Raw genomic sequence first — 220622 nt, forward strand, 5'->3', positions numbered from 1 at the left:
CAGGGTAGTGGTTACTATCAGGGCAAGGAAGGCAATGAACTGTTTGGGACATTTCTAGGATGCTGGTAATGTTCTATTAAGCTGGATGTTAGTTGCACAGGTGTTGCTTTATTGTTATTATTGTTTAAGATGAAATTGGTATATATACTTCTGTATGTATAATGTATTTCACACTAAGTTCAGTTCAGTTCAGTCACTCAGTCATGTCCAATTCTTTGAGACCCCATGGACTGCAGCACACTAGGCTTCCCTGTCCATCCCCAACTCCCAGAGCTTACTCAAACTCATGCCCATTGAGTTGGTGATGCCATCCAACCATCTCATCCTCTGTCATCCCCTTCTCCTCCTGCCTTCAGTCTTTCCCAGCATCAGGGTCTTTTCAAATGAGTCGGTTCTCCACATCAGGTGGCCAAAGTATTGGAGTTTCAGCTTGAGTATCAGTCCTTCCAACGAATATTCAGGACTGAATTCTTTTAGGATGGACTGGTTGGATTTCCTTGCAGTCCAAGGGACTCTCAAGCTTCTTCTCCAATACCACAGTTCAAAAGAATCAATTCTTCGGTGCTCAGCTTTCTTTATAATTCAACTCTCACATCCACACATGACTACTGGAAAAACCATAGCCTTGACTAGATGGACCTTTGTTGGCAAAGTAATGTTTCTGCTTTTTAATATGCTGCCTAGATTGGTCATACCTTATTTTCCAAAGAGCAAGCAACTTAATTTCATGGCTGCAGTCACCATCTGCAGTGATTCTAGAGCCCAAAGAAATAAAGTCTGTCTCTGTTTCCCCATCTATTTCCCATGAAGTGATGGGCCCAGATACCATGATATTAGTTTTCTGAATGTTGAGTTTCAAGCCAATATTTTTACTCTCCTCTTTCACTTTCATCAAGAGGTTCTTTAGTTCTTCTTTACTTTCTGCCATAAGGGTGGTGTTATCTGCATATCTGAGGTTATTGATACTTCTCCTGGCAGTCTTGATTCCAGCTTTGCTTCATCCAGCCCGGCATTTTGCATGATGTACTCTGCATATAAGTTAAATAAGCAGGGTGACAATATACAGCCTTGTCGTACTCCTTTCCCAATTTGGAAGCAGTCTGTTGTTCCATGTCCAACTCTAACTGTTGCTTCTTGACCTGCATACAGATTTCTCAGGAGGCAGGTCAGGTGGTCTGGTATTCCCATCTCTTGAAGAATTTTCCACAGCTTGTTGTGATCCACACAAAGGCTTTGGTGTAGTCAATAAAGCAAAAGTAGATGTTTTTTTGGAACTCTCTTGCTTTTTTGATGATCCAGTGGATGTTGGCATCCGCTAGATGCCAGAGATCTCTTCAAGAAAATTAGAGATACCAAGGGACCATTTCATGCAAAGATGAGCACAATAAAGGCCAGAAATGGTATGGACCTAACAGAAGCAGAAGATAAAAAGAGGTGGCAAGAATACACAGAACTATACAAAAAAGATCTTCATGACCCAGATAACCATGATGGTGTGATCACTCACCTAGAGCCAAACATCCTGGAATGTGAAGTCAAGTGGGCCTTAGGAATCATCACTTCAAACAAAGCTAGTGAAGGTGATGAAATTCCCATTGAGCTATTTCAAACCCTAAAAGATGATGCTATGAATGCACTGCATTCAATATGCCAGCAAATCTGGAAAACTCAGCAGTGGCCACAGGACTCGAAAAGGTCAGTTTTCATTTCAATCCCCAAAAAAGGAAATGCCAAAGAATGTTCAAACTACCACACAATTGCACTCAACTCACATGCTAGTAAAGTAATTCTCAATATTTTCCAAGCCAGGCTTCAACAGTATATGAACCGTGAACTTCCAGTTGTTCAAGCTGGACTTAGAAAAGCAGAGGAACCAGAGATTAAATTTCACCCTAAACATGGTTTTAAAATGATTGGTTTGAGCAAAATCTTAGATTCTATTAATCTTTGGCAGGCTATGACTCAGGTGCTTCACAACTAGATTTATAGCCACTTCACTGACAGTTCAATTTAAAACAATAAACACTGTTGGCACTTCATTGACAGTTCAATTTTAAAGAATTTAAAACAATATTCTCTGGGATGCATACACAGTGATTAGACACGAATCCTTGAAGGGAAGGTGGATGCAGTAACCAAAAAGTCACAGAATAGGAGATTAGGAAGAGATAGGTGATTTGACTGACAACCCTCTTCTCAGGGAGGAACCAGAGATTTACATGAGAGCTCTTGAGGTCCAGTCTTGGTTATAACTTTGAATTGAACAAGGATCTTCTCCAATTCTGTTTTCTCATGCTGGCTTTGAAAACTATATCGTGAAATTCAAATAAGAAAAGGAAAAACCATTATTATTTTTTATAGTTGGAGACGCCACTAGCACAAGTTGCCACGACCGCCCTGGAACTCAGGGCTCTTGAGTCCACCTCCCTGCCCTGCACACCGTCCTATTAATACAGCTATTCTCTTCCTCCTCTGGCTTTGGGCCCATAGTTGGACGTCACAGACGAACTGCCCCGCCCACCCCGCCTCTTCGGCAGCCCCGCCTCCTCGTGCGGCCCCGCCCCTCTCGGGGTTCGCCAAGCCCTGCCCCCAGGCGCTCGTACTCGAGAGGCGGCTCAGGCGCGTTCCCGCCGGGCTTCTCTTCCGGCCCCGCCCCTCCCGGCTGCTATGACAACGAGTCCGCGCCCCGCGCACCGCTGCTGCTCGGGCGGGACCCAGGCTGGACCGCGGGCCCCGGCCTGGGGGCCACAGCCGTCACCGCCGCCGCCACCTCGTCTCCTCCCCGTTCCCGCCCCGCCCTGCGTCTCCTCGCCTCCCTCGGGTCCGCGGCCGGGGTCTGTCCCCGCCGCCCCAACCCCGCCCGGATGCCGAAGGTGAAGGCGCTGCAATGCGCCCTGGCGCTGGAGATCCGCTCTGTGAGTACTGGTCGCGACCCCACCGCCGCCGCCCGGGTGTCGTGAGCCTCGGGAATTTACTCGGGACGCCGCCTCCGTTCACTTCCGAGAACCCCGGTTCACCTAGAAACTTCCTCCACGCTCCGAGTCATCCCTATGGAGCCCTGGCCCGGTGTCACTTGGGTCTTCCTCAGCCTCAAAAATCACGAATGCCCTCCCGCTCCAGTCACACAGAGATCTGATCCCCACCCCTCAGCTCCCCTAACTTCCTCTCAGCTTCCAGTTCGAGTTTCTTCAAATCCTGTCTAAACCACTTTTGAAAGTCCTGCTCTCCGCCTGCTTTACTTTCCAATGGATTGGGTAGGGGTAGGGGTTTCTTTTAAAAATTCCTCTTCTCTGCGCCTGTTCTTTTCTTGAGAGATTATTACTGACCTGAGTTCTCCCCAGTCTTAGGGGGTGGGGACTGGGGGATGGATTTCTTCTTAAATCAGTGATGGTGGGTTCCTTCGGACTGGTTAGCAAGCTTTGATCAGTGAAGGGGCCTTTCCTCTCAAATCTCCAAAGTAGAATCCCCACACTCCACAACCGAAGTGTGTCATTGCACGCAGCAGCTTGCCATCTCCCCCCGCCCCCCCCCCCCCCGCGTCCCGCCACCCCTCAGAAACCATGTTCCTGCAGTCCCCAAACTCTCCCAATGTTGAGAGGGATCCCCTATCCTTCCCTTCACTCCGAGAAAGGCACCAACTTTAAGAGGAAAACTACTCATTCTCTCAACTTGCTGGAGACGACCCGCAACCCTATGGAAGAGATGCCAAAGAGGGAGGGTCCTGTCCCCGACCTTGCTGTGGAAATCCAGCTGAGGCAGAGAACTCCCGTGTCCTTCCGCAGAGAAGGGCCCTGGACCTCTCCAAGCTCTGAGCAAACACCATCCTTCTAAACAATCTCATAGGACCTTCCAAGGGGTTTTGATCTCCTTCCCCCTCATTCTTTACAGAACCCTCCATTATCCTCTTAAGACGAAAGCCCCAGTTTCTCTCTTCTGGAGGAAATCCACCCAAAAGTCTTTCCATACCTCTGTTTTAGACCTGTAAGCAGTTTGGAAACACAATTCCAAAACACAATTCCTCCTCCTTCAGTCCTTTTTTTTTTTTCTTTTTCTGTTTCTTTAAGTCCTTTTATTTCTCAGTTCTTTCATCTCCCAGCAAAACGTGTGTGTGTGTGTGTGTGTGTGTGTGTGTATGGGTGTATGGGTGTGTGCTGTGTTTTAGTACTTTACATAGCCGGTAACTCCCCTGGGTGCTGCACCGAGTAGCCCTCCCCACTTCCTTCCTGCACGCCCTGCAGTCAAGGCTCCCCCGCCTGCAACCTCTCCGAAAGCATCCCCTGCTTTCCTGTCTGTCCTTCCTCACATTAGTACAGTGAGGCCAGTGAGGCACAGCCCCTGAAACCTCCAGGGAAATCACAAGACTGTTTTACGTCTTTTGCTGGGTCTTAAAGAAAGGAAGGCTGGGTAGGGCAGAGTGTGAGGCAGGGGTGGAGAACAAAGTTTCTGGTTCTCTTGTTTTATGTTTAAGGCTGCAGAGATTTTACTCCCTGCAATGTCAGAAACTCTGTAGTTTTAGTTTCAGATGCTTTTTTAATCCCACAGCTGCCAGAGTTTGGCAGCCTTTTTGTAAAGGAGGATTCATTTGGCAAAAGAATACACAAAGCTTCCTGAACCGCTTGGCAGTAAAACTCTGGAGTTCAGCCTCTCTAGACTGGCTGCTTCCTCCTCTGCTGACCAATGGAGTTTAGCGGCCTGCCGAGAGCAGCTGCCTGTTGCATCCCTTCCTTGGCCAATCCAGTCTTGCTTAGAGGAAGTATCAGTGCTTTGTGGTGACGACTACTGCCTGAAGGGGTTGGAGAGAGAAAAGTTATTTCACTCGCCTTTCTCTCCAGTATTATCAGAGGGAAAGTGAATGACTATACAGTGGAACTTTGGTGTTCATCCTGGCTTAAGAAATTATGCGTGTGGAAACATAACTGTTTCCAACAAACGTTTGAATCAAGAATTTTACAGTTCTAAGAAATCTTTTCATTGGATTATTATTATTACTTTTTTTTTTTACAGATGAGGAAATAGCATGACTATTTTTAGGGGCAGATCTGCAGTAAGAGGCTAAGATTTCTGACCAGCAAAAGCCCCATTAAATTACTCTGATGCTCAAAAGGAGCAAAAAATAAATAAAAATAAAAACTGTTAATAATCATATAGGTTAAACAAGCTTGATTTGGCTTTGACTGAATAGAGGAGTTATATGAGCAAAGATATTTTTAATGTCTTTTCAATTTCATTTTTTTTTCAATTTAATTCAATTCTTTACATTTATGGCGTAAAAGTCAAAACTATATAAAATGATACATTCCGAGAAGTCTCACTTCCAGCCCTATTCAAACATATTTTCCATCTATTTTTAACTGCTATAAGAAACCATTTTGACTGATTCTTCTAGTATTTCCTTTTGTAATATAATCTCAATAGATACACACACACACAGTACACTGCCCCTTCCCATATATATTTTTTACTTTCCTTCCTTTCCTTCATGATAGATAGCATATTACATAAGCTACTCTGCACTTTGCTTTTATACTTTCTATAATGTATCCTGAAGATCACTCAAGATCTAAAAAAGTTGACATTTTCTTTTCCCCCTCAATTTTTTATTGACATTTTTCAAACATAGAGTTGTTGAGAGAATAGTACAATGAATAACTATATCTCATGACCTGTGTTCATTAGTTTGATATATCTGTACATTTGTATATGTATAATAAATTTTTTTGGTAAAATATGACAGAGTTGTTGCCATGAGACTCCTGAATTCTTTAGTATATGTGTTCTAAAAATAAGGACGTTGTTCTACATAACCTCAATACTATTATCACACCTATGATAATTATTGATGCTTTCTTAGTATCTAGTCCATTTTCAGGTTTTCCTCGTTGTCACAGAAATGACTTGTATAGTTTGCTTTTCCAAACCAGGATCCAATGAAAGTTTACATGTTGCATTTGGTTGTTAGATCCTTTTAGTTCATTTTAATGTAAAGCAGTTCTACTTTTTCATTTCCACAATGTCTTTTCTTTTGTGGATTTAAATAAATTCATACACTGTATATAACCATTATTCAGATCAAGGTTTAGAACTCTTGCAGCACCCCAGTAAATTCCCTTGTTCCTCCTTTTAAGCCCTGCACAAAGGGAACACTTACTCTGATTTCTGTCACTCACTACTGATTAGTTTGCCAGTACTTGAGCTTCATATTAAATGAGCTATATAGTGTAAAATATTTTCTGTGGGCTTCTCTTGCTCATTGTATTTTTGAGACCCATCCATGTTGCTGTGCTTATCAGTAGTTATTCCTTTATACTGTGTAGTAGCTATTATATGGTTCTATGGTTATATATGGTATAACCATATCTATGGTTATATATATCATATATATATATCATATATATATATCATATATATATGATATATATATATGGTTAACACCAGATTTCTGTCATATGGTTCACACCAGATTTTGTTGTACACCACAACGTGTTTATGCCTTCTCTTTATTGTTGATTATTTGGGTTGTTACCAGGTTGTGACTGTCTTGGATAAAGCTACTATGCACATTCATTCCTGAAAAAGTCTTTTTATGCACATTATGTTAAGGAGACCAGACTCGGATACAGGACATCCCATGTTATTGTCTGATTTTTTTTCCCATTGTGGTGACATTTAATTTGCTCTTCTAAACTGGAAATTAGGTGTTTAAATTCTACTTGCTTATTGAAAATGTGGCACTTCATTTTCTTCTCCCTTTTCCATGTTTATTTTTTGTTGCAGTCTTGTATTTGTGGCAGTCTCATCTTTGAAACTATGATAATATGAAAGCAAAAATGAGTAAACATGAAAGGTTTTGGTGTATAACACAATATTTTGAGTTGCTCAACAGAACCAAGATTTGAGAGAAAATATATTGCTGGGAAAGAAAGTGTGACTTTTCTCAAGGAACCTTGGGAAAATGATATAATATGCCAAGTAACTCAATTTTAAAGAGCAGCCAAAAATTATATTTCCTATCACTTACACTTTTGATATTTGAAACAAATGTGATACAAAAAAGTATATTTGCTGCTGCTTCTCTCTACCTTCTTCTTACTCAGTAGTGCAGTTTCCATGAGTTTTTTTTTTTTAGGAATATAAGCAGAAGAAATTGGAGGTATAAGAGTAAAGCCCAATGCCTGAGCAGTAAAACCAGCCAATTTGCTTTACCTGAATAGTGTCAGTTTGGGATTAGTCAATATTATATAATTCCCATTTTTTCTTCTCTATATTTCCCTCACCTTGTTACCTCACTCAAATTATTGCTGGCATTGAAGCAAAGAGATCTAGGTCCTTTTCTATCACTATTCATCTGATCATCTGTGATGGTTATCTGGTTTCCTTACTCAATTATGCTGCAGTTGATATTTCCCTGGAATACAGACTTTTTAAAACTTTGCCTATAAAGTACTTCAGACTTACAGAAAAGGAAAAGCTAAATATTGTAATCTTTCCCCACCCTGATTTAATAAATGCCCATTTTACATTTCCTGAAGGTTTTTGTTTTTAAGAAAATGTTACAGATCTAGTTTAAGGCCCTTTTGCACCTCTTTCTGAGTCCAGTTTTCCTCCCTCCCTTCCTAGAGGTAACATAATCACTGTCCTGAAGTTGGACTGTATTCTTTTCATTCAGGTTTTTTATGTTTGCTACATATTTGTGTATGCCTACATAATCTGTATACTATTGCTCTGTTTTAAAATCTTACACAAATGATATAATACTGTAGGTTGTTGTTCAGTCACCAAGTCGTGTCCAACTCTTTGCGACCCCATAGACTGCAGGAAATACTGTCGGTGTCCTGTAAATCTGTTTTCCCACTTCACTGTTTTCTAAAATTTGTCGCCAAGTGTTGATTCTTGCAAATCTAGTTCATTTCCTTAATTGTTACATTTTGTTGTTGTTGTTGTTGTTTAGTTGCTAAGTCACACCTGACATTTTTGTGATTGCATGGACTGTAGCCCATCAGGCTCCTCTCTCCGTGAGTTTCCCAGGCAAGAATACTAGAGTGGGTCGCCACTTCCTTCTCCAGGGGATCTTTTCAACCCAGGGATAGAACCCGCATCTCCTGCATTGGCAGGCAGATTCTTTACCACTGAACTACCTAGGAGGCCCGGTAGTTGCATAATGCTGTATGTTTGCATGGGAGATTTAATTCTTCTTCCCCTATTGATGGACTTTTAACTGCCAGTGTTCCTCTTTTTGAATATTACAAATAGCATTGTAGTGAGAATATTCATACATATCTTGGTGTCCATGAATCTGTTGTTCTCAAGGGCTGGTACTGTGCCCTAGGGAGCCTTGAATATATATCTATACATATACATGAAAGCCTGTTTATAATTATTAGAGATTAAGAATCTAACTCTGTTTTATGTATAAACACAGACCTTCTGTGTGTGTGGAAAAGTTTTAAGTATAGTGATTTTTCCAGTGATGCAGTTACCATGTAAAGTGAGGAAAGAGTATACTTTGTTTTGTTTGGAACTCTGTTAAGAGTTTACTTTTTCAGAAAATCATGGCATCACTGGCAGCTTTGCTTAAATTGAGTTGCCAGTGGGTGGCACCTACCATTCAGCATTTGAAACTGACCAGTTCATGTTGATTCTGTGAATAGGTGCAAAAAGTGTATCCTCAAGCCTAGTCCTGTCTCAGCATTTACACATAGAAATATGTAATTATAAAGTATTTCTGTATTTTTTTTTTTAGTTTTGGCATTGGTTTATTTTTTCAGTTACAGCTATAGGTAAACTACAAAAGTTGTAAAAGCAGAATTTGGGATCTTAGAGACACCCAGTGCTCTAGGGTGTAGATTTAGAAATGAAACTATTGAGTCGTAGGGAATTGTGTTAGTTTCTTAGGGCTTCTATGACAAATCACCATATAACTTGTTGGTTATATGTCATGTAAATTTCAAAGATCTTCCAGTTGACGCTAATTTTTTCACTTTGTTTTTGCTTTTTTTAGTAATGCCTTTTGTTTTCAGTTTCTTTGTTCTTTTTGTTGTTGTTGTTGCTGATAAAGAATGCTACTGAGTCCTTAACTTTTTATGGAACTATAGCATATATTTAGAAAGTGTACGTATACAAAGTGTATAATTACCACCCAGATGGATAGTCAGAATATTATCAGCCCTCCAGGTTGCTTCCTTGTGCTCCATTCCTTCTGGCTACTCCACCTCCCCTCTTCTCTTCCCAGAGGTAACCACTCTCTTGACTTCTATCTCAGTGTATTTTGAACTTGTAATGTCAATTTCTCTCTCTCTTTCTCTCTGCCTCCTTTCACTCCCTGTCTCCTTCCACTTTTTTATGTGACTTCTTTGTGAGAATTCATCCATGTTGTTGCGAAGCAGTAAGTCTTTATCCTTTCTATTGTCCCTTCCCCAACTTTATTGATATATAATTGATACATAGCATTATATATGTTTAAACTGTACAGTATGTTGATTTATGTTTATAAATTGCAAAATGATTGCTACCAAAATATTAGCTACTATCTCCATCCTGTCACATAGTTGCCATTCTTTTTTGAGTTGAGAACAGGTAAGATTTACTTTCTTAGCAACATTCAAGCATATAGTACAGTATTATTAATTATAGTGACCACGCTGTTTACATTAGATACTTGTTAATCTTATAACTAGAAGTTTACACCCTTTGACCACTTATCTCCCCATTTCCCCCACCTCCTCAGCCTTGGGAAGCACCACTCTACTCTCTGTTTCTCTGAGTTGATCTTTTTAGATTTCACATATAAGTGATATCTTACAGGGTTTGTTTTTTTCTGTTTCATTTAGCATAATGCCTTCAAGGTCCATCCAGTTTGTCACAAATGACAGGATTTCATTTTTTCTGTTGGCTGAATAGTGTTGCTACGTATATATCCCATGTTCTTTGTCCATTCATCCAGTTATCCATTGACAGACACTTAGGTTATCTTCTTATCTTGGGTGTTGTGAGTAATGCTGTTGTGAACATGAGCGTACATATATGAGATCTTGATTTCAGTTCCTTTGGGTATACATCCAAAATTAGGATTGCTGGATCATATATGGTCATTCTATTTCGGGTTATTTGAGGAACCTCCGTACTGTTTTCCATAGTGTCTGTGCACAATTTTCATTCCCACAAGCAGTGTCTTTACGATTCCCTTTTCTTTAGATCCTCACCAACACTGGTTATATCATGTCTTCTTCATGATATTTCCTGTGATATGTGTGAAGTGATATCTAATTGTAGTTTTGATTTGCATTTCCCTGATGATTTGTGATGTTGAGCATCTTTTCATGTACCTGTTGGCTGTTTAATTCCTTATGATTATACAGTCAGTCAGTTCAGTCACTGAGTCGTGTCCGACTCTTTGTGACCCCATGGACTGCTGCGCGCCAAGCTTCCCTGTCTATCACCAATTCCTGGAGCTTACTCAAACTCATGTCCATTGAGTCAGTGATCCCATCCAACCATCTCATCCTCTGTTGTCCCCTTCTCTTCCCACCTTCAATTGTTCCCAGCACCAGGGTCTTTTTCAATGAGTCAGTTCTTCACATTAGGTGACCAAAATATTGGAGTTTCAACTATAGCATCAGTCCTTCCAATGAATATTCAGGACTGATTTCCTTTAGGATGGACTGGTTGGATCTCCTTGCAGTCCAAGGAACTCTCAAGAGTCTTCCCCAACACCACACTTCAGAAGCATCAGTTCTTAGGTGCTCAGCTTTCTTTGTAGTCCAACTCTCACATCCATACATGACTACTGGAAAAACCATAGCTTTGACTAGATGGACCTTTGTTGGCAAAGTAATGTCTCTGTTTTTTAATATGCTGTCTAGGTTGGTCATAGGTTTTCTTCCAAGGAATAAGCGTCTTTTAACTTCATGGCTGCAGTTGCCATCTGCAGTGATTTTGGACCCCAAGAAAATAAAGCCTCTCACTGTTTCCATTGTTTCCCCATCTATTTGCCGTGAAGTGATGGGACTGGATTACATGATCTTAGTTTTCTGAATGTTGAGCTTTAACTCAACTTTTTCACTCTCCTCTTTCACTTTCATCAAGAGGCTCTTTAGTTCTTCTTTGCTTTCTTCAATAAGAGTGGTGTCATCTGCAAACCTGAGGTTATTGGTATTTCTCCCGGCAATATTGATTCCAGCTCGTGCTTCATCCAGCCTGACATTTCCCATTGTGTACTCTGCATAGAAGTTAAACAAGCAGGGTGACAATATATAGCCTTGACGTACTCCTTTCTCAATTTGGAAGCAGTCTGTTGTTACATGTCCAGTTCTAACTGTTGCTTCTTGACCTGCATACAGATTTCTCAGGAGGCAGGTCAGGTGGTCTGGTATTCTCCTCTCCTGAAGAATTTTCCAGTTTGTTGTGAACCACACAATCAAAGGCTTTGGCGTAGTCAATAAAGCAGAAGTAGGTGTTTTTCTGGAACTCTCTTGCTTTTCTGATGATTCAGTAGATGTTGGCAATTTGATCTCTGGTTCCTCTGCCTTTCCTAATCCAGCTTGAACATCTGGAAGTTCTCAGTTCATGTAATGTTGAAGCCTGGCTTGAAGAATTTTGAGTATTGCTTTGCTATTATGTGCGATGAGTGCAGTTGTGCAGTAGTTTGAGCATTTTTTGGCATTGCCTTTCTTTGGGATTGGAATGAAAACTGACCTTTTCCAGTCCTGTGGCCACTGCTGAGTTTTCCAAATTTGCTGGGATATTGAGTGCAGCACTTTCACAGCATCATCTTTTAGGATTTGAAACAGCTCAGCTGGAATTCTCTCACCTCCACTAGCTTTATTGGCAGTGATGCTTCCTAAGGCCCACTTGACTTCACATTCCAGGACATCTTGCTCTAGATGAGTGATCACACCACTGTGGTTATCTGGGTCATGAAGATCTTTTTTGTATGATTCTTCTGTGTATTCTTGCCACCTCTTCTTAGTATCTTCTGCTTTTGTTAGATCCATACCATTTCTGTCCTTTATTGTGCCCATCTTTGCATGAAATGTTCCCTTGGTATTTCTAATTTTCTTGAAGAAGTCTCTTGTCTTCCCATTCTATTGTTTTCCTCTATTTCTTTGCACTGATCACTGAGGAAGGCTTTCTTATCTCTCCTTGCTATTCTTTGGAACTCTGCATTCAAATGGGTGTATCTTTCCTTTTCTCCTTTGCTTTTCACTTCTCTTCTTTTTCACAGCTGTTTGTAAGGCCTCCTCAGACAACTGTTTTGCCTTTTTGCATTTCTTTTTTTGGGGATGGTCTTGATCACTGCGTCCTGTATAAAGTAATGAACCTCTGTCCATAGTTCTTCAGGCACTCTATCAGATCTAATCCCTTGAATCTATTTGTCACTTCCATTGTATAATCTTAAGGGATTTGATTTAGGTCATACCTGAATGGTCTAGTGGTTTTCCCTACTTTCTTCAAGTTAAGTCTGAATTTAGCTATAAGGAGTTCATGATCTGAGCCACAGTCAGCTCCCAGACTTGTTTTTGCTGACTATGTAAAGTTTTTCCACTTTTGGCTGCAAAGAATATAGTCAATCTGATTTCGCTATTGACCATCTGGTGATGTCCATGTGTAGAGTCTTCTCCTTTGTTGTTGGAAGAGGGTGTTTGCTATGACCAGTGTGTTGTCTTGGTAAAACTCTGTTAGCCTTTGCCCTGCTTCATTCTGTACTCCAAGGCCAAATTTGCCTGTCACTCCAGGTGTTTCTTGACTTCTATTTTAGCATTCCAGTTCCCTATATAATGAAAATATATAATGAAAAGGACATCTTTTTCAGGGTGTTAGTTCTAGAAGGTCTTGTAGGTCTTCATAGAACCATTCAGCTTCAGCTTCTTCAGAATTACTGGTCAGGGCATAGACTTGAATTACTGTGATATTGAATGGTTTGCCTTGAAAATGAACAGAGATCATTCTGTCATTTTTGAGATTGCATCCAAGTACTGCGTTTCAGACTCTTTTGTTGACTGTGATGGCTACTCCATTTCTTCTGAGGGATTCTTGGCCACAGTAGTAGATATAATGGTCATCTGAGTTAAATTCACCCATTCCAGTCCATTTTAGTTCACAGATTCCTAAGATGTTGACATTCACTCTTGCCATCTCCTGTTTGATGACTTCTAATTTGCCTTGACTCATGGACCTAACATTGCAGGTTGGTATGAAATATTGCTCTTTCCAGCATCAGACTTGACTTCCATCACTAGTCACATCCACAGCTGGGTGTTGTTTTTACTCTGTCTCTGTCTCTTCATTGTTTCTGGAGTTATTTCTCCACCGATCTCCAGTAGCATATTGGGCACCTGCTGACCTGGGGAGTTCATCTTTCAGTGTCCTATCTTTTTGCCTTTTCATACTGTTCATGGGATTCTCAAGGCAAGAATACTGAAGAGGTTTGCCATTCCCTTCTCCAGTGGACCATGTTTTGTCAGAACTCTCCACCAAGAACTGTCTGTCTTGGGTGTCCCTACATGGCATGGCTCATAGTTCTCAACATGGCAGAGTAGAAGGACGTACACTCATCTTCTCCTGTGAGAACTCCACAATTACAACTCGCTGCTGAACAACCATCGACAGGAGAATGTTGGATCCCACCAAAAAAAGTTAGCTCACGTCCAAGAGCAAAGGAGAACCATCCAGGAGGATGGTAGGAGGGGTGAAATCATGTTTAGAATCAAACCCCACCAGAGATGCTTGGAGGGTTCAAACAAATGTTTTACGCACCAGGACCCAAGGACCCCACAGAGACTGAGCCAGAACTGTGTTTGAGTGTCTCCTGCAGAGGTATGAGTCAGCAGGGGCTCTGGGTGCAGTAGACCTGGGTATGGCATAAGCCCTCTTGGAGGAGGTAGCCATTAACCCTACCGTGAAGCTGCCAGAACTTACACAGGACTAAGGAAATAGACTTTTGGAGGGCACAAACAAAACCTTGTGCCCACCAGGATCCAAGAGAATGGAACAGTGACCCCACAAGAGACTGACCCAGACTTGCCCGTGAGTGTTCTGGAGACTCTGGCAGAGGCGTGGGTTGGGGGTAACTTGCTGCAGGGTTGGGGGCATGCAACAGTGTGTGTGCACGGGACCTTTTGAAGTAGGTTGCCATTATCTTCATTACCTCCACCATAGTTTGGCCTCAGGTGAAATAATAGGGAGGGAACACCGCCCTGTCCATCAACAGAAAATTGGATTAAAGGTTTACTGAGCATGGCCCTGCCCATCAGAACAAGACCCAGTTTCCCCCTCAGTCAGTCTCTCCCATCAAGAAGCTTCTATAAGCCTCTTATCCTTCTCCATCAGAGGGCAGGCAGAGTGAAAACCACAGTCAGAGAAAACTAACCAGTCTGATCGCATGGACCAGCAGCCTTGTCTAACTCATGGTTATACAGAGGAAGTGACAAATAGATTCACAGGATTAGATCTGATAGACAGGGTACCTGAAGAAATAGGGACAGAGGTTCATGACGTTGTACAGGAGGCAGTGATCAAGACTATTCCCAAGAAAAAGAAATGCAAAAAGGCAAAATGGTTGTCTAAGGAGGCCTTACAAATAGCTTAGAAAAGAAGAGAAACTAAAGGCAAAGGAGAAAAGGAAAGATATACTCATCTGAATGCAGAGTTCCAAAGAGTAGCAAGGAGAGATAAGAAAGCCTTCCTCAGTGATCAGTGCAAATAAATAGAGGAAAACAATAGAATGGGAAAGACTAGAGATCTCTTCAAAAAAATTAAGAGATACCAAGGGAATATTTCATGCAAAGATGGACACTGTAAAGGACAGAATTGGTATAGACCTATCAGAAGCAGATGATGTTAAGAAGAGGTCCAAGAATACACTGAATAACTATACAAAAAAGATCTTAATGACCCAAATAACCACAGTGGTGTGATCACTCACCTAGAGCCAGACATCCTGAAATGCAAAGTCAAGTAGACCTTAGGAACCATCACTACCAACAAAACTAGTGGAGGTGAGGGAATTCCAGTTGAGTTATTTAAAATCCTAAAAGATGATGCTGTGAAAGTGCTGCACTCAATATGCCAGCAAATTTGGAAAACTCAGCAGTGGCCACAGGACTGGAAAAGGTCAGTTTTCATTCCCATCCCAAAGAAAGGCAGTCCCCAAGAATGCTTAAACTACTGCACAACTGCACTCATCTCACACAATAGTAAAGTAATGCTCAAAACTCTCCAAGCGAGTCTTCAACAGTACATGAACTGTGAAGCTGAATTTAGAAAAGACAGGGGAACCAGAGATCAAATTGCCAACATCCATTGGATCATAGAAAAAGCAAGAGAGTTCCAGAGAAGACATCTACTTCTGCTTTATTGACTATGCCAAAGTCTTTGACTGTGTGAGTCACAACAAACTGTGGAAAATTCTTCAAGACAGGGAAATAACAGATCACCTTACCTGCCTCCTGGGAAATCTGTATGCAGGTCAAGAAGCAACAGTTAGAACTGGACATGGAGTAGTGGACTGGTTCCAAATTGGGAAAGGAGTAGTACGTCAAGGCTGTATATTGTCACCCTGCTTTTTTAACTTATATGCAGAATCGTCATGTGAAATGCCAGGCTGATTGAAGTAGAAGCTGGAATCAAGATTGCAGGGAGAAATATCTGTAACTTTAGATATGCAGATGACACCACCCTTATGGCAGAAAGCAAATAAGAGCTAAAGAGCTTCTTGATGCAAATGAAAAAGGAGAGTGAAAAAGTTGGCTTAAAACTCAACATTCAGAAAACTAAGATCATGACATCTGGTCCCATCACTTCATGGCAAATAGATGGGGAAACAAAACAGTGAGATACTTTATTTTCTTGGGCTGCAAAATCACTGCACATGGTGACTACATCATGAAATTAAAGGACGCTTGCTCTTTGGTAGAAAAGCTATGACCAACCTAGACAGCATATTAAAAAGCAGAGATATTACTTTGGCGACAAGGTCCGTCTAGTCAAAGCTATGGTCTTTTCAGTAGTCATGTATAGGTGTGAGAGTTGGACTGTAAAGAAAGCTGAGCACTGAAGAATTGATGCTTTTGAACTGTGGTGTTGGAGAAGACTCTTGCAAGTCCCTTGGACTGCAAGGAGATCAAACCAGTCCGTTCTGAAGGAAACCAGTCGTGGATATTCATTGGAAGGACTGATGCTGAAGCTGAAGCTCTAATACTTTGGCCACTTGATGCGAAGAACTGACTCATTTGAAAAGACCCTGATACTGGGAAAGATTGAAGGTAGGAGGAGAAGGGGACAACAGAGGATGAGAATGTTGGATGGCATCACTGACTCGATGGACATGAGTTTCAGTAAGTTCCAGGGGTTGGTGATGGTAGGGAAGCCTGGCGTGCTGCAGTCCATGGGATCACAAATAGTTGGACACAACTGAGACTGAGTGAACTGAACTGAACTTGGAAAACTATTCCTTTTCTCTATGTCCATTCTATTGTTGATGACATTTTCATATTTTTCCAATTTTGTAATATTAGAAATTGTGCTGCGATGAACATTTCTGTGCATGTCCTTGCATATTTTGAATTCAGCAACATTGCTGAAATCTCCTGTAAATTATTTGGATTTCCTATGTGGAAAATCATGTTTACAGATAAAGTCAGTTTTGACTTCTGTACAATCTTTTTTCTTTTTCTTACTTATGTCTTGACTAGTACAGTGTTAAGTAGTGGGAATAACAGTACATATAGTTGTCATTTTATTTAAGTTATGGTGAAGTCACCAGTATTAGATAGAATCTTAAAAAAGTGCTGTCAGTGGACTAGTTTTTGACTTTAAAAAGCAATGACAATTTCATATATTTCAACCTAATATAATATTGGATGTAGGATTTTCATTTAAGTTAAGAAAGTTCCCTTCTATCCCTAATTTTTTTTTTTTTTTTTTGGCCACACTGTTTGGCCTATGTGATGTGGAATCTTAGTTCCCTACCAGTGATTGAACCAGGGACCTTGGAAGTGAGAGTGCAGAGTCCTAACCACTGGACTACCATGGAATTCCCCATAATATTTAAAATATTCTGAGCTTGAATTATACTGAATGGTTTTCCCTAAGCCTAATGTTGTGTTGTTCAGTTGCTCAGTTGTGTCCAACTCTTTGCGACCCCATGGATTGTAGCCCACCAGGCTCCTCTGTCCATGGGATTTTTTTTATGGCAAAAATACTGGAATGGTTTGCCATTTCCTCCTCCAGGAAAATATTGAATATTTTATAATTTTTATAAAATTTATTGTATACTATTTACTTTGGCTTATGAGCTATTTTAAGAGTTTGTTTAAATTTCAAGATATAGAACTTATATGTGTCTTTTTCTTCCTCCCCTTCCCTCTTCTCCCACTCCCCATGCATGCACACACACATATACATGCATTCTGTCTTTTATTGTGGTATTTTTTTTTTTTAAATCACTCATTTATTTAATTGTTTCTGGCTATGCTGGTCTTCGTTGTTGCGCGCAGTCTTTCTCTAGTTGTGTGAGTGGGAGTTACTCTCAGTTGTGGTGCACAGGCTTCTCATTTTAGCGGCTTCTCTTGCTGCAGATGACTTCGGTAGTTGCCGCATACGGGCTCTAGAGCACTGGCTCAGTAGTTGTGGCTCATGGGTTTAGTTGCCCTGCACCACATGGGATCTTCCCAGACCAGGAATTGAACCTGTGTCCCCTGCCTTGGGAGGCAGATTCTTAACCCCTGGACCACTGGCGAAGTCCTAATGTGTTTTAATATAATTGCATTGGGAGTATTGAATGAAATTTGGGTCATACTGATTGTTTTTGTTGTAATTTTCAGTGTATTGTTATCCAATTATTATGTATATATTTATAAATAATCCAATTATTGCAAATGTTGCAAATTCACTTGAAAATGATATATTGATTTATTTGTTGGATGTAGGGTTCTATCTGCCATTATCAGATCATTTATTTTCTCTGAAATATCTTCAAGTCTATATTAAATTTTTTGTCTGCATATAACCTGTACCAGACTGTAATGGAGTTAATAGAATCTTCAGTCTTGATATTAAAATCTTCACTATGATAATGTGTTTTCACTTTATGCTTGATACATTCTAGTAAACTATGATGTATAGAATTATATATTCATTTCTATTCTGTTTTGCACTGGGTTTGTATTTTCCATCTGAGAATTTGTGGGTTTCTGCTGTTCTGGGACATTTTTAGCTTTTATATCTTTCAATATTGTTTTTATGCTGTTCTCTCTTTTCTGCGGGCAGTACAATTAGACATATATTAGAACTTTTATATTTTCTTTCTTAAGTACTTTTTGTTATAATATTTATTTTTGTATCCTCTTGTTTTGAGATAATTCTGTAGTGTTATTTCCTTATTAACTTAAAATTTTAAGTCTTCTCTATTAGAGATTTTTAACTTCATTGACTACATATTCTAGGATTTCTCATTTAGTGTCTCTTTTTAAACATATGCCAGATAATTACATTTTTCCTATTTTAATTTCATAATTTTTGTTTTTTATGGAATTTTCTCCCCTTATTAGATGAAAGATTTTAAATACTTAACATTGTTTTCAGGTTGTGTAAATTTCTTTAGTTTTCTTTCATATTCTTTCAGTAATATTTGTAGTTTTCAGAATACATGTCTTACACATATTTTGTTAAATTTGTACCTTAGCAGTACATGCCTTAGATTTTAATGATATTATAAATGGTGTTAAATTTTCTAAAATATTGTTTCTAATGTATAGAAATAAAGTTGATTTTTTGCATATTGAATGCAAAAAATTCCTATATCCTTTTATGGTTATTGAGACTTGTTCTATGGCTCATATCATCTGTCTGGATTCGTGTTTTCATGTGTACTTCTGTTGTTGTATAGAGTATTATGTAAATGTCAGTTAGGTCAAATTACTTGAATGCTATTGTCTATATCTTCTGTACCCTTTATGATTTTTTTCTTCTTCTTATATCGGTTACTAGGAAGTGTCAAAATTCAGTTTATAATTTTTTGCATCATTACTTTGACATTGTGTTATTAGGTGCATACAATTTAATTTTCTGTATCTTTTCATAAATCAAATTTTTAATTGATATGAAGTGTTCCACTTTAACCTTGGTAATCTTTCTCTGAAGTCTACTTTATATCATATTAAAATGGCTACCCTAGATTTCTTATGATTAGTGAATGTATGGTATATCTTTTTTTATAATTTTAGTTTAACCCTGAATCTTTTAAAAATTTGAGAAATAATTCACACATCATAAAATCCACCCTTTTAAAGTATACAGTTCAGCAAATTATTATATATTCACGAAGTTGTGTAATAATCACTACTAGTTCCAGAACATTTTCATTACCCCATAAAGAAATTTCATAATTTCATCTCCCTCTCCCCCAACCCCTGGCTACCAGTAATCTAATTTCTAGATCTATGGATTTGCCTATAATGAACATTTTTGTAAGTGGAATTATATAATATGTGGACTTCCGTGTCTGACTTCTTTCAGTTAGCATAATGTTTTTAAGATTCATCCATGTCATTGTATATATCAGTATATTATAAGTGCTTTATTCCTTTTTATGGCCAAATCATATTCTACTGTATGGATATACCACATTTAGCTTATCCACATTTTGCTTATCCATCAGTTGATTGACATTTGGGTTGTATCCACATTTTGGCTATTACGAATAATGCTGTTATACTTTTGTACATGTTATTGTGTGGATGTATGTTTTCATTACTCCTGGGTGTATACCTAGCAAGTTGCTGGTTCTTGTGGTAGCTGTTTACTTTTCTTGAGGAACTACAAAAATTTTACCATAGTGACTACACCATTTTACTTTTCCATCAGCACAGTATGAGGGTTCCAATTTTTTGACACCCTCCCTGACACTTGTTCTGTCCATCGTTTTATTTATAGCCATCCTAGTGAGTATGAAGAGAAATCTCACTGTGATTTTGATTTATATTTCCTTAGTGACTAATGATGTTGAACATGTTTTCATGTGCTTTTTGGCCATTTGTTCATCTTCTTTAGAGAGATGCCTGTTGGTTTTTCCATCATGTATTTTGGAGTTGTTAAGTTCATATATCTTTATGTTGTTGTATCTTCTTAAAGTGTAATTATTGCCTATCTTTTTACTTGTTATGTCATTTATAATGCATAGGTTATTTTTTTCCACCCTTTTACTTATCAACCCATGTGTGTCTTTGAATTTAAAGCAAGTCTCTTGTTTTCAACACATGGTTGGATTATAATTTTTTTTTTAAACGTATTTTGTAAAAATTTATGTTTGGCTGTTCTAGGTCTTCACTGCTGTATGAGCCTTTCTCTAGTTGTGGCGAGCGGGAGCGTCTCTCTAGTTTGGGTACGTGGCGTTTCGTTGCAGCGGCTTCCCTTATTGCAGAGACGGGCTCTAGCGTGTGCAGCCTTCAGAGCGCAGCATGTGGGCGCCCTCGCTGTTTCTCCTGGGCTCTGGGGCACAGGCTCAGCACTTGGGGTGCATGGGCTTAGCTGTTCCGTGGCATGTGGGATCTTCTCAGACCAGGGGTCCAGCCCACGTCTCCTGCATTGGCAGGTGGGTTCTTTACCACTGAGTCCCCAGGGAAACCTGGACTATAGTTTTTAGTCCATCTTGCTAAACTCTACCTTTTGATGAGAAGTGTTTAGTCAGTTTACCTTTAATATAAGATAAGGTAGGATTTACCTTTGTCATTTTGCTATTTGTTTTCTGTCTTTTCTGTATTAATGCCTTTTTTGTTTCTCTTTTTCTGCATTAGGGACTTCTTTAGTGTTAACTATTATCTAGTGTGCCATTTTAATTCCCTTGTTTCTATTACTGTATTGTTTGAGTTATTTTCTTAATGGTTGTTCTGGGGTTCACAGTTAATATTTTAATTTTTAACAATATAGTATGGATTAATACCAATTTAATTTGAATAACACATAAAACCTTTGCTTTTATTTAGTTTGTTCCCTCTCCTCCTCTTTATAATTTTATTATCATGCAGATAACATCTTTATACATATACGCTCTTCAACATAATTTAGTAATTGTTGTTTTATTCAATTTTATTTTAAATAAGAATGGATAAGTGAGAGAAAAATACAATTATATTGTCTTAGGTTTACCCGTGTAGTTCCCTTACTGGTGTTTAGTTTTTCCCGTACATTTTAGCTGCTGCCCTTTCATTTTAATTTGAAGGATTCTCTTTAGTAATTCTTGTAGGAAAGTTCTCATGATAAATTATCATTTTGTTTAAGAAAAGCCTTAATTTTCCATCTTTTGTGAAGGAGAATATCCTGGATATTGAACTATCGAATATCTTCTTTTAGTACTTTGAATACGTCATTCCACCTTCTTCTACTTCATGTTTCTGATGAGAAATCAGCTGTTATTACTATTGAGGTTTTCTAGTACCTACTGAAACATTTTCCCTTTGCTTCTTTCAAGATTCTTCATCTTTGTCTTTGAAAAAGTCTGATTATGATGTGTGTGATTTGGAGTTATTGGAGTTTGTTGGATTGAATATATAGATTGTTTTTCTTTAAATTTCAGAAGTTTTCATCCATTAGTTCAGCTACTGTTCTTTCTGGCTGCTTGTCCTCTATTTTAGGGGGTCCCATTATATCTATGTTACTGTGCCTTATGGTTTCCCACAGGTCTCAGAGACTGTTTCATTTTTCTTTTCTCTTTCTTTACCTCAGGCTGGATAATCTCAATTGACTACTTTTCAGGTTCATTTATTCTTTCTTCTGCCAACTTATATCTGCTCTTGAGATTCTCTAGTGAATTTTTCGTTTATTATGTACTTTTCAACTCTAAAATTTCTGTGTTTTAAAGTAATTTCTATCTACCTATTGATATTCCTTATTTGATGAGACATAATTGATGACGAACTAAAGCACTTCTTGAGAGTGAAACGGGAGGGTGAAAAAGCTAGCTTGAAACTCAACATTCAAAAAACTAAGATCATACCATCCAGTCCCATCACTTTATGGCAAATAGAAAGGAAAAAAGTAAAAGCAGTGACAGATTTTGTTTTCTTGGGCTCCAAAATCACTGTGGATGGTGACTGTAGCCATGAAACTAAAATATGCTTGCTCCTTGGGAGAAAAGCTATGACAAAACTAGACAGCACATTAAAAAGCAGAGACATTGCTTTGCTGACAAAGGTCAGTATAGTCAAAGCTATGTTTTTTCCAGTAGTCATGTACAGATGTGGAATTGGACCATAAAGAAGGCTGGGCACCAAAGACTTGATGCTTTTGAGTTGTGAAGCTGGAGAAGTCTTGAGAGTCCCTTGGACTGCAAGGAGATCAGACCAGTCAATCCTAAATGAAATCAACCCAGAATATCCTGATGCTGAAGCTGAAGCTCCAGTCCTTTGGCCACCCAATGCGAGGAGCTGACTCATTGGAAAAGACTCTGATGCTGGGAAAGATTGAAGGCAGGAGGATAAGGGATCAGCAAAGGATGAAATGGTTAGATCGCATCATCAACTCAGCAGACATGAATTTGAGCTAATTCCAGGAGATAGTGGAGGACAGAGAAGCCTGGTATGCTACAGTCCATGATGTTGCAAAGAGGTGGACATGACTTAGGAACTGAACAACAACAAAAACAAAGGCAATAATTATCCATATGATTGTTTTAAGTCAACCAGTTTGTTATTTATTTTCTGTTTGTTCCATAGGATTGTCTTTAAACCTTCTTTTAATGCCTTCTTTTTGGAATGTTCCATGGTATTCCTTTAAAGAATGGTAGAATTTGTAGAATTGTAGATAAGAAAAGATGTCATGTCTTCTTATCATATATAACAAATTGGGAAGACACTCAGCAGTTTTCAGTGAGGACAATTAGAGCTGTACTGCCCAGTATAAACTAGTTGCCCTAAGTAAGTGATAAATTATCACTAGTGATAAATTTTGTGATAAATTAACTTTATAATAATTTTATTTAATTCAGTATATCAAGATATTATCCTTTCAACATGTAGTTAATATAAAAGTTGTTAATGAGATGTTTTACACTATTTTTGGTAAAAATTCCTTAAAATATTTTAGAACAAGTCTTCAAAAATCTTCAAAATCTTGTGTTTCATACTAACCATCCATCTCAATTTGGAGCAGTCACATCTGTAAGCATAACAAATATGTAGAAGGACTCTACAGGTTTGTTTTAAATGAGGAGTAGAAAATGAAGCTTTCAGACAGAGTGAAATTTCTGAGGACCTTAATTGATTTTAATAATCAGTAGTGAATTATTAGGACAGAAGTAGAAAATAGAATAAGAGGTAGATAGACTCAAAGTAACTGGCATAGAAAATAATCTTAGCTGCTGTATACAAAGGGACATGAAGTGACTCATTTATTGTGTGACTTTAAGTAGTAAATTACCTTGTCTTTATTGGGGATCTGTTGTTTCCCTGCATAAAAATTTCAGAGCTTTACTAGATTATTTCTAAGATGCTTCTTAATACTGAGAGTCTGAGTATTTGGATACATTGATGAGGAAATTAAAATTTCTGTTCTCAAGAGTTTATAGTCAAGTTAAAGAGGTAAGGTGTACCTATCTGATGGACGTGTGGGGAGACAATTAGGGCCTTAAAAGAACTGTAAAATGCTATGAGAAACTAAGACTTATTTACTTGAATATAATAAATTCACAACAAATGTTTGAATTAGAATGAATTCAGTAGTGATAATTGGCCAATCAAGAGAAGTTTTGTATATTGAGATGTCAGTTAATGAAAGCCTTGGGAGATAGAAGTAGGTGAGGAGGAGATGGAATGGAGTAGTAATCCATATAATGAAAGAATGTGTGGCGAGAAATCCATGTGTGTTTGAAACAATAACACATGTACTTTGTAGTTTCAGGAGATATTGAGTAATATAGGTATGTGATAAATTGGATTCAAATCTGTCTAAGATGTAGACAGCCTTCTGTATTCTACTAAGGATAGTTGATCACTGGCATGAAATATGGCAGAAACTGGAACGACCTTGCTGTGTATGTTTCAGAAACCCTACATCGTTGTGTCAGTCCTGAGAATAGTTAAGTACAGTTTTATATTTAAAAAATATTTCCCTGGGCTGGAAACTTTACAGTTCACTTGCTTTGAAAGTTTGCCATATTTCTTTTGATGAGGGTGTGTATGGGCTGCAGCTTAGGGCACTGCAGGTCAGATCTGTGCTTTGTTTTGGTATTTTTTGTCCTCTAGTATAGTGCTTTATTTCTGCTGAATCTTTATCCTTTGTGATTAAATGATGCTGAATAAGTTTATGTCAGCATTCTACATAAAGTAGGAGCCTAAGGCTAACTGTTTAAAACTATTAGTGTCTGTCCCAAGAGCCAGTACGTAGAGCTTCAAATGTCGCACAAGTAACCAAGTGGAAAATCATAGATTTCTCAGAGGGATGGAAGTTATAAAGACATTTCATTTAACTCTGTAAACACTAGAATCTCTCTCTTTTTTTTAACCTGTGCATATTTTTATTAGCTTAGCAGACTAGTGATTTTATGTAATGTTTGATAAGTTATTTTAATATGATAGTTTAGGGAATTCATGAAGCAGTCACATTCATCTCTCTCATTTCTTTCAGGTAACTTGCCCAGGAGTGGTGCTGAAAGACAAGGAGGACATCTATCTTAGCATCTGTGTGTTTGGCCAATACAAAAAGACACAATGTGTCCCAGCCAATTTTCCATTGGTCTTCAATGCCAGAATGGTGTTTGAAAAGGTGAATTCAAATATTCTATCAAATGTTAACAAATAAAAAAATTAAAGCGGTTCCAAAATTTGAATAGCACAAAATTTGAATATGTACTTAAATTGAAAAGATTTATAACTTAAATCTGGAAGCTTGAAAATAGATATTCCTTATATTATACACTGAATCAGTTACCTCTTTTGCTTGATGGATCAGTTTACATCTAAAATTGTCTTAGTGGTCTTTATGTAAAAAATAGCACCTTGAATTATAAATACTTATCTTCATAAGAAAGAGAGAGAAAGGGGAGATTTTAATAGGTAAGAATAGGTCATATTTTACTTATGGCTGTCCTGTACTTCTTTCTATAGATCTCTTTTCTTTTTTTCCCTTGAATCTAATGCTTTTGATTAATTATTACCAATTGTATTCCTCACCTTTCTTTCCTTGCCTAGTTCCCTCCTTCCCTTTTTTCTCTTCCTCCTTACTTCCTTTCTTATTTTCTTTTCTCTTCTCCATGAATAAATACAGAGCACCTGCTCTGTTCCATGCACTGTTCTAGGCACTGAATAAACAATACAAACATTTTCCCCTCTTGGAGCTTTCATTATAATAGGAAAAACAAACAGTAATTAAGTAAATGCATGAGTAATACACTTTTAGATAGTAGGTGTCATGGACTGTGGTGGTGTAGAAGACTCTTGAGAGTCCCTTGGACCGCAAGGAGATCCAACCAGTCCATCCTAAAGGAAATCAGTCCTGAATATTCATTGGAAGGATTGATATTGAAGCTAAAATTCCAATACTTTGGCCGCCTGATGTGAAGAACTGACTCATTTGAAAAGATCCTGATGCTGGGAAAGATTGAAGGCGGGAGGAGAAGGGGACGACAGAGGATGAGATGGTTGGATGGCATCACCGACTCAATGGACATGAGTTTGAGTAAACTCCGGGAGTTGGTGATGGACAGGGAGGTCTAGTGTGCTGCAGTCCATGGGGTAGCAAAGAGTTGGACACGACTGAGTGACTGAACTGAACTGAGCTGTCATGAAGAGAATAAAGGGAGGGTAAGGGGACAGAGGGATTAAGAGGATTGTTTGTTTTAAAGGTGTTGGTCAGAGAAGGCAGTAACATTGAAATTGAGTCTGAATTATGAGGTAGTATTTAAATGTCTAGGATAAAAGCATTCTAAGCAGAGGAACAGCAAATATAAAGCTGTCTTCTTGGGAATAAGCTTAATGAGAAGGAGGAACAGTAAGAAAGCAAATATGACCATGGTAACAAAGAGAAGACTGCTAGTAGATGAAATTGGAGAGGGAAGCAGAGCCAGCTGTAATTTTTATTTGTTGGTAAAATCTTCCATGGTGATCATGGGAAACAGAGAAGTGACAATTCTCAATAATGTCAAAAGTTTCTTTGGTTGGGAAAGGAATATTCTGGCAATGAGAAAGAAAGCACAAAGACTGTCTCATATATGTCTTCCTTTTACTTTTTCTTCTCCATCCTGTTTCTCTCTGCCTTCTCTCACCATAGGTGTTCCCTGAAGCAGTGGACCCTGGAGATGTGGTTGCACAGCTTGAATGTAAGTTTTTAACTTTTAATTCCTGATTTGGAGAGATTTTAGAATTATGCTCTTTAATCCTGAGTTAGATAAAAGTCAAAGAGGGTCTAATAAGAACTTGACAAATCTCAAGGTGAGGGCTTTTTTTTTTTTTTAACTTTTTTTAGAATTTCAGAATATACCTGGAAGTAATAATAATTAAAAAAAAATACATGTGTCGCAGAGACGGGGAATTTTTCCTTTTTCTGGGTTTGATTTGAAAATAACAAAAAGAGTTATTTGAACTTTTTATTGACTAAGATGTTATGAGTTGTTAATGATGTAAGGATTGTGATTCGTGTTAAGTGGGATTCTGCCCTGCAAACAAAAATCTGTCTTTAACCTCATTGTGTTGCAAGTCAAGAGAGTAAATAATGGAAGATTGAAGTAATAGTAGCTTGAAATAATTATTTGCTTTTGTGTTTTTATGGTACACAGTATGTAAATAAATTATTTGAAAGTGACATTTTCAAGGTTGTGGTTAGCAGTAAATTCCTCAAAGTACTAGGAATCAACTATAAAAAGATCCAGTTATTTGTGAGAACATCAATGCAAAGTATATTGGGGAGAAGTTATTCAAGCTCTGAATATGAAGTAAAAAGCTCTGTTGCTTATCTTTGTAATCAGAAAGGGATTAGGAATTACCAGATTGGTCTAATGTATAACTGTGGCTCAAAACGCCAATGATATTGAGCCTCATCAGTGTCAGCTGTCCCTTCCATACGGTTTGCACCCCATTGGAAGTCTGCAATATAGAAACATGCAACTTGGCACCATGCTAGAATCTGTACATACAGGTAGAAATAGGGCTGGTTGATTTCTACCCCTGGAAATCCTTCTCCAGGGGTTCTTCCCTACACGGGGATCAAACCCAGGTCTCCTGCATTGCAAGCAGATTCTTTACCATTTGAGCCACCAGGTGCTAGTGGGTAAATGGCTTCTAATTTTTTGAACGTCTTGTTCAGTATCTGGGAAACTGTACATCTTAGAAAATATGAAGATAATTATTTCTCTCATCATTCTGAAATTTTGTTAAACATAGTTATTTTTCTCTTTCATGTGAAATTTAGGAACTCTAAGAAGGGTACTTGATGATTTATCTGGAATCTTTCTTGCCTAGATTTCCCTGATTCAATTTTTCTGTTAAGTCTCTTCTCTTGTCCCTGACTTTCTACTTTTTGGTATCTATCTCAAATTCATGTTTGTCCGTCCTGTCTTTAAATATTGGTATTCTTCTGGCTTCACTTCTATGGTCTCTTTTTAACTTAGTTTCTACTGTCTCCTTATATGATATTCTCCAAGGACTTGGCTTCATGTTTTACTTGTCTTTTTTTTTTTTTTTTTTAAACCTGTCTTCTGATGACTTCATGAGAGTCTTTATCCCTGACCTCTCTGGTGAGCTTTGGGCTCTCTTTTCTTTTATTTTCTTCTCAGTTTTGCAACTTTTTGTTGTGTCCTAACCTTACTAATGTGAAAATTAAAACTATGCTAAAAGTAGAAGGGATGGAATGATGAAATCCCATAATACCTGTTAGCTTTAATAGTTTTTGACATTTACCTATTATATTGTATGTTAACCCTTGAAAGATTGTTGCTGAATCACGAAAGATGCCAGGATTCTTGGCCTCTGGAGAAGAAGGATTCAATCTGGGGCCAGAGACGAGGCTTGATCACTCAGAGCTTTTGTGTAATAAAGTTTTATTAAAGTATAAAAGAGATAGAAAAAGCTTCTGACACAGACATCGGAAGGGGGATGGAGAGTGCCCCCTTGCTAGTGTTAGCAATGGAATTATATACCTTTTAATTAGTTACTACAGTGAATCAAAAGAATGTCTGGAGTTTGTGAAAATTTTACCAGACCCACTCCCACAATTACATTTTAGGATAACAAGATTACAATTAAATAATAGAAAGATCCTACCAGACCCACTCATATACATTCTAAGATATCAGGATTAGTTAGAAGGTTTTCAGGAAGGAGAAACTGTCCTCAAGCAGGATATATTGTTGTTGTATAATCCCTAGTACAGAGTTTAAACTGAGTTGTGTAATTGACTAAGACTAAGGAATATAGATAAAAAAAGTTTGTCCTTTCCTCCTGCTTGAGAATTCCAGACCCCTATCTCCACTTCCAGAGCCCCAGACCCCTTTCTTCTCCTTGGAGACCCTGGACTTCTTATCAATCAGCCTAAGAATTGACTCTCTGATACTTTTGACCTGATACTTAAAAAAAGGCATTGGAATATTTAAAAGAAAATTCTCTACATACATTATTTCATTGCAAATATTCTGGCATGACCTCTAATTGATAGTTTCTTTGAAGAAAATAAAACCTCTCTACTAGTATCATACCTAACAAAATTAATAATAGTTCCTTATTAACATCAAATAATTAGTCATTGTGCAAATTTCTCCAGTTATAACCAAAATGTCTTTATACAGTTGGTTTGTTAAAATCAGGATCCCATGAAGGTGTGGTTCATATTCTATTTATAGCTGTTTAGCTCTTAGGTTTATTTTTTTCTGTAGTAGTGTCTCTCACTTTTTTTTTTTTCCTAATGCTGTGAGTTTGTTAAAAAAATCAAGTTCTTTAGAATATCCTACAGTTTGGATTTGGTTGATTGCTTCCTTAAAGTGTTGTTTAGCTTATTCATCACTTTATTATGTAAACTGATAATTAGAGCTAAAGGTTTGGTTTGATTCATGCTTATTTTATTTTCTTTTTGGCAAGAGTATTGTGTAAACTGATAATTAGACCTAAAGGTTTAGTTCAATTCAGGCTTCTTTTTCTTCCCCCCACAAGAATCCTTCATAATTAGTGCTCTGTACTTATTGCATAATATCAGGTGGCATATAATATCTGACTGTCTTAAGTTTAGTGATATTGAGATTGATCTTATTTGCTTCAGACAGTATCAGCTTGATATTATTCCATAATAAATTTTTTCTACAGTCTTTCATCTAACAGCTTTAGTATTCCTTGAGACCCATATTTTCATTAGAGATGATGAAATGTGGTTTTTTTTAATATTGTCATTTTTCTGTATTTGTTAGTTGGAATTCTTCTATTAAAGATATTTCCCTCATCAGCAGTGTGGTTGGTGGTTTAGTCGCTAAGTCGTGTCTGACTTTTGAGATCCCATGGATTGTAGCCCTCTAGGCTCTTCTGTCCATGGGATTCCTGGCAAGAATGTTGGAGTGGGTTGCCATTTCCTTCTCCGTATCAGCAAGGTAGTGAGAGTGAAATACTGTTCTTATACAAAAAGTGGGGTCATCTCTCCTTTCCTTCCTTATTTAACAGCTTTAGTGAGGTGTAACTTACATATCACAAAAATTACCCATTGTAACTGTAGTTAAGTCATTTCTAGAAAATGTATATAGTTGTGAGCCATCATCACAATCCAATTTAGAATATTTCTATCACCTCATATTTCCTAATGCCTATTTGTACTCAATTTCTATGTGTACTTCAGTCCCAACAACACTGGTCTATTTTCTATCTTTGTATGTTTTTCTTTCCTAGAAGTTTTATATAAATAGATTTATATAATATGTTATCTTTTGTGTCTGACTTCTTTTACTTGGAATAATGTTTTTGAGGTTTATCCGTGTTGTTGTACATATTAGTAATTCATTTCTTTTTGTTGATGAATGGTACTCTATTCATAGAACTTTTTTCCCTTTCCATTCACTATTTGATGAATGTTTGGATTGTTTCAGTTTTTGACTATTATGAGCAATTTGCTATGAGTATATGGATGCATGCTGAGTTGTACGCTAAGTATATGTTTAACTTAAACTCTCAACCTGTATTCTAAAGTTGAGTGTGTGCATGCTAAGTCACTTCAGTCATGTCTGACTCTTTGCAACCCTACGGACTATAGCCCGCCAGGCTCCTCTGTCCATGGGATTCTCCAGGAAAGAATACTGGAGTGGGTTTCCATGCACTCCTCCAGAAGATCTTCCCAACCTATGGACCAAACCTGTGTCTCTTGTGTCTCCTGCATTGGCAGATGTGTTCTTTACCACTAGCGCCACCCGAGAAGCCCTTTCTAAAGTCACTGTACCATTCTTCATTCCCACCAGCAAAGTATGAAGATATTCCATATCATCCCCAAGATTTGATAATGTCAGTCTTTTTGGAATATAGTTATTCTGATGGATGTGTAGTGATATCTCATATTTTTAACTTGCATTTTAATACTGTTGAGCATCTTTCCATGTGCAGATTAGCTATTCATATACCTTTTCTTGTAAAATGCTTATTCAAATATTTTATCCATTTTGAACTGGGTAGTTTGTCTTCTTATCAAGTTTTTTTTTTTCTTTTTAAACATATTCTAAATATAAATCCTTTATCAGACATAAGATTGGTAAATACTTTATCCTAGTTTAATTTTTTCATTCTTCTAATGGTGTCCTCTTATGGCTCAGGGTAAAGAATCTGCCTGCAATGCAGGAGACCTGGGTTTGATCCTTGGGTTGGGAATATCCACTGGAGAAGAGAATGGCAACTCGCTCCAGCATTCCTGCCCAGAAAATCCCATGGACAGAGGAGCCTGGCAGGCTGCAGGCCATGGGGTTGCAAAGAGTGGAATACAACTGAGCGACTAACACTTTTCACTTTATGAAAAACAAAAGAAGTCCAGGTTAACAATTTTTTTTTCCTTTTATGGGATCATATTTTTGGTGAAATGTTTGCTTTATCAAGGTCACTTCTATAAATTTTATTTTATTCCTTACATATAGGCCTATGGTCCATTATGTGTTAATTTTTGTGTGTATGGTGAGAGGTAAGGATCTATTTGTTTTTTTTTTGGTAGATTGTGCAAATGCTCAAGGAGATCCAAGGACCCTCTTAAATTGGGCAGTCTGATAAATGGACAGATACTTGAGTAACCTCAGACAGAGTGCTTAGAAAAGTCGTTGACATGCAGGAAACACTTAAAATATCCTTGCTTATTTTTATTGGTAATGTGTTATTACTCTTTATTATTTGGGAACTGCCACATTATATTCATACCATATCTGAACCTGTAAGGAGCCTCCAGAGGTCCAGAACCACTTTAAGCCTCTGAAATATATATATTTATGATACATAAATACAAAGTGGTATATAAGGGCCAGTGACATTAAAAGCCATATAGGGTGATTTTGCATTCATAGAGAAGGCATTCTCTTTAGGGAAATGGTTTTAATTCTGGAATCTACCAGAATGAAATTAGAGTTATGATGAAAGCTATTTCCTGGGAGCCATTTTTAGGTAAGAAAGAGAATGAGAAGCTTTCTACCATGTAGACTTCTCTACTGACACTGAATTTTCATCTTTTCTCATGAAAGGTTTGTAGATTCTCTTCTGTAGACACACACTCTCTCTCTTACATAGACCCACACGTGTCTCACACACAGACAATACACTTGAACCTTGGACAACACAGATTTGAGTTGCACAGGTCCACTTATACACAAATTTTTTTCAATAGTAAATACTACAGTGCATGGTCTTTGGTTGACTCCGTGGATGCTGAACCACAGATAAGGAGGAACTGCAGATACAGAGGAACCACTTACATGGAGAAACCAATGTGGAGGACTGACTATAAGCTATATGTGGATTTTCAACTGCAGAGAGGATGGGCACCCCTGGCCCTCACATTGTTCAAGGGTCGGCTACATACTACCACAAATATACTGCCTTCAAAGCTCTTCCTGCAGATGTGTGTATTGCTTGCTCCCTCTCTTCTCTCCAGTCCCTCCTCAAATTTATCATCATAATGAGAGATCTTTTCTCATCCAAGTATTTAATAATGGCATCCCCTTTTGGTCAATATCTCCATCTCTCTCCCATTGTCTTTAAGGTTATCCTATCTTCTACCAGGATACTTTGAGCGTAAGAGTGTGTTTTTATTTCCACCAAGACAACAGCTGTTAAAAGAGTACTGCTCAGGGCAAATAAGGATGGAGATAGTCTTCCTGTTTTTCTTCCTAGCACTGATGCATTATTTTTTATTTTTTCTCTCATCAGAATGATAGTTCCATAAGAGCATTGACTTTTCCTTTTTTGTGGCTGCTGTGTGCATATGACAATACCTGATACATACTAGGTGTTTAATGTTCAAAGGAGTTAAATAAAATACCATAAATGTATCATATGATTGCCTCTCATTACTCTTTCCATGAGTGCTGGAACTGTCCAATTGAAAGATACCTGTTTGTACTATAATCCTTTGATTAGGAAATGTATTTTGTATTTGAAAATTTGTAATATATTAATGACTACCTTGGTTACATACCCTTCAACGTTTGGATAAAGAGAAGATAGGATCCTTATTTTTATTGCAGTAGATTACTAGCTGCCCCTATTGTTTTCTCTTGGCTATGGGGAAAAATAGCAGTTTCATTAGAGCCCCTGCTTTATCGCTTCTGAGAATTGCTGCTTGTTTGGTGTCTGCAGTATTTAAAATGCTTTCACGTGAAGATTTGAAGGCTGGGAATAAATCCTTCACTGTCTTTGAGTGAGAGACTCCCTGCCTCAGTCATCAAGAGAGCTTGTAGGACTCAGGATTCATATTTTAAATCCACGATAGCAAATGCATCCCCACCAATTCCCTTTGTAGTTAAAGCAGATAAACAGACATTTATTGGAAATTGTTATAGCGATTACTCTTGTTGGTACAAAGGATTAATGGTATTCTGGCACTCTCTATTAAGAAGTTTATTATAGCTTTTGACTTGCTGTACATGATTAAGATACCCATTTGAATGCAGAATTCCAAAGAATAGCAAGGAGAGATACGAAAGCCTTCCTCAGCGATCAATGCAAAGAAATAGAGGAAAACAATGGAATGGGAAAGACTAGAGATCTCTTCAAGAAAATTAGAAATACCAGGGAAACATTTCATGCAAAGATAGGCTCAATAAAGGAAAGAAATGGTAGGGACCTAACAGAAGCAGAAGATATTAAGAAGAGTTGGCAAGAATACACAGAAGAACTGTACAAAAAAGATCTTCACGACCCAGATAATCAGGATGGTGTGATCACTCACCTAGAGCCAGACATCCTGGATGTGAAGTCAAGTGGGCCTTAGAAAGCATCACTATGAACAAAGCGAGTGGAGGTGATGGAATTCCAGTTTGAGCTATTTCAAATCCTGAAAGATGATGCTGTGAAAGTGCTGCACTCAATATGCCAGCAAATTTGGAAAACTGAGCAGTGGCCACAGGACTGGAAAAGGTCAGTTTTCATTCCAATCCCAAAGAAAGGCAATGCCAAGGAATGTTCAAACTACCACACAATTGCACTCTTCTCACACGCTAGTCAGTTCAGTTCATTCAGTTCAGTCACTCAGTCGTGTCCGACTCTTATATAAATCGCAGCACACCAGACCCCCCTGTCTATCACCAACTCCCGGGGCTTACCCAGACTCATGTTCATCGAGTTGGTGATGCCAGCCAGCCATCTCATCCTCTGTTGTCCCCTTCTCCTCCTGACCCCACTCCCTCCCAGCATCAAAGTAATGCTTAAATTTCTTCAAGCCAGGCTTCAGCAATACATGAACTGTGAACTTGCAGATTTTTAAGCTGGTTTTAGAAAAGGCAGAGGAATCAGAGATCAAATTGCCGACATCTGCTGGATCATTGAAAAAGCAAGAGAGTTCCAGAAAAACATCTATTTCTGCTTTATTGACTATGCCAAAGCCTTTGACTGTGTGGCTTGCAATAAACTCTGGAAAATTCTGAAAGAGATGGGAATACCAGACCACCTGACCTGCCTCTTGAGAAATCTGTATGCAGGTCAGGAAGCTATAGTTAGAACTGGACATGGAACAACAGACTGTTTCCAAATATGAAAAGGAGTACGTCAAAGCTATGTATTGTCACCCTGCTTATTTAACTTCTATGCAGGGTACATCATGAGAAACGCTGGGCTGGAAGAAGCACAGGCTAGAATCAAGATTGCCGGGAGAAATATTAATAACCTCAGATATGCAGATGACACCACCCTTATGGCAGAAAGGGAAGAAGAACTAAAGGACCTCTTGATGAAGGTGAAGAGGAGAGTGAAAATGTTGGCTGAAAGCTCAACATTCAGAAAACAAAAATCATGACATCCAGTCCCATCAGTTCCTGGCAAATAGATGGGGAAAAGTGGAAACAGTGGCTGACTTTAATTTCTTGGGCTCCAAAATCACTGCAGATGGTGACTGCAGCCATGAAATAAAAAGATGCTTGCTTCTTGGAAGAAAAGTTATGACCAACCTAGACAGCATATTAAAAAGCAGAGACATTATTTTGTCAGCAAAGGTCCATATAGTCAAAGCTATGGTTTTTCCAGTAGTCATGTATGGATATGAGAGTTGGACTATAATGAAAGCTGAGCACTTTTGAACTGTGGTGTTGGAGAAGACTCTTGAGAGTCCCTTGGACTGCAAGAAGATCTAACCAGTTCATCATAAAGGAAATCTGTCCTGAATATTCATTGGAAAGACTGATGCTGAAGCTGAAACTCCAATACTTTGGCCACCTGATGCAAAGAATTGACTCATTTGAAAAGACCCTGATGCTGGGAATGATTGAAGGTGAGTGGAAAAGGGGATGACAGAGGATGAGATGGTTGGATGGCATCACCAACACAACAGACATGAGATTGAGTAAACTCCGGGAGTTGGTGATGGACGGGGAGGCTTGGCATGCTGCAGTCCATGGGGTCGCAAAGAGTTGGACATGCGGTCGGTCGCAAAGAGTTGACTGAACTGATAAGGAAAGCTTTCTGAAATTTTAGTGCAGTTCAGTCACTCAGTCATGTCCGACTCTTTGCGACCCCTTAGGCTGCAGCATGCCAGGCCTCCCTGTCCATCACCAACTCCCGGAGCCTACTCAAACTCATGTCCGTTGACGGTGATGCCATCCAACCATCTCATTCTCTGTCATCCCCTTTTCCTGCCTTCAATCTTTCCCAGCATCAGGGTCTTTTCAAATGAGTCAGTTCTTCGCATCAGGTGGCCAAATTATTGGAGTTTCAGCTTCAGCATCAGTCCTTTCAATGAATCTTCAGAGTTGATTTCCTTAGGATTGACTAGTTTGATCTCCTTGCTGTCCCAGGGACAGAGTCTTCTCCAACACCACAGTTCGAAAGCATCGATTCTTTGGCAGTCAGCTTTCTTTATAGTCCAAGTCTCACATCCATCCATGACTACTGGAAAAACCATAGCTTTCACTAGATGAATGTTTTTTGGCAAAGTAATGTCTCTGCTTTTTAATATGCTGTCTAGGTTGGTCATAACTTTTCTTCCAAGGAGCAAGCATCTTTTAATTTCATGGCTACAGTCACCATCTGCTGTGATTTTGGAGCCCAAAAAAATAAAGCTTGTCACTGTTTCCATTGTTTCCCCATCTATTTCCCATGAAGTGATGGGACCAGATGCTATGATTTTTGTTTTCTGAATGTTGAGTTTTAAGCCAACTTTTTCGCTCTCCTCTTTTGCTTTCATCAAGAGGTTCTTTAGTTTCTTCGCTTTCTGCCATAATGGTGGTATCATCTTCATATCTGGTTATTGATATTTCTCCCGGCAATCTTGATTCCAGCTTGTGCTTCATCCAGCCCTGCATTTCACATGATATACTCTGCATAGAAGCTAAATAAGCAGGGTGAAAATATACAGCCTTGGTATGCTCCTTTCCCAATTTGGAACCAGTCTGTTGTTCCATGTCCAGTTCTAACTGTTTGCTTCTTTACCTGCATACAGATTTCTCAGGAGGCAGGTAAGGTGGTCTGGTATTCCTGTCTCTTTCAGAATTTTCCAGTTTGTTGTGATCCACACAGTCCGACTTTGGCATAGTCAATAAAGCAGATGTAGACATTTTTCTGGAACTCTGTCGCTTTTTCAATGATCCAGTGGATATTGGCAATTTGATCTCTGGTTCCTCTGTCTGTTTAAAATCAAGCTTGAACATCTGAAATTTCTGAAATTTGGCAATGTGTATTTATTGACCTAAAGACTTCCCTGGTGGCTCAGACGGTAAAAAATTTGCCTGCATTTTAGGAGACCTGGGTTCAATCCCTGAGTCGGAAAGATCCCCTGGAGAAATGAATGGCTACCCATGCCAGTGTTTTTGCTTGGACAATTCCATGGACAGGGTAGGCTTGTGGCTTATAGTCCATGGGGTTGTAAAGATTCAGACACAGCTGAGCCACTGACACTTTCACTTTTGTGTTCAATCTCTATTTCCTCTATGCTCCACAAAGAGATTTCCATTTTAAAATCTGATATTCTAGTTTAGTATTGCCTATTTTTGAAAATTAAATAAATGGAATCATTGTTTGCAAATTCTCTTGTCCCAGGCCTATTTTGCTTAGCATTTTTGCTGAGAAATTGATTTTCGTTTTGATAACTAGTTCATTTATCTTTGTTGCTGTGTAGTATCTCATTATGTGACTGTACTCCAAGTTGTTTATTCTGTTATTAATGGGCATTTTGCTTATTTCCATTTGTGCTGTTATGAATGAAGTTACTATGAACATTCTTGATTACATGCCTTGATGTTCATGCACATGCACATCATTTGGTATGTGTGTGTGTGTGTGTGTGTGTGTATGTATATACATATATATATATGCGTGCATGCATGCTAAGTCATTTCAGTTGTGTCCGAATCTTTGTGACCCCATGGACTGTAGCCCATCAGGCTCCTCTGTCCATGGGATTCTCCAAGCACGAATACTTGAGTGGGTTGACATAACCTTCTCTAAGGGATCTTACCAACCCAGGGATTGAATCCATGTCTTCTACATCTCCTGCATTGGCAGGTGGGTTCTTTACCACTAGTGCCACCTGGGAAACCCATATGCTTATATATATACACATATATATGTGTGAGTGTGTGTAATTGCTGAGTCTTAAGGTGAATGTGAGTAGACAGTGCCAAGCAGTTTTCAGTGTTGCTCTGTCGATATACACTCTGCCATTGGTGAAAGTTCTGCTCGCCACATCCTTGCCAACTCCTGGAATTGCCAGACTTTTTCATTTTAGTCATATGGTGGGTGAACAGTGGTTTCATTTTGCATTTCTGTGAAGATAAATGACGACATCTTTTCTAGATATCTTTGTATGTGTGTGAAATGCTTGTCTTTTGCTCATTTCTCTTTTTGGTTGTTTATTACTTTCTTACTAATTTGTAGGGCTTCTCAATATTTTCTAGTTAACAAGATTTATGTCAGTTATGTGTGTTGTAAGTACAGTAACTTCTCACTCTGTGGCTTGCATTTTCAATCCATTCGTGATTCTTGTTGTCTTCCTCATTGCAGGCAGATTCCTTACCATCTGAGCCACCAGGGAAGCCCCTTATGTTTAATGCTTTTTGGGATTGTGTTTTTCCCTATCCCAGTGTGTCGCTGTTTCTGTTTGTGACGCCAGTTGTCTTGCTGTTCCCACTGTTCGCTGCACCCAGGGTAGGCAAGGCGCAAGCTAAGAGGCTGGAAGAAGACTCTAGGGACCATGGAAACTGCAGACACAGTTATTCTCTTCTGGCTGGCATGGCAGCCACAACTCAGTCTCTGTCCTGGCTGACGTGGCATCTGAAGCTGCAGCCATAACATAGCCATAATGTAGCCATAAGGTTGCCATAACATAACTTCATATAATGTAACCATGATGTCACTCCAGTGTAGCCCCAGTGCAGCGGCAGCCAGGGCCTTCATGGTGAAGCTCATACAGGCGTACTGCACAAAGGAGCCCATGACCAAGTGAGTAACTCGTGGCACTCATACACAGTGCTGTAAGTGACCTCAGCCACTACACAACTGTGCAAAGTCATATTTTCAGAACATGGAGTGAACGAGCGTGAGAGCGCGGGGGAAAAGAGCCAGACTGGAGCCATCTTGTTAATTTCCCACGCTCAAGTTTTGAAGATACTCTGTATAATTTTCTAGAAGGCTTATTTCCACCATATACATTCAGGTTTACAGTCTTCCTCTGATTTTATTTTTATATATGGTTGAAGTAAGGATAATATTTTATTTTTATTTCATGCATATCTAATTGGGCAATACCATTTGGTGAAGAGACTTTTATTCCCCTTGCTCTTAATGTTTATCACAAGCTAAATGCCTGCCTACTTGTGGATTTTTTTTTTATTTATATATTTTCTGTTTTGTTTCATGAGTCCTTGCATAAACATTATGCTTTCTTAATTACTAGAACTTCACTTTTGATATCTAGTAGTTTAAGCCCTCCAGGTTTATCCTTTATGAAGACTGTCTTAGGTATTTCTAGTGTCTAGAGTATGCTAATTTTAGCCCTAAATGTACCCTTGAATGATTATTCACATTTGAGTACTCCATAACCACCATTCATCAAGACAGAGAATATTTCCAACATCTGAAAAGGTTTTGTACCTCTGCCAGTCAGTACCCTCCTCACAATAATCACTGTTGTAACTTTTGTCAGTATTGATTACTTTTGTCCGTTTTTGGATGTAATATAAATTAAATCATAAATATGTATTTGTTTGAATGAGTTTTTCACTCAGCCTAATGTCTGTGAATCACCTATGATGTTGTATTTCATTAGTCCATTCTTTTTTATTGCTCTTTAGTATTCCATTATATGAAAGTAATTTATTCATTTCTTGTAAATGACGATTGTTTTAAGGCTTATTATGAATATTCTTACAAATATCTCTCAGTAAACATTTATACTCTGTTCTCTTGGAGTGGAATTTCTGGGTCATAGAATAGATGTATATTTAGCTTTATTTGATACTACTGAACACTTTCCTAAAAATAATTGTACAATTCCTTCTGAGTATTGAACTTTGTATGTGAAAAATTATAGAAATAATTGGGGACATAACATGATACTATTGTTCTCCAGATAGGCTTTATGTTTGCCCTTTATTTCCCTTCTGTAGGATGTCAGTGGTACCAGCAGACCTCTATCATGTCAGTCTAGTGGCAGAGATTAAGGTGATTTGAAGCTGGGTTTCTTTCTGAGTTACAAGGACCAGGGGACGGTATTTCCAATTTATCCTTACTCCTGTGATGTTGTCTTTTATGCACTCTTATCTAAACTGTGGAGAATTTATAAAGACCTCTCCTTCTTGGTGTAGGCCCTATAGTGATTTTTTTTTCACTTATTTTTATGAGTTGGAGGCTAATTACTTTACAATATTGTAGTGATTTTTGCCATACATTGATATGAATCAGCCATGGATTTACGTGTGTTCCCCATCCTGATCCCCCCTCCCACCTCCCTCGCCATCCCATCCCTCTGAGTCATCCCAGTGCACCAGCCCCGAGCACTTGTCTCATGCATCCAACCTGGACTGGCGGTCTGTTTCACACTTGATAATATACGTGTTTCAGTGCTATTCTCTCAGATCATCCCACCCTCGCCTTCTCCCACAGAGTCCAAAAGTCTGTTCTATACATCTGTGTCTCTTTTTCTGTCCTGCATATAGGGTTATCGTTACCATCTTTTTAAATTCCGTATATATGTGTTAGTATACTGTATTGGTGTTTGTCTTTCTGGCTTACTTCACTCTGTATAATAGGCTCCAGTTTCATCCATCTCATTAGAACTGATTCAAATGTATTCTTTTTAATGGCTGAGTAATATTCCATTGTGTATATGTATCATAGCTTTCTTATCCATTCATCTGCTGATGGGCATCTAGGTTGCTTCCATGTCCTGGCTATTATAAACAGTGCTGCGATGAACATTGGGGTATAGTGATTTTTTTAATTAATTAATTTTTGGCTGCCCTGGGCCTTCGTTGCTGAGAGTGAACTTTCTCTAGTTGTTGCAAGTGGGGGCTACTCTAGTTGAGGTGTGTGCGCTTCTCATTGTGATGGCTTCTCTTGTTGCAGAGCACAGGTTCCAGGTACACGGACTTCAGTAGTCGTGGCATTTGGGCTCTGTAGTTGTGACTCACGGGCTCTAGAGCACATGCTCTGTGGCATGTGAGCTAAGTTGCCCTGCAGCGTGCAGAATCTTCCCAGACCAGGTATCAAACCCGTGTCCCCTGCTTTGGTTGGCAGATTCTTAACCACTGGACCACCGGAGAGGTCTCCTGTAGTGGTATTTTTCTTCTAGGTCTATGAGACCATCAAAATCTCAGCTAAGTTTATTCATCCTTAGTTTGCCGTTTCTGGAATTAGCAGATGCCCTTGGGGAGAAAGCAGTTCCAATGTTTGGCTCATCTCCCTGGCTCTTCTTTCTTTTCCCATAACTTGGCCCTGTAATTCTTCACTGCCTTATTAGCTTCTCTGTGCCTTCAAGCAGATTAAAAAAAAAAAAACTTGATCAGATTTTCTTAGTCTGCTTTGTGTAAATTGCCATTATCTGAAGCAGAAATCTGTTCCTCATTAATACCCTTTCTACCCTCATCCTGTGTCTCTGTGTACTCTCCCATTTGTCCCCACCTCATTATATCTATTTACTTATTCTAAGTATCTATATGTGGGCTAATATTGCATAGTTAACTATTATATCTTTCTATAATCCATGTTCTTTCATTTAAAAAGCACACATTTATATTCCTACTTGTTTATTTTTCTAGATGAACTTAAACTCATTTTTAAGGTCTAAGATAAACCTCTTTGAATTTTAATTATTTTGAAAGAATTAGCATTTTTGTATTATTCATTCTTCCAATGTAGATAAATGATATATATTGATTTATTAAACTTATGTTTTCTTTCACCCTGTTACCAGGGTTTTGGGGTATGTGTGTGAGTGCGTGTTTGTTTGTATAGTTGCCATGTATTTCATGTTTATTTTCATATTTATTTCTAACTGTTGCATATTTCGTGACTATTGAGAATAAGGTTCTTTGCATAGTTTTCCTTTCTTCCCTTTTTTGGTAGTTAATATGCAAGAAAGTGAAAAAATATTTGCTGAGTATCCAGTCATTTCGCTGAACCTTCATATTGGTGGTGGTGTTTTTTTTCAGTCTGTTTCAAATATTTATTCATGATTAGTCTAAGTATTAAAAATTTGTTAATTTGCATTTCAATCAGAGCATGTGGCCTATAATAGTACTGCTTCTTGGAATTTAATGGTGATTTCCCTGAGCATCTGGGCTAGGAATCAAAGATAAACATGATTTGTTTGCTTAAAAAGGTGTGTTCCCTTTGTGTTGGTAACAATGTTTGAAGCTTTCTTTCTGTATCTTACTTCAGCTTACTGATTGCATTATGTCAGGTATTACATCAAAGCTAACATATAGGAGACCCTTATTAATGTCCATTCATGAGTCAGTGCTACAGCTTGCCTTCTTGACTTTTTCAGTTCAGGTCAGTCGCTCAGTCCTGTCCAGTTCTTTGCAACCCCATGGACCGTAGCATGCCAGGCTTCCCTGTCCATCACCAACTCTTGGAGCTTGCTCAAACTCATGTCCACCAAGTTGGTGATGCCATCCAACCATCTCATACTCTGTCATGCCCTTCTCCTCCTGTTTTCAATCTTTCCCAGAATTGGGGTCTTTTCCAGTGAGTCAGTTCTTTGCATCAAGTGGCTAAAGTATTGGAGCTTCAGCTTTAACATTAGTCCCTTCAATGAACATTGAGGACTTATTTCCTCTAGGATTGACTGTTTTGGTCTCTTTGTAGTCCAAGGGACTTGCAAGAGTCTTCTCCAATGCCATAGTTCAAAAGCATCAATTCTTCATTGCCCAGCTTTCTTTATAGTCCAGCTCTCACATCCTCACATGATTAAGGGCCCTGCAGTAGCAGCACACCCCCTGCTCTGACATAGCCACAGAAAAAAGTATCTCATTTGACTGCTATGAAAAAGTTCAGATGCAGCTGTTCATTCATTTAATTCACTCATTCTTCCATCAGTTAATTGACTCATTTTCTATTCATTCTCTCACTAAACCTCCAGTGATAACCTACTATATACCAGGGCTTGCTCTGGTCCTGTGAATTTAAAAAAACCAAGAATGTATGGTCTCTTCCCTGAAAGAGTTCACATTCTAATGGGAGATGGAAATAAACAAAGCATGATTATGCCATGTGGTCTGTGCCAGGAGAGAGAATTGTGAGAGCACACAGGGGCTGTTCACTCATCCCTGAGGGATAAAAATGGCTACTTGAATTAATATTTTTGTACAAGTCAGGTGAACAATTTTAGATGCTATAGTAAGCAGTCCCCAAATCTCAACGGCTGAATACAGTGAAGATTCATTACAGTCTGATGCAGGTCAAGTGACTTGCCTGGCAATTTTCCCCCCAGTGTTGACTCAGTGAACTAGCCTTTTTCCTTATTACAATACCATTGATTTTACATGCAGCTTCCATGCCCGAGAGCGAGAATATGGGCAATTGTGTATGTGTTTGATGGCTAGGCCTGGAAGTGGCACTTATTACCACTGCCCACATCCCTTTTGATCCCAACCAGATACCAAGGGAGACTGAGAGATGTCCAGGATCCAGGAAAAGGATATGGAACTGGTGAGCATCTCCTTAGTTTGCCTTAAGTCTTAAGGTTGTCTCAGGGTTACCCAGATAAAGAGAACTTGTATTTCAGGCAGAGGAGATATTCATTATTTGTAAATATGGAAATGAAAGTCATAAGCCTAGAGCTTTGAAGTACTCCAGGCAGCTCCATGGACTGAAGTATAGAGTATCAGACCAGAAGTTGTGAGAGCTGATAGTAGGCAGGAGGCAAGGGCCAGATCACACAGGGCCTTTTATAATATATGAAGGGGTTTGGAGTCTATCCTGTGAGCGATAGGGAAGGATAGAGCAGTTTCAGTTAAAGAAGTGCCATTATTTGTTTCTATTTTAAAAGATTGCTCTGAAGCAGCAAGGAAACCAGGTCAGAAGCTATTGTAGTAAAACAAGAAAGAAATGATGGAATAGGGTCAGACTTGGTCTGTGTCCTCAAAGTGGTCATAGGCAGACAGACATACTTTCTAGCCAGATTACAGTAACAAGTATATCTATACAGTACCCAAAGTTACCTATACAGTAACAAGTACTGACATCAAGGCCCAAGCAAGAAGCTGTTTGCAGAAGATAAAGGGATTTATTTTAACAGGATATGAGGCGAAATCATGGAAAAGTTAAGAAAGCCATGTCTGTTTTCTCTCATCCAACAGCCACTTTTAAAGATGCAGAAATTGAGGTTCAGTGAACAGCTGCTACTGTTCATGGTTACAGATTATGTGAACATTAGAACCAGAGTTAGGAACTCTGCTTGCCTTCCTTGCTCTGTTCTAATGGACCAACACAAGCCCACAAGGCCAGTGTCGGCACAAAACATAATTAGGATGGTGATGAAATTAGTATCTGTGGTCTTTGGTATCGCCAGCAAAGTGCTGAATATGTGCGATGAAGAAGAAAAAGAACTAGAACTTCAAGCTCACACCCCGTGCAGGTTAATTTCCTAGACCCTTTTCTACTCCAGGTAAAATCTAGACTCTCAGAGAGGGAAGAGATCTTAGAAACTAAATAATCTCTGGGTATTCCCTGATGCTCCAGTTGTAAGGACTTAGTGTGTTCACTGTGGTGGCCTGAGGTCAATCCTAGTCAGGGAACTAAGATCCTACAAGCCATGCAGCATGGCCAAAAACAAAAAAAAAAAAAACAGAGAAAATAGATGATCCTTTAAAATTGTGGAGGTACTAATCAATGCAGTTAGACACACACAAAAAATTAGAAGTATAAAAACTGAAAAAGAGGAGATAAAATTACTAAGTATATACGATAAGATTGTTGCTGTTCAGTCGCTCAGTCATGTCCGACTCTTTGCGACCCTGTGGACTTCAGTACGCCAGGCTTCCCTGTCCATCACCAACTCCCGGAGTCTACTCCAAGTCATGTCCATCGAGTACGTGATGCCATCCAACAATCTCATCCTCTGTTGTCCCCTTCTCCTCTCTTCAGCCTTTCCTAGCATCAAGGTCTTTTCCAATAAGTCAGATCACATCAGTCGGTCAAAGTATTGGAGCTTCAGCTTCAGCGTCAGTCCATCCAATGAATATTCAGGACTGGTCTCCTTTAGGATGGACTGGTTGGATCTCCTTGCAGTCTAGGGGACTGTCAAGAGTCTTCTCCAACACCACGGTTCAAAAGCATCAATTCTTCAGCGCTCAACTTCCTTTATGGTTCAACTCTCACATGCATACATGACTACTGGAAAAACCATAGCTTTAACTAGATGGACCTTTGTCAGCAAAGTAATGTCTCTACTTTTTAATATGGTGTCTAGGTTTGGTCATAGCTTTTCTTCCAAGGAGCAAGTGTCTTTTAATTTCTGGCTGCAGTTACCATCTGCAGAGATTTTGGAGCCCAAGAAAATAAAGTCTGTCACTGTTTCCATTGTTTCCCCATCTGTTTGCCGTGAAGTGATGGGACAGGATGCCATGATGTTCATTTTTTGAATGTTGAATTTTAAGCCAGCTTTTTCAGTCTCCTCTTTTGCTTTCATCAAGAGGCTCTTTAGTTCCTCTTCGCTTTCTGCCATAAGGGTGGTGTCATCTGCATATCTGAGGTTATTGATATTTTTCTCTGCAGACTTCTTTTTGCACATTAAAAAAATTATTTATTTTTTAATTGAAAGACATTGGTTTACAGAATTTTGTTGTTTTCTGTGAAACATCACAGCCATAGGCGCACATATGTCCCCTCTCTTGAACCTTCCTTGCATCTCCCCCCCATCCCATCCCTCTAGGTTGATAAGAGCCTCTATTTGAATTCCCTGAGACATGCAGCAGATTCCCATTGGCTGTCTGTTTCACATATGGTAATGTAAGTTTCCATGGTGCTCTCTCCATATATGTCAGCTTCCCCTCCCCTTTCCCCATGTCCTTATGTCTGTTCTCTGTGTCTGCTTCTCCATTGCTGCCTTGAAAATAAATTCATCATACCATCTTTCTAGATTCCATATATGTGTGTTGGTGTACAATATTTATCTTTCTCTTTCTGACTCACTTCACTCTGTATAATAGGCTCTAGGTTCATCTGCCTCACTAGAACTGACTCAGATGCCTTCCTTTTTGTGGCTAAGTAATATTCCATCATGTATATGTACCACAACTTCTTTATCCATTCATCTTTCGGTGGACACCTAAGTTGCTTACTAGCTATTGTAAATATATTCTATTGTAAACATATTGTAAACATGTTCTGTTGTAAATAGTGCTGCAATGAATATTGGAGTACATGTGTATTTTTCTATTTTGGTTTCCTCAGTGTATATGCCTAGGAGTGGGATTGCTGGGTCATATGACAGGTTTATTCCTAGTTTTTTAGGAATCTCCAGACTGTCTTCCATAGTGGCTGTATCAATTTACATTCCCACGAACAGTGCAAGAGTGTTCCTGTTTCTCCATTCCCTCTCCAGCATTTACTGTTTGTAGACGTTTTGATGCTGGCCATTCTGACCACTGTGAGGTGATATCTCATTGTAATTTTAATTTGCATTTCTCTAATAATGAGCGTCTTTTCAACAACTAACAAAGGATTAATTTCCAAAATATACAAGCATCTCATACAACTCAATACCAGAAAATCAAACAACCCAATCAAAAAGTAGGAAAAAGACCTAAACGGACACTTCTCCAAAGAAGACACAGATGGCTCCCTGCAATCTTGATGCCAGCTTATGCTTCATCCAGTCTAGCATTTTGCATGATGTACTCTGCATATAAGTTAAATAAGCAAGGTGACAATACACAGACTTGATGTATTCCTTTCCCAATTTGGAACCAGTCTGTTGTTCCATGTCCAGTTCTAACTGTTGCTTCTTGACCTGCATATAGGTTTCTCAGGAGGCAGGGAAGGTGGTCTGGTATCCCCATCTCTTGAAGAATTTTCCAGTTTGTTGTGATCCACACAATCAAAGGCTTTAGTGTAGTCAATGAAGCAGAAGTAGATGTTTTTCTAGAATTCTCTTGCTTTTTCTGTGATCCAACAGATATTGGCAATTTGATCTCTGGTTCCTCTGCCTTTTCGAAATCCAGCTTGAACATCTGGAAGTTCATGGTTCACGTACTGTTGAAGACTGACTTGGAGAATTTTGAGCATTACTTTGCTAGCATTTGAGATGAATGCAATTATGTGGTAGTTTGAACATTCTTTGGCATTGCCTTTCTTTGGGATTGGAATGAAAACTGACCTTTTCCAGTGCTGTGGCCACTGCTGAGTTTTCCAAATTTGCTGGCATATTGAGTGCAGCACTTTCACAGCATCATCTTTTATGATTTGAAATATCTCAACTGGAATTCCATCACCTTCACTAGCTTTGTTCTCAGTGATGCCTCCTTCCCTAGGCCCACTTAACTTTGCACTCTAGGATATCTGGTTCTCAATGAGTGATCACAGCATCGTGGTTATCTGGGTCATTAAAATCTTTTTTTGTACAGTTCTGTGTATTCTTGCCACCTCTTAATATCTTCTGTTTCTGTTAGGTCCATACTCTTTCTGTCCTTTATTGAGCCCGTCTTTTCATGAAATGTTCCTTTGATATCTCTAATTTTCTTGAAGAGATACCTAGTCTTTCTATTGTTTTCTTTTATTTCTTTGCGTTGGTGACTTAGGAAGGCTTTCTTATCTCTCCCTGCTATTCTTTAGAAGTCCGCGTTCAGATTTATATACCTTTCCTTTTTCCTTTGCCTTTAGCTTCTCTTCTTTTCTCAGCTATTTGTACAGCCTTCTTAGGAATCCATTTTGCATTTTTAATTTTTTTTCTTGACTTTTTATGCTAGATTAATTTAGTATTGCTAATGGGCTGTCATAGCCATCAAATTGATGGGAACACTGCTAATTTTCAGTCCTTTCACTTTTTGGAGAACTTTTTAATTTATCTTATAGATACTCTGAACATATTCATTTCTCTCATCAGATGTCTATTCAATTCTAACTTTCTTAAGATGAACAAATGACTACTTCACTGACCAAAACTGAGCCATGGTAGTGATCCACTTCAGTTTACTGCACCCTTGTCCTAGAAGTCACCTACATCATCGACTCATTCTTACTGGCTTTCTCCTAGTCCTGGAGGATGGGTTTTCTCCATTCTGCTTAAGATTTTTCTACTTTGTTCTTTTTATTCATCTCCTCATGCTATCTCTAGTCTTGATCATTAGATTTTTTTCCCCCTCCTATAGCTCTCTTGCTGTTAACCCTCAAACTGTATAAACCTGTACGTTTACATCTTTAAAAGGTATTTCCTGTCTTCATCCTCACTCCATGTAGCTACTATCCTATCTCTTTATTCTATTCCTGATTCAAAATATACTTCCTTATTTCACATGTATTTTGTAAATTACTTCTTTCAGTTCCTATAGAGTTGTTGGTAAAAACAGTGCAGGCTGAGTGCAAATCTCAGCTCAGGAATCACTTTATTATCCTCGTAACCTTAACCTTTAGTCTCTATTTCTTATCTGTGAAATGGAAGTAATAACTTGTTAGGGTTGTTTTGGGGATTTGTATGAAGCTCATAAGAACTCAGTCTTGACACACAGAAGATACTCTCTAAATGGTAGTAAATAACACTGTTATTTTGACTACTCACAGCCGTTTTGAAAATATACAGTTTACTACTTTGTAGTAATGTTTTTCAACTAGTTGAGGTTACAGAATGAGTGGCCTTAGAAAAAGTATAATGTTAGTATGTTTGTCCTAAACTTGTTTGATTTCTAATAAAGTTTAATGTTCTGATGTTTTCTAAAAGATAGGATTTTTTTTTTACTTTGTGGTCAAATAATAATTATAATTATTGTGAATACAATAGAGCAAGCTTCTTAAATGCCAGTCTCCTATTTAAGCATCATCTTTAGCATTAGCCCTTTCTGTTTTTCCATTTATTGGTAATAGAATGAGATATAGCATGATATGTTCATGGAATGTGTTGTGTGACTCAAGGGGTGATAGAAAAGTCTTCTTAAGCAAAAGTTGCTTATCCACTGGCCTAGGATAAAATTTGTTTTGTAAACTTTTGATTGCCTGTCCAGATTTAGTCACTGTAAGAGAATATAGGGAATTCAGAAATGAATAAAATATAAGCTCTTTGTTCAAACAAGTATCCATCTTGATAAAATAAGAATCAGACATGTAAATAAATAATCAAAATCCTTGTATTTGTGCATTGGATTTGAGAGGATCAGAGAACTGTTGGTTAAGGCATTTACATGGAGGTTGACATTACTCAAAATTATAGCAAGTTTTAGGTTTGAAAGAAAGATAAGCCTGTTTTGTCTTCAATGAAAATGTGATAGGGACCTTGAAGTTAAAAGAATATAGTGAGAAAAGATGAGCAGTTGACAAAATCAGATGGCATGAGACTAAAAGGAGAGGAATAGTTTTTTGGTAAAAGTCTAGTTTTTTGGTAAAAGCCTAGTGCTTCTATTGTCCTCTTTTTAAAAACTTCTACTATTTTTACTTTAAAGAAAAATTATTTTATATATACATATTATATATACAGAGTAAAAATTATAGAAAATACAGAATTCTGGAAATTTTAAGCTGATTTTATATAGGTAACAAAATAACATTTGAAGAAGAAATGTGAAGTTGAACATGTAGAATGTGTGGCTCCCATTTTGTAGATCTGATGGAAGAGGCAGAAGAGAATTTTAACAAAAAACAGCATATTTCGAGCTCTCATGGTGATGCTATTAGAACAAACACACAACATTTCTAATAAAAAACATGAAAAAGGCTTTTTAAAAAAAATTTCAAAATATATGAATGTAGACACTAAGAATATTGAAACCCCATACTCATCACTCAGTTCAATAATGATCAACTCATGGCTAATGTTACTTCAATTGTATCTTCCTACTTCATCACCCTTTTCCTGATTATTCTGTAGCAAATCTCAGAGATCATATCATATTTTCTTTCATTTATAGATACAGATATCTAAAAGGAACACCTAAAAGTTAACAATTTCTTAATATCATCAAATATCCACTCAGTTCACATTTCCCCATTTGTTCTGTAGTTGTTTAATCATTTTGTTTGAATTTTAATTCAGATAAGATATATTCATCACATTTGTAGCATAAAATTTAAGTCTTAGGATTTTAAAATATCTTTGTGTCTTTCTTTTCATTACTGATATTAATAATTTGTGTCTCCTCACTTTTTTTTGAACAGTCTTGCTAGGCATTTATCTCCCAGTGAATTGAACCTTTTATTATTTTGATGCTTTTGCTTTAATGATTACTTTCTCTTTTACAGCATAGCCAAACCAGCCTTCTTTTAACTGTCACATGTTATATATTTATCCTTTTTTTTCTCTATTTTTCTGTATTCTTACATTTTTACATATATGTCTTATGAGTGGTACTTCGAGAGAGGTTTTTTTTTTAATCCAATTTGTCTTTTAATTTGACCATTTTAGATATTAATGCATGATATTACTATAGGAATGGTAAACAGATTAGTAGTTATCAGGGATTAGGGTTGGATTGGGGAGGGAGGTAGATGTGTTTAACAGGAGCAACATAAGAGATATGTGATGGAGCTTTTATGTATCTTGTCTGGTGGTGAATACACAGACCTACACACCAGGTAAAAGTGTATAGAACTAAGTATAGACACACAAATGAGTACAAGTAAAGCTGGAAACGTGTGAATAAAATCAGTGGATTGTATCAGTGTCACAGTGGTCGTGATATACTTTATTAAAGTTTTGCAAGTTGTTACCTTTGGGGGAGGGGACTTCCCTGGCAGATCAGATGATAAAGAATCTGCCTGCAATGCAGGAGACCCAGATTCCATTCCTAAATCCAGGGGATCTGAAGATACCTTGGAAAAGGAAATGGCAAGCCACTCCAGTATTCTTGCCTGGGAAATCCCATGGACAGAGGAGCCTGGCAGGCTACAGTACATGGGTCGCAAAGAGTCAGACAGGACTTAGATACTAAACAACAACAACCATTGCTAGAACCTGGATAAAGGATACATAGGATCCAGCAATGAAATAATTGCTTTCATTATCTTAAAATTAAAAAAATTTAAAATGTGTTTATTAATATATTTTAGTGTAAATCTATCATATGGCTATCTACTTTGTATTTGTTTGGATTGTTGAATATTAGTGCTTTTAATTTTTCTACTTTTAATTGTCTGTTTTTTGATTTCTTATTTCCACACTTTTATTATTTGAAGGTACATATTCTTTAAATGTTCTTTCAGCAGTTACCACAGAGATTACAACATGTTTGAATTATCAAAGTTCTATTGTATTTTTATTTTAACCTCTTCTAGGGCAGTAAAGAACCTATAAGTACTGAACTTCTTTTGTAACCCTTCTAGATAATATATTATTTTTTGTTATGCATTTTAATTTAGTGTGCAATTAAATGACACAAAATAGTATTGCTATTACTATATAGGCATCATTTATTTCACTTTATATCTATATTTTGCCTTTTTGGTTCTTTATTTCCTTTCATTTTTTGGAAAATCTTCTAGATTTATTGCTTCTTTCTAAGGAATATCCTTTCATGATTCCTTTCTTATAGTCTTTTGTTGATAGATTATCTTGATTTTTATTTCTCTGAAAATGTCTTCATCTCACCTTTTCTGAAGGATATATTTTTTAAAATTTTATATTGGAGTATAGTTGATTAACACGGTTGTATTAGTTTCAGATGTACAGCAAAATGATTCAGTTACACATGTACTGAATATTGGTATTAGTGTCATCCAGCCCTTAGAAAATACTAACACTATTCCATTGTCTTTTTTGCTCCCTTACTTTCTGATGAGAAATCATCTGTTAATTTTATTGTTACTTTTTTGAAGGTATTTTTTTCTTTTTATGCTCGCTTCTTTTAATATATTCTCTTACATCTGTTTTCCTGTAGCTTTACTTCAGTGTACCCAACTCCGCATGTGTGTGTGTGTTTTAAAATTTGTTTTGCTTGAGATTTGTATCTTGATGTCTTTCTTAAGATAAATTCTCAGACATTAACTTTTCAAATATTTTTCTCCTCTTCTCTCTTTTTACAAATTTAATTACACATTTTTATATCTTCTTACTCTTTTTTTTTCTTTTTTATGTTACTTCATCTTTTTGGTTTTCTGTGCTTCTCTCAAGATGCTTTTGTCTTCCAATTCCCTAATTCTCTCTTGAGTAATTTATAATCTGTTAGTAAATACATTTGTTATGGTTAATTTTTGGTTATTTTATTTTTTAGTTAAAAATTTTCCACTTGCTTCTTATAATGCTTTCTAGTTGTCTGCTGACATTTTCAATCTTGTATTTTATTTTCTTGAGCATAGTAAGCATATTTTAAGTTGCAGTCTGGTAACTAATTTTTCTGGATTTCCTGTTGATTTGTTTTTATTTCCTGTTATTTCTCTTGTGTTTTGATCCCAGTGATTTTTTTCCTTATATCCCTGGTTGATTTTCATTAAATGTCAGATTTTGTATATAAAAATTTTAGAAATAATTAAAAACCTTTTGTGAAGATATTTTCCTTCAGACAAGGTTTATGATTGTTTTAGAAGATTTCTAGAGGGCACTTGGAATTCTAGACCAACTTATTTCAGACAAGATTTGGGATGATTCACATTTAAGCCTAAATTCTTAGTTGACTGTCTTAGTCCTTTTGGGCTGGTACAGCAAAATACCATAGACTGGGTGGCTTATAAATAATAGAAGTTCATTTTTCATAGTTCTGGAAGCTGGAAAATCCCAGATCAAGGAGTTAGCAGATTTGGTGAGGGTCCCCTTTCTGTTCATAGATAACCATCTTCTCTCTGTTTCCTCATGTGGCAGAAAGGATAAGGACATTTTCTGGGGTCTTTTGGTCACCAGTGGCACTAATGGGCACTAATCCCATTAATGAAGCCTTAGCCCTAATAACCTCATAAAGTCCCTAACTCTAAATATCACACTTGGGCAGGGGAGATAGAATTTCAACATATGCATTTTGAGGGGATGCAGACATTCAGTATATAGCATGGGTTATTTATTTTTAGTTTACTCTTATGGTTTATCTTTTCAAGATTCAGTCCTAAGGCCTAGCTACTTTACAGGCCATTGTCTCTTGCCTGCAGACCTCCCTTCTCATCTCTTCCCAAGGTCATGATACTCCAATTTTTGTAACTCTACTTCATAAGCTTGTAAAAAGTTATATTCTGCTTCTTACCCTCTTAGCTACCTCTGTCGGAACTGTCAGATACCCAAAAAAGAGAAATAGCCTCAAATACCAGGCTTATTTCTCTGTATTTATTTCTTATACTGAGTTTCAGATTTGTAATTTGTGTACTATCTTCTTAGGTCTCTACTGCCTCAAGCAGATTTTTTTAGGTGTCTGCCTTTTCAAGTTGATTTGAATAAGAAGTTTGTTTTTGAACCACTAATCTCTCATATTACCCTGCTACGTTCTGTTAAGAGCCTTTGTACACCCTGTTTGTCTTGCTTGAATCTCTAGTGTCTCGCTCCACCTGACTCTCATGGGCTTCCCTGGTAGCTCAGACAGTAAAGCATATGCTTGCAGTGCGGGAGATCCAGGTTTGATCCCTGGGTTGGGAAGATCCCCTGGAGAAGGAAATGGCAACCCACTCCAGTACTCTTGCCTGGAAAATTCCATGGACGGAGGAGCCTGGTAGGCTGCAGTCCGTGGGGTCGCAAAGAGTCAGACATGACTGAGCAACTTCACTTTCTTTTTCACTTTCCTAACTCCTGGTTTACAGTTATTCATGCTAAAGAGATCTTCTTTTCTTCAGACTTTGCTGACTCCCTAACTGGATTATCTTGTTATTATACTCTTACAGCACTACCTGAGTGCCTCTGTTGTAGTTTGTAAATGTTTGTTTCTTTATTTTATTTAATGTTTGTCTTTTCAACGCAATGTCAGATCATTGAGGAAAAGGGCTATATCAGTTATTTTTTTCCTTATTACAGCCCCAATTTATGAGTTACAAGGAATATTTACTATTTCTTCATAAATTAGGCATATAGGTATTGAGTTAAAGGACTGAGATTTCCCTTGGTTGAAAGTAACAGAATTTATTTATTTATTTATTTTCCCATTTATTTTTATTAGTTGGAGGCTAATTACTTTACAATATTGTAGTGGTTTTTGCCATACATTGACATGAATCAGCCATGGATTTACATGTGTTCCCCATCCCGATCCCCCCTCCTGCCTCCCTCCCCATCCCATCCCTCTGGGTCTTCCCAGTGCACCAGCCCTGAGCACTTGTCTCGTGCATCCAACCTGGGCTGGTGATCTGTTTCACCCTTGATTGTATACTTGTTTTAGTGCTATTCTCTCAGAACATCCCACCCTCGCCTTCTCCCACAGAGTCCCAAAGTCTGTTCTGTACATCTGTGTCTCTTTTTCTGTTTTGCATATAGGGTTATCGTTACCATCTTTTTAAATTCCGTATATATGCGTTAGTATACTGTATTGGTCTTTATCTTTCTGGCTTACTTCACTCTGTATAATGGGCCCCAGTTTCATCCATCTCATTAGAACTGATTCAAATGAATTCTTTTTAATGGCTGAGTAATATTCCATAGTGTTTATATACCACAGCTTCCTTATCCATTCATCTGCTGATGGGCATCTAGGTTGCTTCCATGTCCTGGCTATTATAAACAGTGCTGCGATGAACATTGGGGTACACGTGTCTCTTTCAGATCTGGTTTCCTTGGTGTGCATGCCCAGGAGTGGGATTGCTGGGTCATATGGCAGTTCTATTTCCAGTTTTTTAAGGAATCTCCACACTGTTCTCCACAGTCGCTGTACTAGTTTGCATTCCCACCAACAGTGTAAGAGGGTCCCCTTTTCTCCACACCCTCTCCAGCATTTATTGCTTGTAGACTTTTGGATAGCAGCCATCCTGATGGCGTATAATGGTAACTCATTGTGGTTTTGATTTGCATTTCTCTGATAATGAGTGATGTTGAGCATCTTTTCATGTGTTTGTTAGTCATCTGTATGTCTTCTTTGGAGAAATGTCTGTTTAGATCTTTGGCCCATTTTTTGATTGGGTCATTTATTTTTCTGGAATTGAGCTGCAGGAGTTGCTTGTATATTTTTGAGATTAATCCTTTGTTTCTTCATTTGCTATTATTTTCTCCCATTCTTAAGGCTTTCTTTCCACCTTGCTTATAGTTTCCTTTGTTGTGCAAAAGCTTTTAATTTTAATTAGGTCCCGTTTGTTTATTTTTGCTTTTATTTCCAATATTCTGGGAGGTGGGTCATAGAGGATCCTGCTGTGATTTATGTCGGAGAGTGTTTTGCCTATGTTCTCCTTGAAAGTAACAGAATTTAAAGAAAGAAAAAGATTTGTCTCATTCATGGGTTCTTAGAAGGTAAAAAGGGCATAATTTATATTTTATTCTTATTTTTATAAATTTATTATAAAGTATTTCAGACATATTAAAAGTCTAAGGAGCTGTGCCCATCACTCTGTTTAAGAAGTAAACTTAATTTATATTTATAAAAACTTACAGGAAGAATAGAAATATGCCTTTGTAAATATAGTCAACTGATCTTTAACAAAGGAGCAAAGACAATACTGTAGAACAAAGATATTATAGATTCTTCAGTAAATGGTGCTAGATTAACTGGACATACACATTCAAAAAAGAATGAATCTAGATACAGACCATACACCTTTCACAAAAATTAAAACTCCTAATGGATCATATTTTTTTTGGAATTTGTTAGACTTACTTATCCTCTGATTTGATATCTATATTAAAAGAAATACACATGTAGAAAGTTATGACTACAGAAAACCAAATTTGAAACATCTTTGCCAGGTGAAAGGGCAGAAGTCCCTCAAAGTCCTGTTAGTTAGTTTGATAGATGACTTTTCAGCAGCAATAGTGGAAGCTAAATGATAGTGGGATATCTATAATAGCCTGAAAGAAAACAACTACTGACCACAAATTCTACACCAAACAAAAAATATTTTGTAAGAATGATTGTAAAATAGACCTTTAGACACACAATTGAGAGTGTGTGCCACCAGTCAGTTTAACAAAGGAAATTCTAAAGAATATATCTGGGGCAGAAGGAAAGTGAAGATCATAGATGCAGAAATGATAGTGGAAAAATGAAAGTCATTTTGTATGAATAAATATAAATGAGCATTGATTGCTTAAAAAGGTAATTATGAAAGGTAAAAATACACAGTTAAAATAACAGCAACATATCAGGAGTAATGAAAAAGGTATTTTTATAAGGTGTTAGCATTAAAGTTTGATAAGTTAAAAGAATACATGTAATATTTTCAAGGGTAACTGCTGAAAAAACACAATTTGAGCATAAAAACTCCAAACCAGTATAGGGAAGACATTTGAAATAATTCTTTTTAATAAATTCAGAGCAGGACAAAGTAGATAGAGGTAGATGTAGATTCAGAAGTAATTCTCATTAAATATAAGTGGATTAACTTCCAATTAAAAAATAAACATTGTCAGACTGGATTTTAAAAACCTAATCAAGTAGTTTTTAAGACTTAGATATAAGCCTTGGGGAAAAAATGTTCAAGAGGCTCATGTCTATTGATAAAACTTAACTAGGAAGACAACAGTTTCCAGTTTGAACAGATCTAATAGTATAGCCTCAAAGTAAATGAGGTATAAAGACCAACTGTAACCAACTACAATGGGAGATTTAACACCCCTTTCTCAATAGTTATAGAACAACCATAAAATCAATAAGGATATAGAAGATTAGGACAAAAGGATTACCACATTTTTATATAGACATATATAAAATGCTTAATCAACACCTTGCAACTACAAAATTATTTCATTTGATCATATTTTAAGCCACAAATTCAGCCTCAAATTTCAAACCATAATCATTATGTTTTCTGATCACACTGTACAGTTAAATTTTAGCTAGAAAGCAGTAACAGAAAGACAACTAGAATATTGCCTTGTGTTTGGAAATTAAATTTATTTCTCAGGAACACCTGGGTAAAGAGGAAAGCATATCAGATATTAGAAAATATTTTGTATTGAATTATAAAAATATTATAGAACAAAAGCTGTGGGATACAGCTGTAGTAATACTTAGAGGGAAGTATATACTCTTAAATGTTTATTCTGTCAGCTTCCCTCATGACTCAGTTGGTTAAGAATTCACTTGCAATGCAGGAGACTGCCGGCAATATAGTAGATACAGGATTGATCCTTGGGTTGGGAAGATCCCCTGGAGGATGAAATGGGAACCCACTCCAGTATTCTTGCCTGGAAAATTCCATGGATAGAGGTACCTGTTGGGGTGCAGTCCATGGGGTCACAAGAGTCGGACACAATTTAGCAACTAAACCACCACCACCAGTGGATCATAGACCTAACTGGAAAATGCAAAACTATAAAACTCCTAGACGTTAGCACAGGAGAAAAATCTAGATGGTCTTGGGCATGGTGATATGTTTTTAGAGACAACACAAAAGACACCATAGTTGTTTTTGAAAGAAACTATGGAAGAAATAATTGATAAACTGAAACTGATAAGTTAAAAACTTTTGCTCTGTGAAAGGAAAAATCAAGATAATTAGAAGACCAGCCACAGACTGGATGAAGATACTTGCAAAAGACACACCTGAAAAAGGACTGTTATCTAAAATAAGCCAATAATGCTTAAAATTCATGATAAGAAGACAAACAACCTAATTACAAAATGGGTCAAAAGCCTTAAGAGACACCTCACCAAAGATATACAGGTGGCAAATAAGCACGTGAAAAGATACTTCACACTGTATATCACTAGAGAAATGCAAATTAAAGCAATGAGATTGCTGTACATTCCTTAGAATTGCCAAAATCTGGAACAGTGACAGCATGAAATGCTAGTGAGGATACAGAGCAAGAAGAACTCCCACTTATTGCTGGTGAGAATGCAGAATGGTGCAGACACTTTGGAAGACAGTTTGATGGGTTTTTTGCAAAAGCTAGCTCATCCTTTCCATATGATTGGGCAATACTGCTCCTTGGTTTTTATGCAGAGTTGAAAATTTATGTCTACACAAAAGTCTGCACATGGATATTTATAACAGCTCTATTCATAATTGCCAAAACTTAAAAGCAGCTGTCTTTCAGTAGGTGAAGGAGTAAACTGTGGATATCCAGACAATGGGATATTATTCAGCAATAAAAAGAAATGAGCTATCAAGCCATAAAAACACATAGGGGAACCTTAAATGCATATTACTAAGTGAAAGAAGCCAATCTGAAAGGCTACATACTGTGTGATTTCAAGTGCATGACATTCTGGAAAAGACAAAACTTTGTAGAGACAATGAAAAGATCAGTGATCGTGGTGGTGGTGGGTTGTGGGGAGGAGAGAGGTAAATAACCAGAGAACAGAGGAACAGGGCAGTGGAAATACTCTGTGTGGTATTATAATGATGGATAATGTCATTATTAGGACTTCCCTGTAGCTCAAACGGTAAAGAACCTGCCTGCAATGCAAGAGACCAGGGTTCGATCACTGGGTTGGAAAGTTCCTCTGGAGAAGGGAATGGCATTCCACTCCAATATTCTTGCCTGGAGAATTCCGTGGACAGAGAAGCCTGGTGGGCTACAGTCCATGGGGTCGCAAAGAGTCAGACATGACTGAATAACTAACACACAATGTCATTATTACATTTGTCTAAACCCACAGAGTGTATATCACTAAGAGTGAAGCCTGAGGTAAACTACAGCCTTTGGGTGATTATGATGTATCAGTGTGGGTTCATGCTTATTTAAAAAATGTGCCATTCCTGTGAATGATAGTGGGGGAGGCTGTGCGTGTTTAGGGGCAGGGGATATATAGAGGCAATCTGTGTCCCTCTCTCTCAATTTTGTTGTAAATCTAAATAAAAGTACTCTAAAAAATTAAGGCCTTAAAATCAGGGAAAAAACTAAAAAGATCAATTTCGACTGCAGATTAATAAATCTATATGATAAAGAGCAACCAAAAACACACACAGTATACTAAGATATAAACGTATATGTAGTCTACTGAACAATTACTTTGGCTTTTATGTACTTCTGTTGTAAAGTAATTATTGTTTATTATAAATTTGTTTATTTAAGGACATTTTTCTTTAAACTTTCAGATGATACAGCATTGTTTGAGTTGATTCAGCTAGTTCCACCAGGTACTGTATTGTATTTTGATAAGGTAATTGACATGTGAACCCATTTTAATGAAATGCTTTTTATTTTTATTTTTTTCTTTATTTTTTTTTCCATTTATTTTTATTAGTTGGAGGCTAATTGCAATGCTTTTTAAAAATGTCATCTCTTCCACTTCTTGCCACGTTAAGAGCAATGTTGAGTTTCTAGCATTGGTCCACTATATGTAAAATGTCAGTAGGCCAAAATGATATCTACAGAAAGGTTGACATAGATTACATGTGAGCATGTTGTTCTAAAACTGAATCAATAATCACAATTGAAAGTGAAAAATAACCTGATAGCATCCTAGCATGTTTTTTGACATTCATAAAAATTAACATCTTAAAAGTTCTTGTGATTTTTCTAAAACAGTATGCTTTTACTGATAAAGTAGTTCATTATCTTTGTTTTTATGTATTGGCTGTTATTAGAAATGTAGGGGAATTAAAACTGTACCTAAGCAGAATAGAGCCCTATGGTAGGTACAGTTAAAACCTGAAGGATAGTTATATTTATATTATTGATTTCTATGATTATAGAAGAATCTATCTTAAGTCCTTATTTTATGTGAGTCACAGGAGGCTATATTTTGTTGAAAGCTAGTAATCTAAAATTTTTGAGTGTCACATATATACTTAATTCTGGTAACCACAAATTCTAAAAAATGTCTATATTTTTTTCAACATGTAATCTAATGTCTTATAATGGCAGGTAGAAAAGAATGGAAGATAGAAAAATAAATTGTGTAGATGGGAATTAAGTTTTAGATGTGTAAATATTATGTCAGTTTTATATGTTTAAAATAGTATTTTTTTCCCTAGGAATTCATAGGTACATAAAAAATTTACATGAATATCCCCTTTCTACAAAAGGGGAGAGAGAATCAGTAGTATGTATGACATTTCTTATAAGGAAATTTGTTAATTTGTTTAACATAACTTTAATTTTTTTCCTTTTATAGAAAAAAATTAAAAGCATGACCCTGAAGCAGGTATTTCATTAAGGCATCAGGCATTATATATTTGTACTTGATGATATTGTTTCTAAATAGCATATTTTGTTATAATTTGAATCATAGGATATCTTTCTTGTAGTGGGTGAAACATTGTCTACATATGATGAGAATACACGAGATTTCATGTTCCCGGGTCCAAATCAAATTTCTGGACACCATGATTCAAACCGCCAGGTTACCATGAGGAGGATTTCTGGCCTTCGAGTAAGTGCTTACTATTTTCTGAATCAAATTGTGATGCAGGATCATTGTCAAAAACTACCACATAGCCCTTAGTATCTGAAATGTGAAGAACTAATTCAAAGTTTAATTCTGTTTAAAACATAATTGTGTTATGAAATTATGCTAAGTCACTTCAGTTATGTCCAACTCTTTGCAATGCTATGAACTATAGCCTACCAGGCTCCTCTGTCCATGGGATTCTCCAGACAAGACTACCAGAGTGGGCTGCCATGTGCTCCTCCAGGGGATCTTCCCGTCCCAGGGATTGAACCTGATTCTCCTGAAATTCCTGCCTTATAGACGCATTCTTTACCTCTGAGCCACTGGGGGAGCCCTGTGAATTTATGATGTTATTGTAAACGTATTGAAACCTAAATGAAAATAATTTGCCAGAATGTATACATCTACTTTCCAAAATTAACAAGTATTATTTTACCTTATATTCTTCAGATTTCTCTCCTCTCCTTATCTCCCCATCCCCACTGGCCCTATCTATCTCCTTGTCTCTCTTCTCTTTATTTTTCTCTCAAAAAAAAAGACCAGCAAACATTTGAAAAGGTACATAATCCCATTAGCATTTAGGAAATTTCAAATTTAAACAGATGATTTCATTTTTATAGCTATAAGATTGGTAAAATTTAATAAATCTGACAAATACCAAAAGTGTGGAAAAGTGGAAATGTATATGTTTGTATGCCATGTAAATGGAACAACCATAATTCAGAATTATCTAGTAAAGTCAAAGATTCTCATAGCACTGATCTTCTAGGTGTATGTCTTTGAGATATATTCTGTCTGATATACTAAGAACCTTCTTAGGAATGTTCATTTGTAGCATTATTCATGATAATGAAAAATGGAAATAATTTAAATGTCCATTAGTAGGAGTTTTTTGTTGTTCAGTTGCTCAACTGTGTCCAACTGTTTGCGACCCCATGGACCAGGCTTCCCTGTCTTTCACCAACTCCGAGTTTGTTCAAATTAATGTCTGTTGAGTTGCAGGAGTTTAGATAGAATAATTATTATATGTTCATGTAATGGAAATACATATTCATACACCTAAAAGTGAAAACTGCATTAGGTAGTAGCCGACTCTCATCTTTTCCTAACAACCTTTTCAATATTCACTGAATGATTTCATCATATTTTTATTCCTGAAAATACTTTCTGTTAAGAGAGACTGAGTGAAGCCCCTGCTGTTTCAAAGAAGAAAAAAGTAAAAGTTGTCTAGGTGAAGTTTTTGGGATAATTTTTTTTTTGCTAACTTTATAAAAGTAAGGAAATTAGCATGATATATGAGTCAATATGGTAAATTGAGTAATTTTTCCTGTAGGTCTAGGTTTTGATACATTCTATCATCAGTTCAGTTCAGTCACTCTGTCGTGTCCGACTCTTTGCGACCCCATGAATCGCAGGACACCAGGCCTCCCTGTCCATCACCAACTCCCGGAGTTTACTCAAACTCATGCCCATCGAGTCAGTGATGCCATCCAACCATCTCATCCTCTGTCGTCCCCTTCTCCTCCTGCCCCCAATCCCTCCCAGCATCAGGGTCTTTTCCAATGAGTCAACTCTTCGCATCAGGTGGCCAAAGTACTGGAGTTTCAGCTTCAGCATCAGTCCTTCCAATGAACACCCAGGACTGATCTCCTTTAGGATGGACTGGTTGGACCTCCTTGCAGTCCAAGGGACTCTCACAAGTCTTCTCCAACACCACAGTTCAAAAGCATCAATTCTTCAGTGCTCAGCTTTCTTCACAGTCCAACTCTCACATCCATACATGACCACTGGAAAAACCATAGCCTTGACCAGACGGACCTTTGTTGGCAAAGTAATGTCTCCGCTTTTTAATATGCTATCTAGGTTGGTCATAACTTTCCTTCCAAGGAGTAAGCGTTTTTTAATTTCATGGCTGCAGTCACCATCTTCAGTGACCTTGGAGCCCAAAAATACAAAGTCTGACACTGTTTCCACTGTCTCCCCATCTATTTCCCGTGAGGTGATGGGACCAGATGCCATGATCTTAGTTTTCTGAATGTTAAGCTTTAAGCCAACTTTTTCACTCTCCTCTTTCACTTTCATCAAGAGGCTTTTTAGTTCCTCTTCACTTTCTGCTATAAGGGTGATGTCATCTGCATATCTGAGGTTATTGATGTTTCTCCCAGCAATCTTGATTCCAGCTTGTGCTTCTTCCAGCCCAGTGTTTCTCATGATGTACTCTGCATATAAGTTAAATAAGCAGGGTGACAATATGCAACCTTGACGTACTCCTTTTCTTATTTGGAATCAGTCTGTTGTTCCATGTCCAGTTCTAACTGTTGCTTCCTGACCTGCATACAGGTTTCTCAAGAGAGATTCTATCCTAGGAAATAGCAAATTTCAGCTTCTTGAAATTTTAATAGTTCACTAGCAAATTTATTAAAATATACCTCCTTTGAGATATTTTCCATGTCCTTTAGCCAAAAAAGGCTTCAAAGAATGTTACAGGACCTTTCTAGAAACTTGCAAGGAAAAAAAAATTGCAAGCTAATTTTAAAATTAGCTTTTTTAAAAGTAATTTAAAATGCTGTTTATACTAAATTTGACAATATAAACACAATATGGACCATTAACAGGTATTTATTGAATTTGAGTTACCTTTCCATATATCAGAAAAGGTTGGATTACTAAGGCAAAAAAATCTATATATATTATTAAAAGATAAATTGGGACATATTAAAATTTTTTAGTTTATTTGAGCAAAAATTGATTTGATTTAAGCAGCATCTAATCTAGCAGATAGAAGCTCCAGGACCTGCACAAAATGAAATACTTTTATATTCAGAAGGGTATAGGAACAAGGAAATCATACTAGGCTAAGAAGTGTGTTGGTTGTTACAAGATTTGCTTCCTTTAGCTAATCAGGCTATTCTGGATGAATTGATTTAAACATCTATTTCTGGAAGAACAGAAACTGTAATTAATTTTAATCTGTTTGATGACATGGGGCTTAGTGTAACCAACTCCATTTTGGGCCTCTTCTCTTGTTTTTAACAATATAAAAACTGAGACTTCTGGTGATGGTGGTGCAAAGAGTTTGTCAGTTACTGTCACTGCACAAGTATAAAACTGGACAAAATTGTCACAAAAAACAGTTTCAGGGCACTGGAAAGTGATCAGCAATTAAGACAAATTAAGAAGTATCTTTGCTTGAATAACTACTAAGACTTTTGATAAAAATGGCAGAAGTATGTGGTCATCTTGCATAGGCTGCCCTCATACCCTGCATGGCCAGTGAGAATTGTAGCTTCACCAAGCATGTGGCAGGGTGCAAAAGTCAGCAGATTTGCAAGCAAAGAGGTCAGAATGACTTTGGGGCAGTGATATTGTAATTTGTAAGAAACATGTATTTGGTCTTCTTATCTCGTACCTAGCACAGAGCTCATAAAACCCTTGGAATTTCCTGTGTTTAAGAGTTAGGTTGATGAGGAGACTTTTGGAGAGCTCCTTGGGAACATAAGGATGGGAACTAGATGCCAGGGAAACCAACCACATTGGAACTTTCAGCCACATCCCTGAAGAAGAGAGGGGCTAGAGATGGAGTTCAGTCACCAATGGCCAGTGATTTTATCAACCATGCCTGTGTAATGAAGTGATTATAATACCCAAAATGATGGGGTTTGGAAAGCTTCCACATTGTGAACACTTGGAGGTACTGGGAAAGTGGCACAGAGGGTGAGGGCACAGAGACTTTTCTGTGTATTTTGCTCTATACATCTCTTCCATCTGCATGTCATTATATCCTTTTATATAAACTGGGAAACAGGAAGTAAAATATTTCTTGAGTTCTATATATTATTTGCTATATGCTATTTGCTATAGCAAATCGACGGAACCCGTGGAGGGGTTTGTGGAAGCCTCTTACTTGTAGCCTATGGGTGACAACATAATACTTGTGATTAGCAACTGAAGTCAGATGGGAGCAGTCTTGTGGGACTGAGCCCTTAACCTATGGGATCTGATGCCATCTCCAGGTAGTCAGAACTGGGTTAAATTGCAGGACACCCAGCTGGTGTCACAGAGACTTGTGATGGTGACATCTTGATGGTGTTAGAAAACCCACACATTGGAATTGGTGTCACAATCATAGGGGCACATATCGTGGCTTTCCCAGCTTAATGCGGACTATGCAGTTGGAAGCATGTGAGGAAACCTACAGCTTTGCTAGGCTGATTGCAGTTCCAATTAGCGAGCCGCATGCCTGCCAGAAGATTGACCGGGATGCCCTGGAAATGAGGGTGCAGTCAAAAGGCAGAGGCGAGCTTTCCACCCATTCCTTGCTGGCTGAAAGTATGCATGCTCGGGGGAGACCAGTGGGAGTCCAACAAACAGGGAAGGCTGAGGGAACTAGACAGCTGCTGTATCTTTGAGTGCCTTTCCCCAGCCCACACACAGATAATCAGTAGAGTAGAACCTTTACAGGTTTGTTGGATGGCCACTAAGTTATACTCTGATGAGACCACTAGAAAGAATAGAATAAAAAGATATGGCACATATATAAATTGAACAGCAGAATAGCAGATGTAAATTCAGTCACATCAGTTATTGTATTTAAATGTGAGTGAACAACACAGTGCAATCAGTAGTTTATTGTCCTGGCAGTATACAATGCACTCCTCCTCAGAATTCTTAGCATAGACATCTATCTGGGTTTTAGGGCATCTTTCTGAACCCATCACTATGGTAAGAATTCAAGTCACATTTGGGCTTAAATCTTGGCACTATCACAGACTACCTGAGTAAACTTGAGACTACTATACCTTGGAGATAGCATGTTTTTTGGTGGATTAATGAAAGCTTGTAAATGGTTACTATAATAACGTGGCACATAGAGAATGATCAAATATTAGTGGTATGGTGATGGCCGGGGAGATCATAGCAAGGTGCTGTTTGTTATGGATGGTGGTGGTGATATTAATATCTTCTCTACACTGTGAACCCCATAAAAACAGAATCTGTGACTTTGTCTTTGATCTTAATTCTTAGCCCTGTTCTTTGCATAAAGTACTTATATGCCTCTTAATTGAATTGAATAAATGAATTACATCTTACTGTAGACTTCATAGAGGAAACTGACATTTCAGATGTGTGATGATTATATTTATTTTGGTTAGGTTGTAGTGCCCAATTGTTTAGTCAAACACTAGTCTCGATGTTACTGTAAAGGTATTTTGTAGATGTGACTAATATTTATAGTCACTTGACTTTTAAGTATAGATTACCCTTGATAATGTAGGTAGACCTCATCCAATTAACTGAAGACCTGAAGAGCAAAGACTGAAGTTTCCCAAAGAGTAAGAAATTCTGCCTCAAGACTATAGTATAGAAATCCTGAGTTTCCAGCCTTCTGGTTTGCTTAGAGATTTCACACTCAAGACTGCAGTATCAACTTTGCCTGAGTTTCCAGTCTGCTAGCCTTCCCTATGGATTTTGGACTTGTCATCCTCACAATTGCATGTACCAGTTCCTTAAAGCAAATATCCATCTCTGTGTATATCCTAGTAATTTTGTTTCCCTGAAATCTCAACTGATACATATGGGTCTTGAAAGATCTAATTAATGACTAAAACACCGAGTATTTACTGTATGACCAGCGATATATGAGGAGGGGTAAAGTGATAAGTTGCAGTCCAGGCTGTGATAGTTATAAAATATGTGCTCAAACTACTTGACACTCCTGTCTTCCAAATGCAGAGCCAACTGCTGCTCTTAAGTATGGATTCTACTTAGTGATTCTAACAGATACAATGTGGTGAAGCGACAGTGTTAGACTTTTGAGACGAGGTCGTTAAGTGCACTGTGGCTTCCTCTTTGCTCTCACTCTTATATCACTCACTCCTGGGGAAGCCAATTGCCATGTTTGAGGACATTCAGGCACCTCTCTGAAGTGGGCAGAAGCAGGAACAGCTTTCTTGGAGTGTAGATGAGAGCTTGAAGAGCCTTGAAGAAACTATCAAATGAATGTTCGCAGGAAAATGAGGTAAATGTTATTGGAAATTAGTGGAAGAAGGAACCCTTTTTTGTAACGATATAAAGTTTAGCAGCCATGTAGGATATAAAAAATAACTGATGAAATGGGTGGTCTTTTTAAGGAGATTTTCTGACAGAGTGTTAGAGGGGCTATCTGGTTTCTTACTGCTTATAGAAAAATGTGAGAGGAGAGAGAGAAGCAAAAGGAAATGCTGTTAATAATACAAAAAGGAGGTAGAACTTACTGTTTTTAAGGATTCTCAGCCTTCCCCCATGGCAAGTAATGCTGAAATTAAGAAATGACTTATGAGCAAAAATCATTCTAGGGTACTTTCAGGAAATTATGGTCTGATGGTGAAACCAAGGTTATAATTATAAAATCCTTTATTAAAATCTCCAAATATCCAAGCTGTTGCATCAGAAAATAATTTAATGAAGCAGGTTTTATTCTACTTTATTTTTTATATTTTATTTTTTAATTTTTAATTAAAATTTTTATATAATTAAAAAATTGAAGTATAGATGATTTGTAATGTTCTATTAGTTTCAGATATACAGCAAAGTGATTTAGTTATCTATCTGTTTCTCTGTATATGTATATATGTGTCTATGTGCATGCATGCTTGCTAAGTTGCTTCAGTAGTGTCTGACTCTTTGCAAACCTATGAACTATAGCCTGCCAGGCTCCTCCATCCATGGGATTTTCCAGCCAAAAATACTGGAGTGAGTTGCTATGCCCTCCTCCAGGGGATCTTCCCAACCTTGGGATGGAACTCAGGCAGGAATTACAGGCAGATTCTGTACCACTGAACCACCTGGAGAGGCCATGTACATGTATGTGTGTGTGTGTGTGTACACACATCTGTCTCAAATTCTTTGCCATTATAGGTTATTACTAGATATTGAATATAGTTCCCTTGTTGTTGTTTATGTACATAGTAATATGTATCCAATTAATCCCATACTCCTAATTTTTTAGTCTCCCCACTTCCACTTTGGTGACCAAGTTTGTATCTCTGAGTCTATTTCTGTTTTTTAAACAAGTTCACTTGCATCATTTATTAGATTCTATGTATAAGTAATCTATAACGCTTGTCTTTCTCTGACGTATGTCACTTAGTATGAAAATCTCTCAGTCAGTCAGTCAGTTCAGTCGCTCAGTCGTGTCCGACTCTTTGCGACCCCATGAATCGCAGCACACCAGGCCCCCCTATCCATCACCAACTCCTGGAGTTTCCTCAAACTCATGCCCTTCAAGTTGGTGAGGCCATCCAGCCATCTCATTCTTTGTCATCCCCATTCTCCTCCTGCCCCCAGTCCCTCCCAGCATCAGGGTCTTTTCCAATGAGTCAACTCTTCGCATCAGGTGGCCAAAGTATTGGAGTTTCAGCTTCAGCATCAGTCCTTCCAATGAACAAACAGGACTGATCTCCTTTAGGATGGACTGGTTGGACCTCCTTGCAGTTCAAGGGGCTCTGAAGAGTTTTCTCCAACACCACAGTTCAAAAGCATCAATTCTTCGGCGCTCTGCTTTCTTCACGGTCCAACTCTCACATCCATACATGACCACTGGAAAAACCATAGCCTTGACCAGATGGACCTTTGTTGGCAGAGTAATGTCTCTGCTTTTTATTATACTGTCTGGATTGGTCATAACTTTCCTTCCAAGGAGTAAGCATCTTTTATGGCTGCAATCACCATCTTCAGTGATTTTGGAGCCCCCAGAAAAACAAAGTCTGACACTGCTTCCACTGTCCCCCCATCTATTTCCCATGAAGTGATAAAAATGTCTAGGTCCATCTATTTTGCTGCAAATGCTATTATTTCATTCTTTTTAGTGGCTGAGTAGTGTTCCATTAAATATATGCCACATCTTCTTTATCCATTAATCTCTTGATGGACATTTAAGTTGCTTCCATGTTTTTTCTGTTGTAAATACTGCTGCCGTGAACATTGGTGTACATGTATCTTTTTGAATTAGAATTTTCATCTGTTCCAGATACGTGCCCAGGAGTAGGAATGCTGGATCATATGGTAACTCCAATTTTGGTTCTAAAGGAACCTCTATACTATGGAGGAGCCTGGTAGGCTGCAGTCCATGGGGTCGCTAAGAGTCAGACACAGCTGAGCGACTTCACTTTCACTTTTCACTTTCATGCATTGGAGAAGGCAATGGCAACCCACTCCAGTGTTCTTGCCTGGAGAATCCCAGGGATGGGGGAGCCTGGTGGGCTGCCATCTATGGGGTCACACACAGTCAGACACAACTGAAGCGACTTAGCAGCAGCAGCAGCAGCAACAGCATACTATTCTCCAGAGTGGTTGCAATTTATATTGCCACCAACAGTGTAGGAGGATTATTTTTTCTCCACACCCTCTCCAGCATTTATTATTTGTAGAATTTTTGATAATGGCCATTCTGACTGGTGTGAAGTATTGCCTCACTGTAGTTTTGATTTGTGTTTCTCTAATAATTAGTGACATTGAGCATCTTTTTGTGTGCTTGTTGTAAATAAATCTAAAAATGAACATACAGAAGGCCAGTAAGGTCTTTTTAGGTCTTCTGCTATTTTTTTTTAATTTTTGTATTGAACTGTATGAGCCCTTGGTAAACCCACTGCAAATACTTTCTCCCATTCTGTACATTGTCTTTTCATTTTGTTTATGATTTTTGTTGCTGTGCAAAAGCTTTTGAGTTTAATTGGGTCCCATTTGTTTATTTTTGCCTTTATTTCCATTATTAGAGAAGACTGATTCAAAAGAAAGTATTGCTGCAATTTATGTCAGAGTGTTCTGCCTATGTTTTCTTCTAGGAGTTTTATGATATCTGGTCTTATATTTAGGTTTTTAATACATTTTGAGTTTATTTTTGTATATGGTGTTAGAGTATTCTAATTATTACATTCCTTTACATGTAGCCAATCCAGTTTTCCCAGCACCACTTATTAAAGAGACTATCTTTTCCCCACTATATATTCTTGCCTCCTTTGTTGTAGATTAATTGACCTTGAGTGTCTGGGTTTATTTCTGGGCTTTCCAACCTATTCCATTGATCTGGAATGTCTGTTTTTATGCCAGTTTCCTACTATATTGATGATTGTAGCTTTGTAGTATAGTCTGAAGTTAGAGAGCATGATTCCTCCAACTTCATTCTTCTTTATCAATATTGTTTTTACTATTCAGGGTCTTTTGTATTTCGGTACAAATTTTAAAATAATTTGTTCTAGTTCTGTGAAAAATGTTATTGGTGATCTGATAGGGATTGCATTGAATCTGTAGATTGCCTTGGTAGTATGGTCATTTTAACAATATTGATTCTTCCAATCCAAGAACATGGCATGCATTTCCATTTGTTTGTGTTGTCTCCAATTTGTGTCTTATAATTTTTGGAGTACAGATCTTTTGCCAACTTAGATAGGTTTTATTCCTAAGTGTTTTATTCCTTTTGATGTCATGATAAATGAGATTGTCCCTTAATTTCTCTTTCTAGTAGTTCATTGTTAGTGTATAGAAATGCAACTGATTTTTATATGTTAATTTAGTATCTTGCAACTTTAGTGAATTTATTGATGAGCACTAGTAGTTTTCTGGTGGTGTCTTTAGGATTTTCTATGTATAGTATCTTGTTATATGCAAATAGTTAGTTTTACTTCTTCCTTCCAACGTGGATTCATTTTATTTGTTTTTCTTCTCTGATTGCTGTGGCTAGGACTTCCAAAAATACAGTGAAGAAAAGTGGTGAGAGTGGGTGTCCTTGTTGCTTTTCAGCTTTTCACCATTGAAAATGGTGTTAACTGTGGCTTTCTCGTATATGACCTTTATTATGTTAAAGTATGTTTCCTCTGCGCCCACTTTCTAGAGTGTATCTATTATAAAAGGATGTTGAATTTTATCACATTTTTAAAGGTTACTTTCCACTTACAGTTATTATAAAATATTGGGTGTTTTCCCTGTGTTGTAAAATACACACTTGAAACTGTCTTACACCTAGTAGTTTGTACTTCTCTGTCTCCTGTCTCTATATTCCCCCTTCCTTCTCCCTACTGGTAACTTGAAGAAAGTAGGGAAAACCACTAGGCCATTAAGGTATGACCTAAATCAAATTGCTTATGACTATACAGCGAAGGTGATGAATAGATTCAAGGGACTAGATGTGATAACAGTGTCTGAAGAACTATGGGCGGTGGTTTGTAACATTGTACAGGAGGCAGTGACCAAAACCATCCCAAAGAAAAAGGAACACAAGAAGGCAAAGTGGTTGTCTGAAGAGGCTTTATAAATAACTGAGGAAAGAAGAGAAGCAAAAGGCCAGGAACAAAGGGAAAGGTTTTATCATCTGAATGCAGAGTCCCAGAGACTAGCAGGAAGAGATAAGAAAACCTTCTTAATACATGTAAATCTATGGCTGATTCATATCAATGTATGACAAAACCCACTGAAATGTTGTGAAGTAATTAGCCTCCAACTAATAATAATAAAAAAAAAAAAAGGAAAAAAAATAAAAATGAACAAAGCATGGGAAAGACTAAAGATCTTTTCAAGAAAACTAGAGATACCAAGGGAAAATTCCATGCAAGGATGGGCATGATAAAGCACAGAAACGGTAACAATCTAACAGAAGCAGAAGAGGTTAAAAGAAGTGGCAAGAATACATAGAAGAACTATACAAAAAAATCTTAATGACCGAGAAAACCATAATGTTGTGGTCACTCACCTAGAGCCAGACATCATGGAGTGTGAGGTCAAGTGGGCCTTAGGAAGAATTATTATAAACAAAGCTAGTGGAGGTGATGGAATTCCAGCTGAGCTATCTCAAATCCTAAAAGATAATGTGATGCTGTTAAAGTGCTCCACTCAATATGTCAGCAAATTTAGAAAACTCAGCAGTGGCCACAGGACTAGAAAAGGTCAGTTTTCATTTTAATCCCAAAGAAGGGAAATGCCAAAGAATGTTCAAACCACTATACAGTTGGGCTCACTTCATTTGCTAACAAGTTTATACTCAAAATCCTTCAAGCCAGGCTTCAGCAGTACATTAACTAAGAACTTCCAGATGTACAAGTTGGGTCTGGAAGAGGCAGAGGAACCAGAGGTCAAATTGACAACATTTGTTGGATCATGGAGAAAGCAAGGGAGTTCCATAAAATCAACTGCTTCTGTTTCCTTGACTACACTAAAGCCTTTGCCTGTGTGGATCACAACAAACTGGAAAATTCTTCAAGAGATGTGAGTACCAGACTACCTTACCTATCTCCTGAGAAACCTGTATGTGAATCAATAAGCAACAGTTGGAATCAGACATGGAACAACAGACTGGTTCAAAATTGGGGAAGGAGTATGATAAGGCAGTATATTTTCACCCTCTTTATTTAACTTATATACAGAGTGCATCATGTGAAATGCCAGTCTGGATGAATCACAAACTGGAATCAAGATTGTCAGGAGAAATATCAGCAGTTTCAAATATGCAGATAATACCACTCAAATGGCAGAAAGTGAGGAGGGAGGGTGAAAGAAGAGAGTGAAAAAGCTGCCTTGAAATTCAACATTCAAAAAGCAAAGATCATGGCATCTGGACCAGTCACTTCATGGCAAATTGAAGGGGAGAAAGTGGAAATAGTAACAGATTTTCTTTTCTTGGGCTCCAAAATCACTGGGTTGGTAACTGTATCCATGAAATTAAAAAACACTTGCTCCCTAGAAAGAAAGTTATGACAAACCTAGACAGCATATTAAAAAGCAGAGATATTACTTTGTCTATAGGTCTATATAATCAAAGGTATGATTTTTCTAGTAGTCATGTATGGATGTGAGAGTTGGACCATAAAGGAGACTGTGTCAAAGAATTAATGCTTTTGAACTGTGGTGCTGAAGAAGACTCTTGAGAGTCCCTTGGACTGCAAGGAGATCAAACCAGTCAATCCTAAAGGAAATCAACCCTGAATATTCTTTGGAAGGACTGATGCTGAAGCTGAAGCTCCAATCATTTGGCCACTTAATGCAAAGAGCCTACTCATTGGAAAAGACCCTGATCCTGGAAAAAGTTGAAGGAAGTAGGAGAAGGGGGTGACAGAGGATGAGATGGTTGGATGGCGTCACTCACTCAATGACATGAGTTTGAGCAAACTCCAGGAGATGGTAAAGGACAGGGAAGCCTGACATGCTGCAGTCCATGGGGTCGTAAGGAGTCAGACATGTCTTAGCCACTGAACAAGAAAAATAACAGTGATTCCTGTTTGCCTCTTGTATCCTATAGTGATTGTCCTCTGTCTGCTACGTACATACCTTGATTATATGTGGAGCACATAACTTGTTTCTTTATTAGTTCATATATATTCTAGTTGTGAGGAACTATATTCTTAGAACTGTACTTAAAGAACCATACCCGAGACAGCTAAATAATGGTTTGATTTAGGTGTAAACATCCTGGATTTCAAGCTGGTGTTTTAAAGGGGCGAAACTTTTTCCTTTACTTTTCTTTCTATTTCCTTCAGTAGGGCATGCATTTATTTTTCACATGAGAGAAATCTAAGTAATTTATGATCAAAGAGTGAATTGTGATTGTTTAAAAACATGCCCCCCCCCCAATTTTTGATGCCCTTCTGCTAAAAATGTAGTCTGTTTCTTTTGTTCTAGAATGCGGATTGTACTTAGGAGCTCTAATGAATAGAAAGTGACAGAAGTGACAGTGTTAGACTTCTAAGACTAAATCATAAAAAGAATTATGTCTTCTTCCTTGCTTTTCTTTGGAAGAACTAGTTACCATATCATGAGGACATTCAAGAAGTCCTGTGGAGAGGTTTTTATGATAAGGAGCCACGTCCTCTTTTTTAAAAGATGGAAAAGAAGTGAGTCCTCCAGTCAGCAGCTGTGTGAATCTTAGGAAGCAAATCCTCTTGCCTCAGACAAGCCTTCAGATAACTACAGCCCAAACAACATCTTGACTGAAATCTCAGGAGAGATTTCAAGCCAGAGCCACATAGTTCAGCCTCTTCCAGATTCCTGACCCTTAGAAACTATGTGAGACAGTAAACGTGTAATGATGTTTTAAACTGCTAAGTAACATGCTTTGCAACAATAGATAACTAATAAATAAACATAGTGGATATCATCAATAAAAGTATGTTTGTTGAAAAAGTCATCCACTTAATTCATAGGTAGCTCATATTTAACTTTTTTGTAGTGTATAATGTTTGAAACTTTGAAGTTAGTAAGTCAAAGACAGGGTAAAGTGTTTGACTTCCATTATATTAGAATGAAGCAGCCCTGGGCACAGACAGCAGTGTGTCTTTGATGATTTGGTGAACTGTAATTTGTGTGACTGTCATTTGTGTGCTTCCAGATATTTTCCCAGGTACTTTGTGGCTGTTCCTTTGAATTTTACCATTTTTCTCTACTTACCTCAAAACAGTGTTTAAACTGATGATTGAAATGTTGCAAGAGATAGAAACCACATTCATTCATTCATAGATCTGGATTTAAGCTTCATTATGGGAAAAACTGTTGGAAGAATTGGTAGAGACTTATCCATCTTCTACATTCGAGAACTGTATACCCAGGAGCTGTGAATATTTTTTAGCATCTAGAGACTATGAAAGTATTTCTTGATTGCATAGTTATGTATGTCTCAATTTGTAAGAGTAAAAAGAGTTAGAATCTATTGAGTATTTTCACATATTTAGAACTTTAATATTATTATTAACAATCTTTAAAAAATTTTATAGGGAAATACTTGAAAATGAAAAATTTCTTAATTTCTCCATAAAAGCGATATAATCACTTGTAAGTGAATCATCAGCAGTGAAACTGTTTCTTGATAGCATTTAACATTAGTTTGTTGTCTTTATCCTTAATAAGAAGTTCAAACTAACAAAAAGCAGTTGAACCTTGATAAATGTTTGTTACTGTAGGTTGTATTTTCATCAGTAATAATTATCTCTTTAAAAGTTAAAATGTCTAATAATACCCTGTCTTTCCTCTTTAGGGAATTGCTCCAAAGCTGGAATTTTCTACAACCTCAGTGATTACTGAATGTCTGATAAGTTCAAGGAAGTGCCGCACTCAGGTTAAAATAATTTATTTAAAGTATTTAATGATTTAATGTATTAGTTCATATTTATTGGGCATTTGGCAAGTGCTATTTTTTTTATTTCAGCTGAAGTTCCTTTAACTTTCTTTGGATCTTTCAGTTCAGTTAGTTTAGTTCAGTCACTCAGTCGTGTCCAACTCTTTGCGACCCCATAGACCACAGCATGCCAGGCTTCGCTGTCCATCACCAACTCCCAGAGTCTACTCAAACTCATCTCCATTGAGTCAGTGAGGCCATCCAACCATCTCATCCTTTGTCGGCCCCTTCTCCTTCTGCCTTCAATCATCCCCAGCATCAGGGTCTTTTCAAATGAGTTAGCTTTTCATCTCAGGTGGCCAAAGTATTGGAGTTTCAGCTTCAACATCAGTCCTTCCAGTGAAAACTCAGGACTGATTTCCTTTAGGATGGACTGGTTGGATCTCCTTGCAGTCGAAGGGGCTCTCAAGAGTCTTTTCCAGTGCCACAGTTCAAAAGCATCAGTTCTTCAGTGCTCAGCTTTCTTTATAGTCCAACTCTCACATCCATACATGACTACTGAAAAACCCATAGCCTTGACGAAACAGACCTTTGTTGGTAAAGTAATGTCTCTGCTTTTTAATATGCTGTCTAGGTTGGTCATAACTTTCTTTCCAAGGAGTAAGTGTCTTTGAATTTCATGGCTGCAGTCACCATCTGCAGTGATTTTGGAGCCCAAAAAATAAAATCTGTCACTGTTTCCATTGTTCCCTCATCTATTTGCCATGAAGTGATGGGACCAGATGCCATGTTCTTAGTTTTCTGAATGTTGAGCTTTAAGCCAGCTTTTTCACCCTCCTCTTTCACTTTCATCAAGAGGCTCTTTAGTTCTTCGCTTTCTGCCATAAGGATGGTGTCATCTGCATATCTGACGTTACTGATATTTCTCCCAGCAATCTTGATTCCAGCTTGTGCTTCATCCATCCCAGCATTTCTCATGATGTACTCTACATATACATTAAATAAGCAGGGTGACAATATATAGCCTTTACATACTCCTTTTCCTATTTGGAACCAGTCTGTTGTTCCATGTCCAGTTCTAACTGTTGCTTCCTGATCTGCATACAGATTTTTTAAGAGGCAGGTGAGGTGGGCTGGTATTCCTGTCTCTTTCAGAATTTTCCACAGTTTATATTGATCCACACAGTCAAAGGCTTTGGCATAGTCAATAAAGCAGAAATAGATGTTTTTCTGGAACTCTCTTACTTTTTCAATGATCCAGTGGATGTTGGCAATTTGCTCTCTGGTTCCTCTGCCTTTTGTAAAACCAGCTTGAACATCTGGAATTTCACGGTTCACATATTGCTGAAGCCTGGCTTGGAGAATTTTGAGCATTACTTTGTTAGAGTGTAGATGAGTGCAATTGTGCGGTAGTTTGAGCATTCTCTTTCTTTGGGATTGGAATGAAAACTGACCTTTTCCAGTCCCGTGGCCACTGTTGAGTTTTCCAAATTTGCTGACATTGAGTGCAGCACTTTCACAGCATCATCTTTTAGGATTTGAAATAGCTCAACTGGAATTCCATCACCTCCACTAGCTTTGTTCATAGTGATGCTTCCTAAGGCCCACTTGACTTCACATTCCAGGATGTCTGGCTGTAGGTGAGTGATCACACCATTGTGGTTATCTGTGTCATGAAGATCTTTTTTGTACAGTTCTTCTGTGTATTCTTGCCACCTCTTCTTAATATCTTCTGCTTCTGTTAGGTCCATACCATTTCTGTCCTTTATTGAGCCCATCTTTGCATGAAATGTTCCCTTGGTATCTCTAATTTTCTTGAAGAGATCTCTAGTCTTTCTGTTATTTTCCTCTATTTCTTTGCATTGATCACTGAGGAAGGCTTTCTTATCTCTCCTTGCTACTCTTTGGAACTCTGCATTTAAATGGGTATATCTTTCTTTTTCCCTGTTGTTTTTCACTGCTCTTCTTTTCAGTTATTTGTAAGGCCTCCTCAGAGAACCATTTTGCTTTTGCTTTTTTGCATTTCTTTTTCTTAGGAATCATCTTGCTCCCTGTCTCCTGTACAATGTCATGAACCTGCATCCATAGTTCATCAGGCACTCTAACAGATCTAGTTCCTTAAATCTGTTCCTTAAATCTGTTTCTCGCTTCTGCTGGATAAATGTAAGGGATTATATTTGGATCTTTAAAGTAAAACAATTATCATGGATATTTAGCATTTTGTTTACATGTTAATAAGTGTGAATGTGAAAAGCTTGTTACAGTTGTAGATGGTACTTTTGCTTACTTACTTCATTTTTTTTTAATTTTAATGGAAAGAAATTAAACTGCCAGAAAGATGTTGGGATCAAGAAGTTCCACAGAGAACCAGATTGGAGGCTTCTATAGATCTTAAGGAACTTTAAGTTCAAAGGATTTGCTAAAAAGTTCCCTTTTTAGCAAATGGGCCACAGGTACTCAGACTGGGTTATAGGTATTTAGTAGGTATAGCTTCTTGAGTGTTTCTGATTCCTTAAGGGACTGTTGCTCTAGTTTGGTGGCTGTTCTATGCTATCAGATCAAGAGAAGCTTGGCTACTTCAGTTTAAGTACCTTCTATGTTTGTAAAATCTGTCTTTAGCAAACTCAGATATCTGGATCTAATACTCCATTTTGGTCCAACTTTCTACTGAGTCACCAGGCTCATCTTGCTGCCCTGTCCACAGATGATCTAACAGTGTCCAGGCATCACTCATACATGTGTGGCTGCATTATGACCAGGTAACAATGGGCAGCCTGTGACGATGAGCTAGGACTATATAAAGCCTAGTGGGCCCAAACAGGGCAGGACTGGACCTATGGTGGGAAAAGTAGAATGTTAATCTCCTACATTAACAGTTTAAGAGTAAATTCTCTCAGGGTGATAACAAGCTAAGAAAGGTAAAATATAGTTATAAGATTATCACGGGGATCTTTCTTACTTTGTTTAGCAGGACATTTGCTATATCAGAGTTTAGCCTAATTATTTGTCTTTTAAATGCAAGATGAAATATTGCTGTTAGAGGTCTGATGACTTGCTTGCCAAATGTAGGGCTGGCTTACTGACTTGTTTGGAGATATGCTCTGTGCACATTTATAAATTGTCATAAATTCTTTTCCTAGTCATAACAAGTTGCCTTTCCACGCTTGGGTATTCACTTCTGCTGGATGGGTAGAAGGTTCTCTTTTTTGGTCAGGAGTGTAGCATACACACAGAGGAGTGCATACATTCTAAGTGTACCGCTTGGTGGAAGACGCCTTACTAAATGTAGAACTGTCATCCCACTAGTAGTTTCATTGGACTAGCATTTTCCTCTATAAGCTTTTGGCTGACTTGCTCTCAGTGTTTGTCATTTGTTCTTTGTTGAACAGAAATGTGAGAAACTAGTTGTTGGTGTTAGTGTTTAAGAAAATATTCTTGAGAATCAGACAGATTTGGTTTCAAGTTCCTCATAAGACTGATTTAAAGATTAGAGAATATATGTGCCTGGCATGTAACATATAATTAATAAATTTTGTGACTGTTACTGAGGTTATGGTTTTAATTAAGACAACTGAGATGTAGAAGACATAGATGAAATATTAGAATATATTGCCTAATGGGTGCAACAGAGTATACATTTTTACATTAAAATTGTGGATGGTAACAGGCAGAATTTTAATTTTATGTGATAGTGTTTGAGAACATGCTAAATCCACTTTTTTCCCAAGTAAGTATTAGTTACAATTAAATTTTTAATGGCTCTAAAACAGCATTTTCAGCTTTAAATACAGTTTAAAATAAGACAAACCATTTTAATTTTTAAGAGTGAGTAAAATAAACTTCATATGATAATTTAGGTTTATAAATATTTATAATGATCTTTATTCCTTTGGGAACATTTTTTTTCAAGTTTTTTAAATCACAATTGATGTCACCAATTGAATGGACTGATAATAATAAGGTATATTATTGGGATTTTCTGGAATAAATCATTTTCTACTTTCTTTTACCTACCACAGATTAGAATTTATTATTAGTAGTAAGTAGTTAAATATTACATATTAATAAAGTAACTTTATTAGTATGTCTGGTAATCTATATCAGGTCTTCTGTGTAACTAAGTTAGTAACTTAAAGTAAGTTATTTCTCACTGTTGTGTGGCTTGGCTGTGTAATTCTTTTGGTTTGGGCTGGCTAGGCTAGGGCTGAGTGGTCTAGGATGGCTTCACCTATATGTTTGGCAGCTGGATGACTTCTTGGTCTGAGAGGGATTTTACATTCCTGGTATTTGGCTTGATGTCAACTGGGGTGATGGCCATAGACTGTCCTCATGTAGCAGGCAAACTTCAGCTCCTTCACATGTGGCAGGAAAGTTTTTCTGGAGTAAAATTAGACAAGCACTTTTCAAGTCTCCTTTTGTTACAATTGCTGTTTGGTGGCTGATAGAGCCATTTTGTATAAAACAGCCACTATTTTAAGTTTTGTTGGACATTAATAGGATACATTAAGGATTGATTAGGTTAGAAAGCATGAATCTGTGGTAGATAGAGCACAGATATACTGTATGATATTCAGCATTCAAAAAGTGTAATGAAGAAAGTGTGAGTTAGTTTCGGTTTGGTATAAACAGAAGTGGGTGAGAAGGAACTTTACAGCATTACTGAAATAGGTAATGATGGATTTATCTGGATCTGAAAGTAAGAGATACTAAAAATGTGTGAAGATCTAGGAGAAAGAGATCTAGGGGCTGAGGAGGAGAGGAGGGCAAGTAACAGATTCAGTGAAAATAAAAGGAGTAGGTTGAGGAAAAGAAGGTTTGGTCAACAAGAGATTTTCAGAGTTTAGGGTGCAGTGGATCTGAATAATGGTGAAATCTAGGATGAAGTAGAAAGAGATAGTTAAAGCTTAGCAGTAGAAAGTCTAAGTTCAAGGTCTTGGAAAGATTCATTGCTTGAACATTTTATTAAACCTCAAAGGTTCATGTGCTAACAATGCTGCTGCTTTGACTCAGTGTGATGTCATAAAGATGCATGAAGTGGGATGAAAATTCTGAATTACTTGAAGTCATTGAACAAGGTGGGAGAAGGTCCGGGAGCATTAACAAGAGCTAGAGAAGAAAGATGATGAAATAATCTGATGCTGCTGGTCTGTATGAGACTTGTGGACTTACTTTTTTCCTAATCAGAAAATATTTTCTTGTTTTCCTATTTTCTTTTCTGTTTTTCTGCTTTAAAAAATGCGTGACTCTTCTATTTTATGTTTGTATTTTATTTACTCTGAAATAGATACCCTTAGCAGGTAGAGAGGGAGACTGAGAAGGTGGAAAAGGGGAGAGGGAGGTTAGGTGGTTTTTTAAAGTTGGAAAGTTAGGAGGACATTCACTGATTCTTAACCGTCTGTTTTCTCTACTATTGGAAAGCTTATAAATCTAGATACTGCTTGAAGTGGTCTTTACGTTGTTTATTTGTGATCCAGCTTTTGTAAGGCAGAATAATTTTTATTTGAATAAAATATCCTAATTCAAAAATTTTAGAAATGTCATGTTTGTTTTTAAAATTAGCCAATATTATTTGAAGATAGAGTATTAGTTATTAAAATTTATAACATGTCTTTTGGACATTTTTACTTATATGAAAGTATAGAATTAAGTGCTATTGAATTTTAAAGTTTGGAAGAGATATTAAAATTCTAATCACCTTGTATAATTCAAATAATATGTTCAATGAAAATACGTAAAAAGCTTTACTTCAGAGTTTCATATTGTGCAAGTGTATGTAATTATAATAGTATGAATGAAACATAATAGTTTTCTCCATTAAGATTTTATAATCAACTAATTAGATGTGTATTTGTAAGATTATTAAACTTAGCCTCTTAAATTATATAGCCAGTTAGTTACAAATGATAAACCAACATTTACATTAATTTTTAGTATATTGAAAAATAACTTTAATTTTTTCTTAGATTTTTCAAATGATTAAATATTGGGCTTTAACTTTCATAAAGTACTTCTTATACTTAAGAAGAAGTGTGGTACAGTATATTTTACTTATTACTAGACAGAGTTATTTGGGAGGATATGAATTTGACTTCCCCCAGAATCTGCACAAACAAGAGAGACTGATCTAGTTGGTTTTGATAGATTATATGTACCTTAAATTATTTTTAAAAGTTTTTTCTACCTGTGGTTATATATGTGGTTTACCCAAGGGTCATAATATGTATAAAGTATATCTCTCCTGGCCAAACTAATTTTTATTTTTTACGTTTAGGATAAATTTGTTTACCATACGGCTCCAGTTGAAAAACCACACGGCAGACTGCAAAACAGAACATCGAGGTCACAAAAGAAAAAATCCAAGTCACCTGAGAGAAATAAGTATTGCATAAATGCAAAAAACTACGAACAGCCTACAATTTCTTCAAAATCACACTCTCCATCTCCTTACACAAAAAGACGCATGTGTGAGCTATCAGAAGACACCAGGCGGCGGCTGGCCCATTTAAATCTGGGCCCTTATGAATTCAAAAAAGAAACAGATAAACCTCCGTTTGTGATTAGACATGTATGTGTTCTTTGAAACATTTCCATTTGAAACTGATCTAATCTGTAATTGCACTAAAATATTACTCTCAAACTTCTTTCAACTTCTAGCTTATATGAATAATTTTTCTTCCTGAACTGTATGTTAGCCTAGCAATCTAAAATGGAAAATTAACTTAATAAAAGAACATTCTTTTGCAGCCTTTAAACCTGACAGAGATCAAGCTCCATTATGAATCCCATAAGTCCTCTAAGTAGCCATTTCCTTTCCTCTTATAAGTGGACAGTGTAATAACTTTACAAATTGACCTGATATATAATTGACATTAGTACTAAAATGGCAGAGTAGGATTTTAAAAGAGGAACTAGTTTTCTTTGTGAAAAGGAAGATACCCACCCCCAGCCCTTTAAAAAATTGTAATGGAAAAGTTCCCCTTATAATTATGTCCCTTGGGTAAACCTTATATAATGGACTTTGAAGCAAATCATCATTTGATGGGAACGGAAAGGCCTTTGAAAAAGAAGACTTAACTTTAAGGGTAATGGAGTTTCTAATCTTTCTGTATGGAAGCCTGTTTTGATGTGTTTTGTGTTTAAAGCTTGTATCCATATGATAGCCAAAAAGATTTTGGCTAGTTTTTAAGTGTCTGTAATAATATTTAATAAAAATATTTCTCTGAATCTTCATAATTTAATTTTTATAAAAATATTTTACCTTAAAAGCATTTCTGTAACAAAAGATTACAAATTAATTAAAAAATTGCTTTATATAATAATAAACTTGAAGATTTAAGTGCCTATAGAAGCAAAACAACTTTTTAAGGTACCTATAAAACACTTTCTGACTTTAATGTTTCCAGTGCATTTTTCCAAATTTTAAAATGTGAATGTAAATGCAAACAAGTAAACATGTTCCTTTGATGGTCTAATAGCTTTTTTAACATTTGTGATACCATTTTTAAAAAATTTAGATGTACTTTAAACAGTATTTCATCCCATTTTCTTATTTTGACTATGAATCTTTTATTATTTTAGCCTAAAGTAATAGATTTTTATTGTAAAAAAGAAAATTTTTAATAATTACAATAACAAATGTAAATGGTTACATTTTATTGAGATCATTGTAATTGCACTTGTCTTATTTATAGAACTTGTTTATAGTTTCTGGTCCCTGTTTTTTGTTGTTTGAACAATATCCAGATATGTTTACTTGCTTGTTTGATGGCAGTTTCAGAATGCCTTTAATTTTGTTTGCCCACAATTGCGAATTAAATTGAAAAGAAAGGACATGCTAAATTCTAACCTGAAGGAATATTAGCACTTTAATTAAAATACCTATGTACAAAGATAGCTAGGAATATTTTGAGTGTTAGCCACATAAAAATTGCTTAGGGAAATAACTGCTCTTAAAATGTTTAGTATTATTTTCATATCACTGCTTAAAATAGAATAATTTTATTAATTCTTGGTATACATTTTGACATTTTTATTTAAATGATTTCCCTTTCAACTTTCCAATGAACAGGAAGAAATATATGCTTCTAAGTTTATAACTACAAAATTACTTACAGTGACTGTAAAAGGACTATATTTTTCCAACTGTGTTTATCAACATACGCCTCCTGCCTCCGTAACCATTCATGATTTTCAAAGCACTTAACAAAATTGGTAACCAAGCAAAATTTTAATTTGATATATGAATATACAAAATGTGATACTTCTAGGAAAGTCATTCTAGTTTTATAGGTACTGTATAAAAAGTAATCTTAAAGAATAAAGAAGTTTCAAGAAACTAGTATGCTCCCAAACAAACTAGCACAACCATTCTATAAGAGTTAAATTACATTCTTTGCTTTTTTAAATTTATGTAGAAGTTAGTATTTTTTTCTATTATGGTAAAATATTCATAATATAGTATTTCTATTCTGCCATTTCATATAAATAGAAGCATACAATTTTTGCCTTTTTGTCTTTTTTCATTTAGTACATTTAGTACAGTGCTTTCAACTTTCATTTGTGTTGCAGCATGTATCAGTACTTGATTCTTTTTATGACTGAATAATTCAGTGTACATTTTGTGTATCCATTAATCTGTTGATGGACATTTGAATTTTCACCTTTTAGTTATGTGAATAGTACTTCTGTGAACATTCATGTGCAAGTTTTATTTGAATATCTGTTTTAATTCCCAACTGCTTTAACACCTAGGAAGGGGGTTGCGGGGCCATATGGGCTTCCCTGGTGGCTCAGACAGTAAAGAATCTGCCTGCAGTGCGGGAGACCTGAGTTCAATCCCTGGGTCAGGAAGATCACCTGGAGAAGGGAATGGCAGCCCACTCCAGTATTCTTGCCTGGGAAATCCCATGGACAGAGGAGCTTGGTGGGCTACAGTCCATGGGTTCACAAAGAGTCGGACAGAACTGAGTGACTAACACGTGGTAATTCTGTGTTTAACTTGCTGAAGAATTGCCCAACTGTTTTCCAGAGTTTGCTCTGTTTTCGCCAGCAATGTATGATGTTTCCAATTTATCCACATTCTCACTAATGTCTATTATTTTCTGTTTTGTTTTATTTTTATTGTAGCTATCCTGAGGGGTGTAGAGTGGTATCCCATTATGGTTTTGATTTGCATTTCTCTAATGAGAAATCTTTGCTTTGCTTCTTTTCTTGTACTTGTTGGCCATTTACATATCTTCTTTGGAGAAATGTCTATTCAAGACCTTTGCCAGTTTTTTAATTAGGTTGCTTGCCTTTTAGTTGAATTAAGTTGTAAGTTTTCCTTATATATATATTAGGGGTCTAGAACCTTGTCAGGTATATGATTCGCAAGTATTTTTCTTATTCTGTTGCTTGCCTTTTCACTTTTTTAATTTAAATTTTTAAAAATCATGGTAAAATATATAGTATATAAAACTTACTATTTTAACCATTTTAAGTGTACATTTTAAAGTATATACATTAAGTACATTCACATTGTTGTGGTGATGACCACCACCATTTTATCTCCAAAACATTCAGCATTTTGCTAAACTGAAATGCTGAACTCATTAAACAATAATTACCCACTTCTTTTCCCCTTCATCCCTTGGCAACACCTTTCTACTTTTTGTGTCTATGAATTTTACTGCTTTGGGTATCTCATATAAGTTGTACCCAAAAAATACAATATTTGTCAATTTGTGAATTGCTCATTTCACTTAGAATAACATCATTAAAGGGCTTCCCTGGTAGCTCAGGTGGTAAAGAATCAACCTGCAATGCAGGAGACCCTGGTTCTATTCCTGGGTCGGGAAGATGCCCTGGAGGAGGACATGGTAACCCACTCCAGTATTCTTTCCTGGAGAATCCCTGTGGACAGAGGAGCATGGTGGGCTACAGTCCATGGGTTTGCAAAGTCAGACACGACTGAGCGACTAAACACAGCACAGCAGCAAAGCATTAAGGTTAACTCATACTACAACATGTGACAGAATTTTCTTCCTTGTTACAGCTGGATAATCTTTTAAATGTATATACCATATTAGTTTACCCATTCATCAGTTGATGGACCCTTGGATTGCTTCTATCTTTTGGCTGTTGTGAATACTACTGCTCTGAACATACTATAAAAATATCTGTTCAGGGCCTTGCTATTCAGTTCTTTTGAGTATATACCCAGAAGTGGAATTGCTGGGTCATATGACAGTCCTGTTTTGAAGAACCACCACGCTGCTTTCTACAGTGGCTGCACCTATTTACATTCCTACTTGTGGCTGCACCTATTTACATTCCTTGTGCACTAAGAGTGCACAAGTAGTTCAATATCTCCACATCCTTGCCAACACTTGTTATTTTCTGCTTTTTTATAATGGCCATCCTGATGGGGGTAAAATAGACTTGACTTGCATTTTACTAATGATTAGTGATGCTGAATGGTTTTTCATGTGCTTATTGGTCATTTGTATAAATTTTTTTGAGAAATGTCTTTTTTAAGTCCTTTGCTCAATTTTTTTTTATTGAGTTTTTGAAGTTTGTTTATATAGTCTAGATATTAATGCCTTTTCAGATAATAATTTGCAAATATTTTGCCCTACTACATGGGTTGCCTTTTCACTCTCTTGATATTGCCCTTTTATGTAAAAAGCTTTTAATTTTAGTAGATAGAGCTGTCTTTTTTGTACAGATTTAAATCAGCCTGACTCTTTTTGTTAGAAAACATGGATGACTGTTAATATGTTATTCCTACTCAGAATGCTGGCTCCTAAATGCAGCCAGGTAAAGACACTAAATTCAAAATCTGTATGCTAAGGAGATAAGTAATAAATGGCTGAACTTGTTTTTGAAATGTAGCAAAGTAAGATTTCTCTATTTTTAACTTTGTAGTGGGACTCATACTAGGCAATAGAGTAATGGACACTTCAAGTGTAAATATATTCATTTTAGAGTGGATTCAGAATATAATTTAAAATTTCTGGAATTTAAATTTTACTTAAAAACAAATAGCAAAATACTTGGCTAAGCTCTGATTTTGGAACGTGCCTGAACTATGTAGGCAGTATCATGTTAACCTGATGATATGTGATCTATGTACCTTACTTGATTTTCTGGTACCATTATACTGAAAAAAAAAAAAATGAAGCTTTTTGTTACATTGAAATTTTCCTTATTCTAGGTCGATCCCCCAAGTCCCAGGGCCGATGCTTTATTTGGATCTCCTGGCAGAGACTGTGAAAGAGATGGATGGTCCAGGCTGCACAATGGTAATATATAAGTTATCTCTGTTGTTTTAGTTATCTTTCCTACATTCAGGTGTTTATCTTGGCATCAATTAAAACAAAAGAGAATCTTGGCTATATTGAAAAGTATGTTACAATGACACTTTTTAAAAGTTATGGGATACCCAAGTAGATACTCTTTAATAGAATTTAAGTGCTGCTATAAATCATCATCTTTGTGATTCAAAACATATTAGCATATTAAAGACTGTGATACCTTTTAGTAAAACAAACAAAAAAAAAAACTTTGATTTTGTTTTGCTCAACAGTTTTTAAATTTATTTGGCCATGAAACCTTTTTCCTACTTTAACATGCATTACTTAGTTTGTGGAACAGACTTTGGGAAATACAGTTGTAAAAAGAGTTCAAGCTGATACTTTTGTACATACATTTATACTTATATTTGAATGCTTGCTCAGCCACTTATTTATAAACTGAGCATTCTTGAACAAATTATCTTAACTACTCTGATAGTTAAGATAAAATATCAGTTTATTGAAGAATGAAGATAACATGATAAATATTACTATGCAAAATGCCCTAGCACACAGAACACTTAATATCAGCTGTCACAATAATATTTATATTTTGGGAAAGATAACGTTCTTTTAGTTTAGTTTTTAGGCCTGATCCTAATAGTTAGATAGGTTATTTCTAAGTTCATTATGAAGATGATTTTAATAAAGAAGATTAAATAGTATTTTATAGTTGGCGATGTATTTGTGTGTGTGTGTGTACACACGTGCACATGTGCGCACCCTCAGTTGTGTCTGATTCTGTGACCCTATGGACTGTAACTCACCAGGCTGCACTGTCCATGAGATTCTTCAGGCAGTCACAAACATGGAGTGGGTTGCCATTTCCTTCCCCAAGGGTTCTTCCTTACCCAGGGATTGAACCAGCATCTCCATGTCTTCTGCATTGGCAGAAGGATTCTTTACCTCTGAGCTACCTGGGAAGCCCAATTAGTGACATCTAAGTGTTAATATCTGTAGACGCTGGCTAGTCAATTCACCAGAAGCCTTTAAGTTAATTTATTGCACACTAAGAAAAAGGCATAGAAAAGTGAGAGTAAAAAAATATAATCAAGGTGTTGTGAGCTTTGTCTCTTTCTGATTCTAAACTCTAGTATATAATCTCTCTCTCTTTTAAAATTAGGATATGAAACATTCTTATCTAAGAACATGAAGAGTTTGTGCTCACCTATTTCCCTCTTTTAGCATTAATTGGGAGATAAATAGGGTAATCGATAAGCCTTTTGTACTCTGAATAACAGATTATATGAAATTAGGAACAGATGTTATACTGTTTCCCCTCTTGGACTAAATTGATAGACATTGAGTAAATATGCGTTAAGGACCAGAAAAATTGAAAATGACTTCAATATAGACTTTTCTTGGGAAGATGTTTTTGGAATGCACTTAAATGTCTGATTTCCCCTAACAATTATTATATATTTCCCAGCAGAACTGTTATAGTTTCTAGTAACTTCATATCAAAGCAATCAGCTGCCTATATAGAGGTACAATTAGGTCAATAATGAGGGGCTTTTTTCTTTTAACTTTTTATTTTGATATGATTTTAGACTTATAGAAAGTGGAAATAGTACAAAGAATTCCCCTATGCCTTTGACTCAGAATCTGCAAATATTAATATTTGCTTTTCCTTCTCCCTCCATCTTTCTCTTTCTTTCTCCTCCTTGCCTCCATCTCTGTATGTGTGACTGTGTATAAATTTTTCCCGACATTGCTATAGACTGAATTGTGTCCCTGAAAATTCATATGTTGAAGTTCTAACCCCCAGCGGTGGTATTTGGAGATGGGTCATTATCTTTGGGAGGTAATTAGGTTTAGATGAGTTTATGGGGTAGGGTTCTCATGATAGGATTAATGTCAGAGATCCCATGTCAGTGATCTTCCTTTCTCTCTGTCATGTAAGGACACAACCAAAAGGCAGCCATCCTCAAGCCAGAATGAGAGCTTTCACCGAAACCTGGCTGTGTTGGCACCCACATCTCAGACTTCCAGCTTCTAGAAGTATGAGAAATAGATGTTTATTGTTTAATTCACCTAGTCTATGGTAGAAGACAGCCCGAGAAAACTAACACAGTTTTTATCTTGCTGCTGCTGCTGCTGCTGAGGCGCTTCAGTCGTGTCCAACTCTGTGCGACCCCATAGACGGCAGCCCACCAGGCCCCTCCGTCCCTGGGGTTCTCCAGGCAAGAATACTGGAGTGGGTGGCCATTTCCTTCTCCAGTTTTTATCTTAAGGTGATGTAATTATCAAAACAAGAAACTAACAATATAATAATGTTGACTAATCTATAAACCTAACTCAGATTTTGCCACTTGTTCTAATACCTATTTTATAGCAAAAAGAATGTCACATCATGCATAACCTTCAGTTGCCGCATCTCTTTTGTTTTCTTTAATATGGATCAGTTCCTTGGCCTTTCTTTATGTTTGTGATCATTTTTAAGAGTAAAGGCCACTTTTTTAATAGAATGTCCCTCAATTTGGGTTTGTTTTACTATTTTCCTCTTTCTTAGATTTATTCATTTTCTCCCAAAATACAGCAGAAGTGATATGTTACTGTCAGTGCAGCACGTCAAGATGTATGTGATGTTGCTTTGTTACTGATGATGTTAATTTGCTCACTTGATTATGGTGGTATCTGTTAGGTTTCTGCAGGAAAAAGGTGCTATTTCTTCCTTCCCTTTGTAATTATGGGGAGATCGAGACTCGGTTAATACTCCTTGACTCTAACCTCTTTACCATATGTTGATGATTCTTGCTGGAAACAATTTATTACGGTGATTTTTACCAAATATTTTAAAAATTCCATTTTTCTTTATACATTTATTATTTGCCTTTTACCATAAATAGTTTCCCCTTCTCTTCTCTCTAATTTTAATGCCTCTATTCTTTGGACTGCTTTTCTTTCTGGCTAGCGGTTGAGCAACTGTACTTTGGGTTCTTACCAGCTATTTAAATACATGTGGAAATTTCTTATGATAGACTCTTAGGCATAGTAAATTTTCACTTATGACTATCTTGGAAATTCTTCTTGAAAATTTTCTTGCCAAATTATCTTGCAGAATAATTTTTAAGTTCCTATAGGATACCATTTTCACCAGTGTTGATTGAGTTAGTCTTCATTCAAGTCATGTGAAGGTGAATTTAACTACGTATGATCAGGAAGAGAGTGACCAAAGCTTTGAGAGGCTATGTGACATGTTGGAGCACTATAGAGCTTGAACCCAGATCTTACAACCCCAAGTTCCTTTCTTTTCCACCACTCTCTTACTCCTTTCCCTACTATCCTTTAGATGTTTTTGTTTTTTTTTTTAATAAAATTTCCAAGTTTTCTCTGGCTGGAATTTCCATGAAATATAATTCTAATCTATGCAGTCCTTTTGAAGAAACTTAGTATCTCTGGTACCTTAAGAATATTTGGAAGCTTCATCTGGTCATTTGAGCATTTTAAAGTTGTCCTTTTTTAATTTGCTTAGGATTTAGCAAATACCTCTCATTTCCAAATGCCATCATTTTGAGGAGTAGGCCTTCAACATACACATTTGGGAGGACACAAATATTCTGTTTGTAACACTGATTTCATGAGATCATAGGAGAATCAAATAATAGCTAATATTTATTGTGTTTTCTGCTAGCCATTATCCTAAGTACTTATATTTCATTGATTCATTACTCACAGTAACCTCAAAAATTTTAGGTACTATTAGTTATCCTCATTTTACAGATGAAGAAATCTGAGATTTAAGGAAATGTAAGTTGTTCAAGATCACACATATACACACACACAATCTAAATTAGCGTTTTCGTTTTCTTTATACTTTTCTTTAGTGTGATCCATTCATTAAGGCCCAGCTCAACTTTTTCCTCCTATAGGAAGTTTCGCCTGATTGTCTTCAACTTTGAGAGATTGAACTCTGATATGACTTTTTAACAGCATTAATTGCCAGTACCATTCTGATGTAGCTTGCCCTTTAATGCTGCTGTTATTTGACTTGGTAATAACTTAAGTAAATTATAAGCACTGCACAACCATGGGCCATGATTTTTATCTCCTTTATCTCCTACATTTAGGATATAGTTAGTGCCTAATTGTTAGTAAGAGTGGTTAAATGTGAACATTAGGAAACCTTAGATGAAAGTGTTAGCTTAATTTATAAAAATGAAAGAAAATTGTAGAAGTTTGTCTGAATTGGGGTAAGTTTATAAATGGTTTTTGCCTGGAGAATTCCAGGGACAGATGAGCCTGGCGGGCTACAGTCCATGGGGTCACAAAGAGTCAGCACCACTGAGCACAGCAGGGCACAGACCATCCTGGGTCTGTGTCTATAGAGCCTGATTCTCTGCAAAAAGTGGTTAGGGAAGGTAAGATATAGACTGTTAACAGTGTTTTTTATTGAAATGTATTAGTAAAGAAGTAGAGTTTCAAATTATGGTTCTGATTTTCTCATCTATCAATATAATAGAGATTATAATTCTACAAAGTTGACTCCTTTAAGTAATAAATAGAACACCAAGTGTACATTTATAATGTAGTGGTTTGTTTTAGGGAGAGATTTGAAATAATTTTATAATCCACTGTTGTAAATACTGAGAATAGGTACTTTTATGAATTGTATAATTTAATCATAACTATAACTCTCTTGAGGTAAGGTAAGCATTGTCTTTATACTTTTAAAATGAGGCATGAAATTAATTGTATAACTTGACCAAATTAGCATCTATGGCAAATTGAACCTGGCCTTGTTTGAGTTAGAATTCGATAGTCATGATGTTGATGTTGTGTTAGTAATAACAGAAAGAAAGTGAAGTTGCTTAGTCGTGTCCGACTCTTTGCGACCCCATGGACTGTAGCCTACCAGGTTCCTCCATCCGTGAGATTTTCCAGGCAAGAGTACTAGAGTGGGTTGCCATTTCCTTCTCCAGGGGATCTTCCCAACCCAGGGGTTGAACCCAGGTCTCCTGCATTGCAGGCAGACACTTTACCGTCTGAGCCACCAGGGAAGCGGTTAGTAATAATAGTTAGCATTTATTTTACTGCCTTATCTGTAATATCTAACGTAATCTTTAAAACAATATTATGAAAGAGGTACATGGGACAGTTGAAGGATCTGAGACTTGGAAAAGTCAGAGAATATGCCCATTGCCATATTAGAAGTGCTGGTGCCTAAACTGTAATGCACATCTATTTGTCAGCAAGATCTATACACTGCAGGACAGTATGCTCCCACTTGCTAAAGCTGGTCTTCTTTCCATTACACTTACTTGATTCAGGCATGGACTCCAAGATTAGGAACACTTGTAGTTTGGCAGTATCTCTCAAGTCTACATGTTCAAAATATGTATCATCATAAACTAGTTTGTCAACTAAAAATTGTCCTTTTCATGCACACAAATTGGTTTATCAAATAAAAATTAACATGGTCTATATCAGATACCTCCTACTGTAATGAAAATAATATTTGTGAAATCATTTATTTGCTAAAGACCTTACAGATTTTAACTTACGCTTATCATCTTTGTAACATTATTGAAGGATTTTGAAGGTATTTCTGAAAACTGCTGTGTGAATTATCATAGAAACAGTGACTGTAGGAAAAAGCAAAGATTAAACCAAATTTCTTTTTGGTGGACATATTTATAGTTTCTTTTATATGTCCTTTTTTAGATCATTCTCATCTTGGCTGCTGTCGACCCAAGGATTATAAGGTATGTAATAAAAACTACATGTGATAGTTATCCTGGCTTTCAGATTAGAGCATGCGTAAATTTCCAGTATGTATGGTCAGATACTATCATATTCATTTAGTCAAGAAATTTACGAACAATAATTGTCATATTATGGAATGTCATTATTTTGTCTGAAATAGACTTTTCATTGAATGTCTTCCTATAACTATTTTGTGACTTTCGATTGTTCATTTGGATTAGTTATTTGTGTTTATGTGTGTGTGTGTGAGAAAGAGGGAGTTAGAGACAGAAAAATTGGTTGTTACTTTTAGTGATACCTCACAGTAGTAATTCTAAATTTCATTCATTCATTCATACAGCAGAATCCTCATAGTTTTTGCAGTATCTGCATGTAATTTATGCTATCTTTAAAAAATCCACAGAATCTAAAAAAGAGTGGATATATGTATATTATAACTGATTCATTTTGCTGTACAGTGGAAACTAACACAATATTGTAAATCAGCTGTGCTTCAATAGAAATTAACAAAAAATTCAAAAACTGAAAGTTCATCTTCTTTTCATTTATAAGTATAAATGAAAATTAATATAAATGAAAATCAGTATCATATGCTTTAAATGCCTTAAAAATACAGTGAAAACAAAACAATGGTACTAAATTCTAGCTAGATAACAAGACTCTGAGACATGTTCTCTGTTTCTTAAAATCAGATAAGCAATGACATACAGGTGTAGCAGACATTACCAATAGCTAACTGAAGCTTTCTGATTGAAAGAGAATTGAAAAGAAAGTGCATTTTTTCCTTTGTGATTCACTGTCTTTTAGTGTATGTTCATGCACCATGTAAAATAATCTTGTGTATTATCTAAATTTATTTTGGGCAGCATATTGAAAACCTGCTATACCGCTAGTAGTTCATGTTCTGCATTTTGATAAGTAGTTCCCCAGAATTTATCTTTTCTGCCTCTAAGTGAAAACTCTTTAGTAAGAGGAGGCATTATATTTAGGAAAACAAAACAAAAATCACACCTTTCTTTATAATACCTTTGTTTATTTACTTGAAGACGATTTATTCTGTGCTTTAGGGTACTGAATAGCATAGTTCTTTGCCATGCTTTGATTGTGGTGAAAGAAACACGGAAGAGCCAAGGCAGAGTTGTGACTAAGGGTCCAAATCTACCAGAGTGTCAGAATCATATAGGTGGAACTTTATGAAAATCCATTCCAGGCCTACTAAATGAAAATTGCTAAGAATGAAGACTGGAAATTTTTATCACAAGTTTCCAGGTGATTCTTATGCATTCTTTTGCTGTCTATGCAAGCATTGGCATTTGAGATCTATGAGTATAGACATGACCATCGCACTTGAATAGAACTATTCCTTGTATAGTGTTTGTATAGGGTTGTGCCCTTGTTTAAGGCTGTCCCTAGAGGAATGTGGGCCTGGCGTAATTCATCTGGTGCAGACCCACTCTATTATGTGGAATTTACTCAAACACATACATGTATACTGATCTGTGTAATATGTGTGCTTGTGAGTATGCCTGTAAACACACTCATATGCACACACACATATACATCAAAAAGCATAATGTTCATTGTCTTGTATGGGACCTGGGGAAGCCACCTTATTTGTAACACCAAGGGATAAGCCTGTCTTTGTACATTTTCTTCAAGTTATGTTTCACAATTTTTATGTGTTTATTTTCTTCTTTATTTGCATCTTTGTTTATAGTCTGTCTTTAAAAAAAACCAAACTAATCTGTTGGTTCCAAAATGGCAAGGATCTTAGTGGTCTTACTTATTGATAATCACTAGTATTTAGCATATTGTCTGATATATAGTGTGGATCCCTAAAATATGTGTGTTGTGTGAGTGGATTATAAAGAGAAAACAAGTAAACCAAATATATAAAAGTATAGAAAGGAGAGAAAGTTTATCAGACACTAATCTTTATCCTAAGGTAACTATAATCCAGTTCTGTGTTGACTGGTCCATTTAAAGGTAGGTGTATATATTCAGAATCCCCTCTTCTAAATGAATTATTTTAAACAGCTTCACTTCTATCCCTTAACTATCTGCCCACCCTCAATTCTATATTCTTCACTTTCAGGGTTAGAGTAGAAGTTAATCATTCATACTACCCTTGTAAGGCTGTGGGTAGTAAGTCAGCTCACAGGATTATTTTTTGTATTGAAGAGGTAGATTTCCATAGAAATACATATTCAGCATTGAACAGAGCTGTTTTTTCTATGGAAAAATAAAGGATTGTTTTTGTATAGCCATATGATAGCTGGTAGTGGAACACTATACGGTATCTATAAGGAAAAGAGTTACGAAACTAGGAGTGCTCGCAAGAAATTTTTAGAAAAGTAACACTTTGCGTAAGTTCTTTTGAGAAATATATTCTGCTGAGGCAAGAGAAGAGAGGTCCATGAAGTGACCCCATTTTGTGTCTTCACCTTATTCTAGAGCATTGCTGTCCTCTTTACATAGTGGAAAACAAAGGAGAACCTGAAGAGGCATATCTGTTTCTTAAAAGCCTTGGCCTTGAATTGACACGTGATATTTTTACCTACACTCTGTTTGCCAAGAACTAACCAGGTGGCCACACCTATATGCAGGGATTGCTTCTCAGTAGTAATTCTGCTCTGAAGGAAGGAAAGATGAATCATGATGGAAAGCTAGTCATTTGTTCTGTAACATCTAGAATGCCTTGTTCCTCTCTATTCCCAGCTTCTCTCTTACTATTAAGAAAGATGATATGACTAAAACTCTATTATGTTATTAATAGAAATTAGCAAAAAATTAGCAAAACTAGTAACTGTCTCTGCCTTCATGGATATTTTATGACAATAAGAGAGATAATAAAATCACAAAAATCAATATATATTGGAACTGTGACAAATATCGTGAGGGATATGCATGCTGGCTTCGACTAGTTATATATTAGGAGGATTTGATCTGGTGAAGGAATATGGATAAAGGATTTTGAGGATTGGTGACTGCTCTGGAGCTCTGAAGGTGGATAGGAATTTATTGTGTGAAAAGGAGGGAAGCACATGTCCAAGGGAAAAGGGGGAAGCAGCATTTATAAAGGTTTAGTGGGTAGGCAACTAAAAGACCAGTGTTGCTAGGCGTGAAAGACATGAGTAGGCACATGGTATAAGCTTAGGCTAGAGTAGTAGATAGGGATCCAATCTTTTTTGCCATGTTAAGAATTTTGATTATTATCCTAGGTACAATGGGAAGCAAATGAAGTTATTTTAAACAACAGGATGATACAGTTGGCTTTGTACTTTGAAAATATTACTGTTGATAGTAGTGTGGACTGGGAAAAGAATGGAGACAGTAGAGAGATCAGTAGACTCTTGAATATTCAATGTGAGAAATGATGGCTTGGATTAAGATGATAGTAATGGAGATCAATTGCAGTGGAGATATTAGACAGATATTTAGGGTTAATGTTGACAGAAAGGTAGACTTGACAAATGGAAAAGATGTACTATGTTCTTGTAGAGAAAATGTCAGTGTCATAAAGATGTACTTCTATGTAGGATAATTCGAAAATTAACAAAATCCGAATAAAAATATCTCCAGGCCTTTTTTTTTTTTTTTAATTCTAGCAACTAAACAGAAATAGTCAAGAAAAGTTTGAAGTCAGAGAGTATTGAAAGGGTCTTAGCCATGCAGTATTATGAATGACTTTTGTATTTCTGATTTTTACAATTCAGTGTCTTCCTGACATCCTTTATTGAGGTAGGAAATGTGGAAAAGCCGAATTAAAGTATACAGAATTCTAAATTCTGCTGCAATTTCTTGTTTATCTTGTTTATTAGACTTTGGAAAATGTCTGACTATTCAGCTCAGAAAAAGATCAGAGCTCAAAAATAAACCATATGGCACTTGATGTATTCTGAAGGGGATTTAATTTTAAGAAGTCATCGAGCTTTTGTTTCTGGCACTTCAGATGGGAATGAAAACACGCAAAAGAAGGATAGGGTTCTCAGGTAATGGAGACGGATAGGACAGGAGATAAGAAATAGTGGGGTAAAGGCCATTTCTTTCAGTGGGATTTGAGGGTGTCCTAACAAGACATAATTTTACATTTTCACATTCTTAAAAATTGGCCTTGGCCACCAAATGTTTTAAGGAGGCAATTTGTAGACTCTGAAAATTTTTTTGGAATTTTTATTGTGCCAGTTGAGAAGTGCAGACTATTGGATATGTAGGATTTTGCTCTTTTTCATTCTAAGGCATCTTTTACATGAACAGTTTTGTTCATATATCCCCCTCCAGGGTAGCCACTGTAATTCTAAAATATACTTAGTGAAATTACGCTATTAGGAACAGTAAGTGTACAATTTAAAATCATAATGTAAATATACGTAAGATGATCAAAAGATTGAATCTGACTTGAAGGGGGCATTGGCCTAAACTGAAACACAGGCATAAGAATCTGACAGTGTTGGCCATTATGTTGCTAATACAGCATATGTCTTGGGCTCCAACCTAGTGGTTGGTATCTTAAATTGGAGACCTGACAAATCTTAATTCTAAGAAGATGTGAGGTTTGGTAGTGATTTCTTCCAGAAGCATTTTCTCCCATGGAAGAAAACAAAAAGAGGAAACTGAGAAAAGTCTTCATGATATTCTGACAGGTGGCCCAGGGCAGTTTTTACTAAGGATTCTGTTAGAATGAGAACATCTGAACCTGTCAGTTCTTGGATTTGTCTACAGGATAGCTTTAGTAGTTCATGCCTGGTCACTTTGCTATGGACTTCCTCTTACAGACTCAGAGCAAAAAGTGACAGAGAGATATATTAGTAACATATGTAATAAGACAGGTTTCCACCTGGGATACAAGTTTTCAGATTTGACCAGATAATGACAAGGGTTCTCCATTCCTACAAGACAAAGTAACTCAGCATTTGGGAGCTTTACCAAAAAGAGAGAAGAGTCCAGACCTAACAAGAAGATTCAGTTACCACACCATTGTATTGATAGTTAGAGAGAGCCCCCCCCCAAGGAGGGAGGCCCAAGAGTCTCAGAGGAAAAGACTATTTCTGAGTTGAGTGTCTTAGATGTGGCAACAAGGAGGGTCTATTTGGATCTTGTTGGATTTCAGGGTTGTCAACTGCAGCTCACCAAAATATCACCACAATAACTGAAGAATCTGTTGATATCAAGCAAAACAGAGCTTTGATTATGCAGTAAGGGAGAGCATCACCTTTGCAGACTTAGTAGTATCTATGAAAGTTTAAGGGTAATATCTCTGAAAAGTTAAGGGTGGATATTTACAGGTAAATACTTAAAGGTTAAGGGTTTGGGGGTCTTGGTTCCAGAGTTTTAAGGAAGGGCTTTAAAGCAGGAAGGGCTTTAAAGCAGGGAGGGCTTTAGCTGACTGTGGCTCAGATCATGAACTCCTTATTGTCAAATTCTGACTTAAATTGAAGAAAGTGAGGAAAACCACTAGACCATTCAGGTATGACCTAAGTCAAATCCTTTATGATTATACAGTAGAAGTGAGAAATAGATTTAAGGGACTAGATCTGATAGAGCGCCTGATGAACTATGGACAAAGGTTTGTGACATTGTACAGAAGACAGGGATCAAGACCATCCCAAAGAAAAAGAAATGCAAAAAAGCAAAATGGCTGTCTGAGGAGGCCTTAAATAGCTGTGAAAAGAAGAGAAGTGAAAAGCAATGGGGAAAAAGAAAGATACCCATTTGAATGCAGAGTTCCAAAGAATAGCAGGGAGGGATAAGAAAGCCTTCCTCAGTGATCAATGCAAAGAAATAGAGGAAAATAATAGAAAGGGAAAGACTAGAGATCTCTTCAAGAAAATTAGAGATACCAAGGAAACATTTCATGCAAAGATGGGTTCAATAAAGGACAGAAATGGTATGGACCTAACAGAAGCAGAAGATGTTAAAAAGAGGTGACAAGAATACACAGAAGAACTGTACAAAAAAGATCTTCACGACCCAGATAACCACAATGGTGTGATCACTCACCAAGAGCCAGACATCCTGGAATGTGAAGTCAAGTGGGCCTTAGGAAGCATCACGACGAACAAAGCGAGTGGAGGTGATGGAATTCCAGTTGAACTATTTCAAATCCTAAAAGATGATGCTGTGAAAGTGCTGCACTCAATATGTGAACAAATTTGGAAAACTCAGCAGTGGCCACGGGACTGGAAAAGGTCAGTTTTCATTCCAATCCCAAAGAAAGGCAATGCCAAAGAATACTCAAACTATCGCACAGTTGTACTCATCTCACATGCTCGTAAACTAATGCTCAAAATTCTCCAAGTCAGGTTTCAGCAATACATGAACCGTGAACTTCCCGATGTTCAAGCTGATTTTAGAAAAGGCAGAGGAACCAGAGATCAAATTGCCAGTATCCGCTGGATCATCGAAAAAGCAAGAGAGTTCCAGAAAAGCATCTATTTCTGCTTTATTGACTATGCCAAAGCCTTTGACTGTGTGGCTCGCAATAAACTGTGGAAAATTCTGAAAGAGACAGGAATACCAGCCCACCTGACCTGCCTCTTGAGAAATCTGAATGCAGGTCAGGAAGCAACAGTTAGAATTGGACATGGAATAACAGACTGGGTACAAATCAGGAAAGGAGTATGTCAAGGCTGTATATTGTCACCCTGCTTATTTAACTTATATGCAGAGTACATCATGAGAAATGCTGGGATGGATGAAGCACAAGCTGGAATCCAGATTGCTGGGAGAAATATCAATAACCTCAGATATGCAGATGACACCATCCTTATGGCAGAAAGTGAAGAACTAAAGAGCCTTTTGATAAAAGTGAAAGAGGAGAGTGAAAGAGTTGGCTTAACGCTCAGCATTCAGAAAACTAAGATCATGGCATCCGGTCCCATCACTTCATGGGAAATAGATGGGGAAACAGTGGAAACAGTGGCAGACTTCATTTTTGGGCGGCTCCAAAATCACTGCAGATGGTGACTGCAGCCATGAAATAAAACGACGCTTACTCCTTGGAAGAAGAGTTATGACCAAACTAGACAGCATATTAAAAAGCAGAGACATTACTTTGCCACAAAGGTCTGTCTAGTCAAGACTGTGATTTTTCCAGTTGTCATGTATGGATGTGAGAGTTGAACTATAAAGAAAGCTGAGCACCGAAGAATTGATGCTGTTGAACCGTGGTGTCGGGGAAGACTCCTGAGAGTCCCTCAGACTGCAAGGAGATCCAGCCAGTCCATCGTAAAGGAGATCAGTCCTGAGTGTTCATTGGATGGAGTGATGTTGAAACTGAAACTCCAATACTTTGGCCACCTGATGCGAAGAGCTGACTCATTGGAAAAGACCCTGATGCTGGGAAAGATTGAGGGCAGGAGGAGAAGGGGACAACAGAGGATGAGATGGTTGGATGGTATCACCGACTCAATGGACATAAGTTTGGGTAAACTCTGGGAGTTGGTGATGGATAGCGATGGATAGCGAGGCCTGACATGCTGCCGTCCATGGGGTCAGAAAGAGACGGACACAACTGAGCGACTGAACTGAAATGAATTGAACTTTGAAGCAGGGAATCTCATTGGCAATGTTTGTGATATAAAAGATTAGGTGTTCCCTGGTGGTGCAGTGGTAATGAGTCCACCTGCCAAACAGGAGATGTAGGTTCAATCTCTGGGTCGAGAAAATCCCCTGCAGAAGGAAATGGTAAGTCACTCCATTTTCTTGCCTGTGAAATCACATGGACAGACGAGCCTAGCAGGCTACACAGTTCATGGGGTTGCAGAGCTGGATAAAACTTAGTGAGTAAACAACAACATTGGACGTGAAGATTAGAGTCTTAAAGCAAGTCTTGATAAGTAAGCAGGTATTTTATAGGGAAGAAATTTTTTCTCCTGAGTTATCTCTTGGGCTGAGAAGGAGACTGTTTGCCCAGATTAAGAATGTATCATTTTGAGAAGGGAGCTGAATGATGATTGAGCAGACTGTTGTTCAGGCAAATGATTTATGGGAAGGTCCTTAAGCAAATAATGAAGCTATTTACTGGTTTATGGAATTAAAACTCATGGTAAAGTCATATTGAGGTGGGTGAGCCTCAGTTTTTAGTTCTGTTAGCCAAGCCTTGTGAATGCAGGTTGTCTCAGTTCTCCCGTGTCTCCCAAAGTGTTATATACACTTTGCCATTAAAGTGTTACACATTGTTAGATTTAGTCTCAGAAACCTTATAGTTTTGGTTCCCATTGTAAACAGTTTTTTATGCAAAACTACACTTGTGTGTGTTTTGCTAATCTATGGTTTTGAAGTAGATTTGTGTGTAACATTCTTGTCTTAGATATGCTTGAATTTTTTAGCAGAGGAAACCATATCATCTACAAACAATGAATTTTAATTCTGCCTTGCAGATTACCTTGTCTTGACTTACTAGAATTTTCAATGTACTGAAATAAAAGTGGTGATTGTGCATGTGGCAGAGATATTTATTGCCTACTGGCTATTCATTTCCTCTTCTGTATTTTCAAGCCCTCTTGCAGGTGTGTAGGGCCTAGTTCTGGCCAATAGACTACAAATGGAAATTGTGTGGATCCCTTCCAGGGTGCAGCATAGAAGAATTGATAAGAGCTCTCTTGTTAAAGTGACAGTGAGGTCGCCTGTTCTAGACGGTTCAGCTGCAAGTTGTTCAGCCTGTCTCATCAGCACAGGTCTTGGGCAATTTTGTGTAGTGTGATTCTCTTGCTAACCTGTATTACCATAAAGTACAGGGGAAATGAACCTTTATTATGTTAAACCACTAAGTTTCAGACTTAATTTGCTCTTGCAGTGCAACCTGATAGGCTGCAGCACAAAACTTAATAGTCTGTGCCTTCTTGTCTTGATCCTGTCTTAGGTAGGATCATGTCGAAGATTTCATGCCTGTGAATGTTGTTTGCAGTAGATTTTTGTTGGATATCCTTTAGCAAGTTAAGGAAGTTCCCTTTGAAATTCCTTGTTTTCAAAGAAGTTACAGTTTTGAATTATGAGTGGATGTTGGATGTTACTGAATACTTTTTTCAGCATCTATTGAGTTGATAATGTTTTTTCTATGGTGAATTAATAGATTTTCTATTGATAACCCATGCTTCTTTCTTTGAAACTACCCAGCTTAATCATGTTGTATTCTTTTTTGGTCATCACTGAATTAATTTGTTAATATTTTGTTTAAGATAATTTTCCACATATTGTCATGCATGTTGTGCATGCATGTGTACTAAGTCACTTCAGTCGTGTCCTACTCTTTGCGACCCTTTTGACTGTAGCCTGCCAGGCTCGTCTGTCCTTGAGATTCTCCAGGCAAGAATACTGGAGTGCATTGCCATGCCCTTCTCCAGAGAATCTTCCTGACTGAGGAATCAAACCAGCATCTTTTATGTCTCCTGCATTGGCAGGCAGGTTATTTACCACTAGCGCCACCTGGGAAGCCCATGGTCACTAGTAAGAGTGATCTATGATAATCTTTCTCCCACTTTACTTCAGTGGTTTGGTAGCAGTGTTATGATCACAGCATAAAATTAATTGGGGGAAGCAACTTTTCTTTCTTGGAAGCAGTTTGCCAATTTGTTCCTTGACTCTTTATTGGGCTGTTAGTAAATCCGATTGTTAGTGCATCTTCTGTGGAACTTTCCTCATAGGCATCGAGGCTTGGGCTGTGGGAGTTTTCTGTTTTTTTTCTGCCATGGATTTCTCATAATTCACTGACCTGGGACTACTACCACCAAACAGTAGCTATTTGACTTTACTTCAGTTTTCCTCTCTTATAAAGTGTAGATAGTAAAAATACCACAGAAGTTGTTGTGAGGATTAAACAAATTATTTATGTAAGTGCATAGAAGAGTGATCTAAGAAGGAAGGAATTTCCCCCTTACCCCCTAAAGATTGGCAAACCTAAGAATTACATATCATTGTCATTGCATTATTTTGGAATTTCTTCTAAATTTTTCTCTAGTATAAAGAAAGTACATTTCCCTTAAACTAAACCAGATAGTTGAGCATATGGATTTTTAAATTGGATGAGGTAGGAATTGATCATTCACTTGAGTAGGATTCAAAAGGAATGTTTTCAGCAAAATTGAGAAACTCATATCAGTTGCCAGTATCTGCTTCTCTTCCTTTCTACTCAGACCTGTGGCACTAATGATAAAGAACCTGCCTGCCAATGCAGGAGATGTGTAAGAAATGTGGGTTCAGTCCCTGGGTCGGGAAGATCCCCTGGAGGACTGCACGGTAACGCACTCCAGTATTCTTGCCTGGAAAATCTCAAGGACAGAGGAGCCTGGCGGGTTACGGTCCATAGGGTTGCAAAGAGTCGAACCCAACTGAAGCAACTTGGCACTTGCAGCACCCACCTGCTTTATCCTTACTATCCTGAAAGTAATGCTTCTACCGCACTTCTTTCCTATAATCATCTCCTCAACTACTTCCCAGCAAATTCCATTAGAATTATTTTTATGTATTTTTTATTTCCCATGATGAAAGAGAAATTTTCAAGTATGTAGTGTAGTACCATTGTGTGTGTGTAGTGTGTAGTACCAGTCTTCAACAAATATTTTTTGAATAAGTGAGTTTCCTGGTTCCTATTTATACTTAGTGGTTCTTTCTTCCATTAATTTAACTGAAGTTCCTATAAATTATACATTTTATGGGCACAAATATGATTTAACTTATTTTATAAGCAACTTTTCAGGAACCTTATTTCCACAGTATGGCATAACTCAACCATTATATATCACATATTTGAAAAGTATGTTATTTACATAATTACATTTATGTAGTTACAATGAGCTTGATGTATGAAATTTTCTTTTTTAACCTGTAACAATTTCAGATTGGTTTAAAACTATTAGATTTTGTCTTGATGCATTTCAACATCTGCAATATTGGAATTGTTACATTTATGAGGTCTTATAAAAAGGATTTAAAGAACTATTTCCGTAAATGTAAAAAGAAAAAAAAACTCTTTATGCTGAAATATGAAGGTTTATGTAAACAGAGGAAATAAATACTATTGTCTTTCATGAATCAAACTCTCTGCTTTGTGTTTGTACTAATTTGTCTTATTTATTTTCTGTAGCAAACCCAAAAGATTATTGCCCCAGTTTATAGATAAGGAAATGAAAACTTAGAGTAAATGACTTGCTCAGGGTCACATAACAAGCAGGGATTTGAACCCAGTTCTTTGAACACTCTAAGCTAGGGTTCTTGAGGAATCATCCAAGAAATATAACTTTTCCATTATGAGCCAATGTAAGGACATTCCATTTGATTTCTGGAGGAGAATGAGCAACCTATGGAAAACTCACAAGAGCTATGAAAATGCTTCTTAAGCTAAGTCATAAGGTTGAAAATTTGAAGTGGATTCTTATCTCATCCGCTTGTTAGACCTTCCATTCCCTCATTTCGATACATAATTTTCCAAAATATTTATTCTAATTCCATGGAAGGAATACATCCCAGCTGTATCCCCACTGCACAGTTACTCATTGTATCTATATAGTTCTAATCTCCTTCCTCATTGTTTTATCATTATTTGTTTTTTCATGTCTCTCATTCTGGATGGTAATATCTTTGAAGTCTCCTGTTATATTTATCTGTGACTACTGTCTCCTACCTTGTTCAGTACTTGGTCACAGAAGATGCTTAATAAATATGGGATAGTATTGCGTTACATACAGTATTCAAGGTTCTCTACAGTGTGCCTCTCTCCGCCTCTGTGATGTTCTCTCCCATTACTTTCCTACACAACTAGCCATGTGATTGTATCTTCATCGTTTATTCCTTGTGCCTTTTCTTCCACTTGGAATGCCCTGCCTCCCCCTTTTCTCTGCTTAGGGCCTTGATTCCAACCTACCTCCTCCATGAGACCTCCACCATTTAGAACATTCAGTTCAGTTCAGTCGTTCAGTCATGTCTGACTCTTTGCGACCCCATGAATCGCAGCACGCCAGGCCTCCTTGTCCATCACCAACTCCCGGAGTTTACTCAAACTTATGACCATCAAGTCGGTGATGCCATCCAGCCACCTCATCCTCTGTCGTCCCCTTCTCCTCCTGCCCCCAATCCCTCCCAGCATCAGGGTCTTTGCCAATGAGTCAACTCTTTGCATGAGGTGGCCAAAGTATTGGAGTTTCAGCTTCAGCATCAGTCCTTCCAATGAACACCTAGGACTGATCTCCTTTAGGATGGATTGGTTGGACCTCCTTGCAGTCCAAGGGACTCTCAAGAGTCTTCTCCAACACCACAGTTCAAAAGCATCAATTTTTCGGCACTCAGCTTTCTTCACAGTCCAACTCTCACATCCATACATGACCACTGGAAAAACCATAGCCTTGACCAGACGGACCTTTGTTGGCAAAGTAATGTCTCTGCTTTTTAATATGCTGTCTACGTTGGTCATAACTTTCCTTCCAAGGAGTAAGCGTCTTTTAATTTCATGGCTGCAGTCACCATCCGCAGTGATTTTGGAGCCCAAAAAATAAAGTCTGACACTGTTTCCACTGTCTCCCCATCTATTTCCCATGAGGTGATGGGAAACATTAGAACATTAGAAGTTTATAAATGTCCTTCTGCAGGTATTTTCATTAGGATAGATTTGCCCCCTAGCATATCTGTCAGTTTTCTTTGTGTTAATACCCTCTCTCATCTGGTTTGTGAGTTCAAATCCCTGAACCTCTCTAGATCTCTCTGTTATTAGCTAATGTGTTATCCAAGAGATTCTTAGTGAATAGTCTGATAAAGAGAGAAACAGTTGTAGTCACCTAGAAGAGGCTTTATGTAGAGCGTTGCTGACTAGTTTGTGGAGAAATTTTAGTAAACAAAAAGTGAAATGGTCTGCAGCCAACATGACTCAACTGGCATTGAAATTAATGAAGAGAAATAATCTCTATAAGCCAAGTGGCTCAGATTTGAGTATAATTTGAGAAATAACATTATAGCACTTTTTTTTCCTTTCCTATCAGTCTTTAATATATACACTTGTATATGTTGGTCATGGACCTCTTTGATCTTGTTTTTGACATTCGTCGTGTCTTTACTTTGTCTCTGTGACCAGCTAACAATAGAGCCTTTTTCATTTTTTTTTCTCTCGTTCAGTCTGAATCACTTATTCTTGGTCAGTTATTTGGGACCGTAACTGAGTCATTTCAATTACATGCTATTTGGTTCTGGAATGAAAGCTTGATTCTCTCTGTTAACTGCTGGCTCACCATATGTTGCTGTAATTCTGGAAAGCAGTGAAAATTGTGGTAGTATTGAAGGAGGAGTGGTGTTTTAGTAATAAATTGCTTACATTTGTTTTATAATATAACTAGTTCACACATCTAGATATTCTGCAGGAAACAAATTATGGAAAATTTTTAGATATAAGGTAGCCATTATTAACCCTGGGGAAATGAATCTGAAAAAGATTAAAGGTCACAGTGACCTTCTTAAAGATCAAATATTTAGCTGATAGTAACTGCTAGGACAAAATTTCATAAAGGCAGGGACTTTGTTGTGTTCACTATTGTAGTCTCAGCACTTAACATGGTGCTTGCATGCCAAGTTGCTTCAATAATGTGTGACTCTTTGCGACCCCATGGACTGTAGCCCGCCAGGCTCCTCTGTCCAGGGAATTCTCCAGGCAAGAATACTGGAGTGTGTAGCCATTCCCTTCTCCAGTAATATGGTGATGGGAAGTTAAATATGTGTTAAGGAGCAAGAAAGAGGAATTGAATTTATTTAACTCCAGATTATCACTCCCATCACTCCATCAAAGCTACTCTTATTAAAATTGATACTATTCCAAGTCTTTTCTACCTTGTCTTGTCAGCAACATTTGACTGAACTAGTTACTCCCTCTCCTTGAAATACATCATTTAATTGACTTCCAGAATAATACATTCTCCATGTCCTTCTCCTTATTCCCTGGCCATTCCTCAGTCTGTTTGCTTCTCATCTTCCCAGATTCTAGACAGTGGAGTATTCCCAGGGCTCAGTTTTCAGAGGTTTCCTATTTATGCTCACTTCCTTGGTTATATCACTTAGTGCCATATTTTTAAATGCCATTTAGACTAAAAAAATTACCAGCTTATATGTTTAACCTTGAGTCTTCCCCTGAACCTCTACTCTGATAGTTTGGATGATTGATAGATATGTGAAGCTCAACATATCGAAAACCAGACTCCTAATATCTTATTCTTCCATCTGTCCCATTGGAAGGGTATAACTAATTTACACAAACTCAATTCTTCCAGTTGATTTCACCAAAAACTTTGATGTTATCATTGACAGTCTTATCAGCAGATCCTGTTGACTGCATCTTCCACATGACATCTGAATCTGATCACTTTTTGCCTCCACTGCTATCAGAGGCAAACCAGCATTCTTATCCATGCTTTGTTGTTAATAATTTCTTAATTGATTTCCTTGACTCTGCCTGTGGACATACTATAGACTGTTCTTGACACAGTAGCCAAGAAGATATTATTTTCCAAAAAAAATAAATAAAAGAGCTTGTCTTTTCAAAATAGAAGTCTAAATCCTTAAAATTTGCCTTTTTTACTTTATTTCCTACTATTCAGTCTAGCCCTGTTGGCTTTCTTGGTATTTCTAATTATCAGGCATACACCCTACCTGACCCACAGAATCTTTGTGGTTTTTTGGTTTGTTAGTTTCTCTCTTTCTGGAATGTCCCCATGATTTAGGTCTTGTGATATTTAATAGGGTCTTCAGGCCTCTACTCCATAGAATTTTGCTAGGGTGGTTCTCTCTGTGAGGTCCCCATTGACCACCCTATGTAAAATTACAGCTGCTTCCCTACATATCCCTCCCACCCCACCCAGCAGCATTTCTTATTTCCTTTATTTTCCTCCCATGGTATTTACCATCCTTCGATATACTGTATGTTTTACCTATTTATTTTAGAGAGGGTTGTGTGTTTTTAAATGTTTCTCCTTACGAGAATGTAAATTTTACTAGAATGTAGGTTCTACAAGGGTAGGAATTTATTCATTTATCTACCTTGATTTATTATGAAGCAATGGATGAGTATGACGACTAGAATTCTGTTCTGTTTGGCCTCATAGTTAGACTGTCATTAGTTCATGTGTATTTGTCCTTTGCTTTATATATCCATCCCTACCTTTATCCCACTCCTACTCAAAAAGCCTTGGAATTGATAAAGTTCTATAGATTTTCAGTTCAGTCACTCAGTTGTGTCTGACTGTTTGTGATCCCATGGACTGCCGCATGCCAGGCCTCTCTGTCCATCACCAACTCCCGGAGCTTGCTCAAATTCATGTCCATCGAGTCAGTGATGCCATCCAACCATCTCATTCTCTGTTGTCCCCTTCTCTTCCTGCCTTCAATCTTAGCATCAGGTGGCTAAAGTACTGGAGTTTCAGCTTCAGCATCAGTCCTTCCAATGAATATTCAGGACTGATTTCCTTTAGGATTGACTGACTGGTTTGATCTCCTTGCAGTCCAAGGGACTCTCAAGAATCTTCTCCAACACCACAGTTCAAAAGCATCAGTTCTTTGGACCTCAGCTTTCTTTTTAGTCCAACTCTCACATCCTCACATGACTACTAGAAAAACCATAGTTTTGACTAGATGGGCCTTTGTTGGCAAATAATGTCTTTGCTTTTTAATATACTGTCTAGGTTGATCATAGCTTTTCTTCCAAAAAGCAAGTGTCTTAATTTCATGACTGCAGTCACCATCTGCAGTGATTTTGGACATGTGGATTGAATAATCAGATTATTCAGTGTTTAGTCATATAGTGGTAGTAACGATTGCTATGCTCAGTAGCTCAGTTGTATCTGACTCTGCAAGCCCATGGACTGTAGACTGCCAGGCTTCTCTATCCAGGGGATTTTCCAGGCAAGAATACTGGAGTGGGTTGCCATTTCCTTCTCCAGGGGATCTTCCCAATGTAAGAATCGAACCCACGTCTCCTGCATTAGCAGGCTGATTCTTTACTGCTGAGCGACCGGAGAAGCCCAAAAGAGCTTTTAACGTCTGAATCCGCTTACTGAGGACTTGTTCTGTGTCAAGAATTTTCATGTGTTTTACATACATTATCTTTTTTGTTAAATGTATTTTGCCACACAGTTTGTTCCCCAGATCTCAGTTCCCCAACTAGGGAATGAACCCAGGCCATGGTAGTAAAGGCATGGAATCCTAACCATTAGATCACCAGGGGACCCCCTAATGAAATTTACCTTCAGATATAGCTATGACATTGTATTTGATTTTTTTTTTACTTTTACAAATGTCGTGTGTGTATGTGTATAACGTCACTATATATGTATGTGTGTGTGTGTGTATATATATATATACGTATATATATGTGTATATATATATCCTGTGTATACATATGTAATTTTTAAGCAGGTCATCAGAACACCTCATGGGAGAGACTTCGATGATTCTTTGGAAAGGTGCGAAGACTATTTGAGTTCAAGGTCATGCAGCAAGCCCCAGCATTCAGCCAGGACCTTACTTGTTCATTCAGCACCCTCTACCATGCCGAAGCATTCTCCAAGCCCTGTGTTAAATCGAGCTTCTCTCAGGGAAAGGTAATGCTTAGTTTCTATTTCTGTATTAATTTTTGAATAATCATTAGAAAAGAGCAGGCAGTAATTATGTATGTCACGTGATTATTTGTAAAAGGGTAATTTGATTTTAAGAGAGTTACTTTAAATTGTTTTTGCTTAGAACATATTCACAGTGTCAGATACTCCTCCCCAGCCCAGTTCTCTCAAAGTGAGTTTATTAACTATAAGTGAGTTTATTAATTAGAGTCACTTTAACCCTAATTAAATATTGTAGTTCCCAAAGTGAAAAATAGAGTATATGATAATTGTTTTTAAGAGATTCATAGGAATTTAAGATTATAGTCATGACTTACGTATAAAAATAGCATAGGTTATATTTTTTCTTTTACTGATAATAATGATACTGTGTATTATGGGTTCATGGCACCTGTTTTCATCAAATTACCTATCCCAACTGCAAGGGAATCTTAATCATGTTAATGATCTAGTTCTCCCTCTAAAAATGTTTTGGCAAACAAAGTTAAGACACTTGTTATAATTTGAATGTGAAAGAAATAATTCCTCTTCATCTGTTTTTGTTGTTGTTGAATCCAAATTGAAAATTCCTTGCCTCCCTCACAGTTAGTAACATAGAAAACAAGAATTGTCATCAATTAAAAAAAAAACAAAAACACCCAACCCTTGGTATTTAAGAAAGTTTGTAGAAATTTGAAAACCTAAGAGATATCCCATCAACACATAGAAATATAATCTATCATCACACATAGTATCAAAAAGCTACAGAGGCACACTGAATCTCTATAGCGTGCTAGGGCATCAGGCATAAATAAGAAAGTTTAAATTAGCTGTAGAGAGTCTATCAAAAGTTCATCTCAAAACCGATGATTCAAACAAGAGTGTGTCAGTTTGCGAACTGTAGTAAAGCACCCTTGTTATAAACACATAAATTTGTTTCATCATTAGTCCTGTAACCATTTGAAATAGGTATATGAAGGAATACTAGAGACGCTCATCCTAAATTAGGGAATTTTGACTAATGTTACTTCAAGTCAATCATGCCTCTGGAAATCAAGTTCAGATAGGTAGGTAGGTAGATAGATACATGCCTACATACATCTATATAGGGAGATATATGTCTGTGTATCTGTAGGTTTTAAAAGTTTAAGAGAAGCTCTTAAAGAGAGGTTTTTCTACTGAAGTCTGATAACTTGTGCCTCTGTTATCAGGGGACTTTCTTTGCATTCCACGTCTGCTCAGATGTTCAAACATTCAGTTGGTGCTACTCTACTTTTCCCTACTTTTAGAATTAAGCACTTGTGGTTTTCTTGATTAGGTTCTTTGCTATATCTGTAGGTTTTCAAGCATTTTTTTAACCTCTAACTCCTTGGATATGTTATTATAAACCTTGGTTTATTTTTCTATCTTTTTGCATATTTTGCAGAAGTCGCCAATTGTCCACTGGTATACTAAAATATTAAATTTAATCTTGTGTTGTTTTTTCCTTGTATGTAATTTTGTCTCAGTATTTTGAAGTCAGATTGATAAATTCTTCATTGAGGCTATTTTCAAAAATTCTTTATTGAGGCTAGCTAATGTCAGCTGTCCCTTTTTCATATTTCAGTGCAGGGGATGGTTTAGAGTAGGTGACAGCATTTATTTTGACGTTGGATAGTAGATATAGATAAATAAGTTCTTTGCTAGAAAGATATCAGTGATTCAAATATTAAACATTACATATTTTACCTATGACTTGAAGAAATTTGAGGTACTTTTAAAATTAAAGAATATAATCGTTTAGTTTGAACACATCTAAATAAGTTGATAAAATTTTATTTGGGTACTTTCTAGTATAAATAAACTTTTTTATTTTCACTAAGATGGAACACCTCTTCCTCAAGTGTATTTTCTAAAAAAATCTAGATCTAGTCTGTAAAGGAAAGTAAAATATATCAGACAATATGTCTTTAAGACATATTACCAAGAGAAAAAACATTTTGTTCTTTTTAACATGCTTAGTACTACATGTTTAAATATAAGACTTTCTATGATCTGGCTTTTTAGGTCACTGAGAAATATACTAGAGTGTTTATACAATCCATTAGAATCAATAAACAATTTAAACTGATGTAAACGTAGATTGTATGTCCTCGGCAAAATTGGGAGTATGACAGAACATACAGCTCTATTTTTTCTGGGTACATATTTATTAAAATTAAATAAGTTTTCCTCTAAGATTGCTGTAAAATGCTGACTCCTTATCATGTATAGGAATAAACACACTTTTGAAAGCTTTATCAGTGACTCTAAGCAAATGACTTTATTTATTTATCGTGAAGGTCCTTTTTGCTTTAAGCCTTTTAAAAGAATAGCTCCAGTAGAGTTAGTGCACCATAAACGGGTTTCACTTTTGATTATAAGTGTTATGTTTCAAAAGCAGTTTTCTCTTCTAAGTATAAATATTAATATTATGGCATAATTATATTAGCTTATAGAGTTATTAATAAAATCAGACTAAGAAATAATAGCAGATCTAATTTACTAGGAGCTGATATTCTCATGCTAAAGGTTTTGCTTTCTAAATGGAGTAAGACTGTTAGGCAGTCATTCCTTATACCACAGCACAGACTAGTGGATCCTCTCACAGTATCATCAAAGAAATCCTCCTGGAGCTGCACATTTGAGTCTCTGATTTTCAAGATGTGTTACATACGTAGCCAGTAATAAGGCCTGCCAATATATTTCCATAAGTGCAGGCAACACTTCCTATTACAAATGCAGGAGATTAAGATATAGATATAGTTGATCATCCATTATTGATTGCATTCTTTGAAACAGATTATGTAAACCATTTATCCTGCTTACTAGTTTATACTTTGTGTAAACACATAAAATTATAACTTTGTAAGGACAAACTAGAAGCTAGAAGGTTTTAAGCAAACTATTAGCATTTTAATAACTCATTCCTTTTTAATGAATCCGTCTGCAATGCAGGAGACCCCGGTTAGATTCCTGGGTTGCGAAGATCTGCTGGAGAAGGGATAGGCTCCCCACTCCAGTATTCTTGGGCTTCCCTTGTGGTTCAGCTGGTAAAGAATCTGCCTGCAATGAGGGAGACCTGGGTTCAATCCCTGGGTTGGGAAGATCCCCTGGAGAAGGAACAGCTACCCACTCCAGTTTTCTGGCCTGGAGAATTCCATGTTCTGAGTTGGACTTGGCTGAGTGACTTTCACTTCCTTTATAAAGGAATTATCAAGAATATGTCATGTAGATATGTTATAATCAGATGGATGTAGAAATTTTCATTATCACTTAAATAAAGCAAGATATCTTAATTATACTAGTGCCAGTTTTGAGTTTGGGAAATGCATGAGAAAGAGAAATGATGGGCTGCTTTACTTCTTCTTTGGCATGTTTAATTCTAAGGATGGAAAATAATTTTAAAGGTACTATATGTGGAATTATTGCTCTAATATAAAAATTTATATCTTTGTTTAGAGATAAAGCTCTAAAGAATTATATATGGACATTGTTAAAATGGTTAGGTATATAGATTTGCTGTCCCCAAAGCATGTCCAACTTTCTTAGACTATTAATTGAACATATTGTGAGGATCTAATACTACAGTTGAGGTTGAATATTTGATTTTATATCTGTCTCTCATCCTCAAAGAAAGAAAATATGTTATTCTAATCCTTATATGTTATCACAAAGAGATAAAAAAAAATAACTATGTGTCTGGCATTTGGTGATTTAATTTTTTGTCCCTCTGGCTGTAAGTCATCTTTGTTTTTTATGCCTACAGGTTCCATTCTGATTGGTGTTCACCTTCCAACTGTGATGAGATCCATGACCGGGTAAAGAATGTCTTGAAATCACATCAGGCTCATCAAAGACATTTATATGTTAGTTTCTAAATTTTTCTCTTGAAGGCTTTTTTTTTAAATTAGGCATGAAAACCACCCAAGATGTTTAACGTGTGCAATATTTAATCCCTGGGAAAGAAAAGAAAAGATACAACCTCCGTTTAATGGAAGTCAGTGGTTTAGCTAAAGGCAACATATCTAACTTCCTGTTTGACCTGAGTCATTATGCAAAATGTTTGACATAGATCATGTTAACTATAAAAAAAATTAGTGATAAGTATCTCATAAAGAGTCAGTAAGTAGTGACCTCATGATAATTTTTCACAGCCTTCAAAATATGTTAACTCTTGTTTTATGACCCAGAATAAATTCCATTTCCTGCAAATAGATTTGATTGAATGGTAGAATGAGAGAAGGGATGAGACATGTGTTTTGGAGAAGTTTCCCAGCTGATTTTTATGTTAATTAAATACTTAAAAGAGGAAAAAAAAGAAGTCAGGTTTATCAGTTTAGTACTGAATAACATTAGTATGAGAATCTGATAAGGCAAATGAACATATAAATGAATGACAAGTGGGAAATAATTACAGTATATTATTCTTTTTATGTTTGGTATCTTGTTTCAGTCATTTATTTAAAAACAATTGTTTATCAGGAGTCATGTTGGACACCAAGCTTGGTCCTGGGGATATAACTGGATTATGTGACATTGACATCATTTTATACAGTTGAAAGCTTCTATTATGCATACTGATTTTAAATTAAACTTGTTTTCAAAGTATAATATAATTACAGATAGTCCCAGTGATTGCCTCTCCCAAGGTTAACATTATCCTAACTTCTAATAACAAGATTAGAAGTGTTAGAAGATTAGAAGTAAAAGTATTGCATATTTTTTATGTTTATAGCAGTGACACCCTACCATGTCTTTTCCCTTTTTTTTCTTACTTATTTCATTTTGTTTTTCCAGTTCAGATATTTTTGCAATGCAGACATCTTGTTACATAGCTCTTCACTCTTGCCTGCTGCATAGTATTTCATTGTGTGAAAATACTACCATTGGTTAATGGCATTCATCTATTGATGGACCTTTGGGTTGTTTCTGGTTTGAGCTATTTTAGAACTGTTATGAACAGTGTGTGTCCTCAGATAACATTGTATATATTTTATTTGGGTATGTTGCCACCACTGTATTGCTCAGTCATAAACTGTATAAACATTAAGCTTTTCCAAGTGATTTTAACAATTTACACTCCCACTACCAGAGTGTGTGAGTTCCGTTTGTTTCATATGCTCACTTCTACTTAATAGGTTGTGTGCATGTGTATGTGTGTGTGCATACATGCATTTTAATTTTGGCATTTTGATTGTGAGAAGTAGTTTTATCACATAATGGTTTTAATTTGCTGTTTCCTGGTGACTAGTTTATTGACTATTTGGGTATTCTCTTTTGTGAGTATTTGTTCAAGTCACTTGCCCATTTTTATACTGCGTTGTCTCTTAATTTGTTAAAATTTCCATATAGATTCCTGATATGTCAGATATATGTTTTATAATTTTCTTTTCCCACTCTGTGCCTTGCCTTTTCTTTCTCTTAATGATATCTTTTGATGAAAAGAAGTTCTTAAGTCCAATGAGTCTAATACATCTTTTTTATTAGCATTTTTAGAATATTTGTCTTATCAATGGAAATAATCAATAAACAATCTAAAATAGGAATAGAAAGGTTTTATTAGAGCCAGACTGAGAACTATAGCCCAAGAGATTTGAATTGTGAAGGAATAGCACTTGAATTGTATTCTGCCAGACTACAAAATGGAGGAGGCTTATATCAGCAAAGATGATAGATAGATATATGATAGATAGATAGATGAGTTAAGTAAGGATTGGTTATGGTCCGAAATGGCTGTGTAGTCACAACAGGAGACCTTGTGACCTTAAGATTGCAGCTGACAGCTGCTGCAGATGTTGTCTTGAGAACTGCTAGTATTCTTGAGTTCGATAAAGTTCAGAAAAACTGCTGGCCATAAGAACTGCTGGCTGTAGTTAGCATAAAGTTCAATCCACATGACAAACAGGCCAGAATGACTTCTCCATCCCTCAGTATGTGAAAATTTCTTCTCTTAGTCTACTTCAAGACTCCATCCTATGTTTTCTTCTAAAGACTTTTTTGTTTTCTTCTAAAGACTTTTTGTTTTCTTTCACATTTAAATATATGATCTAGTTGGAATTATTTTTTCTGCATAGTGGTAGGAAGGTGGCAAATTTCAAGAAAGTTTCAAGTTCTATAACTGTGGATGTCTTTTTCTTTCTAGTTCTGTTAACTTTGTTTTATATATTTTGAAGCCATGTTGTTGATTGGATACAGATTTCAGACTATGATACAAACCTTTTATTGTAAAGTATCCTTTTTTATTTCTAGTGTTATTTCTTGTTTCATAGTACTGTGTAAGCAGCACCTACACTGCTTGGTGTATAGTTATAGCAACTTTATTTTGGCCATATATACATGGTGTATATTTTCCATCCTTTTTTTAATCATTATATTTAAAGTGTGTATCTTGTGAATAGCACATGAGATTTTTTTTCCAGATTGAAAATCTAGAATTTTTATGTAGACTGATGCAGCTTTCATTTGAATTAATAACTTTTTTTATAATCTTTTTCCTTTTTATTAACTTGTTATTCAGTTTTTTAAACTATGTTATTGGTTGCCCTAGAGATTGCAACTTGCATACATAACAAATTATTTCTTTGTTGACCTCGCCGATAATGTTGGGACCTAAAAACATTTAACTGTTTTTTTAACCTGCCTCATTTTTTTGGATATCTATTATCTTGCATTTTGATTCTACATATATAAAACACACAACAAATTCATTTTGTTTGTGTAGTAATGTTTACTCATTTTAATCACATATTTACCCTTTCTGTTATTCTTCATCCTTTCCTGAGATTCCATGTTCCAGTTTCACTTTTTGAGCCATCTTCCTCCTCCCTGTAGTACTTTCTTTAATGTTACTATCCTGGCTTTGAACTCCAATTTTGTTTGTTTAAAAGCATCATGGTTCCACTTTTATGTAGGGTGGTTTTACTGGATATAAAATTCTGTTTTATATCTAGGTTGATGGCTGTTTCCTTTTGGCACTTGATCTTTATTTTTTCGCCATACCACAGGGATCTTAGTTCCCCAGTCAGGGACTGAACCTCTGCTGTCAGCAAGGAAAGCGTGGAGTCCTAACCACTGGACCACTAGGGAGTTTCCTCCTTTAACACTTTGAGGAAGCCATTCACTGTCTTCCGGCTTCTTTTGTGTCACTTCAGTAGTCACTTGTCATTCCTTTGAAGTACTGTAGGGTTTCCCCACACTGTTGCATTTAAGATTTGCTCTTCAACTTTGTGTTTAGTAATCTTACTATGATATGCCTAAATGTAGTTTTCTTGGATTAATTCTACATTATTTGCAGAGCTTCTTAAATTTTTAGGTTGATATCTTTCATCAGTTTTGGAAAACTCATTCATTCTTTCTTTAAACATTGCTTCTCTTCCAATACTGTCTCTCTGGAATTTCAAATTACACTTCTATAGGGTCTTTAGACTGTATATCATATGTATCTTATGCTTGTTTTGATGTTTTTAATTTTTTGTCTTATTAAAGAAATTTAATTTAAAGTTAGGAATCTCCCATATAGGAAAACCCTAAGCCCAGAGGCCTTCTCTAGTGAATTCAACCAAACCTTTAAGGAAAACATAATGCTAGTTTTACACATTCCTGAAAACAGAAGAAACAATACATTCTGGGTCATCTCATGATATCAACATTTCTTCTAATGTCGAATAGATAATGACATTACAAGAAAAGAAAAATAGACCAAAATCCCACATAATATATACATAAAAATCCTTAACAACATGTTAGCAAATTAGAATCAGCAATATATAAAAATGAAAATGTATCATAATCAAGTGGACTTATCCCAGAAACACAATGTAAATTCATCCTATTAACAGATTAAATACATTTTGTTCTGTGTCATTTCAATAGACAGAAAAAGTATACAGCAAAGTTTAAATCTCTTCATGTTAAACACTGCTGGTAAAATTAAGGTAGAAGCATACTTCCTTAACCTAATTAAGAAGCATCTTTAAAAAACCTACTGCTGACATTATACTTAAGGTGAAAGACTAAATGCTTTTTCCCTCTAAGCTCAGAAGCAAGGCAAGCAAGCCCTCTCTCACCATTCCTTTAACATCATACTGGGAGTCTTAGATAATACAGGTAGATAAGAACATAGATAAAAGGCTTAAAGGTTAGAAGGGAAGAAACAAAACTATTTTCAAAGGATATGGTTATTTATGTAGAAAGTCCCAAATGATCTACAGAAAAACTCCTAAGAAGTAAGTTTATCAATGTCATAGGATAAAAAGAAAGTAGTTTTTTCCTATATACTAGCCATGAACAATTGGAATTTTAAAAAAGAAAATCCATACAGTTTACAATAGCACCAGGAACTGAAGTGTTTACATACAATTCTAACAGGATTATACAGAATGCAGGCTTTGCATTCTGAGAACTACAAAACACTGTTGAAAGAAATCAAAGATAGAACTAAAACAAAGTTACACCATATTCATTGGTTGGAAGACTTAATGTTAAGATGTCAATTTTTCCCAGGTTGAACTCTAGATTGAAGGAAATCATAAAACCCCATCAAGCTTTCAAATGGATATTGATAAGCTGATTCTAAAATGTGAATGGAAGAGTACTTGAGAATACCAAAGGAGCTCTGAAAGAACAAAATTGGAGGATCCACCACCTAATTTTAAGACTTAACTGTAAAGCACAGCAATGAAGACTGTGTGTGTTTGTGTGTGTGCTCAGTCACTTAGTTGTGACAACTCTTTGTGACCCCATGGACTGTAGCCTGCAAGGCTCTTCTGCAACAATCCTAGAGCCAGTTGCCATTTCCTACTCCAGGAGATCTTCCCAACCCAAGGATTGAACCCGAGTCTTTTGTGGCTCCTGCATTAGCAAGTGGATTCTTTATCACTGTGCCACCAATGAAGACTGTGGTATTGATTAACTTATAGACACAGATATCAAGGAATAGAAGAAATACTCTGGAAATAGACCCACACAAGTACTGATTTTTAACAAAAGTACAAACCCAATTAAATGGAGCCTTTGCATTTATTCTCTTTTTAACACATGGTTGTGGACAACCAAAAACAAACTGCTGACACATAATTAAAAATATATCAAAAATCTATCATAGACCTAAAACATAGTAGGGGCTTCCCTGGTAGCTTAGCTAGTAAAGAATACGCCTGAAATGCCGGAGACCCAAGTTTGATTCCTAAGTCAGGAAGATCCCCTGGAGAAGGGATTGGTTACCCACTCCAGTATATTGGGACTTCTCTGGTGCCTCAGACAGTAAGGAATCTGCCTGCAATGCAGGAGACCTGGGTTTGATCTCTGGGTTAGGAAGATCCCCTAGAAGAGGGCCTGACAGCTCACCCTTGTATTCTTGCCTGGAGAATCCCCATGGAAGAGGAGCCTGGCAGGCTGCAGCCCATGGGGTTGCAAAAGAGTTGGACATGACTGAGCAACTAACATAACATAGCAGAAAATCCATTTAAATGACTTTAGATACGACATCAAACACATGATCTATAAAGGAAAAGGAAAAGTGTTAGTCGCTCAGTCATGTCTGACTCTTTGTGACGCTGTAGACTGTAGCCTGCCAGTCTTCTCTGCCGTTGGGATTCTCCAGGCAAGAATATTAGAGTGGGTTGCCATTTCCTTATGCAGATGATCTTCCTGATCCAGGGAACAAACCCTGGTCTCTAGCATTGCAGGCATATTCTTTGCTGTATGAGCCACCAGCGAAGCCCTATAAAGGAAAAGGCAAGTTATTGATAAATGTTATTAAAATTAAAATTTTTTGCTCTGTGAAGACACTGTTAAGAGAATAGAAAAATTAACCCTTGTCTGAATAAAAATATTTGTAAATCACATATATAATTAAGGACTTGTATCCAAAACTAAAATATGTAAAACAACTCTTCAGGTTCAACAATCAAAAAATAAATAAAATTAAAACTGGGCAAATGATCTGAACGGACATTTTATCCAGTTAGCATATGAAAAGATGCTCAATAGTCATTATAGAAATGCAAACGAAGACAACCTGAGATACTATTACACACCTATTAGAATTTGTTAAATGAAACTACCCCCCAGTGCCTCCCTAAAAGGAAACCCCACAAATACTGTCAAGGATATGGAACAACAGGAATTATCATTTAATGCTGGTGGGAAGCTCAAACATACAGCCACTCTTGAGGACAGTTTGAAGGTAGTTTTGTGTAAGTTTAAACATACACTTGCCATATGACCCAGCAGTCCATCTCTTAGCTATTTACCCAAGTGAACTGAAAGCATATCTTCACACAGAAACCTGTACGTGAATGTTTATAGAAACTTTATTCATCATTTCCAAAGACAGCATGTTCTTTAATTGTGAACGGTGAACAAATCATGGTACAGCCATTCAGTGGAATATAATTCAGCAATAAAAAAGAGTAAGCTATTAATTATTTTAAAACATGATGAATCTTAAATTTAGTTTGCTAAATGAAAAAAGCCAGAACCCCAAAGCTACACATTGTATAATTTTATTTATATGACATTGTTAAAATAGCAAAGGTTAGGAGACACAGAAGCTGTTAACTGCAAAGAAACTCACCTCACGGGAATTTTTAGGGTGCAGGCACTGATTAATATACTGGTGTGGCTGATATATGACTTAATGTATTTGTCAAAACTCCTAGGAAAATGGCTGATGGCTGAGAGTAATTTTTATATTTTTAAATTACTTGGTGGAGGGAGACGGAATATTTTACTCTTTCTAATATACATTAGAAAGAATTAAATTTATTATATAAAAATTAAAAGTGTGATGCTGACTCTTTTGAAGATTTAATGTAGATTATAATGAACTAGCAGTATTAAAATTACAAGACTTATCTTTAAATTAGCTTATCTAAATTACTTTGGAATATGGTGTTTTTGGCTGGATACTGTAAAGCTAAAGCCAGGAAGAACTACATGATCACTATATTCTTTTTTGGAAATTATCAAACTTTTTCTGGAAAGAGCCAGATAGTAATTATTTTCTGTGTGTATGCTCTGGGATCTCATAACTACTCAACTCTACTGATAGAGCACAAAACCAGTCATAGACAACACATAAACAAATGGTCATGACTGTATTCCAGTAAAACTTTATCCATGTGCACTAAAATGTGAATTCCATGAAATTTTCATGAAATATTCTGTCTTCCCCCACCTAGTCATTTAAGAATATAAAAATTACTCTCAGCTATTAGTCCTACCAAAATAGGCAAAGGGCCAGAATTGCCCTGGGAGCTGTTTGCTAACCCTTGCTCTAGTAGATAAATGTGTTTTACACAGTGATATGGATTAACAATTCTGAAAATGCTTTACATTTATATGAGAGTTGGACAAATAAGTAAATAAATTGTGGATAAAATAACCAGGTTTCTCACTGTCAGAAAAAGAAGTTACAAAGAAACAAAATGGATGAAGCTAGAATGAACTCTGTGAACCTGGATTAGAGTCTGAGATGACAATTTTAATTCATATTTCTTTTAATATATATGGATAGATTAATTCAGAATTATAGATATGAGTATACATGTATTAGTATATTCACATATTTTCCTGTATTTACCCTTTGAAAGGGCCTAGAGGGAGTGAGAACCTGATAGCAATAAGCATACCCAGCTCCCAGATTTAATACCTTTTATTTCTGAATATTTATTTTCTATGAAAATCAACAGGCCTTTTTTCTTGGAGCAATAGTTAATTCTCAGGGTAGAGCCTGGAACATCTTACATTATGAAAAGTGATGAATTGTTCAAAATGTAAGAGGAATAGGGGCATATCAAAAGGATACAGGAGCAACCTGAATGAGCCCCCCAACTGGCCATTTCTTGAATAATTTGAGCAACAAAATAAATAGCATTAGTATTGAATTATAATCCAGACAATGAAATAAATATCCATGAGTCCACACTGATGTAAGTGAAACAATGAGTGAACAATGGTGAGAGTGGACCAATCTTCCTTACAGAAGAATCCTAAATAATAGTTGTTGATACTGCCCACTCCAAGAAATAGAGCTTAATTCTTCTCTTGCTCTTGGGCCTGGGCTTGATTTACATCTAAAAATGGAACGTGGAAAAAAGAAATAATAATTTAGGTGGCGCAGTGGTAAAGAATCGCCTGCCAATGCGGGAGACAGAGATTTGATCCCTGGGTTGGAAGAGGAAATGGCAACCCACTCCAGTATCCTTGCTGAAAATAACCCCATGGAAAGAGGAGCTTGGCAGATTACAGTCCATGGGGGCACAAGTGACTGACTGAGTGCACAAAATTTTGGTGGAGAAATCTGGCAGATGACACCACCTTATTATTAAAGTGATCAAGATTAACATCGTTAGTGATAACAGATGTTGATAGCTGGTATCCCTTTATATCAGGGGATGTGAAGGACATGTCTGTGACATATTGTTCCGCGAAACCCATAACCTTGGCCTCAACATGAGAATACATCAGACAAAAGCAAATGGAGACACTTTGTACAAAATAGCTGGCTAGTATGTCAAAATCATGAGAAAGAGCACAGAAGCTTATCACTGATTGGAGGAAACAAAGGAGAAACGATGACTAAATGCAGCACAGCATCCTGTTTTGGATCCTGGAACAGAAGTGAAGTGAAATCGCTCAGTCGTGTCCGACTCTTTGTGACCCCATGGACAGTAGCCTGCACCAGGCTCCTCCGTCCATGGGATTTTCTAGGCAAGAGTACTGGAGTGAGTTGCCATTTCCTTCTTCAGGGAATCTTCCCGACCCAGGGATCGAACCCAGGTCTCCCGCATTGATAGACAGACGCTTTACCATCTGAGCCACCAGGGAATAAAAATAGTACATTATTGAAAAAATTGGTGAAATCCAACTAAAGTCTGTAGTTTAGATAATAGTATTGAGCCAATGTTAATTTCTTAGTTTTGCACAATTTACTCTGCTTATATGAGATGTTAACATTAAGAGAACTTGGATGAAGGGTGATGTTCCTATGTACAAGAACTCTTCATCTTTGCAATTTTTCTCTAAATATTTTTTAAAAACCTATTGAGTTCTTTATTTTCAGTCCTTTTGACTTTTACCTGAGAGTTGGTGTGATTACAGACCCCTTCCTGCTCATGTGAATACATGCGCAGCTACCCAATCATGTTCAGCTCTTTGCAGCCCCATGAACTGTAGCCCACCAGGCTCCTCTGTCCATAAAATTTTCCAGGCAAGAATACTGGAGTCGGTTGCCAAGGGATCTTCCTGACCCAGGGTGCAAACTCACGTCTCTTGTGTCTCCTGCATTGGCAGGCAGATTCTTTACCACTGCGCTACCTGAGAAGTCCTTCCTTCTCATAGGTACTATTTATAACGCTCATCTTCTCAGGCAAGATAGCAGAAGGTTCTTTCTGCTGTTCAGAGACTTTCTGCTGAGCTTTTTGTCGCTTCGCCCTGTACAGTTTCAGATATTCTGCACGTATATTGAGGAACAGTCGACTCAGTTTTGCACCCAGTGTCTCACTGCCAAAACACTGCTGGTTTGTTTGTCCTCCAACAGTGGACCTGTGACAAAGCATACTTTTCTCAAGTTTTTGTTCTGTTCTCAGAATTCACAAATACCCCTAGGAAAATAACAGCTGCAGGCTGTTAACTCACCCCTCCCCTCAGGAATCTTGGCACTACTCACAGCATTGTTTAAGCAGCTTTCTAATGCCTTTAAACAAAAGCAATATAAGTATATATATACATGTACACACACACACACACACACACACACACACACACACACACACACAAACAACCCCTTCCTACTCAAAAGTAAAAGACCTTAGCATCACTTCTTTTAATTACTTGAATTTGTCTTTGTCCCTGACCTGCCTTTCTTGAGTGGAAGGCAGTAAGGTTGCTCATGTTGACTTACATGGTATACTAAATCTCAGTATCTTAAATTGTTTTACATTAAGAGCAGTCTGAACACAAGCTCTTCAAATTAGTCTTATTTTTTCTGCCTCTGTTCTTTCTTGTAGTATATATTGAACATTTTCATCAAGTATCTGCATCCTTTGTTGCTTAGACTATGCTAAGTCCAAAATTTTATGGACTATGCAAAAGTGAAATCAAATTTTCCATAAGGAACTTGTGTAATTCAGTTATTATTTTTAAACCAAAAAAGAAATATGAAAGATTAAAACAGTACTGTGGCACAGTATATGATGAAGGATAAGAATAAAAAGCATAAGTAGGAAATGTTATTGTTTTTTTTTTTTTCGAGAAAAACTGAAATTGGTTACATAGGAATAATAACTTTATTAAACATTTGTTATAGGCCAGGCACCATGCATGTATTTAATATTACATTTTATCCTCATAATAATTTTACAAAGTGAGTACTATTAAGACGTACTATTTCAAAGATGAGAAACTGAGCCTCAGAAATTTTATGACTTCTATATAAGGTCACATAGCTACTTAGGATGATTGGAGCCAAGATTTAAATTTATATTAATACTCTTTGATCTTGAACACTAAGCTCTAAGAATACATACAATCTTATACATATATCTAGCAATATGCCTAAGCATAAACATGTGAAAACATGCAAACACAAGATCCATGTTCAGGAACAAACAGCAACATACCGGAGACACACATGCAAACTGTCCACTAAAGCACACTCCCTAAATACAGATCAGACCGAAGTCCATGTTGGTCCTATCTGAAAGATGCTCACAGACAAAGCTATACCATCTTGAATACAAACATTAGGTATTTTGGGGTTTTTTTGAAATTACATCACAAAGAATTTTTAAAAGTAAAAAATAAAAAGTCTTTATTTCACAAAGAATTTAAATACCAACCTCTTCTGGGGCAGTAAAAAGGTCCTTCATAAATCCTTAAATGTTTTATTAGTACAGAGAAGAGTAAAACATATTGTATCAGAAATTTGGCAATCATTTATAAATGAAGAGAACCCCATCTCAAACAAGCTAATGGAAGTTAGTGATCATGAAAGATCCTGTTGGAAATAAAACTCAGTTGAGTAAGGAAAAGGCTCTCGACTTTTTGACTTAAATATTTTTTCAAGAAAATCTAAAATCATTTCAACAAAGACCCCAGTCCTTCTGCTATAGCTTCTGAACCCCAGTTTCCGGTGCCTTTTGGCACAAATAAGAGAGTGTGATGTAATCCTATCAGCCTATACTGTCTAGAAATGCATGTTTTTACATAAAACTCATTCTGGAAATTGTGAGGTATAATCCAGTTAAATTAGAAGGTTCTTGTTGGGCCAAATTGTGGGAAAAACAGAATAGGAAGCATAGACTTTATCCTGAAATCCAGTAGTCATGAAGTCAGATGCATTCAAGAGTTAGGGTAGGTGTTGAGTACTGTGACCAATAGAGAAAGTCTGTAACCTCTCTGGAGAAAACCACTACCCAGCTCTAGATAGAAGTGCTGCCATATAGGAATTCAGGCACAATGTTGCCAGATCTTCCAATTATTTTTTAAAAGTATTCATTTTTATATAAATTTGTTGTCTTTAATTCACATTAAAACAAAACATTTTGTGGGCCAAATAAACCACATATACCCACTGCTAACTGGCAACCTCTTCTTGTGTGATCAGTCTATAATCAGTGTTTTTCTTAGGAAATGAATTTGATAGCATTAAGTAGTCAGTTGGCTTGCCGAAAGAATGACAATTTAGAGTGAGATTTGTGAAAATAATATACTGAAAGAATAAATCAGGAAGGGTATATGATTTGCCAGGGAATAGTATGGTTTAAATATTAAAATTTTGAAGTTGGTTAGTAAGTTTAGCAAATTTAATGAATTGCTACTGTATGCCTGCAAGGGGCTGTGTGCTGTTTTACGGAGGCTCTGTCTGGAACCAGTCTGTTCAGCAAGCACTGTTGTGTTCCAATTTCCTGATAGGTTTCTTGTATTAGTAGAATTAGTATATTTAAACATATTTAGAATGGCACAGGCCTATAGAAAGTATTTAATAATGTTTGCTATTCTTTTTTTAAAATCACTTCTCTATGGTCATAATAAGTTGAAGATTATTATAAGCAACTGAGAAGTCAGTCTCACAAAGGAATTATGAGATTTGTTACCTTTTTCCCCTGAAAAATCAACTTTGGGTTTTATTGGCTCTGTTGTATATATTTTTCCTACATTATTACTTTTTGGTCTATATCACTTCCTTCTTCTTTCTTTGGAGTTAATTTACTGTTCTTTCTCTTAGAAACATTCAGTGACTATTTCCATCATGAAATTTAGGCTTTTTCCTGCTGTATACAAGTATTTAATTAAAACTATAGATTTCATACCCATCTAATCAATGTCATATTTTTGCTACCATTTCCATTGTAACTTTTCTTTTATCCTTCGGATATTTAAAAGTATATTGCTAGATTCCCAAACATTTTTGGTGTGGGAGGATTCTGTTTTTTCTTTTGTAAAAAATCTTTGCTTCATTCTACTGTGTCTTGAGAACACGTGAGTTTTCAGTCTTCTGAAACTTTTGAAACCTTTTTTATGCTCAATATGTGGTCTGTTTTTCTTCCAAGTGCATTTCAGAAAAAAACACATAATATCTATTTTTGTTGAGTTTAGTGTGTTTGACAACCAGGTCAGGTTTGTTAATATGGTTCAGTTTTTTCTTTATATATACATTATATGTGATTAATACATATAAATGGAGTTACAGTATTTATTTAATGGGCATAACTTTGGGCAGTGGGAAGCTCTTCGTGTTGGCTCCCAAGTCTTTTGAACGTGACCTTGGTGGCTGTAACAGTTCCAGGCTCGTCTTGCACTTTTCCTCACCTAGATCTGATGGCAGCCATTTCTCTAAGAAATTCTGGTTTGTTTTGATGTGAAGTTATATTTTCAGAACAAAACTTGTGTACTAATGGTGCTCATGCTACAGAGTTGGTCATTGCTTTTTAGGTCTTTTCAATGGGCAGAACTAGAAAACACATATTTTTAAACAAATGATACCTCCTATATTCAGATTCTAAATTAGGATCACAGGTTCCTCCCCTAAACTTATGGGGTTGGCCAGAAAGTTTGTTCAGGATTTTTTCTATAACAAACCAGCATTACGGCCAATGCAATATATCTTATATGTGTCTTTTTTTTTTTCCCACATCAAGTCTCATTTCTCAAAGATACCAGAGGAGATAAAAATATACATATATATAAGATAAAACACAAGATAAAAAGAATATAACCCAAGTCCTTGTTTGCTTTGTCAGCAAAATGTTCTCAGGACAAAAACAACTACCACCAAAGATGACCCAAAAACAGTTATTTTTTTTTAAACATATGCCTTCCACATTTTCATCTCATCTACTTTTTAACAATAGTACTTACCTACCTTTCCATAGAACATATTGTATACTATACTCTGTCCTTTATATCCTTCAGTTAGTGTTAGTTCTGTGTATAAGTAATTAATGTGTAATTTCCTCCCACTGTGCATGAATGGGGCTGATCTGTGTAAACAGCAGACTGTTTCAGAAATTATAATGTATGACTTCCAAGGCTAAATCGTAAAAGATGTAGAAGTTTCTGTGTTGTTCTCCTGTAAGACCACTTACTCTTGATAAGTCAATTGTCTGTCGTGAGGGCATAGATAATATATTTTTTATCTGTTTTGTGAACGTATCTTTCTGGCATGCTTTTTTCGAGGGCTCCTTATTTGGTCTTTTTTTACCCCTCTTAAAACTTTTTATGAAGCTTAACCCACTTATGATGATTTGTGTGTGTGCAAATTTATTTTTTCCTTAAATTTTAGAAAGGACATATGATTTAGATTTACTTTTCTAACTTTGTAGCTTGAGAGCTCTTTTTTTCTGTTTTGGTCATTTGTTTGAAAATATGGCAATTTAGATTTCCTGACTTTCTCTTTCCAACTTTTATATAGAATTTTTCTTCTTTTAATTTTATTTCCCTGATCAATTTAGATTCTTTTCCCAGATGTTTTCATTCAGTGTGAAGTTTTATCTTGACAGGTGACTTTGGGGTGTTAGTTTTGAGAGTTAATGGATCCCAGGCTGCTCCAGCCCCTTCAGAATTTACTGTAAACCATTTGTACTCATCAGTAAGGAAGTAGGAAAACTTTTTCCAATTTCAGTTACTGTTCTCAAATTGGCCCACTGTGGTTTTTTCCCCCCAGCTTTTGAGTGAAACTCTTAGGTTATTTTGAAGTTACCTGATTTATACCTAGCACACCTTCAAAATTTAGTAAATACCTTGATAAGGACCTTTCCTGTGTTTGAGGCTCTTTGAGTCTTCAGTTTTACCTCTCTAGCCTAGCGTGTGTCATGAAACAATTCTGCTGCGTGCTCTATCCCCCAGAAATAACCTTTGCTTGAGCCAGGACCAAGTTTTTTTTTATCCTTACTAGTCCAGATTGTTGAGTCTTCAGTTTAAGAATACAGTTCCTCAAGTGTCAATATTACTTCTATGGATTTTGCTTCTTGTATTTTCAAGGCTTCTTGCCATGGTATATCTCTATTTCTTAAGCACCAGAAGACTGCGCTAATATCTGCTCTACTTTTCAGATACTTTCGAGTTATCTACCTAGCAGTCCCATTCAGCTTCGTAAACCAATAGAGGTCATGATTGAGAAACTGGCTGTATGTCAGTTTCATCACTGCTTTCATCACTCCATTTCCCTATAACCATCAAAAGCTTTGTTAGTCTCTGTGTCACAGCAGTGACCCTTGTCCATGCTCAGAATGTATAAATGCAATGACGAAGAATAGAGGTATAGATCATTAGTCCACTTTTGAAAGATTCTCTCCTCTGAAATTTTAGTATATCTAGTCTTCATTGTTTCTGCACCTTTCTAATATGTTTAAAAAATGTAAATTTTTATTTTTTTCTGGCTTTTCTAGTTTTTAGCAAGAGCATTGGTCTGCCATGAATTATTCCATCTAACCTCAAAACAACTTCTAGTTGTTCTTATGAGGTGATTTATACCTCTGTATATTTGTTTTTTCTTGCTGCCATAACAAATTATCATAAATTTGGTGACTGAAATTAATTACCTTACATTTCTGTAGACCTGAGTTTTAAAATGGGTCTTATGGGACCAAAATCAAGGTATCTGTTTTTTTTCTAGGGTTTCCAGGGGAGGACCTTACTATTTCCAGCTTCTGGCAACCACCCACATTTCTTGGCTTGTGGCCACTTTCCTCCATTTGCAAAGCCAGCAACAATTCCATCTCCCTGACCCTTGTTCTTAGTCACATCTCCCTCTGTCTAACCATAGTCACAAAAGGTTTCTCTGCTTTTAACAACTCATTTGATTACATTGTTGTTGTTCAGTTGCTAAGTGGTGTCCGATTCTTTGTGACCCCCACAGACTGCAGCACACCAGGCTTTTCCTGTCCTTCACTATCTCCCAGAATTTACTCAAACTCATATCCACTGAGTCAGCGATGCCATCCAACCATCTCATCTTCTGTCATCCTCTTCTTCTCCTGCCCTTAATCTTTCCCAGTACCAGAGTCTTTTCCAGTTGAGAAAAGACTGTTGGCTCCATGCCTCAGGTGGCCAAAATATTGGAGCTTCAGCTTCAGCATCACTCCTTCCAGTGAATATTCAGAGTTGATTTCCTTTGGATTGACTGGTTTGATTTCCTTGCAGTCCAAGGGACTCTCAGCCTTCTATAGGGCCCAACTCTCACATATGATTGATTAGATTGGGCCCACCCAAATAATGCAACGTAATTTCCTCTTATCAAGATCCTTAACCTTAATCAAATCTGCACAATCCCCAGTACCATAATCACTGGTTCTGGGAATTAAGATATGGATATCACTGGGAATCATTATTCTACCCACCACAGTGCCACTAACATCTTCCTGGAATTCCCTTCTCTGGCAGTTCTTAAAATATTTTTTCTTTGTCATTTATTTTTAGCAGTTAAATATTATACACTTATGTGTGGTTTTCTTTGTGTTCATTGTTTGGCATTTATAGAGCTTCTCAAAGAGCACACATTAGACTTGTTCTCTGTTTGCCATGCCTCTTAAGGTCTTTTATTTTCATTCCTGAACATTTTCTGATGGGCATGTTTTATATTATGAATATATTTCAATCTGTAACTTGCATATTTGTTCTCTTAATGAGAGCCCTTTTGGGAATACGCGTTCTTAATTTAATGTAGCTCAGTTGCATTGGTACATTGGTTAGTGCTTTGGTTAGCACTTGCTTTACCCCATGTAAGAAAACTTTGGCTAACCATGGTTCTAAAAATATTCTCCTATTTATAAAATCTTTAATCATGTTGCCTTTCACATTAAATCAACAATGCATGTGGATTTGATTTGTATATATAATGTGAGATTTGGATCAAGATTCATTTTATCCTCATATGATTATGATCCAGCATCTTTCTCTAAACAGCCATTCTTTTCCTCACTCTAAGTTCTTGGAGATTGTCCTGGATTCTGTTCTGTTCCATTGGGAGTTCAGATACATAAGTCTGTTTCTGAATTTTCTTCTATTTAATTGATTTAATTGTCTAATTTTGTATTAATACCATACTTTCTCAGTTTCTGTAAGTTTATAATAAATTGATATCCTATGGCATAAGTCCATTAGCTTTATTCTTTCTTGCAGATTGCTATGATTATTCTTGGTTCTTTGTATTTTTATCTGCATTCCAGTGTCAACTTGTCAGTTTTAAAAACCTTGCTAGGATTTTGATTGGGATTACACTAAATCTGTACTTTGATTAGAGAAGAACTGATATCTTACCAGTATTGAGTCTACTAATTCATAATGATGGTGACTTTAAAAATAAATTTAGATCTTTAATTTCTTCCAATTTTGTCAGTTTTTATTTTAGAAGACTTGCATGTATTTCAATAGGTTTATTCCTGGATGTCTGATATTTATGTTATTATAAATTGTGTCTATTAATTCTTGGTATGATGATTTCTTAAAATAGATTTTTGTATAGTTATCTTGTATCCAGTGATGACCTTACATTCACATATTAATATTAATAGATGGTAGATTTTGGATGTATTTATCTGTAATCATAAAATCTGAAAATAATGACATTTTATTTCTTCCTCTTTGATCTTTATTCCTTTTATTTATTTATCTTTGCCTTATTACACTTCTAGGGTTTCCAGTATCCAACAGAAGTGGTGATAGAGAAGGCATCTTGTCTTATTTGCCATCCAAAGAAAGCTTTCTGTCATTATTGAACATTGAGTGTGATGATTTCTGTAGATTTTTTGTGAGCATACTTTGTCAGGTTACAAAAGTTTCTTATATTCCTTATCTTCTAAGAGATTTAAATTATAAATATATGAATTTTACTACATTGTATCTATTGAGGCGATTATATGCTTTTTTCCTTACTTGTGGTGGTAAATTACTAGATTTTCAGATGTTAAGCCATACTTGCCTACTTGGAACAGAATTCTTGTCATAATTTTTAAAAAACACATCATTAGTTTCAATTTGCTGATATTTTTCCTAGGATTTTTACATCTAAATTAATAGTGCTTGGTATGTAAGTTTCCTATCTTGTGGTGTCCTCCTCAGGGTTTCACTTACCTCATAAAAATGAGTTGGAAAATATTACCAACCATTCTCTGAAAGAGTCTTTGTAAGATTATTTATTTCTTAAATGTTTTAAATAAGCCCATCTTTGACAGTTCTTAATAATGGATTTAATTAGCTAATTATTGTGGCCAGAAAAATCTTTGTATGATTTTAGTCCTTTTACATTTTTTGAGCCTCATTTTAGGGTCTAACATAATATGGTCTCTTTTGGAGGATTTCCTATGTGTGTTTGAGAAGAATGTATATTCTTGTATTGTCTGATAGAGTGTTCAGTAGAGGTCTGTTAGGTCTCACTGGTTTATGGAGTTGATCAGGTTTTCTGTTTACTTGTTAATCTTCTGTCTGACTGTCCTGTCCATTGTTGAAAATGAGGTGCTAAAGGCTCCAGGAGTTTCTCATTCTCCTTTGTATTAGGATTCTCCAGAGAAACTGAAGAAATAGGAGGGGGGGAGGGGGGGTGGGGTGTGTGTGTGTGTGTGTGTGTGTGTGTGTGTGTGTGTAACAGAGAAAGAATTTTTTTTTTTTTTTTGAGAGAAAGAAATTTTAAAGAGTTGGCTCATGTGATTGCAGAGGTTTAGTCTGAAGGTCAGTCAGGTGAATACTCAGCAGAGAGTTTATAGTTCAAATCCAAAGGCGGTCTGCTGTTGGAATTCCTTCTTGAGGGGAGGTCAGTCTTTGTTCTATTAAGGCCTTCAGCTGACTAGATAAGGCCCACCTATATTATGGAGATCAGTCTGCTTTATTCAAAATCCAATGATTTAAATGTTAATTTCAACGAGGCCTGTGACTCCAAAAGGGAATTTTTGTGCGTGAAGTTAACTGGCCTAAAGGATATTCAACCACGCCTGTGGCCTCTTAAGACCATAGCCTCTAAATTTCTGGGTTAACTTGTCCAAAAAAATGTTTTTAATAAGTAAAAGTAGAATTTAAAAAATCAAACACTTTTAAGTCTGGCACCTCTCTCCTCCTCTTCCAGCTTCCTTCCAAGATGGGCCTTTCTGGGTACCTAGTTGAGGGCTACTGACCCAGCTTGATTTCTGCTTCAGAACAGGGATGGGGAGGAGAGAGGAAAGTGCGTCCTTGATTATCGCTTGCAGTCTGACTCTGACCCCAGGCAGCTGGGCGCACATGGTGAAGGGATAAACCCAGCATGAATTGTGTTTTCTTATCTGACTGAGAATTTTCCTGTAAAGATCATTTGTGGGGGAGGGATGTTGATAGGGGCTGAGGGTTTTTTTTTGTTTTTTTTTATGGTGTCTATTTTTCACATTATGTTTAATCATCAGTGCTTTAAAAAGAGGAGTCCTGTAGTGTCCTTGGAATTAGGTTCCATGGCACATTGGGTGGGAGGCAGAGGACATGTCACCTGGCCGTGTTTCACCATCTGCATGTGGGCTCTGGCCTCTGGGGCACCCAGGAGGGATTCACACACCCTGGCACCTGGGCAGGGAGAAACCCACTGCAGCTGGGCCAGCCTGTGGTTTCATTTCAAATGGGCTACAGTTTGTTTGTTTTTTTTTAATAGGGAGCCATACTTTTTTTTTTTAAAGTTTGAGATCTGAATGTAATTTCTAATTGTACCAGATGTTAATGTAACAGTGTTTAAATTTCTACCTTTTTGTGTTTCATTATTTTAACTGTTCTTTTATCTATTGTTGTATGTGAACTGGGATATTTTGTTTCTCCTCTTAGCATTTGTTTCTATAACCAGAAATAAAATTATATATTAAAGAAAAAAATATATGTTAATCTCAGCCTTAAAAGGCCCACAGGTATATCAATAATAATGTTTAACCAAATATCTGGGCACCATGGCTGATACAGTGTAACATAAAATTAACCATTACACATGCTTTTCCACACACTGCCTCCAGAAATATGCCAAAGTTAGAATTTAAGTGTTCTTTTAAGTGGTCTTCCCTTTAGAATTTGTTATTCTCTATTATACATACAATATAGAATTAGAAAAACCTGCTTCAAGCCCAGCTCTGCAACTTCTTATCCTTGTGACTTTGAACAAACTAGATTTTCTCTCTATTATGATTTAGGTTTTAAATCCATTAATTGTCCAGGGTGATAATGCAAATTAGAACTAAGAGTTAAATTCTATTTGAATTCTTGTCCTTGTACACAATTCATTATAAATAATGTTTTGAATTTGATAGTAACAAAACATAGCATGGGTATTTTAACTATATGTGAGAATTTCATTTGAGAATGACAGGTGTCTATTTTATTAAATGCTATTTAATGAGTGACATGAGTACCTTTTTAGCTGTGGCTTTATCTTAGAGTGTTGAACTACTTTTGTCCTAAGTTTTTCAGTTTGCAAGCATGAGTTAGATACCTTTTATTTCTTTGTTCCAGGGTTGTTCTAAGTATGATGTCAGTTGCATGTATAAGATAGTGATCATCGATGCTGGGAACCTTAAGAGAATCTTTAACTTACTGCCAGTTTCAGGAGAGCCCACAGCTTCTTTTAATAAAGTGTCATTTTATTAATGACTTTTGCTGAAAGAAAATTTTTTCTTCATGGAATTCCTGAAAAAGTTTCTTCTGGGTTAAATTATTACAGAATACCCTCTTAAAAAACTAACTGAATAGATAATAGCTGAAAGACTTTGAGCTTAATTTTCATATAGGGGAATAATCTAATGGCTTAGAATGGAGATTTTTATTTTATAGCCCAACTTATTTGCATTGTAGCAGACAAGATAATGTAAATGAAGTTAGATCTGGGTTTAAATTCCAGCTCTGCCACTTAATAACTTGAATCTTTGGGTAAGTTATTAATTTTTCCAAGTTTCAATGCCTTTTTTATAAGGTTATTGAAGGCTTACAAGATATTCATACGAGAAGTACCTAATTCAGTCCTAGATACCTTGAAGGAACTCAGCAAATATTGATGTCATTCATCTGTGTTTATATGTGGGCAAATGGGAATGTTGATGAGGAATAAGAAGGGAATCCCTCCTCCATGCCCCAGAACTGAATTTTTCTGGCATTAATGAGACTGATATATCTCTTCAAATACTTGCTTCACTCATAGTTAATAGCTTTGGATAAAGAGTGTTGTTTGTTGCCTCTTTGCTTTTTCACAATTTAATCTTCAAAAAAAGCCCATAAGGATGCTTGTGTTTGAATGTATGTGTTTGATATGTATGTGTTTGAATATGTATAATAAGTGTCCCAAAATGCAGTCTTAAAATTTGAAAAGAATAGTCATGAAGGCCATATAGTCTTTTTGTTTCTTGGGGCAGAATTTCCCTCCCTGAACTCCTTGGTTCTAGGTAGGTATCAGTGCTCTGTAGAAATAGCTTTAGTGACTGTGATCTTACTCCCTTTTAAGACAGCCATTCTGGCTTTAGAATGCTCTGTTTATTAGAAAGGTCTTCTTCATTTTGTCCTTTATTGTATCTCATAATAATTCTACCTATCGATCCATTCTACTCATCTATATTCACAGAATAAACTAATCTTATTTCATGTATATGCAGGAATCATGTATTAATCATTTCTGTCCTCAGAGTCTAGGATAGTAAGTGTGATGTGTATGCTCAGTTACTCAGTCATGTCCAGCTCTTTGAGACCCCCATAGACTGTAGCCCACCAGGCTCTTCTGTCCATGGGATTCTCCAGGCAAGAATACTGGAGTGGGTTGCCATTCCCTTCTCCAGCTGATCTTCCCAACCCTGGGATTGAACCCGTGTCTCTTCAGCTCAAAACAGGGGTATGCTTTAATGAATATTTGAGATTCAGATCTTGAAGGCAGTTCTTTATTTTTTCATACAAAAACTTCTAAATTCAGTCTACATTTTTATTCTGGTCAAAAATTTTTCTCAACTGTATTGACAAAATTAAACAGGGAATATTGATTTATGTTTATTTCTGATATCACTTATTATATAATCTAGAAATGAGTAAACATTTTTTTTTATTTCTTACACTTTCTTTTGTAGTGTTTTTTGTACTCACTACTGGCAATACATTTTCTGTGATATTAATATAGTATATACTCTTATTCATTAATCTATCAGACTGGACAAAAGTAAGCAACATCCATCTATATAGTATTTAAGAAAAAGATATATATATGATAACAAGGAAAAGTTGAAAATAAAAGTACAAATACATATCATCCAAGCACTAACTATTACAGCTATATGAAAGTAAACCAAAAAATGTCAGGGGAAAAAGCATTAATAGAAATAAATGGAGTTACTTCATAATGGTAAAGTGCCCAATTCACCTGGAAGTTATAATAATTCTAAATATATGTTCACATTTTCTGTGATTTTTAAACTTGTTCTAATATTTATTGCTTACATTATTTACTTATTCATCTGGCTGTGTGGGGTCTTGGTTGCGGCACACAATCTTTGTGGCATCATGCTGGATCTTGCCTCCCACAGACTCTCTAGTTGTGATGTGTGGGCTCCAGGGTGGCACGTAGGCTCTCGAGGTGTAGCACACAGGCTCCAGAGCACACGGGCTTCAGTGGCTGCAGGATGCGGACTCGCGAGTTGTGGTGCTTGAGCCCGCTGGTTCAGTAGCTGCGGTATGTGGGCTCAGGCTCCACAGGCTGTGGGTTCTTAGTTCCCTGACCAGGGATCAAACCTGCATCCCCTGCCCTGCAAAGTGGATTCTTAATCACTGGACCGTCAGGGAAGTCCCTACTTTTTTTAACTGAATGCTGTCTTCCCAATTAATTTCATGCCATCACCAAATTTTTAAAATCATTTTTCTTCATAATCTTTATTTTACAAATTTCTTACATAAAATGAATGAATACCATATTAATACTAATCCTTATAACAGTCTATTTGTGCTTGCTAGTTCAGTTCTATTTCTGTTCCTATTTGACTGCAGAATAAGGGTATTATTCAATAGTTGAAAAACTGAATTATATAAAATTAATATATGTAAGAGCATCGCTACTGTGAATGATATTGTTTACAAAAAAGCTATCTCTTTAGAATTCTTTTTCTTCTGCCTTTGACTGGGTATGTCAGGAGTAAAGAAAAGGCTGCCTGGAGGAAGAGGAGCCATATGTTTTGATTACAACTACTTTGCTTTTGTTTTCACTTCTCGTGGCTTGTTACTGCATTTTGGCATATGAGTAATAAAACTAAGTCACTTCTTTGGGAGGTCATAGGTATGTCTAAATGCTTACATCTACATAGTTTTCCCAAATACTTATTTTTCAGAGCGTAGGTATAATCTTTTTGGAGTCCACATAACAGTATGTGAACTATCCCTTGCTGCACACTTTGTTATGTATCCTGACACAGTATCCATTCCTAATCATTCACTGATGCAAGAAACATCTACTGTGTGCTGGTCTTTGATAAGCAGTTTAAGTGATACTGTAATAGAAAAAAAAGCTATGTTAGTTTTACTTAACAGAATAATAAATTCTCACTTAGCTTTTTGTTTCTTTCCCCAAGAAATTCAGCATTTAATTCAGTCTCTCGCATTGAGAGAGGGGGATCACAATTACCAAAGAAACATGGGTGTCATTTTAATTATAAAATAAATTAATGGAAATCTTTGAATTTTTCAGGATGAGCGAGACCCAGAGAAAGAAGAGGAACTGGAACTGAAAAGAGGTCTTTTATATAGAGACTCTGCCTATGACAGCGACCCAGAGTATAGGTATGCGCTTGACTAATGTAGTGTACAGAGATCTTCTCATAGTTAGTATCAAAATAACCGCGATTTTAATCTGCAGGATTTGTGGCAAATTTATATATTTATGTATTTACTTATTTATATTTTATTTTAGCTATATAAAATCCTAGTAAAATATTTTAATGTTTGCATTACTGAAAATTTTCAGTGAAAACAGATATGGTCAGTTAATGGTGTTCCCTTTCTTTCTACTTAAGATTTATAGTGTATTTGGCTGCCTTGCAAATCCACATAGTCCTAATTTATTTCAGGATGTATCAACTCTCATCCAGACAACAAGTTTCATAATTATTGTCCATAAGTAAGCTAAATTACTTTAATTTATTATAATTTAAAAATTATTTTTCAGTAGTATAGGAGAAATTCAGCTCTTCTAGCCTAAAATTTCAGAAATGTTATAGTACTAATAAAATTTTTGCAAAATTATACTAACAGATCTCATGAAGACTTTTGAAAACTCTGTGTTAATTGCCATTAAGTGCGGTGTTAAAAACTGAATGTGTAAATTGTGAGTTAATATAACTGAAATTTCTCTGAGTCTGTATGACTGATTGATGCTATACCACTGATTACTATGTCTTCCACCTTCCTGAGTTTTCTGAGCAAGTGTAAGGAAAAAAGTTCCAGATAATGGAATATGTTTTATTGCTAACCAGGGATATGGACTGAAATCTCTGATCTTTACCGTGGTAGGCTCGTGTAAGCATTTCATGAACATGTGAGGACTTTTCCTTGTGTTCATTACACAGACTATAAATGTGAACTCCTGTCCAAAGTTACTGCTTCCCAATCTTAGAGGAATACACTACTTTCCTTCCCTCTCATAAAGGAAAGTAGTGTAGTAGTGTATTTTAAGTGAGTTTGAAGAAAAAGCAATCCAAAGAGGAAAAGGAAGGTTCAAGAAAGTACATACCTTGGGAAGAATTTTTACCTTTTATTATTGTTACTTACACTTCTATTCCCTAAATTATTGTCATATGGATTTTCATTCCAATTTAGTGTTCTATATCCACACAGTTAATTCTAATTTGCGTAAGAAGTGAATAGGGTTGATGGAGGGTTGATAAAGGGTCTGATTTTCAAAATTTTATATGCATGATATGCTTCTAAAAATATAGATTTCTACTTTCTACTTCCATAGATTCTGATTCCTTATATATAGGAGTGAGACCTAGAAATCAGCATTTTTAAGCGAACTTTTACTTCTAATAGTTTGGGATTTGAGAGCTGGATTGGGGAAAGAATTTACTACCATCAAGATAGTCCTTCTCAACTTTCTTACTGCCTGTCTTTCAGGAAATTTTAGACATTTGCTATTGCCCTGTTACCAGTTACCAGGGTCCTGAGATGCTCTTTCTCTTTTTAATACCTTCTATATATATTTCAAATTTCCTCAGTTTTCAGGATGTTGAAAATTCTCTACATTGTTGTATAATTCTAGCATCACTATCCATTTCTAGCATCACTATCCAGTTTGAGAATTGGTCCTAACTAAAGATCAGGCAAGGGGTGACACTTCATGATGGGAGTTGGCCACAGAAATAGAGAAGAGTATAAAAATAATTTTAATTTCATGTTTAGAACATGAGATGGCCATTTATAACTATTTCCCTGAATTTTTAGCTATTGTTGTCCTTTTATGGAACTAGCTATTGATAGAAACTGTTCTCTATTTACTTGTGCATATTTTGCAGGTTACTAACAGTAGGAGTATGCTCAACATATATATATATAAATATTATAATTATGAAATTGTTTATAACACAATCTCAAAGTGACTATTTTAAACTTTGACTATGTATTTTTGAATAACACAGATTGACTGTAGTTTTAATCTCCTACCTAATGCTTACTATCCAGTTAACTTGATGAATTTACCAAGGTGTAACACATAGCCAAAAAGCTCTCTTTGGTACTAGTAAATGGAAAAAAAAAATCAAAATAATATACAGACTTAAAGTCCCTTGAATAAGAATAAACTTTCAGTTTTAAGTGAGAAAAATGTTGCTTAATTCTAATCTGAATTCTTTGGATTTTGTGTTACCTGGTATATTATGATGTTTCAGATAATTTGTGCCTTGGTTCTGTTATAGTATGATATAGAGAATAACCAATGCCATCTTGTTTGTCTAGTGAATGTCTGTCCATTCTTTAGGACTAAGTTGAAGTTATTCCATCTTCTGAGATACCTTTTATGACCTCAGCAGTTCAGTTCAGTTCAGTCGCTCAGTCGTGTCCAACTCTCTGTGACCCCATGAACCGCAACACACTAGGCCTCCTGGTCCATCACCAACTCCCGGAGTTTACCCAAACTCATGTCCATTGAGTCGGTGATGCCATCTAACCATCTCATCCTCTGTCGTCCCCTTCTCCTCCCGCTTTCAATCTTTCCCAACATCAGGGTCTTTTCAAATGAGTCAGCCCTTTGCATCAGGTGGCCAAAGTATTGGAGTTTCAGCTTCAACATCAGTCCTTCCAATGAACACCCAGGACCGATTTCCTTTAGGACGGACTGGTTGGATCTCCTTAGACTGTCGTTTTTTCCTTTATCCTACCATTTCCTCTCACATATATATTTTCAATTGGCAGTATTTATCTCATAATGATTGTTTCATTCTGTGTCTGTCTTGCCTCCTCGTATTAAGCATAAGGCACTGATGTTTTGCCTACCTTTGTTTTTGACTGCGTATCAAGGTCTCTAATGTGTACTAGGAGCTCAATTTTTAAAAAAAATTAAGATATTAAAATTAGGCCCTTTATTAATAATGATCAATTTCATTTGTTGAAGCTTTAAGGCATTACTTAAGTAAACACATTTTATGGTTGTGATATTTAATAACATCTCTAAATGAGGAATCAACAGTGGAATTAATGATGATGAAAGCTATCAGATCTTATTGTCAGTGGCTCATTTCTACATATCCAAGAAAGGGAAGTAAGTGACCTGTAAGTAACCAGTCTTCAGTAAATTCATTTGAATAAACTTCTATTAATGTTATATAGTTTATGTGAATAGTAAAAGAAGTTAAACAACATCCAGTTTTTCCCTAAATTTTCACATTTCTGTAGAAAAGCCAATAATTTACTGTAGTTCCTAGACCAGTAGTATCATAAATACCCTGGTATTTGTTAGAAATCCAAATTCTTGGACCCCACCTCAGACATACTCAGTTAGTTATTTTGGGTGTGAGGCTCAATAATCTGAGTAGTAATAAGCCCTCCAGATGACTCTGATGTGTGTTAAAGTTTGAGAACTACTGCTGTAATTTATCAAGAAATCTTGATGTCTTTTTTTTTTTTCCAAAAAATTCCAAGATATTTCTGATATGCATATGGATTTTAAAAAGTGATTACAGGTTTTTCTATTAAATGGTAGTTTTGGTGATATAGAATTCTATAATTTTTTTGTTGACCAATCATGATACAGTAGTATTAAGTGGGTAATAGTTACATAATCACAATAGTAAAAGATGTTTATCAGTTTTCACAATCAATAGCCAGACAAAAAATAAAAGATAATTACAATTGCAAGTCATAATGGGAACATAATTAACCTAACAATATAAAATAATTGCATACAATTTGGGGGTCAAGTAGAGTGATGTAAGTGGAAATGCATACATGGACATGTTTTCATCTGCTCAGCCAATCTGTGTCTTTTGGTTGGTTCATTTAATTCATTTACATTTAAGGTAATTAAATCTTACCTTAAGGTAATCCTATTACCATTTTCTTAATTGTTTGGGGTTTATTTTCTTTAGATAGGGCTTTTCCTTCTCTTGTTTTCTGCTGAGAGTTCCTTTAGCATTTGTTGTAAAGCTGGTTTGGTGGTGCAATTCTCTTAACTTTTGCTTGTCTGTAAAACTTTTGATTTCTCCATCAAATCTGAAGGAGAGTCTTGCTGAGTAGAGTATTCTTGGTTGTACATTCTTCCCTTTCATCACTTTAAATATGTCATGCTGTTCCTTTCTGTCTTATAAAGTTTCTGTTGAGAAATCAGCCTGATGGGAGTTACCTTGTATGTTTTTTTGTTGTTTTTCCCTTGTCGCTTTAATATTTTATCTCTGTCTTTATTTTTTGTCGGTTTGATTATTATGTGTCTCGGTGTATTCTTCCTTTGGTTTATCTTGCCTGGGACTCTGTGTGCTTCCAAGACTTGGTTGATTATTTCCTTTTCCATGTTAGGGAAGTTTTCAGCTATTATCTCTTCAAATATTTTCTCAGGTCCTTTCTCTCTGTTGTCCTCCTGGGAACCCTTTAATGTGAATGTTCATGTGTCAGTGTTGTTCCAGAGGTCTTTTAGGCTGTCTTCATTTCTTTTCACCCTTTTTTCTATATTCTGTTCTGTGGCAGTGGTTTCCACCATTCTGTACCCCAGGTCATTTATCCGTGCTTCTGTCTCAGTTATTCTGCTGTGGATTCCTTCTAGTGTACTATTCATCTCTGATTGTTTTTTAGTTGTTGTAGGTCTTTGGTAGACATTTCTTGCAATCTTTGCCTCCATTCTTTTTCCAAGATCCTGAATCATATTCACTATCATTATTCTGAGTTCTTTATCTGGAAGGTTGCCTATCTCCACTTCATTTGTTTTTCTGGGATTTTTATCTTGTCCCTTCATCTGGAATGTAACTTTCTGCTTTTTCATACTAATTAACTTTCTGTAACATGGTTTTGTTTTACTCCCTGTGGGATTGTGGTTCTTCTTGCTTCTTCTGTCTGCCCTCTGATGGAAGAGGCTAAGAGGCTTGTGTAAGCTTCTTGATGAGAGGGACTGTGTTGGGAAAAATTGGGTCTTGCTCTGGTGGACAGGGCCTTGCTCAGTAAAGCTTTGATTCAATTATCTGCTGATGGGAAGGGTTTGCTCCCTCCCTGGTAGCTTTTTGGCCTGAGGTGACCCATCCCTGGGAGTTAAGGGGGACCTCCAAAACGGGACTTTCCCAGACAGCTGCTACCAGTCCCCCCATCCCTGTGGTGGGCCCCTACTGACCCACACCTCCATAGCAGACCCTCCAACACTAGCAGGTAGTTTTGGTTCAGTTTCCTGTAGAATCACTGCTCCTTTCTTCTGAGTCTTGGTGCACACAAGGTTTTGTTTGTGTCCTCCAAGACTGGAGTCTGTTTCCCCCAGCCCTGTGGAAGTCTTATAATCAGACCCCTCTGGTCTTCAAGGTCGGACTCCCTGCGGATTCCCAGTCCCTTTGTCGGGTGGCCAGGCTGGGAAGCCTGACGCGGGGTTCTGAACATCCACAACAGTGGGAGAACTTCCTTGGTGCTATTGGTCTCCAGTTTGTGAGCCCCCCGCCCAGCGGGTATGGAGTTTGATTTTATTGTGGTTGTGCCTCTCCTACCATCTCAGTGCAGCCTCTTCTTTGCCTTTGGACATGGGGTATCTTTTTTGGTAGGCTCCAGGGTCCTCCTGTGGATAGTTGTTCAGTAGCTAGTTGTGATTTTGGTGCTTTTGCAGGGGAAGTTGAGTGCGTGTCTTTCTATTTCGGCATCTTGAACCAGAAGTCTCTTGATGACTTTAATGATATTTTATGACATTTTATTTTCTGTTGTGTCTTTAAAGTTGCAAAATGCTTTGATGATTTTATTACCTCATATTAAAGCCTCTCCCTCTCATCTATCCTGATCTTCAAGATTTTGAATACTTTCCTTCCTACCTTCCTTACTTCCATCTATCCATACATCCATACATACATACATCCAGTATATTTAGTTCAGTCACTCATTTGTATCTGACTCTTTGTGACCGCATGGACTGCAGCATGCCAGGCTTCCCTGTCCATCACCAACTCCTGGAGCTTGCTTAAATTCATGTCCATTGAGTCAGTGATGCCATCCAACCATCTCATCCTCTGTCAGGCCTTTCTCCTGTCTTCAATCTTGCCCAGCATCAGGGTCTTTTCCAATGAGTCTATTCTTCACAACAGATGTCAAAGTATTGTAGTTTCAGCTTCAGCATCAGTCTTTTCAGTGAATATTCAGGACAGATTTCCTTTAGAATTGACTGGTTTGATCTCCTTGCAGTCCAAGGGACTCTCAAGAGTCTTCTCCAACACCACAGTTTAAAAGCATCAAAACTGTGGCTCTCAGCTTTTTTTATGGTCCAGCTCTCACGTCCATACATGACTATTGGAAAAACTGTAACTTTGATTAGATGGATCTTTGTCAGTAAAGTAATGTCTCTGCTTTTTAATATGCTATTTAGATTGGTTATAGCTTTTCTTCCAAGGAGCAAGCATCTTTTAATTTCATGGCAGCGGTCACCATCTGCAGTGACTTTAGAGTCCAAGAAAATAACGTCTCTCACTGTTTACATTGTTTCCCCATCTATTTGCCATGAAGTGATGGAACTGGATGCCATGATCTTAGTTTTCTGAATGTTGAGTTTTCAGCCAGCTTTTTCACTCTCCTCTTTCACTTTCGCAGAACAGTTCCTGTTTGCTTTCTGCCATAAGGGTGGTGTCATCTGCATATCTGAGGTTATTGATATTTCTTCAGGCAATTTTGATTCCAGCTTGTGCTTCATCCAGCCTGGCATTTCACATGATGTACTCTGCATAGAAATTAAATAAGCAGGGTGGCAATATACAGCCTTGACATACTCCTTTCCCAATTTGTAACCAGTCCACTGCTCCATGTCCATTTCTGACTATTGCTTCTTGACCTGCGTACAGATTTCTCAGGAGGCAGGTAAGATAGTCTGGTATTCCCATCTCTTGAAGAATTTTCCACAGTTTGTTGTGATCTACACAGTCAAAGGCTTTGGCTTAGTCAGTAAGGCAGAAGTAGATGTTTTTCTGGAACTCTCTTGCTTTTTTGATGATCCAGTGGATATTAGCAATTTGATCTCTGGTTCCTCTGCCTTTCTTAAATCTAGCTTGAACATCCAGAAGTTTTTGATTCACATACTACTGAAGCTTCGCTTGGAGAATTTTGAGCTTTACTTTGCTAGTGTGTGAGATGAATGCAGTTGTGCAATAGCTTGAGCATTCTTTGGCATTGCCTTTCTTTGGGATTGGAATGAAAACCTACCTTTTCCAGTCCTTTGGCCACTGCTGAGTTTTCCAAAATTGCTGACCTATTGAGTGCAACACTTTAACAGCATCATTTTTTTTCCTTTATTTATTTATTTATTTTTTCAGTGGGTTTTGTCATACATTGATATGAATCAGCCATAGATTTACACGTATTCCCCATCCTGATCCCCCCTCCCACCTCCCTCTCCACCCGATTCCTCCAGGTCTTCCCAGTGCACCAGGCCCGAGCACTTGTCTCATGCATCATCTTTTGAAATAGCTCAACTGGATTTCCATTACCTCCACTAGCTTTGTTCATAGTGATGCTTTCTAAGGCCCACTTGACTTAGTATTCCAGGATGTCTGGCTCTAGGTGAGTGTTCATACCATAGTGATTGTCTGGGTTGTGAACATCTTTTTTTTTTATAGTTCTTTGGTGTATTCTTCCCACCTCTTCTTAATATATTCTGCTTCTGTTAGGTCCATACCATTTCTGCCTTTTATTATGCCCATCTTTGCATGAAATGTTCCCTTCGTATTTCTAATTTTCTTGAAGAGATCTCTGTCTTTCCCATTCTATTGTTTTCCTCTATTTCTCTGCATTGATCACTGAGGAAGGCTTTCTTACCTCTCCTTGCTGTTCTCTGGAACTCTGCATTCAAATTGGAGTATCTTTCCTTTTCTCCTTTGCTTTTCGCTTCTCTTCTTTTCTCAGCTATTTGTTAGGCCTCCTCAGAAAAGCATTTTGCCTTTTTGCATTTCTTTTTCTTGGGGATGGTCTTGATCACTGCCTTCTGTATAGTGTCACAAACCTCCATCCATAGTTCTTCAGGCACTCTATCAAATCTAATCCCTTGAATCTATTTGTCACTTCCACTGTATAGTCATAAGGGATTTGGTTTAGGTCATACCTGAATGACCCAGTGGTTTTCCCTACTTTCTTCAATTTAAGTCTGAATTTAAAGAGTTCGTGATCTGAGTCACGGTCAGCTCCCGATCTTGTTTTTTGCTGACTGCATAGAGCTTCTCCATCTTTGGCTGCAAAGAATATAATCAGTCTGACCTCAGTATTGACCATCTGGTGATGTCCATGTGTAGAGTTGTCTCTTGTGTTTTTAGAAAAGGTGTTTGCTATGACCAGTGCATTCTCTTGGCAAAACTCTGTTAGCCTTTGCCCTGCTTCATTTAGTACTCTAAGACCAAATTTGCCTGTTACTCCAGGTATCTCTTGACTTCCTACTTTTGCATCCCTTCATCCATCATCCATCCCTCCAATGTCTATAGAGCATATATCACATCCTCAATATTATTTTCCATGTTTTGTCAAAGTTTGGCTTGGTAGGAACCTTTATTAAGAAGGAATTCATCTCTTATATTATATCTTTAATTATATTGAATCTTCAATCACAAGCTTTAAGTAGAGAATATGTATCATCATCTTTTAAAGTCACTTTCAACTCTGGTTGAGTACAAGTGGCAAATGGCCATTTTTTATTCTCATCACCTTCCAATTATTTATTAGAATTAATATCATCTGTATGCCATATATCTTACCCTCCGACCTTTTTTTCATGTATATCACTTTATACATATGTTATCTCAATACTGTGTGTAAAGTAGTATGTACTTGGTCTTCTTTTCATACTGATACAGAAAACACTGTCAGGGTTTCAAGTGAGTTCCTCCTTTTCTGAGTATAAGACCTAGTCATGCCTTTTGTATCCTAGTACATGTTAAGCTGCCTAAGGCCTTTCTCTTCTCTAAATAAATGCTAGGCTTTAAAAATTTATAATTTATATCTTAACAACATTTAAATTTTGAAAGTGCTTAGTTCACAGATATTATCCTAGTCTCTGTTCCCTTTTTTTTTCTTTATAGCATTGTCATAATTAAATAGAGAGCTCCCTATTGAAGTAGCAAGAGAAAATTGCTAAAAAAATATATCTATGCTGCATTTAATAAAATAGCAATTTTATCCTGCTTTGAAGATAACCATTTTATGTTACATAGCACTGATGCCATGTTTTGTAATAGGAACTTTGAGTGCTTTGAATGAATGAATTCTGGAGATACTGTTGGTAAAATACAGAAGTGTGGTCTTTAAAAGCCTATTACTATAATAAGATGTTTTAGTGTCACTTACCTATTTTAAGCTTATTAATGTTCTCAGCAAGGGAAAATTAGAATTGACTCAATATGTTCGCAATCTATTAGTTAGATAGCCAGTGCTTCCATGTCTAGAAGTAAATGTTGCTTTTAAGATTCTGCTGTTCTTTGTTTGCACCTATCCATGGACTATATTAGGACCTGTTTTGCAAACATCTCTATTTTACAATTCAGACTTACAGGATGAGCCAATTCCTAATTCTTTCCATAGAACCACAGTACTGTCTACTAAAATGAAAGTTCTACAATTTTAAAAAGAAATAATTCCCTGTCAAAATCTGCAAGATTTTTAAAGCATTAGGAGGATGTCTATTTTGACCACTTCAGCTCTCTTCACAGAAACTTTTCAGGTTCACAGTTGCTTCTAAAAAGGTTACTGGACTTTATTTATTCATTGTAAGCCATTGAGATGGCATTGATATTTTAAAGCAGCTTTGTGAATGAAAAAAAAGCATTGTCTAATAATACCAAAGCAGTAGCAAATCTATGCCTGATGGCATTAAATACAGTAATTTATGATAGAGATTAGGAATTTGATTTACAATATCAGAAAAACCTACACAATGATTTTCAAAGTAAATGTCCCTACTATTGCTTACTTTTCTGAGATTTGGGTAGTGGCTTAATAGAAATTCAAATTTGTGTTGAGTAGGTTTATTGTGGTAGAACTAGCCTGGCAAAATACAGAGTTCAGAAAAGGACATTATTATGCAGTAAAGTTGATGACTATGGACAACAGGGAGATAGAGTACAGATCTGTGCTTTGTGAATATTAATTAGGATATGACTTGATGTTAAACAAAACACAGCAACAAATAAAGCAAATATAATCAAATGAACAAAAGACAACATATGGGGACTCCTACAGTATTATGAGGGCTTTGCAATGTGGAGAATTTTGAAAGAGATGGGAATACCAGACCATCTTACCTGCCTCCTGAGAAATCTGTATGCAGGTCAGGAAGCAGCATTTAGAACTGAACATGGAACAATGGTTCCAAATTGGGAAAGGAGTATGTCAAGGCTGTATATTCTCACCCTGCTTGTTTAACTTCTATGTGGAGTACATCATGTGAAATGCCAGGCTGGATGAAGCACAAGATGAAATCAGGATTGCCTGGAAAAATATCAGTAACCTCAGATTTGCAGATAACACCACCCTTATGGCAGAAAGCGAACAGGATCTAAAGAGCCTCTTGATGAAAGTGAAAGAGGAGAGTGAAAAAGCTGGCTGAAAACTCAACATTCAGAAAACTAAGATCATGGCATCCGGTCCCATCACTTCATGGCAAATAGATGGGGAAACAATGGAAGCAGTGAGAGACTTTATTTTCTTGGACTCCAAAATCACTGCAGATGGTGACCACTGCCATGAAATTAAAAGATGCTTGCTCCTTGGAAGAAAAGCTATAACCAACCTAAACAACATATTAAAAAGCAGAGACATTACTTTGCCGACAAAGGTCCATCTAGTCAAAGTTGTGGTTGTTCCAGTAGTCATGTAAGGATGTGAGAGTTGGGCCATTAAGAAGGCTGAGTGCTGAAGAATTGATGCTTTTGAACTGTGGTGTTGAAGAAGACTCTTGAGAGTCCCTTGGAAGGAGATCAAACCAGTCAATCCTAAAGGAAATCTGTCCTGAATATTCATTGGAAGGACAGATGCTAAAGCTGAAACTCCAATACTTTGGCCCCCTGATGCAAAGAACTGACTCCTTGGAAAAGACCCTGATGCTGGGAAAGATTGAAGGCAGGAGGAGAAGGGGCCGACAGAGGATGAGATGGTTAGATGGCATCACCAACTTGACGGACATGAGTTTGAACAAACTCCGGGAGTTGGTGATGGACAGGGAAGCCTGGCATGATGCAGTCCATGGGGTTGCAAAGAGTCAGACACGACTGAGTGACTGAACTGAACTGAAAGTAGTATGAGGGAACAGAGGCAAACATGGGGGCTTAGACTTGTAGAATATTTGCAGAGGTACAGAGTATATGCAGAAATGTTCTATTAATGTGTTTATGTATGTGATTTCTTTATCATTTGACTCAAAATGTCCAAAAAACTGTTTTGAGTGACTGTTTTTAGGCAGGAGTTTGGATTGTGAGAAACTGTATGAAAGAACTTGTATTCATTAGGCTAGACTATTTCTTAAGCAAAGCTAATGAAAGAAAGGTGGAAACTATATAAAAGCAATAGCATTTGAGACTTGGCTAAGGCCTTTTGAAATATTTTAAAAATTATACTAACATTATTAGAAATTGTATTAATTAACTCTCTGAAACTGAATGGACAAAGTAAAAGTAAGGATAATCATGTTATCATTTTCAAAATTTTTCCAATGTGAAAGAAGTGTGGTACCAGGTGTAAAGAAAGTTTGATAGAATCAAATAAGATTGCTGGAATGTATGAGGTAGAATCCCACTTTAGCAAATCCATCAGGAGGTAGAGACACCTATTAACATTTGTAACATTTAATAGCAAGAACATACAGTTTTACATGGCACATCTAACATGCCTGAGAGGTCTTATCTATAATAAGTATTTAATTTATTGAAGTGGGCTCATTATTTGTTTAAAAAATAAACTTAGTCTTTTAAAAAGTCAGTATTTCATTTCTAAGAAATAAAAACGTGTTATCAAGCCTATAAAGTACTTAGTAAATACTTGATTTATATGTCCCACCTCTCATTTTGCTTCATTATTATTTTAATCTTTTATATCCCTTTCTATAGCTCATTTCAACGGCCACGTGGCACTCTCCATTTGGATGATGGTGAATACTGGTCCAACAGGGCAGCCTCTTATAAAGGAAAATCCCACCGACCCATCTTTGAGAACAGCATGGACAAGATATACAGGAACTTATACAAAAAGGCCTGTAGTTCTGTTTCTCATACACAGGAAAGCTTCTGAGATCAGCCGCGATGAACTGTATGAGTGTCCTTGTCAACTTCTCAATGAAAACGTTTGATGTAATCAATACCTGTATTCTTTTATTTTTTTTAGATGGGTAGTTCTAATTGAGCACAGTAGTTAGACTTGAATAAGTTTATTATTTCAGATGATAAAGCATCATGGGCAAGCGTTCTTTTTCCAGTCACAGTAGAGAGCGCTGTATCCTCACAGTTCTGCCACACAGTCACAACCTCCATTCTGATTAGGAGAAAGCTGTCCTGTCACATCTCTCTCATGTCACCAGCTACAAATCCAAGAACATATTCTCTCTAAAAGTGCTCTTCTGCCTTCATCACCTTGTAATTTTCTTTCCATTTGCTTGACTGGTTATCTTGTTCTGACTAAGATTATTTTTATTATTAACTCTCATTTCTTGGTCATGCGCAAAAATATATATATATATACAGAGATGAATTTCTCAGGAGTTTAAACTCTATTTTAACTAGTATTTTCTACCGTTTGCTCCTTAAGAAAAAAGCTATTGATATGTCTTAGCTCCTAAGGTATAGCTTTCTTTTTAAAGTTTCTGTAATCCTTTACTCCCTCTTCTCTAAAAGAGCTAGCTAAGTTACCTAAAATGCCTAACAGCAAGAAATAGGAATGGCCAAATGTGACCCCAGATGTGAATAACTGATTTTTAAAAATAGATTTTTTTTTGCATTGTTTTTTTCTAGAGTCAAAACTTTTGGTGGAACCAGAATCAGAAAATAGCCTTTGTTTAAAAGCTTGTAGAAACTCAGAAAGAATAAGGGATTTATATTGTAATTTAATCTCTTTAGAACATTCATAGGTATCAAATAGCCCATGAAAGTAGCAACCTTACTTTAAAAAAAAAAAAGAAAACAAACCTGGGAACCATAAAGGGGAGGAAATATTAGAGCATAACTCTTTATACTCAAAAGTTGTTGGTTGATAAAATTAGCTTCTTCCCCCTTTCCCCCCTTCCCTGGCTCCAAACACATCTGAGGCCAGTTAGGCTTTGAAGATACAAAGAAATTAGTAACCTTCTATTTTTTAGAGAGAGTAGAAGAAATGCAGAGAATAGGAAATAATAAACTTGACATAAACTTTAAGAGTGGACTACAAGATAATGTTTTCTCATTGACTCCATCTTTGGTTAATTTTATAGTTATGATCTTAAAAGAAAATACTTGAGTTGAACTCTATTTAAGTTGGAATTGGTATGCAAATTGGGCGATTTATTTTTTTAATTGGAGAAAATACATAATACCTGTTATCTAATAATAAGACTTTTCAGCTTCATGTTGATTGTTTTGTCTGTGGCAATCTGCAGTATATTGGAAAGCACATCAGAGATAGGAGCCAGGTGTCCTAGGCTTCAGATCTCTGGTCCTAGTTTCCTAGTTATCAATGGAGAGAACGGAGTAGGTCAGCATTTCCTGAACCATGTTTGTGGACTGCTCTTCTAAGAGATGGCTTTAGGAATGTAGATACAAGTATTTCATTGGTCATGTAAGTTTAGGAAAGATCTGTGTACCACTCAGACTTAGAGAGTCATGGGTAAGATGACAGGAATGAAAAGGGGGTGCTAGTGATGCTGAAGAAAACAGTGATAAGTTGTCCAGGCAAACTACATATGGTCATCTTAGTAAAAACATTAGCATGTTTGAGGCTCTAAGAAATCCTGGCATAAACACGCTTCGCTCTAGCATCTAGTAGAAAGTCTGATACATACTTGGTGCTCATTAAATATTTATTGATTAACCCAGACTTTCCTAAACTAAGTTGAGCGTGTAACAGTATTTGTTGTTATGGTTATCTTTCCCCTTCCGTTCCTCTCCCCCAACTCCCGATACTTCCTCTGAAATGCTATCTGCAGACACATGTGGACATAGTCAGGAAAATACTGGACTCCACAATCACTGAGCTACCGTCTGGTTGTAAGTTGTCTAATGAATTTTTGTATAAGCTTTTGAAGGTCAGCATTGAATGATGGTTTTTTTAAAAAATCATTTATCAATGAAACTTAGTATCTTTTCCTCCTTGATTATAAACAAATGAAAAATTCCCCTATTTAAAAGTTGCTTCTTGGTGTGCTACATAGCTTCAGTCATGTCTCACTCTTTGAGACCCTATGGACTGTAGCCCACCAGGCTCCTCTGTCCATGGGATTCTCCAGCAAGAATACTGGAGTGGGTTGCCATGCCCTCCTCCAGGGGATCTTCCTGACCCAGGGATTGACCCTGAGTCTCCCGTCTCCTGCATTGGCAGGCAGGTTCTTTACCCCTAGAGCCATCTGGGAAGATGAGTGAAGTGAAAGTCTCTCAGTCGTGTCTGAGTCTTTGTGACCCCATGGACTGTATAGTCCCTGGAATTCTCCAGGCCAGAATACTGGAGTGTGGGTAGCCTTTCCCTTCTCCAGGGGATCTTCCCAACCCAGGGACTGAACCCAGGTCTCCTGTACTGCAGGCAGATTCTTTACCAGCTGAGCCACAAGGGGAGCCCAGGCTTCTTGGTAAAAAGACCAAATATGCACTTTAAAGAAAATATTTGCTATCATAGAAAACCTCCTGAGTGAGTAAGTACCAAAAGAAAAAAAAATTACTTTGCACCTATATTTGCCATTATCATATAAAGGCCACCAAAAAAATGGGTCTCAAAGGGGAACTTTGGAAAATATTTAAGAGACATTTTCCTCTGAATTAAATTTGACATCTCCCTGAAGGATCAGATATACATTTCCATGTACTTACCATCTTTGCTGTCTATTTCCATTCCCTGGAGGAAAGAGTAATCTTTGTTGTTTTCCTTAACTATTATTATGAATTCTTATGTTGTATTATCTTTTAAGAGTAAAACCTCTAAGTACTAATAGTTTCCTTTTCTCATTGAGAGAAGCAGAAAGATGCCATAGTTTATTCTCTTAACCCCTTTTTTAATATTTCCTACAATCCTAGTAATAGTTATTAGACAATATGAAAGATAAATAGGTCTGTCTCCTTCTTTTTAATATAATTTTTCTTTTAGATTAAAAAAATCCTAGGAATTTAAGGAAGGAAAATGTTAATTCAGCTAAGAAAAAAGTTGAATCGTTGGACTGAGGGTATGTCTTCCCTGGTTTCACTACTAGTTGTATAACCTTGTTTAAGTCATCTATCCTTCTTGGACCTCAGTTTTATTTCCTATAAGGTGAGGAAGGGGTTAATTTAGAATGACTTTTAATGTTCCAACATTTTTATAATTGTGTAATTGATCAATGTAGAAGATTAGGAAGTTTTTGGCAGCAGAGTTGTGTTCTGATTTCAAAGATTAAGCCCTTGATTAAAAATCTGGACCAAAAAGAAAATTCTCATTATTGTGCTCATTTCTTAATAGCGGCTTTTTTGAGATAGTTCATATGCTATAAAATTCACCCTTTAAAAGTGTACAGTTGAGTGGTTTTCATTATAGTCACAGAGTTGTGCAACTGTAACCACTAGCTAATTATAAAATACTTCATCACTCCAGAAAGAATTCTGTATCCATTAGCAATTGCTCCTCATTCCTTTTTTCCCTTGTCTCCTGACAACTACTAATCTGCTTTCTGTTTCTATGCCTATTCTGGACATTTAGACATTTCATATAAATGGGATTTATATAATATGTGAATTTTTTGTCTGGCTTCTTTCATCTAGCATAATGTTTTCAGGACTCATACCTGTTGTAACATGTGCCAGTACTTTATTTCTTTTTATTGCTAAAAAATATCTATTGTATGGATGTATCATATTTTGTTTTTCCGTTCAGTTGGTGGGCATTTTCATTGCTTTCACCTTGAGGATATTATGAAAAATACTGGTACTATGAGCGTTTGTAAAGTTTGTGATAGATATATGTTTTTATTTTCCTTGAATATACACCTAAGAGTAGAATTGTTGGGTCATATGGAAACTCTTTGTTTAACATTTTGAAGAATTGCTTTCCAAAATGACTCAACCATTTTACAACTATTATGTTTATTTTTATCTTATCTTAGGAACTTGGGTTGGTTACACATTCAACCACTTATTCACCCATTTATCACATATTTATTGAGCACTGTGTTAGATATAGAGTATAAAATTTTTATATGTATCTTCCCATAAGCACAAAGAATCTATTGAGAGAGACAAGAAAACAATATATTTCAGCATTTATGGTATTACCATACTTCTATGATAAAATAATGCAAGAATGAGCATAGAGCATGCTAGCTTGATGCAACAGAACTTGTAAAAGCATGAAAATGGGAGAGAAAATGATTGTTCAGAAAACCCCAAATGCTGTAACTAGAGATTGTGTACAAGGTTGCAAACACTTTGATGGGATATGATGAATGCTAAAATGGACCACAAAGAGAACCACAGGCTTGGAGCAGCATTAAATGAGGCAACCTTTTAGCTGGACACTGAAAGATGGGAAGGACTTTTGTGAACAGGAAACCCAAATGGGATATACTCAATATTGATAATTTACGAGGGTGGAGGCAGGATTGAGGAAAATGTCCAGAAATCAGTTAAAGATCTAGAACTTGGGAGAACTCAAGAATTGAAAATGGATTTTTGAAGTCAGATATAACTTAAACAGATAAACAAAAAACCTCTGTTGCTCTTGTCCTAATTTGTATGTGACCATAATAAGCACCTTGAGAGTAGTGGACCCGAAGCAATTGTGCTTTTTACTTATTATTGAAGCCCTGGTGGGAGAAAATTAGTTTGAGGAACACCCTTTTAGAAATTAAGAAAGATATTGTCCTCCCAATCCCAGATTATCCAACTAGCTAGAAATTTATTTACAAAAATGAAAAAGTAGGAGAGAAACTCAATTTTTTGTTATTGGGGTTACGAGAGTATTATTTATCTCTGAATGATATACTTTGAGTTTAATTATATGAAGATCCTTAGACAACCAGAACTTGTGAGTATTCATCCATTTAACAAATGTTATTGAAGGTCTAATGTCCAAAGATAAACAAAAACCTAGTTCCTGACCCAAGTTCATAGGGGAAAAACTGACATTTACTTATTACAGTGAAAGAAGTACTCTAATAAATAATAAGGTTTGCAAGTATTTTCTCTCATCCCATTGATTGTCTTTTTGTTGTTGATTGTTTCCTTTGCTCTGAAGAAACTTTCTATGTGGTTTTATGTGAAGTGGTTCCACTTTGTCTATTTTTACTTTTGTTGCTTTTGCTTTTGGTGTCGTAGCCAAGAAATCATTGCCAAGACCAATGTCAAGATTTCCCCCTATATTTTCTATTAGGAGTTTTACAATTTCAGGTCTTATGTTTAAATCTTTAATCCACTTTGACTTGATTTTTATGTATAATGTAAGTTAAGGGTTTGATTCCTTCTTTCTTTCTTTTTTTTTTTTTTTTGCATGTGGATATATAATTTTCCTAACCATTTGTTGAAGAGACTGGTTTTTCCCCTTTGTATGTTCTTGACTCCCTTTCAAAGATCAGTTGACTCTGTGTGTGTTACTTTATTTCTGGGCTGTCTATTCTGTTCCACTGCTCTTTTTCTGTCTTTATCCCAGTACCATACTGTTTTAATTGCTATGGATTTATAATTTAGTTTGAAATCAGGAGTATGATGCCTCCAGCTTTTTTGTTCTTTTTTAAGATCACTTTGGTTATTCTGAGTCTTTGGTGATTCTATACGATTTTATGATTTTTTTTCCCTATTTCTGTAAAAAATGTCATTGGGATTTTGATGGGCATAATAGGGAATCTGTATATCACTTTGGGGAGTGGACATTTTAACCAGCCACATAATAATCACACACACACACATAAATGTGTAAAGAAGACACACAAAATTAAGAAAGAAAAGATTTAAAGAATCTTACTACAAAAAGATCAACAAGGCACAAAGGAAGATCACAAGAGAGGAATAGAGAGACAAAATATAAAACAGAAAACAGCAAAATGGCAAAAGTAAATCCTTTCCTATCAATGATTGCCTTAAATATAAATGAATTAAGACATAGAGTGGCTGAATGGATAATAAAGCAAGATCCAAGTATATGCTATCTACAAGAGACTCTTTATATTAAAGGACACACATAGGCTAAAAGTGGAGGAATGGAAAAATAGTATTCCATGTAAATATTAAACAAGAGAGCATAGGTGCCTATAGTATCATCAGGAAAAAAATAGACTTTAAGTCTGTCACAAGCATCACTACATTTCTGTTGCAGGTTAAGTTTTTAAAAGTTTAATCTTCTGAGTTTATGATATAGTTCAGAAATGAGAGGAAACCTTTAATGCCTTTGAACACATGTAGTAGATTTGAGAATAGGTATATCCTCTTAGAGACTTATTTTCATCAGTGAAACACATTCTTCACTGGAGTTTTTTTGTGTGTGTTTGTTTTTCAGTAAAATTAGTGATATATGCAGACAAAATGTTGAAGGATTTATGTACATACATTTCCAGTAACATCTATTTCTAGGAGATTGACAACAACACTGAATAATAGAAAAAGTGCTTTCTTCACAACTTTTCTGAACCTCTTTTTTTAGCCTGTGAAATGAGATATTAATAAACATTGCCCTCCATTCCTCATAAAAGTATTAGGATTAAGTAGGAAAATGAATGTGGACATTCTTTGACACATGTTAGGCATTATCCTAATTACTTTGGGGAAGTGATCTGGGAAAAGAAATTCACAATTTTAAAAATAATCTATCTAGCATAATAACAATACTGTTGGTTGCAGAGTTGAATGAACTTCAGATTTTTTTCTCTGTGTTTTCTTGTAACCTCTGTGCTGCTTAACTTTTCTGAGCTTATTTTCTCTTTTGTGAAATGGAAGCTGTTTTCGTAGAGTTCATTTAACCAGTTAATGCATGTGGAACACCTCATACAAAGCATGGTGCTCAATAAAGGTAACTGTAATAACTAAACTTCCAAGTCAGTATAAAGATAGTATTCTGATAGATCTTGAGGATCTGATTGAAGAAAGTGAAATAAATGTAAAAAATTTTCAAAATTATTTCAGGACACAAGACCAAATCAGATTTCTTTCAGTATGGCTCTTAAGTTTACTAGCTATTTAGTTGATGTAGGTTGTATAATATTCAGTTCAGTTCAGTTCAGTCACTTAGTCGTGTCCAACTCCGTGACCCCATGGATCTCAGCACGCTAGTCTTCCCTGTCCTTCACCAACTGCCAGAGCCTAAATAGAACACTGGTAGGCCCCACTGGGGTTTGAACCCAGGATCTCCTATTTACTAGACAGGCGCTTTAACCAGCTAAGCCACAGAGCCTTTCTTAGCCTTGTAGTCTATTCTGTGGTGCTATCTGGAGATATTAGACCTTAATTTTATTTTTTACAAAATGAGAATGATACCTACCTAAGATGGTTACTATGAAGAATATATTAGGTAAATGTTGCAAAGTGATTAGTATTATACCTAAAAAATAGTAGATGCTTAAAGTAGACATCTTTCCCTTTCCCTTTCATTATTTTGTGTATAAATCCACCCAGGCATAGACCTTAGCATCATTTATTTTTATTATTTAGAATCCTATTAACCTTGTATATGTTGTGCGCTTTGGTAGAGGTTTTATGTAGATTTTACAAGTGAAACTAAACACATGACTTTAGTCCTTGAGAATATTGTCCACTTGAACTTTATATGTGGCTTCTCTCACTTGTTTGAGGGCCTATCCTATTAACCAGTTTTGATACTAGGAAGTTTATTTTGTCCTCTGTTTATTTTGGATTTAGCACAGTTGTGTTTTGCAAATTAACTCTATTCCTTTGATCTGGAGGATGTTAGAGGTAGAAGTTAAAATTGTTGTTGTCGTTCAGCCACTAAGTCACGTCTGACTCTTTGCGACCCCATGGACTGCAGCATTCCAGGCCCCTCTGTCCTCCACTATCTACCAGAGTTTGCTCAAATTCATGTCCATTGAGTCAGTGATGCTATCTGCCCATCTGGTGGTGGTGGTTTAGTTGCTATCGTGTCTGACTCTTGCGACCCTGTGGGCGGTAGCCTGCCAGGCTCCTCTGCCCATGGGATTCTCCAGGCACAAATACTGGAGTGGATTGCCATTCCCTTCTCCAGGGGATCTTCCCAACCCAGGGATTGAAGCCAGGACCCCTGAACCCAGATTCTTTACCAACTGAGCTATGAGGGAAGCCCCCATTTGGAAGTTAGAGTTAAATCTCCATAATTCAGCAGAATTAACCCTGGATCATCTCAGTCAGATGAACATCCCTATAAGTCTTAAGAATTTGTTATGAATGTGATTGAGTAGTCACCTTTTTCAGAAAACTGTACTGTTTGACACTAGTCACAGAGGTGTATGTATGTGTGTATGTGCACTTACATACATATACACATGCACATAAAACTGTAGACTCATCTCAGGTTTGCTATGTAATTCTTTAGAAGTCTTAATTTTTAAAAATAGCAATTTCAAAAAATTCCTTTATAACTTAAGATATAAATAAAATAATTTTAAAAAATGTTTGTTTTTGGAAATTGCTGACGAATGATTATATTTTAGCTGTTGCATCTTACTGCATATGAATTATTCATTGCTCAGAAAAATAGCCTAGTGATTAAATACGTAGCCTCTGGAGTCACTCTTCTAGATTCCAATTCCACTTCAGCCACTTAATAACTATGTGAGCTTTGACAGGTTATCTGATTTCTTTGTGCCTAGTTTTCTCATCTGTAAAATGAAGATACTATTATCAATCCTGTGGGATAATTATGAATATTAAAGTAGTTAACATATAGAAAGTGCTTAAAGCAATGCCTTGCACATGGTAAGGACTGTATAAATATATTATTTACTACAGTTATTGTTATTGTTACACAGCTGACATTATCTACTGGATTCACCTATAACATGTATGTTTTCTGAAACAATTTAATATAGCCCCCTATTTATCCTGTTTATAGTAATATTCTGTTGCTAAATAAAAGAATATACTTGAATGGAATCTACCACTCAACAGGAATATGTTAAAAATATTTCACATTATCCTGACTCTCCTTTGTGGCCCAGCGGTTGTTCACTTATTATACATTCCTACAGCTATATGGAATAAAGAATGTGTTTTGGCATAGAAACTGCATAATTTGGAGATATTTTTGTTGATAATCTTAAACTAAAGCAGTCAAACTAATTTCAGTTCCACTGGAAACCCAGGGGGGTAATTGTTTTCTCCAAATGAGAGAGAAGATGCCAGCTTTTATATTAGTAAGTATTTCCAAGTGTTTATGTGGGGAAAATGGAAGAAAAAGAACCTTTTACTTCAGTGAATTTAATCCACCAAACATTTAAAACCTTAGAAAAACTATTTTCACTAGACTTCTATGATAAATAATAACTTGTATTTTGTATAGCCTGTTATCATTTTCAAGCATTTTAACATAAGTTATCTTTGTTGTATTTCTCTGACATGTTCATAAATTAGGTAGGACAGGGTTATAATCTACAGTTTTACAAATGAGAAAACTCAAATTTGCGTTAGGTGTCTCTTGCAGGTCACACAGTGGGGATGTAAGTGGGTGTATAAGTGGCTCAGTAAGAACTTAAAACCAAATATTTGTACTTTCTCATAAATATCCTATTGAACTTCTCCTGCTATTGCTTGGTATTCCTCTTAAATATTGGTTTTAATATTGGATTTTAAGAGATGATACTTGGTTCTTGTTGATTGATCGCATCTATATTTGGAGAAGGCTTATTTTTCATTATTCAGACTCTTTAATATGTTTGTGACTATCTCCAGCCATTTGTTTTTCCTGGTTTCAACCCAGGCCCTACATGTTGGCTAATTCTCCCACTTATGAACACACCGCCAGTCCATTGAAGAGCCAGGGAAGTTAAGCTAGCCAGCTTATAACTTATGAGTAGTTGTACTAGAAAGGGTTAGTAGTAAAGAGTTCCATCAGTGATCTAGTTACCCCAAATAATTGGAAATTGTCATAATTTGAAAGTAACTTAGGTATAAGATGCAAAGAGTATCTGAGACATACCTAACATTCCACTCATTAGTTGCATGTGTGATTATGTAGCATCCAGGTCTAAAGCTGGTGAAGCTTTGGGTTCTGTTCCAGTTCAGTATTTCCAAATCCTGACTGATGAGAGTCATTCAGGAAGCAGTTAAAATGTTTCCTCCTCTCAATCTCTGGAGATCTTGATGCAATAAACTTAACTTATTAAAGAGTTTTTAAGAGATTTTAAGAGTCTCTCTAGGTGATGGTGATGTTTGCCTAGGTGTTGCTGAACCATAAGGCTATCACCTCTTCATGGATTCCTCTCTATTAAAGAGAATGAAGGCCTTTTTCCAGCTGATTTAAATTTCTCCTTTTTAAAAAATGTTGTCATTTTGTTAACCTCTTCATCTGAATGTTTTTATATTGTCGGCACAAAATACCTTGAGCTCCAAGAAGGATAATGGCTGGCTCTTGATTTCCATGTGAATGATATACCTTTGGGGTTTTCCATGGCTAACTTTTAAATATCAGGGTTTTTTTCCTCCCTTCATCTAAATAGTTAGCAAGCTCATCATTTATTTATGCATTCATTAAGCAAACAAACATTTAGTTGGGGCTTCGTAGGTGGCACTAATGGTAAAGAATCCACTTCCCAATGCAGGAGACATAAGAAATGCAGGTTCGATAAGGAAGCTGTGGTACATATACACCATGGAATATTACTCAGCCATTAAAAAGAATTCATTTGAACCAGTCCTAATGAGATGGATGAAGCTGGAGCCCATTATACAGAGTGAAGTAAGCCAGAAAGATAAAGAACATTACAGCATACTAACACATATATATGGAATTTAGAAAGGTGATAACGATAACCCTATATGCAAAACAGAAAAAGAGACACAGAAATACAGAACAGACTTTTGAACTTTGTGGGAGAATGTGAGGGTGGGATATTTCAAAAGAACAGCATGTATACTATCTATGGTGAAACAGATCACCAGCCCAGGTGGGGGATGCATGAGACAAGTGCTCGGGCCTGGTGCACTGGGAAGACCCAGAGGAATCGGGTGGAGAGGGAGGTGGGAGGGGGGATCGGGATTGGGAATACATGTAAATCCATGGCTGATTCATATCAATGTATGACAAAACCCACTGGAAAAAAAATAATAATAAAAAAAATAATAATAAAAAAAAAAAAGAAATGCAGGTTCGAACCCTAGGTCGGGAACATCTCTTAGAGGAGGAAATGACAACCAGTAATTTGCCTGGAGGATCCCATGAACAGAAGAGCCTATAGTCTATGGGATTGCAAAGAGTCAGGCAGAACTAAAGCAACTTAGCACACATGCATGCACGCAAATATTTAGGTAAGCAAACTAAACTTGATGTTTAGTTGGTATTTAGTCCATACCTATTATGGACCTATTATACCTTCTAATAAATAAGAAGATATATCCTTCCCTCTGAAACACAGTCAGCTCCCAGTCTTGTTTTTTGCTGACTGTGTAGAGTTTCTCCATCTTTGGCTTCAATGAATACAGTCTGATTTCGGTATTGACCATCTGGTGATGACCATGTGTATAGTCTTCTCTTGTGTTGTTGGAAGAGGGTGTTTCCTATGACCAGTGTAATCTCTTGGCAGAACTCTGTTAACCTTTGCACTGCTTTAATTCATTCTGTACTCCAAGGCCAAATTTGCCCGTTACTCCAGGTGTTTCTTGACTTCCTACTTTTGCATTCCAGTCCCCTACAATGAAAAGGATATCTTTTTTGGGTGTTAGTTCTAGAAGGTCTTGTGGGTCTTCATAGTACCATTCAACTTCAGCTTCTTCAGCATTACTGGTCAGGGCATAGACTTGGGTTACTGTGATATTGAATGGTTTGCCTTGGAAACAGATCTGCATCCAAGTACTGCATTTCAGACTCTTTTGCTGACTATGATGGCTACTCCATTTATTCTAAGGGATTCTTGCCCACAGTGGTAGATATAATGGTCATCTGAGTTAAATTCACCAATTCCAGTCCATTTTAGTTCACTGATTCCTAAAATGTCAACGTTCACTCTTGCCATCTCCTGTTTGATCACTTGCAGTTTGCCTTGATTCATGGATCTAACATTCTAGGTTCCTATGCAATATTGTTCTTTACAGCATCGGACTTTACTTCCATCACCAGTCACATCCACAGCTGGGTGTTCTTTTTGCTTTGTCTCCGTCTCTTCATTCTTTCTGGAGTTATATCTCCACTGATCTCCAGTAGCATATTGGGCACCTACCAACCTGCGGAGTTCATCTTTCAGTGTCTTATCTTTCTGCCTTTACATACTGTTCATGGGGTTCTCAAGGCAGGAATAATGAAGTGGTTTGCCATTCCCTTCTCCAGTGGACCATGTTTTGTCAGAACTCTCCACCATGACCCGTCTGTCTTGGGTGACCCTACACGGCATGGCATAATCTCATTGAGTTAGACAAGGCTGTGGTCCATGCGATTAGATTGGTTAGTTTTCTGTGATTGTGCTTTTCAGTCTGTCTGCCCTCTCTTGGGGAAGGATAAGAGGCTTATGAAAGCTTCCTGATGGGATATGCTGACTGAGGTCTTATTCTGATGGGTGGTGCCATGCTCAGTAAATCTTTAATCCAATTTTCTTTTGATGAGTGTAGCTGTGTTCCCTCCCTGCTACTTACCTGGGGCCAAACTATGGTGGAGGTAATGGTGATAATGGTGACCTCCCTCAAAAGATCCCATGCATGTACTGCTACAGTCCATGCCCCCAACCCTGCAGCAAGCCACCACTGACCCACGCCTTCACTGGAGACTCCCAGACACCCACAGGCAAGTCTCCTGTGGGGTCACAGGTTTCAGATCATGAACTCCTTATTGCCAAATTCAGACTTAAATTGAAGAAAGTAGGGAAAACCACTAGACCATTCAGGTATGACCTAAATCAAATCCCTAACAATTATACACTGGAAGTGAGAAATAGATTTAAGGGACTAAATCTGATAGAGTTCCTGATGAACTATGAACAGAGGTTCGTGACATTGTACAGGAGACAGGGATCAAGACCATCCCAAAGGAAAAGAAATGTAAAAAAGCAAAATGGCTGTCTGAGGAGGCCTTAAATATCTGTGAAAAGAAGAGAAGCAAAAAGCAAAGAAGAAAAGGAAAGACATACCCATTTGAATGCAGAGTTCCAAAGAATAGCAAGGAGAGATAAGAAAGCCTTCCTCAGTGATCAGTGCAAAGAAATAGAGGAAAACAATAGAGTGGTAAAGTCTAGAGATCTCTTCAAGAAAATTAGAGATACCAAAAAAAAAAAAAGAAAGAAAGAAAATTAGAGATACTAAAGGAACATTTCATGCAAAGCTGGGCACAATAAAGGACAGAAATGGTATGGACCTAACAGAAGCAGAAGATATTAAGAATAGGTGGCAAGAATACACAGAAGAACTGTACAAAAAAGATCTTCACAACCCAGATAATCATGATGATGTGATCACTCACCTAGAATCAGACATCCTAGAATGTGAAGTCAAGTGGGCCTTAGGAAGCCTCACTATGAACAAAGTGAGTGGAGGTGATGGAATTCCAGTTGAGCTGTTTCAAATCCTGAAAGATGATGCTGTGAAAGTGCTGCACTCAATATGCCAGCAAATTTGGAAAACTCAGCAGTTGCCACAGGACTGGAAAAGGTCAGTTTTCATTCCAATCCTTAAGAAAGGCAATGCCAAAGAATGCTAACTACTGCACAATTGCACTCATCTCACATGCTAGCAAAGTAATGCTCAAAATTCTCCAAACCAGGCTTTAATACTGTGTGAACCGTGAACTTCCAGATGTTCAAGCTGGTTTTAGAAAAGGCAGAGGAACCAGAGATCAAATTGCCAACATCTGCTGGATTACAAAAAAAGCAAGAGAGTTCCAGAAAAACATCTATTTTTGCTTTATTGACTATGCCAAAGCCTTTGACTGTGTGGATCACAATAAACTCTGGAAAATTCTGAAAGAGATGGGAATACCAGACCACCTGACCTGCCTCCTGAGAAATCTGTATGCAGGTCAGGAAGCAACAGTTAGAACTGGACATGGAGCAACAGATGGGTTCCAAATTGGGAAAGGAGTATGTCAAGGCTGTATATTGTCACCTTGCTTATTTAACTTATATGCAGAGTACATCATGAGAAACACTGGGCTGGATGAAGCACTAGCTGGAATCAAGATTGCTGGGAGAAATATCAATAACCTCAGATATACAGATGACACCACCCTTATGGCAGAAAGTGAAGAAGAACTAAAGAGCCTCTTGATAGAAGTGAAAGCGGAGAGTGAAAAAGTTGGCTTAAAACTCAACATTCAGAAAACTAAGATCATGGCATCTGGTCCCATCACTTCATGGCAAAAAGATTGGGAAATAGTGGATACAGTGACAGACTTTATTTTGGGGGGCTCCAAAGTCACTGCAGATGGTGACTGCAGCCATGAAATAAAAAGACACTTACTCCTTGGAAGGAAAGTTATGACCAACCTAGACAACATATTAAAAAGCAGATACATTACTTTGTCAACAAAGGTCTGTCTAGCCAAGTCTATGGTTTTTCCAGTAGTCATGTATGGATGTGAGAGTTGGACTATAAAAAAAGCTGAGCACTGAAGAATTGATGCTTTTGAACTGTGGTGTTGGAGAAGACTCTTGAGAGTCCCTTCCACTGCAAGGAGATCCAACCAGTCCATCCTAAAGGAAATCAGTCCTGAATGTTCATCGAAAGGACCGATGCTGAAGCTGAAACTCCAATCCTTTCGCCATCTCATGTGAAGAACGGACTCATTTGAAAAGACCCTGATGCTGGGCAAGATTGAAGGCGGGAGGAGAAGGGGACGACAGAGGATGAGATGATTGGATGGCCTCACCGACTCAGTGGACATGAGTTTGAGTAAATTCCGGGAGTTGGTGATGGACAGGGAGGCCTGACGTTCTGCTGTCCATGAGGTCGCAAAGAGTCAGACACGACTGGGTGACTGAACTGAACTGAACTGAACCCTGACCTCTCAAACATACATACAGTGAGTTGTAAAATGTTGTAAATGTATACGAGAGATATTTGGGTGGGTGTATGGAAGAGGAAGGAGTATGGAAGAGGAAGCAACCACTTCCTTAATGAGTGAAGGAAGACATCACAAAGGAATCAGTCTTTCATATTGGTCTTAGTGGATGATTTTCTCAGAAGAGGAGAGGCTTCATGTGTGGACATGAAAGAGGCTCAGCATCTTCAGGGAACTGCAGGAGTTCAGTGTGGTTAGAGTACAGGGGTGTATGGTGAAATGGGGGTTTGTTGAAATTATATCAAGGTCCTTCTTCATATGCCTTACTATAGAATTTGAATTCTGTCCTCAGACCCCCAAAAAGTTTTAGGGATTCATGTAATACCATTTCATTCCCATAGTATCCTTTGCAGATATACTTGACATCCCAAAGTCATATTATGATCTAAGGCAAGAGTTGTGTAGTCTGTTTCTCCAGCCACTTCTTCATCCTTCTGCATATTTATTGAACATTTGCATGTCAAAACACTTTGGATAATATAAAAAAGACGTCATAAATGTTCTCATTGAATTTTCAGTCTAATGTAGCAGATGACATAAATACTTGTAGTAAGTATTTATACTTCTTGTTGTCATTCAGTCACTAAGTCATGTCTGATCCCATGGACTGAAGCACACCAGGCTTCCCTGTCCTTCACTATCTTCCCGAGTTTGCTCAGATTCATGCCCATCAAGTTTGTCAGTCTTTTCTAGCATCAGGGTCTTCTCCAAAGAGTTGACTCTTCACATCAGGCAGCCCAAAAGATTGGAACTTCAGCTTCAGCATCAGTTCTTCCAATAAATATTCAGGGTTGGTTTCCTTTACAATTGACTTTTGATCTCCTTGCAGTCCAAGGGACTCTCAAGAGTCTCCTCCAGCACCTTATATCAAACGCATTAGTTCTTTAGTGCTCAGCCTTCTTTATGGTCCAACTCTCACATCCATACATGACTACTAGAAAAACCATAGCTTTGACTATATGGACCTTTGTCAGCAAAGTGATATCTTTGCTTTTTAATTTATTCTTGTAGGAAGTATTAAATATCTAGTAAGAGATAAGAATCTATAATTGCTGAAGAGTCTGAGTAGTAAAGGTTCAAAACATGGAGAGAACTAGTCATTTGTCTGAAAAGACTCCATGAATACAGAGGAGGGACATGAGTCCAGTCAGCAGCATGGGTTGATTAGAATAGGTGGGAAAAGAGAAAAGTACTTTTAAGTGGAAAAAAATTGAACAATGATAGAGGTGTGGAAGTAAGTGTTTGCAAAGTGTGTTTGTGAATCGCAAGTTGATTGGTTGCCTGGAGCTAGAGTTTCACATAGGGAAGGAGCATTGACAATAAATAAATATGGCTTTGAAATGAAACCTTCAGAGAACCTCATAAGAAATGCTATTCCTGAATTTACTTTTGATCCATCTTAAAGATCGCACATAAAGCTCAAACCCCAGCTGAACTTTAAAAATTAAATATTTTGTATAGAAGAGTAATTCCTGGCATTAAGATACTTTCAAACACTAAAATCATTGCCAGAGATTTTCCAGCTTAAAGTCAAGCTGTTTAAATGCATTGGGAAGAGCTTTAGATAGCTTTTTATGTTTGGTTTAGACTTTTTTTTTCAAGGAAAAGGTATAAAAGTATAGCCATTGGCCCTGTGTACACAAAGAGCATAATTTTCATGTCCTCATCTGCTAAATGTCTGTTTCATTCATTGTTTGCCCATAGCCAGGGAATCTTAGGGATAATTCCTTCCTGTCTTGGACCCAGAGCAGAACTATGTAGAGAAGGTCCACAAGTCAGACATCAAAGATTAATAAAAGAACATTTTCTGATAAACCTAGAGTCATTGTTTTACATCAGTTTTTCTAGGAAAATATTTCTAGAAGTATTTTCAATTGGACTTTTCAAATGTTAATTATTTTCTGATTTTAAAAAGATACATAAAAATTGGAAGACTTATAAAGCACTCATATGAAAGTAAAAATGAGATAACGTGTAATATTTTGTACATTTTACGGCAATATTCTATGCATTTCTACAGTCTATATGTTTTTGAAAACAAATTTTTTACCTCCCTATTTTAACGGTAAACATACGCATTTCTTCATTTTTCTGAAGTGATGCATCAGTGTATTTTAATGGCTCTCTAATATGCACTGGTACACTGCGGGTTGGTTTGATCATTGCTCTGTGGTTGCACACTTTGGTTGTCTCCCAAGTCTGAGCTTCTGTTATATATTTAAACCAGAGAGAAACGTGTTTGCACCAAAGGTGGGGTGTATGATCTACTTATGCAGTGTGCAAGCAGAAAATGGGTGACAGAAGGATTGTTCTTCCTTTCTTGTTTGTTTGTACCAGAATTCTCTATTGTTTACATACATTTTAGCCTCTTGTGTCATTTCCAGAAGCTTTATTTTTCTCACTTACTTTTTGGTTTGGATAAGATTTAAATATAAAAATCCATCTGTGAAGCATATTGTATATTCACATTGAAGGCTAAAAACCCAATTTTAATTAAAACTTTTTTCAGCACTCATGGTTCACTTTGTCCTGTTTTTATTATGAAACACTTCAGCCTTCTTCCTAAAACACATATGTCTTGTACATTTCAAGATGTTCCTTGTTGCTCATGCAGAACTAGTTTCTTTATGCTGTCAGCTCACGCCATATGGTCTGGCTGTTCAATTTGCTTCCCTTTCTGGCATTTGTGTGGGCAGCATCTTGCATATAATGCAAGTTAATTTCACTCCCATCTCTCTCAGAAAACTTGTCAGAAGGTAAACTAGCAAACTGGAAACACTGAATGATTCTTTGAGGTGTTATGTTATACATGATGATAAAGGATGTAGCCTTGAGTTCCTAATGTTTGTAAGATTGAAAAGAGAAAGTGTCCAGTGAGATCCGAAGTCTGGCCAGATGTGAATAATTATAATTAAGATACTATTGGTGCTTTTTGCCATTGAAAATTGTTTGCTGTGGGTCATTTGTAGAGATGTGGATGGACCTAGAGTCTGTCATACAGAGTGAAATGTCAGAAAGGGAAAAATCAAAAATATACATTAATTGTAAATTAACGTATATGTCTGGAATCTAGAAAAATGATACATGTGGACCTATTTGCAGGGCATGAATAGACATGCAGACATAGAGAATGGGCACATGGACATGGGGGGGGGAGTGGAGAGTGGGACAAATTGGGAGATTAGGGTTGACATGTATGCACTGCCACGTGTAAAATGGATCGCTAGTGGGACGCTGCTCAGAGCATAGGGAGCTCAGCTCGGTGCTCTGTAAAGGCCTCCGTGTTGGAGGGAGGCCTGAGAGGGAGGGGATGTATGTGTATGGGGTACTTATAACTGATTCGCTTTGCTGTACGGAAGAACCTACACCACATTGTGGAGCAATTATACTCCAATAAAAAGAAGAAAGGCACTCTCGGTGCTACTTGGCAATAGCACGTATTATATAAACTGCAGGTCTCTAGTATTGATTTTTAAACTAAATGTGAAGAGGGAGGGAAGGGGAAAGGAAGCATAAAAATCAGATTACTTTTCAGCCATACACCATCCTGCTCCCATCTGAAAGTCTGTTTGCAGGATTGTCCACACCAGGTAGGTGGTTTTTGAGATGACTGGTGTTAGGTATACCTATAGTCAGAGATGAACTAATTTAAAAAGCAGTGACATATCAAGTTGAGTCTGAATTGAGAAAGGGATTGGATCTGATAGCATTTAAAAGTTTGCTCTGCCTTTAAAGAAAACTATCAGGACAGGCTTTACATTCTCCACTGAGTCAAGTCCTTGAAGTGGAAACCTCTATTCCTTGAACCCTAATGAATGGGTTCTGAATATCTGAATTTTTCAAGTAGTTCTGTTGTACTTTATAACATTCTTCTAATTGACAGGGACATCTAAATTTTTCACATATTTCCTAACCTCCTTTTATTTAGGGGAAGGAAAAAAAAAAGGATCCCGGATATATTTCAATGCATTCTTGATGATTTTGGCTTCCCAGTCTGAACATCAGTAGTTCAACCAACATATCGGCCAACATAAACGCAGGGCTGTGAAGGTGGAGGAGACCCATTTGTGCCAGCAAGCACTGCCTCCACCCTAATATGACTTTTGTTTAGTCTTTAGCATTTATGCTGCCTTGGTATTAGTCCTTCCTTTGTTGACCATTCATCTCATTATTGCAGAATTTCTTTTCCTCCTCATTTTATGTTTATGATGTAGAGTGGGCTTGGGGATGAGATTACTAGTTTGATGTGATTGTATAAAGCAAGAATGAAAATGTCCTGTTGGGGAGCTTTGAGGTACTGATTTTGTGTCATCAACGTTGACTATCACGAAGAGTTCTTTTTTCTTCTTGCTCTGTCTAGGTGGATGAACTTGCTGTGTCCATAGTGTATAGAGGTTAGTGTAAATGTTAACACTCTCTCCAAATCCAGTTGGACATCTAAGGATAAAATTACTTTGGCCTAATGTTCTAATAAATTTTCACATAAATTTTAATATGAGAGAAGCATAAGTGCATTTAGGCTACATTGAAGTTCCTTGTATGATGATTTGCTATATCATACAGCTTCCACCCTCAGATGGATTCAAATATATGTTTTAAACTATTGTATCACACAGCCTATGATGCAAGAATTATCATTAACCCAGTGCAGACATGATGGTACATTTTATTTACATTTATAAAACTCACAGTGTTTTCTTTCTGAAATAGAAACCTTTCTTCAATTCCAATACAAATCAAAGAGTTAGAATGTAGGGCTTTGTATATTCTGTGCAGCTATTTTGAAATGGGCCAATTAAATTTTTTATTCCTTCATTAACATTTGACCTTAATTTCAATAAATACATTTTGAATTATATCCTATAGGTTGATACAGTTGATAAGAGCTTTTCTCTCCTTGAACTAAGACATGGAATTCCACATCCAGTAGACAAATTTAGTTGGCCAGAGAGAGATTTCTTTGGATTTCATTGAGCAGTCAGTTGGGGAGTGTCAGGTACCAAGGAAAGAGGATTCAGAAGTGAATGAAACTTCATCATCGCTCTTGAGAAATTTAGAGTCCTAAGGAGAAAGGGACAAACAGGTGGTAACCTTTCAATACAGAAGATACTATAGTAAGTATAAACAAGTCCGGTTATGAAGGTAGAGTCTAAAAGAAGAGTAAAAAAAAAAAAAAATAAGAGATGAGGGATGGCAGGTAGGCAAAAAGGCAAGAGAAAATGCTCCTTCTGTGTCTCAAGGAATAAGATAACTGCTATAAGTACTACAGGTGCTTTCATTAAATGTTTTTGAATGCTGTTACCACTCTGTCTTGGAAAACTAGAAAATATTCAGGTACAGAGTACTCTGGGGACAAAGAGAGGGTGTGGCTAACTCTACTACAGGAAGAAGGGGTCCAGGGAGATTTTTACAGATATTTTCTGTGGACCTTAATGGATGCATGGGGTTTGGGGAGGAAGAGATGTGCGAAAGGACAGTGAAGGCAAAGGGGACCGCTAGAACACAGAGGAAGTTATAACAGAGATGACACTGTTTCTTGCTACAATGAGCTCTTGTATCTTACAGCAGAGGACAAGGTACAGTGTAATGTAACAGCCCTGGTTTAGTTAAATCAGCCTGGTTTGAGTCCTATCTGTGTCATGCATCAATTGTGTGAGTTTGTGGCAAGGTGCTGAATCATTGTGTGCCTCCACACCTCCCTCCCTCATCAGAAAAAGAGAAGATGAACCTATCCTCAGGCTGCCATGTTGCACAACTGCAGATGGTATCATTCACCTTATGCCTACAGGCTCTACCTGTCTCAGGTGGGTTGGAAGATTAAACAAGACAATACATATATAACAGTTATATATGCACATTATCAGTGCTCAATAAACATTTGCTACTGTTAATCAGGCAGATACAATTTTAAAGAATGAGTCTATTTGAAATCTCTTATTTATAAAGGTTTATATACCTATGTCCTAGTTAATCAATTTATATGCTCCTGAGATTACTTTAAATACAATGAAAAATGTGCTTTTCTTAGTTTACTGGGCTTTAAAATGTACTGTGAAAAAGCAGCTGAAGACCAAAGCAAAACCAAAACAAATCCCTCTAAGAGGTTTTGAATGAGCAATTTTTTTTGTCTTCAATCTTGGTTCATTTGATTTATGCCAAATGCATAAACATCTCAACTATATTGATTTTTATCAATAAAATCTGTAATCTGTGACCATCCAGTGATTCCACTGGGGACTTTTTCTAGTGCAGTTTTGTGACTCTAAAGTTTAAAGAGGTTTATTTTTTTCTTCCTTCTTTATATCCAGAAGCAAGGCTGTTTAGAATGAATTAGTTGATTAGAACATCTGACTCAGAAAATGGGACAGCCAAGAATTTGCCTGAAGATTCAGAAACATGGCTGGGGGACAATGATTATTGCCAGGCTTCAAATGTCAGCAAACACTTCAGGGCTGCAGGAAAGAAAATAAAACACATTAAGGTTTAATGACTTTTGTTATAGGAGGGCTTTGGGGTAGCCAGGATGGAATTATTTGCTGAACACGTAGTCTTTTTGTTAGTTGTCCAAGTGGATTAATTGAAACCTGTTAACACTCTGTCTCATAAAACAGAAAATAGCCATTAGCTACTCACCAGTCCACATGGAGAATCCAGAGTTTGGGACTGCCTTAAGGGGTCCAGTCAGCACAGTTTGGGATGACTACTCCAGGTAAAGCCAAAAAAGCTGGTAGCTGTTTAGTCCTTTGTCACAGGTGAGGTTCAGACTCAGAGTCTGCAGTTTAGCATGCAGAATGTTTGTGAGGGAGCACCCTAGTGGATGGGAGGGATGGTTAAGTTGTGATGTAGATGTGCTAGCAGCTTTGGCCCACCCCACTGGGTGGGGGCTCTGGAACAAAAGGACCCATCAGAGTTGTTTCATGTTAGGCTGACATGGCTGAAATGTCTGGGACTTTATACTTATTAGTCACAGGGTACAGGCTGCCCTCAGAAGGGTGGGACTCCAGGCAGGGTGGTCTGTAGCAGAGGTCATCCCTGCTGGCTGGGGCTGCCTTCCCCAGGAACCGCCAGCAGCTGGGCGATAAACCCTGTCCTTGTCTCCCCCTCCACCTCCATGGTCTGTTATAACATACGTGAACCAACCAGTTCCCAGAAGCCTGACTGGACAGAGAGAGGCCCCACCCACTCCCTTTCTTCACTGTACCCACAAAATAAAAGTTTCAAGTAACTCACTGTCCTCAATTATTTTACACCACTGGGCAGCATCCCTACCCCCAACACAGAAGCACAGTTCCGATAGTAGTTCTATGAGGCAGGTTCCATTTTTCCCAGGCAAGAATTTGAAGGATGTTTTAAGCCCTGATCCCTCCACCAAGCTCCAGACCCACAGATACAAAAAAAGTTCTTTGGCAGTCCTAGTGGGTCATCCCACAGATACCTCAGCATCAGTGGGCTCAGATCTAAACCCATCGTTTTATTATATTTGCTTCAGGATATTTCTATACAACCACCAACCCTTATTGTTTTAACTGTAAAATTTTTAACCTGAGTTTAACCATGTGTAAGTGTACAATTCAGTGGCATTCTATACATTCTCATCCTGTGTACCCATCGCACTATCTATGCCCAGACTTTTTCATCTTCCCCAACATAAACTCTGTACTCATCAGTAATAGCTCCCCATTCCTGCCTCTCCCCCAACCCTGTAGCCTGTATTTTACATTGTGCCTCTGAATTTGCTTCTTCTATGTACTTAGTATAAGTGGAATCATCTTTGTCTTCCTTCTCTGTCTGGCTTATGTCACTAAGCATAATGTTTTCAAGGTCTATCCACATTACCGCATACATCAGAATTCCATACCTTTTTATGGCTTAATAGTGTTCCAGGGTGTGTATACAGCATATTATTTTTGTCCATTCATCCTTATTATTTTCAATAATACTGCACTCACCTCATAAATTTCCCTCCCTCAACAGCTTCTGATCCTTTATTCCCTTTCTGTGTTCTCTTTCTGTGTTGATAATGTTCTTTCTAAAACAAAAGAGGCTCCCCGGATATATTCATTGCCTTTATTCATTCACCCTCCATGCATGCTCAGTCACTCAGTCTTGTCTGACTCTTTGTGACCCCATGGAGTGTAACCTGCTAGATGCCACTGTCCTTGGGATTTTCCCAGGCAAAAATACTGGAGTGGATTGCCATTTCCTCCTCCAGGGAATCTTCCTGACCCAGGGATCGAAACTTCATCTCCTGCATTAGCAGCTGGACTCTTTACTGCTAAGCCACCTGGGAATCCCGCTCTCCCCCCCGACCCTGTCCGTTTTTGGCTACATCACTGCACCCAATTCATAATGACATTCATGTCCTTAGGATGACATCTGTCTAATTCTCCTAGCTGATCTGCTTTATTCTCCTACACGCCGGATGCTTCAGCCACACTAAGTACCTCAGTTTACTCCCAAGCACACCTTACCCTTTTCCCTGTTTGTCTAGCTTTGTGCTGTTTCTTCTGCTTGGAAATAGGATTCATTCCATTTTCCACATGGAAATTTCTATTCACCCTTCAAAATCCAAGTCTGTGAATCCCTTCCCACCCACTCTACCAAGAATTTGTTACTCTCTTCTCTATTTTCCTGAAGTATTTTGTTCCTACCTCTAATCTCTGTCCTATTGCAATGGACTGCAGTAACTTACTTACTTGCCTGCCTTATTGTTATGAATAGATTGACCTCTGTTGGGTCTGAAGATATTTTGCCCATTTATTCCACGTGCCCAGAACCCAGAGTCGCATTCCCAAAGAATGCTGTATACGTGAGTATTGAAAGGGGGAGAGGCCTGAAGGTGGGGGGCAGAATTCTGGGTTCAAAGGCCAGCACAGCTACTGAGTGTCAGGCCTCAGCAACATCACTTCACCTTTCCCAGTTGCTTCTTCATTTGTAAATGATTCAACATCCCAGAGTGGGATTGAGAACCAAAAGAGATGATTGATATGAAAGTGCTCTTTCCTAAAAGCACTTTCTTATCAATAGTTGTGAGGGTTTTTTTTTTCCCCCCTTTGGAAAATGACCTATTTTATTAGTCTGTATGTGGGGCTTCCCAGGTGGCTCAAGTGGTAAAGAATCCACCTGCCAATACAGGAGATGCAGCTTTGATCCCTGGGTTGGGAAGATCCCCTGGAGGAGAAAATGGCAACCCACTCCAGTATTCTTGCTGGGATTAATCCCATGGACAGAGAAGCCTGGTGACCTATGACCTACAGTCCGTGGGGTCGAAAAGAGACAACTGAAGCAATTGAGTAAGCGTGTGTTACTCCTTGTGTACTGCCCGTCCCAGATAAATGTGAAGTTTTACAGGATATTCCCAGTTTTATGAATTGTTTCTTTAAGAATAGACCACAAATAGTGGGAGTGGTGGGGTGATTTTAACATAGATGATTTTTGTGACGCTGTCACAAATTATGTGACATGTATGGTGTAAATGGTGGAAATTCGGGGATGTAAAGTTTAGGCAGCAAAAGAAAGGACTTGCTTATCATCGGTGTCATCTGACGATGGTTGCTCTGTTTTCAGGGGCTCAGGGGGTAGTCAGTTTCTCTTTATTGGGGGTGTGCAAGCAGATGCTAGTGGCATCACCAACTCGATGGACGTGAATTTGAGCAAGCTCAGGAGTTGGTGATGGACAGGGAAGCCTGGCATGCTGCAGTCCATGGGGTCGCAGAGTCCAACACAACTGAGCGACTGAACTGACTGACTGAAGCGGATGCTGGCTGAACTTGCCTGTCAGGGAGGCTGTCTGAGATACTCTGACCGTGACTGAAGAGGGTGGGAGGGCTAAGCTGGCTGACTTCTGAGGTTCCTTCCCATCTGGACGTATATTATTCTGAACTTTACATATGAACTATACTAAGAGATGGACCCAGGCTTTTGCATTCTATTCAGGGGAAGATATAATGGTGCTTTTCCTTTCCTCTTTAAGTGAAAGTTGTAAAGTTTATGTAAGATCACAGTAAAAAGTCTGATATTTCTACTTTGTGAGTCCTGGTGAAAGCTGAGATTTAATCTTGAAATATGAAAGTAAACTGTATTTACCTCAGTTTAAGCCTCTAGGATTTATATTTATATGATAAACTTTAAAGTTCTCCCAACTTATCACTCTGTAAAAAAGGAGAAATTACAGTCATCTTACTCTTAGGGCTGGAAGTCTAGAGAGAGATGCTCGCTCTAGGTTAATGAAAAACTGACACTGTTTTGCTGGGCTTATGGCAATTCCCACCCCTTTCTAACTAATGTGAACTCTCACACCCAGGGACATAGTTAAGAGTCTCACATATTGAGTGCTTTTGGGACCTAAACTCTATTGCAAATCACTCAAAGAATAGCTTCTTCACGGTATTTTTTAGAACACCTACTTGTTTTTAAACATCTTCCTTTTACCATCCAAAGCTGCTTCTTAGTGTTATTATTGCTCATGGCAATCACATTTCAGTTCTCTGAAAACTACGTGTCAGTTTTTCTCTTTGTGCTGTTTGTATTCAAGTGAAGGTACGTGACTTGCTTTCCCTGGATGCTCTCCACTACCGCTCACCCCTCTGCTCCCCCGCCCTCCCCGCCCCGAGGAGACCACTGTGAAATCAAATTAGAAGCGTACAGTGTCAGCATTAGAAGGCTCCCAAGATTTCATCTCAGTGAATTCAAACCCTTGTACCTTCCTCATTAAAGATGAAAAAGCTGAGGTATGGAGCATCCCAAAGCAAGTAGCAAAATTAAGCCAGGACGTGAGGACCTTCAATCCCTAACACTCTCTTAGTTTGACCTCCTCGGAAATAGAGCGGGAAACCAAGGGCAAGCAGTTAATTTAGGAGGTGATTCCGGGAAACAGAGCAGGGGGTGGTGAAATAAGACAGGGAAGGAAAGGCAGCTCTTCAGGATGTTGTAATAAGCACCTTAACTGTGTGAGCAACTGGGGCTCAATCCCCCTGAGAGCCTCAGGAGGTGGTTTAGAACAAGCCTCGGAGCTGTCCCACTGGAGGGGGTCAAGGAACCGGTGGGTCCACAGTGACCCACCAATTCTTGTTTCTCATTGGCTGAAGGGTGGTTAATTCCCCAGCACTTCCAGCCTGTTCTATGGAGAGGGCCGAGTATTCTTCTGCAGCTGGAGGAAGTCCGGCAGAGTTGCTGTCTTTCAGTGGGAGTCACCCAGCAATCATGCATAGGGGATATGTGTGGGGCAGTGACATCCCCTGCTGCAGCGGCCAAATGCTCATTCCCTCCTGCCGTGGCCAATAAACTTCAACTGCCTTAGAGGTGAGAGGCTGAAACAAACATGATTTATAAGGGGAAATTAAATGTACAGGTTGGTATTTGCAAATGAATAAACATTATCCTTATTTTACAGAACCTACCATGCACTTTTGCATGTTACCAACTTTGTGCATACCATCCCTCTATCTTGTATGAACTACTAGAAAAACTCCTATTCATCCTACAGACCCGATTCCTCAGGCAGAATTAATTGCTATCTTGCTTTGCTCCAACAACATGTCCTGCCTTCGTCGCACTTGCTACTAGTAGTAGTAATAATAGCTACTGTTTATTGACTTTAATTTTGCTCCAGGCTCTGTTTTAAGTAATTTATGTGAATTAACTCATTTAAAACTTTCAAAAACTCAATGAAGTAGCTGCAATTAAAATGAAGACTGAGATTAGCAACTTTCCCAATATCATGTAGTTGGCAAGTGGCATAGCTGGGATTTAATTCAGAAGGTCAGGCTTCCAATTCCCTACTTTCTTTGGCTCGGGTGGAGAAAGGGGCCACAGCACTGAACTCAGGACTATTCCTGGCAGTTTTGGTAAAGCCTCATGCCAGCTAGGAAACACTGTCTGCAAAGAATCTTAAGCAGGTAAATGACTCAAGATTTACATTTTACAAATGTCACTCTCACCATCATGCACAGGGTGAGTCAGAGGAGGAGAGACTGAGAAGAGATAGCAGCATTCTGACTGGTGCAATAATCCAGGTATGATGAAGTCCCAAGTTCAGCAGGGCTCCTCCTCCCTGTACTAACCCCCGTTTACCTCCCCAACCACTCCCCAACATTGTGGGGCTGCTACTCCTAGATGTGTGGGGGTCCTGCACAAATGCACCAGGCCAAGGGCCATGTGGGTGCAGAGATGATGCAGCTTGGGCTCTGGCCACACCTGTGAGCCCTGGTGAGGAGTCTCAGATACAAGAAGGAAGGGTGCCTTTTGCTTGCTTGCAGCACGGAAGAAGCCATGTGGAGTAGTGGCAGTCCTGCCCAGTTCTCCCTCCAATTCAGACATTTTAAACTACTTTTCATTTCCTAATTATGTCATGATTTTCCCCACCTCTATTTTGAATATTTGATTTCCTCTGGTAAGGATGCTCTTTCACTCACTCATTCATTCATTCATTCATTCTTTCTTGTACTTACATTTTTTTAGCACCCAGCATGGACCAAGGAACTTCCTAGGTGATGGGGACTTTGCAATCTAGGGGACGAGATAAGTGTAAATGTAGTAATTATGCAAATGTTACTCTGACACTCTCTTTAAAGGTAAAGTTGGAACCATGAGACTACATGCTGGATACTGGGGACTCACCTGCTCTGGGATGCAGGTGGCCAAGCTGAGATGGTGACTGGGATGACATAACTTCCCTTTGGAGCGACGTGACTTTCATGTTGAGATGTGAGCAATAAGTAGGAATTAACCAGACACAGAAGATAGAGGAGAAAGACCACCCTTCCTGCTGTCTGACCACAGTTAACAGTGTGCTCATGAATCTATGGGTTAAAGCACATAGGTCTGGAGTCCAGATGAGACTCAGTATAACAAAGGCAGGGGGAACTGAGGAAGAGGTCCTCGAAAGAGAAAAGAGGAGAGGAATACGTGAGAGAAGCTGCTGGGAGAGGAATCTGGGGACCACAGCAAGTAGCAGGAGGCTGGACTTGGTGAGACCCACGGGGAAGTTCTCAGAGCAGGCTGAAGAGGAGCTCTGAGAAATGGGGATGTTCGGTATTTAATTTTAAATTGTGCTTCTGTAGCTTACAGCGCTTCCCGTCCCCAAACCTTCAGTATAATCGGTAGCACATAAATGCCTTATGTAGATGGTTTGAGGGAAATTAGGGGAAACAGCTGAGTGCCCAGAAAGGGTCCTGATGAACAGTAAGGATAGCATAGACATGGGAGGTGACACAGAACGGGAAACGGTTGATGGGCACAGAAATGTAGAGGCAGCATTACAAGAGGTAGTCATATACTCAGAGGTATTGAAGCCCTCAAAACAAGAATTTTATTTGTATTCAATTATGATGAGTGATTAACATAAAGTGATCAAAGTTAGCATTAAAATGGATTCCATGAGAGTAGGGACAGCCTAGACGAAGACGAAAGAAGGAAGGGACATTCTCATGGGTGTCTTCGGCAATGGGACAGGACTGTGGTTTCATTCTAGACATCTGAGACTCAGTGTAAACTCCAACTGAAGTAGACTCTTCCCCACCCCCAGCTCGCCAGCTCACCACCCATCCAGGACTTTGTAGAATTACCAATTCAACATTTACTATTACTAATGCAACCCCTGTTACTTTCTGGGTACAAAGTCACTTGGTCCCCGCCCCTTGGACTGCTGTCTGGTCTGGGAGGCAAATCTCACAGTACTGTGATCAGCACTGTCACAGAAGCAGGTCCAGAAGGTATGGGAGCAGGAATGGGACTTTGATCCAGTTGTGGGCATCAGGCAGCTTCCTGGAGGAGGGACACCCAGGCGAGGTCAGGGTGTTTTCCAGGGTAGTTGGATGCCTGGCAGGCAGAGGGAGAGGGCAGAGGTGCAGCTGCAGAGGCTCCTAGGTGGTCTTCACTGCCCCTCTGCCAGGCTTACTCATAGCACCAAGCAGCCGGTCTTCATCTCTCTTGTCTCCAACAAGCTCTGTCTCTCCAGGTCTTCATCTCTCTTGTCTCCAGCAAGCCCTGTCTCTCCAGCCGGCCTCCAAGTCCCTCAAGGGCTGGAGACCTGGTGCATGTTTGGATGTGAGAGTAGGAACCGGGAGATCTGAGTGTGCCAAGAAGAGCCCCCTGTCCCAGTGCCAGCTGCCGCCTTGCTTACCCTCCACCTGGCCCTTCACTCCTTCCAGTCGACAGAGCTGCCAATGAGAGTATAAGGGCCTCCTGGGGAGGTTCCAGCTGGAAATAGATGAGTGGGGATTGGGAGCCAGAGAGTAAAGGGGAGAGAAGGTGGATAAGGAAAGGGTAAGGGTGAGCAAAGACACCGGAGGATTTTTTGCAACTTTCTTGCCACTCTTTCTCTTTATCACTTTTGTGACCTCATGACACATGTAGAGTAAAAGCTCCTGAACAGACTCACCAGAGGAGGGAAAGCTGTTTTTGAGGTAGGAGTGAAAGGTTCTGGAGTGGAGAGAGCTGGAGTCGGAGACCCCGTGCGAGTCCCGCCGTGTGTCCCGAGCAGACCAAGCGCCCTCTCTGGGCCTCGGGCTCCACTCCTCAGGGTGCAGCCTGGACAGGGTACTCGTCGGGGCCGGCTGCAGTCTCGGCCTCTGAGGGTTCCGTGTGGACAGCGAGGCGGGGGGACAGCCTGTCTGCAGCCGGCCAGGCCTGGCGGTGTTGAACCTGCCTGGGCCGAAGCCAGGCGTGCGGAGTCACGCAAAATAGCCCCAGAGGAAGACATTGACGGCCAGCAGGACCACGGCGTTAATGTTGCAGACGCTCCTCCAGAGCGGCTCCTCCGCGATGCTGGTCAGTTTCTGCTCCAGGGCGGCCTTCTCGGCGGGACTCAGCGCTTGCTCCGGGGCCCCCGAGAGCCCGCAAAGCCAGCGCCAGAGCCGCTGTCCCCAGGACCTGCGTGGGGCTGAGGGACGGGAGTCAGAGGGGACGGAGGCAGGGGAGCGGCAGAGCACAGGTGGGAGAAGGGGGTGATGAGAGAGCAGGGCCGGGAGAGGGCTGGTGAGAAACCCAGGAGAGGGGACAGGCGCGTGGGAGGGCCAGGGGCAGGCGGAGGGGTCAGCCTAGCCTGGGTGCAAGCTGCCGGCGGGGTGCTGAGCTAGGGCATCGCGCTGAAACCCCTGACTGTTGTATCGTGGATGCATCTCCGGGGGCGGCGTGTTGGGGGGTGAGGGTAATGCCGCTCATCCCAGTTCAGAGCGCCCGAGGACCCAGTGGTTCAGCATTAGGAAGCACACTGCCCTGCGACATAAACCAAATCCTACACCTGCACTTTCTCAGTAATGAGGGAAATATTTCGGCTCCCATCTGCCTTACTCATTTAATATCAACAGTCATCTGGGAAGGGGGAAGGGTGATATTTTGAGGATTCCCTTAGGGACCCCATCCCCAATGAACCCCCAAATGGGGTCTTCGGGGAACCATGACCCGGTGTCTGTCTCCATCGCTTCCCTCCGCCCCCGTATTCCCTCAGCCTACCTCCAGGCTGCTCCGGGCCCTGGCTGGGGTCCTCTGCTCCTCCGGCTCCTGCGGGGCCCTCGGCAGAGGCCACCTCCGCCGTCCCCGCTGTGCTCTCGGGGGCCTGCTTCTCCAGCTCAGAGCGGGGGCGGTTCCGTGTCCACCAGGTCAGGCGAGCCAGCTGGAGGGAAAGCAGACAGTCTCAGCTCAGGTGCCTTTGGAGGGCAGTCGGGCTGTAAGAAGAGAGGACCCCGTTCTGGGAGGCCGGCAGAGCCTCGTGGAGAACAAGGAAGGCGCTCGCGGCTGGAGGAGGCCGGGCTCTGAGCCCCGACTCACCCGTCCTTTGAAAACCTGAACTCCTTACACCTGCTCCATGCAGGCCTCCTGCCAGGGGCCAAAATCTCAGCAGATCAGGCTGGGCCCCTGAGCTCACAGACAAGGAGAAGCAAGACTGGGGACAGGCAGACGCGCCCTGTAGGGTAAGGGAGTTAGAGAAGGCGAGGTTTGGAAATAGACCTGCACTTTACAGGAACAGATCACCTTTAATGAGGCGAGAAGGGGCAGCAGTCAGATGAGTGAGCTACTGCACTTACCCAAGAAAAGAGTAAGTATATATAGGCATATATGTGGAAATCTACTGTCTTAAGGGGGCCTGTTCTTTTCCAAAGTTATTCCGAGTAGTTATCTCTTAAATGGCTGGGGCAAGGAGTTCTGGAGATCGGCCAGAGGCTGGACTGGCTGGGAACTGGTCTTAATCAACCTTAATATCCTTTTTTTTTTTTTTCCCTTCAGGTGAGAGAGTTCTTTGTTTTGCGTAGAATGGTGGGGAGGACCCAGAGGAAAGTTTTAACTCCAGGCTATTTTGAGCCATGTAACTTTCCTTCATGCCCCACATAGTGACTTCTGCGGTCGGGTGGGGGAGCTGACCCCAAATGAAACTGGCCGGCAGTGGAGAGTCACGGAAGACAGAGGCAGAGGAAAGAGGTTGAGTTCTAGGCTTTAGAAAGATCTCCTGGAGTGAACTGATGGGATCCAGCCTAGAGCCAGCTGTGCAAGTGAAACAAGAAAAAAGGAGCAGCCAGAGGTCCCAGGAGGGGGCAGTGTCACGGTTAAGGACTGAGCTCTGCAGGCTGTGAGGACTGAGGAAGCAGGCAGGGGAGAGAGGAAATGACAGCTCACACAAGGAACAACAATACTTAAGGAGCAGGAGGAAAACCCCATGAGGATGGCAGCGGGGCAGTCAGCTGGCAGGAAAAAACTACAATGAGCAGAAGAGAGGTCTCCAGGATGCAGCACGTGGGCAGGAGTAGCTGGCTCTTCTCAGAATCCACCGAAGGTGAGGATGGAGAAGTGGCCTTGACTTTTAGTTACAAGGTTGTTGGGCATCTTGGTGTGAGCAGCGTCAGAGGGCAGTGGGACTCCAGCAGCGGGATGGGAAGCAAATGAGAGGGAAGTGGAGGCTGCGGATGGAGACCATTCTCCACGAAGCTTGCTGCTGAGGCTCAGAGAGGGAGACAACCGTATCTGGAGGAGCCAGGAGCCAGGGAGGAGAGTTTTCACTGGGAAGGATTTCGGTGCAGAATGAGACAGCAGACAATGGGGAAGCTGCAGGATCAAGGAGCGGGCGCAGATCATTTCTGGAGTGAGTCCCCTGGGGAAGTCAACCTCTTGGCTCATCTGTGAAGATGCCGCTTGTTTGTAGGATTTCATTACACCAAAGGTATAAATTGTTTTGCCAACTCTAAAGGTAAGGAGTGCTATATGTTATTTCCACCCAGTGTTTCAGGGACCAACTTTTGACATGGGCTCTGTTACGGGCAGAATACTGTTCCCCCCAAATTCACATGCTGAAGTCTTAATCACCCCCTACTTCACAGCGTAGCTGTATTTGGAGAGAGGTTCTTTAAAGAGGTGTGTGCCAAGTCCTTCCAATTGTGTCTGACCCTTTGTGACCCCGTGGACTGTAGTCCATCAGGCTCCTCTGTCCATGGGATTCTCCAGGCAAGAATACTGGAGTGGGTTGCCATGCCCTCCTTCTGGGGGTTTTCCGACCCAGGGACTGAACCCACGCCCCTTAGGTCTCTTGCACTGGCAGGTGGGTTCTTTACCACTAGCACCGCCTGGGAAGCCCCTCTTTAAAGACAAGATTAAGGTTAAATGAGGTCTGATGAGTGAACTCCAATCCAATGTGACTGGTGTCCTTAGAAAGGAGATCAGGACGCCGGCAGACACAGGGGAAAGCCCACATGAAGAGGGACCACGGCCATCTATGAGCCAAGGGGAGAAGCCTCGGAGGAAATAACCCTGCCGATCCCTTGACGTCTGGCCTGCAGACCTGCGGGAAAATAATTTCTATCGTTGAAGCCACTCAGTATGTTGTACTTCTTTATGGCAGCCTGAGCGAACTAGTGCCCTCTTACAAAGTTTCAGAAGCCAGAGCATCCCTGTCTGAGGACTGGTAAATCCATCAGCATGGGAGCTCTGAGGGTTTCAGGCTGAGCTCTTACTCTGCTAGATTGTTTCTTTTTTCATAGACCAGTTTCTTCAAGGTCCAACTCCAAGTGACCTTGTCAGAGCACCCTTCCCCTTCCCCGGGGTGCCTGCCTCTCCTACTCTCCACTGCTCCCTTTGAGCTCGGTCCTTCTGTGCTTTCTCTTAGTAGAGTAACTGTTGGTGGTGATGAAGTCTTCCTTTCCTCCTCCCCCCGCCCCCCACTTCCCATGGACAGTGGCTGGCAGGGACTGTTCATCTTTGTAAGCCCAGGACAGGGCCGGGCCCAGAGTAGGTGCCCACTGAGTAATTTTCCAATTGAATGAATTACTTTTCACTTGGGAATTAACAGCATAAGGAGCTCACCATCCCCAAGACATCCGTGACCACAACCCAGTAGAGTGAAGGTCAGTGGTGAGATTCCAGGCACTGGGGAAGGGGAGCACGGGGCCCTCACTGCAAGCACTCCACTTGCCTTTTCCTCGGGGATGGGAGCTGTGCAGAGGCTGACCGTGACGATGACGATGGCCGTGAGCGCGCAGAGGAGGAGTGCGAAGTAGAGGTAGTGGAAGTCCTTGAGCACTGCCGGCCTGTGGTCCTCCTCCCCGCAGGCGGGGGCTGGGTAGCAGAACTCCAGGATCATGCGTAGAAGCCCCACCACCAGGCCAAACAGGAGGCCCCAGAAGGCTCCCTGTGGAAAGAGGGCACGCCAGGGGTGGGATCCAGGTGGGAGAGCCTCGAAAGCTAAAAGCCACGGGTTGTCACAGCGTGTGCAAGCCTGCCTGAGTGAATGCTGAGGGGCTGTCTTATCCTAAAGGCAGGCGGAGTGATGTACTGGAAAGGACATGGCCTCCAGAACCAGACAGACCAGGCTCCACGGTGGAACAATGACCAGAACAGTGACTCGACCTCACTCACGAGCAGCGATAAGCAAATGACTAAGTACTAAGGATAGATGTTTAATGTTCAACTAGAATGGAATCTTTGTAATCAGCGGGGAAAACCAGGATCTTCCTCCCCAAATTCCTGTCATCATAAATCAGAATTAGAGCACTTCCTTTTTTAAAGAAAAGCTCAATTTCATATCATCTCTGTAGCACTGTTGGACCCTAAATTACACCTGTTTCCCAGGTATAAGGATTGAGAAGGCTTTTATTTTCAAAATATGAGATGCTGGCCCAGTTTCAAAAATTCTGGAATGAATAGAAACCTCCAGAACTCAACTGAGTCCTGGTGTGCACGCTGGTTATCAGCAGGGGGCCTTGAGCTCTGCAAACAGTAGACCCAGCAGAGGCCTGGCTCAGCGTCCGCACTGAGGAGGGGCCTCTGTGGTCTCCTTCATCGTGGCCCTGGGCTCTCACGTGGCCCTGTGCAGTCATGTCCACAGCGTTCCTCACCTCCCCCAAGGTACAGCCAATGGATCTGGGCTCTCTTTTCCAGGCTCTCCCAGGGAGTGACCAAGGTGACCCTCCTGGCACCTCCCGGCATCTGTTAGATTTCAGAGCAGCTTCATGAATGCCACATGTGCACCCCTGTAAGCTCCACTTGGCTTCATCATCCTCTCTGCTGTTAATTTGCTGACATGTAGAACCTTACAGTGTTAGAGATCTTCCTGTCCCCGTGGGCTATTACACACACTGACCCTTCTGTCTGGAGCACTCTTTCCTCTCCCATTAACCCTTCAGATCTCAGCTCAGATGTCCCTTTGTGACCCCCTCCCAGGCATCCCATAGGTTAGGTGCTCCTGCTTTTTGCTCCCATAGCAGCCATCCTATTTGTGTATATGTTTTTATTTCTCAGTTGTGGCTGGCTCTTTGTGGCCCCATGGGCTGTAGCCCTCCAGGCTCTTCTGTTCATGGAATTTTCCAGGCAAGAATACTGGAGCAGGTTGCCATTTCCTACGTCAGAGAATCTTCCTGACCCAGGGACTGAATCTGCGTCTCTTTCATCTCCTGCATTGGCAGGCGGATTCCTTACTGCTAGCACCACCTGGGAAGCCATCCTACTTTGCTATTACCACACGTTGAATCATCTCTCCTCCCTCTGGCCCAGTGGTGGCAGACATGAACTTTGCAAACCATGGCATCCCCAGAGCCTCCATAATGGGATGAATGTTTGTTGAGTGAATGAATAAATCTTGACCTGTTACTATGGATGGGGAGTTGGAAGGCTGGAGATGGCAGTCAGGTCATGGACCGAGTAGCTCTCCTGACCCTCTGATGTTCTGGGAGAGACAGATGTGCGGCTGTACTCACAGGCTCTGTGACCCTCTTGCAGAAGATGGCCAGCAGGAAGAGGGCAGTGATGGGCGGGGCCAGGTAGCTGGTGACAGACTGGATGTAGTCGAAGAGCTGCCCGCTATTGGAGCTTTGGATGATGGGGATCCAGAGGATGCTGATGACGACCAGGAACACCACAAATGCTCTGCAGGAGGGCACAGGGCTCTGTGAGGGGTGCTCAGGCTGCACAGAGGGGGTGAGTGGGGACCAGGAAGGGAGAGAGGAGAGGAAGGCATGCTCGCTCAATCAGAGACTGATGGAAGGCCAGCATCCCAGATGCAAAGGTTACAGACATTTATATTTGTAAAATCCCAGAACATTAGAATTATAGAATCCAAATAAAACTCTAGAACTTAAACTTTAGATCCCTTGAAGGGGGTATGTGGACCATCTATCTGTTTTCGGGAAGAAATCCATACCTTTCCCCTTCATCATCCACCTCAGTAAAGGGCCTCTGGTTGAAAAACTGTTCTTGGGTGTGTTGGGTGCAATAATGCATATTGCCAGGAGATGGCGCCCAATCCCCACTAATTGCTGTAAATTTGGCAGGTGGGCAGAGATCAAAGGATTCTGCCTCTCCTCATCTTTCCCTCCCATTCTCTCTCTTTCTGGCCCCAGTAGAGCAGCAGCTACCTAATGACCTCCCTGCCGTTCACTTCGCTCTCATCCTCCTCCCGTTTGTACAATCTGTCCTGTACTCAGATCCTTCAATGGTCAGTCCCTGGGCGTAGAGCTGGGGGTGCACAGATGAGTGGGCATTAGGGGTCCCTTAGGCAGCCATGGGCAGAAGGCATCATGATGGAAGAAACAGTGAGGGCAAAGGTAAGGAGATGGACAAGAGTAAGTTATCTAAACTCAAGTACCATCTACCAAAAGGGAGAATGAACATTCAGAAACTTGAGTTATGGAACCTTAAATTATGAAGCGAAGATTTCGGAAAGGTTCTCTTAACTTTATGTAAACTATAAATCCCCAACCTAGAGAGAAAAAGTAAAAATAGCCACCAAGTTATGTCTTGAAAAGCATAAAATGAATACCTGTGCGATAAGGTTCAAAATTTTCAGCTGAGTGTTCAAAGCTCTGCATCCTTTGGATACAAACTTTCTATGAACATCTCCATTCACCCACGTCCCTCACTGCATTACCTGTGTTTCTGCCTTTCTCTTAAACTGTGTGCATCCTCAGGGCAGGACCATATAAATCAACCCTGCGTCCCCAGCAGAAAAGTTTGATGCAAGATGCCTGCTGAGAGTGAGTCTGTTGGAGTGAATGAATAGTCTTTCTGGTATCCTGGGGTGACAGCCAGAGCTGGTCTGGAAGACACTGGGGGTGAGCTGCTTGCTAACTCCTTCTCATCAATACAGTTCATCTTTCATTGATTAAATGCTTTGTCAGCTTCTCTCATTGATCAGTTGATCTCATTGATCTCATTGATCTTGATCAGTTCCAAGATAAAACTGAACAGGCAGGCAGGGAAGAGACTTTTTTTCCTTCCTTATTTGGAGGGAGGAGAATGGTCCAGAGTGGGAGAAGAACTTCCCTGATGTCAGAGAGAAAGGTGGCACAGGACCCAGGTGCTCTGACTGCCGGGGCAGGGCCCAGACACAGCCACATCTCCTTGGGGTCACCCAGGGCAGGGAGCAGAGGGGGAGAGATGTCTGCCTACGGGGAGAGGACCCAGGAAGGATGGGCCCGCGCACCTGCCCACCACCATCAGCTCCTGTTCTGTTGCATTCCTGCGGAAGCGCTGCCACACGTCAATGGCGAACAGGGTGCTGCTGCTGTTGAAGATGGAGGTGAGTGAGCTCATGAGGGCGGCCATGATCACCGCGATCATCAGGCCCCGCAGACCTGGGGAGAGATGAGGTGTCTGTGGACAGCTGGCCCGTGAAGGCCGATCTGCCAGGAGCTATAGAGGCTGCCAGCATCCAGCAGAGTCAGGAGCTCAGAGGAGGGGAAGGTGTGGTGGAGGTGTTGGATGAGGTGCCCATCCAGGAACCCAGGAAACTCACAGAACTAGAGGCTGGTCCCAGCCACCCTCTGCCTCTGCCTTCCTCTGTGGCCATGGCCAAGTCATCTGCCCTCCCTGAACCTCAGTTTCCTCATCTGCATGTTAAAGGATGTGGGAGCAGGTGACCTTTAAGGTTCTTGTCAGCTTGGCCATCTCAGTCTGGATTTTAAACCTGTAGACACTTGGTTAGTGGGCCCTGGTTGGGAGAAGGGTGATTATTAATTATTGAGTTTTTTTTTTTCAGTGTTTTGTACCTTTATCATGGACACTATGGTGCCAGGCTAAAGCCCCAGCCTGGGCAGCAGAAAGCTCTGAGCTTTATAAATGTTTTTATTTTATTTATTTTAATTTGTAATGCAAACTTTGAAGGTTACTTTCCTTTTTACAGTTACTAAAAAATATTGGTCATATTCCCTGTGTTGTACAATGCATCTTTGAGCCTATCTATACCCAGTACAGAGAAGGTAGTGGCACCCCCCTCCAGTACTCTCGCCTGGAAAATCCCATGGACGGAGGAGCCTGGTAGGCTGCAGTCCATGGGGTCGCAAAGGGTCGGACACGACTGAGCGACTTCACTTTCACTTTTCACTTTCATGCATTGGAGAAGGAAGTGGCAACCCACTCCAGTGCTCTTGCCTGGAGAATCCCCGGTAATTTCCATCTTTTACTTCTCCACCCCAGGGTTCCTTGTTCCCAGGAACCACTTGTTCCTTATCTGTATCTATGAATCTGCTTCTTTTTTGTTATATTCACTAGTTTGTTTTTTTTAGATTCCGCATACAAGTGATAATATACCATATATTGTCTTTCTCTCTCTGACTTATTTCACTTAGTATAATGCCCTCCGAGTTAATCCATGGTGCTGTAAATAGCAAAACTTTTTTCTTTCTTATGGCTGAGTAGTATTCCATTTGTGTGTGTCTGTGTGTGTGTGCATGCCATCTTTATCCATTCATCTGTTGATGGGCATTTAGCTTACTTCCTTATCTTGGCAATTATAACTAGTGCTACTATGAACAATGGAGTGCATATATCTTTTAGAATTAGTATTTTTGGGCTTTTTGGAGTATATACCCAGGAGTGGAATTGTGGGGTCTTATGGTAGTTCTACTTTTAGTTTTTTGAGAAACCTCCTTACGGTTTCCCATAGTCAAAAGCTGTGGGTTTCTTTCCTGATTCTGCAAGTAACTAGCTGTGTGATCTTTGGACCAGTCCTGATCCTTTCTGGGCCTGTTTTACACCTGTAACAAGGGAGGGTGGGGCCTGCTGATATCTGGTCTGTATGATTCTGATGAGGAAGCATCTAGAAACAAGACTCTCTGGCCAGATCCACCTTAGTCCTCCTTCCCCTCAGTCCAAATATTTAACCAACCCCTGCCTGCCTCCCTAGAAGGCTCAAGGTGTCCCAGATCTAGGACAGCATCTCCTCTGGGGCCCCTGCTTCTTCTCTTGGTTAATGATAAATTTCTGATCTCTAACCGGACACCGCCAAGTTATCCCAGACCTCTTCCTCTACCTTCTTCCCTCTGCGTCTGCTCGATGGAGCAGCTATGATGATAGCTGGGCCTCCATCCCATCTCCACTATTTCTTTGATTCATTTTACCTTCACTGTTTCTACTGGAGGGAGGGAATAACTCAACTTTCCTCCATAAACCTGCTTTTTTCCCCTGTGTCCCCAGTCTCAATATTACTATAAACTCAAGACCTGCGAGCCCTCTTTGGATCTCTGTCTTTCTTGTCCCTCAAATGCGATCAGTCATAGAGTCAATTCTGTCTCACAAATATCATCTAAACCCTTCCTGTCTATCCCTAAAGCCACTGACCCTAGCCAAGCCACCATCACAACCTGGACCACTGGAAATCCCTCAGTAATCATCTCCCTGCCTCCACCTAAGCTGAACCCTCCATGTAGAGTGATCCTTCTAAGCACACATCTGATCATGCGTGTGTGTGTGTATTAATCACTCAGTCATGTCCGACTCTTTGCAACTCCATGGACTATAGCCTGCCAGGCTCCTCTGTCCATGGAATTCTCCAGGCAAGAGTACTGGAGTGGGTTGCCATTTCCTTCTCCATGGGATCTTCCTGACCCAGGGATTGAACCCAGGTCTCCTGCATTGCAGGCAGATGCTTTATCGTCTGAGCTACTAGGGAAGCCCCTAATCATGCATGCCAGCCTGAAACCCCCGTGACCCTCCACTGCCCTCAGAGTAAAGGCCATGCTACACAGTGGGGCGTGGCCACCATGTCCTCCCCACAAAGATGGTCTTCACTCCTGCTGCATCTGAGTCCACACTGGCAATTTTCAGTTCAGGTTTCACGCTCTCTCTCAACCCTGGGCCTTCGTACATGCGGCCCTCTTCCCCAGAATGACATTTCCCACACCCCTCCCCCTTGTCCATCTAAGATGTCCCCTGGGACTAAGCTCTATTTCCTCTCCTCTGGAAACCCTTCCTTCATATTCCCCCAAAGTGGGTCAGGTGCCTCCTATGGGTCCCTCATCCCCTCTGTGTCCTCAGACTGGTCACATTGTATCACGCCTTCTACCCTGGAGACCGCACAGAGTCCTGTCTTTTAGCCCTGCCTCTCCAGAGCCAGGGCAGAGCAGTGCCCTACAGATGCCTGTGAAAACGTGTGTGTGTGTGTATTAGGAAGTGGGGTGCGGAGGTGTGTGTGTGTGTGTGTATTAGGAAGTGGGGTGCAGAGGTAAATGTTCCCATTTTCTCTTCCCATCCATGTGCTTCCTTCATGCAATCAGTCTATCCTGGAGAGTGGGTTCTGGACTTCGTTGGAAAGCTGGTGTGAAGCGTGCTGCGAGGGAGATGGACTTACCCATGGGCATGAGAGCCATGACCAGCTTGGGGTAGGCGATGTTGGAACATCCCACACGGGCCCCGCAGATCGCTTGGCAGACGTCAGGGTCCACGCAGCCCACCTCATCTGCAGAAGTGATGGTAGTTAGACCCAAATTATCCCATGCCTTCTCGGGTTGGCTCAATATGTGCTTTCTGACCCTATAGAAACAAATGTTCATTGGTGATTCTGGCAGGGGCCAGCGTCTAGATGGTCCAAGGACAGGCTGATATTGGGTCTTATGGTTTATTGGTATCTGGTAAATTTCTCAACCACATACCACCCTGCAAATCCTGATAGACTCCTTTATATTTTAGACCTTTTATTTTAACAAATAGTTAATATCGTTAAGTAAATATCCTTACAAAGCACCATGAGTGCCTCAGTTTGTCTTTCGCTTATAAACAGAAAGCTGGACTTTAAAATGACATTCAGATACAAGGTTCTTCTAATGAGATACATACTGTAGGTCAGACCCACAAAACCTAACATATTTACTATGTGTTCTTAATGGAAACAGTGTGTGTGGTCCCTGCTCTGGTCCAATATTGCCCAGAGTGGGACTGACTCTTACCTGGGTACAGGGCCCGGCTGATCATGCCGGGCATGACGATAAAGAACATGGGCAGGATCTTCAGGTAGCCCCCCAGTATGGAGCCCCCCTTGGCATGGGACAGACTCTTGGCAGAGAGAGACCTCTGCACGATGACCTGAAAAGGCATTGGGGCAGCATGCCACCTGGGCCGGCTCAGGCTCTGCTTGGCCCTGGCGAGCCCTGGCGTGGTCGCTGACTGTGCCCAGTCCCAGCCCTCTGTGTGTTGGCACCCACAGGGGCCCTCCCGGTTGGTGGCGAGCTGGGCCAAGCATAATAAGGGCATCACCTGGTCCGTGCACCAACACCACGTGGCCAGCACCGTGAGCCCGAACATGAGGCCTGGCCAGGGGAGGTCCCCGCTCACAGGGTCCCGGAGCATGTGGAAGGCATCGGGCCGGGGGAGGTGACAGGTGGTGTTGGGGACTGTGACGTTAGGGATGGCCTGCCTGTACCGCTCCTCCAGGCCTGGGTACCAGCCCACCTCCTGAAAGCCTGCAGGGAGAGACCTCAGTGAATGAAACAGGGGCCCCACTGGGCTTGTCACCTACCCCCCCACCCCCAAGAATTCCAGTCCTGTGTGGGATTCCTGAGCTTGGAACTCGTATGGAACATGGGGATGAGAGGGGGCAGTGGGGCTCAAGCTCAAGAGCCCTGGTTTGGTGGAGGGAGAATCCTGTTCTCTGGGAGCCCTGCCTGGAGTGGGGAATGGCTCTGCAGGCCACAGATGTGACGGCCAGAGCCGGATTAGAGAGGAGTTTAGGGGGGCAGGGATGTACTCAGGCCTCTTCCTTACCCAGAAACATGAGGACCAGGGCTCCCCCGACCATGATCACGGTCTGCAGAGTGTCTGTGTAGATCACGGCCGTGAGGCCCCCTGGGGACCCAAGGAGAGGGCACGTCAGCACGAGCGGGGCCTTCCTCTCGGGGTGCCCGCCCCGTGCTCGGCCACACTGGGGAGACCAAAGAACACACGGAGCCCTCAGCCAGTGGCCTCTGGCCTCTGCCTTCCCCGCCCCTCGTGTTCCTCCAGTCCACCCGCAGGTGAGGCTGGTCATGGCCACAGGCCCTCAGGTCCTGCTCTTTCTGTCCTCTGTTCTGCTTTTGTGATACACCAAGTCCCATCCTTGGCTGCACTATTAGCTCCCCAAGGAGGCCTCCCTTCCTTCCTCCCCACCCCAGCGCCCATTTAAACTCCCCCACAGCTTAGCCAGCAGTAAGTCTGCCTGAGCCCACGTCTTGGGCATTCAGGCCTGTGAGGGGCTCTGGAGGAGACAGAAGGCAGGCTTGTGGCTGTTGTCTGGAGCAGCCTGTGCTGACTCTGGCCCGGTGACAGTCCCCCATTCATCACCCAGTTCCCTGCTGTCCATCTTTCTCTCTGTCTCCGAGCATCTCTCCTTCCCTGGCTCTCTCGGGCTGGCTCTGCTTCCTCCTGTTTCTTCCTTTTCTGACTCCCCTTTTCTCTGGTGCACTGTGTCTTTCCATCTTTTCCTCTGATTCTGCATCTTTGCCTGCCTCTCTCTTTCCCCCTCCTGCTTCTCTTTCTCACTCTCCCGGTCAGTTTTCACACCATCCCTCCCTGGACCTCTGTACCCCTGCTGTCCGGAGCTTCCCTTTCCACCTCTCCCTGTCTCTGTTCCCAGCACCTGCACCCAACGTGACCTCCCCTTGGCCCTACCTGTGATGGTGTAGACGGCCGTCACCACCAGCAGGGTCACCGTGGAGAGGTAAAGGTTCCAGCCCAAGGCCATCTGGATGAACAGGGCTCCAGAGAAGATGTCAGTCTGCAGGGACAGGGACCCAGGAGTCTGGGTCACCCGAGGCCCTCTGTGTGGCCACTGGGGAATGTCTCCTTCCTGCTCAGCGATGCCCCATGCTGTCGGCCCTCAGAGCACAGTGAGGATGAGCCTTAAGTGACGTGCTCGGGAGGACGGGCTTGGCCTGTGGACACTGAGGGGCCATGGGCATTGCAGAGCAGGGGAGTGCACAGTTCTGAGCCCGAGAACCCTGAGATCCAGCTGCACTTCCAGTGGCGTGTGCGGGCGGTGAAGGATGGAGGAGCATGCTGAGGAAGTGAGGCAGGAGTGGGGGACAGGAGGAAGAGGCCCCTGGGGGAGAGGGTGGGAACCCAGAGGGTCTCCAACTGCTCCCTGAAAGAGCACCAGCCCACTCGGACCTGATGGGGGCCCCAGGTGACCTGACAGAGCCGGAGCCCCAGTGCAGATGACACAGATCCTGGTTACCCACGTGCTGGGCTTTACCGGAGGACTTGGGGTCACAGCCTTGGCCGTAGCTGATTTAGAGTTGCTTACAAGCATTGGTGGAAAAGAGGCTGTACTTTTTCCAGCCCTGAACCCAGCGCATGCTTGCTGGTCCCTTTCCCTGAATGTTTTGTGATCCATAACAGGGGCTGCAGGAGGCCTGGAATGGGCCTTGGGACCCAAACATTGCTTCTAGCCCCAGAGCTGGTGCTCTGTGCGGACCTCTGCCAATCGTTTGACCTGAGTTTGTCTTCTGAGTTTACATCAATCGAGGAGGAATACGTCCTTTTTAATGGTAACATTCTCAGTGCTGAATGAAGACTAATGGGAACATAAATGAGTGAATGAACTTGAAATTGTGAGTTCTTTGGATAGAGCAACTGTTATTCACTCAACAAACATTTATCGTCCATCTCTAATTACCCTGCTGCTGTGGGGGGAGCATGTGATGAAGGGGTGTGAATTCATCCTCCATATCTGTTATCCTTCCTCTATCCATCTAGGCATCCATCCATCCATCTATTCATCTATCCATCCATCCATCCATTTATCCATCTATCAATTTATCCATCCATCCATCCATACATACAACAACAAAGTGCTGTGCCCTCTACTAAACATTTTCAGAGAGACATGATATGGCCACATGGGAACAGGTACTCACTGAAATCTTGGTGAAGATGTAGAGGATGAGAGAAAGGACAGACATGTACACCTGGATCCTCTGGCCCCCGAATCGCTTCTTCAGGTACTGAGGCATTGTGACCACACCGGCTGCAATGTACACGGGGACGAAGATCCAGCCAAGGGCCAGAAGCAGCCAGGTTGCCTGGGAGAATGGGGAGAAAAAGGGATCCATGTTCTAAATGTGGATGGAGGAGGTGTGGTCCATGCAGAGGAGAGCCCTGGGCAGGGAAGTAAGGGATCGGAGGCCTGAGTTCAGTCCTGTGTGACCTCTGATAAGGTCCATCAGGTCTTGGTTTCCTTATCTGTAAAATGGGTTCTCCATTTACCATGCAGCCTCCCCAAGCACCTTTGAGGTTTCTCTTAGCACTAAGGTCAGGGACAGGGTAGTGTAGAGAAGGTTAAGACCCCCTCTATCCCTGAGAATCTTCCAGGCCAGCTTCCTTACATTCCACTCAAAGCCACCCACAGCAAGGCCTCCAGCAGCCCCCGTCCCAGCCAGGCCGATGAACAAGCCGCTGCCCACATTGCTGGACATCAGAGATGCTCCGATCTGCAAGGCACAAGAGGGGTCAAGGGTCAGGGGTCAGTTTTTATCTGAATCAATTTGGAGTCAGGACTATGAGCTTCAGGATCTGGGATGGAGGCAGAGAGAGCAGAACCTGAACTCATAAATATGAGATCAGAGGGAGGAGAGGAAATGGGGGAGCAATGAGGAGGCTGAACAGAACAGACATGTATTAGGCACTTACTGTATGTCAGGCATTGTGCTGGGCATTTTGTATGCACTAAAACATTTAATCTCCACAAGTATTTGGAGGGATGGGTACTAATCTTTCCACTTTACAGAGGAAGGAGTTAGTGTTAGGAGAAATGAAGTCACTGCCTCCAGGACATCCAGGGATTTGAGAGGCAAAGTGGGAAAGACGAAAAGACATGGAAAGCATGGTCCATTAAGGAGCATGAAGCTCTGCTCTGGGACCATGGGCCTAAGGGCCTCTGGAGAGAAGAAGGCTAACGGGAGGAGAGTCCCCCATGAGAGGGATGGGGGAGGCCCTCTGCCACCCCTTTCCTGCAGACTCCAGAGGAGGGCCAGGCTCCTCCTCCTCCTCAGGGGAGGAGCCACGGGGGCCAGACCCTGAGCTAATTTTTCTCCTGGAGGCAGCTAACTACTCTGAGGCAATGCTGTTCGACCGATAATGATGACAATCATAGCGGTCCATACACAAGCAGCATTGCCAAGTACCAAGTTCTGTTCTAAATATAACAACTCACTGACTCCTCATGACAACCCCAGGAGGAAGGTTCTGTTATCATCCCCATTGTTCTTGGGGAGACTGAGGCACAGGTAAATAACTTGCTCAAGTTCCAGAACAAATCAGTGACAGAATGAGGATTTCGACCCTGGCCATCTGCTCCAGTAACCACTGCCTGATGGGTGTTAGGCAGTTAGTAAGCATTTGTCAGTGTTATCTTTCAGACAGGATCATTATTGGTAAGAGGAGGGGCTGCGGGCTGGAGGGGAAGAGCCAGTCTTGGACCCTGTGTCACCTTAATAAAATCGTGGTGCTGGGCAGCAGGAAGTGAGAAGGGAAAGCACTGAGACATTCAGAGAGGAAGCAGCCATGGAAAGGCACAGTGATAATGACCCGTCTGACCTAGCTGAGGACTTTGAGCCACCCTGCCGCCCACACGTACCCCCTCCCTCTGTCTGGTGGTCCTGGGATGCTGCGGCTGGGCTGGACTGCCAGCCAGAGCACAGAGCACTGGGCCTTCCACTTTGGAGGAAGAGGCTCCCCAGGCTGCTCTTGGGGCAGCGAGGTGTCTCCACCCTGCCCAGGGCTCCTAACTCATCACTCAAGGAGACACCCACAAGGTCAGCAGGGGATCCGCATGGCCCCTCTGAGACAAGGATGCTGCTGCTCCCTCTGCCCTTAACACCCAGCCACACTGCTCTCAGGACACAAGGAGGGGAACCAGGCACTTCTCGGGACTGGCTGAGTAGGGAAGCAGGCTAGTTGTTGGCCAATCATCACAGATACCAGAAACACACATTCCAGCGGGGCAGAGGGACCGAGAGTCCCCGTCCGCGGCTGGTTCCGCCCCAGACTCAGACTGAAGCTGCTCTCCCTGCAGGTGGCTCAGCCCAAGCCCTGTCCCCCAAGGAGGGAGCCCCACATCCTCTTTCCCACGGGGTGCACATTCCCAGACCTGGCTCCACCTCCATCTTTGGGGCACCCTGTCCTGCTCCAAAGCCTTGGCTTTCCCCACACCCCAGAGCTCTGTTCTCCGCAGGACTGAACATCCAGGCCAGCCCCTGCTCACCCTCCTGAATGGACCAGAGGAGACGTGCCGGTCCTCTTCTGTCCTTCTCACAGACTTGCTTCCAGGGCTGCAATTTAGGGTTGGGGGTGGGGGCACAAGCTGAGCAGAACGGCCTCCAAGGGGTTCTCATTATTCTGGTGAGGGGGTGCTGGCAGCACCAGGGACCCTGCCCCTGTCCCTGTGAGCTGCCAGGCCCACAGCCCCCACATCCCTGGGGATTCTCTCATACTCCTGCCTGCACCTCTCCTTGTCCCAGACACCGAACCTTCCAGAAAGCCATGTGGGCCTCCTGGGTTCCTCTGCTCTTTGGTGAGTCTGAGACTGCTCTTTGGGTGGGGAGGCTGGTGAGAATCAAGACAGGGGTATGAGTGTGTGGGTGTGTGTGAGTCCGTGCACACACGTGCCATGCGTCAGGCATGCCCGGGCATCTGCCCAGCTTCAGTGGTCCCCAGGGGCTGACTTCTCCACTGTTAGTTTTGAGGCAGGGCTCAACTCCCTCCATCTTATTTCAGGAAGAGGAAGCTAGCCTGGAGGACCAAGAGGAGCAAGTGGGGAGGCCTGATGGGAGGGACTGGTCTTCACAAAGGCCTCAGGATGGTGGAATTTTACTTCTAGGATTTCCTTCCCTGAACTGCAGTATTTATGTGTCACTTTCCCAAGACAATCTTTCCTAAGCCCACTTCCACTGTCCGGAGGATAGAGGCCTCCTCCACGCTCTCACAGGCCCCATGCTCCCCTCCGGCTGAGCAACCATCAGGTTTCTTATGAGTCTGTCTTCCTGGCTCAGCTCTGAGCCCCACTAGAATGGGAACACTCTGGGTGGGCTCTGTAGGTCCAGCGTCCTGCCTGGGACCCATGCTTAGGAGGCACCCAGTGGATGCAGGTCCCAGTTGTGCATTTGCAACATCTCTCAGGATGCCAGGTGTCTCTGGACCTGAGGGAAGGAGTCCAGAGCCAGGAAACCCCTCGGAGGCTGTAGCCTTGGTCCAGGTGGGAGAAGATGAGGTGGGACTGGGAGGTGGGGGAAGGGGAAGGAGGAAGGTGAACTCACTGGCCACCAGCTCATGGACCTCCCCGCCAGGAAGTAGCCACCGATGGTCCCTCGGCTTGCACGAATGGATGACTGGAAAGAAAACAGCAAAAGTGAGGAAATCCCAGGCTCTGCACTCTGCCCCAGATTCCCCGCCCTGCAGTTTCTGGCACTGTGGGGACATGGATGGGAACCGAGGCTGGAGGTTCCACCATCTTTAAGCTATGGGGCTTTGGTGGGGTCAGCTGCTCTCTCTGGGTCCCCCTGCTCATCACATCACCCACCAGGACTGGTGTGAAGAACAAAGGAGCTAATGGGGGAGGGGGTGCTGGGTTGGAGGTGGGACAGTGCGTGTGAAATGCCCCACTGAATGCACGGCACTGTGCCTGTGCCCAGATTACTGGCATGTCCTCTTGTGCACTATCCTGCCCTCCACCCCAATCAAATATTACTTCAGGAAGTGAGTTGGGATCTCATCCTCAGGCTACCATGGTGGGGAGACTGCCCTGCTCCCTCCACCCAGCCAGGCTCCCATCCTGGGAGCTGGGAGGACGCAAAAAACTTGGTCCCCAGACAGAGGCAGGGCTCTGCCAGGGGCAGGAATGGGGGGGTTCTCCTGCCCCCGCCTCTAGTCAGATCACATCACTGAGGCCCACCCAGGACCCTGGAGCAAACCCTGTCCTGCACCGGGAGGGGGTCAGTGGCTGCCTTTTTGAAGAATTACTCTGAGGACTGAAAGGAAGTGAGGAATGAAAGAACTTTCTCTCAGAATGCAGAAAGTGAGACAGGGTAGAGGGTAAGGGGGATAAATTTAAAGCCATTATTAAGATGCAAGAGGGCTAAGTGCCAAAGAATTCATACTTTCAAATTGTGATGCTGGAGAAGACTCTTGAGAGTCCCGTGGACTACAAGGAGATCAAACCAGTCAATCCTAAAGGAAATCAACCCTGAATATTCATTGGGAGGACTGATGTGAAACTCCAATACTTTGGCCACCTGATGGGAAGAGCCGACTCATTAGAAAAGACCCTGGTGCTGGGAAGGATTGAAGACAGGAATAGAAAGGGATGGCAGAGGATGAGATGATTAGATAGCATCACTGACTCAATGGACATGAGTTCGAGCAAACTCCGGGAGATAGTTAAGGACAGGGAAGCCTGGCGTACTGAAGTCCATGGGGTCATAAAGAGTCGGACATGACTTAGTGACTAAATAAATTAAGATCCTGAAGATAGTAAATGTCTGGTTGGGTCTATAGACATCAGAAATGCCTGAAGGACTGGAAGAAAGAAGGGAAATTGAAAGAAGCATCTGTTCCCTTGAGAGAAAGGCATATATTATTCAGTAGGGTAGGACGGCTGTGCAGGGCCTGAGGCTTGTCAAGCCTTTGCTTAGACTTTCTGCGTCACCCATGGTCTTCGGGAAGGATAGATGAACAGGAAGAATTTACATTACAGATGAGGAAATTGGGGTCCCCAAATGGGAAGCAATTTGTCCAAAGTCATGAAGGAGAGGAGCTGGTGATTCTCACGACTGTGGTCTCCTGGGAGCCAGCGAGCCTGTTTGCCCCATTCTTCCTCACACACCTTGGGAAGCAGGGACTGCTTGTCCCACTTTACAGATGAGGAGACTGAGGCCCAGAGAAGGTTCTTGGCCTTGCCACAGCCTTGTAAGTGGCCATATGGGACTCAGATCCCTCTCAGCCTCACAGTGGAGTCTAAAGGTGCTGGCATTTCCCTCAATTGCTGTGGGGACAATAGGGGTCATTTATTGCTGCAGGCTGTGTGTTGGGCACTGTACCAGATCCTTAAATGTGTCATGTTCCTAAACCAAGTAGTCCTTTTTATTCTCATTGTCTGAGTGAGAAAACTAAGGCTCTGTAGTATATTCCCAGGGCCACGCTGCCCTAACTGTTGGAGTAGGCATCTGAACTCAGGGCTCCCAGTCCTCCAAGCCTGGCCCCCATTCGTGGCACCGAGGCTCTGGTGAACACTGGAGACTAGAACCCATTGGGAACCACCTGACTCCCTTCCCATGAGCACACCTGCCCCAGCTCTTTTAGAAAGCTCAGCTCCATGCCAAGATGCTGTCCAGCGGAGGGCGTGGCAGGGTCAGGAGTCAAGCACTCTCAGAGTTGGGGATCCTGGCATGAGGAAGACGGCAGGAATGGGGCTCAGGGGGCCAAGTGTGCATGGGGTCAAAGGCATCAGATGCACAGAGACAGTGAGTCCAGAGACTGGGGTTCAGGCCTGGCCTGCTTCGGGCTCACTGTGTGAGCTCAAACAAGTCAGCCCTCTCTGGGCCTCAGCTGCCCATCTCTCAGTGGAGGGGTTGAGAGGGTGATCCTCCATTAAAATCCTTCTGCAGTGGTCCCTGTGCTTCCCAGACATGCCTGCCGGCCACAGAGGAGAGCCGGTCTCTGCCTCCCCTGCCAGCCTCCAACCTCCAGGCTACTCACCCAGACCCCTACTCCGATGACGAAGACAAAGTAGACGACTAGGACGGCGATGTCGTAGGCGTGCAGGCTGACTCCGGGACCCGGCGCTGAGCGTGGAACAGTCGCAGTGCTGACCCCACTTCCCGAAGCTCTAGGCCCCATTGCTGCCAGCTCCATGCTCATCTGCTAGTCAGTCACAACCAGACTGGACTTTGAGGTGCTCCTGGCTTCATTCCTTTCCTGTAATGATTAAACAGGCCCGAGCACCATTGGCCGCTGAGCCATCCCTGAGGCCCACTGGCACATAAAGTCCTGATACTCCCGCCCCTTTCCCCTAACTGCCAGCCCCAGGCCTCTCCCTTTCCCTGCAAACACACACACACACACACACACACACACACACACTCCCACCCCTGAGAGGAGCAGGAGTAGGAGGAAAAACAGGAGGAAAAGAACAGGGTCCTGGCGACCTGAACTGGGCAGGGGGTTGGGGAGAGACTTCAGAATCAAGATGTTCAAGGTCATGCTTGTGTGGACAGGGAACAGAGGCCCAGGAAGGGAAAGGGACCCCGGAAATAAAGGCGAAGCTGGGCCTGGAGTTGGGGTGTCTTAATGGTCAGATCCATGCACATTCCTTATGCCCAGAGGAAGAGACGCAGGGAGAAGGGGGTCCGCTGTGACCCTTGCAAAGGGTCTACCGTGTCACGTGCTCCCACCTCCAACACACCCAGGTGTCATTTTCCTTTTTTCAGGATGTAGGAAACAGGCCTGGGCAGAGACATGGTTTCCTCCAAGCTACAGAGCAAGGCTAGGATTCACACCTGCTGCATCTACACTCCTGCCCTGTGCTGTGACAAAGGCGTGCTCCTGGACAGGACAGAGGGACCCCCAGGTCCAGGGAGAGATGCAGGTGCCCTGAGACATGGAGTCAGGGGACGGGGGTCAGGCCAGGCCTGAGACCTGCGCAGCCTGCTTTTAAGTTCCAGCTGCATGTCTCCAAGAGCAGGCTGACCGTGGGCAGGCTGCTCAGTGACTCTGAGCCTGGTGTCCACCTCAGGGAGCCCTCACATTGCTACTGAGTTTGAGATGCGCTCCTGAGAGCCTCGGCAAACCCTGAGTGATTGCCCGCTCTTGGGCGGGGCGTGGGGGCCACACCAAGAAATGAACAGGAACCCCCAAGGGACCCGGGCATCAGGCACACGAGTGTGCCCATACTGCCCTTTGAAAGTTGCTGAATTTGGGACATTTCAGTCTTGGGAACATCTGCTCTGCATTTGGTTGCACACTCAGGAGTCAGGGGTCCAGGCCAGAGGAGCAGGGGGCCCTGTTCACTGCCAGCCACACCCAACCCCGCACCCTATGAGGATTCCAGGCCAGATGTAGAGGGCCAGGCCCTCTTCCCTCCCCTTTTGGAGAAAGGGAAGTGAAACATAGCTCCTGGGACACCTCTCCTCCTAGCTCCTTGGACCCCTGGCTCAGAACATCAGGCATAGGCCTTGCTGAGCTCAGGGACAGGCCACTGCATTGGGAGAGAGGCTGGAGTGGACTCAGCTGTGGGCGCGGCTCTGGGGGCCAGCGCCCATTAGTATCTGATGCCAGAAAGGTAGAGAGGTAACTCCAAGTCTTTACAGAAGAAGGGTCCTCCCTGCTCATATTTAGAGATGAAGCCAAGTTCTCTGGGCCCCAGGTTGTCTGGGGGTGAGCTGTGTGGAGGCTACGAGGCTGGCCACATGGTTGTGTTAATCAGGGAGGGAGGGAGATGTCTGAGCTCAGGCTCCTCAGCCACGGTGAGGAATCCAGACTGATCACTCCAGAGAAGAGGAGTATAGTGGGGAGATGGCCTGAGTCACTTCCTCCTAGGCCCACCACCCAGGGGGCCCACCCTGGCCCTCTGGGTTCTAGTCCGCCAGCCACCCTTCACAGATGCCTGAGGCTGAGCTGCAACCCGCTGGACATTTTTGTTGTTGTTCAGTCGCCAGATTGTGACCGACTCTTGCAACCCCATGGACTACAGCATGCCAGGCTTCCCTGTCCTTCAGTATCTCCCGGAGTTCCTAACTCCAAATGAATTGGTTTGGGCTGACTTCAGCCACTCCTGTGAACTATCTGTTGGTCATCAGGCAACTTGGAGATTCAGAGCCTAGAGAGTGTGGAGGGTGGAGGGCTGGGGATGCAAAAGGCTGTGAAACCACCAGAATAGATATCATAAAGCCTCTGCTCAAACCTCAAGCCTTTGCCGTATCACTGAACCCTGAAGCCCCAACTCGGGTCTGGCAATTGTGCTTTGACATTTATGTTTCTGCTCACAGCCTGTTGGAAACAACAATTTAGCAGGAGAGAAACTGCCTGAGGCAGGCAGGGCTGCACAGGAATAGCTGGGAGAATTGCTACTTATGGCCAGACAGTGCACTAGTCATCATTAAAACCAGGCAAAGCACAAAGTGCAGGCCCAGCTGGGGCAAACAGACCTAGAAAGTAGGGCAAATCAACCCTCACCAAGGCACTCTTGGAAGGCAGCTGAGGATTCAAATGCCTGTTGATGACCTGTCCTTCACTATCTCTCAGAATTTGCTCAGATTCATGTCCATTGAGTTGTCGATGCTATCTAACCATCTCATCCTCTGCCACTCCTTTCTCCTTTTGTCTTCAATCTTTCTCAGCAGCAGGGTCTTTTCTAATGAGTTGTCTCTTCACATCAGGTGGCCAAAAGATTGGAGCTTCAGCTTCCGCATCAGTCCTTCCAATGAATATTCAGGACTGATTTCCTTTAGGATTGACTGATTTGATCTTCTTGCAGTCCAAGGGACTCTCAAGAGTCTTCTCCAGTACTGCAATTCAAAAGCATCAATTCTTAAGCACTAAGCCTTCTTAAGGGTCCACCTCTCATCCATACATGACTACTGGAGAAGCCATGGTTCTGACTATACAGACCTTTATTGGCAAAGTGATGTCTCTGTTTTTAATATGCTGTCTAGGTTTGTCACAGCTTTTCTTCCAAGGAGCAAGCATCTTTTAATTTCATGGCTGCAGTCACCATCCACAGTGATTTTGGAGCCCAAGAAAATAAAATCTGTCACTGCTTCTGTGTTTCTCCCTCCTACTTGCCATGAAATGATGGTACTGGGTGCCACAATCTTAGTTTTTTGAATCTTGAGTTTTAAGCCAGCTTTTTCACTCTTCTCTCTCATCCTCATCAAGAGAGTTTTTAGTTCCCCTTCACTTTCTGCCATTAGAGTGGTGTCATCTGGATATCGGAGGTTGTTGCTATTTCTCCTGGCAGTCTTGACTCTATTTTGTGTTTCATCCAACCTGGCATTTCACTTGATATACTCTGCATGTAAGTTAAATAAGTAGGATGACTATATACAGTCTTGTCGTACTCCTTTCCCAATTTGGAACCTGTCAGTTGCTCCACATCTGGTTCTAGCTGTTGCTTCCTGGCCTGAGAACAGGTTTCTCAGGAGGCAGGTAAGGTGGTCTGGTATTCCCATGAGGAGACTTTACAAAGAGCTGAGAAAAGAAGTGCAAGGCAAACAAGAAAGGGAAAGATACACCCAACTTAACGCTAAATTCCTGAGAACAGCAAGGAGAGATGAGAAGGCCTTCTTCAAAGAACAATGCAAAGAAATAGAGGAAAACAGTAGGATAGGAAAGAGAGTAGAGATCTCGTTGAGAAAACTGGAGATATCAAGGGAATATTTCATGCCAGAATGGGCACGATAAAGGACAGAAACAGTAAGGACCTACAGAAGCAGAAGAGATTAAGAAGAGGTGGCAAAAATACACAGAAGAACTATACAAAAAAGGTTTTAATGACCTGGATAACCACGATGATGCAGTCACTCACTTAGAGCCAGACATCTGGAGTGCAAAATCAAATGGGGCTTAGGAAGCATTACTACCAAAAAAGCTAGTGGAGGTGATGGAATTCCAGCTGAGCTAATTAAAATCCTAGAAGATGATGCTGTTAAAGTGTTGCACTCAATATGTCAGCAGATTTATAAAACTCAGCAGTGGTCACAGGACTGGAAAAGGTCAGTTTTCATTCCAATCTCAAAGAACGGCAATACTAAAGAATGTTCAGACTTTTATACAATTACACTCATGTCACATGCCAGTAAGGTCATGCTCAAAATTCTCCAAGATAGGCTTCAACAGTACGTGAACCAAGAACTTCCAGATGTACATGCTGGGTTTAGCAAAGACAGAGGAACCAGAGATGAAACTGCCAAGGTCTGTTGGATCATAGAAAAAGCAAGGAAATTCCAGAAAAACGTCTACTTCTGCTTCGTCGGCTACACTAAAGCCTTGTGGATCACAAAAAGTCTCTGTAAGGAGTAAATAAAAGTATTTTGTGACTATTTCTCTGGATGTATCTTTGCTATATTTTCCCAACAAAAAGGGGGAAAGGTGTTGGAGGTTGCTTCCCCATTGCCCCAATATTTTGAATAGAGGGGCTTTGGCAGGGAAACTTGGAGAGCTTGGTGCATGTCCCTGCAGCTGGGGTCACTGCAGTCTGCCTCAGCCTGAAGCGTGTAGAAGGAAGAAGCTGTGGCTGCCCGGCTGCTTCCACACGGGGTGGACAGGAATTATCAGTGTGGGATTGACCTGTACCCTGGGGTGGAGCAAAGAGTGCATGGATGTTTTCCTTCTGTGTATGTGTGTGTACTAGGTATGGATCACATGCATGAAAAAGACAGCATGGGGACCCTCCGAGACCCTGTCCAATGGACCACCTGGAAGGGGCCTGGGGCTTCAGCTGGAAGAGTTGGGCAGTGAAGCTCCAGATTCCTGGAAGCCGTGGAAGAATGGACTAGGGATGTGGTGTGGAGGCAGGGTGCCCTGGGAGGCTCTTCCACCTGAGCAAACCCCAAGTGGACCATGGGAGCACCCGCAAGGAAGAGTCAGACTAAAACTTGTTAGGTCATGAGCTGAGCCACAGCCTTTAAGTCAAAACCTTCCTGCCCCGATTTCTCCTCTTTGGCACTGCAGGTCCTGGGAAGCAGCAGGATGAGGGGAGTGAGAAAAAAGCAAGTCAACGATACTCTGTCTTCCCAAGGCAGGCCAGCCTGCAGCCAGCCCAACTGAGGGCAGGAACTGCAGGGAGAAGCCTTAACTTCAAGTGAAGAAAGGAGTGTGGAATAGGACATGGTGCTGGGGGTTATAATTTCTGAACAATATCTGTGCTGTCAGAGTTAAAGTCACAGTGGGGTGTTGTCATGGTTTAAATGTAACCAGGACACTGACAGAACAGCCTGAGTCTTAGTTTTGGGGTGAAGAGAGAAATACACCCCGCTGAACAAGCTGCTCACATCAGTTGCTTGAGACAGTTGCTTTTCGAATCTCACTTCTTGCATCCTCTTTATCCCATGTGTTGTTGTTGTTTAGTCGCTAAGTCATATCCGACTCTTTTGCAACCCCATGGACTGTAGCCCTCTAGGCTTATCTGTCTGTGGGATTTTCCAGGCAAGAATGCTGGAACAGGCTGCCAGTTCCTTCTCCAGGGGATCTTCCTGGCCCAGGGATCAGACCTGCATCTCCTGCATTGGCAGGTGGATTCTTTACCACTGCGTCACCAGAGAAGCCCCAAGAGTAGTTCACAGTAAATGGAAGATCACTGCCCTTATTGCTGGCACCTGCAGCCTGGGTCTCCCTTAGGCTTCAGGATGTGCCCTCATGGAAGGTTCTGGAGCCCAGAGTTCTGCTTGGACTCCTGGGCCAGCTACTCCCACTAGCCTCATGAGCTTGTTCCCAAAATGCCAGTCCAGTGGGACTGCTCACCTCTCCTATCTCCCTATCCCCATGTGCTTGGGTTTGCCCGGCTCCTTCCCAACCTTCTGCTCCTCTGCTCGCCTCCAACATCCACAGGGCCCATGGTGAGCAAGCACATCTCTATCCTCAAGCTCATCACTGCTAACCCGCCATCCTCTGCCATAGTGACCAGTTTGTCCCACGGCACCTTCATCCTTGGTTACCTGCTCATGTGGAAGCTCTTCCTTCTCCCGAGCCCCTGGAGCTGGGCTCAGAACTCAGCATGTGCTTCCTCAATCCTGCACTGAACACGTGCCACTCCCAACAGGGCCATGCCGACCAGGTCTTGGTCTGTTCTGTGTCCTCCATCATCATCGTTTCTTGGAAGTCCTCTCTGACTCCCAGTCTGGGGAATGTCCACAGTCCCAGTCTCCACCCCTGTTTATCTCCCTGACTGTACTTGTCAGTTTAGGGCGTGTCTCTCTTAGATGTGGAACCTGTGTATCTCAGTCACATTTGTGTCCCCAGTGATGGGCAGAATCAATGCACTGAGAGTGGAAACTGTGTCTAACACACAGTGTTGGAGCGAGGAGGTAGGAGCAGGGGGCAGGGGCAGGGGGAGGGCCTCCAGGCAGAGGGACCAGTAGGCACAGAAGAGTGAACAGCGGTGATGCTTTCAGGGGAGGGCTTGCGGTGAACCTGGCTCAGGGTCTACAGGGGGACTGGGGGATGCCAGAGGAGACGTGGTGTTGAGACTGGCAGTTTAGAGAACCCCTCTGGGGCCAGCATGGGGGTGGATGGGGCTGAGGAAGCTGGCACAAAGGTTCAGGCACAGATGGGCACCTAGTTGAAAGGTTGGAGGGCACAGGGTCTGGGCTGTTCTTACTGAGCCGGAAGCATGCAGACCTTTGTGGCTTCCTCTCCCCTGGGGTCCCTGCCCCACCTGTGATGCCAAGGTCCAGAAACCTCCATGCCAGGGTCCCCAGCCCTTGGCAGACCTTCCACTCAGCTCCCCGCACCTGCAAATACTTATCCCTAACACGGAGCTGTGGATGAGAAGCAGCCCTGGGTTTGTTCGAATCCTAAAGGGACTGACTAACCAACGACACCTTTGACTGAGGGAGTGAAGCTCTAAAGGTGAGATCCTGAGCCTGAGAATGAAATACTGATGCAGAGGGGGCTCTCAGAGCCCAGAGCCCAGTCCACACTGTGGAAGCTGAGTTTTCCATGTGGAAGGAAACCCCTTTCATGCTGCTGCCTGGACATTCCTGTCTCCTTGGAGTGCTCTCAGGCCCAGGAAGAAACCAGGGCACATGGTGTTATTCTTCTGGCTGGCGCCACCCTGGCTACTTGCAAGTTCTTCCTGAAAAACCACTCTCAGCAGCCAACCTTCCTGCTGAGAACTTCCTCTTCCAGAACAACAGGAGGTAAGGACTAATATCTACCAGCAGCGGAAGATTTGTGTAGCTCACAACCCCAATACAATCACAGTTTTGTATTAACTGAATGAGCTGGTTTTCTCATCACTATTTTATAGGTGAGAGGCTGAGGTTCACTGGTGACGTCCTGTAACTGTGGCTTGTTTGGGTTCTGAATTCAGGCCTGACTGACACATCACCCTTTGGTCCTAGTTCTGTGTCTGCAGGGAGAGAGATGAGGTTTATCCCTTCTCAGGGTGGGTAGGAAACTGCTTCATTTTCTCCCTTCCTTTAGGGGCTCTGAGAGGGGACAGGAGCCCCCCTGGGTCTGGGTCCTGATTCCAGAGACCTGTCAACCCCCTTCCTGCCACCCCAGCCCCCAGCCACCCTTCTTTCCCTGGCCACCTCTGCCCCCTTCCTGCCAGTGTCCTAGCCCTCAGCCGATGTGGTCTGGTGATGCTATTATTTTTTCACATGCTCCTCTAAATTCAAACTCAATTGCAATTCCATTTAACTGATCCCAGTCACTCACTGAGCACACTCCGGGCCAGGCCCTCTGTCAGGGTTGTCCCATCGCACAACTCCAGGGGGCACCATTCCCAAGAATGCAATGTCAATGGTACCTGGGGCAGTGGCTGTGCTCTGCATTGGGCAGAGAGAGGAAAGCAGGCCTAATCCTGGAGGAGGGGCTGTGATGGAGGAGAAAATTATGCCATCTGTGCAGGCCAGGGGAGGCACTAAACTCTTCATGGGGCCTCCAACCCCAGCCACCAATGGGCCAAGTCATTTGGACTGTGCCCAGGTCCAGATCATACTTACTCCCAGGTCCCAGGTAGGATGGGGGCTCATGTGGACAGACCGGAGACTTAATTCCAAGAAGAAAGGATTGCCATCTATATAGGGGGGTAAGACTAAGAAAGATGATGACAGAGATCCAGGGATGGAGAAAGGAAAGAAAAAGAAGGAAGTAAAAACACTCATCACTAAATGATCTCTGTCAGACCCCTACCTGCACGGCGCAGCCTGGAACCTCCAGAGATCAGTGTCTGGGCCTCAGCTCTGGGCAGAAGCTCCCAAGTCTGATGTGACTCTGACCTAGCTTCTGACAACTCAGGTCCAGGATGTGGACCAGCCTGGCTCCTCCCCCTGGTGATGAAATCTCACTCCAGCCCACTGGGCCCAGGGTTCTGAGGGACAGTGCCTGTCCTTACTTCCCGATGTTGAACTTGAGAAAGAGACCTTGTCCTGGACTCGGGACTCTCCCCACCCCCAGGGTCAGATCTGAAGCCTACCGCTCAGAGTTAGCTGCTGTGGCTGCCATTGTCCCCACATGCCTGGTAAACAGGTTTCTTAAGAAGAGGGGTGGGGCTGACACTTGGTAACTGGGGCTTTGTCTGGAGCATGGAAGAAGGTCTTGGCACGAGGCCACAGCCCATGCCCAGGTGTGATTGGCACATGCTTGTGCTGTTCGCTGAGCTCCCGGGGGAGTCCCGCATCCCTGAAGTAGCGGAGCCAAGACTTGAAGTCAGAGTATGGGTCCCGGTTCTGCTGGTCACTAGCTTACCTGTGACGGGAGAATCATTTAACCCACCAAGGCCAAGGTTTTGCATCTGCAAAGTGAGGCAATAATAGGTACCTCTTAAAGAGTTGGGATTATTAAGTGAGATAATGTGTATGCAATGAGATGTTGAAATGGGACAATTTCTGTCTCAGTTTTGGCTGAGGTCCAGTGGATGAGGACAATATAATAGGTGCCGAGTATCCTCCCTGGAATTCTAAAAGTGAGTCAGGACACCCGGGGAGTCATGCCATGGAGACCATGGCAACAGCTAAGCTCAGGGCACCTGCTGCCCCAGCCACAGCCACTGCCCTGGCACTGAACACTCACCCCGAGGCCTCACTTGCCCTGGCGTTTTTGGTCCGTGACTGAGCTCAGATGACTGGCCCTTTCCTGCAGGAGGTGTGGCTCAAATAATGGCATTTTTGGCTGGAGGACACTCCATGAGCCAGCCAAAATTTTATTCGAACTGAGCTAGAATCCCATGGCAATTGCTTTGCAAAAAGTTGTTGGAGTGACCTGGGCACCCTTCCCGCTTCCCCTTCGGCAAGGGGTGGAGGCGGCGAAAATGAGAGAGGAGTTTCAGAGGGTCTGTGCAAAACTGTATGTGCGTCCAAGATGGTCTAGGCTGGGGGCATCAAGAAAGGAGGAGAGACACCAGCAGGATAGGCCAGGGTCTGGAGCGTGAAAGCTGGACAGCTCCCACTGTCAGGAGACTGCAGAGAGGGTTCCGGCTCGGGCACATGGGACTAGGGTGGGTGTTTAAGGCCTTGGCTGCATGGCCCTTGACCTTCTCGCTCCTCCAGGGAGTCCGCTGACTGACAGATCATTCCCTTCCTCCCCGCCTTTCCTCAGGCTGCTCTTTGCTGCCTTTCTAGTGGCCAGGTTGGGGGGCCATGCACACCCCATCAGAGCACTGACCACTCTGGATTTTTTCTGGCTATGTCCCCAGCTAGGGTGACAACAGCTCTGATGGGCCCCTGTGAGCTAAGACCCTGAGCAACCTGGGGGCTCCCGACGGCTCAGTGAAAGGACCAGTGAAAGCAAATTAGAGTCCTTACTCAGAGAATTCCAGTCGCTGTCCAAGGTCGGGAGGCAAGCCAGTGGTGAAGCAAGGCTTGAGCACAGTTTTCCGATGTCTAAGCTAGACTTCCTCCTGCACTGGGCTCTGAGAGACTCTCCAGCCCATTCCCACTGCTCCAGTAACCAGTTAGGCCCCACGCCTGCCAGACTGGACCAGGCCCCTCACCTGGATTTTATTCTGCAGTTAGAAGCCTGATCACCTGTGAGGAGCTGTCAGCGTTGTGTGCCAACAACTGGAAAGAAGGAGTCTCACCGAGGGAGAGATTTGCCCCTTGTAAGGCATCACCAACTCAATGGACATGAATCTGAGCAAACGTCAGGAGATAGTTAAATGACAGGGAAGCCTGTCATGCTATAGTCTATGGGGTTGCAAAGAGTCGGATACAACTTAGCGACTGAACAACAAGAAGGTGTGTGATGCTGGCTCTGTTAGACTCCACAGTGTGAAGCTTAGACTCTGACACTCTGGTTTGTCTGCAGCATACACCCCCTCCTCTCCTTTCCCTGCAGAACTTATCTCTGGAAGTTTACCTGCTTCAGTAGGGCTCCTGGCTCCCCTGTGCTGAGGCTGGCAAATGTCATGGGTGGGGGGAGCGGAAATTGCCTTTGTATCATGCAGCAAATGGAGGTGTACCATATCTCAGTGGCCTCACCAAGCCTGTTAGGTTTCAGGAAAGCCATCTGTCCTAGGATGGGTTTCTAAGCTGTCACTGACCCCAATCAGGCATTGATCGATAAGTGATCAATCAATCAATCATCCATTAGTTTTAAATTATCAGCATTCACCAAGTTTCTGCTGTATAGCCAATCCTGTGCTTGACCTGTGATTGACAGAAATAAAGCAGATCTTAGATGCCTTACTTTAAGGAAATTGAGCTGAAGAGCTCAGAGGTGGGGACAGAGAAAAGGATGAGGGATTTGAAATAAGACAGGGGTAGGTTTGAACGACAACACTTTAGCACTGTGACTGGTGACTGTGGACAAGTGAATTCACTTATTTTAGGCTCAGTGCTCAGGATCCCTGGCTTGCTTGTGAATACTAAAGAGAGAATAGAAAATACTTTGCCCACTATTGCATCCATGGGAAATGCTCTGTTGGTGGTGTCAAATGCAGGATGAATGCACACAACTATAACTATTTAAACTGAGATAGGGATTCAGAGAAGGAAGATAGTCATGTGTGAATTATAAGGTCTAAGCTTTTAAAGCGGATAATTCAGACTCAAATCTGAGTCTGGGCCTGGGCCCCTGAAATATACTTTTCAGAATGTGAAGTACAACAGACAACCACAGGGGGGAGACATAGGACAAATGTTAGCATCTTCCATTCCACCATCCTGGGCAGAGAAATCAATGCTGTTGTTGAGCCGCTCAGCCCTGTCTGACTCTTTGCCACCCCATGGACTGCAGCACATAAAGCCTCCCTGTCCTTCACCATCCCCTAGAGCCTGCTCAAACTCATGTCCATTGAGTCAGTGATGCCATCCAACCATCTCATCCTCTGCTGTCCCCTTCTCCTCCTGCCTTCAATATTTCCCAGCATCAAGGTCTTTTCCAATGAGTCAGCTGTTTGCATCAGGTGGCCAAAATATTGGAACTTCAGCTTCAGCATCAGTCCTTCCAATGAATATTCAGAGTTGGTTTCTTTTACAATTGACTGGTTGAATCTCCCTACAGTCCAAGGGACTCTCAAGAGTCTTCTCCAACAGCACAGTTCAAAAGCAACAATCCTTTGTTACTCACCCTTCTTCATGGTCCAACTGCCACATCCATACATGACTACTGGAAAAAACATAGCTTTGACTGGATGGCAATTTGTTGGAAGAGTAATGTCTCTGCTTTTTAATATGCTGTCTAGGTTGGTCATAGCTTTTCTTCTAAGGAGCAAGTGTCTTTTAATTTCATGGCTGCAGTCACCATCTGCAGTGATTTTTGAGCCCAAGAAAATAAAGCCTGTCACTGTTTTCATTGTTTTCCCATTTGCCATGAAGTGATGGGACCAGATGCCATGATCTTAGTTTTTTGAATGTTGAGTTTTAAGCCAGCTTTTTCATTCTCTTCTTTCACTTTCATAAAGAGGCTCTTTAGTTCTAATAAGTGAGGAACCAATAGGTGAGAATTCTTTTTTCACTCCCTCTCACACCCATGTTTAATCAAAGCTAAACTCCCACAGACAATAGCTGTACATACATGGGGGATTCATGGGGTTTTTCAGTTGCAACAAGATGTCAAAAGTTATCTGAGACATTCCTGGCATATAGGAGCCAGTGTGTCAGAGAAGTATCTCAATCTTTCTCTGATTTTGTTCACATTTTCTGATCAACTCTCTCAATATCTCTCTAAAATATATAAATATCTAGTGTTTTCTGTATTTCTCTGAAACTTCTGGGACACAGACTAACTTCCTGAAATATTCTGAAACTCCTTGAAATGCTGACTTTCTGTAAGTCTCTAAAATTATAAATCTCTATGTTGTTGTTATTGTTCAGTTGCTAAGTCATGTCTAACTCTTTGGGACCCCATGAACTGCAGCATGCTAGTCTTCCCTGTCCTTCACTGTCTCCTGGAGTTTGCTCAAATTAGTGTCTGTTAAGTCCTGAGAAATCTGTATGCAGGTCAGGAGGAAGCAACAGTTAGGACTGGATATGGAGAAACAAACTGGTTAAAAATTGGGAAAGGAGTACATCAAGGCTTTATATTTTCACCCTGCTTATTTAACTTATATGCAGAGTACATCATGAGAAATGCTGGGCTGGATGAAGCACAAGCTGGAATCAAGATTGCTGAGAGAAGTATCAATAACCTCAGAAACACAGATGACACCACCCTTATGGAAGAAAGCAAAGAAGAACTAAAGCCTCTTGATAAAAGTGAAAGAGGAGAGCGAAAAATTTGGCTTAAAACTCAACATTCAGAAAACTAAGACCATGGAATCTGATTCCATCACTTCATGGCAAATAGATGTGGAGACATGGAAACAGTGAGAGACTTTATTTTTGGGGGCTCCAAAATCACTATGGGTGGTGACTACAGCCATGAAATTAAAAAACACTTGCTCCTTGGAAGAAAATCTATGACTAATCTAGGCAGCATATTAAAAAGCAGAGACATTACTTTGCCAACAAAGGTCCATCTAGCCAAACCTATGGTTTTTCCAATAGTCATTGTATGGATGTGAGAGTTGGACTATAAAGAAAACTGAGTGCTGAAGAATTGATGCTTTTGAACTGTGGTGTTGAAGACTCTTGAGAGTCCCTTGGACTGTAAGGAGATCAAACCAGTCAATCCTAAAGGAAATCAGTCCTGAATATTCATTTGAAGGACAGATGCTGAAGCCGAAACTCCAATACTTCGGCCACCTGATGGGAAGAACTGACTCATTGGAAAAGACCCTGATGCTGGGAAAGATTGACAGCAGGAGAAGAAGAATATGACAGAAGATGAGATTGAGGTTGGATGGCATCACCAACTCTATGGACATGAGTTTGAGCAAGCTCTGGGAGTTGGTGATGAACAGGGAAGCCTGGCATGCTGCGGTCCGTGGGATTGCAAAGAGTCAGACATGACTGAGCAACTGAACTGTACTGAAGTAGGTGATGCCATCCAACCATCTCATCCTCTATAGTCGCCTTCTCCTCCTGCCCTCAGTCTTTCCCAGCATCAGGGTCTTTTCCAATGAGTCAGCTTTTCTCATTAGCGGGGTCTTTTTCTGACCATCTCTAGCCTTTGTGGCAGCCATCTGTCTACCACAGCTTATTATCATTTCATAAATAGATATGGTACAAAAAACAGGTGCTGTCTGGAACAAACTTCAGGAATTTTCACTTTCTAGTTCTGTTCTACAACTGTCTTGGTTCAGAAGAAGGCGGAGATCAGATCCCTTCCCACAAGGAAGATTCACTTAAAACTGGAACCAGAGAAAAGAGCCGGGCATTTGGAGTCAGTCAAACTTGGATTTGATTTTCTGTTCCTCATCTTACTATTTGTGTGACCTTGGCAAACTGCTTCTCCCCCTCCAAGTCTCTTTCCTAACCTAGTGAAACTAGTCCTCCAGATCTCGAGATTGTTGTAAGAATTAGCAGCCATAAGAGGCAGTCAAGTATAAAGTCCCTGGTGAACGCCCATGACCATCCTAAGTGAGGTGTGAGTCTGGACAACAGAGAGATTCACATATGTATTCCATTAGCCCTTGTCACGGAAAGGAAGCATTCAGAGTCCAGAGTCCACTGCATTTAAGACATCGCTTGTGTGAGCCCACAATATTGCCTCCTCTACAGATTCTGTGGGCTGTGGACCTGAAAGAATTAGTCTTTCCCAGCTTTACTGATGTATAATTTCTACTCTGTCATGGCATATGGTTCTCTTAATGTGCTTTGAATTTGGATTGCTAGTATTTCGTTGGGAATTTTTGCATTCATGTTCATCAGGGTTATCAGCCTATAATTTTCGGTTATTGTGGTGACCTTGCCTGGCTCTGGTATTAAGATAATGCGAGCCTTTCCGAATGAGTTTGTAAGTGCTCCCTTCTCTTTGATTTTTGGGAAGAGTTTAGAAGGAGTTGGTATTAATTCTTCTTTAAATATTTGGTAGAATTTACCAGTGAGGTCATTTCAGTCTAGGTTTTATTTGTTGGAAGAGTTTAGAAGGAGTTGGTATTAATTCTTCTTTAAATATTTGGTAGAATTTATCAGTGAGGTCATTTCAGTCTAGGATTTATTTGTTGGGAGATTTATTGATTCAATCCCCTTTACACATTATTGATGTGCTCTAGCTTTTTGGTTTCTTCCTGATTCAGGCTTTTTAGGTTGTATATTTCTGGAAGTGCCGGGAGCCGGCACACGAGATCTCACCCATGACAAGGTCATGAGGGAGAAAGCCTGACGGGCAAGGCGGATCAGGTTTTCAGGGATTCCGAAAAGCTGCCCCCGGCGCTCACCTTAAAGATGATATCTGTCTTTCTGATGCTTGCTTCAATAGACTACTCCCTAATTTCTGTAACACAGGCAGAAGGTCTTCCCCGATCTCTTCCCAAATAAGAATCAATTTAGAACTTTAATCTATAAGTTTCCCAGGTGGTGGTATTTTATGAGATTATCCAGGGTGAAAGGAGTGTTTTAATTTAAACTCCTTTGCTGGTATTTTAGTTTGTTTGGCAAATGCGTTTATGCCCTTGGTACTAATATGCATGATTGCTTATAATACCCTAATCATAAAACAGCATAAAGAACCTGATCACATAAAGGCCCTAATAGACATAGAGCCCTTCGGGGAGTGAGGAAGCCCTATTAGAAAACACAAGAAAAATTATTCTAAAGGTGGTTATTTGGTTGACGTTTGCTTGCTGTGTTTTGCTTGCTGTGTTTTTGCTTTTAATGTGCTACGGTTGTGTTATAGAAACCATTGTTAATATAGTTAAAGATCTAGAGAAATAAGAACTTAGCCCTAGTGTGGTAACAATGAAATGGTTGTTAATTGTCAGCCAGGAGTGCTAGGCAGAAGCTGCTTCACCAAAGTCGCAGCGTCAGTGTGGGGTAAACTTCTTAGATAAATGCAACTGACAACTTCTGCAGAAGGATTAATTTTTGTGTTAACAAGGTTATACTTCTACTCTGTACTGTTGCCCTATGAGACTGCTACCTTTCAGTTAAGGTCACCATAGAAACAGAAAATAGGTTTACATTCACCTGACCTGCATAAAATGTTAATAGGCCCCAAGGCCAGAAGATAATGTACAAGACCCTCATAAACAAAGAAGCATGCAGAAAACACCCTGGTTTCGTGAAGAACAAGCTGATGTAACGTTAAACTATCTTCCCTTAGAAATGTACTAACTTAGGGTATAAAAGCCAAAGTAAAAAATAAAACATTGCCAGACTGTGCCAGACCATGCAAACACCCCCCGTCTGGTCACTCTCTCTCTCTCTCTCTCCCCGTTCATCCTGAGACTTGGCCCTATCAAGGCTGGTCTCACGTGTCTTCTCTCTCTCTCTCTCACCGATGCCGTTCATCCTGAGGGTACCCCCCTGGATCCTGCCGGGGCTGGACCCCGGCATGGAAGTTATTCATTTCTTCTAGGTTATCCAATTTTTTAACATATAATTGTTCATAGAAGCCTCGTGATCTTTTATATTTCTGTGGATTCAGTTGTAATGTCTCCTCTTTCATTTATGATTTTATTTGAGTCTTCTCTCTTTTTTTTACCTTTTCTAGCTAAAACTTTGTTAATTCTGTTATTCTTCAAAAACCTAAGTTTTGTTGATATTTTCTGTTGTATTTCTTGTCTCATTTCATTTATTTCTGCTCTAAAGTTCATTATTTCCTTCCTTATAATAACTTTGGGTTTATTTTGTTCTTCTTTTTCTAGTTACTTGAGGTATAACATTAGATTTTTTATCCGAGTTTTTTTTTTTTTTCTTAACAGAGATGTTATCGGGCTTCCCTGGTGGCTCAGTGGTAAAAAATTCACCTGCAATGCAGGAGACATGGTTTTGATCCCTGAATAGGAAAGATCCCAGGAGAAGGAAATGGCAATCCAATCCAAATTCTTGCCTGGGAAATCCAATGGAGAGAAGATCCTGGTGGGCTACAGTGCATGGGGTTGCGAAGATTCGGGATGTGCTTTAGGGACTAAACAGCGATAAGGCGTTTATCACTGAGTTCTTTACTTTGAATATGCAATATCAAGGGTTGAACACAAGGTGGGGCAATAGAGCAGATTTCAGTATCTTCCCACTGCTGTTTACCTTTAAATAATGAGTAGAGAGACTTTGGTTGGAGAAGGCAATGAAAACCCACTCCAGTACTCTTGCCTGGCAAATCCCATGGACAGAAGAGTCTGGAAGGCTGCAGTCCACGGGGTCGCGAAGAGTCGGACACGACTGAGCGACTTCACTTTCATGCACTGGAGAAGGAAATGGCAACCCACTCCAGTGTTCTTGCCTGGAGAATCCCAGGGAAGGAGGAGCCTGGTGGGCTGCCGTATATGGGGTCGCACAGAGTTGGACACGACTTCAGCGACTTAGCAGCAGCAGCAGCAGCAGAGACATTGGTGGGCTCCAGACCACAACTTGCAAGAAGTCGGACACGGACTTAGCCACTGAGCAACAACAACAAAGAGACTTTGGTGGCACTTCAGACACTATTTTATGTGTGATCCCATCTGCCTGCAGTGTCTAGCATCAACGAGGATTATGTGGGCAACTGGAAATCCGAGCTGTTGTTGGATAATATGTCTCTGTATTTAACATTCAGACTTGTGTGGTCCAGTAGAACTTTCTGCTATGATGGAAATATTCCAAACATGTGCTGTTCAAAATGGTAGCTACTAACCACATATGGCTATTAAACCCTTGAAACGTGACAAATACAAATGAGGAACAAAATTTTTAATTAAATTTAATGATAATTAACTTGAATATAAATAGCTACCTGTGGATAGCAAGTTCTGGATTGGACAGCACAAAGTTCTAGATGACTTCAGTTTATTTAGTAATGAATGAACACTCTCCACCCCAGGCTCTTTACATGATTGAGCGAAGATGAATTAGTGAGGTTGTCTCCCAAGGAACTCATAGTGGAGGAGGGGTAGGAAGTGGGGGAGGAAGCAAAGATGAAGTCATAAACACTACTATATAAGCAAACCTAATTACTACAGTTATTGTAGTTGCTAACTCGTGCCCCACTCTTTTGTGACCCCATGGGCTGTAGCCCGCCAGGATCCTCTGTCCGTGCAATTTCCCAGGCAAGAATATTTGAGTGGGTTGCCATTTCCTTCTCCAGGAGATCTTCCAGACCCAGGGATCGAACCCACATCTCCTGCATTAGTAGGCGGATTCTTTACCATTGAGCCACCAGGAAAGCCCCTTTTGAGTGCCTACTCATCAGCAAAACACCCGTAGTGTGGCTTAATCCTTAGGGCATCCATATAAGAGTTTTCAGATGAAGAAACCAATGCACAGAGTGACCAAATGGCTTATTTGTGACAATTCAGAGGCCAACTTAGGTGGGTGTCTTACTCTAGAATCTTTGTATAATACCTCTGAGGAGCTTAAAAGAAGACTTCATCACATAGAGTGGGGATACTATTCAAGCTTTCTAAAGAAAGTTGGATTTCAGCTGGTAGGAAGAATAAGTAGGGTTTTAGTTGAAAAGGAGAGAAGACCAAGTCCAAGCAGAAGGGTAGCATAAGTCAGTGAGGCAAGAAATTCTGGGGGCGTATTCTGCACCTTAGCATTGCACTTAACCAAAATCCTGGGAGGGAGCAACTTGCCTCTCCTTTGTAACAGGTTTGGCTGAGTCAGGAGGGGATTGTTCGCTGACTAGAGGAGTCTGTGCTTATGGGGAAATTGAGAGGGTGTGGCCCACTGGAACAACATCATCTCAAACCACTGGTCTGTGAAATTGACTAGAGAGCACCCATTGGGGCTGGAGGGATGCAGTGCCCAGGGAGGAGGAGCAGCAGGGGCAGGAGAGAAAGCGAAGAGTAACTAAAAAGCTTCTTGATGAAGGTGAAAGAGGAGAGTGAAAAAGCTGGCTTAAAGCTCAACATTCAAAAATTGAAGATCATGGCATCCAGTCTCATCACTTCATAGCAAATAGATGGGGAAGCAATGGAAACACTGACAAACTTTATTTTCTTGGGCTGCAAAATCGCTGTGGACAGTGACCGGGGCCACAAAATTAAAAGATACTTGCTCCTTGGAAGAAAAGCAGTGAAAAGTCTCGACAGCATACTAAAAAGCAGAGACATAACTTTGTCTGCAAAGGTCCATGTATTCAAAGCTATGGTTTTTCCAGTAGTTGTGAATGGATGTGAGAGCTAGACAATAAAAAAGTCTGAGTGCCTAAGAACTGATACCTTTGAACTGTGGTGATGGAGAAGACTCGAGTATTCCTCGGACAGCAAGGAAATCAACCCCATCAACCCTAAAGGAAATCAACCCCAAATATTCATTGGAAGGACTGATGCTGAAGCTGAAGCTCCAATACTTTGATCACTTGATGCAAAAAGCCGACTCATTGGAAAAGACCCTGATGATGGGAAAGAATGAAGGCAGGAGGAGAAGGGGACGACAGATGATGAGATAGTTGGATGGCATCACCTACTCAATGGACATGAGTTTGAACAAACCCTGAAAGACTGTGAAGGACAGGGAAGCCTGGGGCACCACAGCTCATGGGGTTGCAAAGAGTCGGACACGACTGAGTGACTGAAGAACAATAACTGCATTTTGGACTCTTGTTGACTGTGAGGGCTACTCCCTTTCTTCTAAGGATTCTTGCCCATAATAGGAGATATAATGATTATCTGAATTAAATTCACCCATTCCCATCCATTTTAGTTCTCTGATTCCTAAGATGGTGATGCTCACTCTCACCACATCTTGCTTCACTACATCCAATTCAGCTTGATTCATGGACCTAACATTCCAGTTTTCTATACAATAATGTTCCGTACAGCACTGGACTTTACCCTCACCAGCAGGCACATCCACAACTGAGTGATGTTTCTGCTTTGGCCCAGCGGCTTCATTCTTTCTGGAGCTATTAGTAATTGCCCTCTGCTCTTCCCCAGGAGCATGCTGGTCACCTTCTGATCTGGGGGGCTCATCTTTCGATGTAATATATTTTTGCCTTTTTGATTTTCAGTGTTCATAGCATTGTCATAGCAAGAATACTGGAGTGGTTTGCCATTCCCACTTACAGTGGACCTCGTTTTGTCAGAACTCTCCACTGTGACCCATCCATCTTGGGTGACCCTGCACGGCATGGCTCATGCTTCATTGAGTCAGGCAAGTCCCTTAGCCACAACAAGGTTGTGATCCATGAAGGGATCCAAGTCTATGCCCCAGCCACTGGTGCCAAAGAAACTGAGGTTGACCAGTTCTATGAAGACCTACAAGGCCTTCTAGAATTAACACCCAAAAAAAGATGTCCTTTTCATTAGAGGGGATTGGAATGCAAAAGTAGGAAGTCAAGAATACCTGGAGTAACAGGCAAATTTGGCCTTGGGGTACAAAATGAAGCAGGGCAAAGGCTAACATAATTTTGCCAAGAGAATGCACTGGTCATAACAAGCACCTTTTCCCAACAACACAAGAGACAACTTTACACATGGACATCACCAAATGCTCAATACCAAAATCAAATTGATTATATCCTTTGCAGCTGAAGATGGAGAAGCTCTATACAGGCAGCAAAAACAAGACCTGGAGCTGACTGTGACTCAGATCATCAGCTCCTTACTGCAAAATTCAGGATTAAATTGAAGTAAGTGTGGAAAACCACTAGGCCATTGAGGTATGACCTAAATCAAATCCCTTATGATAATACAGTGGAGGTGAAGAGTAGATTCAAAGATTAGATCTGGAAGACAGAGTGCCTGAAGAACTATGGACAGAGGTTTGTAACATTGTGCAGGAGGAAGTGACAAGACCATCCTAAAGAAAAAGAAATGCAAGGAGGCAAAGTGGTTGTCTGAGGAGGTTTTACAAATAGCTGAGAAAAGAAGAGAAGTGAAAAGCAAGGGATAAAGGGAAAGATATACTCAATTGAATGCAGAGTTCCAAAGAATAGCAAGGAGAGATAAGAAAGCCTTCCTCAGTGATCAATGCAAAGAAATAGAGGAAAACAATAGAATGAGAAAGACATGAGAGCTCTTCAAGAAAATTAGAGATACCAAGGGAACATTTCATGCAAAGATGGGCTCAATAAAGGACAGAAATGATATGGACCTGACCGAAGCAGAAGCTATTAAGAAGAAGTGGCAAGAATACACAGAAGAACTGTACAAAAAATGTCTTAATAACCCACAATGGTGTGATCACTCACCTAGAGGCAGAGATCTGGAGTGTGAAGTCAAGTGGGCCTTAGGAAGCATTACTATGAACAAAGCTGGTGGAGGTGATGGAATTTAAAGTCCTGAGCTTTAAATTCCTAAATTTAAAATCCTAAAAGATGATGGTGTCAAAGTGCTGCCCTCAATATGCCAGCAAATTTGGAAAACTCAGCGGTGGCCAGAGGACTGGAAAAGGTCAGTTTTCATTCCAATCTCAAAGAAGGGCAATGCCAAAGAATGCTCAAATTATCATACAATTGTGCTCATTTCACACATAAAGAAATAGAAGAAAACAGAGGAAAGACTAGAGAGCTCTTCAAGAAGATTGGAGATATCAGAGGAAAGTTTCATGCAAAGATGATCACAATGTCTATAAATTAAGAGGTTTTTCCAGTAGCCATGTGAGAGTTGGGCCATAAAGAAGGCTGAGCACTGAAGAATTGATGCTTTCAAACTGTGGTGCTGGAGAAAAGTGAAAACAATGGTTGAAAGGGCTATGTTTTTCTCCCAGTGTTGAGGTTTGCTTCCTTGTGAGAGGGGTTCTTTATTTTTTTTGGTCGCCCTGGGTCTTTGTTGCTATGCACAGGCTTCTCTAGTTGTGGTGTGGGCTTAGTTGCCCTCTTCATTGGAAGGCAGATTCTTCACCAGTAGACCACCAGGGAAGTCCTCATGAAAGGGTTTTTTCCTAAGGGTATTAGAGTAATATCCTTGGTCTCACTCTACCTCCTCACTCCTCTCCGTGCTTTCATGGCATGCATTTGGGATCAGGAACTGACTTGTGTCTTCCTGAAACTTCTTCCCCTCATCTATCTAAGGAACAGGCAACCCACGGGAAACATGTGTTCTCAATGTAGGTAAGTTTAGCGGTTGTCTGACTCTATGTCATGTGTCTAAAGGCTAGAGTCATGAATCACCCACCCACTCATATATGCTAACTTCATCTTATACCAATGATTTATAAGGGCTTTCCTGGTAGTTCAGATGGTAAAGAATCTGCCTGCAATGCAGGAGACCTGGGTTTGATCCCTGGGTTGGGAAGATCCCCTGAAGAAGGGAATGGCAACCCACTCTAATATTCTTGCCTGGGGAATTCCATGGACTGAGGAGCCTGGCAGGCTACAGCCCATGGGGATGCAAAGAGTCGGACATGACTGAGTGACTAAAATGTTGCAATGACATTTTAATTCACAATCTGCCTTGATCTTTTTATTATTTCTCAATTAGTTTAGTTTTATTTTGGAAAATAGTGTTTGGAAAAATGGTCATACTAAAATCATACTAAAAATCAGTCATACTAAAGGTGTGGTCTTGATATCCATGGATAGTATCAGCACTACCTGGAACTTCTTGGAACCTACCTGCCTATATCTACTGAATCAGAAACTCCACCTACTCTCTGGGTGGAACCTAGTGGTTTGTGTTTTAACAAGTTCTCTAGGTGATTCCCATGCATGCTGAAGCTTTGTAAGCACTCATTAAAATATGCCAAAATGTTATGTAATTGTACAATGTGTTAGTCACTCGGTTTGTATTCAACTCTTTGAGACCCCATGGACTGTAGCCCACTAGGCTCCTCTGTCCATGGAATTCTCCGGGCAAGAATACTGGAGTGGGCTGCCATTTCCTTCCCCAGGGGATCTTCCTGACCCAGGGATTGAATCCAGGTCTCCTGTATTGCAGGCAGATTCTTTACCACCTGAACCACCAGGGAAACACTTTCTAAAATGTTCCTCATACCATATTAGAACTGGTTGCTTGTTGCTAGAAAATCAATACCCAAGAAGCAGTTGTTGGTTGAAAGGAAAGTTGCTTTTAGTCAGAATGCCAGCAACCTGGGGAGATGATGAACTAAATGTCCCCCCCAAAACCACCTCTGAAGATTCTGCTTTGTCATGAAAGTTTTTTAAAGGGGAAAAGGAAAGCAATCTTGTAGTTGATGTTCAGTCCCTCAGCCATGTCCAACTCTTTGCAACCCCATGAACTACAGCATGCCAGGCTTCCCTGTCCTTCACCATCTCCTGGAATTTGCTCAAACTCAATGTCTGTTGAGTCTATAAGAAGCCAATTCTGACTCCATGTTGGAAGCTGTTTCTTTGATTTGCTTTTCGTTGTTTTGTTATTACAATCATACATAATAACTCACCTCAGAAGACCCTGTCCCTCTGCCTGATTGTAAACTAAAGTACCTTGGTTCGGAAAGATAATCTGATCCTGCTCACCTGTGAATAGAAGAGATTAACACACCCCCTTCCAAAGGCTGGCCCTTCCCTGAGATGTTTAGCAAGACTGAGGGCCCTTTTGACTTTAGTTCATCACTGCCCCACTCTCTCTATTCTGCCTTTTTACTTAAGTTGCTCATTGCCTCTCTCTCTGACCCGATAAAAGAACCTGGCATCCGGACTCTGCCAAACTGCGTCTGCCATCTTCTAGGCCAGCCGACTTTCCAAACAGTCATATTCTTTGCCTCAGCACCTCGTCCCTCAGATTTATTGGCCTCTTGTGTGGCTGGCAGAGTGAGCTTGAATTCAGTAACAGTCTCAGTTAATCACTGAGATAGGGGTCAACATAGACTCCATCCCCCAACTGTGCGCAGAATTGTCAACTTCTTGTGATTTTTCTTTAGATTCTGTCTTGTTCACACAGTTTGTTGGCAAAATTACTGAAGGGGATGCTAGAGAAAAGATCTAGTCATCTGTTAATCACTTATTCTTCATTTCTACTTTGATCTATGGAAAGAACCAATAGATTAGTCAAGGCATTGTGTGATCAGTAGAGCCAGAGGTGCCTGGTTTAAGGTTAGTGACAAGACAAAGGGGCCTTCTGTAGAGAGCTCTTCCCTGCAAAGAACTACATCCTGCCAAAACCTGCTTACATTACTAGTAATTTTCTTTGAGAGATAGGGCTGCAGATGTGCATGTGCTTCAGTATAAGATGATTTTAAAATAAATTACCTCATTTTTCAGATATTTTTGTGGGTTTCTTGGCTTATGTCCCATCAATAAATCTCATAGGGTGGAGCAGCAATTTTTTATGTCATTTGATGGATTATCAGCATTCAAGTTATCAAAAGTAGGCAAGATTACATATATTTGTAGTTTATGAGAGTAGATAAAATTTCCACTTTAGAATCTTAATTTTTAAATAATTACATATTCCCAGGGAATGGCAAAGATAGAATCAAAAGCAATTGATTTCTGGATATTAACCATGCATCCTACAACCTTGCTATCACTGCTTATCACTTCCAGGAGTTTTTTGTTTTGTTTCATTTTTGCAATTCCTTGGGATTTTCTTTATAGTGAATCTTTTCATATATGAACAGCTTACCGCGTTTTACTATTGCTTTTGGCCAATATTCAAAAATAAAATTTTCTAAGATTTCCTCTACTCAGTATTTTCCTCTTTATCCTTTGTCTTTCCCACTCATACCTCAGGAATGAGCTCTGTTAAATGTCAAAGAAATTCTAACATGTAGAGACAGGTAAACGTCCCCAGGGAAGGAAAAAATTAGGGGGAGTTAGAAAAATTTCTATCCTGGGTCAACTGATTATCAATTAATTTATCTTTCCCCACCCTTAACAGTGAGAATAATCAACAGAATCATTCTCTTGTTTATAATCAAGATATAATTTAACCCTACAGTGCAACAAATAAATCATGCGTGCAGTTCAAAGAATTTTGAAAAATGCATATGCTTGTTCATTGTGCACTATAGCACATTTTCTTTATCCATACACCACAGTTTATCCATTTGCTT

General features: G+C 39.7%; 2 protein-coding genes and 1 non-coding gene across 12 annotated transcripts; 1 reads left to right on the plus strand and 2 right to left on the minus strand.

Moving 5' to 3' along the window:
* Positions 1 to 2624: 2624 nt before the first annotated feature.
* Positions 2625 to 146803, plus strand: SPATA6 (spermatogenesis associated 6). Of its 8 annotated transcripts, none has more exons than XM_043461390.1 (14): positions 2641 to 2915; positions 20316 to 20377; positions 24616 to 24753; positions 26257 to 26305; positions 58368 to 58409; positions 59523 to 59647; positions 73659 to 73739; positions 80011 to 80304; positions 84934 to 85021; positions 90737 to 90777; positions 107159 to 107346; positions 111128 to 111179; positions 134510 to 134601; positions 146556 to 146803. In XM_043461390.1, exons 1-14 carry the CDS (start codon positions 2888 to 2890, stop codon positions 146734 to 146736), a joined length of 1461 nt encoding a protein of 486 aa, XP_043317325.1. In that variant the 5' UTR covers positions 2641 to 2887; the 3' UTR covers positions 146737 to 146803. The 8 variants fall into 8 exon arrangements, with proteins under 8 accessions (XP_043317323.1, XP_043317328.1, XP_043317325.1 ...); XM_043461386.1 differs by having other exon boundaries at positions 2642 to 2915; positions 111128 to 111227; XM_043461387.1 differs by having other exon boundaries at positions 2642 to 2915; positions 107162 to 107346; positions 111128 to 111227.
* Positions 146804 to 153955: 7152 nt separating this feature from the next.
* TRNAT-AGU lies at positions 153956 to 154029 on the minus strand. The gene has a single exon. It is a non-coding gene; the product is annotated as a tRNA-Thr (tRNA).
* Positions 154030 to 176200: 22171 nt separating this feature from the next.
* On the minus strand, positions 176201 to 204452 carry SLC5A9 (solute carrier family 5 member 9). Of its 3 annotated transcripts, none has more exons than XM_043461394.1 (15): positions 204397 to 204452; positions 196240 to 196458; positions 193803 to 193874; positions 190875 to 190979; positions 190407 to 190571; positions 189160 to 189265; positions 188278 to 188358; positions 187771 to 187976; positions 187464 to 187599; positions 186869 to 186976; positions 183725 to 183875; positions 182001 to 182169; positions 180221 to 180436; positions 177277 to 177436; positions 176201 to 176704 (listed from the first exon to the last, which is right to left on the minus strand). In XM_043461394.1, the coding sequence occupies exons 2-15, from the start codon at positions 196399 to 196401 to the stop codon at positions 176496 to 176498; spliced, it is 2046 nt and encodes a 681-aa protein (XP_043317329.1). In that variant the 5' UTR covers positions 196402 to 196458; positions 204397 to 204452; the 3' UTR covers positions 176201 to 176495. The 3 variants fall into 3 exon arrangements, with proteins under 3 accessions (XP_043317329.1, XP_043317331.1, XP_043317330.1); XM_043461396.1 differs by lacking the exon at positions 204397 to 204452 and adding an exon at positions 192752 to 192818 and having other exon boundaries at positions 196240 to 196280; XM_043461395.1 differs by lacking the exon at positions 176201 to 176704 and adding an exon at positions 176720 to 177039.
* Positions 204453 to 220622: the final 16170 nt, after the last annotated feature.

This window comes from Cervus canadensis, chromosome 2 (assembly GCF_019320065.1).
Source record: "Cervus canadensis isolate Bull #8, Minnesota chromosome 2, ASM1932006v1, whole genome shotgun sequence".
NCBI lineage: Eukaryota > Metazoa > Chordata > Mammalia > Artiodactyla > Cervidae > Cervus > Cervus canadensis.

Coding starts and splice junctions, on each gene's coding strand:
- SPATA6 (XM_043461386.1), top strand. CDS start 2,888: ATGCGCCCTGGCGCTGGAGATCCGCTCT. Junction 58,410..59,522: donor GATTCAGCTAGTTCCACCAG/GTACTGTATTGT, acceptor TCTTTCTTGTAG/TGGGTGAAACATTGTCTACA. Junction 73,740..80,010: donor CAAGGAAGTGCCGCACTCAG/GTTAAAATAATT, acceptor TTTTACGTTTAG/GATAAATTTGTTTACCATAC.
- SLC5A9 (XM_043461394.1), bottom strand. CDS start 196,401: ATGAGCATGGAGCTGGCAGCAATGGGGCCTAGAGCTTCGGGAAGTGGG. Junction 186,977..187,463: donor CAGCCGGGCCCTGTACCCAG/GTAAGAGTCAGT, acceptor TCACTTCTGCAG/ATGAGGTGGGCTGCGTGGAC. Junction 176,705..177,276: donor GGGCCCGGAGCAGCCTGGAG/GTAGGCTGAGGG, acceptor CCCGTCCCTCAG/CCCCACGCAGGTCCTGGGGA.